The following is a 265,503-nucleotide window of genomic DNA, read 5'->3' on the forward strand; positions in this document are numbered from 1 at the left end:
GAATCGCCAAAGCATTGAGGGCTCTGGGGCTCATGTGGGTAAACAGGATTGGTATAGGTACAATGGGCTGGCATGGACATAATGGGCTGAAGGGCCTGTTTCTGTGCTGTATGATTCTCTGAATCTGTTTCAAAAAACAGATTTGTCAGACGTGATTTCCCTTTCATATATTCATGTTGACTCCGCCTAATCCTAATTATTTTCTAAGTATCCTGTTACCACTTCCTTAACATAGTAAACTCACGTTTATCCAGAATTTATGTGTATGGAATTCTCATGCAAGCGGCAAAAAATTCTAAGAAAGATCATAACAGGAAGAGTTAAGAATAGGTGTGAAAAAACTTTTTTTTAAGTTTAAGCATAAGGGCAGTTGCAGCTGTAGGTTCATTAACAACAACATCCTCTGAAGATTTAGCACTTCATGTGATGGTGTGTGCAGTCATTCGTTTGAATTATTTTTGCTGTATTTTACATTAATACTGGTTAGCCTCAAGTATAGAATTGCAATGTAAAAACATTGTTATTTAAAAGGACAAGGAGATGACATATAATTCTGCAATTTATTTAAAGGTTTATGTATAGCATATTTTGTGGAGACACAATAGACTGCAGATGCTGGAACCTGGAGCAAAAAACAAACTGCTGGAGGAATTCAGTGGGTTGAGCAGCATCTATGGGGGAAGAGGACAAGTTGATGTTTTGGGTGGAGACCCTGTATCAGAACCTTAGTTGCACAGTAATTTTTTTTTGGACATGCAACCGGCAACCCCCATTTCTCCATAGTTGTCGGATAGCTGAGAGTATACTGTAGATTCTCACTTTTTCCTGATGTCAGGTTAACTGATCTGCAGTTTCCTCTTTTCTCTCTCCTTTCTTAAATAGTGGGGTTACATTTGTTATCTTCCAATCTGTTGGACACATTCTGGAATGTTTGGAATTTTAGAATATGTTTCCATAGCTTACTATCTCCAGAGCTACCTTTTTCAAAATGTTACAATGTTGGACATCAGGTCCAGGGGATTTATTACCTTTCAGTCCCATTATTTTCTCCAATACTATATTTTTTATTAATGCTAATTCATTGCTTATGCCACTACTTTGAGTAAAAGCAATGGTATTATTGCCTGCATCTTGTCCAATATTTATCTTTTAGTCAACATCCCTTAAAACAACTACCCGACCCTTGTCCCATTGGTTTGTCTTGACACCATGTCACTCTCTATCTCCTTCCTGTACTCTGACTCATCATTATTTGAGATATGGCCTAATATAGTGGTATCACTAGCAAACTTGTTGACTGAGTTGGAGCAGAGTCCGGTCATGCAAGTCATGAGTGTATAGGAAGTAGAGTAGAGGGCTGAGGATGCAGTCTTGTGGGGCACCAGTGTTGAGAATAATCATGCTGGAGGTATTGCTGCCTATCCTCACTGATTGCAGTCTGTTGGTCAGAAAGTCAAGGATCCAGTTGGGTTTGGGATGTTTTGGCAGGTCTGGGAAAGAGCGTAAAACAAGTTAGTTTTCAGTAGGAGGAGAGGTGGGGAGGGATGGGTAGAACAATGAGAGTAGCTCTAAAAGGGTGAATCCTAATGGGGGCAGATACCAGCACGTTATGCTTCTTTGTCTGTGTAATGTGTTGTTAAATGACAAGTACATCCCAATAAGCTAGATTTTATATATATATATATATATATATATATATATATATATATATATATATATATAAATAAGATTGAGTCCGCATGATGACAGGCAGAAATGGCCAGTTCTGATGCAGACAGAAGAAAGTGGGCTACCTAAAGTTGGAGAATGCAATATTAAATCCAGAAAGTTGCAACATACCCACATAGAAGGTGAGGTGTTGTTCCACAAGCTTGCATTGAGCCTCATTATAATAGTGCAGGAGGCCACAGACAGAAAGTTCAGAGTGGGATTGGAATGGTCGGTTGGTAAGTACAGACTTTCTTTCCTTCAATTGATAGTCGAGTTTTTGATGCTCTACAACATTTATTCTCTATCAATTAGTTCACAACTATCCGAACAAGAAATGTGAGAATCAGAATCAGGTTGATTATCATTGGACTTATATGACGTGAAATTTGTTGTTTTGTGGGATAAAAGTTACTATAAGTTACAAATAACTAAATAGTGCAAAAAAAGGAATAACGATGTAATGTTCATGGGTTCATAGACCGTTCAGAAATCTGATGGCGGAGGGAAGAAGTTGTTCCTATATGGTTGAGTGTGGGTCTTCAGGTTCCTGTACCTCCTCCCTGATGGTGATAATGAGAAGTGAGCATGTTCCAGATGGTGAGGGTCTTTAGTGATGAATGCTGCCTTCCTTCATGTTCTTGATGGTGGGGAGGGTTGTGCCCGTGATGGAGCTGGCTGAGTCTGCAACCTCTTGCAATCCTGCGCATTGGAGCCTCCGTACCAGGCAGTGATGCAACCAGTCAGAATGCTCTCCACCGTACATCTATAGAAATTTGCAAGAGTCTTTGGTGACATAACAAATCTCCTCAAACTCCTAACGAAGTAGAGCCGCTGGTGTGCTTTCTTTGTGATTTCACCAGTGTGTTGAGCCCAGGATAGGTCCTCTGAGATGTTGACGTCCAGGAATTTGAAGCTGCTCACCCTTTCCACTGCTGACCCCTCAGTGAGGACTGGTGTGTGTTCTCCCGACTTCCCCTTCCTGGAGTCCATAATCAGTTCTTTGGTCTTGCTGATGTTGAGTGCAAGGTCGTTGTTGCAACACCACTCAACCAGCTGAAATATCTCACTCTTGTACACCTCCTTGTTGCCATCTGAGATTCTGCCAACAACAGTGGTGTCATCAGCGAATTTAAAGATAGCATTTGAGCTGTGCTTAGCCACACAGTCATGAGTGTAGAGAGAGTAGGGCAGTGGGCTGAGCATGCATCCTTGAGGTGTTGCCTGTGTTGACTGTCAGCGAGGAGGAAATGTTTTACTGATCTGCACTGACTGTGGTTTCCTGATAAGGAAGTCGAGGATCCAGTTGCAGAGGGAGGTACAGAGGCCCAGGTTTTGAAGCTTGATGATTAGTACTGAGGGGATGATGGCATTGAACGCTGAGCTATATTCGATAAACAGCAGCCTGACGTACGTTTTTGCTGTTGTCTAGGTGCTCCAAAGCCGAATGGAGAGCCAGTGAGACTGTGTCCGCTGTAGACCTGTTGTGGTAGTAGGCAAATTGTAGCAGGTGCAGGTCTTTGCTCAGGCAGGAGTTAATTTGGTCCATGACCAACCTCCCAAAGCATTTCATCACAGTCGACGTGAGTGCTACCGGGTAATAGTCGTTGAGGCAACTCACCCTGCTGTTTCTGGGCACTGGTATGATTTGAAGCAGGTGGAAACCTCAGACCACAGCAGGTGATCTTGAACACTCCAGCCAGTTGGTTGTCACAGGTTTTCAGTACCTGGCCAGGTATACCATCGGGACCTGACGCCTTGCGAGGGTTCATCCTCTTGAAGCATGTTCTGATGTCAGCCTTTGAGACAGAAATCACAGGGTCGTCGGATGCTGTGGGGATTCACACAGGTGTAGTGTTATTCTCCCTTTCAAAGCATGCACAAAAGGTGTTGACCTTACCATCACTGCTATTTATGCTGTTAGGTTTCACCTTGTAGGAAGTAATGGCAGGCAAACCCTGCCACAGCTGTCCACTTGTATCTCTAACTTCACACGGAATTGCCCTTTCACTGTCACGATGGTTGTACCTGGACTTCTTGTAGGATTCTGGATCGCCAGTCTTGAACTCCACAGACCTAGCCCTCAGCAGACTGCGAACCTCTTGGTTCATCCAGGGGTTCTGGTTTGGGAAGACTTGGTATGTTCTCAAAGGCACACACTCATCCATGCACATTTTGATGAAGTCAGTGACGGCCGAGGCATACTCATTCAGAATCGAAGATGAATCCCTGAATATGGTCCAGTCCACCAATTTCAAATTAGTCCTGTAAACGCTCTTCTGCTTCCCTTGACCATACCTTCACGGGCCTCACCACTGGTGCTGTGGCCCTCAGTCTCTGTCTATATGCCGGGAGCGGAAGTACAGCCAGGTGATCGGACTTGCCAAAGTGTGGGTGTGGGATGGCACAGTAAGTGTTCTTGACGGTGGTGTAACAGTGATTGTGTATCTTGGCTCCTCTGGTTCTACAGGTGACATGTTGGTGGTAGTTAGAGACTTCTTCAAGCTGGCCTGGCCGAAGTCCCCCGCGATGATCGGGAAGTCATCAGGGTGTGCTGTCTCGTGACCGTCGATCACTGTGCTCAGCTCCTCCAGAGCCAGCTTGATGTTTGCCAGAAAGCTCGACAATGAACAACTTTAGACAAAAACGCTTGCATTAGGCGACGTAAAAGTAGGTGATAGAATGATCAGTGAGCACATATTACAATCGTTCGGGAGTTTGTTCACGGATCTGCTCTTAAAGGTCCTAAAGCCAGTCCAGGATTGTGACTATTTCTCTATTGGCCAGGCATAGCCCACAATCAGTTCTTCTTGACCACATGGAACAAGTTACAAAGTGAAGCTGTCAGTTCCCACAACCCAGATTAGACCCATGCAGATGGTTGGTACTGTCTATGAATGGCAGCAGGAAAGTTGGGCAGCTGTGCTAGATTAAAGGTATTTAATTCCAAAGATGTACATTGTTACACAGGCAATTGATTAAAGGGTTTTGCTAACCTTTCTGATTTCTATTTCTGGCCATCTGTAATTGGTTTATCAAGGTAACACAGTTAAAAGCTTTGCTTATTTGCCATGCTTTTTACACCTTTTGTTGTCTTTGTTTTATCAGCTTTGATTAGATTAGCTATCATCACTGGTATTCTTTGAACACTTAGCTTTGCTAATTCTTCATTTCAAATCATCCTTAATTCTACGGAGTCCTGTGTTGATCCAAATTTTGTACAACCCTTCTTCTTTGTTTAATTTCAGTCAGTAGAATGAGTCATTTTGGAACTGCAGTGTATTTATACATTTTAAAGGTCTTGTGTTTTATCATGGCATTTTCACAAGAGGTCAGTGCTAATAGGACCAACCACTTGCCTCACAGACTTTTAAACAACAGAATTCATCTGAAGTCCAAGGAAAAGCATTTCATCTTTCTATTAGGCACTTTACTGTCTCGTCATTGATTTTCAACATCTACAGGGTTGAAACCACTGCTTTCGTTATCCCTCAGGCAGTAGGAGCTGGTGATGGAGGCCACCCAACCGGGGCCACTGGAAGGGGAGGAGTTGTGCACTGGTGATTCCCACCACCCCACCCCCCCACTCCCCAGCCATCAGTATAGATGGAGCAGAGTGGTCCATTCAGCTGGGATCCTTGCCTTCTTCCACATCCCAGAGCCATGAGAGCTTTCTTTTTGACAGTACACAGTATTTCTCCCCTTCTGCTATACTCATTCACACTCTTTAGCCAGATGAAGGGTCTCGACTCGAAACGTCGACTGTCCGTTTCCCTCCACAGATGCTGCCTGACCCGCTGAGTTCCTCCAACTTCTTGTTTGTTGCACATCTCTTTAGCACCCATCTTTGTTTTCTGTATCTGACCCATAAGCACCCCAGGACCATCATCAGTTCTGTAATTTAAGATAAGGTAAAATAAGATAAGATTTCGACATCGAAACACAGTGAAATGCATCTTTTGCGTAGAGTGTTCTGGGGGCAGCTCGCAAGTGTCGCCTTACTTCTGGCGCCAACATAGCATGCCCACAACTTCCTAACCCTTACGTCTTTGGAATGTGGGAGGAAACTGGAGCACCCGGGGGAAACCCACGCAGACACGGGGAGAAGGTACAAACTCCTTACAGACAGCGGCCGGAATTGAACCCGGGTCACTGGCACTGTAATAGTGTTACGCTAACCACTATAGGCCTCCACGTGATCCCTGCCCTCTCTTCCCGGCTCCATATTTGCTTAAAAAGTCTTACCACTCAAACTATTTCCAGTTCTGATGACACGTCATGGAGCTGAATCATTAACTCTGTTCCAATGAAGGGTTTATGGCTTGAAACATTAACTCTATTTCTTTCTCCACAGATGCTCCCTGATCTACTGAGTGAGTCCAGCATTTTCTGTTTTTATTTCAGATTATCAGCATCTGCAGCTTCTTTGGGTTTGATTAACTCTGTTCTTCTCTCCACAGACACTGCCAGACCTGCTGAGGATTACCAGCATTTTCCATTTTTATTCCAATTGTTTCTCAGAGTATTTTCAATCTGAAATGATGATAATTAAACCGCTCCAGTTTATGAAGGTCTTTATGCGTCTTATTCAGTAAAGATTTACTCCAACCTAAATGCCATTCTGGCTAATTTTAAATCCAAAAAAAAATCTCTGAAGCTGAATGCGTCTGTGGGATTTCAATGTACAAACTCAGGCAATTAAAAAAAAATGCTTTCCAGTTGCAATTCCAATATATTACTGACTCTTTACTCCACAAAAAGCTCTACATTCCACACTGACTTTCTAAATGACCTTTGCCGCCTCTGCTTAATACAGATTAAACATTTTTGTGGTGAGGTCTCTAAAAACTTTAATATTTTTGAGAGGTAAACGTGATGATGGCTTGGTATTCATAGACATCACATTAAAAACTCTAATATATTACTGAAAAACAGGCAATCGTCAGATTATGGCAGAATAGTAAGGGATGTTATTAGGTGATCTTTACATCTGTGTTGACTAACTGGCCAACTATTGGAATTACAATATCCAGATTAATTTACTGTCAATGGTAAATTACTTATTTTATTGCACTAAACTGGACTCAAAGTTGAGGGATGGGATTCAGTAAGCAATGAGGATGTCTTTGCTATTTGCATATAGTTGTGAATTGGTCATGGAAGGGGCAGGTCACCGGGAGTCAACCCCAGCTCAATGGCACCTCACGGTCTGAGCAGGAATATCTCCTCCTTATTTACAAGTCATGGCTCCATGTCTCATGAAACCTTTGGGAGGAAAAGAACATGGTACAAGTTTGGGAGCCGCCAAGTTCATGTCAATGATAGTCCAAGTTTCCAGATCTTTTCTTGTGATCTGTATCATTTGTCACTTGTCAATATATGCAGATGATCTAGGTTTCACCTCCCTATTAAATCCAGAATGAAACCAGACCACAGCATTTGTAGACAAGACAGAGCCACTGCCCAAATGCAATTGTGTGCAAAGGAGCTGGACTGAGACACACAACACACGACAGAGTTAGTGGAACAGGAGCAATGGAAATCCAGTTGCTAAAATTGAATAATGCATATTGCCAACAAGCAAGTATTTTTAATCAGTAATAGGGAGCTGCCAGAAAGCTTAGAGTGGAGTGGTAGGTCTTCTATTTCCTGAAATGAGCTGCACCCGGCAGTTCCAGCAACATGCCTCCCCAGTCTATGAAATTGTATGTGACACAACTATTTATCCACACTCACAAGCCAAAAATAATAAACCTTAGCTAATGAAAGGGAGGAAATTGACTTGAAACCACGGTTTCTCTCTCTCTCTCTCTCTCTCTCTCTCTCTCTCTCAATGTTTGTTCCTAGTCTGTCGACTATTTCCAGCAACTTTTTTTAAGATAGGATTTATTTATTAGTCACATGTACATCAAAATACACAGTGAAATGCGTCAGTAATTTGAGATTTATCTCTAAACAACAGAAGTGTTTGTCCACCCCGCAACCATCCATCCAGCACACTCATTCAATCTGGAAGTTGTGCTTGCAAATCTTGCTCAGAGGCCTGGGCGGGATTTAGAATGGCTGAGTACCAACAGAGTGCTGTACTGTCAGAAGTGAGCTGAACGTTGAAAACAAGCCCTATTCAAGTAAACCCTAAAAATTTCACCAAAGAGGAGGGATGGTACCTGACACTCAGTGAGGAGCACCTCCTCCTCATTTACCAGTTTTGGCTCCGAGCTTTTTGAAAACCTAGGGAGGAAAGGGATAGGGAACAAGTCTGGGAATCACCAAGTGCATATCCCAAAGCTGCATGTCAATGAGAGAGAAATTTCCAGAACCTCTTTGTGATCTGGAGCATTTGTTATGTGACAATATAATGGTCTAGGCATTATCTCCCTGTTAAATCCAACTAAAATTAGCAAAACAAAACTTACAAACAAAACAGAATCTCCCCAAATGTCATTGTGTGCAGGATAGTTTAGAGTTCAATGCAATATTTGTTAGTCAGACTCAACACAAATGTTAACTGCTAAAGGTAAACCCATAACTGTTGTGAACAAGAGTATGTGCAATAGGAAAAGTGTTTGGGTGGATGGATAGTGAATTCAGGGTGGACTATACTGCTCCCATTAGGTATGGAACTCAAATCAGTGATTCCAACATAAAAACAGAATATGCTGGAAGTACTCAACAGATCCAGACACAAATGTTGAGAGAGAAACGAAGATCTCCAATCAATGCCCTTTCTTCGGATATAGGAAGTGTAAGGGAGAAAGCAAGTCTGCTTACAGTCGCAGAGAAGGTGGAAGGATGAAGAAAACAAAAGGAACATTTGTGATAGGTGGAGACCAAGAGCGACTTGATGACGCAGCTAGTGCTGGCACTGGCTGAGGGAGGGTGGCGAAGGCTGGTTAATCTGTCTGAGGCAGTGTAAATAGATGGAAATAAATGAAAACACACGGGAGGAAAATAAAACAATGCTGGAACAGTGAGATGCAGGACATAGCTGTTGGAGATCTGAAATAAAAAGGAATGCTGAAGGTTCACCAGGATCTGTGAGGAGAGAAAATCTGAGTTAATGTTACAGTCAATGATGACTTCACATCAGAACGGTCCATGGACATAAAAAAACAGATGCAGATGCTGGAAATCTAAAATAAAAACAGAATTGCTGAAAATGCAAGTTAGGCCATATTTGTGCGAAGAGTAATGTTTCAGGTTGAAGATCCTTTGTCAGAACTGGGAAGGAGTCAAAAGAAATTGGTTAAGCTGCTGGGAGAGTGGGGGTGGGTGGGGTGGGGGGATGTCTCTGATAGGGTAAAACTGGGGTGATCATGAGAATAAGATGTAAGCAAAGTTATCTGGTCAATGAGTGAATGGGAGCAGTTAGAGAGTGAGAACGTCGACAAAAGAACATAGGAGTTGTGAAATGCAGAGTAGGAGGATGTGCCCGGCAGGTCAGGCTGGACATGTTCTCCCCTTCTTCTGCCCTGTTGTGATGAAAGGGCATGTACCAAGCACTGTAACAAGGCTGCATGGAAGATGAGGTCTGGTCCCTTGAGCTTGAGTTGGGCTTCATTGGAGCAGTGTAAAAGGCTTACTCCTGCTCCTATTTTCTTATGTGAGTTCCAGGCAGCTCCTTACTACTGAAGTTGAAAATAAATTGTTTCTTGGCAACATGGGTTTGTATTTCCACAACCTGCTGTTGTGCTCTCCTTTGCAGCACTTGTTTGTACACTGTATAAATTTACTAATAAGTCATATGTGTTTACTTCACTCAGATGCTCAGATGCATTAGGCATTAACTAATCACACAAAATAAAAATAATACTTGCTGTACCATGCATAATCTGTGAAATCTTACAGCAGGATATATGTTATTTGAATAGTGATTAATTAAGTAGAGATGTTGGGGGTCAGACTGTGACTTAGTAAAGTTGGCAATGCGGCTCCTGACCTCTTACTGCTTACATTTAGTGGTGGGTTCACAGTCGCTGTGTCAGATTGCATACTGAAATAAAAGCCTGTTGCTTTCTCATTGATCTTTTGATGGCTTTGCCAAGCTTATACTGCTGGTGGTTCAGCTTTCTCAATGAGTCCCTCTCTCTGACTGAGGTAAATTTCCGCTGAGCATTTTGAAATAGCAACCTAAATATCTGTCCAGATGACGGGTCTTGACCCAAAATGTTGACTGTCCATTTCCCTCCACGGGTGCTGCCTGACCTGCTGAGCTCCTCCAGCTTTTTGTGTGTTGCTCCAGATTCCAGCCTCTGCAGTCTCTTGTGTCTCCACCTTAATATCTGCTACTGCTCAACTACTGACCTCTCCTTTAGCCTGCCTTCCCAGTCCACTCCCGACAACTCTTCCTTCATACGGATGCAATTGTCTTTTTAAGTTGAGGACTTTCTCTTTGGATTGAGCTGTTCACTCTCAAACTATATCTGGAATCCTACTGTGTTGTGATTCCTACATCCTGAGAGGATTCTTCACTACAAGATCTCTTATTAATTCTACCTCATTACACATACCCAAATCTAAAAGAGCCTGTTCTCATAAACTTCTCAGAAAACACAGCCTGGTTACAGAGTGGAGGAAGCAGACACTATAGCAACTTCTTCCAATAAAAACAGAATAGTTTAGTCAGAGAAATTGCAACACGTAACCTACAGACGGAAAATTGGCTTTTATTCCTTTTGATGCCCTGGGATAAAATGTTTCAGTTATCTGGAGAGACTGGGTTTATTTTCCTTCTGGTGGAGAAGGCTGAGGGGGGAAACTTGATAGAGGTATATAAAATTATGAGGGGCATAGATAGGGTAGATGGGAAGAAACTTCTCCCCTTAGTGTCTAAAACCAGAAGGCAGTGGTTTAAGGATCTTAGAGAGGACCTGAGGAAGAAGTTTTTCACCCAGAGGATGGTTCTCACAAAGGCAGAGATTCTCACAACATTTAAGTATCTAGACAGTCACTTGAATTACCAAGGCATAGAAGGCCAAGAACCAAAAATTGGATTAATATAGATGGGTACTTAATGTTTGGCATGGATATGGTGGACGTGGTCTGGCTGTATGATTTATGACCCTGACTTGAGTATTTAGTGTTTAGAGCTAATGTTTATTCAATTCTTTGCAAAAAAAAAAGCTTTGAAATTGTCCATAAAGATCTTCAAAACAGCTGGTGAAAATCAGTTCAGAAATTTTCACTGGTTCTCTTTCCACAGATACTGCCTGGCCTGCTGAGTGTTTCCTGTATTTTCTAATTTTATTTGAAATAGGTAAGGGTGGTTTACCTGAAGAAACTTGTGCTGAGACAGAATTTGTGCTACATGGGACCAGACTCATGGGATGTGTACAGTCTTCAATGGGACCCGACTCTGGGGATCTGTATAGTTGGTGAGTTTGACATCAGTGGTAGGTAAGTTACTGGAGGGGATTCTGAGGGATTGGATCTATCAGCATATGGACAAGCGAGGTCTAATTCGGGATAGTCAGCACAGCTTTGTGCATAGGAAATTGTGTCTGACAAATCTCTTAGAGTTTTTTGAAGAGATAACCAATATGTATGGCAGTAGATGTTGTCTATACAGACTTTAGCAAGCCCTTTGACAAGCTCCCACATGGCAGGCTAGTCTGGAAGGTTAGATTGCATGGGATCCAGGGAGAGATAGCTAATTGGATTTGCAATTGCAATGGTAGGCAGCAGAGGGTGATGGTCGAAGGTTGTTTCTCAGACTGGAGGCCCGTGACTAGTGGGGTGCCACAGGGTTTGGTGCTGGGACACTTGTTTGTTATTTATATAACTGATTTGGATGTCAATGTACAAGGCATGGTTGGTAAGTTTGCAGATGATAGTAAAATAGTTGGTGTTGTAGACAGTGTAGAAGGTTATGAAAAATTACAGGGGGATACAGCTAGGTAAGTAAGCCAAGGAATGGCAACTGGCTTTCAGTTCAGATAAGTGCGAAGTATTAAATTATGGGATGTCAAACCAGGGTATGACTTATACAGTGAATGGTCAGGCCCCAGGGAGAATTGTGGAACAGATGGACCCAGGAGTACAGGTACATAGATCACTGAAAGCAAAATCACAGGTAGACAGGTTGGTGAAGAAGGTGTTTGGCACTTTGGCCTTCATCAGTCAGGGCACTGAGTATATGAGTTGGGACGTTATGTCACAGTTGTACAACACGTTGGTGAGACTGGAGTTGGAGTATTGTGTACAGTTTTGTTCACCCTGTTATAGGAAAGACATCATTAAACTGGAGAGGGTGCAGAGAAAATATACGAGGATGCTGCCAGGACTTGAGGGCCAGAGTTACAGGGAGAGTTTGGGCAGGCTAGGACTTTATTCCCTGGACTTTATTCACCACCTTATGGTGTGGGGTATGGATAGGGTGAATACACATGTTTTTTTTCTCAGGAAAGGAGAACTAAAAATGAGAGGGCATAGGTTTAAGGCGAGAGGTGAAAGATTTAAAGAGGACCTGAGGGGCAACTTCTTCTTATGGTATGTATTTGGAATGAGCTGCCAGAGGAAGTGGTTGAGGCAGGTACAGTAACAATATTCAAAAGACATTTGGACAGGTACATGGATAGGAAGGGTTCAGAGGGATGTGTGCCAAATGCAGGAAAATGGGACCAGCTTGGTGGGTGCCAAGCTAGACCCATTTTCCTGCATTTGGCACACATCCCTCTGAATGGGTGCATGGATGTGTTGGGCTGTTTCTATGCTGTTTTACTCTATAACTGTGACTTTGTGATTCTATGATCTGCACAGTGTCCAATGGGACCAGGTCCGCAGGATCTGTACAGCCCCAATGGGGGCATGGAGAGGGGTGGATGGGAAGGGATGAGCAGACCACGGAGAGAGTGGTCCCTGCAGAAAGGGGGTCGGGGGGGAAGAGGGGAAGATGTGCAGAGAGGGTGCAGAGGAGATTTACCAGGATGCTGCCTGGATTGGAGACCATGTCCAGTGAGGTAGGGCTTTTCCCTTTGGAGAGAAGGAGGATGAGAGGTGACTTGATAGAGGTGTACAAGATGATAAGAGGCATAGATCGAGTGGACAGTCAGAGACTTTTTCCCAGGGCGAAAATGGCTAACACGAGGGGGCATAATTTTAAGGTGATTGGAGGAAGATATAAGGAGGATGTCAGGGGTAAGTTCTTTACACACAGAGTGGTGGGTGCATGGAATGCACTGCTGGCAGAGGTTATGGGGGGCAGATACTTTAGGGACATTTAAGATACTCTTAGATAGCCACATGAATGATAGAAAAATAAAGCTACAGTATGTGGGAGGGAAGGGTTAGATAGATCTTAGAGCAGGATAAAATGTCGGCATAACATTGTGGGCCGAAGGGCCTGTACTGTGCTGTAATGTTCTATGTTCTATATATGGCTAGTGGTGGGATCCTGTTGGAGCTGACGGGAGCGGTGAAGGATGATACGTTGGACGTGGAGGCTAGTGGGGTGAAGGATGAGGACCAGGGGAAATCTATCTATGTTCTGCCTGGGGAGGGGGAGGGGGGGGTGAGAGCAGAGTAGTGGGAATTGGAGGAAATGCCCCTATCCCCACCACTTCTCTCTCCATGTCTTCCAGGATCACATCCCTTTCCCACCTACCCCTTTTCCAAACCCCAGGCCCTTTCCCCTGCAACTGTAGGAGGTGCAACACTTATCCCTTCACCTCCTCCCTCACCACCAGCCTGGGACCTCGAGAGCCCTTCCAGGTGAGGCAGAGATTCACGTCACCTCCTCCAGCCTTGCCTACTGGATTCGGTGCTCACGATGTGACCTCCTCTACATCAGCGGGACCGAGCGTAGTCTTGGGGACCGTTTTGCAGAACACCTGCGCTCTGTCCATCTTGAGCTTCTGGTGTCTGGGTCAATAAAAAAAGTGACCTTTCCACTTCAGAAGTTGAAATGAAAAGAGGGTCACTTCAACTCCCCTCCCCATTCCCACACCGACCTGTCTGTCCTCAGCCTTCTCCACTGCCACAGTGAGGCCAATTGCAAACCAGAAGAACAACACCTCATATTCAGCTTGAGCAGCCTATGGCCCAATGGTATGAACGCTGAATTTTCCAATTTCAGGTAACCTACTTCCCTCTGTATTCCTTTCCCACTCTCACCAATCCACCTGAGTTCTCTCAGTTTGTTCACCTTTTTCGTTGACTCATCACCCCCCAACCCCCATCACCCTATCTCCTGAGCTTTCTCCTCCTTGGTTCACCTTTCCTATCGTTTCTCACCCCCCAACCCCCACCCTGCACTCCCCTGCTTCTATCTGCCCATCATCCCTCCCTTATCTGTTTCCACCAATCACCTACCAGCCTCTGACTCCACCCTCCCCCTCACCCACCTGACTCCATCTGCCCATCGTCCACCAGAGCCCCCCCCCCCCCTTCCCGATCTGGTTCAACCTATCACTCACCAGCCTCTGGTCTCGTCCCTCCCTCTCACCTCTTTCTACTGCCTGTCTCTCCTCTACACTCTCAGTCCTGATGCAGGGTCTTGATCCAAACCTACGACCATCCCTTTGCCTCCCCAGATGTTCTTCCACTAGTCTGTTTTGTTGTTCCAGTGTGAGAAGATCCTGGCTGGATGGCTACAGTTGCCTCCTCCATGTAGAAAAAGCAAGAAAGCTGCATCAGGAACGCATTAATTAATAGGCCCTTTAAGCAGCAGTTTGTACCATCTACAGGATGCACTGCAACTCACCAAGACTCCTTGGACAACTCCATCCAAACCCACCAACTCTACCAGCTAGAAGGATAAGGACAGCAAAAGCACGGGGGACATCTCCACCTGGAAGTTGCCCTCCAAGCCACACACCATCCCGACTTGGAAATATATCGCTGTTCCTTCATTGTCACTGCTCAAAATCTACAAACAGTTCTCCCTGACCGCATTGTGGGCATACCCACACTCAAGGACTGCAGTGGCTCAGGAAGGCAGCTCACCGCCACCTTAGCGTGGGCAATTTGAGTTGGGCGATTAAATGCTGGCTCAGCCTGCGAACGCCACATCCCTTGATGAATAAAAAAGGGGATAAGTAAGCATCATCTGGCTGATTACTGGTGCACCACGTTGTTGCTGGCCATTGTTGTGTGGTGGAGGCTGCTTGGGTTGCTTTGAGGACCAGGACCTTGCAGGCTCATCTCTCTACCAGGGAGTCCCCCTGTATCCTGTGCGCTCACTGTCTGCCCCTCTCGCCAGTGCTCAGAGATGAGGCTACGGATTCCAAGTGCACGCGTCCTCTAGATCGTCCTCCTCACCCTGTTACTCCAGCTGCCATTCAGGCTCTGCCCCTTGGCCCTCAGGGCTCCAGGGCTCCTTGCTGCTCTTCTTGTTGCTGCATTCTAGTGACAAGACTGCGTAGCCTGCAGCGCACCAGGTCCAAGTCTCTGTCCCCGGTTGTCTGGGCCCCTGACACCCCTGCCCCCCCCCCCCCCCCCCCCACACTGATGCAGGCAGCAGAATCTCACTTTGGGAAGACCCATAGCATCCCTCCACTATGATCCTGGTACTGATGCAGCTCCTGTTGTACCGAAGCTCATCTGCCCGGTTGGAGAGCACCCTGTGTGAGCAGCCACAGAAGGAGAAGGTGGCCTGACATTCTGCGGAGTGCTGACGACCTTCTGGTGATGCACCAACACCTGCACGTTGAGGGAGTGGAAACCTTTCCCGTCGATGGAAGGTTCTGGGTAATGAATGGGACCCCTTTAATTGCACTCGTGGGAACCCAGAAATACTGACAAACCCCTGCAGCAATGCCAACTGTTCCTCACTGAAATCAGAGCAGAAGAAATAGGTGGAAGGGCATGTGGTGATGAGGATGTTGTGACCCTGCTGTGGGATATAGATAGTTGAATGATTGGGTGACGACTTGTCAACTGGAATTCAATGTGGGGAAGTGTGAGGTCATGCACTTCGGTAGGAAGAATTGAAAGGTGGATTATTACTTCAATGGAAAGAGACTACAAATGAGGGACCTCAGTGTTCTGGTATATGAATCTGAAAAGGTTAGCTGGCAGGTGCAGCATGTAGTTAAGAGGGAAAATGGGATATGGGGAACTGGCACAGAGCTGAAGCCAGTGTGGTGGACCAGCCCACAGTGGGGCAGGCTTGAGGGGCAGAGTGGCCTCCTCACTCCTACTATTTTCTTGTGTTCTTCTGAAATCTCTTCAGCAGCCTAGAGCTTGTCTGGCCTCTCTGTCCCCGAGGTGGGTAGCATATTGGGAGACACAGAATGGATTTAGTGCAGTGGCTTGGAAGCTTCCAAATGGTGAGCAGGTTGAGACTCAATGTGACCTTCACAGAAGGAGCATGGTAGTGTGGCCGGAGATCCTCCCACAGCCTTCCATGTAACACAGGGACGACAGCCATGGAAATCTTGTGCCTGTGAATATGGCATTTCTCGGAAAGTGTCAGGAGGGATCTGGTGCCTCTCTGGATGGTGTGAGAGTGGCCTCTTTGAAGATGATGCTTTTTTCCCACTGAATGGCCGGCCATGGCTCCAACTGTGCCTACAGTACTGGAGTACTGCCAGCAGTGTCACCACTGAGGCAACCATTGAGAATCAGGGCAGCTCTGGGACACCTGTAATGAGTCCTGAAGCTTTGCAGTCAAATCTCCTGGGCCACATTGTGGTTCAAAATTAGCAAGAGTAGCAAAATATCTATGCAGAGACTGAACCATGAAGGTGATAGGCTGCAGCTTGGAGCTCCAGTTTATGTTGGTAAGGAAGGAACTGGGAGTTACATAGAACGTAGAACAGTATAATACAGGAGCAGGCCCTTCGGCCCACAATGTCTGTGCCGAACACAATGCTGAATTAAAATAAATCTCTTCTGCCTGTACATGATCCATATCCCTCCATTCCCTGCATATTCATGTGTCTAACAGCCTCTGAAATGCCTGTATTGTATCTGCTGCCACCACCCCTGGCAGCCCCTTCCGGGCACCCACAACTCTGTGTAAAAAGACATGTCCTGCACATCTCCTTTAAAATTTTCCCCTCTCACTTTAAATGCATGTCCTCTAGTATTTGACATTTCTAACCTGGGAAAAAGATTCTGACTGCCTACCTGATCTATGCCTCTCATAATTCTATAAACTTCTATTAGGTCTCCCCTCAGCCTCCGACACTCCAGAGAAAACAACTCAAGTTTGTCCAACCTCTCCTTGTAGCTCATACCCTCTACTCCAGGCAGCATCCTGGTAAACCTCTTCTGCATCCTTTCCAAAGCCTTCCTGTAATGGGACGACCAGAACTGCACACAAGAGTTGTGTGAGGTGAAGTCCTCAGGTGTATGCATAATGCCAGATAAACGTCAGGTGCACTAACATCAATAACACGGGGAAGTGCCCTGTCCGATTCTATGATTTCAGTTGGAAGGGGTTGCAAGTGAAAACTAAATGCAAAGTAAAACTCCTCTGGGTTTTATTGAATAGAAAGTAGGGACTAATCAATTCAATTTCTGGGCTGATGTGTATAAAATCAATCCCAATCACTTTCACTCTCGACAGAACCTGGGGATAGGGGATGGCTCCATCCCAGTATTTACAAGAGTGTGGTGTTATGAGAAAGGTTCTTTTGGTATCTTAAAGATAAAGGTATCCGGACACACAGTCTTTGTACTTTAAAAGGAGGATTTTATTCACAAAGACCGACGTGGGAACAGAATGTGAAGGAACAAATGCACCCTTGCACACTCGCACTCGGGTGATTACGAAATGTGGGGGGAGTCGCAGCAGGGGTGAAGTGCACACACACACGCACGCACGCACGCACACACACACACACCCCGAACTAGTACAAACGATCAGAGAACGAACAAATACGTTGTCTGGACCCCCTGAATCTGGACAAACAACGGCTCTACGCTACTGGGAATCTACTCAGGATGCTCCTAGACCCCTGTGGAAGTGCACCCTCTCACCTGTGGTCTCGACCCCGGCAGCAATCGGAAAAGAGCAAGAGAGCCCATGTGTACCATCTTTTATAGGGCTGTAGCTGGGTGGAGCCTGCTCAGGTGAAACAAGCCAACGATTCAGGGTCAAGAACAGAGGTGGGTTACGAGCCGATCCTCAGGTGTGCTCTTGAATGGGTGGGGTGGAGCCGGACCCTTGATTGACAGCGGTGCAGCTTCCGACCCGATAGGCAATGTTATCATCCGACCATGGGGGTCAGTCATGTTGTCACTGTCATCTGACCCCTGGCCTTTCATACTACATGTGGTCACTCAACCTGTTTGACAAGGAAACAACCCCAATCATCTCTGCTGTAGTGTCCTCAGAATAAATTTATTAGGAACACCTTAAAGCAGATTTTTCATGTGCAAATGAATCATCTTTTTATTTCCACCTTTCTTTCCTTTTATTTCAGCCCATTGGGATTTGCTTCTCTTTTTGGTCAAATTTATACAAATGTGGCCCCTGGTTGGATCCGTGCCCACCAACAAGTGCATTTCAGGAACACACGTCAGGGATTCTTGTCCATGCATTGTTGTGGAAGAATAAAATAGCCTTCTTTGACTATGCTGGGTCTGATGGGATTCTTGACATTGTATAAGAGAACTGGGCCTACAGTCAGCAGTCCTGCAAGAACTGCTGAAACTAGACCCTTCGTATAAACAAGATGTGAATCCTACCTCGGATGTGCTGAGATGAGGAACTGGCCGGACCTTATCTTTTGTAACACCTTGACTAAGTATGTTACAATTGTAACTAAAACAGTCACAGGATAAGCTGTCATCTCAAAGTATAAAATAAGCTTGTAACCAGCTGTAAGTTAGAGTCTGGCTGATGGTGCAGATCGCTGCCCACTCTCCATGGTATCATGCATAAATAAAGCCTTGGAACGAGACTCAGAGTTATCATCTTTATTATAGATTAAATAGAATTTCTGCAACAATTGTAAAAGGAAACACTGGGAAATGAAGAAAAGTCATTTTATATGAAAAGATGTGTTTAGTTCCCTAAATATATTGCTTTTATATTAAATTCTAATTCCCTGAATTATAGAAATTATACATAACCACACAGGCATGATTGTGTCATCGTTCCAATTTCCTACCAATTTCACTCATTGATCTGTGTGGAAACCTACTTATTTCTTTTTTTAAGTGTTTTCAAAACAAAATGAATCCAAGAGCAGGGCAAAAAATGAGCAAAGGTGTTCATGTGCACTGAAACAGGCACAGAGGGTTTCAAACGTGATAATCATCTGTAATGTAATTTGGCGTCAAATTGAAGTTGCATGTGGATGTGATCTCTGCCTTCAGGTTACACCAGAAACACTTTGTTTATACGATGGGTCATGAGATGAAAGACAGAAGAAAAATACATGCACCTTCTCCCAACCTAAGCCCAGGGACAACCAGTGCTGATACACCTGTTTGCATATCTTTTAATGTTCTTTCTTGGGCGTCATTTATTACCCATCCTTAATTGGCTCCTGAGGTGAGTGGGTTGTTAAATTATTTAGGAAGTCAACTACATTGGTGGTTCCATGGTCACATTTAGCTCAGGCCAGGTAAGGGTGGCAGATTTCCTTCCCTTAGTGAGTGCACTGGAGAAGGTGCAGAGGGGATTCACTCAGACGTGGCTTGGGATGGAGAGCTCCAGTTATAAGGAGGGATTAGATGAGCTGGGTTTGTTTTCCTTGGAGTGGAGAAGGATGAGGGGAGAACATGGTGGAGGCATACAAATTATAAGGGGCATTGATAGGGCGGATAGTAGGAAAAGTTACACCATAGTTGAGGTATCTAAAGTTGCACGGAGGGTAGGAGAGGGGTGGATACTACAAAGGGAATATCTCTCATAGGGCAAGGCTTGGGTTGGCACGGGGATAAGCTGTAAATGAGGTTGTCTGACGAATTAATGGGAATGGTTAGGGAAAGACATCGTGATCCTCTGTTTATTGAAGCTATGAAATGGGGAGTTAGAGAGTGAGAACACATTCAAAAGAATATAAAAGTTGTGAAATGCAGGGCTGTGGAGCAGACCCAGCAGGTCAGGCTGTGTTAATGGAGAAACACTGAGGCAACTTGTCCAGTTCTGATGCAGCCTCTGACATTCCTTTGCCTCTGTTCTCATTCTCTAACTGCCCTCATTTCATGCCTTAATGAATGCAGGACCATGTTCTCTCTCCTTAACTGTTCCCACTAACCCAGCAACCAGATAACCTTATTTACACCTATCCCCATGGCAACCCTGGACTCATCCTATCAGAGATATTTCCTTGTTCTCTACTCTCCTGGCAACATAATACTGACTTGTTTTCTCTCTTTCTGGTTCTGACAAGAGGTCTTTGACCTGAATTATTAACTATGTTTCTCTTGCCTGACCTGCTGAGTGTTCCCAGCATTTTCTGTTTTTATTTCAGGTTTCCAGCATTTACAGTTTTTTTTTGATTTTCAAATATCAAATTTTAATAAGTTGAAGAACACAGGAAGTGTAGGGGTTAAATGCAAAACCACATAAAAATACTGATGAGTAAAATCAAAGAAAATCCCAAGATGTTTCATAATTATGTAAAGAGCAAGAATATAACTAAGGAAAGAGTAGGACCTATTAGGGACCAAAAAGGCAACCCATGTGGAGACAAGGATGTGGGTGTGGTTATACCTTCCCAGCGTCTTTACGAAAGAGTAGATGTTGCTGATGTTGTAGCTAAGGTGGATATGTGCGCAATGTTGGATGGATCAAAATAGTACAAGAGGAAGTATTAAAGGGTTTAGTGTTATCCTCAGGTGGTGCTGGAAATATTCCAGTCCGTTAACAGAAGTCGAGGGAAGAAATGGAAGCGGCTCAGAGCATAATATTTCAGATCATTTCTGGCCATCAGGTTGGTGGGAGAGGATTGCTAATATTGTACTGTAGTTCAATAACAGAGGGACTAGCTCAGATAAGAACTGCAATGCATTTTGTAGATGGCACGCATGACAGTGGTGAGTGGAGTCAATAAATGTTTAGTGTGGTGGATGCGCGGTCAATCAAGCAGAATTGGAGTACAACTTCAGGAGACCTTGTTCCTATGCTTGTCTGGGGATACTGTCGGTGGTCTGTCATGGGTTAGAGCAGAACAGCAGGAGTTAAAAGGTGTGGCATTTAAGAAAAAGTTAGGTAAACACACAAGGGGGAAAAAGCAGAGAACCTCATAGTGGTATGAAAAACGTTGAGAGGGGGTATGTGTGGAGAACAAATACTGGCACGGACCAAAAGCAAAACACCACAGATGTCAGAAATCTGAAATAAAAAAAGTGAAAATGCTGGGAATACTCAACAGGTTGGATGGCATCTCTGGTGTTCTAAGGAAAGGTCTCTGATCTGAAATACTATATACACAAATGTTATATATGCAAAACTGGACCGGATTATTAGGAGGGAGCAGGATGCAAAGAGGCTTCAAAGGATAAAGACAAGTTAATTGAGTGGGAGAGAACATGGCTGATGGAATTCTTGTGGAGTCATCCACTTTGCTGCACAAAACTAAATATTTTTTAAATGGTGAGAGACTGGGAAGTGTTGATGTTCAAAGGGACCCAGGTCTCCTTGTACACAAGTTACTAAAGGCCAACATGCAGGTCAAGCAAGCAATTAGGAAATAGTATGTTGGTCTCTGTTATGAGAGGATTTGAGTACAGATATCTTACTGCAATTGTATAGCACCTTAGTGAGACTACATTATTGTGCATGTTCTGATCTCCTTACAAAGAAAGAATATACAGGCAATCCCCGGGTTATGTACGGGTTCTTTTCCTGAGAACTATCTGTTAGCTAATTTCTCTGTACAGCAACATCTGGGTTTATAGCTTCCCATATCGTATTGCTCTACATACACTTGGGGGATTATACATTTCATTGAATAATCACCGTAACTCCACCCATATTTAAACTAATGAAATATATACTGTATCCAGTCATTAATACCATGAAACTAGCTTGAAAAATGTTTTAAAAATGTATGGGAGAACTTCCTTATATCTGTATTTCTGTAAGTCCGGCCATTTGTAACTGGGGAGCCCCTGTACTTGGCACACAGAGAGTGCCAAAGGGTGGCAGGATGGTGCAGCCAGTAGTTACGCTGCCTCACAACTCCAATCGTCTGAATTCCACCATGATCTCTGGTGTTGACCCCCAGTATGAAGTTTGCACATTATTCCTGTGCCCGTGCAGATTTCCTTCAGGTGCCCCAGTTTCTTCCCACATCTCAAAGATGTCCTGGTTGGTAGATTAATTGGCCCATGGTGTGTGTGGGTGTCAGAAGATTCAGGGTGGCATTGATGGGCATGAGACAGAATAGATTACCAGGAAACAAGGGGGGAATGGGATTGTTATGAGAGCTGACCTAGACTTGATGGACTGAATGGCCTCCTTTTCTATCCTAAGAGAATAGGAAATCCACTCGACTAGTTCCAGGGATGGTGGATTTGCCATATGAGGAGAAATTAGGTGGATTAAAAAATGAAGATTAGAAGATTCTCTGGGTTTTAGAGGAATGAGAAGAGATCTCATTGAAACAGAAATTCTTACAGGACTCAACAGAGTGGTTGCAGGAAGGATATTTCCTACACTGAGGAGTCTAGACTCAGGTGTCACACTCTTAGAATAAGGGCTAGCCCATTTGGGACAGATTAGGAGAATTCTCCAGTCAGAGGGCAGCGACTCTTTGGAATTCTCTACCCTGGAGGTATGGAGCCTCAGTCACTGAGTTCATTCAAAACAGAGCAACACACAAATCGCTGGAGGAACTCAGTGGGTCAGGCAGCATTTGTGGAGGGAAATGGTCGACATTTCGGGTCAAGATCCTTCATCTAGACTGAAGGCTCTTGTGTGTCCTCATTCAAACAGAGTTCAGTAAATTTCTGGATATTAAGGTAATTTAAGAATAGTGCAGGAAAATGACATGGAGGTAAAAGATCAGCCATGATCTTGATGAATGGTGTATCAGGCTTCAAGGGACAAATGATCTATTCTTGCTTCTGTTTCTGATGTTCCTTCTGTTCCTGAAGAAACTCAGGTTATTAGTGCCATCCCAGATGCTCCTCTGTAGGAGTGTCATAGAGTCATACAGTACAGAAACAGGCCCTTTGGCCCATCACCTCTATGCTGACCATTTTACCAATCTACACTGATCCCATTTGCCCACATTAGCATTGTATCCTTCTATGTCTGTCTAAATGCCTCTCAAGCATGGAAATTGTATCTGATTTCACCACCTCCTCTGGCAGCGCATTCTAGATATCAACCACAGTGTAAACTTACTCCTCAGGTCCCCTTTAAAACTTCTATCTCTCACTTTAATCCTTTTACCTCTGGTTTTTGATACCCCTAGCTTGGGTAAAAGATTTTGACCATCTACCCTATATGCCTCTCATAATCTTACATACTTCCATCAGGTCACCCCTCAGCCTCCTTTGCTCCAGGGAAAACAAGCCCAGCCAGTCTGGTATCGAGCATGGGGAATAACGTGGTCTCCCATATGGAGCTGTCTGAAGGTAATTAGAGTCTTGGCACTTGGGATACTTATCCAGCCAGTGGATTTGGTGGAGACCGTAGGAGGGGTTGCTCCAGCACTTTGAGGTGCCTTTTGTAGTTAGTCCCTGTCTCTGAACTGTACAGGAAGGTAGGGATCATTACTGCCTGATAGACTATGAGCTTTGTGACAGGTTTGAGACAATGATCTTCAAGAACTTCCTCAAATGGACAAAGGCTCTGCTGGTGCACTGCAGGCAGTAGTGAATTTCATCAACAATATCTGTCTTCACGGAGAGGGGCACTCCAGGATCCTTTTGTAGACTTTTACTGTTGGAGGACAGTGTTGTACAAGAGGGGCAGGTTGATAGGGGCCTATGTTTATACAGTTAGTCTAAAGTCCATTCTCTCATACACTTCAACAAATGTGTCAATGGCTTTGAGAGTGACCTCCAACTATTTGCATATGCATCATCATCTCTATTTTATGTCTGCAACAGGGTGCCATGTGAGCAGTGATTCTAACTATTGGGTCCACCACACAGCTGATGCCAGTACAGACAAGGGTCAAGCAAGGCTGTGTCCTTTCCTCACTGCAATGTGTAGCTCATCTGCAACTAGCTTCCTACTGGAGCTAATCTACAGGATGAATGGGAAATTGTTCAGCTCTCCAGAACCAGGGTCACCCCAGCTTCAATTGTTGAATACAGTATGCAGACATTATTTGCCTATTGGAAGAGATGACCAGGTTATGTCAACATAGTATTCACTGAACAGAAGTAGATTGTTTAGTGCACATGATTTAAACACAACTCCCATCTTCTTTTAACTCACCTTCATAACTCAGAAATAGATGCTGGGATGGCTTCAGTTGGTGCTGGAGATTGATAGCTTGATGATTGCTGGTGGGGAACATACAAACACTGGCATTGAAAGGATGGAGTGCGGGAGGCTCATACAGGACACATGCTATTGGTCTTGAGAATAGTTTCATTCCAATGCAAAGTAATTTGGTAACATTGCAGATCTGGCGTAGAGGCTGATGGGGGCAATGTTGGCATAGAGGGTTAACAGATGTGATGTAACCACTTCTAATTGTCAAATGACAGCACAGGATATGAGATTTCTGGTTTAAAAGATTGGGGAGATGGTGGGAAAGGGCAATCCCAGCTCACTTTTACCAGAACATCCACCAATGACACAAGACACCCATATTCCCCCTGTCCACATAGAATGAAACAATTCAAAGTGCTTAGTTTTAACAATGACTCCAGAGAGCACATTGACAGAACCTACAAAGCAGGAAAACGTGCTGAGGTGCTTCACTGAGGCTATGTAGGCACCAGTGAGCCAAAGGTATAAAAGGGATTACTAATAGATTAGTGAGAGGTGGACTTTAGGAGAGGGAGGTGAAGAGGTTTTGTTTGGTATTCCTGAAGGAGGACAATGGGTGGCACCCAGTAACATACCACGCTGACGATTTGCCGCCACTGCTTCATTCAATGAGAGCCTCCAGGTGAATAGCTCCCATTATCTAAAAGGTACATGAGGCACAGACCAGGGCAATGTGCAGCGCTTGAATGATAACTGCAAGCATGGGTACAATTCCGGATAGTCACAAGAGTTGTAGAGTACAGAAACTGGCCCTTCGGCCTACCATATCCATGCCGGCACTTTTGCCCAACTACATTGTCCTAATACAGGCAAATGGGAGTAATGAAGTCCGCGGCCAACGTGTGTAATTCCGAACAGAGATTGCAGGCAACTTGTTGTGCCTGAACGATGACTGCGGCAGGTGTATGGTCTTTTGAATGGAGGCTGGAGCCACTGTGCATAGGTTTGAAAGAGCACAGCTAACAGGCGGAATTGAAAAAGAGATTGCAGTCGATCTGAACAATGACTGCAGCCGATATGCAGAGCTTCCAGTGGAGATAGCAGGCAGCATGTGGTGTTGTGAATGGAGACCACATGCACCATTCTAAATAATGAATAGAGCCATCAGTGCCAGAATACTGACTGGAGAAAACATTTCTGAATAGTGAGTGCAGGCGACTATTCTGAAAAATTATTGCAGTCACTGTCCTATATTTATTATTACAGCTGTTTCGCAACTGCACTTCACACCCTCACCCCAAATAATTGTACACCAGTTGTACGTGTAATTCACACAACAAAACGATAGCACTGCTTTTCAACTGCACTCAGTTAAAAAGATCCCATCATCATACATTAGGGATGTCACTGTATAAAGCACATTAACTTCGGCTGCAAACCAAGGCCTTGTACTTTTTATTGAACTGTTCACGTCTTGTTTTCAACACAGGATGAACGATTCCAGAGGTGGGCTGACCCGGGTAAGATCTTTATTACATGGGTTTGAAAATGACAAGAATTGGATTAGGAAAATTGAATAGCTATGTAAAATGTCAACCGGTGCAGTAACTGTAAAATGCTTACTTTAATGGCAGCTGAAACATTAGATTTGTTGTGAGTATCGGAAGGGAGAAAAAAAATATTAATACAGAGGCATCATCTGGTTAAAATGTACAAATACCAAGAATCCAATGTTTAGACCACATGGCCAATTCAAGGAATGTAGTAACATCCAAAAACACATTACTACTTTTGTGCATCTGCTATCAAAGTTATTGAGTGCATAGTAATTTTCTTAAAATAATCCTTTAGGATGTCATTTGCTGCACAGGAAGCAATCAGGAAATGCAATTGATTACTGCACATTACATGTATAAAGGCATAAAAAAATCAGCAAGACGTTAGACGTACAAGGACATTCTGGAACGGCTGAGAACTCTGTCATTTCATCCTTTAAAGCACAGGTGACCATATTCTCATTTTACTAGCGCTAGTGGAGGTCCTTTGTGTTTCCTCGGGGAAAGGATTAGACTCCCGCACTCCTGGACGTCCAGCACTACAGTGAATTGTCAAGTGTAGCAAAGCACTGCTCTCACTGGGTGCCATCTGTATGGCGGATCTCCAACCCCTGCCAGTCCTCAAGTGCTGAGCCACACATCCCCAGTGATGCTGGGAATACCATAACCTGGTGGGCTTGTCCCATGCAACATTTTGCCACGTGGACTGTGGTCTGATTTATGTTTCCCTAGAAAGTTGGCCCATTACTATTATCGGAGGGGTGTGGGGAGGGAGGGCACGTGAAAGGTACGGAAAGCTTCTTGAAATAAACTTGCTCAGGTGGCAAGATATTATATCACTGGTTTTAAAAAGGAAATCCTCAAGTGGGAATTAAAACAAATCAGCACATCAGCGAAAAGGGGAAGTAGGCAGAAACAAAAAGGCAATTGTTTTTGGCATCATTCAATGCTCCCCAAGTGGCTCATCAACATGGCAGTACGCTAATGCCGAGGGTCGCAGGGTCATGGGTGGTGAGGGAGAGCAAACACGAGTCTCAGTTTCATTACTTTGCTAGATTCTCAGCTGCAAACGGCTTCTCTTCTCCGCCGAGCTGCCGTCACATTTGAAGGTTTATGCAAGGACTCCTCAGGAAGGTAACGGTGGTGGTGGTCCTGCTGCCGATGCTCGCTCAATGCCACCAGCTCCTACAGGCAGGCAGAGGCTGCAATTCGCCCCTCGAGAGGTTTATTAACGTGGAAGAGTTCAGCTGAACCAACAGGCAGGCAGGAGGGGAGGGAAGACAATATCTGAGCGATAAGTAGCATTTTAGAGATGGTATTCCATCATTTTTAACAATGACTATCATACAATACTAACATTCGGACATATTCAAAAAATAGCCTCGATAGTCTCAAGGTGCCCATTTTGAAAAGGCCGGGGAGTTAGGACTTGACATTAGAAGATACCAGTTTCTGGAGAATGGCAGCCAAGACTGGGAACCATTCAACTGCTCAATGTCTAATGGCAAGGGAAAATAGCGAGGAACACCCAACAAGCTGGTCACAGGTTGTCTCCTGGCTGGTACTGAGGCTCAGTTGCAGTGAAGTAGTCCTCCAGGAAGGCCTGTAGATACTCAAAGGTGGGCCTCTCCTCTGGCTCTTTCTTCCAACACTGTATCATGAGCTCATGAAGGGAGCTGGGGCAATCCTGCGGAGATGCCATTCTGTATCCACGCTCCACCTGCTCCAACACCTCACGGTTATTCATACCTGATGCGGGACAGAAGTGTCGGTCAAAACAAATATCAAATAAGTGGGAAGTATGGAATGAGGTCAAATATAATAAGGCAATGATTTCCTCGATCTGGAAACTGGTAAATGTAGCACCAAAACTGACAGCAGAAATTGAACATCATTACTAATAGTTCTGATCCACTGGTTTTTGCCGCATTTGAATCCATATCCTACAGCTGAAAAGTCATTTTATAACCCACATTATCACCTGTACCAATAGCAGTTTCAGATCTGCACAAATCAATTAATTAAATTCCTGTTTTTTTGTTGCATCTGGTAAGATGGCAGTGTCAAAAAGCAGCCTGGCACCTTTAATTAAAAAAGTGTAAGAATTTTTGAATTAACATTCATATCCTAAGTCTCCCTCAAGAACTGGAAATAGCTGCTTCGTGGCTACTCACATGTATTGGGACTGATTTTTGGAAACTTACATTGAAAAGTAATGGGCTAAGTTAAACTATATGACCATCAATAAGTGGAACTTCTAATCCTTTTAAAGAATGGATTGCTTTTTGAAATAAGCTGGATTCATATTTCTTTTGTTATTGTTTCAAGGAAAAGTATGCTTCATTTGACTGTAAAATGGGCTCTTTTTTTCTTAAGTTGCTACTGGGGTTGAGTGAGGTAGTGTTGAGAGATGAACATCTTCCAGTAGACGACTCACTCTCCGTGGTTCTTACCAGGGTACGGTACTCTCCCCTTTGTCACCAGCTCCGTCAGTAGAATGCCAAAGGACCAGACGTCAGACTTGATGGTGAACCTGCCATACAAAGCAGCTTCTGGCGCAGTCCATTTGATGGGAAACTTTGCACCTGAGTGAGGAAATGAGACTCTCTTTAATTCTCTTATAAAAAATAAACAACCTTTTCACGATAAACGATTTCACAGGGTATAGTTGCTGCCTCTTTGGTGGTCATTCTCTTTTATCCCCCCTTCCATTGCACAGTAGATACAAAAGCTTGAGGACACGTACCGCCAAGCTCAAGGACGGCTTCTATCCCACTGTTATAAGGCTCTTGAATGGACCTCTTGTATGATAAAGATGAACTCTTGACCTCACAATGTACCTTGTTGTGGCCCTTGTACCTTATTGTCTACCTGCACTGCACTTTCTCTGTAGCTGTAACACTACATCCTGCATTGTTTTTGCTCTTCCCTTTATACTACCTCAATGTACTTATGTATGGAATGATCTGTCTGGATGGCACGCATACAAAGCTTTTTCATTGTATCCTGGTACATGTGACGAAACAAACCAATGTTGCAGGAAGTACAGCTGAGAAGGAGTCTAAGTTGCCTGTGTCCCCACAACTGGTCACTGGGATCAACAGGTGAGAGCACAGACTGCAACTCCTCTTCCTGGAGGCAGATACATTAGGGACATTTAAGAGACTCTTAGATGGCCACATGAATGATAGAAAAATGGAGGGCTATGTGGGAGGGAAGGGTTAGATAGATTTTAGAGCAGGATAAAATGTCGGCATAACATCGTGGGCCGAAGGGTCTGTACTGTGCTGTAATTTTCTATGTTCTCCAACCCTGTCCTACACTCAGCACGACTAACACCCTGTGATGAAGCCACAATTCAAAGCACCCAGAGCACCCTACCCTCTGTGCCGGAGTGTGAATGACCCCATGGTGCCACTGTAGAGAAAGACAGATCTCCCATAACTTTTCATCGCTAAAACAGATCATCTGCTCACAGTGTTACCATGCCATTTTTAGGAACTTGCTGAGGATAAATTGTTTAGCATGTTTCCTACATCTGGCTCAATCCATCAAGCCTCTTATCTCACTCACTCATTCATTCTATGGATATGCCATCACACTCATCCACAGCTACTAACCACCTACCCTTTATGTTGAATGGCATCAATATCAGAGTCTCCCACCCTGAGTAACCTGGGTGGGTATGGGGACAGGGAGGGTCACCAATGTCCAGAATTTGATCTGTACTTAAATACTTCCTCTAGGAGGGTAGGTCAGAGACCGTGACAAGTGACCCACCTCTGACACTCCAAACCTTCTCTACCATCTACAAGGTACAAGTGAGGAATTGAAGGAATATTCTCCACTGGTCTGGATGAGTGCAGTTCTAACAACTCGAGAATCTCAATGCCATCTAGGACAAGGCAATCCACTAGATTGGCATCTTATCCATTACCCTCAGCATTCGTCCCTTTCAACAACGTTGCACAATTGCTGCAGTGTGCACCATCTCCAACGTGCAGTGCAGTAAACTCACCCAGAGCACCTCCCAAACCTGCAAATTCTACCAAGGATCACAAAAGCAGCAGGAGCCCGAGAATGCCACCACCTGTAACCTCCCCTCCACTTGGTGCACCATCCTGACTTGGAAATACGTTGTCATTCGTTCTTGTAGCTGGGTCTAAATCCTGGAACTCCCTCCCCAATAGCACTGTGCAGTCCCTCTGGTGAAGGTACTTCCAATGGTTCAAGGTGGCTCACCACCACCTTCTCGAGGACAATTAGGGATGGGCAATAAATGCTGGCCTTGTCAGTGGCATCCAGGTCTCCAAAAGCTCAACAGATGAAAAGCGTGGGCCTCATTTATATGGCACCAGCCATCTGCTTGCCTTGGCTGCCAACAGGTGAAGCGAGACCATCTGTTGGCACTTGATGTAAAGGCTGAAGACCAGAAGGGGAATGAGGTGAATCTAGGGCAGCGAATGCTCACACTTGCTGAGTGGGGCTGCTGGAGCTAACATTTCAGGTGAACAACCTGACCAAAGTTCATCAACCTATGTAGGGTTTCGACCCGAAACGTTGACAATTCCTCTCCCCCCACAAACAGATGCTGCTCGACCTGCAGAGTTCCTCCAGCACATCGTGCGTTGCGCTGCTTCACTCTCTCTCTGCATCCTGCCGACTCTTGTGTATTTCCCGCAGTTGCTTTCAGATTTCCTACATCCACAGTGCTTTAACAATCTAATGCTGTTAACTTTTCATCCAAGTTTAAACTTACAACTAATCGCATTAATTTAGATCTCATACACTGACAGCACCAATAACTTTACAACCGGCAATAATTAATGCTGACAAATTGAGAGAGAACTGAGTTGCTATATGCAGTTATATACTTGTTGACTGATGTATCCACTAATTTTCAACATGTGCAATTAACTATGATTCCAGCACTAATAAAAAGTAGTTAGTTCGTCATTTTGCTGCCTGATAATGGCATGAGAAGGTTACATTTATTCTTCATTTGAAAAATTTGATGGTGATTTGGTAATGCAAGTGCCCCTCTGTACAGAACTAGTGATCGAGAGAATGTTTGGCCCGTCAAATTTAGGCATCATTAACAGCTCAGCATAAAAGTACAGCAAACTTCAGATGGACTCCTGATCAGGATTAAGGCTTGATTAAGGTCGCGGATTCATCCGGTCCTGTTGAATATCCTTGCAAGGGCAGCCCATGGTCATTTGCACAAGGAATATCGTTTATATTTTGTTCTTTCCTCCAAGAACCAAAATTGCTAAACATTGTGGGGGGGCGAATGTTTTATAAAAAAAGTTGACAAAAGCTTCAAATAAAAAACAAAACTTTGCATTTATAGAATATTTTGCAAGTCTCATGTCTCATCAGCATGTTGCAGAGTGCTTTACCGCCAATGGAGTAATTTTGAAATGTAATCTTTATTGTAATATAGGAAATCTGGCAGCCAGTCTTCACATAGAAAATATCCATAAACAGTAATGTGAAAACAATCTGTCTTAGTGAAAATGGTTAATGTATAACTATTCCCAGGACACCAAGGAGAGCTCCCTTGCTCTTCTTTAAGATAATGCTAAGGAACCATCAAGTTCAACTGAGAGTGTTGTCTGGACCTCTGTTTAATGCCTCATCTGAAAGATATTGCAGCATGTCCTCACCACTCTTATGGAAATCTAAACTTCACTCTGGAACTTCCTATCTGTTCACACTAGGAGACTAGCTTCACCAGGAGGACTGCAGTGGTTCAAGGAGGTCGCTGTTTAACCGTCAGTTACAATGTGAGCAGCAGTCTCATCTGCTATTCAAGCTTAATGTATCTGTTGAATCTCCCAGAGCAGAAGAGGGGCATTGTTCATTTGTCACATTTGGTCTTGCTCAGCAATTCCCTGCGCTCAGCCAAAGATGATTTATTTTGTATTTTCCAATTACATTGGCCAAAACCATGATTCAATGAAAAAACCCATAAAACTGAGGAACTAAATGCTGTGTAAGTAATTAAATACATGGTAAGGCACTCACACTTTAATCCATTAACAATGTTTAATTCCCCAATAATTCCTCAAGTACTTAATTCAATGTTATGTCCAGGGTTTTATCCTCAGATCAATATTTCTTTGGCTGATATTAATCCAAAATCAACTCACCCAAACTGCAAATGCAATAGTAGATTGAATTTGGTCCTGATTCACCCATATAATCTTGTTATTTGAGCTTTATTCATGTTTCTGTTTCCTTTTCACTGACTTAATACTATACTGCAAATTCTAGGCACCTAACTAGTTTCACTTTTTTACAGAAGATTGGTGAAGTGATCCCTGCTCAATACCACTAAACACACTAAATATCTTCAGTGCACTCTGTCTCCAAAATTCATTCCACTGGCTTCAGTGCAATGGGCATTTTGGTGTCACAAATTTAATCTGGGAGGCAGAGTGTAGGCAAGAGGCAGAGTCTGAGGGTGGGGAATGGGATTAATGTGAATGGGTGCTTGATGATCAGTATGAAGTTGGTGAGTTGAGGATCCCGTTTCTACCTTGGAGGATCCCGTTTCTACCTTGGATGATCCAATGATTCTAATGTGCGATGATAATATTAAATCCCAGGTTTAGCACTACTCACCTACCCCTATTCTGCACTAGGAGATTGAATAGATTCATTAAGCTCCAACAGCGGATGGGAATGTGCTCATTTTTTTAAAATGAAGAGAGACAGCATGGCTTTGTTAAAGAGAAAAGTCTGACTGAAGTTTTCAAAGAGGTAACAAAATGATTAGATGAGGGCAGCGCAGTTGATGTAGTCTACATGTACTTCAGTAAGGCGTCCGACAAGGTCCCATATGGGAAACCCATCCAAAAGATTAGAAACCACTATAAGTTGGCAAACTGGATCCAAAATTGGCTACATAATAGGAGGGCGATGGCAGAGGACTGTTTTTAAGACCAGCGGCGTACCACAGTGATTATTGGTGCTGGGACTCTCATTGTTATACACATTAACAATTTGGATGCAAATGTAGGAAGTATGATTGGTGAATAATATTAATTGGGATCACCTTTACCTGAAAGGCATAGACAAGGTGGAACTTTTAACGTGCATCTGGGAGAGCTTTAAGCCAGCATGTAGATTGTCCTACTGAAGAAGGAGCAGCACCGATCCTAATCTTTGGGAACGTAGCTGGACAAGTGATGGGAGTGTCCGTGGGAGAACATTTTGGAGATAATGATCATAACTCTAAATGTTATGATTATTATGGAGAAGACCAAAGAATTTAAGGTCCTGACTTGAGACGAGGCTGATTTCAACATAAAATAAGACCTGGCAGAAGTGGATTTGGAGCAGCTCCTCGCAAGGTCAGTCTACAGATGACCGGTGGGTGTCATTCAAAAATGACACAGCAAAAGTTTAGGGCCAACATACAGCTGAAAGGTGGACAAGTCTAAGGAACCCTGGACGTCAAGGGACACAGAGTTGGGTAAAGAAAAAAAGGTTGTAGCAGTATTAGAGAAATGAAAACAGTGGAGACCCTAGAAGAGTATATAAAGTGTCGGGGGGGGGGGTACTTAAAAAAGGTAACTTGGAGGGCAAAGAGGTGGCACAAATAGCACTGGTAGGCAAGATAAAGGAACATTGCAAGGAATTTTATAAATATATTAACGGGCGAGAGGGTAACCAGGGAAAGTGTAATGAGCAAAGTGCAATCTGTGTGCGGAGCCAGAAGACACAAGTGAGGTCTTAAATGAGTACTTCTCATCTGTATTCACTATGGAGAAGGACAGTGTCATTGAGGAATTCAGGGAGGGGGTGGTGGAATTCTAGAACGTGGTTACAGGGAGAACGTGCAAACTCCACAGAGACTGCAGCTGAGGTCCAGGTTGAACCGGGCTCCCTGGAGCTGTGAGGTAGCAGCACCAAGTGCTGAACCATCATGTCAGCCACTCAGTTGTAGAAAAAGTATTGCTTTAAGTTTGTAGTCATAAATGTGCTGTGAAGAATGTTTTTCCCAATATAAAGAAATCTTATGCACAAACTTCCCACCTTGACGAGCTGTGTACTCATTATCCTCAATCAACCTCGCTAATCCAAAATCAGCAATCTTGCACACTAGATTGTCTCCGACCAGAATGTTGGCTGATCGCAGGTCCCTGTGGATGTAGTTCATCCTCTCGATGTAGGCCATGCCAGCGGCAACCTGTTCCACATCAAAAACAGAAGTGAATTTAATTACATTGTGGAAAAAAGCCAAATAAAAAACAAACCTGCTCTAGAGCTCTATTTGCTCCTCACCTGTGCTGCCATGTCCACAAGGTTGGGCAACTTTAAAACTCTTCCTTCCCCATCTTTTAGGAAATCTAACAGGCTTCCTGAAATGAGGAAGAAAGTGAAGGCTTTCAGTTGGTCTTTTCTCTTTGCAAGTTAATTACATTATTTCACAGATATTTTTACATACAACTCCTGAAACAAGTAAGGTTTTATATTTTTACTATCAATGCATTCCTAGCGGTACAATTTAAAGAAAAAAAATCATATCTTTATCAGTCACATGCACATTGAAACACACAGTGAAATGCATCATTTGTGTAGAGTGTTCTGGGGGCAGCCCGCAAGTGTCGCCACGCTTCTGGCGCCAACATAGCATGCCCACAACTTCCTAACCCGTACGCCTTCGGAATGTGGGAGGAAACCGGAGCACCCGGAGGAAACCCATGTAGACACAGGGAGAACATACAAACTCCTTACAGACAGCGGCTGGAATTGAACCCGGATCGCTGGCACTGTAATAGCGTTACACTAACCACTACACTACCGTGCCTGCCTCACATGGGCTATCCTTTAATATACTGTGTGCAAAGGTGCTGGTATTACACAGTAATCTCCTCCAAAGATGCTTTATGTTGTGTCCTACGGTACATATTCATGGCCCTTGGAATATGTTAGTTGGCAACAGAGCAGTGTTGAGTCATATAGAAGCTTTAGTTAGTAACATAGAATTAGTTTGGATTGAATTCATGAATAACAGGATATAGATAGAGTGAATGATTGGGTTTAAACCTAGCAAATAGAACTTAATGTGGGGAAGTGCGAGGTCATGCACTTTGGTAAGAGGAATCAATAAGTGAATTATTATCTAAATGAAGAGACTGTAAATGAGAGGGATCTCGGGGTTCTGGTGCACAAATCATAAAAAAAGTTAATGAGCAGGTCCAGCAAGCAGTTAGGGCAGCAAACGGCACTTTGACCTTTATTGTGAAGGGGTTGGAGATCAGGAATAGGAAGGTTTTGTTACAGTCACACAGTGCACCGGTGAGGCTACAGTCTTGGTCCCCTCCCTTAAAAACCGATAAAGGAGCATTGGAGCAGTCTAGAGGAGATTCGCCAGGCTGACTCCTGGGAATGAGAGGGTTGGACAGTGGTGTGGACAAGCCAGAGCCCACATAAGGGTGGAGACATTCCATCCATCAAAGCCACATTGACCCATTAAGAAACTTACTTGTATTATTTTAATACCAAAATTTCAATTTGGTGAGAGGCTAGACAGTTTGGTATTGGTTTATTACTGTCACTTGTACCGAGGTACAGTGAAAAGCTTGTCTTACAAACCAATTGTACAGATCATTTCATTACACAGTGCAGTTACACTGAGTCAGTACAGAGCGCATTGATGTAGTACAGGCAAAAACAATAACAGTACAGAGTAAAGTGTCACAGCTACAGAGAAAGTGCAGTGCAATAAGGTGCGAGGTCACAACAAGGCAGATGGTGAGGTCATAGTCCACCTCATTGTATAAGGAAACTGTTCAATAGTCTTATCACAGTGGGGTAGAAGCTGTCCTTAAGCCTGGTGGTACGTGTCTTCTACCCGATGGAAGAGGAGAGAAGACAGAATGTCCTGGGTGGGTGGGGTCTTTGATTATGCTGGCTGCTTCACCAAGACAGCGAGAGGTAAAGACAAGAGTCCAAGGAGGGGAGGCTGGTGTCCGTAATGTGCTGGGCTGTGTCCACAACTCTCTGCAGTTTCTTGTGGTCCTGGGCAGAGCAGTTGCCATACCAAGCTGTGATACGTCCAGATAGGATGCTTTCTATTGTGCATCTGTAAAAGTTGGTGAGAGTCAAAGGGGACAAACCAAATTTCTTTAGCCTCCTGAGGAAGTAGAGGCACTGGTGAGCTTTCTTGGCCACGGCTTCTACGTGATTTGACCAGGACAGGCTGTTGATGTTCACTCCCAGGAACTTGAAGCTCTCAATCCTCTCGACCTCAGCACCATTGATGTAGACAGGTGCATGTGCACCGCCCCCTTTCCTGAAGTCAATGACCAGCTCTTTGGTTTTGTTGACATTGAGGGAAAGGTTGTTGTTATGACACTCCTTCCTGTACTCTGACTCATCGCTGTTTGAGATACGGCCTACAACTGTGGTATCATCTGCAAACTTGTAGATGGAGTTAGATGTAGACGGAGATATAGATGGCTCTGTATTCCTTGAAGTTTAGAAGAATAAGGGGTGACCTTATTCAAGTATGTAAGATCCTAAGGGGCTTGACTGGTTAGCTGTTTCACGAGTGGGAAAATCACGAACAGGGGGACATAGCTGCAAAATAAGGGGGCAGTCGTTTCGAACCAAGGTGCGTGGGAACTTCTTCTCTCAGAGGGTAGAGAATCTCTGGAATTCTCGGTCCTTGTGAGTGGTGGAGAACAGATCATCAGATACATTTCAAGTGACAATGGATAAATATTTGAAAGATTGAGCAATTGAGGGTTATGGGGAACTGGCGCAGAAGAGGAGTTGAGGACAGCATAGATCAGCCATGATCATATTGAATGGTGGGGCAGGCTTGAGGGGCCGAGTGGCCGACAACTCCTCCCTTTTAATTTTTGTTGTGTCATGCTGGAAGTTCAGCAGACTCCAGTAGGATCCCAGGCCCAGTTCACCCAATCAATGGTCTTATGGAGCAGCTGATGCTCGTTGCAGTATGATCCCAGGGAACAACTGGAGACTTCTGAGCTATCCAGCTGTTGGGGATGAACTGCTGAAAAACACGATGATGCTGGAGGAACTCAGCAGGCCAGGTAGCATCCGGTCAACGTTTCAGGTCAGGACCCTTCTTCAGGACTGAGGAAGGTTCCTGACCCAAAACGTTGACCGCCTGCTTTTCTCCATGGATGCTGCCTGCTGTGTTCCTCCAGCATCATCGTTTTGTTGATCTAGATTCCAGCATCTGCAGTCCTTTGTTTCTCGGGGATGAACTGTTAATCAGTCACGTCACGTAACTTCCATAATGAAGTCCCGAGTCAGTGCCTGTGCAATATGAACAATGTTAATAATTCCTAATATATCTGAAACATTGACACCCTGTGAAATTAACAGTGAGATTAGAATCCTGGAACTCATACAGAGACCAAACAATGGACTAAAATCCAGTTACCGAATTCAAGTTTTGGTATTCAGAAAACACAAGTGAATTTCTTAATGGGTCAATGTGGCTTTGTGGAAGGAATGTCTCCAACATTACGTGGGCTCTGGTTGGTTTATGTCACTGCTCTGCTAACAATGAAGGAAGGACTGTTGTAGTTTCTAGCACCCCTTGGTTCAAGAAAACACGTACCAATAAAGACACGTTTTTCTTACTGTGGGATTGTTATTGCCTTGAATTCCATGATTTTTTTTAAACATACAGTTGCATGTGTGTTTGAAGAGCTTAGGCTCATGTTGAATAATGGACTACATAGTTCAGGAAAGCAAACCAACATTACACTAATGGGCCAACTAGTGATGGACAACCAACAGCAACTTGGACAGTGTCACCCATCTCTTGAGAATGAATAAATAGTTCATGTAATCAACTGGGATGGAAGACACAGGCAGCCTCAAGGTAGGAAATTCTATGATTGATCACAAATTGTATAAAATAATTGCTGATTATCAAATTAATGTTTTATAAATTGGGAGTAAATTATCTGGATCTAAGTAGGTTAGGCAGAATGTTTTGGCAAACAGTACAGGTTGATTTCAGTGTGTTTGTGGTTAGTGCCAGTGTCTGTGCGGTTTTGGCCACAGCCTGCTTATACTTCTGAGAGACACCAGACATGCAGATGCTGAAATCTGGAGCACCAAACAATCTGCTGGAGGAACTCAGCGGAGTGAGCAGCATGTGTGGGGGCAGGAACTGTCAATGTTTCGGGTCCTGATGCAGGGTTTCGAACTGAAAAGTCAACAGTTCCTTTCCTCTCACAGATGCTGCTCGACCCGCTGAGTTCCTCCAGCAGATTGTTTGTTGCTGCTTATACCTCTAGCTGCATTCCCAGGACCTTTGCTTGTGCTGGGGTTCAGTAGATGGGTTGCAGAGACAGAAAGCTCCTCTCCCCTGCACAGTTAACCGCTGTGTTGAGGCAGGTGATGCTGGAAGGGCCAGCGAAGCTCAGATTCACTCACAGCCAATCTTGACAGAAGGGGAGTGGTGAGGAAACCACTGGGAGAGTTATAAAGCAAAGGCAGATCAAACACTCTCTGGATGGCAGACAAATGGAAAAATCTATTGAGTGCTGGTAATTTAGCAAACTCTGACAGTGCTTTTATTTGCTCATGTAGAATGGGAGGATTTTTTGGTCCTTATTTATGGAACCAAACAACCACAATTACTCCTTACATCACTGTGATGAGCTATATAAAGTATTACTCATGCACACTTTGCACAAGGTCAGTTGCTTTCTGTCTGTTTTATATATAGGTAATGAGCAATGGAGAGGGTACTGCACGAAGGCCCTTCTTATCTGCTGCAGACTTAATGACTTTTCCTTTCCGCTGCAGTCTCAGCAATCTGCTGACTCCACCGCACTGTACTTGCATTTTCCTTTGTCAGGAGGGTGGGGAGGAATATTGTTCCACTCCCTCACGTAACCGGCTTTTCCACCTTCCTTCACTGTAAGGAGATAACTTACTCCCTCTAGTGTACGCCCAGTAATTGGTTCTGTTCAATGGTGTGGCAGGGTAGTGCTGCTGCCTCACAGCTCCAGTGACTAGGGTTTGATCCTGACCTCTGCTGCTGCTTGTGTGGAGTTTACATGTTCTACCTGTGACCACGTGGGCTCCCACCCACCCCCCCAAAACACCCCCTGCTCCGGTTTCCTCCCTCATCCCAAAGACGTGCAGGTTGGTAGGTTAATTGCCCCTCATGTAGGCGAGTGGCAGGAGAGTTGGGCACAAGAGAGAGTGGGTTACAGGGAATTAAGTGGGGGAAATGGGATTGCTCCAAGAGCCAGCCATAGACAGTGTGGTAAATGGCCTCCTCCTATATCACAAGAAAATGTGAAATAATATAAAGAAGAGAAGGAATAACAATGGGGAGTAGGCTGGGTAAATTTGGATCAAGGGGCACCGGGCACAACTATAAGTGAACAATGAGAAGCCTTTAAGGTGGAGATGTTTCATCTGCAATCTAGGTTTACTCCTACGTGGGCAAATAGAGCCAGAGCTCTGTGTTTGACGTAGATAGAGTGTAAAATACAGCAGCAAAAAAGGGTGTGAGACAGATGCCCGGGTGATAACACAGGGGAGAACTGGCTGATTGCAGAAAGCCCAGAGAGGGGGTTAAAAAAAGGAAACGAGAGGCAAAGAGAGAGCACGAGGAAAGAATGGCAGCAAAGGTGAATCTGGAAATCCAGAGCGGCAGAACTCGTAGAGTTTCTACCTCACAGCTCACAGGCAGAGTAGGTGGGAGTCTTAACTGTTCCCATGGGTGGGGTGGTCAAGGATGAGGGGAGATAGAATGAAGGCGAAGGCAAAAAGAACCAAAAGTGACCTGAGGAAAGAGTTTATCTGCAGCTAGTCATCAGGGTGAGGAATGCACTGCTGGGGGCAGTGGTGGATACAGATTCAGTTGTAGCATTGAGGGGAGGAGCAGGACTGGCTGGATTATTCTTACACTGAGCCAGTACGGAGATGACAGGTCAAATGGCCTCCCTCCTCATTGTAACCATTCACTGATATGACTCCAGGAGCCAACTCCCACCATTCAATCAGATCGTGGCTGGTCTGATCTTGTCCTCAGCTTCACTTCCTTCATAACCCTTGGCTCCCTCATAGACCAGAAGTCTATCTTAGCCTGAAAAATATTCAATGACTCCACCTGCTCTGCTCTCTGGAGCAGGAAGTTCCAGGATTTAGCTCCAGCGATGATGTACGACCAGTGATACATTTCTAGATCAGGGTGACGTGTCACTTGCAGGGAAACCTGCAGGCGCTGGTGTACCAGCTGCCCTTCTTCTTGGTGGTAGAAGTGCTGCTGGAGCAGCCTGGGCAAGTAACTGCACTTCATTTTGTAGATGGTACACTCTGCTGCCACTGTGCCCTGACGGGAGAGGGGGATGAACATTTAGGACAGTGGACGGGCTACCAATCTGTCTGTTGGGTCCCAGATGATGCCATCCTTCTTAAGAGTTGTTGCTCTTTCAGAAGGATGATGTGGAGGGTGTTCCTGACTTGTGCTTTGCAGATGGAGGAAAGGCTCTGGACTATCAGGAGTGAAGAGGGCAGAGGAGGAGCTGATAAAAGTATGCAATACTATGAGGGACATAGATAGGAAGTAAAGTTTCCACATAGAAGAGGCGTCTAAAACTAAAGGGCATAGGTTTAGGGTAAGGGGCAGGTGGTTTAGAGAGGATCTGGAAGAAGAATTTTTTTTTCAACCAAAGGGTGGTTGAAATCTGGAATGCACTGCTCAATTGGGTGGTAGAGGCAGAGAGTCTCGTGTTATTTAAGAAGTATCTAGATGAGCACTTGAATTGTCAGGGCAGAGTAGGCAATGGACCAAGTGCTGGTAAATGGGATAACTATAGATGGGTGCTTGATGTGGGCTGAAGGGCCTGTTTCGGAGCTTGGATGACTCTCTGAGATGAGTCACTTGCTGCAGGGTACCCAGTCTCTGACCTGCTCTTGTAGCCAAGGTACTTATGTGGCCGAAGACACGAGAGGCTGCAGATGCTGGAATCTGGAGCAAAAACCAAACTGCTGGAAGAACTCAGCTGGTCGAGCAGCATCTGCAGGGGGAAATGGACAGTTGATGTTTTGGGCCGAGACCCTTCATCTGGACTGAAGGGAGGCAGCCAGTATAACAAGGTGGGGGGAAGGGGTGGAGCAAGAGCTGGCAGGTGATAGGTGGATCCAGGTGAGGAGGGGTGATAGGTGAATGGAGGAGGGAAGAGTAGAAATAGAGACAGAGGCTGGGAGGTGGTACGTGGAGGCAACAAAGGGCTGCCGATGATGGAATCTGATAGGAGAGGAAGGTGGAGCAAGGTACCAAATAACGGAGGTGGGGAGGGCAGATGGGAACATTAGAAGGAAGGGGAACCAGTGATGGGCAGACAGAGTGGGTGGAGGAGGGGAAAGAAACGAGTGATGGGGGCTGGGGATGTTGGGTGGGTTTAGAAGGAACTGGGTAGATCAGGTGGAGAGAGAAAAGGGATGGGACGCGGGGTTATGTGGCTGGTCCAGTTGAATTAAAGGTCAATGGTGACCGTGAAAGGAAAAGCCAGAGGGACCTCGTGCAGAAACACAGAAAGCCCAACAGCGAAAGAAAAAGAATTGCAGGATTCCATTTCACCAATCATCAAAGGCAAGCAAAACTAATCGTTGAGCAGCTTGATTTGACAGCTTTCCAAGATTTGCCACTGACCTGATAAAATTGCTTATGGCAGCATTGTGTCTGATATCCACCTTAAGTGCTTAAGTAGAGCCATTTGAAACTGGTGAAATGGATTATTTAATGTGCAGGGAAGCTCTGTGCTATTTGCTTATAGCTGTTTGGTTTAACCCTTGGGAAGTATTTCTTCACAATGTGTTCCGGCTTTCCAGCCATGTGCTTTTCCTTTCATCTTGCACAGGAATGAGGGAGTGGGCAATGATCCATGGCCCTACCTTATCTTCTGAAGCCACCGAGTGGCCTCTTGTTAGATTCAGAAAATTTTTTGTAGTGATGCTCCGGCGATGGGGTACATTTTCTGCCCATTATGTGGTGGGAAGGCACAGAGATTTGGTTCCTATTTGGTTCTACAACTTTTAACAATAACCCAATTTTGTGTGAATGACACGATTCACTCAGCACATCCTCATACAACTGATTGTATTAACTCAATCTGAGGCATTGGATTAAATTGGTAAATTCGCTAATTATTGTCACATGTACTGAGATACAGTGAAGAAATTTGCTTTGTATGCCATTCATCTAGATTTTTGAGAGACAGAATATTTCTTTGCTCCACTATGGATAGCGATTCTACTGATGGCCATAGAAAAGATCACAGAGAACTCAAACAAACTCCAAGTACTCAAACTCCTTTTCCCTGTTGTAAGGGTATCAAAAACAAGAGGGCTTAAGTTTAAGGTGAGAGGTAGGAATTTTAAAAGGGATCTGTGGGGCAGGTTTTGTTTTGCACAGAGAGTGTTTGATATCTGCAAGGAGGTGGTGGTGGAATCAGATACAATTACTATATTTAAAAGGCATTTAGACTGACATTTAAATAGGCAAGGCATAGAAGGATATGGTCCTGATGCGGGCAAATTGGATTAGTGTAGCTGGGCAAAAAGGTCAGCATGGACATGGTGGGCCGAAGGGCCCATTTCTATGCTGTACATCTACGTAAAGACTCCATGTGCCTAGAATAAAGAGCAGGGAGCCAATCTGTCCCGCCCAAAGGCTCAATCATATACTCTACACCCCAAGTTTTGTTCATCTAGTAAAAGAACATACAACTTCCTTTTATTAATTTATTCATCGATGGGGTGTGGTTGTCACTGGCAATAATGGTATTCATTGTCCATCTCTAATTGGCCTTTGCCAGCTGTCAAACCTTTTGAAGGCTTTTGAGTGTCGGATGTTCGGAAACATTTAAAATGACTCAAAGACAATTACAAGGCACATAATTAAAGCATTTCTGAAATGTTTAAAAAAGAAACTAAAATTCTTAAAATATTTTAGACCAACAATTAAAAACAGTTAAATAACTCCTGCAAAGAAAATGAAATACTTTGTCTCTCATAGCTGTTCATAGAATCATAGAACAGCACAGCACAATGCAGGCCCTTCGGCCCACAATGTTGTGCCGACCTTTAAACCTCGCCTAAAACTATCTAACCTCTACCTCTTCCATATCCCTCTATTTTAAGTTGCCCCATATGCTTATTTAGCAATCTCTTGAATTTGACCAACGTACCTGCTTCCACCACCACCCTATTCAAATGATTGGGTTAGCTTTCCCTGTACATGACCTAACTTGAGGCTGGTTCAGTGGACAGATTCCCCAGAAGTGCAGGAAAATTGGGTTAAAAAGCCTGCCTAAATCAGATGCATAATACCAACCAACCCGCAAACGCCTTTGAAATACATCGCCCTTTGTTAATGCGCGTTGCAATTTTTCAAGTCATTTTTATAAAAAGCACATTTAATTTGCTTTGCTTGGGAGGTGCCTCATACTAGAACAATGATCTGCCCTGTTGAGTAGCATTGCTCCTCATCTACAGAATGATATACAGTTCCATTCCAATAAACACAGCTCACTTCCTTCAAGGAGATGAGCAACCAGTACACCACCCAATTGGACTGTGAAATATTTGTGCTAAGATATCCTTTCTCAGTATTTTGCGCAAATTCAAAATGAATGTGTGTTATTGCAGGACCATTTGTGCCAGTTAATGTGTATCGCATACTTTGAAAACTTATCAAATTACTTCAGCACATTTTTGTTTACAATCTGGCCTTGCTGCAAAGCACAGGCGGCTCTCGCTGGGAGTGTCAGATGTCAGATATGGACGTCCAGGTAATTCCTTGATTTATAAAATTCACTGTAATACCATTTACTCTTTAGGTATGTATCTTCAACTTACAAAGCTGTTTTCCGTTACAACGAATAGCTATCCACTCTCTGCCCATAGGAATACACTGCAGCCAGAATACTTAGAGTGCATTTCACCCAGCCTTTTCGATTTACAAAATTTCATTTAAGGCATTTTTGTAAATCAAAGAATGGCTGTAATTTGTTACACAGTAATGCTGCTGGAAGTCTGGAAGGAATTTGAGATCCTACAAACCAATGATATTTGGAGAGACTGCAGGGAACAGGTGTGGGAAACGATTGGACTCTCCACCACCTCTCTCCACTCAAGGAATGCACCACAGATTACAGCAATAAACACTATTTCATAACAGCGTTACTGCTCCCATCTAATTTATTGTATCAGCCATTTCAAAATGCAAGCAATGAATTCAACACATCAGTTCTATGGTCATATCTTTGCTATAAGTTTGGATTGCAAGTATACAAAACACAAGCTTCAAGTCTCAAAGTCTACATCCTCGACCATTGTTTACAATTAAATAGATGTATCCAGGATGTAAAAGTGTATAAACTCAATGGGGAACCTATCCTGGAAGAATACAGGAAGCAGGAGAACTCATGAAGAATAGAAATAAAATGACTGGTTAAATATATTATGGCAACATTACCTTTGCTCATGTATTCAGTGACAATGTAGATGGGCTCCTCAGAGACGACGGCATAAAGCTGAACTAACTTATCGTGCCGTAATTTCTTCATGATCTGAGCTTCCTCAAGGAATGACTCGGGAGACATGGTCCCTGGTTTCAGTGTCTTCACTGCAACTTTTGTGGTTCCGTTCCATGTACCTTTTCCAAACCACACACAAGAGAAGCATTCACTTACAGAAAGTTAAAATAATTCGTAATAAAAATGGAACTGATGAATTTACAATGGTCTTTTTTAATGGTTAGCTTTAAGATCAGGATGGGAGAGGAATAACCACTTATTCTGCATGCACGTGGGATTTTTAAAGGGTATTTCAGCCATACTTTACACACACTAACTAATAGCAATGTACATGCATCACCTGAGTCAGATGTACAGCCACTTGGGTTAATTATCCATTTTAGTTTTGGGGATGAAGCCAAAAATGGTTTGTCATTAAGCCAATGTTACATGCTATTAAAGCACCGTATGTGGAACCGATCACATGAAACAACCTTAATGACGTCAGTCCATTGGCGAGCCTCTCCGAAAACGGTGGCTTCAGCGTGAGAGTCCAACTGGGCTTCAAAGCACTTCAGCTGAGGTGCAGAGTTTAGAGTCTGTTTTACATCGAGTGAGGGGGAGAGTGAAGTGTTAACCTACCACGTACAGAAGCAAAACTGCTGAAGTTTGAAACAATTGAGTTGGATCTCGGAGGCTGCGGATGGTCAGGGATGTTGTATGGTTCGCCATCAAACTAAAGCGGGTGTGTACCTGTATCAGAGGCAGGGTTGGGGGTGGGGGGGCGGGGGGAGGTGGTGGGAACAGAACCAGCCACTGAGCACAGTCTGCAAATCCCACCACCAGTCTGGTGACTGTCACAGGGAACCTGATCTCGTGTGCATTGTTACCAGGTCAAAGGAACAGGAGGAGGCCATTCAGCCCCTCTGTTCTATTCTGCCATTTCACGCAAGCCAATCTGCATCTCATCTCCCTTGGTAGTTGTGTCACATCTAGCAACATTCATTAATCCCAGTCGTGAACTTTTCATTCTACAGCTCTTTGAGGGAGGCTGTTCCTGTTATCACCTTTAATAGCCTAGCTCTGTTTATGCTTCCTTGCTCCAGACTCCCACTAAAGGGCAGCTACTTGTGGGTGGGTTAGGTTGAAATGGAAGAGTGTTCCTAATAACCACTGCTCTCTGACATATGCTGTACGGTGTGTTCCACATTAAAGATCAATTAAGTAATAAAATGCTGCAGACAACTTGCTACCCGAGACCGACCAGGACCCTGGGCATCCCTTGCTTAAGAGGGCCACTCTTCGTGCTCGAATGAACCTTTACAAAGATCTGAAGATTACAGGAGAAAGCTTCTTGTCCACCTTACCATACCACACGTCGGCGAAACATCCCTGACCAAGCTTTTTCTCCAAGTTTAGGGACTCGCGTAAAATTTCCCAAGAGTCTTTGGCTAATCCAACAGTTTGCGGAGTTGAGTTAGTGCAAACAGTTGTTAAGTTATAGCACAGGCCGTCAGCTGACTCTGAGGAGAATAGATGCAAGGGAAGAGGTTTTAAAATCCAATGAAGCTCATGCATTCAGGAGGATGGAAGCTGAAGTGGTCGAGTGAAGCTCAAGGGAAATTAAAGGTCGCAGGATTTCCCAAGGCACTGTCTTACTGCCTTATTTTTTTCAAGGAAGTGACCAATCAAACCTTTTCTCTGCCATAGAGCCATTTTCAATGAGAATATTTCTCTTGGAAGCGGCAGAATTGGTAGCAATAGCACCCATGGGACCATCATGATTCTGTGCAGATTCTTTATCCGCACAGCTGACTGTGCGCACTTGGATTGACTTCACTGACCCCGTTCTGCCTTCCATCGCTCCTTGTGTTCAGCGTCTCCCCTGTCCCCACCCCAGGTATCTGGGGACAGGTACAGACTCGTTCCAGTTTCATACCCATCCAGACTTCCCCAAATTGCCCATTTCCAAGCCTCTTGATGAGCTGCAGAGATTCCCGGGAGATTTCCCACACGTCTTTGGTTTTCACAGATAGGTCAGCAAGCCTCGGCATGCCCTTATGGCAAGGAACGACCAAGCGACAACAGAGACCAGCGGCGCGCTCTGCAGGGGGTGAGGATAGGGTGCGGGAAGGGTGGGGCGGGGGGGGGGGGGGGGGGGAAGGATTGGGGCAGAGTCATTGGTACAACAAAAAAATGCACACAGCCACAGGTGAGAGACGAGAGAGAGAGACGAGAGAGAGAGAGACGAGAGAGAGAGAGACGAGAGAGAGAGAGACGAGAGAGAGAGAGACGAGAGAGAGAGAGACGAGAGAGAGAGAGACGAGAGAGAGAGAGACGAGAGAGAGAGAGACGAGAGAGAGAGAGACGAGAGAGAGAGAGACGAGAGAGAGAGAGACGAGAGAGAGAGAGACGAGAGAGAGAGACGAGAGAGAGAGACGAGAGAGAGAGACGAGAGAGAGAGACGAGAGAGAGAGACGAGAGAGAGAGAGAGAGAGAGAGACGAGAGAGAGAGAGAGAGAGAGAGAGAGGGGGGGAGAGAGAGAAGCAAATAAATTGTCCAGGCTCTGTGACATCAGCAAGAGCAAAATGCATCGAGATAGATCACCTGTCACACTGTTTATATGGTTAATTAGTAGGTCAGTGGGGTTTGATTCACAAAGGCTAACTGGCTATTTAATGAACAAAAATTATTTGCTGGCTGGTGAGCCATATAAAAAAAGCAAATCTGATGTGTCCTGAATATATTTAACTGAACAGCAACTCTTTGGGAGCCTGCATTAGACCAGGGTAACAGGCACTCTCCCAGGAGCTATGTAGGCCATCTGGTAACCAATTAGAATTTTAAATGTGTTAGGCCATAGAGTACACACAAGACCTGCAGCTGTCAATAGACCAGCTTATAGAGAAAAGGGGGAGGCATGTCACACATCTCCGAGGCCAGCAGGTTGTGGTTCCAAGACCCGCTCCAGAGACTAAGGCACAGAGCACCAGCTGACACTTCAGTGTGGTTCTTAGATGTACAGAGGGATCTTGGGGTCCAAGTCCATAGCTCCCTGAAGGTAGCTGCATAAGGTGGTGAAGAAGGCGCATGACATGCTTGTCTTTATTAGTGGAGGCATTGAGTTCAAGAATCAGCAAGTTATATTGTAGCTTTATAAAACTGGTTAGGCTGCATTTGGAGTATTGCATTCAATTCTGGTCACCCCATTACACGAAGGATGTGGAGGCTTTGGAGGGGGTGCAGAAGAGGTTTACCAGGATGCTGCCTGCATTAGAGGGCATGTGATACAAGGAGAAGTTGGACAAACCTGGGTTGTTTTCGCTGGAGTGGTGGAGGCTGGGGGGAGACCCAGTAGAAGTTTGTAAAGTTAAGAGAGGCATAGATAGGGTAGGTGTCTGGTACTTTTTCCCCCCAGGGTTGAAATGTCTGATACTGGAGAGCATACACTTAAGGCAAGAGGGGGTAAGTGCAAAGGAGATGTGTGGGGCAAGTTTTTTTTACACACAGAGTGGTGGGTGCCTGGGATGTGCTGCTAGGGATGGTAGTGGAGGCACATACGAGGTGTTTAAGAGGTTCTTTTAATAGGCACATGAATGTGCAGAGAATGGAAGGATATGGACCATGTGCAGGCAGAGGGATTAGGTGTCATTAGCTTAATTAGTTCAGCACAACATTGTGGGCTGAAGGGCCTGTCCCTGTGCTGTACTGTTCTATGTTCTATCTCCTGTGGTGAGAGAGGTGCAGTTCCCTAGGCCTGGTCTATTGTTTCCAATGGATGCAAAAGATTGCAGGGCACTAAATGAAAAACGAGCAGATGCTGTAAGTCCAAAATAACAACTGAAAATGCTGGAAATACTCAGCAGGTCAGGCAGCATGTGTGGCAAAAGAAGCAGAGTTAGTGTTTCAGGCCGAAGGGTCTTTGAAAGGTTAACTCTGCTCATCACTTGCAGACGCTGCCTGACCTGCTGAGTGTTTCCACATTTTCATGGCACCTCGTCAGGGACCATCGGGGGTCATTGGATCAGCATCCTGACCAATGTTTATCCCTCAGTTTGTATTGTATGATCTAGTCATTTTCACGTTGCTGCTTGTGGGATCTTGGCATGTACTCCCTGACTAGCTCATCACAAAACGGGCCAAAAAAAAATTGCTGTAAAATGCCATGGAAAAGTACAATATGAAGTCTTCCAAAATCTACCGACACTGAAACTATTTAAACAGCAAACATTTAGTCTTTTCCTACAAATGAAAAAGCAGCTCTGGAAAAGGTGCTCCATGGCTAATCTTACATTTTCCCATAAAATGTGCAACTTCTTTTTCTGAATTGCACCATTAATCAAGAAAAAAAAAGTAGCTTGTGTGATTTATCACAATGCCACCCTTATTCCCCCCACACATCTATTCCATGTACTTCCTTGCCAAATGGAAGGCATTTGCAACAACACAATCAAAATGAGCAGCACTACAGCAGGTGTAAACAGATCAATACACATTGAACTGAGAGTAACAAGATCACATTTGGAATGCCAGCCTTACAGTAATATTATGTAATTGATATACAGCACAGCTTAAATAAAAACATCAACAGTACTGAACATTGTTATTTTTCTATGGACTGAGACTGGATTCCCAGTGCTGAGGGTGGTGGTTTGGATTCCAGAGTGCAAACCATTTAAACTGTCCACTTGGCCCCATGGATGGAGCAGGGAAGAGGGATGGATGGCTCATTCCAGGGCTGAGATACAAACGGGGGTGGGAGGTCTAGGGGAGCAGCCTACTGCTCACAGGTACAGGTCTCCTGTTGGGGATCGGTGGAGGTGCATCGAGTAAGGGGCAAAAGCTAATTGAGCAGAACATCAAAAAAAACTCATTTTAATTAATAGAGTGATTTTGTTATTTCATTCACTCATTTAAAGTGTGCATCATTGGCAAGGCTTACATTTATTGCTCATGAATTGAGTGGCTTGCTGGGCCATTTTGGAAGGTTGTTACGATTAGCCACAATGGTGGGTTGAATCCCATATAGGACAAGTGGGCAAGGATGCCATGTCTGAAGGACATTTATAAACCAGATGGGATTATGTGGCATGCTGTAATTTCAATGCTGTAGCTTCTGATTCCAGACTTATTTAATAGCTCATTTTGAGTTCCCCAGCTGCCCTTGGTGGGATTTGAACTTTGTCTCTGGGGCTATCAACCACTAGTCTGGCAACGTTGCACTAGCTTAGCCGTCTGTAATGGGGTGTGGCATGCCAGAACTTCTAGCAGGGAAGGGTATAAAAAAATCAAAATGTTCTACTGAAGGTGCTGGAGTTTGCCTCCAGGGGTGCCCATGAAAGCTTCATCCTAGGGACTCCTCTTGCTGTTTGAATCTAGTTCATGAGAGGGTTAAGAGCCAAAGCCTGATACAGGCTTCATTCAGAGCTCTCTCCAGAACAGTACTGTAGGAGAAACTCCATCAGGTGGACGGATGAGGTCTGAACCACGTGCTCAGGCAACTGAGGCCATCCTTATCAGCAACACGCACATCCAAGAACTAATTTATGAAAGGAACATCCAGCAAGCCCTCCCATAGGAGTCCTTGGACAGCAGCAAGGAGTGGGAAGCCAAGTTAACTACCTCAGTACAGGAGTTGGAGCAACAGGTTACAACTGTACAAGACACTGGTAAGACCACATTTGGAAAACTGCGTATAGTTCTGGTCGCCATGCCAAAGGAAGGATGTCATTAAACTGGAAAGGGTACAAAAAAGATGCACAATGATGTTACTGGGACTGGAGGGTTTGAGTTATAAGGAGAGGATGAATATGCTAGGGTTTTATCCCCCTGGAGCATAGAAGGCTGAAAGGTGATCTTATAGAGGTTTATAAAATCACAAGGGGCATAGATTTGAATAGCCACAGTCTTTTCCCCAGGGTAGGGAAGTCCGAAACTAGAGGGGATGGGTTTAAAGTGAGAGGATAAAGATTTAAAAGGGACCTGAGGGGCAATTGTTTCACATAGACGGTGATACATATATGGAATGAGCTGCCAGAGGAAGTGGGAAAGAATTAAAATTAGGTTTATTATCACTGACTTATATGATGTGAAATATCTTGTTTTGCAGTAGCAGTACAGTGCAAAGACATTAAAATACTTTAAATTACAAAAATAAATAAATAGTGTGAGAAAAAAAGGAATAACGAAGTAGTGTTCCGTGAAATATCTTGCTTTGCAGTAGCAGTACAGTGCAAAGACATTAAAGTTACTTTAAATTACAAAAATAAATAAATAGTGCGGAAAAAAAAGGAATAACGAGGTAGTGTTCATGGGTTCATGGACAGTTCAGAAATCTGATAGCAGAGGGGAAGAAGCTGTTCCTAAATCATTGAGTGTGGTCTTCAGGCTCCTGTACCTCCTCCCCGATGGTAGTAACGAGAAGAGGCGGGTAAAATTATGACATTTAAAACATTTGGACAGGTACATGGATTGGAAAGGTTTAGAGGGATATGGGCCAAATGCAAGCAAATGGGACTAGCTCAGTTAGGCAACTTGGCTGGCATGGACCAGTTGGGCTGAAGGGCCTGTTTTCTGTAGTGTATAGCAAAATGACTATGACTTCCTTCCAGATCCTTCCCCCCCCCCCCCCCCCCAAATGGAATGCTCAGCCAGATACACTTAATGGTGAAGGAACTGGGGCTGTGGGCAACCACAAGGATCTTGGGAGGCCAGCAGTTGAGCTGTTGTGATCGCCCTGGGTGATTGGTGCAGAATGAAGGTCCTGGACTGGGCAGTTTGATCCAATGTTCACTAGTCTCCCTGTCACAGATCAACAGGTGATAGGTCATGTCACCGTTCAAACATTAAAAGGTTGAGGGATTGCAATTACAACAGTAACAGTAAAAGCAAAGTACCACACGTACCTGAAACCTGAAATAAAAAGTGAAAATGCTGGACATACTCAGGTCATTTGAAAGGCCATGGGCTCAGAACCTTAACTCCAATTCTCACCCTCAGCAACCTGACCTGCAAAGTATTTCCAGCATTTTCTGGTTTTATTGCTGGGATCGACAAGGATGACAGAGTAACATAAAACACAGAAATGAGCCGTTCAGCACACTTAAACAGACCATTACTTGATTCTGTGTTCAGTACTGCAAAACAAGAACCCACTTTGTGGCGTACTCACACCCCTGCACTGAATACTTACCCAACAGTACAAATATTAATTACATTATACTTTCCTTGTGTAAGTTTTAAATATAAATTAAAGTAACAGAGACGATGATATAATTTAGCCAACCTTTATATTTCAGAAAGGTCTTACATTTCTAAAGGATGTAGTATCCTCTTTTCTTTAACGTTTTAGCCACAAAAGCATGCAAGAAAACTTGGTTATATATTTAATGGTCACAATTAAAACACTCAAATTACTGCTTACCTGCGTAATGTTGAACCAGCTGTTGCAGTGTTTCAAACTGTGCCCGGGTCGTTATATAATACCCACCACTGTCCAGTTTGCGAATCTTATAGTGTTTAACATGGTCTCCTTTTGTATCATCCCAGTCACGTATTGACAAAGAATAGGCACCTGCATGTATCAAATAAAGTGGCACCAAGATATAGCTCAGTGGTACGCACGGATATACTCTTGTGTCTTTTAAAATCACGTCAAGCCACACACAAGAGCTGCGTCACCTAAAATGACCTGGCAATTTACCAAGTCAGAATATTAGCTTCGCTCAACCTTCCTCCTCTTGGATGTGAGAAAAGTTAATGAGGCTAATGTGACAACAACAGCAGCTTCCTTTCCTATACAGTATAAACCATTAACATGACATGATGTCTGAAGAAACATTACAGACGGGTTATCATCTGACACCGAGCCATGCAAGGAGATATCCAATAGCTTGATCAAAGAGGTAGGTTTTACAGAACTTTGTAAAGGAAAATGCGCAGGGAGAAGGGCAGAGAACAGATAAAACTACAAAGCACATAAAATGCTGGAGGAACCCAGGAGGTCAGGCAGCATCTATGGAGGGAAATAAACAGTTGACGTTTCGGGTCGAGACCAAGACTGGAAGAGGGCAGAAGCCAGAAGTCCCTCTCTGATACTTCGCCCTCCGCCTTTGCTCCAGATTCCAGCATCTGCAGAATCTCTTGTGTCTCCAGATAAAACTGCAGACGCTGGAATCTGGAGCAAACGCAGAAATACAGGATAAACTCAGCCAGTCAATAGCAACTGTAGAAAGGTGCCTGGTTTCTTTTTCCCAAGATGCCTCTTGACCAGCTGCGTTCTTCCAGCATTTCAGAAAGGTAGAGAGGTTTAAGGAAAGGAATTCCTTTAATCTCTCTACCCTTAGCAGCTGAAGGTAAAGCCAGAGATGGGGCAGTGATTAATGAGGCCAGAATTGAAACACAAATATCTGGGTGCCGGAGGAGGGTGTGTGAGCCACGGAGGTTCTGAAAATAAGTTACCACTGGCACTGTGGTTAGAGCTCTGGCCTTACAGTTCCAGAGACATGGGTTCAATCCTGATCTCTGATGTTGTCTGCGTGGAGTTTGCCTCTTCTCCCTGTGTCCGTGTAGGTTTCCTCTCACATCCCAAAGATGTGCCAGTAGGTTAGTTGGCCACTGTAAGTTGCCCCCAGTGTTAGGTGGGTGGCAAAAGGATCAAGGTGGAGGTGATGGGCATGTCAGGGAGAATGGGTTACAGGGAAATAATAATGGAATTCGTTTGGGAGATGGCATAGACACAATGGGCTGAATGGCTTTCCATTCACAAGCAAAATACGAAACATGAAAATTTTCTGTCATTAATAGCTAATAACCAACATGACATTATTCATAGTCACTTGTAGGCACTTGGACACACGATCCAAGACTCCCACTATGATGGAAAACCATAAAATGACCAAGTTTATTAATAAGTAACTTTTGTGCAGTTATTTTTCTGTTCAACAGCATTGCGATCCTCTCAAACTTACTGGAGGTCCAAATAATAACTGTAGGGCCAAAACAAAATCCTAAAATGATGTTAAGAATGCTAGTGTCATGACTTTAAACAAATAAGAATCTAAGAGATAGGAACAGGAGTAGGGCATTTGGCCCTTCAAGCCTGCTTTGCTATCCAATAAGATCAAACCTGATCTTGTGCCTCGACCACCTTTCTATCTGATCCGCAAACCCTGATCACCTTACTCCGACTAAACCAATAATCTCAGCTTTGAATGTACTCGTCAACATAGTGGATTTCTCTCCGAGGTTCCAAAGACCCTCAGCCTAAAGAAACTTGTGCTCATTTCTGTTCTAGATGACTGAGACCTTATCCCGAGACTATGCCCCTAGTTTTAGACTCCCCCGTCTGTGGAAACAGCCTCTCAGCCTCTGCCTGGTCAAAATAATGGGTCATCTATTTAAGAAAGAGACAAGGTCTCAGAGGGTTAGGAGTCTTTGGAACTCTCTTCCTCAAAGAAAGTGAATCAACGTCTTTGCACATGTCTAATGCAGAGGTAGATAGATATTTGATAAGCAAGGAGGTGAAAGGTTACTTGGATTAGAATTCAAACCAGCCAAGGTCTTATTAAACAGCTCAGTGGGCTGAACTGACTTCTAATCGTACTCCTCATTTGTACATAAGTGTGTTGGTATCCCACACAGCATCTTTTGAGACTTTATCCTGTGAGTGTTTGGGAAAGAGGTGAATGAGTTTTGAGAAGATGAACAGAGCCATGTACTGACTGCGAAATCTGTGTGGAATTTTACTTAGTTAAATTGTATTCAGTTTACAACATTTAGTACTTGGGAGATTTCTTAATGCTACACATTAGCACTCCAGCAAGAATTTGGTCAGGAGCTAGAATCCTGGTTCATGTGTCTTGAAATCCAAGGCAGAAGTGCTGCTTGGAGTAAAGCAATTAGCAGGGTGTAGGGCGCAGTGGAAGAGGGGAGCCAGGGGCGGTGCCAAGTCCTTACCTTTGGTGGTTTCACTTTCACGAATGAGGAAGGTTCCTCTCGGGTTGCAGACAGACAGAAGTTGCCTCTCAGCCTCTTTGCGGCCAAGTTTGCCAAAGTACCACCTGTTGACAGAGGGAATTTCATTACAAGAAGTGGGAAAGACCGTGTATGATTCAATACCCCTCTCAGGAACTCTGAGGGGCAATCCCAGCCTCCTCACATCACAAATCACTTTCCAATATTGGACTGCAGGAGCTTTTGACCTTTCCTTTAAATCCCAGTGCCTGCTTTAGTGCTGCCTGAAGTCCCACACCACCAGGTTCAGGAACAGCTACTTTCCTACAACCATCAGGTTCTTGAACTGACCTGCACAACCCTAATCCTACCTCAGCAACAGAACACTACTGACGACCTCTTTGCACTATCATGGACTTGTTTCTGATTGTGTCTTTGTTTTGCACTTGCAGTCTTTTTTTCACTGTATGGTATAACTTTATGTATAATTTATGTCTAATTTATATTAAGACCATAGGACAATAAGATACAGGAGCACAATTAGGCCATTCGGCCCATCAAGTCTGCTCTGCTATTCAATCATGGCTGATTTGTTTTTTCAACCCCATTCTCCTGCCTTCTCCCTGTAACCCTTAACCCCCATACCAATCAAGAACCTATTAATCTCTGCCTTAAATACACCCAATGACTTGGCCTCCACAGCCTTCTGTGGCAACGAATACTACAGATTTGCCACCCCCGGCTGAAGAAATTTCTCCTCACCTCAGTTCTAATGGGACGTCCTTTTAGTCTGAGGCTGTGCCCTCTAGTCCCAGACTCTCCCACTACTGGAAACATCCTCTCCATGTCCAGTCTATCCAGGCCTTTCAATATCTGGTAGGTTTCAATGAGATCCCCCCTCATCCTTCTGAACTCCAGCGAGTACAGGCCCAGAGACATTAAACACTTCCCACACAATAAGCCTTTCATTCCTGGGATCCTTCTTGTGAACATCCTCTGGACCCTCTCCAGGGCCAGCACATCCTTCCTCAGAAATGGGGCCCAAAATTGCTCACTTGCCATTCAGCCCTTCCAACCTGTTCTTCCATTCATCAAGACACAGCTAATGGTCCATCTCACACTACTCCCATCTCTAATCCATCAGGAATCTAACAAATGAACTCAACAGCCCCTCTTGGGTAGACAATTCATGGGATGTGGGTGTCACTGGCAAATGCCCGCTCCTAATGGCCCTAGAGAAGATGGTGATGAGCCGCTGCGGTCTTTCTGCTGAAGGTCCAGCAGGTTTCCAGAACTAGGACCCAGTGATGGTGAATGTTTAGCCTACGTTCACCTCAGTACAAACTCCACCACCTGCAGATGGGATCCATAGACTTCCATGCGTGACTTCAAAATACTGTACTACACAGAGCACATATTACTGAGCTGGTACTCCGGAGGCTGAAATGATGACCCAGAGACATGCATCTCACCAAGGAAGAATAGCTGGAGAATCCAATTCAGTTAACTAAGTTAATCTGGAATGAAAAGCTGGTATCAGTGATGAGGACCAGGCTGATGCAAAACCCATTACTACAACATAATGGTGCAGCAGGAGAGCTGTACAATTGTGCTCCAGCGATCCAGGTTCAAGCCTGACCTCCGATGTTGTCTGTGCGGTGTTCCCACATTCTCCATGACCATGTAGGCTTCCCCTGGGTTCTCGGGTTTCCCCCCTTATCACAAAGACATGTGGGTTGGTAGGTTAATTGGCTGGTGTAAATTACCCCGAGTGTGGAGGTGGGTGATAGGAGAATAGGGGGCAGTTAATGACAGGTATGAGAGAAATAAGTGAGGGAATGGGATTGATGAGACCTGGCATAGACTTGATGGGCTGAATAGCCTCCTTCTGTGTCATGAGGAACCGTTGAGGTTCACAGATGTCCTTTCGGGAAGGATCCCCAGCTCCCTCACTCGGTTTGATTTGTACACGATGCCAGGTTCACAGTGCCTGGTTGCCTTCTAAGTGGCCTCTGAAAGGGCCCATAGTAAGCCTCTGGAATACAGGGCAGCTCGTGGTGACAGCAAACGCAGACCTGGTCAGCACAGGCCACATCTCATGACTGAATTGAAAATCAAAACGACTTTAAGGAGGTGCTTAAAAAAGAGCAGTAACCTGACACTGAAGAGGTGAAGGTGACTCCTTCTCCAGAGACTCGCTGAAAAGATGTCAATGGTCACCGTTTCTCAGTGGCGGGTTGAAGCCTCCGGTTGAAGGATGGAAATTATTTCTGGGTTAGCTCTTGTCTCTAGCATTCCCTTTAGCCACCCCACAGAAAGGAAGAAGCTTTCTGCCTGAAAACACGCACCACCAGACTCAAGATCAGCTTCTATCCCGCTGTTATAAGACTCTTGAAGGGACCTCTTGTACGTTAAAGGTGAATTCTTGACCTCACAATTTACCTCATTATGGCCTTGCACCTTATTGTCTGCCTGCACTGCACTGCACTTTCTCTGTAACTGTAACACTTATTCTGCATTCTGTTATTGCTTTTCCCTTGTACTACCTTAATATATTTATGTTTTGAAATGATCTGTATGGATGGCATGCAAAACTAAGTTTTTCACTGTATCTCAGCAGATGTGACAATAATAAACCAATTAAATTCAAGAACCCAGAAGTGGCTGCATCATGAGTTTCTAGGCTGAGTCCTGGGCTTCCCAGGAAGGTGAGAGAGCAAACCTTTTGAAAAGGCACAAATGCTATATGGGTGAGCCTTGTTGCAGCGCTATGACTGTTCACTGCCTGACCAATGGCATCAACCTCTCCTCTTTATCCATCCAGCCACACCCATGTACAGAAGGGCTCAGCAACTTCCATTCTGTCCAGCTCATCAAAGCCACTTTCATCCAAAGAAAACTCTCTGCCTGTGCAGGAGCCTTAACCCCCGTCTGTACCCCTGGCCAAGTGCATACTTTTGCTCATGGAATGTGTAAATCCAATAGCTTGTCCTGGTCCAACCACGTAGACGCCACTGCCAAGAAAATGCACCAGCACCTCTATTTCCTCAGGAGGTTAAGGAAATTCGGCATGTTCCTGTTGACATCGATTTATCGTTTATCGATGCACCATAGAAAGCATCTTATCCAGATGCATCACGGCTTGGTACGACAACTGCTCTGCCCGAGATCACAAGAAACTGCAGAGCATTGTGGACACAGCTCAGCACATTACGGAAACCAGCCTCCCCTCCACAGACTCTGTCTACACTTCTGACTGCCTCTGTAAAGCAGCCAGCATAATCAAAGACCCCTCCCACCCCAGACATTCTCTCTTCTTCCCCCTCCCATCGGGCAGAAGATACAAAAGTCTGAAAGCATGTACCACCAGGCTCAAGGACAGTTTCTATCCCACTGTTACAAAACTACTGAGTGGTCCCCTAGGACGATAAGATGGACTCTTGACCTCACAATCTACCTCATTATGGCCTTGCACCCTTGTACGATAAGATGGACTCTTGACCTCACAATCATTATGGCCTTGTACCACCTTGTCTGTCCGCACTACACTTTCTCTGCAACAGTAAATCTATATTCTGCATCGTTATTGCTTTTCCCTTCTACAACCTCCATGTACTGATGTGTTGAAATGATCTGTCTGGATGGCTTGCAAAACAAAGTTTTTCCACTGTATCTCAGTACATGTAATAATAATAAACCAATTACCAAATCCTGAAGCTGCTCTCTGTAATTCCCTTTCTCCCACAGGCTGTGCTGTTTGCAGCCTCCTCCAGTCCAGGGAAATTACTTAAGGTGAACTTAGAATTTTTATAAATGAGTTTCACTGTGAAATGCCTTGAGAATATTTGTTGCATGTGGCATGAAAGCTGAGTACCTGATGATCTTTAAAGTCATATACAAATAATTTTACATTTATGGATTATAAATCCCACACAAAATATTTCAGAGTACGAGGAATTTTAAAACAATTCCTTTCATATTTTAAACAAAGTTATTTTTGATATTTCAGCTTATCTTAATTAAATGCAAGTTTCAATTATTGTTGCATTTTCTTTTCCTCCTTTATTACTATTGAGAATACATTAAAACAAGAGGCTGTTTGACCAGCTGGGGTATCAGGGATCTTGTTCAACTGATGCCCGAGAGAAGCTGACATCAGAAAAAAGGGGAAGCTGTTACCACAGAAATATTGCTAGGTCTTTGTGGGCAGCTTTCTCTGTGGTTACCTGCCAGTATTACTGCTTCGCCACTGACCCTAGATTCTGGGCTACAAATGAAGGATTGAAGTAGTAAAAGCTGCAACATTTCTTTCCATTTTCTGGGTTCCAGCACGGAAGGGATCAGTGCACAAGTCCATGTAGCCATTGGGGTAGCAGGAGGCACCATGGCAGAGTGGACGTGCCAACCCTTACAGAAATCCAGGAGATCTGTGCAGGCTGGAACTATGCTGTGCCCATCCATTCTCAGACACACTGCAATACTTGGCCCCAGCCCCAAGGGTCAGCCTACCCTACCCCTGACACCAAAAGTCAAGAGAGACACCCTATCTTAGCTGTGAGCCCAAGACCTTGCCGTTATGAAGACGCAAGAAACTGCAGATGCTAGAATCTGAAGCAACAAACAATCTGCTGGAGGAACTCAGCTGGTTGATGTTTTGGGTTGAAACCCTATATCAGGACTCAATGGTGCAGGGTTTCGACCTGAAACGTCCACAATTCCTTTCCTCCCACAGATGCTGCTCGACCCGCTGAGTTCCTCCAGCAGATGGTTTGTTGCACCTTGCCATTAATGGTGGACTCTTAAAACAATGAATATATGGCTATTTATTTTTACTTGGTTGTGCAAAATCTGGCTGTATTACATAAATAATTTATTTTGTTTGCATAATGCACTGATGATTCAAAGTTTCTTTTGATTAAAATGAATCATCCAGTAAGCAAAGAAAAACAAGAAAGTAGCAATACAAAGTCATAAGAAACTGAATTATCCTAAAACCAAATTAAGCCATTGTGAATTAAGAAGGCCAGTGCAAGTATTGCAGAGTTATTGTATAAAAGACTGGAGAGAGCGACGGAGCAATGCTGTGGGATGAACAATCTGCCCACAAGATGGCTCTATGTACCAAAAGGGATTCATTAGACTGAGAAACACTGATGTATTTTAATAAACTGCGAGCCCTGAATGTGTGTATTTTTGGATGGATGTTGTGCTGCTCATAAGGCTGTGAGTCATACACAAAAGCATCGGGGAGAGTGAGACTTGGAATGCAGAGGAACAGTTTCTGGCCAATTGTGCAACTTCAGTTTACGGTCCTAAGAGAAGTAACCTGGGTACCAAGAAACACACACACACACACAGCCCAGGAAATGGTCACAATTCAGTAACATGGGTGGACCTCGTGTGGTCAGCCTCGGTGGGAGATAGACAATTGCAAACTGGGGTAAAGTGTGTGTGGGGGGTGGGGTTCAGGAGAAATTCTATAATTGTCCGTAAGTCGGAAAGTACACAACAATCACTTGATATGGTAACTGTACCTCCACAGTATTGTAATGAATGGCATCAAAAGTACATGAGACTGATCAAAAAAAAAGAACAATTACTGAAAGTGCAGAGAGAGCAGAAACTAGTTCTGCCGTACGTAGGAATGAACACATGTACATACGTTGGACTTGTGAATTGAATAATATGATGGGAGGTCACTCTTACGTAGAGGTCAGGCGTTTGTAACAGGGCCGTTTGCAGCCTATACATGTCTGGTGACCAGCCTGCTCCAGAGTGAACCTGCCCATTTTCTGTTCTACAGAAATCTATTCCCAGGTGCCGAAGTGGAAAACTCCTCAGTCACAAACTGACGGCAATAAATTAGGCTGCACCTGAAAGGCAAAACTTTTGTTGTTTCTCAGTGTTTGAACCATCCTTCACCTCCATACCTAACATGGCATTACATGGGAGATACAGCACAGAAACTGGCCATTTGGCTCAACCGGGTACACTTGTGTCCACATGATCCTTGCCTTCTCAGCAAGGCCCTGGTACAGCAGCATCAAGTCACAGCAGGCCTTCTTCAGTCAGGGTGTTAAGTATAGTAGTTGGGATGTTACGCTGCAGTTGTACAAGATGTTGGTGAGGCTGCATTTGGAATATCGTGTTCAGTTTTGATCACCCTGCTGTAGGAAAGATGCCATTGAGCTGGAAAGAGTGCAGAGGAGATTTACGGGGATGTTGCCGGGACTTGAGGTACTGAGTTATGGAGAGAGTTATGGAGAGACTTGAGGGACTGAGTTATGGAGTTATATGAGCAGGTTGGGACTTTTTTCATTGGAGAGAAGGGGAAATGAGAGGTGATCTTATAGAGGTGTATAAAATTATGAGGGGCATGGATAGGGTGAATGTGCACAGTCTGTTTCCCAGGGTTGGGGAATCAAGAACCAGAGGGTGTAGGTTTAAGGTGAGAGGGGAGAGATTTACAACGAACCTGAGGGGCAACTTTTTCCACCCAGAGAGTGGTATGTGGAATGAGCTGCCAGAGGAAGTGGCTGAGGCAGGTACATTAACAACGTTTAAAAAGGTACTTGGACAGGTACAAGGATGGGAAAGGTTTAGAGAGATATGGACGAAATGCGAGCAAATGGGACTTAGATGGGAATCTTGGTCGGGATGGACCAAGTTGGGCCAAAGGGCCTGTTTCCATGCTGTATGACTCTAAGTGTGTCATGCATGGGCCAGAATTAATAGAGGCTCATTCACAATTTAGGAGGACAGCCACTCAGCTCAACAAGAGAGGATAGCAAGAGGTTCCCTGAGGTTTGAGACTATAAGCCACAGAGCTGAATGAAACTTGTGCGTGGAATGCCATGACCCTTTGGAACAAGGCACGGATTGGCTGCACTCCTGGATGCTTTTGGCGGGTCAGCTCCCACTGCATGTAACCAAAAGGATTTACTGGAAAAGGAGGTTAATTTTGCAATGAATTAGGTTCCAACAATAATGATACAGCAATTTGAAATGAATTAGTCCATTTACTATATACTTCTTATCCTTATTTGACAACGGATGCTTTGCACAAGGTGAGTGGAGGTGGCAGAATAAAGGAATTGCTTTATAAAAGCGAGCCACATTCAGAAATGTTTTTGTAAATCTCAGCACATCTGGTGCCAAAACACTCATTCTCATCTTGGTCACCTTGAGGCGGGACTGTTCTAATCTTGCCCAGGCCTGGCTTGCCTCCCATCATTCACCTGAGGCAGGTCGACTCAGCCAGAATGCTGCTGCCAGGCTCCCATAATAAATTAATACCAACTGGAACCTAGCCAAGAGTCAACTTGATCCCTGTCAGCAAGTCCCAGTAAACTTCTTGGGGAACACCACTGACCACAAACTCAACTGGAGCAGACACATAAAACTGTGACTGTAAGTGCAAGGCAAAGTCTGGGGGTTCTGCAGAACCTGTCTCCTTTCCTAGCAGCCCACTATATATAATGCACGAGTCAGGAGCACGACTGAATACCCTGCATTTGCTTGGATTAATGCAGTTGCCACAATGCTAAAGAAGTTTGACACCACCCAGGACAAAGCAGCCCTATTTGTTGGCTCCCCATTCTCTGCCTAAGACATTCATTCTCTCCACTACCAGTGCTCAGAGGGTATGGTGTGTACCATCTACGAAATGCACTACAGTTACTTGCCCAGGCTATTCTGATGGCTAAACCCACTACCGCCACCAATAAGAAAAATAAACGCAGCTGGTGTATGGGAACACCAAAGTCTACACATTCCCCTCTGTGTCACGCAGCATCCTGACGTGGAAATACATCTCTGGTCATTCACTGTCATTGGGTCTGAATCAGAGAACTCCCTCCTACACAGCAGAGTGGAGTCACCTTAACCGGAAGGACAGCAGCGGTTCAAGGAGGAGGTTCAGCACACCTTCCCAAGGGCAACTAGGGCTGGGCAAGTAAATGCTGGCTTGTCTGTGGCACCCAGAAGACACAAAATGAATAGGAAAACGAAAGCCTCAGATAGGACCAATTTTACATGGATAGGATGGGTTTACAAGGATATGGGCCAAATGGGACTAGCTTGGTGGGCACCATGGACGAGTTGGGCCGAAGGGCCTGTTTCCATTCTGTATTACTCTGTGACTTCTACCAAAGCTTGTACGATATTCTCTCTGCAGTTTCTGGACTAAATTCCACAACAGGAGGCTTGCCTGAAGGTGGTGTCAACAAGTTGGAGACACACTATCACTTGAACTCATGGTCAGAGTGCAGAGAGCTCTTACCTTTGCCATGCGACCTTTGAGCCCTTTCTGATGTGGCTGGACCAGATGCTCTTGAGGCTAAGGAGGCTTGTGTTAATACAAATGCCTCCATGACAGAGTGGCACATCTGAAGCTTGGAGCTGAATGTTAAGTGTTCAACTGCAAACATGACTGAGAGCTGTCGTTTCTGAAGAACGGGGAACCTGGAGAGGGCCTTTTTAAGTCAGAACCAGTTGCTTTGTAGTTTCCACCCCAAGCCATGGTCCATTAGGACAGATAAGTGACCAGACAGTTACACATGATAGAGCAGCAAAGGTCCCTATATCCATCTCTGGCATGCCTCAAGAATGCAGCATCAATCATCAAGGATCCCCATCATCTCGCTGCTACTGCCAGGCAGGAGGTACAGAAGCCTGAAGTTCCACATACTAGGTTCAGGAACAGCTACCTTCTTGCAACCATCAGGTTCTTGAAACAACCTGCACAACCCTAACCCTACCTCAGCAATGGAACGCTACGGACCACTTCTTGCACTACCATGGACTTGTCACTGATTGTGTTTTTTTTAAATTAATGTCTTGTTTTGCACAGTCCTTTGTTAAGTTTATGTATAATTTATGTACAACTTATGTTCTGGGTCTATGATGCTCGGTTATAGATGCTGCCTGACCTGCTGAGTTCCTCCAGTATATTGTGTGTTGCCCCAGAATCCAGCATCTGCAGTCTCTTGTGTCTCCTTATGTTCTGGGTGTTGTTGTCTGAATCTACATGCCTGTGATGCTGCTGCAAGCAAGTTTTTCATTGTACCTGTACCTCACCGCACTCGCACACATGACAATAAACACGACTTGACTGGATGACGTTGGTAATTCACCTGCTAACTGGAGTTTCTGGGGAGGGGGCAGATTCAGTTTACGGGAGTGGGACTACGGCTTCAGTCCACAAGAGGAGAACCCCAGAAGATCCTGATCAGGCAACAATCAGACCCAGATACACAGTTTCCAATGAATCTCCTCCAAATCCCTGCTTTTGGAACACACTGCCAACTATTCTGATTGACAGCATCGACACTTAGTAACTGCGTAACAAACATCTCCAAAAATAAACATCTCCAGCCTGTTTTTCAGTTGTCTTCTTCTTGCTATCAGTCAATAATAGCTAAATTTGCCTTTCATAGATTATTTAATGCTATCCAGGGAGAAAGTCTAGCAACTGAAGACCGAGGCTAATGTATTTAAACATCTGTTGGAGATACCTGACAGGTGACAAAGAATTTTAGCAATTCTTTCACAAATGTGAAAACGCCACCACATGAATAGTATCATCTTCCCGGCCCCAGCACCCCTGGGGCTGGCTGAGATATTCTGCTCTCACGGGACAATAGTAAGCTTTGCTTTCATCATTTACAAAAGCCAGTGTTAGGCAACAGAAGGCAGGCAGGAAATGGATGAGGGAGCCCCTGCATTCTACTCTGTCTATCAAGTGTCACTGCACAATCGTTTGTCTGTCTTAATGGACCAAGGTTTGGGCTAAAAACTACTAAGTGTCCCTGCTGTACACACCACTATTTTTTTTAAAACGATGAATCCCTGGATTTTTAAACAGTGAAATTATTTTTCTTTCCTTCACACTGCCCAGCAATGACCAGGTCACCCTCGTATGTAACTGAATATCAGCCCTGGGAGGGTCACTCCTAGTCGCTGGAAGTCACTGAATAGCACCAATGCCGAGGCCAACACTGTCCTTGCTGCTTACCCAATAAGAACAATAGACACAAAATAGACTGGGGGGTTTAATCAAAGCTCATCCTGGCTCTTAACAGAGTAGTTCCAGGCATTAGGGAACTGTGACCAGATATAATGACGTTCATAAACAAACTGCTGGAGGAACTCAATGGGTTAGGCAGCATCTGTAGAGGAAATGGACAGTCGACGTTTCTGGTTGGACCCTTCATCTGGACTGATAGATGGAGAGGCGGTATCCAGTATAAAGAGGCGAGAGGAAGGGATGGGGCAAGAGCTAGCAAGCATTAGGTGGATCCAGGTGGGGAGGGGTAACTGGCAAATGGAGGAGGGAAGAGTGGAAATCGAGACAGAGGGTGGGAGGTGCTAGGTGAAGGCAACAAAGGGACACAGATGACCTTTTCACATCTAGGACTGGAGGATTTAAGTTACGAGGAGAGACTGGATAGTTTGGAACTGTTTTCCTTGGAGCAAAGGAGGCTGAGGGTTGACTTTCTAGAGTTTTATAAAATCATGAGGGACATGGATAAGGTGGATGGTCATAGTCTTTTTGCCAGGCTCAGGGAGTCTAAAGGTGGAAGGTGAGAGGGAAAAATTTAAAGGGGACCCGAGAGGCAAGTAATTCACATAGAAGGTGGTGGGTATGTGGAACGAGTTGCCAGAGGAAGTGGCTGAGGCAGGTACATTTACAACATTTAAGAGACATTTGGACAGGTTCATGGATAGGAAAGATTTAAAAGGCATATGGGCCAAATGCAGGCGAACGGTACTAACCCTGGAAGGCACCTTGGTCAGCATGGACGAGTTGGGCTGAAGGGCCTATTTCCATGCTGTATGATTCTATGGTTTTAGTGGTAAAGACCAATGATGTAAAATGACACTATACTACTAGATAACGATAAAAAAATTAATTTATTATTTATTTCTGTTTGTTTGTGACACGTGGGAGTGGGGGGCAAGGACAGCATCTGTTATCCATCTATAATGGCTCCTGAACCAGAGTGTCCTGTTAGGCCATTTCAGAGCGCAATGAAGAGTCAACCAGAGTTCATGTACACCAGACAGGGCAAAGGCAGCAGATCTCTGGATGAGTACAGCTTCAAATGCACTCAAGCAGCTAGGTATCACCCAGGACACAGCAGCCCACTTGATTGGGACCCCACCCCCATCCACCACCAACTCACAGTGACTGCAGCGTGGACCTTCAGCACAATACAATGCAGTTACTCACTCAGGTTACACCGACAGCAGCTCTCAGACCTGGGGCTTCCACCACTGAGGAGGACAAGGGCAACAGGCACCTGGGAACACTACCATCTGAAGGTTCCCTTCCAAGTCACACACCACCCTGACTTGGAAACTGAGCACCATTCCCTTCATTGTCAGTGGATCCAAACCCTGGAACCCCCTACACTGCAGCACTGTGCAACAGAAGGACTACACTGTCCGTCACCACCGTCCTTGAAGGCAATTAGAGATGGGCCATAAGTATTGGACTGGCAGCAATGTCCACACCCAGTAGATGAATAAAATTAGCTTTCCTGAAGGGCATTTTCTAATTTGTACTTTATATATCTAATATACAAATGTTTTATCATGAATATATATATGTATTTATATACAATATATATATATATGTAAAATGCAGAGTAACCCAAACACTTCAAGCTCAGTCAGTGCAGTAAATTCAGTGAGCTGCTTGTGTAAAGAAGGGGTTATTTTAAGCAGCTTTCCTTTTCCATAAGTTCTAGCAGAGATGCTCCTTAAAATGATCCTTTGGCAACTCACTGCTCTTTCTATTTGACGTGCCTGACGTTTAGATGAGAACTCTGCTTCAAGGCTGAAAAACTGAATTTTCTTTAGAAGTTTTGGATCTTACTCCCAGCCAAAATACTGAACAGGCTTCTGCCTGTCCAGATATTGCCATTACTTCTAATTAACTAATGACTGGGTGGGTGGGGGGGGGGGGGGGGGGGGGGGGAGGAGAGCTGGGAGAGTAGAGGTTTTTATTTAAGGTATTTTTATTTAATACCTTGAGGACTCTTCCATTATAGAGCACAATGTTATAGATATCACAGATCAGAGTTTCAGGCAAGGATAATAATACTCCTGTTGTACGGCAACTGCTCTACTCAGGACCGCAAGAAACTGCAGAGAGTTGTGGACACAGCCCAGCGCATCACGGACACCAGCCTCCCCTCCTTGGACTCTGTATTTACCTCTCGTTGTCTTGGTGAAGCCGCCAGCATAATCAAAGACCCCACCCACCCAGGACATTCTCTCTTCTCTCCTCTTCAATCAGGTAGAAGATACAGGAGCCTGAGGGCACGTACCACCAGACTTAAGGACAGCTTCTACCCCACTGTGATAAGACTATTGAATGGTTCCCTTATACAATGAGATGGACTATGACTTCACGATCTACCTTGTTGTGTCCTTGCATCTTATTGCACTGCACCTTCTCTGTAGCTGTGACACTTTACTCTGTACTGTTATTGTTTTTACCTGTACTACAGCAATGCACTCTGTACTAACTCAATGTAACTGCACTGTGTAATGAATTGACCTATAGGATCGGTATGCAAGACAAGTTTTTCACTGTACCTTGGTACAAGTGACAATAATAAACCAATACCAATACCTTATAACAAACCTGCGTCCACTAAAATGAGTTAGATCTGCTTTAAGATAAGGGGCAGAATGTGGGCATCTGGCAGATCTTTGGCTGCCAACTTAACCTCAGCACCCAAAACAAAGCTTCCCTCTTGGTTAGGACTCCACCATGACCATTCACTCTCTGGATCACCAGTGCATAGTGACTGCAGCTTGCTAAGGCTTCATCAGGAGCATTTCCCAAACTCACAACTTTTACCTCTTCCCAGGACACAGACAGCGGGTGCACGGGAATACTTCCACCTCAGGATCTCCCTCTGAACTACACATCATTCTGACTTGGAAATATGTTGCTCATCTTTCATCATCACTGGGTTTAAATCCTGAAACTCCCTGCCCAACCTCACTGAGGGAGTACCACCATCAGATGGACAGCAGCATCTAAAGGTAGTGCCTCACCACCACCTTCTCAAGGGAAAATCAGGCATAGGCGATAAATGCTGGTCTTTATTAATGGTATGCCCACACAATGCCTACATCCCACAGAAGAATAAACAAATTAGCTGCAAGCACTTAACCCCTTCCATACAAATCATTCCCGGCAAATACTCCTAGGAAGGGCTAACAAAAATACAAGCCTTTTTCGATGAAAATAAAGTTACAATTAAAACTCTGGTGGGGACTTGTATAAACTAACATTTTGCCTTCTGTAATGACAGCTCAGCTCCATCAGCATCGGGGCTGCACGTTTCCTCACACTTTGCCACCTAACCACCAACCACTCCAGCTTGCCTTGCTCAACTCGAACAAGAAACCTTATGATTTTAGATTAAATGCTCTCAAAGTTTTTTCCTCCCCGGCGGCCACTGGGTAAGTGTGGAGACTAACCTACCATTCTCAGACAACTCTGGCAGGTCAGTGACCGTGAGAGTAACACTTACTCCTCTGCCTGGATGGAGTCGACTGGAGCCACGTAATTACTGGGAATGTATCCTGTGCCTCCCGTCTGCAAGGACCTGGCTTCCCACCAGTCTCCCTCTCTGTAAAAGAGAGAAACAACATTAACAAAGGAACAGAGCAGAAATGCAGGTGACAGGAAGAATTCAATATGCGATTATTAACTGATAGCTGATAATGCTGCTGATGAACTGATATGCAAATAAGAAATTTGATCTGACATGCAACACCACAGCTGTTCAACAGTGAGTGCAGCAAACCTCATGTTCCCCTGTCTGTACCTTGATGGCATCTTTATTGTCACAGACTTGCTGCCCAGCTTTAATTATGGCCACACTTTCCCTGAGTACTGGCCAGGAACTGGGAATGTACACAGCTGGATATTACACCAGGGGAAACAAAATGGGCAAAGGAAAGAAGGCGGCATCCATCACTTAGGACCCTCACCAGCCGGGACATGCCCTCTTCATATTACTACCATCAGGAGCCTGAAGACCCACACTCAACATTTCAGGAACAGCTTCTTCCCCTCCACCATCAGATTTCTGAATGGTCCATGAACACTACCCTGTTATTCCTTTTTTTTTGCACTATTAATATACTTTTGTAATTTATAGTAATTTTATGTCTTTGCACTGTACTGCTGCTGCAAAACAACAACTTTCACACCATATAAATCAGTGATAATAAACCTGATTCTGCTTGTCTACGTCCTTCTTAAATGTTGCAAGACTGCTTCCCTTCACCACCCACTTGAGCAGTGTATTCCAGACTCCAACCACTCAGTAGGTGAAAAGATTCTTCCTCAGATCTCCTCTAAACTTCTTACCCTAAACTTGTGCCCTCTAGACACCTAATGGATTCCCCATCTCTCCTATCTCTGCCTCTCGCCTGGTGACCTGCCCTTTTGACATGTAGATTCCAAGAACGGGTCGTGGTAAGGCACCTTAAGCCCTAGGAAACAAAGGAACCGTGGGAGCACAGAATCAAATATTGATGCTGCCTGCTCCTGCAAACTATCTCAGGCACAGCCGATGACTGCACAGAAGTACAATCTTGGAAATCTGAAACAAAAACAGAAAGTGCTGGAAACACTCTGCAGGTCAGGCAGCACCCATGGAAAGAGAAACAGAGGAAACATTTCAGGTTAATCTTTCTGATTTTAGGCAATTAACTTACTTTATTGGGGTCAGAGAATGGCAACCACGTTGGTTTTCTAAGACAAGGAGTATGGATAAATCTGACTGGACTTTAGCCTTTGGGCTTCATTACTTTTAACGATGGTGTGGACAGAACCCCATTGACTTCTGCTTTTCCAGCTGTGTTTGCTGATCTTGCTGGCACCATCGATAGGGATTTGACAGCCTCGCCCAGGATCCTCATTTAGCCCACAGGACGCTGGCGCTTCAACTGTGTCTAAGGCCACTCTATGTTCTGATGTCTCTTCTTCCAACCTTTCCCGTTTCCCAACCACCTGTCTTTACTCCTCTGCAACCTGCTCCCTGTCTCTCAACAGTGCGGACAGCCTCTCCAAACCCCTACCCAGCCACCCACTACCGTACATTCTGAGTGCGCCCAACTGTCTCCATCTCCCCTCTCAAGTTGATTCAAGCACCCTACTCCCTTCCCACCAACCAGAGTGTTTCAGACTTAGAAATGCCTGGAGGTTTCAGTAAAGGTCATTAAGTTTTTTACTAACCTATAATGGTGCAGGAGGCAATCGTTCAGCCCATTGGGTCCATACTACTTCCTATTAGACCCATTCCACCTCCCAATCCCCTGGTAGCCCTGCAACTTAATCTCTCTCACAAGCCCATCAACTCCCCTTTGGTTCTTTTTGCCAATTTAAACTACCAATCTGCACGTCACTGGCAAGGGGGGAGAAACTGGAGCACCCGGAGGAAACTCAGGTGATCACAGGGAGAACATGCAAACTCCATACAGATGGCACTGAAGATCAGGATTGAACCCCCACGGCTGGGGCTGTGAGGCAGGAGTCCTGACTGTTACTCCCCAATGGCACTCCAGTAGTGATCTATTGGGTCTGCACTGAACTGTGGACTAAGATATGTAGCCCAGTCCCAGTGATTCCCAAAGCAGAGGTTGATCTTCAGTCAGGGGAGAACGCGCTGATGCTGACACAGTAAACAGGGAGAAAAGATCAGCAGAGTGTTGCTGAACAAAAAGGTGGGGGGTGAAAGGAAGAGTTTGGGGGGGGGGGGAGGGAGATCCAATTGACTAGCAATTTGTGGCTAATGAGTGACCCATATCATTCATTTAAACCATCCTACATTGCAGAGAAACCTTTCCTATTTTCACTTCTTTATTTACAAATTTCTGAGAATTGGAAATGTCTTCCAAATGCAATATTTGAGCTGGCTCTTGCACCAAATGTTCAACAGATTTCACAAATCTTCAAAACCTTTCATGGCCAAAAGCAAAGGAAGTCAGCTGGTTTTGCTCAGGGTGCCTAGGCAACGTGAACATGCATCTGGTGTTTGAGAGATAAGCAGAAACAAGAGGGACAGTGTCCAACTCTAGCTACGAGCTCCCTCAACCCTGCCAAGTAATCCTGGCTGGTATGTGCCACAAGGGACAGACCACATAAACCCAGAGTTTGAGCTGGTCCCAGGAAAGGCCCCCGTCGAGGGGTGTGAATGGGTGACCATGCATCAACAGTACAGATCACTTAACCTAAAGCCCAGTGCAATAGTATCGATGAGGAGAGCTTATTCAGAAACATGACGCCACCGTAGATCTTAGAAAGATGCCCCATTCCCCTCAGTTTTAGCATAAAAAGCTCTGTTTACAGTATTGCTCTGGGTAACCATGTAAACCCCTGCTTCATCCAGGGTCACCTGCAAGGAGGTCAGCCAAGGAGGCACAACCTGCAATGTACAGTGGGGACTTCCTGCACTGGTAGAGAGCTGACACCATCGAGCTTGTCATTTAGCCTGAACTGCCAATTCTTCCATCGTCAGAGCCAGACACCATCCAACTGGTTTTATAAACAGCCTCATTTCTCGCTGTTCTTGAACTGATATTGGCATGGCTGTAGGAAATGGCCAACAACCAACAGCACCAGCTCGTCTTTAATCTCCACATGGACAATTATCTGAATCCAAAATCCCATCCTTCTGTTTCCCTTTCCTTCAACCATCTACCCATCTGTAAACATTAACGCAATTTCTGTCGTAATCACAAAACTTTGCCATGGACTCACAACTCTGTTGAGTAAATCTTCTTCCCCCTGCTCTCTGCCCTCAACTTTTAGCATGAAATTGTACATTTAATCCTCCTTGCTTGGGAGTTTACAGTCACCAAGAACAACCCGTTTCTGCTGTAAATGCAGTTGCTGGGGGAACTCAGCAGGTCAGGCAGCAAGTCCAGATGAAGGGTCTCTACCCAAAATGGCGACTGCCCACTTCCCTCCACAGATGCTGCCTGACCCCGCTGAGCTCCTCCAGCAGCTCACTTCTTGCTCCAGATTCCAGCATCTACAGTCTTATTTGCCTCTGTTTTGGCTCTCTTTCTCCCATTGCTTTACAGCTCCGTCTGCCGTTAGCTGTTGCGTTATGAGTCTTTTTCAGAAGGCGGTGGGATCATGTCTCACTGCTCAGACAGAAGTACTGCAGGACAGCATGCCAGTTAAGGACTGAGGGAATCACCAATACAATCTTTTGGCTTGAGACTTGATGGCACTATTTTGAAGAGGTAAACTCAGCGATACAGCCAATTCTGAGTGAAGATGCAAGAGCCCTCAAATGCTCGAACCTGGAGGAACTCAACCGATCACACGGCATCTGTGTGGGGGGGAGAATGGACGGATGACATTTCAGGTTGAGACCCTTCATCCGGAATGAAAGAGTAGAGGAGAGATAGCCAGTATGAAGAGGTGGGGGGGGGGGGGGTGGTGTGGTGGATCAAAGGCTGGCAAGCAATAGGTGGATCCAGGTGAGGACGGGTGATTGACAGATGGAGGAGGGGAGACTGGAAATGGCGACACAGGCTGGGTGATGGGGGGAAATGGCAATGGCTTGGACAATTTGGACCTACTGTTAATAGATAATGGAATGAAGGGAATTCCATTCACATATCACCTTTCACATCCTTGTCAATAGGAGGCAACAAAGGGCTGCAGGTGATGGAATCTGATAGGAGAGGAAGATGGAGCATGGAAATTCCGAGTGATGATGATTGATCGTGCAATCAAACTGGGATCTTGCTGTGCAGCAATTGGTTGTTGTTGTGCCTCCAACATTACAACAGAGACTTAACACTTCAAGAGGTGATTCATTGACTGCAAACTGCTTTGACAAGGATGTAACCCTCTGGCAGCCCATTCCAGGCACCTACCACACTGTGTGTAAAAAAAAAACTTGCCTCGAACATCTTCCTTCAACTTTCCCCTTTTCACCTTAAATGCATGTCCTTTAGTACTTGACATTTCGACCCTGGGGAAAAGATTCTGACTGTCTACCCTATCTATGAGTCTCATTAAGTACTATCAGGTCTCCCCTCAGCCTCTGACACTCCAGAGGATACAACCTAAGTTTGTCCAACCACTCCTTATAGCTCACACCATCTAATCCATGCAGCCTCCTGGTAAGTCCTCTTCTGCACCCTTTCCAAAGCCTCCACATCCTTCCAGTAATGGGGCGACCAGAATTGTATCCCAAGTGCGGCCTGACCAAAGTTTATCTAATCATAGGAAATACATTCCATTATCATTGCAACATCTGCAATGAGATCACTGCTGATCTTTTACCTCAGTGCCATTTTCCTGCACTTACTCCATATCCCTTAATTCCCTCGGTATCCAAACATCCATCCATCTCTGCAGGAGACTCAGCAGTTTATTTCCCCTATTGGGAATGTTACTGCCCAAAAATATATTGCTACATGTTGGGAGAAGGAACAAGAACCATCAGACCAGGGATAAGTGAGCAAGTGCAGATATCAGGTTTCCATGATATAGTACATTGTGGAATATCGAACACAAATGCTGAGAAATAATTTGGAAAATGCTGGAAATTCTCAGTGGGTCAGGCAGTGTCTGTGGAGAGAGTAACAGAGTTAATGTTTCGGTGTCTATGACCCTTTGTCCGTTCCAATTCTGTGCATAAAATCATCCTGTTGTGTAGCAGTGCTCACCAGCCTGACTGCCAGGTACCTCCTGGCCAGCTCGCTACAAGCATTGTCACCACGTCCATATTTTTATAAACATGTTGATGTTTTGTGTGGAGCCCAGCATTAACTGGGATGGGATTTAGAACTTCCTTGTGCTGTTTCAATAAGGGAAAGAGCCAGGATGTATATAGGACGGCTCAGCTTAGTCCACAGACCCTACTGTTTTGACGCAGGTCTGCATCTTGGAGAACTGGTGAAGGTTCAAGAATCTTTTCAGCTGTTGAGATGGATTTCAATAGAATTACACAAACTACAGCAAGGAAACCAACATTCTGCATATAATGGATCATTGGCGCTTATACTCCATGAGGTTCCCCCGCTCTAATTACCTCCTAGTCCAACCATTCTCCTTCCCTCCCCACTCTGCACCCCTCTACCTCTCACGTGTAGGTCAAGCCTCTCCATGGCACATCTGTGGTTGCACATTCCACATTTAAATTCCTTCCTTCTACGAGTCAGACTGCACGGCCGTTACCATGGTGACAGGGGACAAAGATTCCTTTCAATATTTTATTTTAAAATATGATAGGATCATGAATATAGACTAACCAATGGGGATCCTGGCTTCCTCACAAAGGAGAAATGGTGTCAACTACAATGGCTGATGTTCGCAGTGAACCATTTAGATTGCCCATCAGTGATGTGAAGGAAGTCACACTTTCAAAGGCTTGAGCTGTAGTTTCTGTGCTATTAGCTTGTGACTCCCTCACCCTCCTCTCTCTACTCACCCTCCCCTCATCTTCCCCTCCCTCCACCAAGCTTCCCTTCCCTCCCCTGCCACACTCTCCTTCCCTCCTCCCCTTCTCTCAGTCCTTTCCCTCCCCCCATCTCCTTTTCTCTCAATACTTACGTGTTGTTAAGTATCTGAAACTTCTCCCCTTTGTGAAAGCTGAGGTCATCATCTGTCCTGGCATCGTAGTCATACAGGGCCACAAACAGTGTTACCCCTACTGTAGGCAGAGAGCAGAAAAGCATTCGTCAGCACTGCGTCCAACTCATACATTAGGACTCCGAGGAACAGAAATTCATCCTCTGAAACACGTGCTAGATAGTGGGGTCTGCACAGTGAGCCCTGCCTACAAGACTTAGTCTGGGTCAATGGAGAAGAATTTTAGAGGATCATGATGCATACTTGCTGCTCTTTTGCCCCATTGAGAACACATTTCTACTCCGATATCCATGATAACAGTCTCTCAACTATATTTTAACTATAATGATCAAAGGGCATTCACAGCTGACATCCCCTATCAGTGGTCTTCCACAACCTTTCCCCCCCCACTCAGGCACCCCCGCTGATCATTTTAGCAGCTCGAGTTGGGAGTTTCTCACACATGTTGCAGCATGCTGTACAACTCCATATCAGTGTGAATTCACATTCAACAGCTGCCCAGGGTTCCAAAAGAACCTCAGGATATTTTGGAACTTCAGTTTTGAAGCACATGCCCCAATTCTCCTGACATTAAAAGGCAAGTTGGCCATGGCTGGTGGGGTGGGGGGGGGGGGTGGGGGGGAGCGGAGAGAGGTTGGGGGTGGTTTTGCATGTGCAAAGCTCTCTCATTACTGAGCCCAACATGAGACACAGGCATCAGGGTAACATAGTCTCCTGGTTGTCAACTGCTCTACACACCAGCCCAGGCCATTCACTTCCAGATGTCTGAACTCAGCAGAAGGTTCTGCTAACATCCTTTCCGATCCCTTGATGTAAATATGTAGGTTAAAGATATATTTAAATTTGTTAGTGACACAAATAACAGCTATACTATGTAATATTGTAGATCAAACCCAACCCTTGCCCTTAAATGCATTAAAACATTGAGGCATGTCACTGTGGCTTCTGCATGGTCGAGTTATGATTATTGTTGACTCATTTGCAGGATGTAGGCTCTACTAGCAAGATTGTCACTTGTTGTCCATTACTAATGGGCCTCAAAAAAGACCCACCTTTCTAAATTGCTACAGTTTGTGGGGAAATTATCCTTGAATTGCGTGTGGGACTTGCTGGGCCACTTCAGCCTGAAGTTACAAATCACCTATGTTGCTGTGTTCCTGGGGTCACTTACAAAGCTATGTGGGCAAGGACAGCAGACTCACTTCCCCAAAAGGCATCAGGGCTTAATTTTATCTTTAAACAGTAGCTCAGTACTTTATATTACCATTGCTGAGACTGGCTTTTTTATTCCAGGATTTATTTAATTATCCAAATTTAAGTTCCACAGCTCGTGGTGAGATTTAAACTTGTACGTTTGGATCATTAGTCCAGTCACGACTTGCACAGAGCAAGCCATTGGCTGCAGAGCAAAGCAAGTCCCTCTCTGGTGAACATCTCTGCATGCAAGCCTGGTTCTGGTGAAGGACATGTTCAGTACAAGTGTTTGGGATTAAACCACGGCATCAGCTTTAAGGCAGAAACAAAAAATGTCAGAAGAGAGAACAGCTAGTGTTTTTCCTACCGGTCAGTGATCCTCCACCCCGGGTCCGCAGCGTCCCTGTGTGGGAGGAGGTATGAACGCCTCCAAAGACAGTCAACGTTTGTCCGCTTGTCCCGTGGAAACTGTTGTAATTCGGAATCCCCGTCACGCTGAAGTTGGGATAATGTTGAGGGGAAGGGTCAGGCCCATACCGATAGCCTGAGTTCTGGGGGATGGAACCAGCCCTCTCATCCACTGCTGCTTTAGTCGTTTCTTTGTCCTTGCATTGCACACAGCCCATTATCTAAACACCTGGAAAAGAGCCCAAAGACAAGTCTCAGTACACAACAGTGTGCATGCAAATTGATAACTACTAGTAGAGCATACTGTCATTTACACATTACTGCAACTACAGCAGGAATATCTGGAGAGCATCTGTGCACACCTGGAACTTGGCTTCAGGACACAGCTGGAAGATCACTTCATTTCCACACCAGTTCTATTGCATTATTAGTGGGGCTAATGCTTTGCTGCTTTCTGCATCATTGTTCCTTGCATCAGTACCCAGTCATGTATATGGGCCAAAAAAATAGGTACTGGATATCATCCTTCCTGCAGGCCATTAATGAACCAGATGGGCTTTTACAATAATTCAGCAGTTTCACTATCACCAGCACTAATACCACTTTTTTTTTCACATTGATGCAATCATGTAGAAGGCACACCAACGGCTCTACTTCGTTAGGAGTTTGAAGAGATTCGGTATGTTACTGAAGACTCTTACAAATGTCTATAGATGTATAGTGGAGAGCATTCTGACTGGTTGCATCACCACCTGGAATGGAGGCTCCAATGTACAGGATTGCAAGAGGCTGCAGAGGGTTGTAGACTCAGCCAGCTCCATCATGGGCACAACCCTCCCTGCCATCGAGGACATCTTCAAGAGGTGGTGCCTCAAGAAGGCGGCATCCATCACTAAGGACCCTCACCATCTGGGACATACCCTCTTCTCATTATTACCGTCAGGGAGGAGGTACAGGAGCCTGAAGACCCACACTCAACGATTCAGAAACAGCTCCTTCCCCACCACCATCAGAATTCTGGATGGTCCATGAATACTGTCTCATTATTCCTTTATTTGCACTATTTATTTACTTTTTGTAATTTATACCAATCTTATATCTTTGAACTGTACTGCTGCCGAAAAACAACAAACTTCATGACATACAAGTCAGTGATAATAAATCTGATTCTGATATTTTATTAACTGAACTTACTTTCACATCCCTACATCATAGTTCAGGCCTCTGGATAATTAGACGAATAACGTAGACTGGTGTAGTAAATATATGCGCTGAGAGATTCCAGATGCAGCTCAGAGATTAATCAATAGTTTATGGAGACTGGATCGTGGTTCACAATCAAAAGGTCACAAGACTGATGTTATGATACTTCCAGTCACTTGAACTGTCGATTGGAATCCTGCCACCATTCGAAGCCCAATGAAATCGCATATAGTTCCCACCCGAAGGGAAGAAGTGAATATTCAACACCTTCTATGCACCTGGCTTGCATTCACTCTTTCCCAGCTCATCCCAAGAGATCCTGAGCCCAAGGGATGCTGTTTGCGACAGTTCTCTTAGCACGATGCAACCAATTCCAACTTTTTTTATACACAAGTGTGCTATTATCTGACAAGCTGAATTATTTCTTTAATTTAACAAATATGAACATGAAATTGAAGGTGCAATTCTATATTATTTTACACCAAGCCACATTGGAAACCAAAGCATTGATCAGCAAAGGGTAAAGGAATGACAGCGGAGTCTGAAAAATAACATCTGAAAAAACAGCACTCTGATATACCTCTTTCAGGCCCCCCCTCAGACTCCTCTGCTCCAAGGAAAACAAATCCAGTCTATCCTCATAACTGAACTGTTTCATCCTAACCAATATCCTTGTGAATCTCCTCTGCACCCTCTCCAGTGCATTCATGTCCTTCCTACAGTGTGGCAACCAGAACTGCACACAGTACCATGACCTTCCTGCTTTTAGATTGGTAAATTGGTTTGTTGTTGTCACATGTACTGTGGTACAGTGAAAAACTTTGTTTTGCATGCTATTCTATATAGATCAATTCATTACAACAGCGCATTGAGGTAGTACAAGGGAAAATGATAACAGAATACAGAGTGTTACAGTTACAGAAAAAGTGCAGTGCAGGCAGACAATAGGTGCAAGGCCGTAATGAGGTAGACTGTGAGGTCGAGTGTCCATTTTACCGTACTAGGGAACCATTCAATAGTCTTATAACAGTGGGATAGAAGCTGCCCTTGAGCCTGGTGGTATGCGCTTTCAGACTTTTGTATCTTCTGCCTGATGGGAGGGGGGAGAAGAGGGAATGTCTGGGGTGGGTGGGGTCTTTGATTATGCTGGCTGCTTTACTGAGGTGGTGAGAAGTGTCGACAGAGTCCATGGAGGGGAGGCTGGTTTCCATAATGTGCTGATGCGGATAGACACATTTGATGTGTCTATGCCTCAGATGAAGGCAAGTATCCCATATGACTTCTTCACCACCTTATCCACCTGTGTCACCACCTTTAGGGACCTGTGGACTTGTAAACCAAGGTCTTTCTGTTCCTCAATACTTTGAAGGACCCTACCATTCACAGCATATGCCTTACTCTTATTAGGCCTCCCAGTTATTGGAATTAAATTCCATCTGCCTTTGCTCCATGAAACTTAGCAGCTGATCAATATCATCCTGCAACCTAAGACTATCCTCTTCAACATCAACACCACCAGCTTTAGTGGACGTTGACCCTCATTCTTAAAACACACAAATTCACGATCAGAGCTCCCTTGATCTTTCATTGGCTAACTTCAGGAACTGGGTCATTGCAATACTGAATGGCAATTAGCAGCTCAGGCAGGGGAACATATAGTAAAAGGCAGAATATAGAGTTGAGTGGGGGAAACAGAGGGTCTTTGCAGTACACGTCCACATATCTTTATAGACAGCAGGTCAAGTAGATAAGGCACTCGGGATGCTTCCCTTTATTAGGCAAGGCATACAACACAAGAGCAGGGAGGTTATGCTGGAACTGTGTAAAATACTTGTTAGCCACTACGTGTGTACTGGGAACAGTTCTACCCACATTACAGGAGAGACATGATTACACTGGAGATGGGGCTGAGGGGATTTACAGGGGTGTTGCCAGGACTGGAAAATTTTAGCTACAAAGATAGACTGGGGTTGTTTTCTTTGGAACAGGGCAACTGAGGGAAGACTTAATTGAGATGTGTAAAATTATGAAGGGTCTAGATAAATAGGAAGGACCTATTCCCCGAGCAGAGAAGTCAAATATGAGGGGGCAGAGATGTGAAGTGATTGGTGAATGGCAGAAGGGAGGTGAAATAATTCTTCATCCAGAAGTGGTAGGGTCTGGAACTCACTGTCTGAAAGGGCAATAGAGGCAGAAACCTTCACCACATTTACAAAGTACCTAAATGTGAACATGAAGGTCACGGACCAGTGCTACAAGGCAGGATTAGGCTAGGTAACTCCACTTTGACCAATACAGATACAATGGGCCAAATTGTCTCTTTCTATCATCAATTTTCTACGATGCTGTACTCAAAGGTAACCTACAGAGCAGTTAGTTGGAATGTAACACACACACACTGTGACCTATACTCTAGACCATAATTGGACTGTAATGTAGACTTTCCAATGAACTTTATCCCCCCAGTAAAGCAGTCTTCGGTACAGGAGCTTGCACCAAGTTCTTGTCATCCAGCATCTTACTTCTTTTAAGACGGTGAGTCATTTTCTTTAAAGTGAGAAAATTAATCATCAGCCTCTTATTTCATTTGTTAGAGCTGAAACTCATTAGGAAATGGCAGAATCCGATAGTCAGAGAGTTAAATCACCATGTGTAGATTGTATTAGAGGGTGCAAAACAATTTCGCTCGGCACATTAAAGAACTCTTTATTGTCTTAGTGCCATTCTAATGCTTGGCCATTTATCACATACAAAAATAAAACCCGATGTTATTCTACATAATTATCAAATACTATTCCACCTCTACAGGAATGCACTGAAGCAATACAGGATTGGCAATCCTCTGGCTCAAACTAATCTCCATTTATCCCTGCCCTGAATATGTGGAGGATCTCCAGAAACAGCAGGGTGAACAATGCTGCAATCAGAATGAACAAGGCTGCATTATTGAACAGCTTCTTCATTGCAGCAAGAAAATTCGAGGAACCATGGCCATTAGAAGCCACAGCATTACCTCAGCAGTTCCGAGACTCTTTGTTACTGGGGACCAGAAAAAGCACTGCTATAAGGCGCTGGCAGACTGTACTAACATACTCCATCAGCCACAAATCAGTCAATGCCCTTGAGATAGACAGAGACAGAGAAGGAGAATTGGCTCACATACAGTGCTGTTTCCTGGTTTTAGAAGTAAAGCTTAATCTGCCATTGCCTGCACTATACCCGACAGAGGGAAAAAAACAGATTTTTTTTCAGCTTCCCTTGATAGCACTGGGTATTTTTGGCTCAAGGTATAAAGGTATTCTTTTACTGTTCTGAACGAGGCCCCCAGAGCTCATGCTGTTATGGTGCTTTTTGTTTTGAAGTAAAACCTGCATACATTCACTCACACATTTTAAATGCAGATCTGTAGGTTGAAACAATTCCTTAGTTTCTCTCCAATAACTCATTCTGAGGCTGAATTTAAAAAAAAGGATCCGGAGAGTTAATTCTGCTTGTAGGAGCAAACTAAATGCCTCCTTCAGAAAGCTGGCTCCAATTCCTTCAATGCTTCCATTAGCAACCATGGTTTCCCCTGCAGGAGAAAAGTTTTGTTACTGAGTCCCCTGCTGACAGTTTCCTGTTGAGTGACCACTTCATTTGGCTTCCATACAGTTACACAGAACTGCACAACACTGGAGCAGGCCCTTCGGCCCACCATAATCTGTGCTGGCCATGATGCCAATTTAACCAAATCTCATCTCTATCTCTCTATTCGCTGCCTGTTCACAGTCCAAAGGCCTTTTAAATGTTGTTATTGTATCTGCTTCCACCACCAGTCCTGGCAATGCATTCCAGGCACCTACCACTCCCTGCATAAAAACTTGCCCCTCACAACTCCTTTGAACTTTCCCCCTCTCACCTTAAAGCTATGCTGTCTAGTATTCAACATTTCCACCCTGGGAAAAAGACTATCTACGCCTCTCATAATTTTATCATCTTCTATCAGGTCTCCCTTCAGCCTCTGACACCAGAGAAATCAATCCAACCTTTCTTTATAGCTAATACACTCCAATCCAGGAGACATCCTGGTGAACCCCATCTGCACACTCTCCCAAAGCGTCCACATCCTTCCTCTCGTAATGGTGACCAGAACTGCACACAATACTCCAAATGCAACCTAACCAGAGTTTTATGCAGCTGCAACATGACTTGCCAACTTTTATACTCAGTGCCCTGACTGATGAAGGCAAGTATGCCGTGTTCCTTCTTTATCACCCTATCCACTTGTGTTACCGCTTTCAGGGAGCTATGGGCTTGCAACCCAAGATCCCTCTGTACATCAGTGCTGTTTAGGGTCCTGTCATTTACTGTATACTTTCCTCTTACATTCAACCTCCCAAAGCACAATACCTCACCCTTGTCCAGATTAAACTCCATTTGCCACTTCTCCACCCATACTGATCGATACCTTGCTGTATTCTTTGACAACTTCTTCACTATCCAAATCTCCACCAATTTTTGTGTCATCTGCAAACTTACTAATCAGCCCACCTACATTTTTTGTCCAAATCATCTATTTATATCACAAACAACAGAGGTCAGAGCACTGATCCCTGCGGAACACCTCTGGTCACAGACCTTCAGTCAGAATAACACCCCTCCACCACTACCCTCTGTCTTCTATGGCCAAGCTAATTTTGAATCCAATCTACCCAGTCACCTTGGATCTCATGTGCCTTAATCTTCTGGATCAGCCTAGCATGAGGGACCTTGTTGAATACTTAACTAAAGTCTATGCATACAACATCCACTGCCCTACCCTAATCAATCATCATCTCATCTCCTCAAAAAAAAAACTCAATCAAGCTCGTAAGAAATGATTCCCCATCACAAACCATGCTGACATGCACATTTTTCCCTCCCTCTCATTTGGAGCTTGCCATCAGATCCCTGCAACTCATGTAACATGCAACACATTTTGGTGGGTTAACAAAATGTCCGTTCTGCTCCCTAAGGAGTTAACACGGAAACTCAACAGGACCCACACTGAAATCAAAAGTAGGTCTGGTGATCAACTCACCTCCTGACACCCCAAGGCCTTTCCACCATCTACGAAGCATTAGTCAGGACTGTGATAGAATACTCTCCACTTGCCTGGATGAGTGTTGCGCCAACGATTTTCAAGAAACTCAGCGCTAGCCAAGACAAAGGAGCCTGTTTGAATGGTAAATCATCCATCACCATTCATTCCCTCCACCATTGGCACTCAATAGCTGCAGTGTATAGCGTCTACAAAACGCACTTGAGTTCCTTGGCCAGGACACTCCAACAGCATTTCCAAACACACAGCCCTATCACTGAGGACATAGAAACCAGGTATATTGCAAGACCACTACTTGGAGGTTCCTCTCCTAGACCCGTACCATTCTGACTTGGAAATATATCATTGTTGCTAGGTCTAAGTCTGGGAATCCCTCTCTAACAGTACTGTGGGAGTACCTTCACCAAATATTGCCCTTGTCAGTGATGTTCAGGTCCTGAAAATGGATAAAAAAAAAACCAAAAGTACCCTTTTACCAATAAACATATCAGTTTCTTGGGAAAGGATCACAATTTATTTCACAAAAATGCAGGCAAATTGGACTTGGTCAGGAGGGCACCTTGGTCGGCATGGATGAGTTGGGCCAAAGAGCCTGTTGCACAACTCTATGACTCTAGAAGTGTCAAAGTGTAATTTTTGCACTTACTTGGGCTACTGACTTCTCTGCAGTTTGGTTAGCCCAGTTTGAACATGCCAGTCAACTTTTGTAGCTTCTGATCTGACCTAAGCTCAATTCCATTTGTAAACAGAAATGTGAATTCCATGGAAAGTTTACAGCAAATTTGCCGGACATGTTATCCAAGTTTGGTCCAGAGCTGACAACAGGATTGGGAGAAGCTCAGGGCATTACTTTTGGCTGGAGGGTGTTATGCTGGTAAATTGGTCAGCGACAACTGTCAGTGACTCAGATAAATGCCATTAAAAAGGTTAAATTTGCAGAGGCAGCGGGAAAGAACTGGAAAGTGGGACTAAATGAACATTTATTTCGGACCACTAGCCCAGGCACAATGGGCTGAATGGCCCTTTCTGCATTGTATAACCGATTCAGCCAAAGCAACCCAGTGGGATTCATTCATACTACTGCAAGTGGTACAGAAACTGGGCCCATGTTTAAAGACTTTCAGACGATAATCCGAATCTGCCCACCATATGGTGCTCTCTTTGTAAATCTTCAATGACAAGATGCTAAAGTCCCTCTGCCAGCTACATTTCTCAACGCAAAACCAGAGCCTGTGATCTGCAACAGTGTGGCAAAATGAAAGAATAATGAGTCAGAAATGTTTCAGCTCTAAATGCGCCAAAATAATTCTCAACCTCTAGTTATCGGAAATGTTTTGTATGGAGGTTAAATGTGTACTACTTTACCGTGCCTGAAAATGCTGTTTCTTTCCATATTGTGTAAGCAATAACCTCACATTCAATAAGAACAAGCAAAGGTTAGAAAACACAGTTTAAATGGGATCTGTTGAGATACAAATTTATTAAATTGTGTTTGTGAGCTCAGAAAAATAAAATTAAACTGAAGAGTAGGATCAGAAGGTACAGCAGGTGCTAAAAAACAGAACCTATAGTCATTTGTACTTTACACCTCATTACAATGTTCTGAATGCCAAAATGCCTCACACTTATCTTAAAAGGCTTGTCATAGTTGAGTGGGCAGATATAACAAGATTAATGACCAGTTGATGAGTTTTTGGCAGGAATGCTTCATGCATGAATGTTTGGTCAGATCATCAGAAACTCCTGATGCCACATTGTATTCCAAAACCTTCACCACCTCCCAAACCACCAGAACAATTGGATTAAACCAAAGAGGAAAAACATGGGAACTTCCCCAACCATCCGCCCCGTCCCACAACGCTTGCCAGGATGAATGACAACAGGCTTTTAATATTTCACTCAAGTCTTTGAAAACAAATGATAGCAAGTCATGAGGCATAATAATATTCTACAAACATCTTATGGTGCTTACAGGGAGGATATTGCTCCCGGGCAGAGGAATCTAAGACCAGAATAAGGGATAGGCTATTTAGGACTAAGATTTACAGAAGTGTCTTCACACGGAGGGTGGTGAATCTTTGGAATTCTTTACCCTAGAGAACTGTGGAGACTCATTGTGTTCATTCAGAATTGAGATCAATAGACTTCTGGAGATTGGAGAAAACAAAGGTCATGGGATTGTGCAGGAAAATGGTGCCGAGGTAGAAGATCGGCCTTGATGAATGCTAGAGCAGGTGTGAAAGGCTGACTGGCCTACTCCTGCTCCTAGTTCATGTCTTATGTACTTTAAGCCATGGGATGAGGGAAAATGCATCTAATGTTACCACCAGCAGGGCAACTGGACCCCGCCTTCAGTCAATCTGCTGGAGGAACTCAGCATGTCAAGCGGTATCTGTGGGAGGAAAGGAATTGTTGACGTTTCTGGTCGAAAAGTCGACAATTCCTTCCCTTCCCACAAATGCTGCTTGACCTGCTGAGTTCCTCCAGCATTTTGCGTGTTGCTCCAGATTCCTGCATCTGCAGTCTCTTGTGTCTCCAATGAAAGTGGGATCCCTGGCTGTAACTGACTCAGAGGCAATGACAACTGTAGCATCAACCTGGTATCAGATACCCAAATTACCTCACATTAAGGCAGGTTATTCTGCAACAATGCACAACAAAAATCACCAGTGAGTGAGCATTTAATGGCTCGTTTATTTGAGTTTTTATATTACTCTTGACAGCTGTTCTCTTTGTGCATTAATTGTATCCTCTTCTCTTACACAACCACCAAATCCTCCCTACCGTCCTCCTCCTCCTCATTCCATCTCCCCCCTCAACACAACCGCGATAGAACACACAGAACAGGAATAGGCCTTTCAGCTCAGGATGTTGTACCAGACTAATTAAACATCTAACTAAACTAATCCCTTCTGCCTACACAACATCCATATCCCTCCATTCTCTGCATATTCGTGTGCCTATCTAAGAGCCTCTTAATTGCCTGTTGTATTTGCCTCCACTACCACCCCTGGCAGTGCTTTCCAGGCACCCACCACTCTCCCTGTAAAAAAAACTTGCCCTGCATATCTCCTTTGAACATACCCCCTCTCACCTTAAATGTATGCCCTCTAGTATTAGACATTTCAGCCCTGGGAGAAAGATACCGACTGTCTATCTGTGCCTCCATAACCTTATAAACTTCTATCAGGTCTCCCCTCAGCATCTGCCGCTCCAGAGAATATGCAGGAGGACCTCACAACAACAGCCAGCCTCTCTCCCTCCACTTGCAGGACAATGTCGGATGATCCAAAGTATAGAGGACAGGGGGGTGATGGGTGGGGGCAGGGTGTGGTGCAGTAGTTGGCACTGCTGCCAGACCATGACAAAAGGATCAAGGGGGACTTGGTCAGCATATGAGAGAAAGCTACAGGGAAATAGAGACGGGAAATGGGGTTGTTCTGTTTGTAACTGGTCTGGATTCAAGGAGCTGAATGGCCTCCTCCTGCATTGTATTAAGAAAGATAGACCGAAGTAGTAACTACCTCAGATTCCCACCCTCACTCCGGCAGATCTGAAAGGGGCTGGCACCTCTAATAGTTGAGTGAACTGAATTCAGAATTGTTGGATTGGGGGGCATTATAGATTGGAATCCAGTCAGATGAAGCGAACAGTAGCTGGGCATTGATGACCAAAACTGGGAGGGAGATTCAAACACCAAGAGGAATGTACAACAAAAAAAAGCAGGTAACAGCAAGAGAGAGAGATGATAGAATAAAGGGAGACGGGCAGACAAGTGGGCAATGTTATTTAATAGGGTGAGGATAGTGTGCCATTGAAATGTTTCCATTTCAAAGAGCTGAGTTTAGGATCTTACAGAACTAAGATTTTGAACACTGCAGACAAACAGAACCTTAATGTGTCTCACATTTCACTGCACTGGGGAGAAATTACTATCGGCTGAGAGATGATTGATGCGTGTGGGAGCGGAACAAAAGGGAAGAGTGAGGGAGAGGAGTGAGCGCATGGGGTGAGCGAGGAAAAGCAAAAGGAGAGAGGAAACCAAAAGGTTTTAGGGCTGACCTTGCAGATTCTAAAGACCATTGTACTCTTGGCTGCCAAAATAAAAGGAATGCAGAACAAGGAAAAGGAATAGGAGAGGATAACAAGAAAATATATAAAAGGAAGCAAAAATAAAGGTAGATGCTGATTATAATCAATTAGTGGATTGCAAGCTCAAAGAACAATGTATTACTAAGCTTCCTTCATGATGAATGTGAGCTCCAGACTAGACCGTCTACATTTGGTTATCAAGTTCCTCTGCAGCTGATAAAACTACTCAAAAGTACCTATAATTGTTCATTAACAAGATGATAACCAAATCACAAGGGCGTTTATTGAAGAGGACATTCGGCATTTCGTACAAGATTCTCCGAAGGAACACTTGGGTGGGTGGAAAGTGATGTTATTTTCTATGCATCCTGTCAATGGTGCTAACTGTTTGAATAATGATTTTAATAAGGGGAGAGCGCACATTTTTTTTTGTGTAAAGTTTTTTTTTAAACTGGAATCTATGCTTAACACCTGTGAGGGCTCACAATCTACTGTGGAAGTGCAAAAATATTTCAAAGAGAAATAAAGCGAGGCTGAGATTTTCGGTTATAGAACTTTGAGCTACATGCTTCTCTGCAGTCTGATGGAACAGCCAGTAAAACACAGCCACATAGACACAGGGCAATCTCTGTTCCCACCCACACTCTGGGCAGAGAAGTGCACTCCAGAAATAGTAGTTGAAGCTGGGCGTACAGCCTCTCGAGCCGAATAGAACCTTTTATTTTTAAGGGAGAGAGTGGAAAAAGTTGGAGGGAAGGAGATGGGGATCTCCCAGGTTGCTTGTTGCTACATTTGTTAGCCACTATAACCCCTGATAGTTGCTAATGATCAAAAAAAATTCCCAGCAACCATTGCAGTAGTGGGAAACTGGCTCTCAACCTGAGATTCCTCTATTCCTCCAGTCTGCTAGTTCGACTGATTTCAGCTCAGAAATATACCCAACGTTGGAGCATCCACAGTCTACTGGGAACAGAATTCCAAAGAATTAACAACCTCCTAATCGTTGTTGGACATGGGTATCCCCTCACCCGCTTAGCGCAAGACACACTAGTCTGAGAAAACAGCCCCTCCACAGAAATTCTTGCAGGACTGGACTGACTAGATGCAGGGAAGATGTTTCCCCTGGCTGAGGACTCTAGGACCAAGGAGCACAGTTTCAGATTAGGGTTAGGCCAGTTTGGACTGAGACAAGGAGAAATTGCTTCACCCGGAGGCAGGTGAACCCGTGAAGGCCCCTTCACTGAAGCGCTGTGGACTCTCAGTCATCTTCATTCAGAACACAGATCAATAGCCCTCTGGACATTCAGGGACCACCTCTTTGCACTACTTGTCTTTGATTGTGTCTTTGTACTTTTTGCACTAAGGTCTTGCTTTTGCACCAGTCTTTTCTCCCTCGCTGTATGGTATAATTTTATGTATAAGTTATACTCTGTGTGTTTTCTTAACCTACATGCCTTGATACTGCTGCAAGGAAGTTTTTCATTGTACCCATACCTCATGGTACTTGTGCACATGACAATAAACTTGACTTGACCTGATAGTGTTGTAAAGGATCAGTCGTGATCCAGATGAATGGCAGAACAAGTATGAGGGGCTGAATGGCCTACTCCTGCCCCTATTTTTTATGTTTGTATGTTCTTAACCTAAGGCAGCTGAGTAGGAACACGTCAGTCTGGGATTCTGTTTGCAATTGGTATGTGGGAAACCAGCAAAATATAGCAGGCTGAGCCGGGATAGAGTTACTCCTGGGTCTCATTGTACTCACAATGACAATGGCCACCAATAACAGGCATCTAGATTCACATGCAAAGTGTTTGTGAGACAGCGCACGGCAGCCAGAGAGTGCAACACTGGCTACTGATCCAACCTTTAATAAAGGGAATGAGAAGAGTGTGGACCGAGAGGATGTGACATGAATGGGGCAAAGCTGTGACCACTGCGTTCATCACCTCTTCTTCCCCTAACCAGTCCCAGCAGCAGCGGCGGCAAACTCTGGCAAGCATCTCTCGGATGAAAGCACAGCAATAGCTCATAACTGTTGGAACAAGCCTCTCCATCAGCACAGAATAAATAGAGGCTTGAGGAAAAGCACTCAGGAGAGTACTTTAATTTAAAGTGTTACCGTAGAGATTCAGTGTAGATCAAATGGTTACAACAAAGCATGTAGTGCTCTCGGCCATCTCTTTGTATGCCGAGAAATGCTGGGAGATTCTACTCACAGACTGCTGATTGCAATCAGAAAGATTAAAAAGATAATTATTTCAGTGTGCTGCAAATGGTGAATATTTCCAGTTTTGCTGCAAATTATGCACTCCATTTACTGAGGACTGCCCTCCTTTCCTTCCAATTATAACCCGTCAGAGGAGAATTGAGTCATTTTGCACAAATCTCAAGAGATGATGAGGGTGGGAATAAACCAATGCATCAGACAACTGCTGTATTGATACACACACACACACACACACACACACACACACACACACACACACACGCAAAGTAACATGCATCTGAATGTTACAGATTTCCCATTCCTCAACTCGGATGGAAAGTAAACACTGGCCTTGTCAACAATGCCTTCATGCCTTGATTGAATAATTTTACAAAATATCACAGACACAGGTGATTAGAAAAATTAAAGATTAGCACCACAAGCGCTTGTTTTGCTGGTGCTCATTTAATGGGGGACTCCACCTTCTCTTATTCATCAGAGAATGGAGGGGTGGCTTAATGCACAATTTCTGAGTATATTTTTTCAGGGGGGTTGTGGTGGCAGTTGCTGAGTGTGGGTGGTGTGTGCACACAGAGGCAGACAGAAGATCCTGGGCCAAAGGGCTCAAGTGCACTGCAGAAGCAAACAGAGATCCAGTTCCCGTTCAATCAGGAGCAAACTCTTGCCTGCTCCCTCTCCAGAGATCAGGCTCCCGGCACCATCATCACGTGACGCACATTGAGGGGCTGGGTCCTGTGTGGCTGCCTCTCAAACACTCGATGGGTGTATTGTTCATAGAGTGGCATTCGTGCTTTGTAAAAGAGATTGTATGGGTTTGAAGACACAACGAATGTAAGACATGTACTGATTGTAGCATATTTCCTGTCAAAATTTTTACAAATAAAGTTTATTTCTGAAATTAAAAAAATAATCATGTGACACAATTCCCTCAGCGTACACCTGAAGTTCCAACCCTAAAATACATGCCCAGTACTCACTCCTGCTGCATCACACGGCCTCATTTCTGTAAACAAAAGAGTGCAGGCCACAAGTTTGGAGAATGCCTGGTGCCTCAAGAAATAACTGTCAGGTAGGTACCAGTACCGATCCTGGGCATTACTATTCCAGCGAGAATGCATGGGCATAGACACACACAAAGTTTTTTTCTTCCTACTATCTATCACTTTGTAAACAAACTCTGCAGCCAATCTGTGTGCAGAGTAAGATCTCTCCAAACAATGCAATAAATAATCAGGATTTTTATATGCAATGATGCTGCCTGTTGGATAAGTATTGGCCAGAATTTCCTTGCTCTTTTTCAATTATGTCCACCTTAAGATATAAACAGGGCCCTGAATTTAATGTCTCACTCCAACAAAGGCACTTCTAAAGGTGCAGTGCTCTCTCGGTACTGCACTGGAGGGTCAAGCTGGATTCTATCCTTGGGCTCCTGGAGTGGGGTTTGAACCTGTGACCTCCTGACATCGAGGTAAGACAATGCCACGATGGAGCGGTGGTTGGCTGATTAGGGATTTTTTTAAAATTTCTTCTTTTTTAAGAACATTTTAATATTTATTTTCAATTTATGTACAGCTTGGCTTTAAATTCCTGATGGGTTGAATACCACATGAACCCTCTGTCCAATTGCATTTGCAGGCAAGCTACTGGTGAACTTAACAGGGACCAGTGGAATGTAGAGAGAATCAAATGGATTAGGGTGGGATTAGTGTACAAATTGGGGCTTGATGGTCAGTGAGGTCTTGATGGGCTGAAGGGCCTGTTTCTGTGCTGTCTCTCTCTAGGACCCTATGACCATGCCACTGTTAACATGAGTGCAAGTCACTTTAGCCACAATTTTGTTTTATTTGGTTCACCACTAGAGGTGACAGTGCTGATCACTGCTTTATAAATATAGGCACTTCTCTCGCCCAGGTAAAATTCTGTTGGCTGAAGGTCTAACTGATATCTTATAGGATTACAGGACCAATCAGGTCGCTCCAGTCAACCTATCGGGACTGAGTACAGCTCGGTGAAGGGGCTGACGACTGAGAACAGGTCACTCCTGGTCTGTGTGGCTCAGTCTCTGACTGGGTCAATCTGTTAGACCACGAGGTAGGGGAGTCATCGCCTGCTCAGAATAAAACCTGGCATATGATCTTTAGTGCTCCTTACAATTCCCACAAGCACCTCACCTTTGACACACTCAGTAAAGTAAACGAATGTGTCCCCAAGTCAGGTTTTCCATCAACTGTGTTAACCTATTAAATTATTAATAAAACTGTCAGCACAAAACATGGTGAGAATACATCACCAAAATTGCAACTGAAAATGTGAATAATGGCGAAATAAATTCCCACGGAGCATTCCAGATGAAAATTCCCATTAAACCTGCAAACTCTCAGAAGTGCAAGGACTGAACAATGCCCCCATGACTGTTCCCATGACAACATCAGACTGCAACTTTAATGGTTTAAGTGCACACCATTTGACAGGAGTGAACATCCCATAGTCAAACAGCAATGTCTCTTTAATTATTAGTGAAATACTGACTTCCTCCAAGCAAACTTCCTTGGACAACTGACCTCTATTGTTACTCAGCGACAATCCCATCACTAACTTAAATCATCATCACTTTGCTTTGAGTGCCTTAGCTTGGGAACTATCCCTTGGTGCTTCTCAGGAGCTTTACCTCGGTGAAAGAGGCAGGCTTCAAGGGGTTCCTTGAGGGAGCGAAGACAGGTAGAGAGGCGGAATGAATTTGCTTGCTTGCGGCTTTGGCAGGTGAAGATGCAGCTGTCAGTGTGGGAGTGATTAGATTCCAGGGTGTGTAGGTGCCCAGATATCAGAGGGTTATGGGGCTGGAGAAGATTGAAGCAATAGGGAGGGCTGAGATCATGGAGAAGCAGGAAGAAAAAAGGAAGAGAAATTTAAAACTGAGACCCAGAGCTGGTCAGTAAATCTAGGGGTCGAATGGGGTTTGGTGCAAGTCAGAACACAAACACACCATGCACACTTTACAGGTGGAAGCAACCTGACGAGATTGGGCATCAGTATCACTGCTCCAAACTTTCTCACCTCTTTCCGTCCAGACCTTTCGGGAAAGCAACAGTGTATAACAACTGACCTTGTTTCTATGTAGCAATAAAAAAAACTCCGTTGGATGTGGGAATGCTTGCAAAGATAACAGTCCGGGGGAATTCACTTTTAAAGCTTTCACCACCTGTTGATACCATCAGGGCCTATTGCCAGATCTGGACTGGATTGAGGGTAGAGCAGGGGAAGACACAGGAGACCACAGAGTCCTGACGCTGATCTACAAAACAAAAATCAGGTTCGGAATGGGCATTGTGACACCAAAATCAATTTTCCCACACAATTTGCCCATTACTACTCTCAGAAATGGGAAGATGCACTGTTAATTTTTATTTACAATCCACACTAAGGTCCACAGAGATCATAACTAATGGTTTCAATAGGCAACCAAGATAAATTATTTCAGCTGCTTGACCTGCTGAGTACCTCCAGTATTTTGCTTTTTTTTTTGCTCCAGATTTCCAGATCTCATGTGTCTCTAGATTATTTCATTCACAGATCACAAAATGATTACAACAGAGAAGGCCATTCAGTCTGTTAAGTCTGTGCCAACTCTACACAAGAACAATCTCATGTCCCACTTCTCCACCCTGGCTCCTGACACCCTGCTAATGGGAACGGGTTCTCTATCTACTCTGTTTGATCTTAAATACCTCTATCAGGTCCCCTTGCAACCTCCTCTGCTCCAAGGAGAATACCCCCAGCTTCTCCACATAGCTCAAATCCCTCAGCCCTGAAATCATTTTGGTGCACCTCTTTGGCACTCTTCCCAAAGCCTTTCCATCGTTCCTAAAGTGTAGCATCCAAGTACTCCAGCTGTGGCCAAATGAAAGTTTTTATAAAGGTTCACCATGGATTTCTTAATCTATAGAGCACTGGCCCAAAATGCATTTTAACCACTTCCTCATCCTGCCATTCCACTTTCAATGAACTATGCACATTTACCCTTAGAGCCCTGTCCCTGCACCCTTCTAGAATTGTGTCCTGTAGTTTATACTGCCTCTTCTCATTCCTCCCACCAAAATGTAACACTTCACATTTCTGTAATTTTTCAATTTTTCACATTTAAATGACTTTTGGTATTTGGTTTACATCTCTTATGGTTTCCAACAAATAAAAATATTAGAACAGAATTCCTTCTGATCTCATGCAATGTTTCTCATGCAATCCTCAGGAGGAAGATTCATGGTGAAGCCTCTACTGTTCCGTACACCCCCCTTGGCTCCCCAACAGACCACCACAAAACTCTGCTTTAAAGCCACAAGTGAAGCCAGAGCAACTGACATGTTATTGTGGCTTTCTCACTGGCCATCAGTGCTGCACATCTCTTCGAACTGCGGGCCACGGAGCTCAGCGCTTAACATGCTCATGGTTTCTGTCCATAGTGTGGTCTGTGCACCAACAGCAGCCCTGCTCCAATTGTTAATCCTACATGATGTCGTTTCACCTGCTTGGCCCTAGCACAACTTTTTCACTAATGGTACTGCTCTTCTCTCCACTGGGTGAGATGGCTTCCAGTGGTTACAAGCCCTGGTCCCATTAATTGTTGGAGGGGTGCTCCTCTTCCAACACCCAGCCCAACTTTCCAGATGAATGAGTGCTACAGAGGTCTGGCGCGGAAGAGGAGATGAGGCCTGGGGCTGATCAGCCATGATCATATTGAATGGTAGGGCAGGCTTGAGAGGCATGTAGACTGCTCCTGCTCCCATTTCCTTGTGTTCTCCTTCACTGGAAGTTTTTGCAATTGCCTGTTGTTTACTGCCTAATCTTTGGAGTGAATTGGACTTGGTGAATGTCAACACACTTTGAAATAAATTTTGGGACATTGTGAGGCCACCGTTTATTGCTCATCCTCAATCGCCCTCGAGAAGGTGATGGCCAAGCTTCTTCATAAACCACTGCAGTCTGCTGGTGAATGTGCTTCCACAGTGTGGTTGGGTAGGGAGTCCCAGGCTTTAGACCCAGCTTTAAAGAGGGACCACTGATTCATTTTCCAAAGCAGGACAGTGTTAGACTAGAAGGGGAACTGCATGGGGTGGTGTTCCCATGCACCCACTGACCTTGTCCTCCTTGGTGCCAGAGCCGGCATGTTTCAGAGGTGCACTCAGATAAGCCTGGGTGACTGCAATGCATTTTGGAGATGTCACACCCTGCAGTTACTGCGCACCTGTGTTTAAGGTGGTGGATGGGGTGCCTTATCAAGCAGGCTGCTTTGTCCTGAATGGTTTAGAGCCTCAAGAATTACTGGAGCTGCACTCATCCAGTTCCTGACTTGCACCTTGTAGATGGTGGGAAGACTTTGGGGTGTCAGGAGACAAGTCACTTGCTGTAGTATCTCTGCTCTTATAGACATAGTATCCAGTTGAACTACAGTCTATACAGAGCCCCACAATATTGGTGGGGGATTTGCAAATGACAATGCCATTGAATGCCAAAAGTAGGTGGTTCAGCTCTCTTTTTTGGGGATAATCACTGCCTGGCATTTTTTGCAAGATCTGGACAACGTTCAGGCACGGCCTAATTAGTGGCAAACAATGTTTGTGCTGGAAAGGTGTCAGGCAGTGATCATCTACAACAAAACAAGAGTCTAACCACCTACTTTTGACATTACAAGTGGAATTGAACTTGTAATTATCAATTTTTTTAATTGTAATTGTCAATCAATCACTAACAATTACAATTGTCAGTGAACACGCACAGTTCTGAAGACACTAGGTACATTGTCCACTTACACACTGCCATTTAGCAATACTTTACTGAAAGTGTTGCCAGAAGATTACACGACATCTGTAATGGTGTCAAATTCAAAATGGGGAGCCTGAAGAGTTAGTAATATCTACTGAAATTGAATTCTACCTGAAGTGCAATTGGATGAACAAAGAGGCACATAAATACCTCAGACATGATACAGAGACTAGGAGCAGAATTAGGCCACTTGGCTCCTTGAGTCTTTAAACAAGATCATGATGTGATAGTAACCCTAACTTTGCATTCCAACGTACCATTCACACCCACTGTCTCCACTCACCATGAATCTATCACCCGCTGCTTTAAAAACATTCAAACACTCTGCTTCCATTGCCCTTTGAGGAAGAGAGTTACAAAAACAACAACCCCCAGAAGAAAAGATTAGCCTCATCTTGTTCATTATTTTAAAATGGTGACCCCCTAATTTTAGATAGTCCCACAAAAAGAAACATCGTTTCCACATCCACCCAGCAAGGCCCCTTAAATGTTTGAGTCGAGTCTCCTCTCATGCTTCTGAACTCCAGTGGATACAAGCTTGGACTGTCCAACTTACCCGCACAAAATAATCCACCCATTTCAGCCACTAGTCTACTAAATCTTTGCCGAAATGCTTCCAACACATTAAGATCCTTCCTTAAATATGGAGACCCATACTTGACACAGTAATCCAGATGTGGTCTCACTAAGACTCTGTATAACCGAAGCATAACCTCCATCCTTTTGTATTCAATTCCACTAGCAATAATCATTTACATTTGGTTAGCTTTTCAATTTACTTGCGGGACCTGTACACTAGTCTTGAGTGAATCATGGACCAGGACACTCAGATCCTTCTGTGTTAATGGCAAAATGGGGAAGTTACAAAAAAACCCAGCAGATTAGTGTAAACATACACTTGATGATTGGCATTGACTTGGTGTCCATCTGACTCTAATGGTTAGATGGGGCAACAGTGTGCAAGGGCAAGAGGACCAACTGATGGCTTTAAGGTGATGATGATGTGTTGTGAAAGGGAGGGGGCAGGATGATGGAACCAAAAACAGCAGTTAACTTAAAAAGACCAGAGAGCTGGGTAAGTCAGCAGCTTAGCAGGTCAAGGAGGAGGATCTCACGGGCAAGTCTGGCTCCGAGAGGCCAAGGGGAGATGGAAAAGAAAGTAAAGACCGAGTTCACTCTCCGTCTACAACCTACCTTCCCAAGTAACAGCGTGCATTTAGGCTGAGAAATCACTGTATTACAAAGATCCAACTATTAGCAAAAAGATTCCCTCCACTGCAGGGCCCAACACTGACTCCATCTCTCAGTGCCAACAGAAGGCTGGCACACAGCTAAGCCTAGCATCGTTGCTTTCTGAATATCATTTCCACGCCTTTCCACCCACCCCTCACCCCACCACTCCAGCTCGACCCAGCACATAAAGAGGAAAGAAAAATGGAGAGGGAAAGAAAAGAGAAACCAGTTCACAGGAACAGGAAAGTTGCTGTTGAACCCAGGCTGCATTTAAAATTGACTGCACTTATCTGAGGAACAGTTGTTGTGGTGCACCTGGCTTAAAACCAAGGGGTTAAAGGTCAGCTGGCAAGGAAATGCAATAGCACAAAGCCTGGTTGGGGCCAATGCAATCAAAAGCTTCTTTTCTTCGGTAAATGAAAGGGTGGCTAGCCCACCCTCCGAGCCTTGGCTGAGGACCATATTCCAGGAGCTGTGTGGGAGGTTGCTGTCGCAGTCCTCACTACCCACTGCAAAATGGGTCAGACTGGGAGAGTCCAGCCCCTGCACAAGTTTTCAGAGCACAAGAGCGTAGACCACAAGGCCACTTGAGCCTTCTCTGCTGTTCAGCAAGATCATGGCCTCAGAACCTACCTCCTCCTCCACAGTCCAAAAAGCCTGTCCTGAATGCTTGGAAGTTCACTTCCACAAATTACCGTGTCCGAACATCACACCCACCTCTTCACAGTGGCAAGCCAAACACATCACAAAAACCCACAGGAACGCATCACATCAAGTGTTAGTTGGGAATCTCTGCAGGACCGCTGCAGCATATAAAGCAGCTGTACCGTTAGTGGAGACACACAAGAGGCTGCGGATGCTGGAAATCTGGAACAACACACAAAATGCTGGAGGAACTCAGCAGGTCGGGCAGCATCTATGGAGGGAAGTGGACAGTTGGCGTTTCGAGCCAAGACCCTTCATTAAGGCTGCTCTACTGTTAGTGGCCAGTGTTCTCCAACCTCTTACCTTAAAACTTCTCGGGTTAGCAGCCCCTGGAGTGAATACCTTTACTACAATGTGACTTTGTTATTTCCGATCACTATCGATGCAATGCCCACCACTCCCTAACCTCACCCCCAAATATAATCCCCACCAATATTGGCTGAAGTCAAACACAAGGTTCACTGACAACAAGCTATCACTGCACCACCAGCCAGGCATCAGACACAGTTAAATGGTTATCAGGCACATCCAGAAGGGTTGGAGGATGGAGTAGGCCATCCACCTGCCCTTCCAGTTACACCTGTACCTATGAGAGAGGCCATTCAGCCCACTCTGCTCCAGCCTCATGTGACCATTTGTTATTGTACAAGATCACTTCTCATGTTACAGGTGAATTCTACTTCGCTAGGCAGTGAAGGGACTGCAAAACTAAAACACAAGTAAGACACTTCTCAATAAACAGGAAAACCCACTATGACCCTCACCCTTAAATTCTTCCAAACTAAGCATGGGAAATCCCTCATGAGGATCTCCCAAGGTGCCAGGTTTCCTGTTTCCATCTGTTCAGCTTGTGATTTGCAACAGCCAAGGAATAATACTGGCTGGACTTCTCTTCCAAGAACCAGTAGTGACTCAATAGCTCGAATAGCCTCCTGCACTACAATGATTCTATGATCCCTCTGAGCTGGGCTCCCCAGCAGCAAGGAATGCTTTGCAATGCTGTCAAATGGACCCACTACTCTTAACTCCGGAAATACTTTTTGGAAACAATTATTGTATTGTCCATGAGAGTATCGAGATTTAAAGTGTTTCCCTGCCAAGTACTTAGATCTTTCTCCACGCATTTCTCCATTTCATTCCAGTACTTCTGTCATGAACATGTTTAATCAGCTTTTCCTGCCACACGCAAAATTTAGTTAATTATTTAATTCCTACAAATCAGTTAGGCTGACATGGTATCTCCTCTAACCCAATATAAAGCAATCAGCTAAGATATCTTTATTAGTCACATGTACATTGAAATACAGTGAAATGCATCTTTTGCATAGAGTGTTCTGGGGACAGCCTGCAAGTGTCGCCATGCTTCCAGCGCCAACATAGCATGCCCACAACTTCCTAACCAGTATGTCTTTGGAATGTGGGAGGAAACCAGAGCACCTGGAGGAAACCCACACAGACATGGGGAGAACATACAAACTCCTTACAGACAGCGGCCAGAATTGAACCCGGGTCGTTGGCGCTGTAATAGTGTTCTGCTAACTGGTATTCTACTAAAGGTGCTGCATTATTCAAAATCCATTTCCGACAAATAAAATATTAAACAAATGTACTGCCTACTCCCTCCTGGGTTGATGTGAAAGACCCCATTACATTGTGGGGTGGGTAGCTAAATTTTTTTTAACTGTACTGACCAATCTCATTTCTCGTCATGTCTATGGCGTCTATGAGAGTCTATGGAGTTCAGATGAAGGGTTTTGACCCGAAACGTCAACTGTCCATTTCCCTCCATAAATGCTGCCTGACCCGCTGAGTTCCTCCAGCATCTTGTGTGTTGCTCCAGATTCGGGCATCTGCAGTCTCTTGTGTCTCTGCAGTTTTATTTGTTTGAGGCAGTGGATTTGGATGCATAACATTGACGGTAACAGAGGAAAACAGCAGCCCATTTGCACACAGCAAGGTCCAACCAGCTATGGACAAGATGACGACTAATATTAGTTGACCAATGCAGGGCACAAAGCTCCATGCTTTTACACATCCCATTACAAGGATCAATTATCAACCATAACTTTTATCAATACATTGAAATCCCTAACACCAGTGATTCTCTGGCATTGATTCCTTACCTCCCTTGGGGCTTTGGCTTCAGCATCATAATTAGGAGAGCAATTTCCTCAACAGCAGAGAGATTTCCACAGTCTCATCCTGTATTTTGGATCACAGCCCATTGCTCACAGGACCCCACTATCTCTGCGTCTATAGTGGAGTGGGGTATCAACTGTCACTCATCCTACCACGTCTGAAAGCTCTTAACAAAGGAAAGGTCTCGCTAACCCGTGGTGTTCCCATCAAGCACAGTTTTTATCTGCCATGCATTTTCAAGGAGGCACAAGACCCAGCATAGCTCTGTTGTCTCTTTGAAACAGAAGTACAATTAGCTCTCTCCCCTGTTCTCTAATAATAACCCTGAAAACTTTTTCTTTTCAAGCAGATATCCAAGCTACCTTTCAATCTGGCCAAGGACCTGTTTAAACCATGCATTCCAGATTAAAGTCGCTGGTTAAACAATTCTTTCCTTGTCTCCTCTGGTGCTTTTGCTAATCATCTTAAATCTCTGCTCTCAGCTTACTGACCCTCCTGAAGTGGTTTCACCTCATTTACCTCTTTGAAACCTTTTATGAACTTCTTTGTTAAATCTCTGTTCTAAGCAGTACTCCAGTCTCTTCTAATCCTTGGCAACATTCCAATAACATCGTGCAAACACCTGAGTGTAAAGTTGCACTTCCGCTTATATTGCACATGAACGAGTTAAAATTCAAAGCCCAACCAAGCAGCAATAGTTGACTAATCGATTACTTGCCAATAAGTCATGTGACAGCAAGGAGGACAGCTTCTGAAAGACCAGTTCAAAGGCTGATGTGAAAAGCATGGAGATGCAAGGCAGACAGAAAGCCTGGGCTGGAAGGGAACACCACGGGCTAGTCAGAGCTATTTTTAATGAAAAGAGTTTTCAGGCGCGCTTGGATCCCAGTGACAGTTTATACCACGCTATAATATGCCACAGATACAGAGATAGCAGGACCTAAGAGCGACGGGCTGGGATCCAGAAGGCAAATTGCGGCTGTGGAAATCTCTCTCCTGATGATGCCAACGCAGGGCGAGGAGTCAAGGCTAGTGAATCCCTCGACGCACTGAAATCCTTGTGGTTGACAATCAGTCCTTCCAAGATTCTAGAAGCTATTGATAGACTTTAAAGAACAATCTAACTGCAGGAAAAATAAATCTTTTAAGAAAGCTCAACCATTATTTTATTCTCTTATATCCTGCAGGTTAGTAAAAGCAATTGGAACACTTTCATTCTTCTGGTCTTTGGTAAGATATTGGACATTGCACAAGATCCAACAGCACTCTAGTCTAACAGCCTGAGGTCTTAATTACAAAAACAATGTACTGCAGGACAAATAATCTGTGAAAGAAATTAAAAACCCCTTAATATGCAAGTCATTTAAAATTCCTGACTATTAAATCAATCCTTCTCTGATCATGTTAAACATTTACCCGCTGGTTACTCTTCCTCATCTGCATTGGGCAGGGAGGAAAACCATTGGGGTTATTTAAAAAAATATTAGAATGCGGAGAAGGGGCTGAAATGATAGATTAGGTGCATTAAGATACAAACCTCACATTTAGTTTGTGCGATTTTACAGCAACGACTTACTAAAATGGGTGCTTGTGGCCTAAATACTGGAATTTATTATGCAATTAAAATTCTGTTGAATATGCCTCGCAGAACAATCTCTACCATTCGAAATTTCAGTAGTGCTTTCACATACCTTACAGAATGCCCTAATGTGCTTCAGAGCCCATCAAGTGTTTTTGAGATATAGCCATTGTTATAATGTAGGCAATGGAGCGGAGCACATTCCCACAGCGAGCTCCCACAAACAATGTGAGAATGGAATATTGACCGAGAGATAAATACTGGGTAGCAAAGTCCTTTTCCAGTGGATTGGTCATGGGCATAGTGGTGTTATGGCAATCAATCTGTATATGGTAGAACAGAAGTCTTCAACTGCAGGGGATCTGGATGTAGGGGACTTGGAAGTAGTAGCAGACACCTCTTTGGCAGGCCCTGTTTGACCTACCCCTTGCCTATCCCACTACCTCAACAGTCCATGCTAGTAAGGTGTGGGATGGGAGAGAGAATAATCCATGATGCAACCTGCACACCATTGCAGTCAATGGCTTCAATCCTGCACCATTTAATCTACTGGGCAGCAGGAGCAGCAGTGGATGAGGGAGGGCAGGTGGTTGAGAGAGGCAAAGAGTCTTGGAAGGTGTGGAAGGGAGGGAATGGAGTTAGAGTGAGAGGGGGTGTGAAATGAAGAAAGAGAGGGAGAAGGCGCAAAGGCAGGGGAAGATGGAAAGAACAACCCAGCCATCAGACCTAATGCAAATCTCTCTCTTGCGCTCTCTGCCTTTCCTTCACAAACAAGACCGACCTAGTCCCAAAGGCTCCTCACTCCTCTTGCCTTGTAATATTTCACTCAAAATAAAATGATTAGCATGAGTGCAAAGATAATAAGTCGTAACTGTGGCCAATCTAGATAACTGGATCTCTGGAAAGGAAGACTGAGACTGTTTCAGTTTTCCCATCTGCTCTTTTTTTGACTTGCACCATCGTACAGACAGAATTAGAACTATTGAACATTGTGGAACCAATCATAATTCACTTTAAATCTCTCAGAGCCGGTTTGGAGAAATACCTTCCCAAAGGAAATGGAGTCTAGAGATTGGATTATCCAGCCTTTTGTGGCTTAGGCAGTAACCCTGTCCCATTTATCAAATGGCCTTCAGGAAGAAATGGGAAACAAGAGTTAAATGTTTCAGCTTGAAAACCCTCTATTTCTCTCTCCACTGAAGCTGCCTGACCTGCTGAGAGTTTCTAGCATTTCTACTTTTGTTTCATACTTCCAGTTCTTTTGATTCTCAGGAAGAGATGATTGAGTTTCAGACCAATGGGACACTGGAGATTCAATTTAAGAAACACTCCTTGGCCACAGTTATGACTTATTATCAGATAAAGAGTCTTGACCCGAAACACTGACTGTCCATTTCCCTCCACAGATGCTGCCTGACCTGCCAAGTTTCTCCATCAGTTTCTTATTTGTTCCAGATTCCAGCATCTGTAGCCTCTTGGGCCTCCTTGGAAGGGTTCTGGATTAAAGTCGGCACAAAATACATCAGTCAGCCCTTTTGCCACTTGGTCCATCTTATTTGGGTGCAGTTGGATTCTCTGTACTGGCTGTGTTAAAGGTCGGCCGCTGGAGAAAGGAAGTGGGAGGGCAACCTCAGGACACTGGTTTCAAAATCCTCCCCTCAAATATTCAGACTGCCCACAGAAAAACAGAGCCAGGTTTCACATTAACACAGGACTTCCAACTATGGGTGAGAGGTTGCCTTCTTGATACTTGCAGGTGTAGGTAATATAATATTGTGGAACTGTTGAAGCCTTAGTTATGTGTACACACAGGCTGTCAAGCAATAGCTTTGCATATATCATTGTTATTCCAGGCCGGTAGAGTTGGAGAGCAAGCAAAAGTTTGCAGAGAGGGGAACTCTGCTCAAAAGGTTTGAAAGCCACTGCATTAAGGGATGATAGGTTGTCGCAGGTATTGGATTACCAACATCTACCCTAGCCATTTATCATCACTATTTTGTGGGAGAGTTAACAGCATCTCCTCGATAGATTCCAGTGGGGGGTGATCGTGGAGTTCCCTTTCCCACAAGGATCGTGTCTATATCAAACACAGAAAGAACAGCAACAGCAAAGGCTGGTCTACCAGAGTAATCATAGTGTCTCCACTAATTGTTGCCTTTTATACAGAAGCAATGAACCGGAGTCACCCATTTTAAACAGCTTCTGCCTGAAAGTGGCTACATTGATCAGGTTCCAGGCTGTGCCTCTGAAATTAACTGCTATGATAGTGGGGATTAGTTAGCTTGTGTCTACTGCAGCTGTAAAATATGGGGAATATACTGGGCTGGAATGGCCTGTAGCATTTTGTTTTTCCTGCATACATCTGGACTGCTTCTTGCACATCTCAGTTCCTTCAAAATGACTCCTACATTAGCACAAGTAAATGCCTTTTTTTTAAAACACTTTAATTTTAAAAATTAATTTAGTTCTCAGGTCCCGGTTAGCGTTTATCACTCATCCCCAATTGTCCCCAAGAAGGTTGTGGTGAGCTGCCCTCTTGAATTGCTGCAGCCCCTTCTGATCAACATACTCCTAGAGTGCCATTAAGTGGGATGGGGGTTTCCAGGATTTTGATCCAGTGATGAAGGAGGAAAAGTGATAAACTACAGCGATTATACCACATCCAAATTCAGCGCTGAGGTTGCTTGTGGCCTGTCAGGCTTCATTCTGCTTTATGTAACCGTTGTCGTAACACAACGTAACATCTGAGAGGCTTGCTGGAGTGTAGTTATAGTCAAGCACATTGCTGGAGATCTCGAGTCACATTTGGGTAAAAGTGGCAAATTTCCTGCCCTAACAAAAATTGATGACAGGTGGGATTACTCAATAATCTCTGAGTTTTGGTCCATCATTTAATGAATAGTTTTCTTTAAAAATGGATTAAATTCCACTGTGGGACTTGAACTCGGATCTCTGAGTTATTAGTTCAGTAACTTAACTGCTGCACCACAACCATACCTTCCCTATGGATTACTAAACTTGGACTGTTTTCTCTAGAGCGTCGGAGGCAGAGGGGAGACCTGATGAAAGTTAATAAAATTATGAGAGGCAAAGATAAGGTAGAAAGTCAGAGTCTTTTTCCCAGGGTAGAAGTGTCGAATACTAGAGGGCATGCATTTAAGATGAGAGGGGGAAAGTTTAAAGGGGATGTGTAGGGCAATTTTAAATAGACAGGTGCCTGGAATGGGCTGCCGGGGTAGAGGTGGAAGCAGATACAATAGTGGCATTCAAGAGGCTTTTAGATAGACACCTGAATATGCAGGGAATGGAGGGATGTGGATCATGTACAAGCAGAAGGGATTAGTTTAATTTGGCATCACGCTCGGCACAGATATCTTGGGCTGAAGGGCCCATTTCTGTGATGTACTGTTCTATGTTCCACACCATGTCTTTCCCACAGAGCACAAATGGACAAACAAAGCTTGTCTGTGCTAGAGGTGGGCTGATGGAAGAAAGTGAACCAGGAGAGGCTCGTGCTTATTCCATTTGATTTATAAATAGACAGATCGTTGGTACAACTCAATTCTCTAGCAATGCACCGTACCCTCTGAACTGCATAGAGTTTGCCTCCAGCGGTACCTGGTTCAGTCAAGCTGGAAGCCAGAGATTTCTGAATCAGGACTCGTGATGTTAAAAGTGTTGCTTGGTTGGCAGCTGGGATACTGAAAGAGACCAAGCACAGTTGAGTGGTTTGCTTGCAGGAAGTGACCTCTTTATTCTTGCTACCGAAGTGAGGCACCTCTCAATTATCTGTGTTAAACATTTAACAGCGTTTAACTAATAAATAAAAGTGCTCAAGAAAGTAATAAAGCATAATACTGTTGTAACACGCACACAATTTCTCTGCAGATTATCTCCAATTCCAGAAGTCTCCAGGGACAATCCTGGAGGTTTAAGCTCAGTCTTCTCTCCCACTCCCTCTTTCCTCTCCTGCTCAAGGGAAACATTAAAAGGCGGAGATGATGTTATTGGTCTCAAGCACCATGATTTACGGTTCAAGGATTTCTTTCTCCTGCACTGCAGCTAATTGATTTGATAGTAGAGGCACAAGAAATGGTCCCTTGCCTCGCACAGTAATTGTTGAGTTATTGAATCTGAGGACAGTGGGCACAGAAACCCAAACAATCAGGCAGGCAGCAACAATTATTGTCAATTCTCAGTGAAAATGAGACACAACAGGCACCAAACTCCCTGGGGCTGGGATCTGCACAAGAGAAAGGCACTGAGCATGCTCAATCCGGCCTCAATCATCGGTCCACCTCATCCTACCCCGAAGCACATCTACAATCTTCCCCCAGCCGCTCCTACCCGTCACCCCACCGCAATCACCAGTCTACCCCTCACCCCTCCCCACCCTCTCACCCCACTCCGACCCCAATCTCCAGTCTACCCCTCACCCCTCCCCACCCTCTCACCCCACACCGACCCCAATCTCCAGTCTACCCCTCACCCCACTCCGACCCCAATCTCCAGTCTACCCCTCACCCCTCCCCACCCTCTCACCCCACACCAACCCCAATCACCAGTCTACCCCTCACCCCACCCTGACCCCAATCTCCAGTCTACCCCTCACCCCACTCCGACCCCAATCTCCAGTCTACCCCTCACCCCACCCCACCCTCTCACCCCACACTGACCCCAATCTCCAGTCTACCCCTCACCCCTCCCCACCCTCTCACCCCACACTGACCCCAATCTCCAGTCTACCCCTCACCCCACCCCATCCTCTCACCCCACACTGACCCCAATCTCCAATCTACCCCCTCAACCCACACCATTAACGCCAACCTCAAGCTTCACCCCTCCATGTGCCATCTGCTTCATGGGCAGAGCCATCCATTCCCACCGCCGTCCCTCACAACACCACCAACCCATTCATTCACACCCGCAGTCCATTCACACCATCACCCCTCTGGACATCACCAGTTCATTCACACCAACTTCTCTCCAGGAAGATAATCTTGGAAGTACAGTAATGTAATCTTTACCACTACCAGTCACTGTGAGGACAGTAAAACTTGAAATGCTCCCCTTTCTTTTACCCCACCATACTGTCCACAACACAGGCAGTTAAGAATAGAGAAATAATAATCCGCAGTACCTTTGGAATTGGGTCTTTCATACTTTTCCAAGTACTGCGTGGAGTAGGCTAGAATCCAGAGCAATTTACTATGGTTTAGATGAACTCTGATGTCAAATGTATCAACGCAACAGGAATGAAAGCAGACACCAGATATATGGAGTTCTTGCTCTGTGGCACATAATAGGTGCATCACTTAATAAACTTGAAGATGTTATCATATCACTGCTGCACAATCTCAAAAATTACGGGAGAATTAAAACCCAAATTTCATTTTGCAGGCTGCATGATGTATGAGTTAATTGAGATCTCTTATGATACTTTTCGGTTTATGGAGCTCTTGGATTTCTCTCTGAATTATGATCGGTTCTCGACAATTCACATTAGCAAATTATAAATTAATTTGACAGGCAATCTTGTTTTGAGGTGGCAAAGTGCGATTTTGTTTGGACCTAATGATATCCAGGTAATGCATGGCATAAGTACGTCATGGTTAATTGGACTGTGATAAATTGCCAGTACAACCATCATCAATGGTACTTAAACAGAGCAACTGAAAGGTCTTCAGTTCACAACACTGAGCAGCATTTTCATGCAAAACACTTGCTCCAAAGAAACACTGCAGCTACTGGAAACAGTGAGTAATCCCAGCTCGTTGAACTGGGTGATGGGATTCCTCACAACTTCCATTTTCTAACAAGATGTTTGCATCACTTCAGTCCCAAACTAAATTCCTTTGCAGCAAATGATAATTTTTTTTTATATTTTACACTATTCTTTGCAACTGAATTCAAATGCCTGCAAGTGTGAGGGTGGTATTTGAATGATTCTCTGGATTATTAGATTATTAGTTAAACCCCCTCACTGAGTCATCTACTGTCACTTGGGAAACAATTGTTGGGTATGTGCTTCATAGCACAGCTTTGCCTGCTACTGACCACATCACTCCGATATCAGAAATGTCAAATACCAGAGAACATGCTTATAAGGTTGGGGGGGGGGGGGGTGTTGGGGGGGAATTTAAAGGTGATGTGAGGAGCAAGTTTCTTCTCCCGCAGAGAGCAGTAGGTGCCTGGAATGGAAGCAGGCAGCTTGACAGTTTAAGAGGCTTTTAGTTAGACACATGAATGGAGGGAATGGAGGGATGTGGATGATACACAGGAAGAGGACATTTAGTATAAATTGGCACAACATTGTGGGCCGAATGGCCTGTCCAGTGCTGTACTGTTCGATGTTCTATGTTAAATGCTATGATTGGGAAGAAAACCTTGTACTAGTGTTGCACTAAAGCCCTTGGGTCAGGCAGAGTACTTGACTCTGGCGAGGAGCACTCGACTCTGGCATGGGTAACGGATGGGGAAACAAGAGACCATTCATCACTCACCTCAACGAGCACTGAGCTGGAAAGTCTGATGCTTTTCAACCCCAACAACGGAACATCTTACACTTGTGGCAAAATACCCTTTTTTCTATTGCTAATGTGAATCCATTAAACAATTTCAGTGATGCAGAGAGAAATCTGAACAGTTGTCGGAAGTAAATCACCCCACACCAACCTGTGCATGGGGCAGCAGAAGGGTTGAGTGCACCCAGGACTAAAAACGACCAAAGGGGGAGACCAGGGACAGATCACTACATGCACATGTCAGTCAGTCCAGTAAAATCCAAAGCAAACGGAAGACCATCAGAAGGAGACCCCCCTCTCTCACACCTCCCCCAAACATTGTTATATGATTCAAGTGCTGTATGCAAATGCACGGGGTTACGATCCAGTCACCCAAATTCCGAAGAGGTTAAATGCCAAGTTGTGTGCAATTCATCGAGCAACTTCACAATGTGCCTTTGAGAGTCATGCTTAACATAATGCAGCTAAGGCACAAAGCCAAACATCAGAGTGCTTTTGCAAACAAGTGGGAAGTTTAGTATTTGGCGCTAGTGGGAAGGAGGTGCAGGGGGGAAGGAAGCAATTAATCAGTTTAAAATAATCCAAGTGAATTAATTACATAAAACTTCAGTTATGTAAACAGAAGTGCAATAGAGGAACACAGTACAGGAGGTACATTATACTTGCACTGCGGGGGAGATGGCGGAGAGCAGTGCGATCCCAGGCACTCATATCTGTATTAAGTGCTGTCGACAGAGGGTTCAGCTCGGCGTCGTTAAGCTGGTTTCAGAGCTGCTGTAGTGTGAAGCCTTGGAAGGGGGTGGGAGAGAGTCACCTCGTTGTTTTGACCCAGATGCCAATCACACCCGAGGTAAGGGCAATGGTTTGATTTGCTTAGTGGCCAGCGAGAGCAGCTCAGGCAGGTGATGGAGCAGTGGCGAAGGAACCTCAACATTGTTCGAGAGTCACGAGGCACTTACATAAGCAAAGTGGCCAATACACCATGGAGCAGGAGGGACAATGCAACAAGGGTCGGCTGTTGTCAGGGGAGGAGATGCTGCTGTCTACAGCTGCAGTTGCAAGTACCAAAGGATGCGATGCCTGAAGGATATCATACCACCAGGGTTGGACAACAAGTTGGAGTGAGGGGAGGTGGGGGCAAGATTCACAGCTGTAGTCCATGTAGGACGTAACAGGAGTAGAGTTATGATGGGTCAGCTCGCCAAAATGTACCCATCTTAAAGTTGTTCTCATGTCCATTTACTTCTTCCGACCCTTCTGGCTCGACTTGAAGTAACATTCCAGGGAAATCTTCCCCGGTTCTTCCCCTCAGCTTGTCCCCAATACACGAATGGATATTCTTGTCCCCTGTACTTTGTATTCTCACTCATGCACAAATGACTCCATTGCAACATGCAGACATCCGAGGGAGCTAGCCTGAATCCGTGGAGACATGAGAGACTGCAGGTGCTGGAATCTGGTGGCATGAACCCATGGATGCCATTTCATTGTTGTGGAACAGTGCAGACATCAGGAAACAAGGCCAAGTCAACAGTAAAGCGTGGATAGAAGTGGATCAGAACAGTCTCAATGGAGCACGAGCAAGACACCAATGTCAGATATGAACACTTGCTATAAAGTTGCAGCCAGACTGAAATGGCTGGTGCCAAGCAGACAGGAGAGAGTCTGCAGCATTTTCAGAATGTCAGGCCTGGAGTGGAGGTCCACGGCCAGAGGTAAGTGGGAAACCAGAGGTTTCTTGTAACCTAAAGTAAATCAGGATGGCTGTGAAACATGAAGCCTATTGGAGTCCTTCTTGGCAGTTTCACTTAAAGTAGCTCTGGAGACATGCATTCAAGAGACGGCTAATGCTGGGAACATAATCCATGCACTGAGGGACCAGGCACCAGGCTGGAAATGACATCAGGTGACAAAACAACACGAATTCCAAAGCTCGACTTCTATTCATTTTTCAGAATCAAGATGTCGCACCAAAACTTATTGCCCATTGCAAATTACCTCTGAACTGACAGGCGAACTAGGCCAGAGTCAAACCCACTGGAGGGTGTGGAGTCACATAGGTCAGCCAAGGATGGCAGATTTCCTTCTCTTAGAGGACCGAGCAGGTTTTTACAACAATCCATCACTAATGAAGTTCTTTTAAATAACTGAGTTTAACTTGCACAGATGCCATGGTGTGATTTCAACTATGGTCTCCGATAGTTAGTCTGGGCCTCAGGGTTACTACTCTGGTTGTTTGAGTGTGACATCACCACCATACCTGTACTTTGCCAAAACATTCTCAGAAAGTTTGAAGGCTTGGATGCAAGCAGATAATCGGGTGTCCTGTCACCATTGGCTGATCTCATCTCAACACCTCCCATCCCTGCCTTACAACTGGGAAACCCTCCAACAATCACTTTATTTTGTTATGTTCTGTGGTAATTTGTTCTAAATGCAAATACCCAATTTGCAACTAATTTCTCAATTACAACCCTTGGTCAACAAAAACAATCTGGCTGATCTGCATCGGGGAGGGATGGAAGGGTTGGAGGAGGGAGAACGACAGACCAGCAGTTGGTTCGTCCATAACTGCAGTTTTTAAAACCTCTGATGCCATTACTTCACTATCAGTTCTTCTGCCTGTAGAGAAAAACTTGTGACATTTCCAGATATTGTCTTTCACCATCTGTGGAAAGTAGAGTTGGCAGGCAGACAGCAAAGCTGGATCAACACCCACAATGTTGGAAGTCCTTGAGCTGCCTACAATATTCCAAAGAATGCACAAGGATTCCTCATTGTTTCAGATAAATATTTTTATTCATCTCCTTATAACAAGTTTTGTTTTGAAAAGCCCATTCTAACCTACTAGTCACCATACAAGTCTCCTAATCAGTTTTTAGGTTTCTGTTTTTAGAGGCCTAAAGCAATTCTTCCGAGGCACATTGAGCTTGCCAAATAGACTGAGGTGATTGCTACATCCATAAGGTTACCACACACACAGTGATAGGTCTTTAGAAATTTAAATCCACTAACTCTATGCCAGCATGGATACAGCTCCTCTTGTGGTGTTATAAATGTTGACAAACTTTGATACGAGTCCCATCCCATTTCCCTTCCACTCCTTCCGCCTTTTTGCATATATAGCCCTCCATGTCCCATAATGACCCACACTAAAGTCATTCTTCAGGTAACACAGCTTTGCATGAATTCTGGTTTGGATTTCTGAGTCACCACCTTCTATTTATTGACTAGTTTCACTCTCCCTCTGAAGTGGAAATGGTTTCCCACATCCCCATCTGAATGTACCACCAGTTACTACAGCAACTCTAATTTAAAGGCATAGAATTCCATCTTTCAGATTTGGAGCAAATGTACCTTTAGCCCCTCCCTTGATTTCAAGACACTGATCAGAAGCCACATAGTCACACAAAGCCACACAAAGTGGCCCAAAACCTAAAAACAGAAGGATTTTTATTGGTTCTATTAAAAAGCATGCTTTGTTTGATTGGTTGATGCAAAGTAAAATTAATGGGCTTGTTTAATTGCTTTTCTATTGTGAATAAGTGTGGGGTGCATCAGGAGTTAAAGGACTGGGGAAATGGAATCTAATGAGAGCAGAAACATTGGGCCATTTCCTTCCTGGGAGTCCCATTTCCCTATGAGTGTGTTCAATCCTCTTGCAATGCTTTGCAGTTCCCAGGAATTAAAAATTAATCCCCTGGACACTGCTATAAGCAACCAAGGAGAAAAATCAAAAACACTTTTTAAAAAAAATTAATTGGGTTCTTTGAAAGTTGCTGCTTAATGGTTATAAAAATATTGGATAAACACATTTGGAGGGAATTATCTATTTAATAAGTGTCTGCCTGCTTTCCAACTGGCAGATGAAGGCAACACACCATGAACTGGCATATTGAACAATAGTGGGAGAGTGAGGTTAGGGTGGTGAATGCAGGGGGACAGGTGGTGAAACTACGATTAGGATGTCCAGAGATGGCAAGCATATTCGCAACAGATATTCACCACTCAATAACAATTTGTAAAACATTAACAGAGAACTTCATAAGTAATCAGCCATTGATAAATTCACTTTGATCATAGTAAATTGATAAGAGCTCATGCTAACTACAAAGAACTACAGTGGCCAGTATCCATCATCACAGCAGTAGCCATGTAAACAAAAACACTGCGGAAGGTGAACTGCTTTTAAACTTGAGATTTACAGTATGAACAATTCCCTTTCATATGGTGCATTTAGCATGGGAAAACATTCCACGTTGCTGCACAAGAATTAGTTCAGAATAAAATGGAACTGAGGACTAGGATGAGGGAGACTAAGTCCCTTGGCTCTTTAGCCAAGCACTCAGAGATTTCACCAGCTTCTGATCTTGATGGTCCCAGGGTTTAACACAGAGGGAGGCCAGAGTCAGGGGAATGCAGGTGTCGTTGAGAAGAGTGGGGCTGGATTGAGAGAAGGTGGTGGGGAAGAAGAGGCCATGAAGGGATCTTAACACATCTGAGATTATTAAAGCCAGGACTTGGTGGGGCCAGACAGCAAGCCAGGAGTGACGGGAGAGAGAGACACACACACATGGTGTGGATCACTTCAATCACGAAACCCTCAAATGCTTTGCTGTTTCATTCTCACTGCACTTTGAATCTTGCAGCGATGGACATCATTTGGTTGTGGTAGTAGGAGGGAGTTTAAGGACTAGAATTCTGAAACGATAAACTGCAGGAAGAGAGCTGGTTGACAATGAGGAGGAATGGACTGGCCACACACCCCGAGCAGGAAGCCATGAGGGGCAGGCATGATAGTGTAGCGGTTAGCATAACGCTTTGCAGTGCCAGCGACCCGGGTTCAAATCTGGCTGCTGTCTGTAAGGAGTTTGTACGTTCTCCGTGTCTGTGTGGGTTTCCTCCGGGTGCTCCGGTTTACTCCCACATTCCAAAGGCATACAGGTTAGGAAGTTGTGGGCATGCTACATTGGCGCCGGAAGCGTGGCGACACTTGCGGGCTGCCCCCAGAACACTCTACGCAAAAAGATGTATTTCACTGTGTGTTTCGATGTACATGTGACTAATAAAGGTATCTTATCTTATGAGGGAAGAGAGTGGGGGCATAGAATTAGGTGCTATATGGTCCAATCCCACCGATCAGGAGCTGATGACTGGCACACAAAGTTCCTGCCTCACACACTCAGCCTCTATGTGACTGGTCTGTATGGACCTTTCCATTGTTGCAGGAAGCTGTCAGTTAGTCGTACAGTACAGAAACTGGCCCTTCAGCCCATCATATCCATTCTGACCTGTTTGCCTATCTGCCCCAATGCCATTTGCACGCACTGGGACTGTATTTTTCTAAGCCTTGCCTAATTAAGTGTCTGTCCAAATGCCTCTTAAACATAGTAATTGCATCCAATTCCACCACCTGCTCTGGCAATGTGTTTCAGATATCAACAATGCTCTTGCTGTGTAAAGAAAATCTAACCCTCAGATCCCATTTAAAACTCCTCTCTCTCTTTAAACCTATGCCCTCTTGTTCTTGATACCACCACCATGGGAAAAACATTCTACTTACCTTACTGTTGTCTCTCATAATTTTATATACTTCTATCAGTCGCTCCCTCAGCCTCTGATGCTCCAGAGAAAACAATCCAAGTGCGTCCTTATAGCTAGACTCAATGGGTTGAATAGCCTCCCATATCATAAGGAGATATGGAAATATTTGTTAGTGATATGGTCCCCTGTAGAGTTGTATAGCACAGAAACAGGCCCTTTGGCCTAACTGGTCCACGCTGACCAAGATTCCCATCTAAGCTAGTCCCATTTACCCACATTTGGCCCATATCCCTCTAAACCTTTCTTATCCATGTACCTGTCCAAGGACCTTTTAAATATGGTTAATATACCTGCTTCAACCAGTTCTTCTGGCAGCTGATTCCATATACTGACCACACTCTGAGTGAAATAGGAGTCCCTCGGGTTCCTATTAAATTTCTCCCCTCTCACCTTAAACCTATCCCCTCTAGTTCTTGATTTCCCAACCCCGGGAAAAAGACTGTGCGCATTCACTCTATCTATGCCCCTCATGATTTTATACACCTCTATAAGATCACCCTATAAGATATCCTAATCTCTATAAGATTCTCCTATGCTCCAATGAAAACAGTCTCAACCTCTCTCACTAACTCAGTCCCTCAAAGCCCTGTAGGCTCTACTAAAGTGCTGGTCCCCATAGGCAACGTGGGGTTAGGAAATCAACCCTACTGAGCTCATTGTCACGGCGCCAAACACCATCACTCAAAGCCAAAAACATCGCTGGCTGTCTGAATGCCTTCTGCAGTGCACAAACCACGTGGAGTGAACATCTGTCCCCAGCAGAATTAAACTGGTTGCACTTGGCATATTTCAAAAGACGAACTAAACAATGGAACCACGACAAATATTAGTCACCATCTTATCTGAAAGTCGATGGTTTCTTTCTGTCAACACCTAGACAGTGAAGGACCGGGACACCCTCGAGTTTCCCAGCTGCATCTTCCTTTAAAGCGAACAATCCTGGCCTGGCTGTTTACCTGTGAACAGCAACTGTTTCCTCTGCTGCCGCTGCCAGTGAACAAGTTGGCTTTGGCCCAGAGACGCAACAAAAGCGAGTCACTGAATTAAACTGAATACTGATGTGGCGCAAAGGGCCATAGAGAGGACAATGACAAAACACTAAAATTAACCCCATTGCTGATACCACTATCAACTGCTAGGAATCGGAATTACCAATGCAAATTAAAACTATGCAAATATCCCATCCAATTTATTACAATTACTTAATTTCATAACTACTGGATAATTTTTGGGGGGAAAATTGAGATTTTTGACATTTTTAACTCTTTCTATAACCTCATCTAATCCATGTGAATGGATAAGTCCTAGTGCTTTATTGCCATTCAGACTGTAACACAGTGAATGGATAAGTCTTAGTGCTTTACTGCCATTCAGACTGTAACACAATCAAAGAATTGCTGGCAACATCTCTCTGGATATTTGGTGCGACCAACTGCAAAGGATTTATCAGGAAGGGCTGCAGTTCATGCTTAAGCCATGCCCTCAAGTGCACAGAGGGATTTGGAATGCACATTAAAGAAAAACCTGGCACTGTTTAGTCACGGAAAAGATCTGCGCAATACATGAAAGAAAGATAGATATCATGCTGATACATTGTGAATCTTGTGATAAGGTAATGATTTGCCCTGGAAATGGTGATACAAATTGTGCCAGAGAGTAGAGGGCACCAGTTTAAGGTAAGGGGCAGGAGGTTCAGAGGGGATCTGAGGAAGAATATTTTCACCCAGGATGCAATTGGAATCTGGAACACACTGCCTGAGGCATTGGTGGATGCAGAGACTCTCACAACATTTAAGTATCTAGACGACCACTTAAATTGCCAAACTGAAGGCTATGGGCCAAGTGCTGGTTAATGGGATTAGCTTGATTGGTAATTGACAGTTGACATGAACATAGTGGGCCTAAGGGGTTGTTTTTGTGCTGTATGACTCTATAGCTCTAAGAATGCATCGCATTATGTAATTGCAAATTTAATAAGGAGATTTGGGGATTTAAAATATTCATAAGTATTAGATATTCAATGCTGGTATCCTTTTGCAGAGTGCTCCTTTCTGGTAATGGCCATGCTTGAGCAAGAACAGCCACATTAACGGATAGTGGTAGCCTAACGTGTGAGTGGGGTCCCCAGCAGATCCTGAACGGATGGAGACAAGGAACCCTCCACTGGCCAGTTTCACACGGGGCCGACATCAGATCGTTCCGGAGTGCAATCACTCCGCCACTGGTGGCCATACCCTCACCTGCCAAGACTCTGGAATTTCCTTCCTAAACTTCTCCACCTTGGTTTCTCCTCTAAGCAGCTCCTTCAATTTTGCCTCTGAATGAGCAGGAGGTAAGCTGTCCTGACATTTCCCTACATGGTTTGGTCAATTTTTTCCATGATATCTTTCCCGTGAAGCAATTTTACTGTGTTAATGTCATTGTCACAAAGCCTCATGTTAAAAGTGTGCCAGTGATCCTTCGGCTATTTCAGAAACTTGAAGATTTTCCAACAAACACCACCGATTGCCTGTTCTTACTTAACTGCCAGCTTGGAGTTTCAGTGTGTATTGACAACATATGTTAAGGAGTTGGAGACAGAAGGGTGCATGCCCACACCAAACACAGTCAACCAAACAGCAAACATTACCTCAGGAAATGTGAATGGATGCAAATGTATGTTCATCAGCAGACATCCCGTTTCTGATCTTAAGATGAATGCAAGGTCACTTCTGAAACACTTCTTAAAAAAGCTGGGCCTTGATTATTGCCCTGAGGAAATGTTGGAACAATGTCTAATTGGCTGTTGACAGTCACAACCATCCCTCATTGTACCGAGTGTGATCAGCCACTGGAGACCATCCCCTTTACCTCAGTATTTTCTGGGTTCATTGGTGATATATTTGTTGCAATGCTTATCCTGATTTCAAATGCCATCACCCTGACCATCTTGAAATGATGGTTGGGGTTCTGCCACAAATACTCAGGTTATTGGCAAATGCTGCTGGATAGCACTGTCCATAGTACCTTCCATCAGCTGGTGATTGAGAGTTGGCCTGGAATTGGCCAAATTTTGGGGACCAGGATATACCTGGGCAACTTTCCACACCTTTTGGATTAGAGGGTATTAGATACAAGAGGCTGAACAAATTTGGATCATTTTCTCTGGAGCGTCGAGAGGCTGAGGTGAGACGTAATTGAAGTTTATAAAAGGCAATAGACAGGGTAGACAGCCAGAATCTTTTTCCCAGGGGTGGAAATGTTGAATACGAGAGGGCATAGCTTTAAGGTGAGAGGGAGAAAAGTTTAAAGGGGGTGTGCGGGGCAGGTTTTTTTCCCATCCTTACACAGAGAGTGGTAGGTGCCTGGAACTTGCTGCCGGGGTGGTAGTGGAAACTTATGGTAGTGGAATTCAAGGGGCTTTTAGATAGGCTCTTGAACATGCAGGGAATGGAGGCATATGGATCATATGCAGGCAGAAGGGATTGGTTTAATTTGGCATCATGCTCGGCACAGACATTGTGGGCCAAAGGGCCTGTTCCTGTACTGTATTGTTCTATGATTTAGATGCTTGTGTTGTACCAGAACAGCCAGGGGATTGGCTGATTCAAAATTAGTAAATTGATTTATCATTGTCAAATGTGTCGAGGTACAGTGAAAAACTTTGTTTTGCATGCCATCCATACAGATCATTTCATCACATCAGTACATGGAGGTAGTACAAGGGAAAAGCAATAACAGAATGCAGAATATAGTGTTACAGTTACAGAGAAAGTGCAGACAATAAGGTGCAAGGCCACAACGAGCTAGATTGCGAATTCAAGAGTCCATCTTATTGTACAAGAGGCCTACTCAATACTCTGATAACAGCGGGACAGAAGCTGTTCAGGAACACGCTGTCACTGGCATGTAGTTCGGACCTTTGCTGTGTCTAATTTATGCAAGTTTTTATTCGATGAACTTCAGGTAGAGCAGACCCAATTGTCCAATGACCATGAACTTGGAGACTACAGGAGGAATTAACCACAACAGTGGTGAGACACTTTCTTCAGCTATCTGAAAAAGGTTTAGATATTGAACTGGGTGTGTAATATACACAGTCTCTGCAACTAAAGTAAGGAATTTTTCTTCAAACTGTTGGTGACATCACAGTTAATCCTAGCACCAGCAGAAAATGACAACCACCTATGTTACTGTTGAGATAACTCTCAAAATACTCTGTCGCTACAGGAGCTAATTACAGCACAATGAACCACTCTAGTGTGGGTTCATCAACTGCTTCAAACCCAGAGACTGTGTCTGCGCTGCGAGACCCACATCTTGCTCTCCCCCTCAGTACTAATCAACAAGCTTCAAAACCTGGGACTCTGTACCTCCCTCTGTAACTGGATCCTCGACTTCCTTATTGGGAGACCACAGGCAGTGCAGATCGGTAGTAACATCTCCTCCTCACTGACCATCAACACAGGCGTACCTCAAGGATGCGTGCTTAGCCCAATGCTCTACTCTCTCTACTCTCATGACTGTGTGGCTAGGCACATCTCAATCGCCATCTATAAATTCACCGATGACACCACTGCTATTGGCAGAATCTCAGATGGCGACAAGGAGGCGTACAGGAGTGAGATAGATCAGCTGGTTGAGTGGTGTCACAACAACAACCTCATACTTGATGTCAGCAAGACCAAGGAATTGATTATGGACTTAAGGGGAAGTCAGGAGAACACACACCAGTCTTCATTGAGGGGTCAGCGGTGGAAAGGGTGAGCAGTTTCAAGTTCCTGGGTGTCAACATTTCAAAGGATCTATCCTGGGCCCAACACATTGAGGCAATCACAAAAAAGGCATGCCAGCGGCTCTACTTCATTGGGAATTTGAGGAGATTTGGTATGTCACCAAAGACTCTTGCAAATTTCTACAGATGTACGGTGGAGAGCATTCTGACTGGTTGCATCACAGCCTGGTACGGAGGTGCCAATGTGCAGGATCAAAAGAGTCTGCAGAGGGTTGTAGACTCTGCCAGCTCCATCACGGGCACAACCTTCCCCACCATCGAGGACATCTTCAAGAGGTGGTGCCTCAAGAAGACGGCATCCATCACTAAGGACCCTCACCACCTGGGACATGCCCTCTTCATGTTACAACCATCAGGGAGGAGGTAGAGGAGCCTGAAGACCCACACTCAGCACTTCAGGAACAGCTTCTTCCCCTCCACCATCAGGTTTCTGAACAGTCCACGAACCCCTGAACTACCTTGTTATTCCTTTTTTGCACTACTTATTTTTGTAACTTATAGTAATTTTTGTGTCATGTCTTGCACTGTACTGCTGCCGCAAAACAACAAATTTCACGACACACGTCAGTAATAATAAACCTGATTCTGGCTCATTGACTACCTGCAAACAGAAACAGCTACAGCACAACAAGCTGGGCTCCTGTCATATGTAGGTGAATATGACCTTACTCTCCTCTTAAGGTCATATTCACCTGTCCATTGGCTCCCAGAAGTGCTGCACTTGTGCTTTGGAATGCACGCTTGCATTTTCATGGTGATTGAGCACAAGGGTCACCAAGCTGCCTGGTAATAATGTTCCACCAGATGATTCTATACCATTGGAAATAGAGTTTCTTCACACAAACACCGTTCTCACCTGAGATGTTTAATAAGGAGCATGATCCAAACCTTGTCCGCCCCCAACACATTGTCTGCACTGTCTACAAATTTAAAGTCAAGGTCGAGTCTACTGTCATATGCACAAGTACATGTATGCACAGGTGTAATGAAAAACTTGCTTGCAGCAGCATCACAGACACATAGCATCGGATAAAAAGCATTCACAAGAAAACAAATTACACACCATTTTATTTTTACATGAAAGAACAATTATAACAAAAAAAAGTGCATGGTAGTGCAAAGTGATTGCAGTGTTGCTGTATTGAGGCAGTGATTAGGGTTGTGCAGGTTGGTTCAAGAACTGAATGGTTGAAGTGAAGTAGTTGTTCTTGAACCTGGTGGTGTGGGACTTCAGGCTTCTGTACCTCCTGCCTGATGGTAGCTGCAAGAAGAGGGCATGGCCTGGATGGCTTTCAAACAAAACTCATACCTGATACTGAAGTTCTGTGCTCTGCCAACACCTAATGATACACAACAACATAAATAAAGAACTTAATCACATCAGGTAGGACAACACCCAGAAGTATTTTTTGATCCCTGTTCTCACCATCATCTTCCCATGGAAGCACCTAGAGATTTCTTCAATGAGACTAGCGCCCTGTCCTCAAGCACGTGGCATCCAGTCGCTGACCACTCATCATCCCACCCCAACGCAGACATTGTGCACCCCCTCGCCCCCAGCACAACTGATCTCAGAGCATCTTATAACCACTACAGCAGAGTAAGAAGCACAGTGGTTAGGTTATTGGATGGGCAACCAAGAGTTCTGGATCACTGACCCAGAGACATGGGTTCAAACCTCACCATAGCATCCAGGGAATTTAAATACAAGTAATTATGTCTGGTATTGGGGGTGGGGGGGGGGGGGGGGGGGAGAGAGAAACACTGTCCACCTTTGGTAACAGTAACCATGAATCGCCACCACCCCCCCCCCCCCGAGTTGTTGTATAAACTCATTAAGTTCACTAATGGGAGGAAATCTACCACCTATACTGGGTCTGGCCAACACGTGACTCCAGACCCAACAATGTGACCTCCTCAGTTCAGAAATAATTAGAGATGGACAATAAATGCTGGCACACACCCCATGAACGGAGATATTTAAAGGAGGCTATTCAGCCCATTGAGCCTGTGCTAGCAGTCAGCAGTAATCCCGGCAATTCTATTTTCGCTCTTTCCTTGAAATTCTACAAAACGTTCTTCCGAAGAAATAGTTCACAGGCCCACAGTAATTGGAGGGGATAAAAAAGGCAGATTTGTACAAGCTGAAGTGACCAGGCTGGTACAAACAAGCCGCATCTCAGGCAGGGATACAACAATGATCTCCTGTTTCTGATGTCTTTGGGAGCAGCCTCGCTCCTGCTAATGAGCACTCTGATGATGCGGCACAGATGGGAAGCATGTTTGAACTGGAGAGGTCAGGCTCAGTGCACTTAGCCAGTAATGAGGAAATAGTGGAATGCGTGTTGAATCTATTGGAGCAATGTGATCGAAGATACGACATTCAGAAGCAGTTCATCAAACAGAGCTCACTGACTGCGGCTTAGTCACATGCTAGCATCACAACACAGGCCTTCAAGGCATACAACTTGTGTTAACACAGGCTTCCCTATTTCCATACAGAACAGCAAGTTCCATTCTGTACTACACTCCAATTAAGTACATCACACGCTGGGGCTGTCAGACCATTGTGCGCGCGTGACGGACAGTAGCAGCAGAAGCTGGTAAATCAACAATGAACAGAAGTGATTAAAACAACCGGACTGATGATTTACAGCAAGCAATATGTTAAGGTTGTATCTGCAGATGTTACTCTGGAACAATGCAGCTCCAGTCACAACTGGCTAAACCAAACCCTGCATTAAAGTGCTTCAGATCTGCCTCTCCCCCTGAAACTAGCAACAAGAAATAGAAAAAGCTGCTTGTTGCTTTATTGTATTTTACTACCCCTGTAACCCTGCCTGCACAAGGAGCCATTTGTCCATCGCTTCTCTCTCCATAGTTCCATCATGCCTCACAGATTTCTAGTCCTCGTATTCACGATCTGCCTGTGAGCAGCACCTGCTCTTCCAAAGTCTCTGTAGACCACTGTCTCTCACACTCTAGCCTTCTGTGCATCAGACTCTAATTCACAGGGTGGCAAGGGGCTGCAGAGGGTTATAGACTTAGCCAGCACCATCACGGGCACGACATTGAGGACATCTTCAAGAGGTGGCACCTCAAGAAGGTGGCATGCACCACTAAAGACTCTCCCCATCCAGGACATGCCCTCTTCTCATTACTACCATCAGGGAGGAGGTACAGGAGCCTGAAGACACACACTCAATGACTGAGAAACAGCTTCTTCACCTCCACCATCAGATTTATGAATGATCCAGGAACCCATGAACACTACCTCGTTATTCCTTTATCTTTGTAATTTATAGTAATTTTGTGTCTTTGCACTGTACTGCTGCTGCAAAACAACACATTTCACATCATACAAGGCAGTGATAATAAATCTGATTCCGATTCCACCACACCCTGGCTCCAGGCCAGCCCCTGGCCACACACTTCCCAGTGATCATCGGATATTGTGCTTTCAGCTGCCCATGTTCCAACTTCCCTTGCCAAGCAACCAGGATTCTTCATCTCCTTCACTCCCTCTAGTAAGGCTGGCCTGATGTGAGAACTCTATCCATGCAACACAAACTGGCCCCGACTGCAAATGCAGCTGCTGAATTATCGTGGGCTCCCTTTGACCAACCGACATCAACATCTTGTAGGTCCTCACTGGCACAGCCCCACCGGATGTCCAGAGAGCCATGGCCAGACTGGCAGAGAGGAGGAATGGCCAGACAGGTAAATGCCTGGACATGTGAACTAAGAGCAGGAGGAAGCCATTCAGCCCCTCAAGCGTGTTCCACCATTCAGTGATTTTCATGACTGATCTGATTGTAACTTCAACTCCACAGTCCCATCTACTTTGCCAACACTTCACCCCCTGCACTGTACAACTCTATAACAGTATGACTGTATGACACACAGCATGGTCCATCATGGACACAACCCTCCCCACCACTGACAGCATTGACAGGAGGCGCTATCTCAAGGAGGTGGCATCTGTCCTCAAGTATCCCCACCATCTGGGTCATGCCTTCTTCTCAATGCTACCATCACACAGGAGGTACAGAAGCCTGTAGTCCCAGACCACCAGATTCAGGAACAGCTACTTTCCCACAACCATCAGGTTCTTGAACCAGCCTGCACAACCCTAACCCTACCTCAGCACAGAACACTGTGGACCACCTCTTGCACTACCGTGGAATTGTCTTCAATTGTGCCTTTGTTTTCTTTTGCACTAAGGTCTTGCTTTTGTGGTGTCTTTTTTCCCCTCACTGAATGGTATAATTTCATATATAAATTTATGGATAACTTGTATTCTGTGTGTTGTCTGTACCTATGTGCCAGTGACGCCACTGCAAGTTTTTCATTGTACTCTGCCTCACTGTACTTGTGCATGTGTCAGTAAACTCAACTTGACTGAGAGATTAATTTAGCCAACTAAGTGCCTTTGAAATAGAAGGGTAACTTGTCTAATGGCGACCGTCAGATTCTCTAATGTCCTCCAGGAGTTGGGAATCTGCCCCTTTACCCAATTCACTCCAGACCAACACAAAGTAACAGTTACACACCATAACTCATTGACTCCTAACTGCCCTCTCAAGTGGCCATAAAGCTACAGAAGGGCAAAAAAAACAGCTGGAATAAAACAGAAAATATTGGAAATGCTCAGCAAGTCAGGCAGCATCTGTGGAAAGACAAACAGAACTAATGTTTCAAATCAAAGACCCTTCATCAGAAAGAATGTTTTGAGCATTTTCTGTTTCTATTTCAGAGTTCGAACACCAACAGTGTTAAAAAAAAGTTGGCTTTCCCTGTGACACCATGGCCTATGAATGGAGAAAAAAAATCTTACAGTCCTTTCACCTCTGTTACAGTCACAAGCCTTTAAGATCCAAATTGCTTCCAACTACCATCAAATCAATCATGTTTTAGTCACATTGGATTTCAATGATAGCACACTAGTTCCTTCTAGATGGACCAGGATTATGTTTCAGTTTAGACTCACAATGACAGAGATCTTCAGGTCCTCAAGGATATGAAGAACAGTCCTTCCGCGTGCATGAGGGATAAACTTGTGACCTACTTGTCTGAAACTTGAACAAATCACAAACACTGCTGTTATTGTTATTTAATTTGTGCATGATGCTGCAAGCCTCCCCAAAGACTCGAAGACATATGTAGCTTTTCATAGTTGCTAAGCAATAAAAATAAATTAAGGACAACATTAGTTCAGGATTCTTAATGAAATACAGCACAGAAAAAAAATCATACTCCCTTAGAACCAGAGAAAAGCTGACAGCAAGGCCAACTTAGGACAGACAACTGCAGTAAACCCCTTTTAGAGGGGTTTGGGTAGTAGAGGGAGGTCATTATTAATTACAAAAAGTGGATCACAACTGTATAAATCTAAAGGAGCCATTCTAATGACATTGGCTTTTTTCACACCAGTGAAAAAAGGCCATAGGTCAGGGGACAAAGAATAACAAGCAGGTATTCACACTGGCAGGATACCCTTGGCCTTCCAGCATTGTGCTGGGTAACACCAAGCCTTCAGCATTACCTCAGACAATACTCTTCCCTGTCACTGGGCAGAAAAGGCACCAAAGACTATAGGAAGAGTGCAGGAATATGGCATTGACAGAGGATGATCATACTGAATGACAGACCAGGCTCGATAGGCCAAATATGATATAGGTATAAGAGTAGAATTAGGCCAATTGGCCCATTGAGTTTGATCCACTATTCAATCATGGCTGATTTTTTTTTCAAATCCATTCTCCCTGTAATTCTTAATCCCCTTACTAATCAAGAACCTATCAATCTCTACTTTAATTACACCCAATGGCTTGGCCTCCACAGCCCTCTGAGGCAACAAATTCCACAGATTCACCACCTTCTGGTTGAAGAAATTCCTTCTCATCTCAGTTTTAAAGGGACCTCCTTTTACTCTGAGGCTGTGCCCTTGGATCCTAAACTCTCCTACTAATGGAAACATCCTCTCCATGTCCACTCTATCCAGGCCTTTCAGTATCTGATAGGTTTCAATGAGATCCCCCCCCCCCCCATCCTTCTGAATTCCACTACTCAATTTTGACTGTGTAGCGACTCACCGTCCAAGCAAGCGAACCGGCTCGGCGGTCAGGTCGCGCGTCGTTGAAGCGGCGAGGCCCAAGATGGCGGTGGGCCTTTGTCTTCCCCGAGCGACAGGGAGAACCCGCGTGCGGGAAAGGTTTGATGATGTGGCGTATACTTCATTGCCGTTTTGAGTGGGCGGGAACAGGCTCTCTTAAAAGGCCCGCGCAAGGCGGGAAAATAAACCAGCTCTGTTCTGAAATTCTACGACTAGTGTCTTGTGTTCATTCGCGGTAGCGACCGCTACAACTGATTGAAAAAATGGAAGAATCTCTGGCACGAAAATAAATACAATGGGAGAATTGGTTACCCTTTGAATCTGAGAGAGGAAGCCATGGCCGAGGTGTACTCAATGGAGTACAGACCCAGAGACATCAAACATTCCTCGTATGTTCTAACATATGGTCTACTCCTGTGATTTTAATACACCTTATATTTATAGATTCAAAGTACTCCTTGCTTCGGAGTGATTTTTTTCCCCCCAGTGCCTCCTAAATTAACGCCCATCTTTTTGTTCTTTTCCTGTGGACAGCCATGCTGAGTATAAAATCAGATACAATCGCTTACAGCAGCATGGGCACCAGGCTTGATTGACAGGCAAATCACCCAATTATTTCCATTGTAGTAGGCTATAGCATTGTCACTACAGGCAGCCAGAATAATTACTACTGTGAAGAATGAACAAGAGAAATAGAACAGGGGAAAGCATGCTCAGGGAAGAAAGTTGGTGGTGGTGATATAATGGCAGGAGCACTGGATACCTGCAGTAAAGCACATCAACTACATTGAGCAGTTTTTACTTGAACATCTTGTCCCCCAAGAGTTCCACTTGCGGAACAACCGTACACCTCGGCCATGGCTTTCTCTTCCAGATTCAAAGGGTAACCAATCCTCCTACTGTGTTTATTTTCATGCCAGAGGTTCTTCCATTTTATTTCTTAACACAAGATTTACACAGGCAACGGCCCCATGTCATGGCAGTTCGGGTAACGGGAATTCACCCTTACAGAATTCACAAATCACTATGCAAAAATACATTGAGGTAGTACACAAGGAAAAACAAAGAATGCAGAATATAGTGTTACAGTTACAGAGAAAGTGCAGTGCAGGCAGACAGACAAAGTGTAAGGGCCACAACAAGGTAGACTGAAAGATCAAGTGTTCATCTTTAGTGTTAGAGGTCCGTTCAAGAGTCATATAACAGTGGGGTAGATGCTGTCGTTAAACCCAGTGGTGCATGTTTTCAAGCTTTTGTATCTTCTGCCTGACAGGAGGGGAGAGAAGAGATAATGACAGGGCAGAAGGGACCCTTGATTCCGTTGGCTGCTTTCCTGAGGCAGCAAGAAGTGTAGACAGAGTCAATGGAGGGGAGGATGGATTACGTGATGGACTGGGCTGTGTTCACATCTGTCTGCAGTTTCTCGTGGATGGGATTGTTCTGAGAGCTGGCATAGACTTGATGGGTCAAATGGCCCACTGCAAGGAAATACAAGAAATAAAAAGACTCATTTATCCCTAGTCTTTGTTTCTGGTCTGACGACTAATTCTCAGTCCATGCCAATACATTATCCCCAGGGGGAAGGCCAGGGTCCTTCAACACCAATACTTCTGGTCCCATCACAAATTCTTCAAGGCAAGTTGCCAGTTCACCCAGATGTCGGGTGATTCCAGAATTGGTCAACACTGAAAGTCATCCCTTAAGCTCGTTAATTTTTCTTTTACAAGGGCTTTAAACAGCTCAGGGTGAGACATCTTTGTGTTGAAACATTAGGTGATAATTTCTATTGCTTCAGTTCCTTAGAAAATGCAGTTTAGGATCTTCTAACGTACACAAAGTGTCTACAGTAAAAGACGGACAAAGGCATACACCTCATCATCACCTGTACCGTGGGAGTTGTCTTTCCCTAACATCTGAGCATCAACAAGCCAAACTCTCCATCAGTGCCACACAGCAGATGACCACATGCTGTCAATCAATCAATCAATATCAGAGGCCCTCCCTGCTGAACTCAGTTGGGACTTGGCAGGCCAGTTGGTAAATTGTGAGAGAAATACATTGCGGCTCCAAATTAACCGGGAGTCAGGGTATATCCAGTGGGGGCCCCCGCATCAGTGTCCTACTCACCTCACTGCCCTGCAAACCACCAGGTGCCTTCCTGCCCATTTCTAGCTGCTTTCAACCAAAGTTCTTCAGACACTTACACTGGATGCTTACAGTCCAATACGAGAAGGTAGTTTATATAATGCTTATAAATATTTCCACTTCACTTTTTAAACCTCTTTCTAATGCAAATCTCTCTTTATCAGCAGCAGTTAAGGCTTTTCTCCTCAGTGCCCAATTTAAAAATAACAATGTGATGTGGATGGGAAAGAAATATTTTTCCTTTTTCAGTCCAGAACCATGAATAAAGCTCTGAAATCAGCAGCATTAATTATTAAGGTGCATGTGAAAGGTTTTATGTGCAAGCACTTACATTTCTATTTTAATTTCCCTGAAAATGTTAAGGGCATCAAAATGCTGGGACTTAATCAATGGTTTCCATATCCAGAATCCACCACCATGGTCAGAGAGCAGTATCTTTGTCTGCACACCACTTCTCAGCAAGGAAAAGTGAAGCCCGGTTAGCTCAGGTTATCTCTGACAGAATTCAGTCATTTTCTACTTCAACAAAACAGACTGGGTGGTTCACTGGTATTTTGGGAAGCATGAAGGAATCATCACTGTTGCTGAGTTGTTAATATTTGTTCATTACCAAAACATTGTTATCTTTTTTTGGCAGATATCCCACATTTGCATTGATTTTACATTCTGTCTGTGTAGAATAAAGAAACAATGGAGGCATGATTACACTACTGGAACTGTTTGATGGGCCACCAACTGGTGGGAAGGATATTGGGGAACAAATTGGCAGCGAATTGCAGAGAGATCCAAAAACCCCAGAATAATGATATTAGGGGACTTCAATGCTCCAAATGTAGACTGGGTTAGCAATAACGTCAAGGACAGAAGGGAGGTGGTGCTGGTGTTTAGGAAAACTCCCTGGATCAGTACATTTCTGGCTCAGTGAGGAAGGGGGCATTGCTGGACTTTTGGGAAATAAGTATCTATGAAATGGTGACCACAAGGTTGAGAATAATCCTGAAAAAGGACATAGGCCATTCCATGGTAAAAACAGTGAATTGGAGAAGGGCCAATTTCAATGAGATGAGAAGAGAGCTGACCTGAGTAAATGGGAATCGAATCTTGGCAGGCAAAACTGTAACTGAACAACGAGAGGTCATTAAGGTGGAGATGTTTCACGAACACTTTAGGTACAATTCCATAAGGGCACAGGATAGGGAAATTAAATCAAAAGCTTTGCGGGCCAATAAAAAGGAACAGTAAAATAGAACAGGAGAAAAAGAGAACATGATGGCGCCAGATTGTTAACACAAGTGAGAACAGGCTGATTGTAGAAAGTTCAAGAGGGAAAATGAGAAGGAAGTATAGGAATGTGAGAAAAGATGCACTGTATCCATGAAAAAGGAACTGGAAGACATTCTATAAACATGTGAATAGGAAAAGAGTTGCAAGAGGAGAGATGAGGATGACCAGAGACAATAAAGGAAATCTACTCCTGGTGGCATGACTAATGTCCAATGAGTGTGCGAGACATCGATAACCAAGGATGATGGTGCTGAGATTCTGGATGGGATACAAGTTGGTAAAGAGGAGCAACTCCAGTTAAAGTGGATAGACCACCAGGTCCAGATACGATGCATTCTTGGTAGCTAAGGGTAATAAGGGGGAGGAATTCACCTTAATCTTCCAAACATCCATAGGCTCACAGTGATGCCCGAGAACTGGAAAAATGCAAATGTTAAACTCTTGTACAAAAAAAAGGTTTAGGGATCAATCCCATAACTACAGACCAGCCAGTTTAATCTTCATAGCATGGAAAATTCCAGCAATGATAATCAGGGACAGAATTTGCACCCTATTGGACAAGCATGGATTGATTAGAGAAAACATGGCTTTGTTTTAGGCAAATTGTGATTAATAATAGTTTTTTTTTAATGAAGTAATGGAAAGGATCAATGAGGGAAATGTATATATGGGTTTCCAAACAGAATTTGATAGGGTGCCACATAATAGGCTTGCCCTGAAGACAAAGTTATTGAATAGAAGTATCCTTAGAAGCCTGGGTAGAAAATTTACTCAGTAACAGGAAACAGAGCAATGGTTTAATTATGTTTGGACTGAAGGGAAATGTACAATGGTGTTCCCCAGAGACAAATACCAGGACCTCTAGTCTTCCTAATGATTATTAATGATTTGGACATGGGTGTAAAGGCCACAATTTCCAAATGTATAGACGACACAAAGCGAACTGTGAGCAGGACAGTAATAAACCACAGAGAAAACAGACAGGTTGGTGGAATGGGCAGATAGGTGGCAGATAAAATGTAGTACTTAGAAACATGAAGTGTTACATTTTAGTAGGAAGAACGAAGAGTCAATGTAAACTAGAGATGGAAACAGAGAGGCCTGCATACTTGCTGAAAGCAGCAAGACAGGTTGAGAAAATAATTAACAAAAATGTATATGGACCCTGGACTTTAGAACTCAAGAACTAAAATACAACAACAAGGACATCGTGATGAACCTTTATAAAACTCTGGTTTGGTCTGGAGTATTGTCCTGGGTGCCGCACTTCAGGAAAGATGTGAAGGCTTTGGAGAGGATGCAGAACCCGTTTACCAGAGGCAAGGTACTTTAGCTGTGTGGATAGACTGCAGAAGCCAGGGCTGTCCTCCTTGGAACAGAGGAGGTTGTGATGGGAGCTGAGTAGTACCTAAAACCGTGAAGAGTTGTGGAGAGAAACTGCTCAAGAACCAGAAGGCATACAATGAAGGAGATTGCCCAAAAGATCCAAATGTGACACAAAGACAAGTGTTTTACACAGGGGGTAGTTATAGTCTGCAGTGCGTGCTGCAGTAATCATAGAAGTAGATTCTAAAGGGAGCTGGATACATATGAAAAAGGAGAGAAGTTGCAGGGCCAAGGGGAGAGAGTGAGGGAGTGGGACTGGCTAGATTGCTCTTCCCCAAAGCCAGTCAGGACTCAATAGGTTGAATGTCGTCCATCAACGCTGCAATCATTGTCTGAGGGAAGGAATTATTGACGTTGCCAAAGTCAGCATTTATTGCTGCTCACCAATTGGCTGAAGTGGTGCTGAGCCACCTTATTGAACTGTTGCAGCCCGTCCAGTAAAGGCATTCCCACAGTGCTGTTAGGGAGGGAGTTCCAGGATCTATTACCTGTGAAGAAGAGCTGGTGATGAACGATGTGCAACTTGGAGGGGAACCAGCAGGCTCCTGCTGCGCTTGTCCTTCTCGGTGGTAGAGATCATGGGTTTGGAAGAGTACAGGGCGGGCGAGTAACTGCAGTGCACTTTGTAGACCACAGACACTGTGTGCCAGTGATGGAGGGAAGGAATGTTTAGGGTGGTGGATGGTATAGCATTCAAGCACTGGAGGAAAGTGGGGTAGAAGTGGCGAAAAACCTTTAGGAGTATCAGGAGAGACATCCTCTGTAGAATAACCCACTTGCTTTTGAGCCATGGAATATTTGTAAAAATTCAGTGGTGACACCCAAGATATTGATTATAGAGGGTGGGGGATTGGTGATGGTGGTGTCATAGAAACTCAAGATTAGGTGGTACGACCCACCCTTGTGAGAGATGGCCGTTGCCTTGCCACTTGGGCAGTGAAAATGCTGCTTGCCACTTATAGGCCCATGCCCCACTGTTGTTCAGGCCTTGCTGCACATAGGCACGGACCGCTTCATTTACTCAGGAGTTGTGAATGGAATTTAATGCCGTTCAATCATCAGCAAACACCCTCACTTCTGACTTATGATGGGGTGAGTTCTTGACTGGCAGGAGGAAGCATTTTAAGACAGTGCATTTAAGGTAAAGAATAAACCAAAGTTGTAAACGTGCATCAGGTCAGCCAGTGTCTGTGGACTAACAATCACCGCAGGGTAAAAGATCCTTCCCTGACTGCCCCAGAGACATCATGCACTCAAATCTTGACACATCAAGTGAAGTTTCCTCCCAATATCTGCTCAGAATTCCAGCATCAGCATCTTTCACTTCTGATCACTGAAGGCAAAAGCTGTTCTTCCACTTTACAAAATACATTTTGTTGACTTTGCAATGTTTTTAATTGATTTCAGACTACAATAAAACTCTGATAATCCAGCACTTTCCGGGACTTTGGTGACGCTGGACTGGCAGATTTTCTGGGCTATTAAATGTTACTCCTTTTAACAGACCAACACACTTATAATTCACTTTATTAAATATTTTGTAATTTTTTTAAATTATAAAATATTATAACTGAGTTTAAAGAGAGCCTAGGAAACGGGAACCCCATAAATTTAAAGGGAGCCTGGGAAACAGGAACCCCGTGAGTTTAAAGGGAGCCTGGGAAACTGGTGAGTTAAAAAAAGTGCGTGGGAAACGGGGACCCGGTGAGTCAGACGCTAAACCATCAGGATTTCCAAACAGTCGGACAGCAGATTATTGGAATTTGACTGTATTACAGAGCTGCAAGTTAACATTTAAATGGTATGTCTGTTAGTAGCACTGCACATAATATCTTATTCATTTTGCTTTAAATGAGTTAAAATTCTGGAGCAAGATATAACACTAGTTAGAGCCCAGTCAAAGTATGGCACACTGTTGAGATCACCACACCACAGAAAGACGTAATGACAACAATCTCCTTTGCTCTGTCTGGTGCTGACGATGTTCAGGCCAAAGGACTGTAGTTACGAGGAAAAGATTGTTCTAAATAAAACTCCAATGGAGAGTGAGGGGAAATTTAATTGGATGCATTAAATTGAGAGCTTTAGACAGTGAATAGGAAGGACCTATTTTCCTTAGCAGAGAGGTCAATAGCTTGAGGCACAAGGTAATTAGAGGGAAGTTGAGGGAAACAAAACAAAAATCACCCAAAGGCTGGTGTGGGTCTGAAACTTGCAGCCTGAAATGTATGGTATAAATCTTCAACATATTTAAATATACACTCAGGCAGTGACAAGGTCACACACTGAGTGCTGGGATCAGGATAACTCTCTCTATCAGCTGGGTTGGATGAGATGGCCTCAATGGCCACACCCTGTACTATAAACCATCTATAATTCTATGATAATTACTGCAAATAAACAGCAGACAACACAGGTGATCATTAACACTGTCACATCCTCCAAAGTGCTCAAGATTAAACTTGCATGCATGCACCAGAGCATTGATACAAGATAAGGTAACTATCCAAGACTGTGGGCCATTATTGTTGCCAGTATGTGGTGGAGGCCCACCCTCTCTTTTCCTGTTGACCCAAAAAATAAAAACAAAAATATTTGTTAACATCTAGAGCAACATATCTGGGTTGCTGCAACATTTTAGTGCAACCTGAGTGCCAGCCCCTTACAAATCTGATGTTATTTCTTACTTGCAGGGAGTGCCTCTCCACAGAATGCGACTACTGCAAGTGAAGACCGAGTGATCAATGCAAGATCACTGGAGGAGTATGCTCATTACAGAGCAGGGTGAAGGGTAGTTTTATTACACGTCTATGTCAGGAGAAAGCATTTCAGAGTTCTGTAAATATGATAAAAAAATTAAGTGAATAAATCTCTTCCTTTTTTTAAGAAAAGCCTCAGCTCAATTGTTACAAGGTGAAAAGAACTACAGAAATTGAAAGAGAGTATTCTGCAGATGCCGGAAACTGAAAATACAAATAGCGCTGGAAATACTCAGCAGGTTAGGCAGCTTCTGAGGAGGAGGAGAATAGTGTTTCAGATCAGCAACCTTTCATCTGAACTTTGAAATGCTCAAAATGCAGGATTTAAGCAAGGATGAGGCAGGGGAAGGGGAAGGTATTGGTATTGGTTTATTATTGTCACTTGTACCGAGGTACAGTGAAAAGCTTGCCTTACAAACCAATTGTACAGGTCAATTCATTACACAGTGCAGTTACACTGAGTCAGTGCAGAGTGCATTGATGTAGTACAGGTAAAAACAATAACAGTAGAGTAAAGTGTCACAGCTACAGAGAAAGTGCAGTGCAATAAGGTGCAAGGTCACAACAAGGTGGATCGTGAGGTCATAGGCCATCTCATTGTAGAAGGGAACCGTTCAATAGTCTTATCACAGTGGGGTAGAAGCTGTCCTTAAGTCTGGTGGTACGTGGATGGAAGAGGGGAGAAGAGAGCATGTCCCGGGTGGGTGGGGTCTTTGATTAGGCTGGCTGCTTCACCAAGACAACAAGAGGTAAAGACAGGTGTCCATGATGCGCTGGGCTGCGTCCACAACTCTCTGCAGCTTCTTGTGGTCCTGGGCAGAGCAGTTGCCATACCAAGCCGTGATACATCCAGAAAGGATGCTTTCTATGGTGCATCGGTAAAAGTTGGTGAGAAAGTTGGCAGAAGAAAAGATTAAATGACAAGGGGGACAGGAATGGGCAGACAAGGAAATTACAGCTGGGTCTTAGAGGAGGTCGGAATGGCAACAGCAGAATCATTACCAGTATCTGCAATCTGCAGGGAAAGAAAATGGGTCAGTGGTTCTGATCCAAAATCATTGAACTCTTGTGTTCAGCCCAAGAAAGCAGTAATGTACCTAACCAAAGGGGGAGCTTCTGCCTTTCAAGCTGGCACTGAGCTTCGCTAATAGGTGCAAGAGCCCGAGGGTACAGGGCGCTGGGGGGGGGGGGGGGGGGGGGGTGGGAAACAGGACAGAATTAAAGCAATGCATGCCTGGAACTTGTGAACAAGGTGTTCTGCACAGCAGTCACTTAGTCTGCGTTTGTTTTCCCCCAGTGAAGAAGCGATCACGTCATGAAGGAATACCAATGAACTGCTGTTTCACCTGGGAGTGGGGTTTGGGCAGTGGGAAGGGAGGTGAGGAGGTGACGAGAAGGAAGGAGCAGCTGTCCCTACAATTGCATACAAGGCATTGAAGGAAAAAGGGGGTGGGGTGACTGGAGATGGAGAATGAGGTTGCAGGTGTTATGGGAGGGGCTCAGCTCTCTGGAGGAAAAGGAAGGAATGGCATGCTCCCATCGGCTGATATCCCACATGTGCATCTCCTTCACAGCTGGGCCCAGTTGGGAGACTGGCAATTAGAAGCCATGTAATTTTATAAAGTGAAGCATGGGTAGGTAGGGTAGTTCTGGGGCACTTATTCACACAGCCACCAGTCAACCCACTCAGTGCTACCCCAGACATAAATCATCAATTGAAATGATGCACGTTCAACCCCTGAGGCCGTATCAGTAAAAAAAAACTGCAGATACTGGAAATCTAAAGCAGAAATTATTGAAAATACTCAGTAGGTCAGGCTGCATCTGTGGGAAGAGACCGGAAATACTCAGCAAGTTCTGACGAGGGTCTTTGACGTGAAATGTTAACTGTTTCTCTTCCCACAGATGTGGCTCAACCTACAGAGTGTGTCCAGCATTTCCTGTTTTTATATCACAAGTGACAATCTTGCATACTTCTAAGCTTGAAACCCTGGTCGCTGAAATGGCTTCAACTGCACTGTTAGAGTGCTGGGTGTAGGACAGGAAATAGATATTGAAATTCGTCCCAAAGCTGGCATCTTTTGGCTTCCATTCTATTGGCTGGAGGTCATTATGCAGCCCAACATGGAAACATTCAGCACGGATTTGTTGGCAACACAAGCGAGTCCGTTTGACTGGAGAAAGAATCATACAACTGTGGCTAATGCAAATCTGTCGCAATAAGCCAGCAGAGACAAGCTCAGAAGGCTGTAACACTTGCAACACCATTGGCCACCTTCAGTCACCTCTCCTCTTGTAGTGTACAGTTTATTCCACTGAGCTTCCTGCTGGAGTGGAGCTAATCTAGAGGACTAATGGAAACCTATTCAACCCATGTTTAACCAACCTAGGAAGGTATAAAGGGGAATGTCAGGGGTAAGTTTTTTTTTCCCCCCCACACAGAGAGTGGTGGGTGCATGGAACGCACTGCCTGCAGAGGTTGTGGGGGCAGATACATTAGGGACATTTAAGAGACTCTTAGATAGACACATGAATGATAGAAAAATAGGGGGCTATGTGGGATGGAAGGGTTAGATAGATCTTAGAGCAGGATAAAATGTTGGCACAACATTGTGGGCCGAAAGGCCTGTACTGTGCTGTAGTGTTCTATGTATGTCACTCCACTCCAGAACCAAGCTCACCCCAACCTCATTGTGTTGCAGTAGGCAAACAGTGCTTGCATATACATGTATTCAGAGGCCAAGCTCCAAGTCATTTCCACTCATTCACTGAAGCAGACAAGAGGATGACTCTTGTACTCAAAGTCCACAAAACCTAGGTCATTCCCCACTCTGCCCCTCCTGCACCATACTGCCATCCCACAACAAAATTCTACCTCAAGATCCCTTCCCATGGAGCAACCTCTCCATGAAGGGATGCATCAATGACTGCCTCGAGTGCTTGAAGATAAAGACTTCAAACTTGGCATAAAACAAATGGTTGACTGGGCAGCAATGATCCCTATCCTCCTGCACACTTCTGAGGCTTAGACCACTTACAGCAGGCATCTCAAGGTACTGGAGAGATACCATGCAAGGCATCTCTGCAAAATTCTCCAAATAAGTGAACTAAAGTCAGTGACCTCCCCCAGACCAACATTCCCAGTACTGAAACCTTAATTATACTCAGTCAGCTCCATGTCATTTGTATACTTGATATGAAGATAGCAGCACAAGCAGATGAGTTGGTAAAGATAATGTACGGGATACTGGCCTTCACCGAGTGGGGCATAGAATTCAAGAGCAGAGAGGCTATGGTACGGCTTTATAAAACATTAGTTAGGCCACAGCTGGAGAACTGTGGGCAGCTCTGACTGCGTCTGTCTAAAAGATTGACGTGATTGCAGTGGGGAGGGTGCAGAGGAGATTCACTGGGATGTTGTTTCAGATGGAATGTTTCAGTTGTAAGGAGAGAGTGGGTAGGCTGGGTTTGTTTACTTGGAGCAGAGGAGGCTGAGGGTGGGGGAGTGTTCCTAACAGAGGTAAACAAAATCATGAAGGACATAAACAGAGTAGATTTTGAGAAACTTATCCCATTGCAGAGAAATCAATAACCAGAAAGCACAGGTTTTAGGTAAGGGGATACATGGAAGGATTTTTCCCTCCCACCCAAAGGATTGATGGGTTTTGGCTGTGAGAAGTTATGGCTGAGAGAGAGAGAGAAAGGCAAGAACAAGGCATGATGTTCTGTTTTAATTAAATGTAGTAATGCATTTAAAAGTTTTGTTTTCACCTGAGTATATATTTTTCTTTTAATAGCTTTTTGAAAGCTAACGAGAAAGGACTTTGGTAACTTTGAAAAACCTTCACAACTTCAGCAGAAGTTGGGGAAGGGGCTTTGCCATCTGTCAAAGGTTTTCTCAGCTGCTTCGTTGCCAGAGCTTGTTCTGGCCCACCAACATGACCCAATTATGTTCATCAAAGTCCCGGTGTTGTCTCGCCATTGGCTCCAAAAGGTTTTCACCTTGCAAATTATTCTTCAGGGAAAGGCACAAGTTTAATTTGTGAGGATTAACCATCTCAGTGGCAAAACCTGCCCAGTGAAATTGGGACCATTTTTAAACTACTCAGTATCCTTAATTAGGCTGCAGCAGGGAGCATTCTGCGCAGTAATGAGTGGCTATTGTATCCTAGGTATATATGGGATCAACTGGGAGGTACGGGGGATTCACTGCAACGTTATAAGGACAATGGGGCTACAGCAATCACATGAGATACAGGACTCACTTGCACCAGAGTCAAGGGAGTTAAAAAGACATTGGGAATCCTTTCTATCACTAGCCGTGGTACAGAATATGAGCAGGGAGGTTATGCTGGAACTGTATACAATACTTAGTAGGCTACAGCTTGGGTACTGCACAGAGTTCTGGTTACCACATTACAACACAAATGTCATTGCACTGGAGAAGTTTACAAAGACGTTGCCAGGACTGGAGCTGTGAGGAAAGCTGAAAAAGACTGGGCTTGTTATCTTTGGAACAGAGGGAAGACTTACCTCAGACAGCGGCCAGATTTGAACCCGGGTCGCTGGCGCTGTAATAGCATTACGCTAACCGCTACATACTTGACCTTCTAGATGGAAGAAATTGTGGGTTCAGAAGGTGGTGCTGATGAAACCTTGATCATTTGCTGCTCTGGTACATAATACAGCCATGCTGTGCTTGTGGTGTAATGGTGCATGAATGTAGTGGTAGTGTGGGTACATTAGCACGGTGGTTGAAGTTTTGGACTAGCAGTCAGGGTTCTGGACCATCGATCTTGAGACACGAGTTCCAATCCCAGCACAGCAGCTGGGGGATTTAAATTCCAGTAATTCAATAAAATTGGGAAATAAAAGCTAGGTTCAGTAACAGCATCCAAAGAACTGCTACATTCTTGTAAACTCTCATCTGGTTTACAGATATCCTTCAGGGTGGGAAATATTTTGTCTTTCCCCATTCTGGCTGTGCACCCACTGATGTGGTTGACTTAGTTTGGGGTCCACTGGGGACAGATAGTAAATATTGACCATGCTGGTGAAGGCCACATCAGAGGCCTGGATAAAAAAAAGATGCACATTGTCAGACTGGCTTCAGTTCTGCGAGAGTCAATAATGAGAGATTTCACATTTGCAATCACCAAAGGTTGAAACAGCAAATGGGAAAAATAAATCTCTTTTCACGGAAACTGTAAATGGAAAACTGCCAGTCAGAGAGATACACAGGCTTTTTGGCCCGCCAAATTCACACCAACCATCAAGCACCCACTTTTACTATTCAAAGCGCAGATATTAGAGGCCTTATCTAACAGTAGACTCGCATCAATAATTCAAAGGTTCAGAATCAAGGAAATTATATTCAGTATATTGTGGTTTTGTGGGGGGTGGGGGGGAGGAAGAGGATTGGTGGGAAATAAGAGTTCTATATTCGATTGACTTCGTGTTTAGAGGACAAACTGTGTGGGAGCAATAACATGCACATATACTGTAACAACATTTCACAGGTTCAACATACTTTTCAAAGTACTTCACAGACAATTACATGCATTTCAAATGTGAGTATTTATTTAAAGGTTTACCACTAGGTCATATATCCATCCAAGCAGTAAGATAGAACAGAAAAATAGGAACAGGATTAGACCACTCAGCCCTTCTAGCCCTGCTCCAACATTCAATGCTATCAAAGCTGATCATCTGTCTCAATACCATATTCCCTCCCACTGCTTAGAAGTCCATTGCCTTCTTAAATATATTCAGTGACTTGGCCTCCACTACCTTCTGTGGTAGAGAATTCCACAGTTTCACTACCTCTGAGTGAAGCAATCTCTTGTTATCCTAGTCCTAAAGGTCTTTCCCCACATCCCAACAATGATATCTGGTGCTGACTGCATCCCCCACTCCCCCCAGCCATGGGAAATGCCCTCCCTACATCCAGGCTGTCAAGCCCTGTCACAATTTTGCATTAAGGCACATCAATGCATACCAATATCCTATGTGCACTGCAGACAACACCAGTGTCAGTTCTTAAAAACGGATTTGAACTAACAACTATTTCTGGAACAAATCAAAAGCAATCAATGTTGTGGAATCAAACAAAGGGATGGTGTGTAGTCCATATTTTTCATTAAAGATTAAAGGTTGCCAAGTGTCATTTTATACATATTAGGAGCAGAGAGGGTAGCTAGGGAAAGTGTAGTTCCATTCAAGGAAAAGGAGGGATTTTGTGTGTGGTGTCAGAGGAACTGGGTGAAATCCTTAATGAGTACTTTGCACTGGTATTCTCAAAGGAGAAGGACATGGATGATGGTGAGATTAGGGAGGAGTACAATGATACAAAGGCACGTATTTTGTGTTGTCTACAAATTGGATCCAAAATTGGCTTGGTCAGAGAAGACAGAGGTTTGTGGTTGAGGGGCATTTTTTCTAACTGGAGGAACACTACTGATCACAGACCTCAAGGATCAGTGCTGGAACCTCTGTTGTTTGTAACGTAGGTGATATGACTAGCAAGTCTGTACCCAACACAAAGTTTGGTGGAGTTGTGGATACTGAGCAAGGTCATCAAAGGATACATCAGGATATAGATCAGTTGGAAATCTGGGCAGAGAAATAGCAGATGGAACTTAATCTGGACAAGTGTGAGGTGTTGCATTTTGAGAGGTGAAATGTAAGAGGAAACTATGCAGTAAATGGCAGGACCCTAAGCAGCACTGATGTCCAGTGGAATCTTGGGATGCAACTCTATAGCTCCCTGAAAGCAGCAACACAAGTGGATAGAGTGATAAAGGAGGTGGTGTATGGGATGCTTCCCTTCATCGGTCAGGGCACTGAGTACGAAAGTTGGCAAGTCATGTTGCAGCTGTATAAAACTTTGGCTAGCCACATATGGGTATTGTGTGCATTTCTGGTCACCACACTATAGGAAAGATGTGGAGGCTTTGAAGAGGGTGCAGAAGAGGTTCACCAGGATGATGTCTGGATTGGACTAAATTACCTACAAGGAAAAGTTGGACAAACTTGAGTTGTTTTCTCTGGAGTGTCAGAGGCAAAGGGGTGACCTATAGGAATATATAAAATTATGAAAGGCATAGATAGTGTAGATAGTTAAGAGTCTTATCACCACGGTGGAAATGTCGAATACTAGAGGGCACAGGTTTAAGGTGAGAGGGGGAAAGTTGAAAGGAGATTTGCGAGGCAAGTTTTTTTTAAAAACACAGAAAGTGGTAGGTGCCTGGAATATACCACCAGGTGAGGTGGTAGAAGCAGATATAACAGCAATGTTTAAGAGGCATTCAGACAAGACACAATGAACGGCAGGGATATGACAGATGGGAGTAGTTTAGATTGGCATCATGGTTGGCATAGATATGGTGGGCCAAAGGGCCTATTCCTGTGCTATACTGTTCTGTGTTCTATTTTCCAGGTGCCGATCAAGGGTTTTGAGTTTAGGAACAGCAGTGAATGGAACGCTACCTCTTACTGTGGTCTCTAAATAACCATTTATTAGATGTAAAGTTATACAGGTCTGGCTGCTTGTTGGCCTAATTCTTCATTACAGCTGAGGTCAAACATTTGCATTAGGCTGTTGCATGTGCCATTTCCCAGAAATCATACGACTCCCTCGGGTTCACTTAAACCTAAGTGGCTGTTGTGTAATTCAGTCGGACATGTGGATGATCTCACCTCTTCGCAGCACACACAATGGACAATCCAATGCCGTTGGCAAACGCATGGAAAACAGCTGGATAACTTACTGGCCCAGCTGAAAATATCAACTTCAGTTCAAGCAGGCATTGATGCCAGAGTGTAAAATCACCCAGGGCACTTAACTGTGTACACAGTCAAAGCTGCAGCAAGTTCTCCTCATTGCTATTAAGCAAAGTTTGGAAGCTGAATAAACTACTGAATTGTTCCAGCACAGAGACCAACATTCGGCCCATCGAGTCTCTGCCAGTTTCTTGCACAGCAATGCAATCAGTCCATTCCTCTTGGCCCTGCAAATTATTCCCTCTCAAATGCCTTTCCAATTGTGTTTTGATGCTCCTTACTGACTCCTTTCTACAAACTCTAAAGGAAATTTCAGATCATCATTGCCTTGCATCTTCCTTACATCCCCCTAGAAATCTTTTCAATCATGTGTCCCTGGTTACAGAGCCACCTGTCAATGGGAACAGCTTCCCCCCACCTGAACCAGACATGACCTGGTAAACTGGCATCACACCTCCTCTCAACCTTCTTTGATCCAAGGAGAAGAACCCCAGACAGTGAGCAACTGGTTTTCTCTCATTCCTAATTATGAAGAAGGGCCTTCAATCTGAAATAGTTTCCCTTTCCATAGATGCTGCCTGACCTGTTAAGATTTTCCAGCACTCTGCAGGCAGATAGGATTGCTTTAGATTGGCATCATGGTCGGTGCAGGCATGATGGACTTAAGGGCCCGTTCCTGTACTGTTCTATGCTCATTCTCTGTTTTATATCAAAGAAAATTCAGAAAGGGCATGAATGATGGTCAATGTTGGCAATTGAATAAATAATTTGGGGGAAAAATACAAAATATACTTGGAGTACACTCTTGACTTCAAAAACTGGATCTTCTCAGAAAACCCACTATATCCCCATGTCTAATTGCCTTTCAGTGCAAGGGGGAAGTGAATGGGGTCCTGCTTCTGGGCAAATTAATGGCCTCTTGAAAATGGAGGCTTCTGGGAAGTTACTGCGTTATCCTCAGGCAGAGGAAGGAGTTTCTGCAGAGTTTTCCTGAATTCCTACAAGGTTTCTCCACCTCTCCAAGAGAATACGAGTGAGGGCAGGTTGGAGTGCGTAGGCATCAGACAGAAGTGGGTAACTGTGGAAGCCACAGTGACTGTATAAAACAGGGAGAGCAGACACAAGAAACTGCAGAGAGTTGTGGACACAGCCCAGCACATCATGGAAATCAGCCTCCCCTCCATGGACTCTGTCTATACCTCTCACTGCCTTGGTGAAGCAGCCAGCATAATCAAAGACCCCACCCACCCAGGTCATTCTCTCTTCTCCCCTCTCCCATCAGGCAGAAGATACAGGAGCCCGAGGGCACACACCACCAGGCTCAAGGACAGCTTCTATCCCACTGTGATAAGACTATTGAACAGTTTCCTTATACGATGAGATGAACTCTTGACCTCACAATCTACCTCCTTATGACCTTGCACCTTATTGTCTGCCTGCAATGCACTTCCCTGTAGCTATGATGCTTTACTCTGTATTGTTATTGTTTTTACCCTGTACTACCTCAATGCACTGTGTAATGAATTGATCTGTACAAACTGTATGCAAGACAAGTTTTTCACTGTACCTCAGTACAAGTGACAATAATAAAACCAATACAAGAAACAGGAGCAGGAGTAGGCCATTTAGCTACATCTGCCTACTCTGCCACATAATAAAATTGAGGTTGATCTTTTACCTCAGCAGCACTACACTGCACTAACCCCGTAATTCCGCAATTGCTTTAACATCATAAAGTCCATCACCTCCATCTTGATTAGGCGCAATGAGCAAGGATCTACAGCTCCCCGGATAGAGAATTCCAAAGATCAACCACCCTCTCTGGTTGAAAACAGTTCCTCCCCCAGTCCTGAAAGGATGATTAATTTTTTTTTTGAGATGATGACCCCAGTTCTAGACACGCCATTCAAGGGAATCATCCCTGTACCTCGCTTGTCAAGCCTCACAAGAATTTTGTACCCTTCATTCAGATCACCTCTCATTCTCTTAAACTCTAAGGAATAAAGGCCTCCTTTAGACATTTTGCGAGCTTGGGTGTTCTAAACAGAAACAAGTCACCACGGATAGAAGAACCTCTTCCAGAACCCTACCAGTACAGAGAGCACAGTACTGCATGATCATCTGCATACACTTGCAACCTTTCACCCAGTGACTGAACAGACACATCCAGAACACATAGAACATAGAACAGTATAGCACAGAACGGGCCCTTCGGCCCACAATGTTGTGCCGACATAGCTAATCCCTCCTACCTACAGGATGCCCATAACCCTCCATTTTCCCCCATTCATGTGGTCATCCAAGCCCCTCTTAAAATCCCCCAATGAATTTGCCTCCACCACCCTCACCAGGCCAAATTGCTTGTCAGGCAACACATACACTTCTGTTTCAGAAACTAATTCTCCAATCCCTTAAAGCTGGCTGATTTCAACTCCACTGAAGTAACCATAATAGAATTGGTCCCTGATCATATCTTTCTGCATCTTTACCAATGCACCATAGAAAGCATCCTATCCAGATTTATCATGGCTTGGTATGGCAACTGTTCTGCCTGAGACCTCAAGAAACTGCAGGGAGTTGGGGACACAGCTCAGCACATCTTGAAAACCAGCCTCCCCTCCATGGGCTCTGTCTACACCTTTCACTGCCGCCGTAGAGCATCCAGCATAATCAATGAACCCTTGCACTTCTGACATTCTCTCTTCTCCCTCTCCCATCAGGTAGAAGACAAAAAAGCTGAGAACACGTACCACCAGGTTCAAGGACAGCTTCTATCCCGCTGTTATAAGACTATTGAACGGACCTCTTCTATGATAAGATGGACTCTTGACTTCACAATCTACCTCATTATGGCCTTGCACCTTATTGTCTGCCTGCACTGCACTTTTTCTGTAGCTGTAAAACTTTATTCTGCATTGCCATTGCTTTTCCTTTGTACTACCTCAATGCACTGATGTAATGAAATGATCTGTATGGATGGCATGCAAAACAAAGTTTTTCACTGTACCTCCGTACATGTGACAATAAAATACCAACATAAAGACTAGCATTTCCACAGAATTAAAACAGAATATACTGGAAATACTCAGCAAGTCAGGTAGCATCTGTGAAGAGAGAAACACAGTTAAATGTTTCTCAGGTTCAGATCGTGTTTGACTTGCTGAGTACATCCAGCATTTTATTTTAATTTAGAATTTCCAATGTGTACAATCATTTGGTTTCTGATTGCACTGGCTACATCACCCCAGAGTGCTATACAACCAATGAAATACATGCGATTTGTAGTCACAATTGTCACATATGAAATATGGTAGAAAAGTGGCCTGCGACCAGATCACACAAATGCCAAAATGATGAAACCAGATAACCAGCTTTAGCTATGTTGATTGAGACAGTTAAATGGGCTAATACACTGGGGAGAATTCTGCTCTTTTCAAGATGGTGCACAGGATCTTTAACATTGAGAGTAGGCAAACTTTAGAGAAGAGTGCACAAGCCCTCCCCAGATTATGGACATTATGAATACATAATGCCCGTTATGTGAATTGTGGCCGTAATCGTAATCTTATTTCAGTGGAGTTGAAATCAGCCAGCTTTAAAAGGATTGGAAGAATTAGTTTCTGAAACAGAAGGGTACATGTTCTGGATGTATCTGTTCAGTCAACAGGTGAACTATGGACAGCCTGTACATACAATCAAGTGCTTGTGAGACCAGCAGGATGAGTGGGGATGAACTAGAGGGCTGCTGGAAGCATCCTCATGCCGGGTGGGAATGGGGCATTTCCGTGCGCCTTATCACCTCGCCCCGAGAATCAGGGGCTGGGTGGAGCCGAGTAGAACGGGGAGCGCTCAGTGGACTGGCTCACTCTCAGCGAGGCCAGCTGGCGGCCGTTCTTCCCACACCTGCTCGCTCTCCCATCACAGCTGCTTCTGTTCATTTCCGACCTACGAATGTTGCGGGTTACAAACAGTTCTCAGGAATGGATCCCCGTTGTAACCCCATTAATCCGATTTGCCTCTACAGCAGGCACTTTAAACTATTTCAGATTATTCAGGTGGTCGTTTCGATAAGTGGCTTCCAACAGCTAAGCTTCAAATCCTCTCCCCATTGAGTTATGTAATACTTGCAATTTTGACAATGCTGAAAAACACACAACAGCAATGAGTGCACCAATTCATTTTACGAGCTCGCTAATCACCTCCATGCTAAAAGGCAGACAGACAAAGCAATAATAAAAACAATTTCCTACCATGAAGATATAATTCAATTCACAGCGCATTCCCAGTTCAATTCCCTGAGAGTTTATAATCGAGCAGAAGAGAATTGGGCTCCAGGGCAAATAACCTCACTACAGCAACAAAATGGAGCAAATTAAAAAACATCAGCTGGTATTAAGTTTTAAAATTTCCAAGCAGGAATTCCCACGTTGTTCTCTCAGGCAACTAGCAGTAATTACTAGTGCTTGTCCGGTTCACGTGACTGGTTTCTAGAGAGCCTTCGGCTCCACAGTTCATGCAGCAATAAGTGCAGGCCTGTCGCAGGAAGCGAGCTTCCTCTTTGGCATGAAGAATGATGGCAAGTCACGGTTTATTGGAACGAATTGGCCATGACACAGCCCAAAGAGATTGCGTGATACGACACTTGACCGAGTGCATCTGACCACACCGCAAACCTGTGATGCAGTGCCAAGCATTCATTGCCAAATTAGCCAGTTACACAAACAGAACCCCGTGATGTTTTATTTATGCAACGGCTGACTGGTCGAGGGCTTACGTCACCAACAAAGATATAAAAATATAATAGTTTCCTTTAGCCTTTGAGCCGATGGCACATTGGGGGCTGGCTTTCTTTTAAACTACTCTTTGAAGAGATGTGGATGCCACTGACAGTCATCATTTAACCCCAATTGTCCCAATGAAGAGTTAATTACATTGGAAGTTCTAGAATCACAGAGTCCTGTCCAGCCAAGGTTAGATCCTAAAATACAATAATGAACCTTGTGTCACAATCTAGGCATCATCGTGCTAACTTATTCATTTGATTTCTAGATTTAACTATGTGTTTATATTTCCCATCCGTTTAGGTGGAATTTAAACTTAAATCTCCAGGTCATTAACTGAAAAGCAGCAGTCTGCATATGCTGGACACTGGAAATAAAAACTGAAAGTGCGAGAAATACTCAGCAGGTTAGGCAGTACCTGTGGAGAGAGAAACAGAGTTGATGTTTCAAGAGAATGACTTTTCTTCCAAACGGGTCCTGCCAAACTGGAAAGGCTGGTTATCTGAAATAGTTGAATTCAGTGCCAAGACTCGAGAACTGGAAAACGAGGCATTATTCCTCAAAGCTTATTGTTGGGTTTCATTGAAACAGTGCAGGAGTCAAAAGACAGAGGTCAGAGTGGGAGTGAAATGCAGAATTCAAGTGATGGCTGCACTTTCATGGAATGAATGGAGACACTCTGCAAAGCAGTCACTCGAGTTCAAATGAGTCATTGCCTCCTACTTGCCAATTCTCCATCCCACTTCCACCCGTCTTTGATCTCCTACACTCTCTCAGTGAAGTCCAATGTAAACTTGAGGAGCAGCATCTCAACGCCCAGCCAGGCATGTTATACAGCTGTCATTAAATTCAATAATCAGATAACTTGTCTTTCCCGATGCATCAGGACTGACCAGTTCTGAAGAAACCTCGTCAACCTGAAACACCAACTCTGCTTCTCCCTCCACAGATGCTACCTGACCGGCATTGTCTGTTTTCTCCAAATTGGTAATCAAGGCTGCTGTGTACTTGCTCAGTCCCTCAACCACCCAGCCACCACAACTGAGTGTGTATACCAGAGGACCTGTAGCTGCTGGCAACCGAGGAACTTTTATACGAGGACAGTTAAAAGCATGTGCTGACTTCAATGTGCGTTACCAGGCAGAACAGCAGCAGGGCAAGTCTGCGAGCTGGCCAAGGAACAGTCGGATTTACTCAGCACCGACTTCCCTCACTCTGATCAGTGAGAATGGAAAAGAATTCTATTTTTCAGATGTTGAGATCTTTTGCAATCCCTCACCAGGTCAACTTACTCGTCTGGCAACATCAATCATGGACCAGAGTCATATTCTCTCCTCAGGCAACAACTGACCCCGTGGACACCAGGTACGATTGACCTGAACCCACTCTCAGTGCTGCTCGAAGGACAAGCAACATCCAGGTTTCAACCTGGCCCACTGACAGCCAAATATCTCACTCCGGCAGTGATTCAGGGTTAGGGGATTTGAAGTGTTCTTGTGTCAAGGTTGTATGCAGTTAAACTGCACACTGAACTACCACTGCACCGACTACATAGGGAAACAGGATTAAAATTACGAGGATTGAGATATCAGCGATAATTATGGATAAGTACTTCAAATATCCCTGCAAAGTGCGATGCCCCCAACGCAACAATGCCCATAATAGGATCAGACAAAGGAAGTGCTATCTCATGAGTATCTTGGGTCTGTACACTGACTGGTTTCTCAGCATAACCAACTAGTTTAACTATACCTGAGGCAACAGCAAAGAGTGCTAGGTTATTCAATGATGTACATTTTTGCAAGGGCAAAGAGATTTAGTCTATACCACTGTTTGCGTAATTGAAATGGCGAGAACTCTACTGTTAGAATGACGTGATGAATTCAAATGTGAGAGAATGTGTTCCAACCACAGGCAGGGCGCAATGAACACTTGCACCCGCTCTCGCCCCCTCTCCACGTACACATCACTGGCAGTCCAGCGCATTTTTTCCACTGAATCTTGCAGAATGCACAAATGAAACGCACCAAATCTGGGACTGGAAGTTGTGGGTGGGGAGAGGGAAGGGCTAGTAGCCATGGAACTGATCAGGGGCATGACTGGTGGTGGGGGTAGCCTGTGTGTGTGTGTGTGTGTGTGTGTGTGTGTGTGTGTGTGTGTGTGTGTGTGTGTGTGTGTGTGTGGCGACAGGGAGAGATGACAGGGCTTTTGAGAGTGAGTTACAAAAAATTGAAGGAAACCTTCTTGGCTCAGGTTCCCAGTGATGCAACAGCATTGCGGAAAGGCAGAGCTTCCCTGGACAACATAACCCAACTACCGTCAACACACCATTGACGACATTGTTGTGTATGCAACTGATGCAGACTCCTCAGCAGACACCCAGGGTGACTCACTAACATAAGTGTTCCGTTGAATCTCTGGAGTGGTGTGATTCAGCTCAAAACTTGTCACCATCATTCCCCATTCCAGAGAGAAGCAATATTTGAACACACATTCCTGAAAAGGGGTTAAATGTCTGAATTTCTCGACTAACATCTCGGACAAGGCAGTCCAGTACTACATAGGAATACTGGCCACAGTTTATATAAAAAAAACAATTGGCTGTGGTGAAAGGAACATTAATACCACCATATAAATATGTCTTTATTCAGTACTGCTGGAACTGAGACCTAATCCCTTGAATGTTTGAATTAAGAATAGGAGTGCTCTAACGTAAAGAATTTACATAGAGGTTGAGCAGAATGGAAATATGATGATAGATTCTGATAACGTTGGGCAGTCACATTACAGTTTCCTCTTGCAGCAACACTCTTGGTTCATCACTTTGTTTTGAAGTAACACCAAGCTGCAGGTACCACATAAAATTTATGTTTCATTTAAATCCCCGGTCAACTCAAATGATAGTAACACAAGGGCATCACATGAACTCTTCAGCAATGAGACACGCTACAGTCATTACACGAGGCTTAACAGATTTGTAGCTAGAAAATGGCATATTATCAGGTCAAGCACAACCTTAGTTACCCACATTAAAAAAACTGACACAAATACACAAACACACAGTCTAGATGCTTAGATTAAGCCCATGCAACAAAATACCAAGCAGACAATGTCTAATCCTGCACTCAGTTATGTTAAAAGATCGATATAATAGTTGCATTCTCTTGGGGTCATGGCTTCAAAGTCCATAGGTACAGTGTTGCTGGAAGTGCCCTCATTTGGAAGGAAAATGAAGTCAAGACATTACGTAACTGCTCCTAACAGGAGCTGTGTGCATGTCTGACACAGAAATGGTTTATGCAGGTTGGCGAATCTGGGATTAGAGAAAACACAGTGTAAAAGGTTTGAGTCATGTCTTTCAGAATCAAGTTTAGGAAACACTCCTACATGGAAGGGGTGGTAGAGATTTAGAATGCTCTTCCACCAATGACCTGGATTTACTGCTAGTGGCTGATGACTATATTATCCAGAAGTTATTTAGGGACTTGGAGGAACAGGTAGATCTGCTGAGTTAGGTCACAGATTAGCTGTGATCACATCAATGACAGAGGCTAATCAGCCTCCTGAAACCTTTGTTCTTATTTCAGCCAGACATTACATTTTCAGGCGGCTCTCGAGACAGATTGTGCAATACCTCTAGTTCCCACACTACTGTAGTGGGAGGTTCTAGTTATGTGACCATGCTTGCTGATGTTGCAAAGACTGGGCATTAGCAAGTTGCAAAGAGCACACAAATTCTGTCAAGGGGCAGGCAGGATACGAGTGGGCAAAAAGAGGGCAAATAAAGCATAATGAAGGGAACTGAGGGGTATTCACTTTGGTAAGAATAGAATAGTAAATTACAGTAAGTAATTAAAGCCATTGGAACTTTGGTCTTTATTGCAAGCAGGATGGGGTACAAGTGTTACAACCACACAGAGCTATGGTGAGGCCACATGTCGAGTATTACGCACTATTCTGCTGGCATTAAAAAACGTACGTACTTCAGAGGCATGAAAAGGCTCACAAGATTTAATTCCTAGGATGACAAAACAATTAAGTAGAATTCTCCGAAGTTCAGAAGAACGAGAAATAATACTTAAACATACAAAATGGTGAGTGGGTTTGACAGTGTAGTTGCTGCAAGGACGTTTCCCCTAGCAGACTAGACTGCTGCATGATCTCAGGATGAAGAATGAGCCACTTTTACTGAGATGAGGAGGCTCGTGTATCTTTGGAATTTTCTACCCAGAGAGCCGTGGAGGTCAAGTCAGTGCAAATTCAAACCCAAGTTTGATTTTTCGACTGCGGAGAAGCCGAGGTATATGGGAAACAGGCAGTAGAGCGAAGTAGAGGCCACCATCAGTTGAGCTGTGTTCTTATTGAATAACGGAATAAGCTGGGCAGGCCGAATGGCCTATCCCTGCTTGCATTTCTTATGGGATTGAGACCAAATGGGTAGACAATGGAAAAAAAGAGCAACTAGCAGGAAGGAGATTTCTTGCAGCTGGAAAGGAGCTGAGTAATTTATGTTCTGTGTGTTGTCCAAATTTACATGCCTGTGATGCTGCTGCAAGCAAGCTTTTCAGTGTATCTGTACCTCACCGTACTAGTGAATATGACAATAAACTCAACTTGACTTGGCTCACCAGCACTACCCTCTTTCTCTGGATATGCACCACAACATAAAACAAAACTGGGATAAATCATCAGTTTACAAATGCAGGAGCATCACATATTGGGGAAAAACGAGCAATAGATGAACAGGTTGCTACTTACCAAGGGCTCTCCAACATTCAGGATTTTACATTGCTTCACGTCCAAGTGTGATGGAAGACCTGTAAGGGAGAGAGAACAGACGGTAAAGGTCCCAAAGAAACATTATGCTGTGTGTTACATGTAGAAATCTATCTTTTTGAATTAAAGATTGATTGGAATAATTAATTCCAAATAAATGCAGTACAAGGAACCAGATTCACTGTTGCTGACGTCCTGCTGGGTCTTATTACATTCATAACCAGTGAGTGGTGTGGGGTAGGATGGGTGGGGAAATGGTTGGGGTAGCAACTGAGGCTTGGAGCTTTGACGAACTTTAATTACACGGCAAGCAGGCACTGCCAGGAGTGAACACAGATTCTGTTCTGAGAGTAATAGATCCTTCCCGAGGTCAATCCTGGTTGAGTTGGCCCCTCTCTGCCGGCCATTCAGGGAAACACTGCCTGCTCCAGTCTCTCCAATCATCCCTGCAAACAACCCACCAATAACAAAGGAGCTGCAGCCATCCTTGTCTCTAGTCAGTATTGCTTCCTTTTTTAATTCTACAGATGTACAGTGGAAAGCATTCTGACTGGTTGCATCACGGCCTGGTGTGGAAACTCCAATGCACAGGAATACAAGAGTTCCATCCCAGGTACAGCTCTCCACACCATCGAGGCCATCTGCAAGAGGCAATGTCTCAGGAAGGCAGCATCCATCGTCAGGGACCCCCACCATCCGGGCCATGCCCTCTTCTCGATGCTGCCGTCAGGCAGGAGGTACAGGAGCCTGAAGACCCACACCTCCGGGTTCAGCAACAGCTTTTCCCCCACTGCCATCAGGTTCTTAAACTCACCTGAAAATCCTTAACTCTACCTTGGACTGTATGATTTTCTCCCCACTCTCTCTCAACAACCACTAGTGTTATGTTGATCTTGCACGTGTGCAAGTTAGGTATAATTTATGTTAATTTAAGTTTATGGTAACTTATGTCTGACCTCATCTTGTACTGTGCCGCTGCTGCAAAAAGCTAATTTTCATGGCATTTATACCCTGTGTACCTATGCCAATGACAACAATAAACTTGAACACACCCGTTCAGTTCGCCCACCACTTGTCACTGGTGAGTTACCACTGGGATGAAGCACATGAGAGAGCATGCAGTAAGGGTACACTCAGAGCCAGCAAAGGGTACACTGGGTGATGTCAGTGCATTTTTGCTACTATCCCAGTTCTTAAGAATATAGGAACTAGGAGAATGAATAGGACATTCGGCCCCTTGAGCCCGCTCTGCCATTTTGATCGTGGTAGATTGAACTTGGACTCATTTCCACTTTCTTTCCCTGTCCCCTGTAATCTTTGCCCTTGGACATGCAATGATTCATCCTCGACAACTCTCTGAGATAGAGAATTCCAAAGATTTGTGGCCCTCCAAAGAAAGTTCTCCTCGTTTCCTACCTGGGCATTCCTCGTTTCTGAAATGACATCCTATCAGCAACAAAACCCTCTCAAATTCTTATAGTTCAAGAAGGTCACCTCTCAAGCTAACACAAGTAGAAGCTCACCTGCTCAGCTCCTCATAAGACAACCCCTTTTCCCCAGGAAGTAATCTTGTGAATCTTCCCAGACCTGCCTCCTGCGCAAGTATATACTGGCTTACACAGAAACAGAACGGTATATGGTTCTCCAGGTGTGGACTCTGTACAGTAGGAAAGCTTCCCTACTTTTATACTCTACCCCCACCCCCTTGCTGCAAAACAACAAATTTCACAACGCATGTCAGTGATAATAAACCTGATTCAGGTTCTAATGGCCATCATTTCATTTGCCTTCCAATTACTTGCAGCACCAGTTTGCTAACCTTCTGTTTCTAGTACAACATCTCAATCTGGATAATCTGGAGCCACTTTCCATTTGAACAATATTCTGCTTTCTTCTTTGTCAAACCAGATTGGATAACCTTACATTTCTCCACATTACACTCCATTTGCTTAATCTTAGCCCACTATTTACATCCCTCTGCCAATTCTCTGCACACTTGCTGCCTTCTCCAAAGTTTTATTAATGGAGGTTGTAAACAGTTGAGGTCCAGATCCAACCCTATAGTTATCCAAACCACTAGTCATCCTTAGCCAATATAAAAGTGACTCATTTATTCGTCTCATTTTCGGTTTAACCAATCGTCTAACCATACTAATTTTTTTTTAAACCCACAATGCTCTGAGCTTTTACTCTGTACTGTAACAGTAAACGTGGCCCTTATCAAATGCCTTTTGGAAAATCCAAATACATTTACTGCTTCCCTTTTATTCATCTTGTTTATTATATCCTCAAAAGAACTCTTAAAAGATCTGTCAAACACCATTTCCCTTTCATAAAATCACATTGGCTCTGCTCAATTGTATTACAATTTTCCAAGTGTCCTGCTATTATTTCCTCAATAGCCTTTTCCAGCATTTTCCCAGTACAGATGTTAAGCCAACCGGCCTACAGTTTCCTGCTTTCCATCACCCTCCTTTCTTGAGGGGTTGTATGTGTGGTTTTACAATGTGTAACTACCAAACACTTCAACAAACTTCCACAGATGTACTGTTGAATGTATCCTGACTGGTTGCATCCTGGTCTGGTACGGCAATTTGAATGCGCAGGAACGCAAGAATCTGCAGAGAGTATAGATTCAGTCCAATACAGCAAAGGCACATCCCACCCCGCCATCAGAAGTACTTGCAGGAGGCGCTGCCTCAAGAAGGCAACATCTATCAAAGACCCCCACCATCCAGGCTATGCCATCTTCTCGCAGCTACCATCAGGCAGGAGGTGCAGAAGCCTGAAGTCCCACACCACCAGGTTCAAGAACAGCTACTTCCCTTCAACCATTCGGCACAACCCTAATCACTACCTCAATATAGCAACACTAGGACTACTTTGCACTACAATGGACTTTGATTTTTTTTTGTTCTAATTGTTCTTTCTTGTATAATTTTTGTTAATTTAGGGATTTTTTTGTGAATGTTGTGCATTTGATACTCTGTGCCTGTGATGCTGCTGCAAGTTAAGTTTTACATTGCAACTGTGCATACATGTACTTGTGCATTTGACAATAAACTCGACTTTGACTTTGTTGGGACTTCTCCCGAATTTAAGGAACTTTGGATAATCACAACCAATTCATCCACCATCTCTGGTGCCATTCCTTTCAAGACCCAAAAATGCCAGCAATCAACTCCCAGAGTAGTCCCATTACTCCCCCTGTACATTCTCCCCAATGTTAGTGATAGTTTTAGGTTCCTCCCTCTCTTTTTTCCCTGGGTTTTCATCTTTTATTGGGATGCTTTTAATATCTTCTATCATGAAGACAAATACAAAATATATGTTCAAAGTCTCAGCCATTTCCCATCATTAATTCCCATCCTCATCTTCTCAAGTCACCAATTACTTGATCAACTTTCTTCCTTTTTATATACCTGTAGAAGCTCTTATTGCTTGTTATGTTTTTAAAAATTAGATAATCTTTTCCTGGTTCCTAAATTTTCCCCAAATCTGGCTTCATTTCACAGCATTAAATAGCTTTTATTCCCCCCAATCTGATACCATCCTCAACTTCTTCAGTCACAGATGGTTCCTGTCATCTTTATTTCTTAACGGAATGCAACTTTGAGAGTCATGAAATCCCAAAATGTCTGCCATTGCCTTTCTAGCATTTTTCCTTCAAATCTATTTTCCCAGTTCACTTTAGCCAATTCTGTCTTCCTAGCTATGCAACTGCCTTTAAGACACCAAATTCAGATCCAAGTTTCTCACTCACAAATAGCATTTGAATTCTGTTATGATCAATCTTCTTTGAAGGATCCTTTACAGCATGACCATTAATTAATTTTTGGGTCATTTAAACGTGCACTGACTCTATCATAATAAACCAAGAGGTGAACAGCAGTTTAATAGCCCAGCACAACCCTCAGCACACGGCAGTGACTAAAACCCTAGATTCTTTCTTTAAATAAAGAAATCTTTACAAAGCCATTCCCTCAAAATTCAAGCATTTCTGATTGCAAAGATGACAAGAGAAAACATGAAGGAGAACACCTCGCTCCAGCATCCTGTCCTGGTTCTGGGATTCATCTCCATCTCACCAGACAGCAGACTGAAACCCAGGAGACTGGCAAGGTGTGTGCCAAGGGGCCCCTTCTTTCACCATTGTGAATCCTTACGCTATTAAACAGCAGATTCTGCTTTCCTTGGTCACTGCTGGATTGGGTGTTTAACAGGGAGAAGGAGAGTTATGGGAGACAGCAGGGCTAAGGCGAAGGGTGGTTTTGCAATTGAAGCAGTGCCATATTAAAAGGCCACAAGTTAAGCAAAGGAAATAACAACGTAATGAAATGTTGCCTCAGTGGGTAAACACAAAGGCCAGATACACAATTGGAACTGCTCTAACTTGGGATGAACAATTTGGTTGAGATTGGTAGGGGAATACTGATAAAATGTGACACACTAGGTCAGCCACCAGGAGGAATGGATTTCCATCCACAGAGGGAGTGTAATCAACACTAACATTCAGTTTTGACCTCTAATGTGAGCAGTAGAATTCACATCTGCACTGTAATCATCACCAGACCTAAACGGACAGACTGCAGCTAAATGCCATCCCTGAACCTATTCAATCCCACAGCACTTCAGATTTCTATCTAATGAAAATACAGAATGTGAGTAACAGCACAGTCATAAAACAAACTGCATGCAAAAACAATTAGAAAACTGTCCTCATCTCATCTCCCCAATCAGCCATAAAGCTCTTGCAGCAAGTAAGATAACTCACCACAGGGGGCCTCCAATATGTTTTGTATCCAACTCTGAGACCTGCCTGGGAGAATGTGATGTAATGCTGCACTTTGGTACTGAAGACACAGAATCTAGCACTGTGCAATAAACGTATGATTGGCCACTATTTTCTGGTTTATACATTCTGGATAACTACAGGGAAAACACAGAAACAGAAGATCTTGGTACATTTCCATCAAGAACAGCACGGATCCCAATATAATAATTGAGAAGGAAGTGCGGCAGCAACCCCCACCCAGGACAGAAAAATGAGTTCAGATCCCATCTGAGAGACAGAACACAAAATTCTGGGCTGACTCAAGGACCCCTGCAGTGACAGAGGGGTCACCTTTTGTTAAGTGGGTTTATACCAAAGACCTATTTGTCCCGAGGTGGATGTAAAAGATCCCATAGCACTACAGAATAAAGAGCAATACTAATTCCTCTAACATATGAATAAGGAGTAGCCCCCTGCTGCCTACACCTTTCTATAAAGGTCATGGCTGATATGACTGTAAGCTCAAACCCAGGTTTCCATCTACTCTACAGTAACCTTTCGCCTCTTGCTTATCAAGAATTCTTCTACCTCTTTAAAAATATTCAAAGAATTTGGTACGACTACTCTTTGGGAAAAAGACAGTTCCAAGAACTTGCCACTTTCAGGAAAGGATTTTTTTTTGCTACATCTGTGTCTTCAATGTTTAAACCAGTATGGTTTGACCTCACTAAAACACTGTCAATGGTCATTGTCACATTGTTGATTGTGGGATCTTGTTGAGCTCAAGAGGGCTGCCACATTTCCTAAAGTACCACAGTGATTACACTTCTAAAGATATTTCACTGGCTATCAAGTGCTTTGCAACATGAGAACAGGTGTGGAAATGGATGTCTGCCTTTTGAAGTGAGATATAGCACTGGAGTTCAATAAAAGAAAGCGCAAATTTTGCCAAGAATTCCTTTTTTTAAAAAAAAGCAGCAACCATGATTTGAGAGTGAACAGTAGATAAATCTTTAACTTGCTTCCCATCAAACATTACACTTTGTGAATGGCTTTCCTTTTAAAAAAAAATTCTGCTTAACACAGAGGGCAAACTACTGAGCCTGCAGTGCCTGTCACTAGACTCCATCTACTTGATACATGAAAATGATCACATTGAAGATACTTACACTACACAACATTAAGAAATTATGGTGCTAAGATTTATTGCACGGCAGTCTCCTGGGTTTCTTTTCATGTGTAATGTATTTAGAAGACAGCAGCATAGCCTCAGGATTAAGGAAGTGGTTACAAGTCTCACTTTTCCAAACGTTTATTAGATTGCAACACTGTAATTCACCAGATGATGAAACAGCAATGCAGCAGAGAGGAGCACAGGATAAAAGGAGCTAGTACACAAAGAAAACCCCTAACTCCATCTAATTCACCTTCTACCAGCAGGATAGGCGTAAGGCATAGTTTATCCCAGTTGCAAGTTAGGGTAACACAACATTGAATATCCAGCTTTGCTCATAAACATGGAGTTGACTAACTGCAGTAATTAACCTCTCTAAGTTCATCTAACATAGACCCAGGGGCAAGGCAAGGCCAACCACAGAGCTTTGGGAGACATTGATGTAAAGTCTATTTCTTCACTCAGAGGGTAGTAAATCTTTACAAATCCTTACCTCAGAGGACTATGAATGCTCAGTGGTTGCTATACTCCAGGCCAAGATCAATAGACTTTTTTTTCCCAGATTCTGAAGGAAGCAGAGGTCATCAAACCTGGGCTGGCACATGAGGAGCAATTATGTCAACTAGGTGTGTATTCAAGAAAGGTTAGGAGAGGGGATCCAACTTGCAACATTCTGACAGGGCAAAACTCGATGCAGAGAAGACACCAGAGACTGCAGATGCTGGAATCTGGAGCAACAAACAATCTGCAGGAGGAACTCAGCGGGTTGAGTAGCATCCATGGGACGAAAGAAATTGTCGACATTTCAGGTCGAAACCCTGAATCAGGACTGCAGAGAGGCTGAGGGTCTAGAGCTTGGGGTCATGGTCTCAAGCTTCAGGGCAAGAGATTTAGGACCAAGAGAAGAATTTTTCTCCCCCTAGTCAGAAAGTAATGATTCTGTGGAATTCACTACCACAAAGGGTTGGAGGCTGCGTCACTGTACATACTTAAGGGGATAGACAAATTATAGATGCAAAAGGCATTGAAGGGTATGGAGATCGAGCGGGAATAGGGTTTAGAGATAGATAATCAGCCGTGATCCTGTGTTTGATAGCCGAGCAGGCTTGAGGGGCCGAATGGCCAACTGCTGTTCCTATTTACTGTTTCTTTGATGCAGGGACTGGACGGCAATGTTAAAGCACAGAGTCTGCCGTGATCTTATTGAATGATGGAACAGTCTAGGAGGGCCATGTGTCCCACTCCTACTTGTTACATTCCTAAATCATCTCTTCCTCCCAAGCATGCAACCCACAGCAAGCGTCAAGTCTCCAGTGACTCACCTATTGTACTCAAATATTTTCCGAGAAAAACTGGACAAACTGGCATAGCATTAGTGACTATTTGGAAGTATGGGGCTTGATTTATTATAGTTAGAGAGAGAGAAAGGGATGTTACAACATACACCCTCCTGTACTGCTCATGGGCTTCCATGGCCAGCTTTACTGGATGACACAATGAACAAGGAATGGTGATGGTAAAAACATGGGCAAACTAAGGAGGAATAAAAAGGGAAGAAAGTGAAAAGATGGAAACATGCTGGAAGACCATCAACATTTGTAAGAAGAAACATTCAATCAGGGTTCCACAAGCAAAAGGTTTTCACAGAAGTTGAATGATGTGCCATGCACTTTGTGTTTACAGTAGTATTGGGTACGAGGCTCAGATCTCTCAGGCCCTCAGGACATGTTGGGAAGCAATCTTTCTGTTCATTCTAGATAATGAGGGCCAGAGTACTCGGTACTAAATCGAGTCAAGAACAGTCTCCTGTTCCAGCTCAGTTTCCTGTGGTGCTCCATTCCCAAGTACGGCACACCATAATTCCAAATTGCAAGAGCTAATCTTAAAGAGTTTATAACAATATGAACGAGGATTATAAGAACACAAGAAATAGGAGCAGGAGTGGGCCATCTGGCCCGTCGAGCCTGCTCCGCCATTCAATAAGATCATGGCTGCTCTGGCCGTGGACTTAGCTCTACCTACGTCCCTTTTCCCCCCATAACCCTTAATTCCCCTACTATGCAAAAATCTACCAAACTGTGTCTTAAATATATTTATGACCTTGTAATGACTCCCCACTGGTCACCACATGTTACTTGGTATTACAGCAGGGACTCAGGTCGTTGGACCCTTCAGGTCTAAGTTTTGTGATATTTATGAGATGTGGGCACTGCAGGTGAAGCCAATATTTATTGCTCCTCTCTAGTTGCACTTGAGAAGATGGTGGCAAGTCTCCTTCTCGAACTACCAATCCTTCTGGCAAAGGTCCTTTCATGGGACTGCTGGATTGTGGATTGCCATTCGTTCAAGGTTAAATAGAGATGGACAAGAAGTACTGACAGCCAGTGAGGCTGGCAACCCATGGATGGACGAGTCTGGATTGTGACACAGCAATTTGAAATTTGACTGCATGTTATACATAAACATACACTAGAACACCTTTAATCCTGAGGGCTTGGGGAGGGCGAAGGGGGATAAACAGGGACAGTGCTTTTAGTTGCACGCCAATGAGAGAATGTGGAATTTACCCTGCCCCCCTCTATATGCCACATAGCTTGCAGCATTCACACCAACCCTGCTCCACTCTCCAACCCTGCTCCACTCTCCAACCCCATCACTCATCATAACACGGCTAACACAAGGGGACATAATTTTAAGGTGACTGGAGGAAGGTATAAGGGGGATGTCAGGGGTAAGTTTTTTTTTTACACAGAGAGAGTGGTGGGTGCATAGAACGCACTGCCTGCAGAGGTTGTGGGGGCAGATACATTAGGGACATTTAAGAGACTCGTAGATAGGCACATGAATGATAGAAAAATAGGGGGCGATGTGGGAGGGAAGGGTTAGATAGATCTTAGACCAGGATAAAATGTCGGCATAACATTGTGGGCCGAAGGGCCTGTACTATGTTCTATATCATTAAGTGAGTAGTTTCTACAGCAAGTGGAATTTTTTGATTTAGTAACATGGCTTTTGTTTCAGCAGAGGGTGTGGGCAAAAAGAGCTGACTGGTTTCTACCACACCCCAGCTGCACGAGAATACTTGCACTGAGGACTGAGCAGTGCAGCAGCGCTGCTGCAGCAGGAGAGGAAGCTTGCATCCTTGCAACCTGTGCGCTGTCATTCAGTGGTGTTGGCCTCAGACAATCACAGTGGTTACACGAAGGAAGCAGTTACCAGCACTACAACCTGCCTTGGGTGCCAAGGCCGGATGTGTTAGCCGAGAGGTACACAGGCTGCACACTGCACGTTTCCTTGCTTGGTGCTGGGATCGCCTACAGCCGTTCTTGTTGGGGGCTTAAAACGAGAGAGGGCTGGTCGAGGGTTTCCGCCCTTATGCCAAATTTAACCTTGTGTTTCAGAACCAACCTTGGTTCTGCAGTCACCACCAATTGTTGAAAGCAATCCTTTTATGACACACGCTTTATTGCGGTTGTTTGCTCCTTTAATTGCTTCAAAAGTAATTAATTACTTGCTGCGATTTCATCAAATTTGGATGCTCTCTATTGAATGCTTAGTCAACGTCCACGTGAAGAGACGTTCTTCTTTTGCCCTGTGCTGTTAAAGTTCAGTGACAGTACTGTACCAGTCTCTCGAGCACATATCAGTGACTGGACAGATTAGGTGCAGGAAGGATGCTCAGGAGGGGTGAGAAGTCCAGAACCAGGGGTCAAGGTCCAAGGAGAAAGGGTAAGGTGCACACAAGACTCAGACGAGGAGAAACTTCTTCCAGAGGTAGGCGAGCCAGTGTTATTCTCTTCTACAGTTAAACCCAAATCATTAAATATATTCAAAAAACAATGAGATATTTCTCTCATAGCTGGAGGGATAAGGGGAGAAAGCTGGAACTAGGTACAGAGTCTGGATGACTAGCCATGACCACATTGAATAGTGGAGCATGGTGAAAGGGCTACTCCTGCTCCCATGTTCCAGGTTTCCACCTGCTATCCTGGATGTTCAACTATCAATCACTAATCCTATGAATCCATGACTCATCCTACTCTTCGCAGCTTTGCTAAATGCGAGAAAGGCATCTAACCACTTCAATAGTTCAAGCTTGGTGCACACATCTTTGAGCTCTTTCCACATTTTCACACAAACACCCACTCCTGGTTCTCCTTGCTTTATTTAAGAAACAGATGCCTTAAACCCCCACAAATGTTTGTGGGAATGGCTGTTTACAAGCTGACATTATTTGCTTTCTGTGCTTTGAACAAGGTTTGCCTGCATAAGATGCCCTTGCTTGCATTCTTCTCTTCATCTCTGCAGTCACTAGTTTTCGCAAATGCTGCCAATTCCATGTCTAAATTTCGTGTCAAGCCCTCCTCCATCCCATCTGTCATTTTCTGACAAAACGCAGGACTGTTACAAAGATGGTGGTTAATTGCATACACCTCAAGCCCTCGAAAATGAATTGTTTGCGACCAACAACCCATGAGGGGTTTTCTTGTATGAATTCCTTAATCACAACACTGTAGGCCTTTCACCCATTGAGTTTCTTCTCATTATCAACAGGTAGGGAACATGTAGTTAAAGGAAGCGAGGTTCACTTGGACAATCCTCAACTTCACCTGCAGTTGCTTCTCCAAGCCCTGTATGCCAACACAAGCACGCAAGGTCTTACTGCCCAGCGAGGCAGTGGAAACAGAATCAGTATCATTCATGCTTTTCAGAAAGGAATGGGACATGCTGAAAATAGTTTAATGTGCTATGGGCAAAGAGGAGGGGAAGGAGACCAGATGAATTACTATGCATGGGTAGCCTGCATGGACCCATTGGGCTAAATAGCAGAAGTTGTTCCCATCTGTCAACATTTCAAGGTCCAGGATAAACTTTCAAAGCATTGGCCAAAGGATACAGAGAGATGCCAGGAGAAACTTTTCTTTATAAAAATATAGGGGGTGGTTATGGTCTGGAACTTGTCGCTTGTAAGAATGGAGGAAACCATCCATCAGGACTTTCCAAAAGGGAATTGGATAGGCACTTGGGGAAATAATTTGTAAAGGCATGGGGAACAAGACAGATTGAATTGCTATGTACAGAGGGGTGAAGGACTTGGACCAACTCTTTCACCCCCCACAGTTCCACAAACACAAGCTTAACTTTTAACTTGCAATTTAAACTTAACAACCGAATTGATTATCAAGAAAAAAAAGTGGTTGCAAAACGCTCATTCAAGCAACCGTGCCTCCTCCAGCCTCCCACATGATCAAAGCTGACAGAAATACTAAAATGACCTTCTCCTTGGGCCACCCTCGTGGGCCACCCTTGTGTTCCACACCGCTGATGGCCAAACCATCTGCACACTTAGTCTACCTTTGGGAATCAAACAAAATAGGATATATTTCACCTCCACAACATGAGCTGGGAAATAATTCACAACATATAATGCAGAGGTATTTTGTTACGAAGCAGCAAGTCTCTGAAATAATGGAAGCTGGGGCTAGTTGTGTGTTCACTTAAGTGTGCTAACTTCCATGCTTTCCAATACAGATCAATGGACAACTTTTTTCCCCTTACAGACACAATAGGACTTGCTCCCTAAGCATACTCAACTGTTCAATAAGATCATTGCTGATCACGTCTTGTCCACCTTGTTCCTCCCTGATCACCACATCATTGGATTCCCTTTGTGTCCAACGTCCCATCAATCTTAGCTTTGAGTAGAGTGTCTGAGCAACCAGAGCCTCTGAGCTGAAGCATTCTAAATGTTTAAATCTGTCTGAATAAACAAACTTGACCTCATTGCTAAATGTCTAACCCCTTATCCCGAGACTATGCTCTCCAGTTCTAGACTCACCATCCTGTGGAAATAACTTCTCAGCACCCACCCTGTCAATCTTTCACAGAATCTTGGAAGTCTCAATCACCATGACACTGTTGCTATTATTAATGGTGCACCTACAGGTCCTTTCACAGTAAAGCAAACATACCATGCACTCACATAGCTCCACTTTGGTCTCCTACCACAATGCAATGGGAAGCACAAAGAATACTACAGGATTAATTCCTAGTTCAAATCATCTAAGGTGCCCAGACAGACTCAAAGGGCAGGGTCTCTACACTTTTTGTAGAGTGTATCTACAAAATCTACAGATTTTGGGTTTATACAATGAAAGGGTAAGATCGACTATCTGGCCTGGACAGAAATGTAAAGGCATAGGAAGGATTTTAGCAAGCCAGAACTGGGTTAGATGCTAGGAATCACTTTTCTCCACAATATAGCAGACCTATGGAGCTGGCTGACATACAACAGGCTGGTTCACTAGTAGAGATTTGGTGTGGTCTAGAACTCTCAGCCTATAAATGGGCTGGAGAGAAAGTCAAAGGAAACTGGATAGGCACCCAGGAGAAAACAATTTGCAGTGCTACAGGAAAAGGAGCAGGGGAATGGGCCGGAATTGAAAGCTCTACCATAAGTTGCTATAAGCAATGGGCTCCTTCTGGCCACAACGGCTCACAGTTTCCAGGACTCAATTCCTTCAAGTAAGAATTGAACGTTTCTATTCGAGGACACAATCATTTGCACGAGTATACACTTTACTTTGGTAAATAAGATAAAGATATCTTTACTAGTCACATGTACATGGAAACACACAGTGAAATGCATCTTTTGCGTCAAGTGTTCTGGGGGCAGCCCACAAGTGTCGCCACACTTCTGGCACCAACATAGCATACCCACAACTTCCTAACCCATACGTCTTTAGAACGTGGGAGGAAACTGGAGCACCCAGAGGAAAACCACGCAGATGCGGAGAAACTTACAGACAGCAGCCGGAATTGAACCTGGGTCGCTGGTGCTGTAATAACATCACATTAACCGCTACACTACTATGCCTTGGGTTGGTTTGCCCAATGTCAAAGACATACAGCACAGAAACGGGCCCTGTGGCCCATTATATCCGTGCCCATCTACAGTAATCCCATTTGCCTGCGTCCTTATATGCCTTGTGGAGAGAAATTTTATAGGTCACAGAAACATACAAACTTTGGGCTAGGGTACTTATTTTGTCTTCACTTGGGGTTCATCAGGCAGTGGAAGTAGTAGGCTGTAAGGACTGGTGGACTTTCACTTGTCTTTTCTGGGGGGAATTTGTAGGGGTGTGAGGTGTTGGGTTTGTTGTGGGTCAAACTTGGTCTCCTCTTTTAACTTACTGAGCCATAACCCAGGCTCACAGATCTGCACACATGCTCCCAACCAGACCACGTACAACAAGCTGCAATAACAAACAACGTTTACGGGAGCAGATGACCATGAGACTAATGGCACATTGCCCAAACGTCTACATTTATCTTTAAATAGATGAAGTCAGTGGGAAGATCTTGGAAAATGTAATGTAGGAAGCCGGAACAATGGAATGTGTGGGAAAACAGATCACATTGGTTGAATTTATTTTCTGTCTCTCTGTCTGCCATGGAAAATGCACATGAAGTTCATCGAGTGTGCCTGCTAATTAACAGAGAGCTGTATTGTGCATATGGATGAGACACACAGAGTTAGGATTTTAAGTCAATGACCCTCTAATTCTGTCTCTCTCTCTCCACAAATGCTGCTTGACCCATTGAGCATTTCCAGTGTTTTCCGATTTCGGTCTGGACTTCCAGCACCTGCAGGATTTTATTTTGGGGAGTTAGCAGCTTGAAGGCAATTTATGTTTTTCAAAAATTGGAATTAAGTTTCTAGGCCCCCAGTAGGCAAGGATTCATTACCACACTTGACCCAGAAAAGAGCACCAGGCTTCATGAGGAAACTTCATGTCATACAAATGTCCGACAGCACGTACCACCAGGCTCAAGGACAGCTTCGCTCCCATTATGTCTATTGAACAGTCCCCTTGTACAACAGGATGGACTCTTGACCTCATTATCTACCTTGTTATGATCTTGCACCTTATTGTCTCCCTGCATTGCACTCTCTGTAACTGTAACACTATATTCTACATTCTGTTATTGTTTTCCCTTGTACTATCTCAATGCACTGATGTGATGAAAAGATCTGTATGGTTAGCATACAAAATAAAGTTTTTGCATTGTACCTTGGTACACATAACAATAAAAACCAACTTACCATTTATTTTCCAAACAGCTCAGGATGCCCATCAAACAAAGGTCAGCCACAGAGTGATATCAGAGCGTACTATCAAAAGCTTTGATCAACTCATAGGTTTTAAAGGGGAGTCTTACAGGAGCAAGGGCTACAGGAGGTTTCTGGATGTAATTCCAGAGATCGGCACTTTCGCAGCCGAGGTTGTGGACACTGATAGTTGAGTGATTAAATCTGAAAATGATCACGGAGACCAGAACTGGAGGAGCATTGCAATCACGTGGGTTGGAAACATAAACCCACGGCTGGCTGAAGCCAACCATATCGGTTCCCAAGCATCCTGCTACTTAGAGAGGGAAAAGCTCCGACTGAAAAGGGAGCCACGTTCCAGACCCAGTAGAAGGGCAGCTTCCGCTACGATATGTGGATGAGGAGGAACTCAAACAGGATCATGTTCCACAGGCTCAGGCTGTGCAGCTGCTGCAGGAGCACATCTCCAGGAGGATCCTCGATACAAGGTACCTCCACAGAGTTCAAAGGGGGAAAAGGCACCACCTGGGTCCAAACACACACCAGCAGCTGACCAATCTCACCAAGAGGGAGGCTTGGAACCACAGAGGAGACCCAATGTTGCCCATTGTCTCAGAGGGTGACAAGTTTCCTCTGCACAAACTTGGGGAAAAGATCAAAGTGGCCAACTGATCCTGTTGTAACACAGCCATCACTTGGTCTCTCTCTCACTTTCCCGCTCCCAAATGTGGGACCCACAGACACTTCCACAGATGGGCAATGGTGGTGTGAACGTGGGCACCAGGATGTGTGTTATTTTCAGTGTCCCTTCTGGAGGATGGCGATTTCTTTGACTTTTTAAAACACACCACAATAACAACAGTGCTCAGCAGGGCAGATGAGAGATGGTGTCCTGCATCTAAGGTTTAGGATGGGGAGCTCAGAAGCCCAATGACAGATTGCCCAATGAATGAAAGATTGTCAACATCATCCCCAAATGCTCCTTCTCCATTTTGGGATGTCAGAGATGAGGGAATCCCACAAGTCAACAGGGATGTTGCACTTACTCAGGGAAGCTTTGAAAACATCTATGAATTGTTTCCACCATCTGCATGATAATCTCTACTCAGAGCTCTGACATGGCAAGAACATCTAGTGTCAAGCATGCATGTGACATTGTGTGGCCACTGGTGTCAACCAAGTGTAATTAGGAGCTTAACTCTGGGGATGTTGGCCTGGAAGAGGATGCCAACACCGGAAGCATAAGCAAACCAATGGATTTGGGGGATTTTGCAGAGAGTGTTGGTTTCCTGCAAGTGCTTGCTGTTAGTAGTCAGAGAAGGGCAGGGGTTGAATCATAGTCATACAGTACAGAAACAGACCTTTTGGCCCATCAAGTTCATGCTAACCATCAAGCACCCACCTACACTAATCCCGTTTTTGTTCTCCACATATTCCCATCAACTCCCCCTAGATTTGACCACTCACCTACACACTAGGGGGAAATTACAGTGGCCATTTAACCTACCAGCCCACACGCCTTTGGGCTGTTGGAGGAAACCAGAGCACCCAGAGGAAACCCACACGGTCAGAGAGAGACAAACTCCAGAAGTTTACATCTATTGAGAAGTTATGCATCACAACTATTTCTCTAGTAGAGCCTAATAGATCCGTGTTAACACATGCATCATTTTTAATGACCTCCCTGCTCTAAAATGCGAAGATTGAAAGCACTAATGAAATGCCTTTGAGTATTGTGGTAACATCACTAGATGACAGTGACTCACCGTGTTCATTAAGCTAACCCCTAACATGGTTACACTCATCTCTTGCTCCAAGACTCTGGGGCCTCAGTCATTACATCCAAGCGGTTTGTCAATATTTAATTCTGCAATTTATCTTCTAATATATGGCTGGCTGATCTCAGCAGACACCATTGATTCGTTATCCAAAAACCCTAGGCAGGAGCTGGTTCACAGTGTAGATGCAAAGTCACAGGAATTCACTTAACACGTTTGTCATTTTCTATCCCTGATATTTCTACCTGAAGCTTCACTTAGCATCCTCTCCTTTACACAGGCTCCTTTTCCCTCAGCCGGGAGATGTCACAATCTGTTTCATTTTCAACTCTCATTCTCTGTGCCTTTCTGACTTCCTTCTCGAGATTCACAAGAATGATCCCAGGAATGAAAAGCTTAACATATGAGGAGCACCTCATGTCTGTGGACCTGTATTTGATGGAGTTCAGAAGGATAAAGGGAGGATCTCATTGAAATCTACCAGATACTGAAAAGCCTGGATAGAGTGGACGTGGAGAGGGTGCTTCCATTAGTGGGAGAGTCAAGGTTCAGAGGGCACAGCCTCAGAATAAAGGGACGTCCCTTTAGAACTGAGATGAGGAGGAATTTCTTTAGCCAGTGGGTGGTGAATCTGTGGAATGTTACCACAGAGGGCTGTGGAGGCCAAGTCATTGGGATTATTTAAGGCATAGAGTGATAGCTTCTTGATTGGTAAAAGGGTTAAGGGTTACAGGAGGAAGATGGGAAAATGGGGTTGAGAAAAGAAGAGAAAAGAAATAAAAAATCAGCCATGATTGAATGGTGGGGCAGACTGGATGGGCCAAATGACCTAATTCTGCTCCTGTATCTTATGGTCAGCTTAGCCACCACCTTCAACACCTCCTTCCAGCCCTGCTCAATGTTGGTGCCTTCAGCCAGTCTGACACTTCCATTGCCGTCACCCAATCAGTCCATTGCATCATCGTTTCTCACCACATCAAGCCCTTCATCTTTGACCAGGCCCTTCAGCTACTTGATTAACTCAAGTCCATCTCTGATCTGTGGCTCACTGGGCAGCTCACTGGGTGGACCACAATTACTCAGGAAACCAGCTCCAAGCAGTGGTATGGGGAGGAAGTCAGATCCGATCCAATCCAGACCCAGAAACGATGGCAGGTTTCCTTCTCTGGACAACACTGGTGAACCAGATGAGTTTTATGATAAGCTGACAGCTTCATGGTTGCAATTTGATTTCCATTTTTTCTAAAAGAAAAAAAAGACTTCAAATGCTCAACCACCCATGTAAGGTTTGCTCTAGGTTCTTGTTCTGAGCTGAAATGCCTCATTAAAATGGTGCAAAGTGCATTGTAGTTTAATGTCCCTCAAGTAACAAGTAAAAATTTTACTTCATTCTGTTTTGTCAATCCACCTCTCCTGCCAACTAATGCACAGCTCAATGAAATAATTCAGTGGTGTTACTCAGTCATCAACCGACAGTAGTTACCTTCATGAACCAGCTATCCAGTGGCCCAGACCAATTGTAGAATTAGAGTCATACAGCACTTCCACCCACCAAGTCCATGCCAACCATCAAGCAGCCATTTAAACATATCCTATACTAATAGTATTTTATTCCCCCCAGATTCCCATCAACTCCTCCTCCCCCCACCCCCAAAAGATTCCACCACTCACCTTATGGTGGTCAATTAACCTACCAACACGCACATCTTTTGGGATGTGGTAAGAAACCCACACAGTCACAGGGAGAACATGCAAACTCCACACTGTCAGCACCCAAGATCAGGATTGAACCCAGGTCTCTGGCGCTGAGAGGCTGTGGCCCTACCAGCTGCACCACCGTGCCAGCCAGTGCAAAGACATCCCACACTTTGATATAAATGAGTGACTTGCTAGACCATACAGAGGGCAGTTAAGAGTTAACCTCACTGCTATGGGGCTGGAATCCCATGTAGAGAAAGGATACACTACTTCCTCCACTGAAGGAAATCAGCCAACGCGCTAGGTTTTTACGACAATCTGGCAGGTTTGTGGTCACCATTAGAGACAAACTTCTTAAAAAAAAAGAAAAAGAATCCGAATTATTTAATCAACTGCATGGTGGGATTTGAACTTGCGCCTGGGTAGTTATTTCAGGCTCTGGATTATGAGCAATTTAGCCACAGCAGCACTGTTCCAGAGCTGATGCACGACTTCATTATTGTGGAGTGCTAAAAGGTCAAAGAAATCACAACCCTACAACGAAAATGAATACCGAGATCCTGGTGCCCACATCCACACACCACAGGGCGGCTTGTTTAATGGCACAGTTTAATGAGATGGTGATATTTCTGGTGAATGTATCAGAGACAGGTACATTAGCCCATTAGTATTAACTTCTATAAATTCATCATTCCAAAACATCCACCGTGGAGACTCACATTTATCGATGTAATTATTAATGGTGCACTGCTCCAGTGACAGCAGTTATTTTTGCACATCGATTCTCCAACCAGTGAGATTCCATTTATTATACAGTGGGATCCTTGCTGCAAATTAGGAAATTGCTGTCAGCTCCATCAACATAGCCTCTCTTGGTGCCAGAGCTGGCAAACTAAAATGGAAACATTCAAATGGCGGAAAACCAAAGGCAAAATTAGAATCTGACTCGCAGTAGCCCTGAAGGCAGGGCTTTGAGTTTATTTAAGCCGACTTATTTCACACACTGGGTAGGGCACTGGTTGTATTGCTGAAACTCCTGGGTTATCCAGGTACCAGTGCTGCTTCACACGGTAACAGACAGCACTGAAGAACTGAAGGGTGGATGAGGAAGCAAAAAAAACCTTGCAGAATACAACACAAAGTTCAGTCAATCTGCGTATTGTGGAGAGCTGCCCACTCAGTTACATTAATTTACTGCCTGCATCCAATTCTGAGATTGGAACATCCAGAATGGTGAAACCCAGTCACTTTTCAGGTAAACTGCTCCCCCTCTCTCTCCTGATCTACCCAGTTCCTCCAATGTTCACTCCAGCTCCTCCCCATCACCCTGTTTCTCTCCCCTCTTCTACCCACTCCATCTGCCCATCACACACACACTCCTCCCACTGATTCCCCTCCTCACCTCCCTCGATTCCAATACTCCCTTTTCTATCAGATTCCATCATCAGCAGCCCTTTGTTGCCTCCACCTATCACCTCCCAGCCTCTGTCACTATTCACACTCTCCCCTCCTCCATCTGCCTCTTCACCCCTCCTCACCTGGATCCACTTATCACTTGCCAGCTCTTGCTCCACCCCTTCCCTTCACCTCTTTACACTGTACGTTCCCCCCTCCATCTTTCAGTGCAGACGAAGGGTCTCGACCCAAAACGTCAGCTGTCCATTTCCCCTCCACAGATGCTGCCTGGCCCATTGAGTTCCTCCAGCATCTTGTTTGTTGCTCCAGATGCCAGCATTTGCAGCCTCTTGAGTCTCCAAACCCAGTCACTCTACACTGGCGTGGGGAGAGGCTTGCTTCTGACAGGAATTAGTTGTAGCTCTTTCCAACAGTTAAGCTTGGAGGAGCTCAGAAAATAGTTTTCTTTTATCACCACCTCTCCACCACCACCCCTCCCCCTCAGCTGGGAGGTGTTGAGAACCTGCTACCCAATGTCACTTGGTGAATGGTAACTGGTGTGTTTGAGAACATCTTATTACAGCAAGTCTGAAATCCAGGAGGAATACAGGGAGGTGTCCGTCTAGAAACATCAGAAACCACGTGTGCTATTACTTCTTATGCTGCCAAAGCATGCAAAAAGGCATTTTTATTAAAGCACATATACAAAGCTTTCCACTTTTAAGCTTCAAAGACTGGGATGGCAGAGTTGTCCATGCCACCCCAAGTTGTCTTGAGCCAAACTTACTTGAGCTAGAGGGTCAGGGTTGGTCATTCTACTGCTTCAGGCTGGTCCCCTATTCAATGAGTTAACAGGAGTGCCGTTATTGCAGCCACCCTCCCACTTTGAGCATTGAGTCAGATTGAACAAGGCACAGCCAGCATCGACTGCAGAGTTTGGCAGTGAAGACCATAAGCCAAGTCACAACACCCACAAGCTCAGCCTTCGAGTAATAACAGTTTCTCTTCCTTGGGGAAAAAAAAAATTAGTCGCAGAATTTATTACTCAACTGAACTGAAATTTCCCCTAAACCGAGGAGCCAGTACTTGCATAGAGGGCAGACCAGATGAAGACTGCAGATCATCTCCCCCAAGAGATGGGTTTTTCTTTCATATAGCCATCCAGTAGTGCCATAATTGCTGTGAACAATACTTTTGCTGTTCTGGATTTAGTTGGTGAATTATGTTCTCTGGTTGCCGTGCTGGGATTTGAACTTTAGTCTCTAGACTGAAAGCTAAAGGATGTGGATGCTCGCCCAACAACAGTCACTATGCTATCATGCCACTTATAATTATGTAGTGAGTGGTGACGATGTTGCTAGAAGGTTGGCACATTCTGATTCAGAAGCATCTTGCCAGTGGGAATGTAATAAATACAATAGTAAAGGAGGAGCTTGTAAAGCAATGTGGCGAAGGGGAAGGAAGCTGGACAAAATATCAGGGCTTTCCATGGAGCTAGCACAGGCACAATGGGTTGAATGGTCTCCTATATTACACAATTCCTTAAGGTCCAACAAAAACATTTCATTTCTCGCCTTTTTTTTCTTACAACACAAGGCTATTTGGCCCATCAAGTCTATGCCAGCTCTTAGAGCAGTCCCATTCCCCCACTTATTCCTCCATAACCTATTCTGTCTCACGTTCCCATCCACTCCTCCTGATTCATCCTTCCAGCCAGGAGGAATTTACAGCAGCCGATTAACCTACCAACCGGCACGTCTCTGGGATGTGGGAGGAAACGCGTGCGGTCACAGGGAGGTCAGGAGCGTCCTCGGGTGTATGGAATGTGTGGCAGCAGCACTAACTGCTGCACCGCACTGCCACCCAAATTATACACTGAGTTATGCACCACAGATAACAATCCCCACCCAACATATAATTACAAGCTATGTGGTCTGGACAACACTAGTCAAATTACATTAGTGCAGTGCACTGAAAGCAAGGACCAGTGTAAATAGTTCCATAAATCCAGCTTCAATGAAGACTCTGTAGGTAATGATTCCTCTCTTTCTCTGCTCTCAGATAGTTCCATAAATAGTTCCATAAATCCAGCTTCAATGAAGACTCTGTAGGTAATGATTCCTCTCTTTCTCTGCTCTCAGACCAATCTCGCACCCTTAATCACAACCAGTGAAACAAACAAATCTCCTCCCAAATTGTAGCATCCTTTTGGTCCAGCCCATCTGTTATGGGGGGAGGTGGATTACATACAGCGGCTTAGCTCCAAGCTTCATTCAGCACTCACAGAAAGCAGTGCACATCATCACGATGATAAATCAATCTGCACTCAATCCTGCAACGCATCTCCATCCACTGCTTTAGATTTGTTTTGGCAATCAACCCTTGCTCCAATTCTCAAGTTTTCCCATTGGTTGGTGCATTTTAAATTGCCAAAAATTCCTCAATTCCACTGCTCTACCTCCATAGAATTCCATTCCAAGCTGCCAAATAACATTAAGCATGGGAACATGGTAATCAAGGCCTGGACGAATGATCTGGAGACAAGAGTTCAAATCCCACCACGGTACCTGGGGAATTTTACTTTGGGGGGAAAAAAAAACATCAGTGACCAAGAAACTACCAGACTGTTGTAAAAACCCATCCGGTTTAGTGAGGAAATCGGCTGTTCTTATTCAATCTGCTGAGAATGACTCCATACAAACAGTAATGTGGTCACCTCTGACCCATCCTTCGAAGCGACGCAGCAAACCACTCCCTCCAAGGATAATTTCAGAGGATCCAGGGCATGCATCAAGAACAGGATGGAGTGTGTAACCAAGGTGAAGCAGAATCTAGGAATCTAGGGGTGATGCTCTGTCTTGACTGTGAGAAAAAACCTACTTATCAGGTACGAGATCATAGTGTTGCTGTACATGGCACAGACGTGCCCATGTCTTGCTCCTACACCACAGAGTCAAATGTGCAGTCTCCAATTACACCTAGCAATCTGAAATGTGTCTGCAGAAATATGATGTACATGCCTCCAGAGGAAGGGGAGATCAATGTATCCAACATGGCTCTTGAACTTATACCTTTATGTGTGTGGCTGCATAAAGCTGTGCACAGAACCTGGATACGCAAATACTAAGCATCACTATACACTGAAGTTCCATCAGTCCCCACTGTTGCAACAGAATGCTCCATACAACTGGATCATGCAAGTACTAGCCGTCCTTCATTGAAAAGTTTATGCAGGAGAACATCTTTGACCACAAGTCAATCAGGTATCAGTGTACAAGAAATGTCTTTGGTCCACTGTTTGGGGGGGGGGGAAGGAGGGGGAAGGAGGGGGGAAAAAAAAAAAAGAGGCTGGATCCTGTTGGATGGCTCCCTGAGCAGACTGTGGGCAACAGAGTGGTGCAGCTGATAAGAGCTGCCGTCTCACAGCTCCAGTGAGCCAGGTTCAATCCTTACCTACGGTGCCATCTGTGTGGAGTTTGAATGTTACACCCATGACAGTGTGGGTTTCCCCCAAATGCTCCAGTTTCCTCCAACATCCCAAAGATGTACAGGTAGATTAAATGGTGACTAAATTATCCCTTGAAGAAGATTAGTGGCAAAAAGAATCAAATTGGAGTTGATGGACAAGTGTGAAAATAAAATCAGATTACAAGGACGTCCCTTTAGAACAGAGATGAGAAGGAATTTCTTTAGCCAGAGGGTGGTGAACCTGTGAAATTCATTGCCACAGACGGCTGTGGAAGCCAAGCCATTGAATATATTTAAAGTGCAGGTTGTTAGATTCTTGATTAGCAAAGGTGTCAAAGACTATGGGGAGGGTAAGAGAATGGGGAGGGCATGATTGAATGGCAGAGCAGACTCAATGGGCCAAATGGCCTAATTCTGCTCCTTTGTCTTATGGTCTATGGATTAGTATACTTGACAGTCAGTACAGACTTAGTGAGCTAAAGGGGTCATTCTGCAACTCCACAACAGAATTTTCAAGCAAGCACTGGTTTTGGTATTAGTTTATTATTGTCACTTGTACCGAGGTACAGTGAAAAACTTGTCTTGCATACCTATCGTACAGGTCAATTCATTACACAGTGCAGTTACATTGAGTTAGTACAGAGTGCATTGATGTAGTACAGGTAAAAACAATAACAGTACAAAGTGCCACAGCTACAGAAAAAGTGCAGTAAGATGCAAGGTCACAACAAGGTAGATTGTGAGGTCAGAATCCATCTGATGAGGGAACTGTTCAATAGTCTGATCACAGTGGGATAGAAACGTTGCTTGGTTGGTACTGAGAAGAGCCTTTCCTGTTAGATCCTTAATACACAGCTGGAATCTCTGTACCACTGCATACTGGGCTCGAAGCGAGGATGAGACAGTTATCCACCTCCATCTAGAAAGTGCATTTACCAAGAAGGTCTGGAAAGGGATGCAATGGTCTTTGCTAAGGTGTGTAATGCAGGAGTCTGTGCTCCATAGACAGAGCAAGACAAACTGACTGCTGCTAAATCACCAACTTGGTGAAAAGTGTCCAGAATATGCTGGCACTCCAGTGCAAAGAGCTGTCCATGGAAAAATGATGACCATTGGTTAAATTCCAAGGGCTATGTGCTGGGGACACTCTGAAACTTTGTGCAGCTGTTGCAAAGGCTGTGTGTGGGAGGGCCACATTATAGGTCCCTCCTACCATTGCAGAGCAAGGTAGGAGGGGCCTATAATGTGTACAAGCCACTCCAACTCATTGCTCATGGAATACTTAAGGAGGGAAAGTTGATTCAATGTTGACATAAAGGAAATGTTATAAGCAAGTGTAATAATGTGTTAGCCAGAGAGAAGGCTGATAAATGACCAATATTGTAGACTTGTAAATTTTATGATTGAATTATATTTTTGCTTTTGAAAGAAAGGATGAACAATAAACACTGACCTTCCCACTGTCCTCTACATCCCATGAATGGATTAAACAAAATACAAACCATGAATGCAATCATCTGGAAAGAACCATTTCCTTTTCTCCCATTGCCAAACTATCCAGGTGATGTAAACTAAATGGGTGACAAACAGCTGAAGCAGGGGCAATTTTGCAGTGGGAACTGCAAGGTAGGCTTTCAAATCTTCTAATTATTTGTGAAGCACAAACTGCAGGATATTTGTGTGAATAAAATGGCAAGGTTGGCATCTACCACCCATCCCCAACTGCCCCCGAATTGTGGGAGTTAAGCACAATAGAGTCACATACATGGATCTCCTTATGCAAGGAAAGGGCTTTCCCTCAAAAGGTAGTTTGTGAACAGATGGGTTTTTAAAAACAAGTCAGTGGTTTATTTATTCAAGCATGTTCATGACACTGGTAACACCTAACTGTCCCTGGACTGAGACAGCTAAGAGTCAATCACATTGGTGCATCTGGAGTCCTGACAAGTGCAAGGGTGGCAGATTTTCCTTCACGGTAAGTCTTTACTGAACCAGATGAAGTTCTTCAATGATCAGTTGCTATTACTGAGTAACTCTTTCCAGTCTAAAAGTCTACATATAGGGTCTTTTAAGAGACTGTTGGATAGGTACATGGAGCTGAGAAAAATATAGAGGGCCATGGGTAAGCCTAGTAATTTCTAGGGTAGGGACATGTTTGGCACAGCTTTGTGGGCTGAAGGGCCTGAATTGTGCTGTAGTTTTTCTGTTTCTAATTACTTGAATTCATATTTCCCCAGCTGTGGTGATGGGATTTGAACACTTGTCTCTGGATCAATGGTCCAGACCTCTGACTGCTAACAGTACCTTAACCATTCAGCCACCACACCCTTGTGTGCAAAAAAAGTGAAATCAAGGCCCACCACCCTTGGAGTTGGGCACCTCTGCACAGTGCATTAAGCAAAAGGGACAATGTGACCCATGTTGGGGCTGGGGGGGGGGGGGGGTTCACCAGAACTGCAGAATGCATTAGCCCTACACCTGAAAGCAACACTGTCAAGTAGGTTAATATACAGTTCGCCACAATGAGAGGAAAGATTAGTTCCCTGGGCTGTGCTTGGTGGCCTTGACCAAGGAGGAGCAGAAGCCACAAGTAGTGACATTGAGACTGTATGACAGCAGATTAAAGCTGATCGCAGACACCAGGTGGACTAGGAGCCTAGTTCTGCTTGAAACATCCTCCTTGGAGATGATTTATTGTTTTGGCAAAGGAGCAGTCTCAGAAGCTGCAGGGACACTGAATTTGGGGGATGGAAGCAATCGCTAATGCCTGACAATTCTGCTTCTGGATTGGTGATTAAACACGCACACACACGTCACTACCCAGCACAGTGGGGACATCCTAGCTGCTTCTTTGTTGCCTTGCACATTACTGCAATTGCTCCAAGCTGCTGCCCATGCTCTCTGCTATTACACATTAGGGTTGCTGACAATTCCACAGTATAGGACTTCTCCATCTGAAAGCTGTCCAACCCATGTGACATTGATATAGGATGTCAACTTTGCTGCAAAGCCAATTGATGTTGTGAGGGTGGAGCTGGGGTTCCCCTTGGACAGCTACAACTTGTTAAAAGGGGCTACTGGTGACATGAAGATATCCTGGAGGAGCACCATGGAGACATGCAAGGGCTCAGGCCCCAGCTGATGATGGGATGGGTCTATGGACACTGTTGACACTCTCTAGCCCTTTGAAAGAGTTGTTACAGGGACAATGGGACACACGATTCTTCGAATTACCTGCCCTGCATACCTGCCAAACTGCCAGTTGCGAGATTCAAGTATGCGAGTGTGAACTTAAGGGCTGTCCAGATAACACTGGTGCTGCAAAGGACAAGGATGAAATGAGAGAGGGGAAAGGATTTAAAAAGGGACCCGAGGGGCAACTTTTTCCATGCAGTACATGGAGCAAGCTGCCAGAGGAAGTGGTTGAGGCAGGTAAAATAGTATCATTTGAGAAGCACTTGGGTAGGGGCAGGGCTTGGAGGGATATGGGCTGAATGCAGGAAATTGGGACTAGCTGGGTGGACACTATGGTCAGCATGGACTGGTTGGGCTGAAGGGCCTGTATCTGTGCTGTATTGCTCCACAACCATGAAACGTGTCCTGCTTCCAGATTTAGGAAATCGGGAAACATTTGCCCTTGGAGATTAAAACATGAACAGTCTGTTTTTCAGACAAAGCACATAACTTTAATGTACTTTTTTCTGAATGGTTTGGAGCACTGCCTTTAGATTTAATGCTTAAGATTTCAGGAATGGACAACTGCCAGGTCCTGTATTATAATCTTCCCATTTTACTTATTCAATACTATTTCACATAATGTCCTTGGTATAAGCAGCAGCTCAGTTCATTGTGCATCTACTGTTCTAGAGACCTTCTGAAGTGGGCCTGTTTCTGTCCCACCCACAAAAACCCAAGAGCACCTTGTAGGGCTTCATGCAAGAACCCCCATGGCATGCTGCCTCCAAGCACAGACTACACTTCCAACTTGTACAGTGTTCTTAACAGAGAAAAACCTGGGTGTTCTGAAAGGCAATTTAACAAAATACTACATTGGATGGGTGACAGTGTGCACAAGGCTGCAATAGAGAGGGGTGATGGAACAAGTGGTGCAGAAGATGCAATTGTCTAGTTAAGTGAAAGTTAGTAGTGAGGGGTATGAGCAATACAAATAGAAGTAGGAGTAGGCCATTCAGCCCCTTGAATCTCTCATTTTTCTACATTATATTCCATCTGTCACATCCTTGCCCATACACTCAACCTGTCAAAATCTCCCTGAAGCCTCTCTATCATCCCCACCGGCTATGCTGCCACCCAGCTTTGCATCATCAGCATCTTGGAAAACAATACACTTGATGCCCTCTTCCAAATCAATGATCTAGATAAACAGCAAAACCTGGGGTTACAAAAGCACAGCCCCTTGTAGGGACTGGGTAAAAACGTGATAAACAGCTAACACCACCAGGGACTCTCCAAAATCCAGGCAGAGTTTTCAGAAATGCAAAAGATAGTGATAAATCTATCCTGGCCAGGTCAGAGAGCTGTGTGCAACTGGGAGAGTGGCTACAGTGTGTACACCATCTACAAAAAGCACTGCAGTTACTCATACAATCTATTCCAACACCACCTCCCAAAACCCAAGACTATCACCAAGACAGACAATGGCAGCAGGATCACCACCACCTGCAGGATCCCCTCCAGGTTGCACACCATACTAGCTCTGAAATTCCTTCTTCGTTGCAGAGTCTAATTCCTGAAACTCCCTCCCCAACACTGACATGTGAGTATCTTCACCAAAAGGACTGCAGCATTTCAAAATGGAAGTTCACCACCACTTTCAAGGGAAATTAGGGATAGGTAATAAATGCTGACCTTGCCACAGTGGCCCAAATCCTCCCAAACAAAAAAGTTGATCATAGGATAACCATAAAAAGGAGAGTGCAGACCAGCTTGGTTGAGCCCATTCATGGGAAGCCAACAACTACAGCACCGTTTCTAGGGAGGCTGGAAAAAAAAATAAGGGAGGAGATCATGTCATCAGATTGCAGAGTCAGTGTTGAGGGTTTGTCAAGTTAAAGTCGTCAGGAAAGGGCAGAAGGAATTTCTCTCCAGTAGTGTGTAGGTGTGGCTTTTGCCACAGGGCACTAAAAGCAGAGCACTTTTTGTTTAAAAACAGAAAAATACACAAAGGAAAGTAATAAATAGAGTTCAAGGGGAAATTTAAAAAAGAACACAAAACACCATATTGGAAATCTTAAAGGAAAACAGAAAATGCTGGAAATACTCAGCAAGTCAGGCAGCATCCGTGGTACGAGAAACAGAGTTCAATGTTCCAGGTCAGAGACCACACATTAGAACTGGGCTAAGGGAGAGCTAGAGCAGAGGGTCTGCCTTCCAATCACTCAAGCAGAGTCAGCACACAGGGTGGGCAAGAGGTCTGATCCCATACCCTGCACACAGTTCTGAAGATGTTGGTGAAAACAGTGTGGTGAATCCCAAATCCAAAATCAAAAAATAGAAGGAACGCAATAGGAAGGAAGTGGGCTGATGGTTAGAAGACAATATTTCCCACCACGCTCAACTTTTTTTAAAAAAAAATACAGGATTCAATGCTAACTTCACAATTAAGACTATTGAACAGTCCCCTAGTACGATAAGATGGACTCTTGACCTCACGATCTACCTCGTTACGGCCTTGCACCTTACTGCCTGCACTGCATTTTCTCTGTAACTGACACTATTCTGCATTGTTATTGTTTTCCCTTGTACTACCTCAATGCATTGTTGTAATGAAATGATCTATGGATGACGTGCAAAACAAGTTTTCCACTGTACCTTGGTACATGTGACAATAATAAACCAATTCAATAATTGAAACTGAGAGGAAACCGAAACCAAAGCAGCAAGATGTTGGAGATACACTGACAGAATTGTGTTTGGTAAAATAGGATGGCGATAGTGAACAGAGGGGATGTGAGGGAAAAGCTCAGAGGCAGAGTCAAGTGCAAGAAAAGACCAAGAGTTGACAGAACTGAACCCAGGGGTAGGGGGTGGGCTGTGGAGAACAGGAAGCTTGAACCTTGGCTCAGCTTCGCAAATGTCAAGTTATGCCGATCAGAGCAATAATCAGTTACAGACACAGCCCGGAGCCTTTGTTTCCGAGTAGGCAAGCTGCTGACATCATCTCCAGGACTGCCGTGATACAATCTCTCCACCTCCCAACCCATCACAGAACTTCCCCCATTTGCTCCTCCCCTTACTACTTCTGAAACATCCCAAGTTTTTGACAGCCAGCTAAGCCAGTCTTATCCAGCTGTTGAAGTCGGTCAGGTGTTTTGAGAACTAGACATGTTCTGCCCTTGCCTGTGTTTATGTCACAGAGCAGGGCTGTGCTAATAGGTGTTGGTTCCACATTTGGCAGCATGGGGCACAAAGGCCCCAACATGAACCTCTCTCATGGGTCAGCACTACACAGTGGCACATAGTTGCAGGAAGTTCAGGCGCATTAGCCCATGAGATGAGCAGAGGGAGACACGATTTTTCCATCACGCTGCCACCACTGAGGTGAGCCAGTATCTTTAAAGAAAGTGTGGAACAGGAGAACTAAAACTGGTTGTTTACAAGAGGAACTACCTAAAAATAAAATGTTTACAAAAAGGAAAGATGGGAGGAAATGCAAACCCAAATGCAAACTTGACTCGAAGCTGTGGAAATAACCAAACCTATGTTGGAGAAAATGGCTTGCCCAAGCTGGTGACTTCTGTTATTAATGATGAATATGTACCCATGCACCCAATAGGTAGAGCAGTCAGGCTCCAGGGTTACAGAACTTTCTAAAGGTTTAGCTTCATGCTGCTTTGGTAATCAGAGCTCAGCAGAAGAAACTGTTCACACCCTACAGTGAGGAAGGACTCCAGGCAGTAGATGGACTTCAGCAAGATGGGGTGGGAAAGAAGGGTTGGAATTTTCACACTGCTGCTGCCTCAGTGCCTCTACTCATCCTCACCCCATCTCTAAAACCAATACTATTGGGAACAATGAAACCTCAAACAAACCCTTGGCATTAGGATTAAAATCAAGTTGCACTTTTCTACAGCACTACAATACCCCACTTAAACCGTCAAAAGGAGTAGCTTTAAAGTTTGAGGTTTCCATAGATTTTTTTTCCTTCCTGAGAATGGGCAGAGTACCAACTATGATATCTGCTGTGTGTGTGTGCGTGGAGTCTGCAAGTTCTCCCTGTGACTGTGTGGTTTTTCCCCCTGGGTGCTCCGGTTTCCACCCACATCCCAAAAGGTGTGCTGGTTGGTTGATTGGCCATTGTGCATTGTCTCAGAATCAAGGAGCAGGACAGCACAAGTCCACCACTGCAGCAGAGAGGCCAGCGACGACAAGTTAACGTGCACAAAGCGAAGGGGGACTTTGCAACTTGTTTGGTTTTAAGTGTGATTTTTTACAATCGTGCCTTCACACGATAAATTCACAGGCCCCTGCAGCAGTTGAGCAAAGGGCTGTAAGACTTGACAGATTGCTCCCCCGCAGAGAAGCAGAACTCTTTTGCATGGGCCACAAATACAAAGCTTTCAACCATCTTTAGGTGTGAACTTGAACCTCAACTCCCAGCAATGGGAGTGTTTACATTCTCCCTGTGACTATGTGGGTTTCTTTTAAGTGTTCTGTTTTCCTCCCACATCTCAAAAGACATGTTGGTAGGTTAATTGGCCACTGCAAATTGTGGCTTGTGTAGACAGATGGCTGGAAGGGGTGGAGGGTAATTGATAGGCTCACAAGAGTGCATATTGCAGGAGGATAAGTTACAGAATCATATAGCACAGTAGGTCCTTTGGCTCACTATATCCGTGCGGACCACCAATATACGTCACTATACTAATCCCATTTACCAGCATTTGGTCCATAGCCTTCTTTGCCTTTGCAATTCAAGTGCTTGTCTAGAGTGGGAGAATGGGATCGATCATATTGCCTTAAGAGCTCGTATAGACTCAATATCCAAATGGCTTCCTCCTGTATTGTAATGAAATGTGAAAATGAAAGCGCAGTTTTGAAGTACTAACTTTCCATTAATTTTTTTCTATAGCCCATTCTCCGTTCTGACGCAAGGGACCGTTCACCATCCCGATAAACGTCTCCAACTCCCACACGTTGGAGGAATTGCAACCCCTCGTTTTACTTGTAACAGGACAAATTGCATCCATGGGTGGACGTTAACCACTGTCTATAAAAATAACAAATTTAACAGCTCCAACACTGATGGCCTTCTGAGGTCCAAAGCTCTAGAAACCCAGCCTAAACTCACCCCATGTCTTTACTCCTTTCAGACACACCTCAATTGTCCTAGTTTTTGGCAATCTTCCCTAATATCTCCCAACATGGCTTGGTGTCAATTCTTGTTCATTTAGCTCCAGTGAACACAATAGGAGCAGGAGTAGGCCACCTGGCCCTCATCTCTGCCCTGCTATTCAATATGATCACAGCTAAATTTCCCCCAGGCCTCAACTCCTGTGCCAGTTCCCCACAGCCCTCTATTCCGTGATCATTCAAAATTTACCTACACCATCCTCAAATATCCAATGATCCTGCCTCCACAACACTCCAGGGTAGAAGATTCAGAGATTTACCATCCTTGCCAAGAAATGAAGCACTGCAGGACATCTAAAATAGAGTCAGAGATATAAAGCATGGAAACAGGCCCTTCAGCCCAACTCGGACATGCCAGCCATGTTGTCTACTTCAGTTAGTCCCATTTCTTCACGTTTAGCTGATATCCCTCTAAACCTTTCCTATCCATGTACCTGCCTAAAATAGAGCAAATGGAAATAATCTAAATGGAGGTTGTCACTGCCTCCCCACTGTTCCAATCAACCAAGATAGGACTCCTTAAGCCTCCCTGCATCGCTATGGGAAACAGCAAAGTCATTACTTTGAGAGCAATTTACATTCAGATTTCCACTCAATTGCAATGAGACTGCAGCAGCGCCATGCTGGATTTTATCCAACTGTGTAGTGAAGAACAAAATCTTTATCCCATCCTCAGCCTGCTGCCGACTCACACCCCCTTCTCATCATCAGCGATGAAACAATTTTTCCTGCAGGACCCCACTTCCACAGGGGATTGCCACAGGAATACAGAGGCTGGCTAGAAGCACCTGGTGAGGCGGCTCCACTGGCTACTGATGCAGCAGCCAGGTATCGATGAGCACCCCCTCTAATTAATCAACTCAGGGGAAAGCTCAGTCTAATGAATGGTGGCCCTTCACGGGACCTGTAGGACAGAGAGAGACACACACACTGCAGGACTGTGGACATTAGAGCACAAGATTCTATTTGTTTCAACAGCTAAACTAAACATGTTGCAATGTTCCCCTCACTTTGTGCATGTTAATTTGTCATCACTGCACAGAATGCAGAGTCATTTTCCCAGGGTTGGGGAAAATAGAGAACTAGAAGGCAGAGGTTTAAAGGTGAAAGGAAAGGAGACAGAATTAATAAGAATCTGAGGGGCAACTTTTTCACCCAGAGGGTGGTCTGTATATGGAATGAGCTGCCAGAGGAAGTGGTTGAGGCAGGTGTATTAACATTTAAAAAGGCACTTGGACAAATACATGGGTAGGAAAGGTTCAGAGGGATGTGGGCCAAATGCAGACAAATGGGACTAGCTTAGATGGGAATCTTGGTCGGAATGGACCAGTTGGGCCAAAGGGCCCCGTTTCCATGTTGTACGACTCTATGACACCGATTACTCTCCTGCAGTGTGGACTTGTGCTGTCCTGCTCTTTGGTTCTGGGACAATGCACAATGGCCAATTAACCTACAAGCACATGTTTGGGGATGGGGGTGGGAGATGAGGCAGGAAGGAAGGAGACATTCCGAGCAGGGGTTGGGTGGAGAGCATGTGCGGGGGAGGTAGACAATGTATGCAAAAATCCAACTCATTACTAAACCCTATAGTCATTGTAGAAAGCATATAGCTTTAAATATGAATTCTGCAATCAAATGTTTTCCTTCACATGCTGTAACATTAGATTAGCAGTGAATTATTAAATATCTTTGTTAGTTCTGGATTGCTACCAGGAAGAGCTACTTATTCCTCAGTCTTGTCACAATGAAGTACAATGTAGAACCCAAGCTTCAGTTCAAGCTGCGGTGTTACACTGCAGTGGAATGAGTTGTGGTTAAACCCTTTCAAGTCAGCAGGTCTACAACTCGGCAATTCAAAAACAAAGTCTTTTTATTAAAAGAAATCTTTGCAGCGTTTTTCAGATGAAGGGAGAAGAATATTAATGTTATTCACTGATTTAAAAAAATTTAATTGAAGAAAGTTTGGAAATGCATTATCTCAAGATCTTTTTCTATGGGATTCAGAGTTTCCTGTTTACAGCATTGTATTTCTAATCAGGTGATTGATGTGTTGCTAAACACTTTGCTGCTAATTGAGCAAAGATCTTCAAGCTGGTGGTTATTCTCCAAATTTTAAAGAAACAATTAAGTCAATTTATGCAGTTTTCTGGGCAAGACTGAGCAATGAAGCAGAATGTAACTCTCACTACTGCTGAACTGTTCATAGTCCAGTGCAAGTCAGAAATGATTTCAGCCACCATCCACAATTAGCAACAATCACAATTTGTGCAATGCCGTGCAAACTGTGGATAGTGCACCTGCCTGGGAGTCAAAAGGTTGTAGGTTGAAGTCCCACTCTAGCGACTTGAGCACTAAGTTCCGGGCCGACTCTGGTATTGGTATATTATTGTCACTAGTACCACGGTACAGTGAAAAACTTGTCTTGCATACAAATCATACAGGTCAATTCATTACACAGTGCAGTTATATTGGGTTAGTATGGAGTGCATTGATGTAGTACAGGTAAAAACAATAACAGTACAGAGTAACCTGTCACAGCTACACAGACAGTGCAGTGCAATAAGGTGCAAGGGTGCAATGCTAAGAGAGTCAGAGGCTACCAATCTTCAGCTGGTACCTTAAAAAAAATCCAGTTTCCTCAGGGAAGGGGAAAATATACTATAGCACTGGTTTCAAAGAAGAGTACATGTCGACAGGTAGCTGATTGGTGGGAGTCATCTCCAGGTGCCTTGGCCAATATTTATCCCTCCAACCACTGACAAATTGCTTGTTCATTAACAAACTACTGCTTGCGGAAGTCTACTGTGCACTAATAGGTTGCTGCGAGTGACCACACTTACCAGGTATATAATATCACATCAGCTAATGATAAAAGATCTGTTTTACATTGTGGAAATGAAAATCAATGTTTCTGAAGTTTTCTGTATGCAACTTCCAAAAAGCCAGAGTACAAGTGTCCACTTGAATCAGTGGGTGGCACATTGACCTGGGAGTCAGAAGGTTGAAAGTTCACATCCCACTCCTGTGACTTGAGCTTAACGATGGCACAAGCAAACAGACCAACTTCTAATTAAACACTGCAAAATACTACTCAAGAAGACATGCCGACTCTGCTTGAGGGCAGAGATTTTCACACATACTTTATTTGGAAGGTTTACACTGCCAGGTATTTTTCGCAAGTGACTCCATGTGGACAAACCACTGAGTTATTGATGTGAAATTTGTGGTCCATCGACAACAGAAGTAGATCTAAGAGAGAACAATGGATTTTTAAAAAACTTCTTTCCCCCTCCTAAAAAGAAAAACTATGAGGAAATAAATGCTTTCATTACTGACAGGTCTAGGAGTGGCCATCTTCCTTCATTCTACTTTGCAGTGTTTCCTGAATGAGATCAAAGTGAATTTTGAAAGGAATTAAAACCTCAAGTAAACCCACGAACAGGGAGGTTAAATGTAACACATTGATAGGTCACCTTGATGGTCAGCCATGAACTTAATTCCAGAGCAGGTCCAGAGGGCTAAACAGCTTACACCTCACCGTTTCTTATAACACTCTGGCTTAAGATTTCCATATTCTATATTCTCATATGAAATAAGGGGAGGTTATTTGGCCCATCAAATCTATGCCAGCCCTTAAAGTAATCCCATCAGTACCATTCCCCGACATATCTCCCTGTAACCTAGTCACATTCTCCTCAACTCCACCCGGATCCTCCTAGCACCCATCCCTACTTGGGGCATTTTGCAGCAGTATGTGGGTGGAAACCAGAGCACCCAGGGGTGGGGGCAGGGAGCCCAGGCACACACAGGAGAATGGGCAAGCTCCACGCAGGCAACACCCATGGTCAGGATCAAGATCGGGTCACTGGAACTGTGCAGCTAATTCCTCACAAATCAGGGTTCGAATCCCGGAAACCTAGAGCAAGATACTGGTGATGCTGCAAGTCGGAAATAAAAGCAAAAATGCTGGATCTAATTTAAGCCCAACGAAGTGCAACACAAGTTTAGGGAACAGCACCTCATCTCCTGACTAGGCTCATTTACAGCCTTTCAGAGCCAACAATTTTAAGCAGCCAGTCCAGCCTTGTCTCCCAAACTTCCAGCAAACACACATTCATTTCTCCTGCCAATTTAAAATTTTATTTTTCTCCTTTCCACACTAGCCCTCAGATAGCCTAGTGGTGATGGAGCCTTTATTATCTACTTGCATCTAGCACTACTTGTCTACCCATTGTCTTCTGCTCTCCAACCCAATACAGACGCTCCCCACCTTAAAACTTGTGTTGGCTCTTCCAACTTTTCCCCAGTTCTGATCAAAGTTCCTTAATCTGTGAACTGTTTCTCTCCCCCACAGTGCTGCCCAACCTGCTCACCGTTTCCCAGTATTTTCTGTTTCTATTCCAGGAAACTTCTTGACCTGCGAGACTGGATAAATATGGGGAGGCAGCTTCTGGGAGGGTTTTGGGGTTTAGGGAGCACCAAAATGGAAAGCAATGGAGATCAAAGCAACAAGAATGTCCGCCAGGCTAAAGCATCACACCAGAGCAAGGCTAAAGGGGTCACGAGCATACCCCTTAAACTTCGCCTCCCTCTCCAATGCAAAGACTGGGCCTTCCAATGCAATGCAAGAGTTAAAAACAGAATACCTCTGGGGCATTATCTGAGGATGAGGATGTTATTCATTCAAATGTGAAGGAAGTACAGAAAATAGAGTAGTTCATCCCCATGGGGATGGGATGTTGGGAGAAGGAAGCAAATTGGTGGATTTACAAGTGGGTTTCTCCCCCCACCCCGCTCCATTCCACACCCCACTCCAACTCATGACTTTAAAGTGAATTCCCAAAGATGCAAGTGACACAGTAGGTAGTACCACTTCTGAATGCTCCAGTGACTCTGGTTCAAATCCTGACTTCAGATGCTGTGTGTGTGGGGAGTTTACATGTTCTCCGCGTGACTGCCTGGGCTTCCTCTGGGTGCTCTGGTTTCATCGAGTCACACAACACGGAAACAGATCATCTGGCACACCACAACTATCAACCACCCATTTACACTAATCCTACACTAGCCCCAATTTCATTCTCCCTCCTGTCACGAACCAGCAACAAAAGAAACACACTGTGTCATGATTCAGTGTTAAAAACTATTTTATTAATCACTACTTATGATAATAAGAAAAATAAAAGTAAAAATGTTAGTATGTTAGAAGTAAAAGTGTTAAACCTTGAACATTAACCCCAAAAACTAAACTCTTCGTGTGTGTGGGGCAAATTCCCAAACTCCAAGTCCAGGAATAGTTTTCAAAGTTCAGTTCAGCAAGCCGTAAGGTGAAACATGAGCAAAGGCTTCTTCAACAACCACTGTTGTCTGAAGATAAGACATAGATATATAGAACATAGAGAGAGTAATTACGAAATCCAAACGTTCCACGATGGAACCCAAACGACACCTCAGTGTTTACTTGGTAGTGACTTCCTCACCCCGAAAAGCATCCGAATCATGGCCGTCCACACAAATACCTGTTTCCCTCTACAGGTTAATGACAAAGTGAACTCCACTGGATTATTTCCAATTTCCATACGTGGATTGTAGTAACAGACCCAGTTATTGTTTCTCATCCATCGATAGAGAAACTAGCAGGCTGGTGTCTCTCTCTCTCCCCCCTCTGACTGACTTCTTCAACAACGTCATTACGTCCTTTATCTTTAGTTGATGTAAGCACGCCACACACACACACTACTAACTATCTTAAAGGGACATTCACCGAGTCCGTAATGCTACATTTCCTTCAACTCCCCCTAGATTCTACCACTCACCCACACAATGAGCAACTTACAGCGGCCAATTAACCTACCAATACACATCTTTAAAGTTGTGAGAGGAAAATGGTCACAGGGAGAACATGCAAACTCCATATGGCAAGCACTCAAGGTCTGGTTTCCTTCCACATCCCAAAGACATGTTGGTTGGGTGGTTAATTGGCCACTATATATTGCCCCTGGTGGAGGTGTTTGTCAGGAGAAATCAGGTGCAAGATGATGGGTATGCTACAGAGAGCAGGTTACAGGGAAAGGTTTGTGCATGGGACTGGGAACATGCTGTAGACTCAATGGGCCAAGTGACCTCCTACAACACCATAAAGAAAATAGAAAAATATGAATAATGTGCTTTGGTCAGATGCTACATTTGATGACTCTCCTATATGGAGAAGTTAATCAAAAAACTAATTCAGAAGTTAAAAGCTTAACCTGAAAAAAACATGAATAACACTTTAAAAAAAAGCCACAGCTATAGAACCATGTTCCAGATCCTAAACTTGACCTTGGTATACAAGGATGTGTGACAGAAATGCCCTTAACTTTTCAAAAAATAAACACACACATGCCGGAAATCTTAAATAAAAACAGGAAATGCTGGAACACTCAGCAGGTCAGGGAGCATACGACAGAGAAAAAGAATGGATGTTTCAGGTTAGTGATCCTTCATCAGGATTACTGCCCATTGCTGGGAGTAGATTTACGAGGTTGTTGCTGGGACTGGAAGGATGAGTTATGGAGAGAGGTTGAGCAGGTTTGGACTTTTGTCATTGGAACAAGGGAGAAGAGGGGTGATCTTATAGAGCTGTATAAAATGATGAGGGGTATAGATAGAGTGAATGCACAGTCTTTTTCCCCAGGTTGGGGAATCAAGAACTAGAGAACATAGGTTTAAGGTGAGAGGGGAGAGATTTAATAGAAACCTGAGGGACAACTTTTTCACCCAGAGGTCAGTATATGAAATGAGCTGCCAGAGGAAGTGGTTGAGGCAGGTACATTAACAATATTTAAAATACACTTGGACAGGTATGTAGAAAGGCTTAAAAGGGATATGGGCCAAACGTAGGCAAATGGGTCTAGCTTACTTGGAAATCTTGGACAGCATGGACCAGTTGGGCTGAAGGGCCCATTTCCATGCTCTATGACTCTTGGCTGTGTTGTCCTAAGAACCAGTAGCCAAAACAGGAGGGGGCAAAAAAGAGGTTTGCCAAATATTTCATGCCAAGCTCAGGGATCAGGAGCAGTGAGTGGCTGATTATTACTTGGCCTCCTTACTGCTCAGCAGGCTGGGTGAGTGGAAATGTGATTGAGTTTGCTGATGGAGTTACCTCATTAATAGAGCCACCGCTGATCGTGACAAGCCACAAACTTGCATCCTCCCTGTGCTCTGAGATGTGGTGGTGAGGCTCATATTTTAATTGGATGTTTGTGCGTCATTCTTGCAACGGCCTCCCTCCTATTCCTTCACAAATGCCAGCAGAGTTCAGACCCAAAGCCCAGCTGACATTTTACACAGAGCTCCCCCACCACCAATGCCCAACTACGCTGCAGGTGCCAGCTGTTCTGTAGGCTGAGGGGGTGGAAGACTGGCAGTGCAGGAGTGGGGAGGGTGGATATTATCCTACAGTCTGACCCCGGCCACAGACAGCTGTGTCTCTGCTCAGCAAGGACACTGGGTTCATGCTTCACAACAGGGGAGGAAAAAGGTTCAAATCTCCAGTAACAAAGAAATTCTCTTATGACAACATTCAAACACTGAAAATAATCAATCTCAATCCCTATTTTTATTTTGTAATTTATAGTAATTTTTATATGTCTTGCACTGTACTGCTGCCACAAAACAAAATTTCACGACATATGTCAGTGATAATAAACCTGATTTTAATTTTGGGCTGATGCCTGTTAGAGTTTGGAAGAATAACACAGACAATTCTGAGGGGGATTGGATTGCAAGAATCTCCCCCTTGTAGGGAGCATCATGAACTAAGAGCAATGTATCAATGTGGGTTGGGGGGGGGGGGGGTCCACATTTTAAGATGGAGGAAGAATTTCTTCTTGGGGGCTTATGACTCTCTGGAAATCTCCACCCCAAAGAGCTGTAAAGGCAGAATCATTGGACATTTTCTAGGCAAAGACAGGTTTTTTTGATCTACAGGAGAGTCAAGGATTCTGGGCAACAGACAGGAAAATAGAGCCAAAGGCACAGATCAGATCACTCAATCTTAACAGGCGGAGCAGACTGAAGGGTCACATGGCTGCCCGCTGCCCCTGTGTGTTCTTCCATTCCAGGAGTGGGTAGGAATAAGAATATTTTTGTTTTTAAAAATTCAATCTTATTTTACAATTCCTGCATGGTTCCACTCCACCTCTAATCTTGCCTAGCCCTACCAACCTTCTCCTCCAACCATCCTACATTCCAAATGGCCCCACTACTAGGACCACACTGTCACCTGTCAAAGACTCAAGCTTTGGAATTCCAGCTGGAATACTTCTCTTGCTTCCTTAGGAATCACCTCTTAGACCAAGCCTTTAGTCACATTCCCCAATATCTTCCTATGTGTCCAAATTTTGCCTGAGTGCAATGTTTAACACATTAATGATGCAGAGCTGAAAACAAGTTATTTTGTGCATCCCAGGGTAACAACTAAAAACACTGCCATGTTGGGAATGCCAGCCAGTACACAGACTTGCACCTAAACAGACACTAAATTCATTGAGTTTTCCCCCCAATGTGCCAAGTTGAGATGCGAAAGAGGAACAAAGATGGTGGGTGGGGGGTGGTGGGAGAGCAAGCAGGGAGAAACTGGAGCTCTTTAAAAATTGGAAAGGCTGACCTGCATTTACAGAACTTTGGAAACAGTAGTCCAAATCATGCATGCTCAATATCACAGATGGCCACTTTACATAAAAAAAATTATAGAGTGCATTGAAAACTTGTTCAGCTGGGTAACCTGTGAACAGGCAGCAGCAGATGAGCACTCAGAATGAGAAAACACCACTGTTTTGAAAGCTGGCAGATACCGCACACTTCACAATTAGGCATTCTTAAAACAAAAGGTACGAATTAAAAGGGATTAAAATGGTCTTGTCTGTGTCTATTTCTGTAGCACAGAAATTCCCTGAGATGCATGCAGGATTTAGTCACAGAAAATAACAAGGCTGTGTTGCATCTCAGGGTTCAGACAGCAGAATGTTTGTTCAGGTGCTCAGCATTAACCTCAAAACACATTGCAACCCATGTTCTTATGCAAATCTGCACCAAAACAGTCCACAGGCATGTTACAGAGCAAAGTACATGACAGCATGATTGAATAAAGGGATAAGAACTGATGTTTTGTCTTAATTTCACATTATGCAGAATAGACATTTACATCACATATTCATCCTGGGGCTTTGGACAGTGGAGATGAGGATCAGAGCACTTCCCAGTAAAGCTGAGGCAGCAATAATGCAGGGAGTAAAAGGGAGATGGTGTTGCGCTGACAAAACTCAATCCCCTTACTCAATCCCAATCTAGGAGTTTCTGAGACTTCCCAACCTGTATGTGAAATTCCCTGGTTTGTATCAGTGAGCTGATTCACCAATGGAAAAGTAAGTGCAGTCATAATTCACAGAATCAGAAAGTTATGGCACATGAGGGCATTCAACCCATGAAATCCACATCACCCATAAAAGGGCTCCTGATCTGTAGCTTTGTAAAGTCAGAGGCTGTGTTCAACTAGGTACCTTTCCAATGTGCTGACAGTTTCTGCCTCCACTAGCCTTTCAAACAATAAAATGCAAACTCACAATATGGCCTTTTATTACCCCCCAATGTTTCTATTCCTTCTGCCAATCTTAAATCTGTAATCTGTTACTGACCCCCTTAGTAAGGAAAATAGGGCTATCTTGTTCATCCCCACTACCCAATCCAGGTCTCTCATATAGTACTTCATTTTCCTGTTTTTATAAAAGGGAACAGTTCATTGGGGTGGACAAAAGGTATGATGTGATTTGACCAACTAAAACTTTGGGTAATAAGCCCTAATCTTAATATTAACCCAAGTATTGGTGTTAAACCAGGACAGGACAGTCACAGTAAATACTGAAGTCTGGAGAGCATTGTAAAACAGAGGGACTTGGGGGTAAAAGTATATAGTTCACTGAAAGTAGTGATACAGGTAGGCAGGGTTGTGAAGAAGGCATTTGGCCAAGTTGGTGCTTGGCACACCTGCCTTCATCAGTCAGGGCATTGAGTACAAGAGTTGGGACGTCGTGTTATGGCTGTACAAGACGTTGGCGAGACCTCAATTGGTGCATGTGTACAGTTCTGGTTGCCTAGCTATAAGGAGGATGTCATTAAGCTGGAAAGAGTACAGGAAAGATGCACAAGGATGCTACTGGGACAGGAGGTCTTGAGTTATGAAGGAGATACTGAATAGGCTGGGACTGTTTTCCATGGAGCAGAGGGAGGTTGAAGGGGGACCTGATAGGGATATACAAAATCATGAGGGGCTTAGATAAGGTGAATGGTCAGTCTTTTTTCCCCCCCCTCGGGTAGAGTCTAAAACAAGAGGGTGTAGGTTTAAGGCAAGAGGGGAAAGATTTAGAAGAGACCCTGAGGGGCAAGTTTTTCCCCCACGCAGACAGTGGTGGGCACATGGAACAAGCTGCCAGGGGAAGTGATAGAGGCAGATACAATTACAATGTGTAAAAGAAATTTAGTTAGGTACATGGATAGAAGAGGTTGAGAAGGATATGGGCAAATGGAACCAGCAGAGGTCAGCATAAACGAGCGAGGCCGAAGGGCCCATTTCCAGGCTGTATAACTATGAACCTAAAACAACAACAAAAAAAGTACTTTTTAAAAAGTCATTTGGGAATGCTACAAGATCTCCACACTTAAGTAACTGCATCCATATCATTCCCTTGGAGAAGATTCCAGTTTCAGCAAGGCAGGTTTGTTGTACTCCAGCAAAGTGCTGATGATTGGCCAGCAAGCCTAGAGGTGCAAAGTTCCACATCAGGCACAATAAGAGACGACACTTCCTCCCCATGCATTACAGGCAGACAATCCACTAACACCCATTTATTGCCCTCAAAGCTGATTTGCACAGCCAGACCAATACTTGGTTTTGGGTGACCTGCCAAGAGATGGTCTTGGCAATAAGGTGATCCTCGTTTGGAAAGCATACTCGCGACCTGCCTTTGTACCTCGAGTAGTTTTAGGCCACTGTACACAAGACACTGCCTGGGACCTGATGAGCATACTTGTGCTTGGTTTTGAGACAAGAGAATGCATTTCCATGCCTTCACATTTCCAGATGGAAACTTTAAAAAAAGTGCAAACTGATAACTGTGCTAAATTTGCACAACATTATGGAACCTTTCAAAATTATACAAGAGTGTGAGAACTGAGAACTGGATTATTTCAGGCTCCTGTGCATTTTCCCAACCTCGTTCCTTTGTTCCAACGTCAGCAGCACATCCTCAATCCAATTCATGCCAACTGGTCCACTCTACCTCGCAGGCTGCCCACACAATAGTCTCGATAGTCAAGGACAGCTTTGTTCAGCCACGTCACCAAACCTAGACAAGGGCATGGTTACTACCCATCACAATACTCTATCACATTTGCAAATTATCACTTCATCACAGCAACCGACAAGATTATTAGCAAGACTAGAAATAACAGAAGCAAAAAAAGAAAACGATGAAAAGAAAATCACTTGTACATCTGATGGTTGTGTGAAACATTACTTCGGAGACTTTCACTTGAACCTCAACTCAAGCAGAAAAAAAACGAAAGGTCTCAAGCAGGAGAGCAAGTCTCTCAGGGATGGGCATAGTTTAACAAAACCACCCAAACACATGGAGTAGTAGCGAGTGCTTGACGAGCAAGTTTTACTCCTGGGTCAGATCGAGGGCTCCTGCAACAGCCAAGTCCCAGTAACGCTCGTTGGCTCAGAAAGCCTCAGTCTATTAAGAGCAACAGAGTACTGCTCAAATTCAGTGATGTCAGCTGCCAGGGTCAGGCTTACCCATTTAAGTCAGCATTGAGACTACATGAACTCTGCTCCTATGCAGAGCACCCTGTTGGTATAGAAACTTATTTCAAGACCAGTGCTTCCATGTGCCCCACTACGTTATAATCAAAGACACAGAAGGGCATTGGACCCAAGGCAGTAATCCCATTATTTCCCTGGATCCCTGTTATTTATTCTCTTTCAGAGGTCTACCTGCACTGCACTTTACCACAATATACTTATGGATTGAGCTGTCTGGATGGTGTGCAAACAAAAGCTTTTCATTGCATCTTGGTACATTTGACAATAAACAAACTACCTCACTTTTGATTCTTTTTGCCATTTACCTCCACAAGGGAGAATTTACAGCAACCAAGTAACCTAGCAGTACACTTTTGGGATGTTGGGTGGGGTGGGGGGATGGACCAAAATTCGACAGCCAAGGGCACTTCTGTCTCCTACCCTCATATAGTCATGAAGAGAACATTAAAATACTGTACAGATAGCACCCAAAGTCAGGACCAAACCTGGGTCCTTGGAACCAAGGCAGCAGTACTAACTGCTGCACCACCATGCAACCCTGTTGCACAATACCTATATGGCACATTATGTGATATAATGCTATCAAAAATCTCACTGCATCTGCAAACTGTGCAGACCACAAGGTGACCAACCTGTGTACAAGTCTGTGTGGAGACAAGAGACAGCAGATGCTGGAATCTGGAGCAAAAAAACCCACAAACTTCTGAATGGCCTCAGCAGATCAAGTAGCATCTGAGGCAGCTGGGGGGGGGGGTTTGAAATTTTGGGTTCTGATGAAGCGTCTCGACCCAAAACGTCAACCATCCCTCTGCTTCCACAGATGCTGCCTGACCCACTGAGTTCCTCCAGCATGCTTTTGTTTTGCTCTGTACGGATGAGCTGCTAAGATGGATCCAGTGAACAGTGACATGCAGCTCTTTTACTGCCATAAACCTTTGCATCACTCCAGGGCTCCATTAGCCCCTCTCCACCATTTGAATCCAACTTTGTCACAACACCAACCTCCCAGTAAGGGAGGGAGAAACATGCACAAGTGAGATCTTCATAGCCCACGCAAGGCATACTTCAGTAAAACTGACAGTGACTAGAGGCTGATGCCTGGATTCATTGACAGAAAGGTCCCCTCTTCGCAATAACTCCAACTCTCGTCCACCGAGTCCATTAGCTCTTCATTGCTTGAACCTGACCCTATCAACAACACAACCTCCTAGCAACCAATTGTGACCTTGATAACCCCCAGCTTGTTGAGACCCCAATCCTTTCCCCCAGCTCCATCATGACCAAATGTCCCATACCCCCATGGGCCATAATCAGAACAGCACTCATCATCTTTCCTGGATCTTTTCCCCCTTGCACAACCCCTGCCTTATGAGCAAGTGGGAGAAGGACTATTGTGTGTACCAAGTTTGAGGTCTCCTGTCTAACAAGACATTGCAACACACACATTTGCTACCCACCTCCAATACAAACGTACCCTTCCCAGCAGAGGATTCAAAAGGCTTTCCTACCTTTTACACAAGAACACAACAAAAAGAGTAGCCCTTTCAGCCCATTCCATCATTTCATAAAGCCTCAGTGATCTTTTACCTCAGGGCCACTTTCCTGCATTAACCCCATAAATCTCAATATCTTTTGATCCTGGTCGTGAATGTGTGACCTGGTTTTGTGGACTATACCAAGTGCAATACAATCATGGGTCAAGCGTTCCCTAGCAAATGGAATTAATCAACTGAATATGGCATCACTCGGAAATCACTGAAACCAGTGCGATTGACAGTAGTCAGTGGAACACAATAGAGGCTTTAGGGCTCAAAACCAGAGGGCATAGGTTCGGGTAAGGCGATCCAAGGAGGAATTTCTCCCCCCCACCCCCCCCCACAGAGAGGGTGGTTGGTAACTGGAACACATTACTTCAGGGGATGGTGGAGGGCGAGACTCACAACACTTAAGTATCTAGACAAGCACTTGAATCACCAATGCATAGAAGGCTACAGACCTAGTGGTGGTAAATGGGATGAGTACGGTGGGCAAAAGGGAGAAGCTTGTTTACCCTTCTTCTGAAAAGCTGCTTCCTGGCCACAGCACCCAATTGGCATGCAGAGGACAACAGAGGGCATGGAATGTACAGGCTCTTGCCATGCCCACGACTTGCACCAGAGCAAGTACAAGACCAAGACCTGGCCTGTAGTCACTCAAGGGAAACGACTGGTGTTCTCATGGAGGTAAACTGGTTTCTATGAGGGGCTGGCATCCAAAAAGCCATGGATTTGGATATTTTGGAAGAGAAGATTTTACAAACTACATCATTGCAAAATTCTTTAATGAGCTAATGGGCTGAATATTGAGCAAGACTACAAGTAGTAAAAACAGAAAGTGCTGGAAAGACAATGAGTCAGGCAGCATCTCTGGAGAGAATACAGCTTTTAGGATATGGGAATCAGGAGGGAAGGTGGATAGGCCTCAGTGCAGCCATAACCTTACTGACTGGCCGGCCAGGCCAGGGGGTCACATATCCGGAGAATCATCCTACTCATTTCTAATGGGTTAAGCCCCTGGTGAGCTAGGGCCGTTGAACTTCTATCGTTCTTTATTCACACTTTCTAACCACCAATGACTCCACCCAGCATCGGCCTGATAAGGGCGTTCCACACGATACTTGCAGGCTCCACACTGAGCATTTTCTCCTCGGGTGGACGTACTTGGCTGGTGGATTGGGGCAGGCGGCGAGTTTTGTTTCGAGGCTCTAGCCGCACTAATGTTTGTAGCGGAAGTTCCATCGACTGCCCCAGCAGCTGTTCACCTCCTGACATGTGACAGGACACCAGCCAGGAAATGATTTGGGAAGAGAAGATTTTACAAACCACATCATTGCAAAATTCTTTAATGAGCTTATGGGCTGAATATTGAACTGGGAAAATGAGAAACACATTAAGTTTAGGTGGCAGAGGTAGTGTGGGATGGGTGCAACAAAGAGAATACAATGAGATTGCTTCATCTAAAATAGGAGTCAAGAGCCAGTTAAGATCAAGTTAAGCTTCTTTGTTTAATGTGTTTCCAATGACCAAAAGTAGGATTTATTTCAGTATTTTTCTCCATTCTACACTAAACTGCAAAGGCTCTTGTGTTTTCTGCAGCTAAGTAAGCTACTCAGATTTGTCTGGTTTCAATACTTTTAAGAATAAAAGGTTATTTTGGATGAGAAATGTTATCCTGCTGAAAGATGGATCAAACGGGACATTTTTCCATTTAATCAAACCCATGTTACTATGAACAGCAACCACTAGACAGTCCAAATACTACATTACATGTGTGTAGAGGTACCCAGCCCTCAGATTCAAAATTAGAACCAACGTTTTGAAATTAATGAAAGGGTTAGAAAAAAAATTGGAGAATAGGAAGAATCAAAAGGCTTTTCCCTCCAGACCAATAAGTCTCCTAGGGTGTAATCAGGTTATAATTATAATGAATTATATTGAAATTGCAAGAGAAGCAGGCTGACCAGCTAGCCGATCCACACTGGCATTTATCCTTGGAAAGGTTGGATGCCTCTGGGCCTGCACTGTTCCATGTCCCTTTGATCCCATCTCTGGTAGAAACATTACAGGTACAAAGCTGCACTGCCATCCCAAGTACAGAAATCCCATCCATGATATCTGACATGTTAGCATCCTCAAGGGGTAGAGTTTGGTGTGGATGTGAAGAATCAGTTTGAGGTCTTGTCTTAAAAGATGGCAGCCCCAGCAGCACAGTGTTCCCTCAGTGCCACATTGGAGTGTCACCTGGTAGTCAGTTTATTATTGCCACATGTACCAAGGTACAGTGAAAAACTTTGCTTTGCATGCCGTCCATACAGATCATTACATCACATCAGTGCATTGAGTTAGTACAGGGAAAGGCAATAATAGAATGCAGAATATAGTGTTACAGTTACAGAGAAAGTGCAGTGCAGGCAGACAATAAAAGGTGCAAGGGTTGTGACGAGGTAGATTGTGAGGTCAGAGTCCATCTTTATTATGCAAGAGGTCCATTCAGGAGTCTTATACTGTAACAGCGGGATACAAGCTGTCCTTGAGCACATAGCACCATTCCTCAAACATTTCATTGCAAAGTGCTTTGGCATATCCTTTATCGGATTGAAAGCTGCTTACTTATAATGGCACAGACTGTTGTCATTTGGCCCACTGGGTCCATGCTGGCCCCTAGAAAAGCAATTCCACCCGTCCCATTACTCCCCTCTACTTCCCTGCAATTCATTTCTCACTCAACTTGCTCATCAACTCTCCTTTGATTACTTGCTCCTTACCTATACCAAGGGTGACAATTTGCAATAGCCAATTAACCTAGCAGAATATTGTTGGGACAGAGGACACCGAAAGACCCCAGGAGGAACTCCACGCAGTCACAGGGCAACGTGCAAACTCCACACAGACAGCACCAGAAGTCAGGATTGAAGCCAGGTCCCTGGAGCTGAGCACCCACACCACCAATTACTGCACCACAATGCTGTGTGAATGAAAGTCATTTAAAATTTCGTGGACTTGCTGCCTCAATTTCACAAGTGCAAGTAAAGGAAGTTTCTCCTGCTCACTTTGACATCTTTAATATTTGAACATCTGGCACTAAATTCTTCAACCACTCGAAACGTTTTCCTGATCTACTCAATCCGATTCCATCATGGACTTTAAAGATCTCAATCAAATCAACCAATAATTTCTTCTGTTTTAATGAGACATTTCACCTTCCCCAGTCAGAAGATTGGACAATATAAACAGTAAAGAATGTCTAAAAGATTAATAAGGAAAAGAGAATAGGCACAGCTAGCTAGAAATATAAAAACAGTTTCTATAGAAAGTACAAAAAAAGTCAACAATGCAAGCATTGGCCCTATTAAAAAAAGGGACATCGAAAAATTGAACAGGTATTTTGAGGCAGTTTTCACTATGGAAGATACATGTAACATATCAGAAACTGCTGCAAGTTGGAAGGGAGGAAGGAACTCGAGAAAATTTACAATCACTAGTGAAGTGGTAGCAAGCAGGTTGTTGAAGCTGTGGGCTGATCAGTCTCTGGATCCTGATGGACTCCAGGTTTTTGAAAAAGGATGGCAAGATAGTTGATGCGCTGGGATCTTCAGAAAATTAAAACCAAGATTCAGGGAAGATTTTTATTGTATTTGCTATTTCCCAATCTAATTCCTTTATTCAAAAAGGGAGACAAAGCAGGAAATTAAGTAATTTAACATCTGTCACAGGAAAAACATTAGAAGCTATTATTAAAAGACAGTATAAGCAGGGCACTTCAAGTTCAAGGTTTTGTGAAAGGGAAATCACATCTGACCAATTCATTGGAGTGCTTTAAAGTAGTAACATGTGCCGTGGATAAAGGGGAGACGGTGGATGCATTGTACTTAGATTTCCAGAAGACATTTGAAAAGGTGCCACAAAGGTTATTGCATAAAATAGAAGTGTGGGGTGTAGGAGATAACATATTGGTGAAGGTAGAAGACTGGCTGACTAACAGGAAACAGTGGGCATATTCTGGTTGGCAAGATGTAATGTGTGTTATATGGATCAGTGCAGGAGCCTCAACTTTTTACAGTTAATGTCAATAACTTGGATGAAGACAAAGGTATGGTTGTTAAATTTGCTGATGACACAAAAACAGGTGGAAAAAAGTTATGAAGATGACGGGAGGAGACTACAGGGATACAGGTAGGTTACCCGAATGGAAAAAGATCTGGCAAATAGAGTAAAATGTGTAGGAAAATGGGGAATTGCCCATTTTGGCAGGAAGTGTGTTATCTAACTGATGAGAGATTGCAGAGCTCTGAGGAGCAGAGGGATCTGGGGGTCCAAGTGCATGATTTGCAAAAGGGTTATATGCAAGTAGTAAGGCCAGCAGGATATCATTTATTGGAGTCAATTACAGAAGTGGGGAGGTTATGCTTCAATAGTGCAGGGCATTGGTGGCATCATATCCAGAACACTGTTTCCTTCTTTAAGGATGCTAATGGGTCAGATGCAGTTCACAGATGGTCTACTGGATCAGTACCTGGAATGGGCAGGTTGTCTTATAGGAGGAAAGGTTAGACAGGTTACGCTCATATTTACTGCTGTTTATAAGAATGAGAGAGGGCTTGATTGAAATATACAAGATCCTGAGGGGACTCAATAGTGTGGCTATGAAGAGGATATTTCTTCTTGTAGGAGGATCTAGAACAAGCGACACACATTTAAGCAGAGGTGGCAACTTCTTTTCTCTCAGATGTTCCCAAGTCTTTGGACCATCTTCTTCAAAGGGCAGCAGAGGCAGAGTCATTGCAAGGCAGAGGCATATAGATAAGCAAGGTGGTTAAAGATTACCTGGGGGTAGACAGAAATGTAGAATTGAAGTTACAAGGAGATCAGCCAGAATGGTATTAAATGGAGTAGATGCGAAGGGACAAATACCAAATTGTTTGTCTATATTCATGCAAGTCTTTTCTCCTCCACCTTAACATCCTGGGGATCCTGTTGATCAGAAATTCAACTACAGCAGTAGCATAAATACCCTGGCTGCAAAACCAGACCTGAGGCTGAGTATCAACTCACCTCCTGCAACACCAGTCTTTCCACCATCTACAAAGCACAATACAAGGATGTGGGGGAAAACACACTAATTACCTGGACAAGTGCAACATAAGCTCAACAGCATCAAGAACAAAGTAGCCCACTAACCAGCCCAAGCATTCATTCGCTCCACCACCGACATGCAGTGGCTGCAGTGTGTACCATCTACAAAATGCTTCAGTTACACGCCTAGGCCACCAAATTTCTACCAGGGTAAAAAATGCCAGCATTCACATCCCAGGTAGCACCATAATGATCTTGTAATGTGCCCTTATTTTTGCTTCAATACCCTACAAACAGCTCAAAATTGCATGCCTTTATCAAAGAGTCTTAAATTTGACATTACATATCAGAATTCTATACCCCTTGAAATAAATCCCAACTTTTTTTTATTATTACCATTTACACTTTATGGCACTGGATTTTAAAACTTTTCAGATCTTTTCCTCAGTTAAAAAAATAAAGAATTCCATCTGCCTCGGATCATTTCACCATCCTATGAACATCACTAACTTCCATTAACTGGTTATACAATTATCTGTAAATTGAGATCTGCCTTTTGCTCATTATCCAGACTACTGATGTACACATCCACCTCCAGAACAAAACCTTTACCCCTTTCCTGGAACTTGAGAAATTGCCTTTAAATTCCTAGAAATACTTTGCAAAAAAAAACAAATTTGCTACTCCTCCCTATTTCCATATTCCATAAATCAACTGGAATAGTTCCCTGACTTGACAAACCATTCTTCTTGAGTTGACAGAGCATTCAAAATGTAGTTAGCCATGTCTCAGTCATTATCTTACTTACCTTAGAGATCAACAGGTCCCTGTTTTAAGTCCCACTACAGCAACACAAACACAGGGAGGTGCCTGTTTGGACTAGGCATTATACATGCAGACAGCACCTTGGTTTAAAGATCCCAAGGCACTATTTCAAAGCGGAGCAGGGAGCTAACTCCTGCGTCCGTGCCAATATTTATTCTTCACTCAATATTACTATAAATATATCAGTATTACATTGCTGTATGTGGGAGAAGTTAGCTGTTGGATTTCCTAAAACACTCAAGTACTGCACCTGATGCAAAACACATCAAATAGTGTTGAAATGCAAGTCTTTCAGATTTGATACCATGTTGCGAAGGGAAAATTGTTGGATAGAATAACGGAGGGAGCCCCACACATTGAGCAAAGTTTAGGATCTTAACACACAATTGAAGAGGCAACTGCCAGTCTCGATTTGATATTTTCCAAAGTCCCACTGGAGAAATGGTGCACGAGTGTAGCCCTTGGAGTGGGTCTCACACACATACCTTCCAGAATTGGACCGCAGCTGAGTAAACTTGGTGAGGAGATGCTTTTGTCTTCTATGACAAAGCTCCCATTGGTGCCAATGTTGGCATGACTGAGGCAATGTGGCCTTAGTTGATGATAACCAGCCAATTAAAAAGCAAAAGGAGCCGATGTTCCATCCCAGGGTTTTGAACAATCTCACCAGCTGCAACAAAATAAGAAACAACAACAGGCCAAATCAGCCTCTCGTGTCTGCTCCAATGTTTTTCTTTCACAGAAAATCTTTCACCTCAGCGCCACTTCCCAATTTTATCCCAACACCCTTTGATTCCCACAACATCCAGAAATCAACCCTGCCCTGAATATATTTGGTGAATGAGCCTTCATAAGCTCTCTTAGGCGATGAACTCCAATGGCTCACCACCCTTAGGGAGGAAAAAGTTCTTCTCACTTCTGAGATAGGGCGTGTTTGTGCTGTATAGCCCTTCGGCCCAACTTATCCATGCTGACCAAGTTACGTAGCTGAGCTAGTCCCATTTGCGTCATATCCCCCTAAACCTTTTCTATCTTGTACCTGCCCAAATGTCTTTTAAACCTTATAATTGTACCTGGATCCAGCATTTCATCTGGCAGTTTGTTCCACATACCCACCACCCTCTGGTGGGAAAGGGGACCTGAGGGGCAACTTTTAAGTCTTTCCCCTTTCAAATCTAATGTCCTCTAGTTTTAGACACCTCTTCCCTGGGGAAAAAAGTGACCATCCACCTTATCTTTGCCCCTCATGATTTTATAAACCTCTACAAGGTCACCCCTCAGTCACCTACACTTCAGAGAAAAAGCCCCAGCCTATCCAGTCTCTCCTTATAACTCCAGCTCTCCAGTCCCAGTAACATCCTTGTGAATCTTTTCTGCACTTTTCCAGCTTAAAGAAATCCTGCCTATAGCCAGGTGACCAGAATGGGACAGAATACTCCAAGTGTGGTCTCACCAACTGGTACAGTCGTAAAGAACGTCCCAGCTCTTGTACTCAATGTCCTCTATGACTGACCCCTTACTTCGAGGCAGTGACCCCTGATGCAATTGGCCTTGATCATTTAGATAAATAAGGCTGCAAAACTCCTCTGCTGTAATTCTTTAAGAACCACAGCTAAGTCATCAAGTCAAATGTAAATGATGCTGGGGCAGACCGTGAAGTGGACAACCCCATAACCTGTAGCAGGAATTTCCTCCTGTTCATCTGCAGAGTCAGCATTGATTATCTTGCATTATCTCCAGTTCTCTCAAGTACCACAGAGTGAGGTATGATTTCTGTTGTAGTGTTCGGATCTGAGCCAGGGGTAAATGAATCACTTGTCAGCTAGTCAAATTCCAGAGAGATTTAATTCTCAATCTTATTTACTGTTGGCTGCCCTGGCAGAGTCCCCAGAGCGATCCCATATATTATTTTGCTCTTCCGAATGAGACGGGTTTTTCCAAATTCAGCAAATCAATGTTCCCCCCCCCCCCCCAAAGTTTGGATTTGCTAAGATTCCACTTTTTATCCTCAAATGAGCTTTGACATTTCTAGTGCTAAAACTTCATGATATGCAAATTGGATTGTAGAATATTTGTACAGAAATACCTCCTTTAGTACTGGAGCTGAAAATGTTCTTTAAAAAAGTTTGTAACGCAATGCTTCTGTCAGACTTGAAAAATTGTCACTAGGCCAGATTCCTGTCCAAAACCAAGCTTTCCCTTACCCGGTTACAATTTCCTCTCCACTCCAAACACACAATAAGTTTGAAGGCCAGATATATGATCTATCCAGCAGGAAAGGGCAGGTCCACAACAGTTCAGTTTCTGACAACAAGCATTCTTCTGACAAGATGTAGCAAACCGAATATTCGAGATTCTCCTTATCCAATATTACTTTGTCCAGGACCAACTGCTTACACGTTATGGAATTTCACCTCAATAAAAGTGTTTAACCAAATCACTTGAGCTGGTTTTAAAACAAACCTTAGGTGTTCTTTCAAAACAAAAAAGCACCGCAAAGACAAGGGAACACATCAACACTTCTCAATTTATAGACTACCCCTGGAGATAAAACGCAAAGCACTTTATACAAGTGGAATGAAAACAGACTGAGCCAGAGATCAGAAGAGGCAATGAAAACCTGAGGCCGCTATGGGGGTTGCTCACTAGGCCAGCATTTATTGCTCTTCCCTAACTACCCTCAAGATGGGACCAAACTTCTGGTGGAGGGGCTCTCAAAGTCCTGTCCCAGGACTTAGACCCAGCGACAATGAAAGAACAGTAATGTTTTTCCCAACATACACACCCCCACCCCCCCCTCCCCACCCCGTCTAGGTGAGACAGAATTCACCGCCAGAGTAGCCTGGGAGAGTAACTGCAGTACACTTTGTAGATGGTACTCACTGCAGCCACTGTATGCTGGAGGAAGGGACTATCTAGGGTGGTGGATGGGATTTAAAATCAAGCTGGGCTGCTTTGTCCTGGATGGTTCCAAGCTTCGAGAGGTAGGGTTTCACATCCAGGGAAGTGTTCTGTCATACTCCCAACTTACAGAAATGTGCCTTACAGATGGCAGAAACTTTTATTGCTGCCCAAACCCACATAGCTTCCTAACACACCTCAGAAGGAAAGACATTATCCAGTCTGCTCTGTATGTGGTGTGACTTCACACCCTAAACAATGTTGTTGACTCTCAACTTTCTTTTGATGTTGTTACCAAGCCACTCAGTTCAAGGGACACTTGGGGATGGGCAGCAAATCCTGGTCATACCTGGTGATAGTTATGTAGCATGGAAATTGGTCCTTCAGCCCAACTAGTCCATGCCGACCAAGATTCCCAACTAAGCTAGTCCCATTTGTCTGTGTTTGGCCCATGTCCCTCTAAACCTTTCCTATCCATATTCCTGTTCAAGTACCGTTTAAAAATGTTGTTATTGTTCCTCTTCCTCTGGCAACTCATTCCATATATTGGCCACCCCCGGGTGAAAAAGATGCCCCTCAGGTTCCTATTAAATTTCTCCCCTTAAACTTATGCCCTCTAGTTTTAATTCCCCAACACTGGGATAATGACTATGTACATTCATACTATCCATGCCCCTTATGACTTTATACACTTCTCTAAGATCACCTCTCATTCTCCTACTCTCCAATGAAAAATGTCCCAACCTGCTCAACCTCTCTCCATAACTCAGTCCCTCGAGTCACAGCAACATCCCCGTAAATCTCCTCTGCATTCTTTACAGCTTAATGGCATTTTTCCTATAGCAGGGCAACCAAAACTGAACACAATATTCCAACTGCAGCCTCACTATCGCCTCATACAACTGATGTGCACACCTGTGGGACAAATAAAGGAGAACTGCAATAATCCATTATCCAGCTATTTGGAAATCCTGATGCATCTGGTTCACTAGATGATACTTGCCACACTCCCTTTCCTCTCTAAGACCATGGTTCCTACTGTCCTTTTAAACCGCTAGCTCACTGGAAAACTTATTTCAAGACATTACACAATAATCCAATGCACTTTTAATTCACCTCAGGTTCAACATCCAATAGTCCAGAAAATCAGTCAGTCCGGCACTGAAGTCCCAAGCATAGATTGGAGTTTAACTGTACATCTAAACAAAAATTAACAGTTAAAGTAGTTACTCAATTTGCAAGAGCTCAGCAGACAAAAGGTTCACTAGTGCTACAACAGCCAAGTAATAAACAAGTAACCCAGAGTGTCAGATTAATGGCCCAGAGACACTAGTTAAAATCTCAGCAGTACAGCTGTAGAATTTTAATTCATTTGATAGACTGATATTTGTAACAGTACAAAATGATCTGACTGTCCACCTGGTTCACCAACGTTCTTTGGAGGAATTCCACCATCTGAGTGCAACTCTGCATCCATTATTGTGGTTGAATGTCAGCTGCCTGCTGAAATGACCCAGCCACTTGTTTCATGGGGTGGACAGCAAATGCCAGTCCTGACACTAACCTCAACATCCTGAGAAGAAATAAAAGGAGTTTGCCCAAAAAGGCATAGTGAGGGGATATCCCCTGCCCATTTCCAGTCCAAGTAGAGGGCAAATGTCACTGAGCATTTAAAACAAGAATCACTTCTCACCAAAAGCAGTGACACCCTTCATGAAGCAGTACCCATCTGGTAGATTTTCAACTCTATAGATAAAAATCAGTCAACTCTAACTTTAACACTGAAATGAGTGGAGGAAACAAAGTTATTGATGAACTTATACTGTGGAAACCCATTTCATCATTTTTCTAAAGCATGAGCAATGGTGGCTTTTCCAAACTCTTCCAAAGCTGGTCCAGCAGTGCAGAGAGTGGGAATAGCCTCCACGAGTGCTCGGTTGCCCATTTCCTCCCTGGAGTCAACCTTTTCCAAGCTTTGTGTGTCATGGTTTCTTTGGGCATTCTCCCCACTACTCTCTCCCCCATCCTTCAGGATTCAACAAGAATAGCACTATACATAAAAAAAAACTTTAGTTAGGCTGCACTCAGTATTGTGTGCAATTCTGGCCTTGCCATTACGGGAAGGATGTAGAGGCTTTGGAAAGGGCGCAGAAGAGATTCACCAGGATGCTGCCTAGATTAGAGGGTATGAGCTATAAGGAGAGGTTGGACAAACTTGGGTTGTTTCCTCTGGAGTGTCAGAGGCTGAGGGGAGACCTAATAGAACATTATGAGAGGCACAGAACCTTTTTCCCAGGGTAGAAATGTCAAGTATTAGAGGACACGCCTTTAAGGTAAGAGGGGGAAGTTTGAAAGGAGATGTGTAGGGCAAGTTTTTTTTTCCAAAAACAAAAAATGGTAGGTGCCTGGAATAGGCTTCTGGGGGAAGGCTTCTAGCCAGTCTCACATGAACAGGCCTGTGTACGACCAGAGAACTATCATTGACTAATAACTTCTGCTGAGATAATACAACAGCATGTCAGTCAAGTGCATTTAAAATAAACATCTACCGAGGATCTAATGAAAGTGGCTTCAAATTTGGGTCCACACCTTTCTGACAACCAATATCTTAACTCCACAGAAGAAATTTCTGCTTTGAAAAATTAGAAATTGTTTCTCAGAATGTCCAGGTGATCCTTAACCTTTTTTTTGGTATTCACAACAGAAGGTTTCAGGTGGCAAATGCCACAGAAACTCCCAACTATAACCTTCTTGCGGCACTTGGCCACCTATACACATAAAATGGACATCAGTGGTACTCACTGGAGAAGAACGAGTTGTACACGTGCAATTTTAAATAGTTACCAAGTTAATAAAACCCAGTAAGGACTGGTTCAAATGTACCCCAAGTGGGGTGACTGACATTAACCATCAAGGCGACGATGGCGGTTTCTCACAAGAAAATAAAAGATGGAAGTAGCACAACCATAGACAGATGCAAAACTGCCTCAGGTTTCAGTGAATACGAGTGCCTCTTAGTTACCAGAATATGGGTGCTACAGGTAAGTGACTTATAGACAGGAAGCTGGGGCCAGCTTCAAAAGACGCGAGAACATTTTTGCAGGCTGCACCATACACCCTTGTGGCAGACTCCGACGGAAAGAGTGGTGGGGGCAGGGGAAAACACCTCAACATCGTTCGATTGTCGCAATCCACCAACCGCCCACAGTCAGAGTAAAACGCAGTGCCGTAATGCAGCACAGGTTTCATCCATTCAGCAAGAGTTAGTTACATGGTATGGTGGTGAGGTTACCTGACCGGTAATCCAAAGGCCTTACCTTTTGACCAACTCCCTCCACGGCTGCTGGGAGATTTAGCTCCCCAAACTGAATAAAAAGCTACCATCAGTAATGGGGACTAAATCTAATGAACCTTCAGAAAAACCTTCATGGTTTACTGCCATGGAAAGAAATCTGCCTTTCTCATGTGAACAGGCTCGTGAGTGACCACAGGAATATCACTGACTAATAACTTCTGCTGAAGTGACACAGCAAGTCAGTCAGCTCAGGGTCAGTTAGGGATGGGTGATGTCAACATTACCAGTGATGCTCACATCTGTGAATGAATACAAAATAGTACAAGGTTTGGGGCCAATCTCAGTCAGTAGTGACTGCACCCACTGCAATTCCTTCACACACACACACCTCCCCCCCCACCCCCATATTCATGTCAGAGCCTCTGAGTTTCCTTGTTCAAAATAGTATTTTGGTGGACAGGGGATGTTCTGGCCCTATTGCATAACAGGACTTGGAACCCAGACTGTTTAGAGCATTGGGAAGACTGCTGCAAGACTGTGGCCAGCAGACTGTGCAGGTGTGGATTGTCACATACCCCAGGAACTTTTCGGTCATGATAACACGAAAAGAGGCAAGACAGCCCCCCCAAATCCAGTTAAAGATGGAACTATCTCAATGATCTATCCAATATTATTTGATCTACTCAAGTCTCCTGTGGAACGCAGTGTCTTGTGGCTGTAAAATTAATTGAAATGAGGCTCACAGTGGAGTATGGTCAACAACATCGACCTGATGGACTTAAGTTCAAGATCCTCAAACTGTGCTCCCTATCACTACCTCATTTGTCTGTGAATGTAGCAAATGTGAGATCACCAATATGACTTCCATTAATCCTGATCCCATAACAAAGTGAAGTTTGAGGCACAGAAGACTGCAGATGATGGAATCTGGAGCAACAGACCACCTGCTGTAGGAACTCAGCAGGTCGAGCAGTATCTGTGGGAGGAAGGTAATCGTCAACGTTCTGGGTTGAAATCCTGCTTCAAAGTGAAGGTGATTGACTACATAACTGATTTCATTTTGGTCAAGGAAATCTGCATGAACAATAGACAAGCGATGGCCCTTAGGCGCTACAGGGACTTCTCTTTGACACTCGTTAACCTCTGCTCCGAGGCCACATTCAACTGAATGCAATTCAAACGCACTCCTAGCATGCCCATTCAGTCCAACATACCACCAGTCGTTTTACTCCACAGTTTACCCCTCTGTGGCTCGTTGCGGGAGCCTTCAGCAAATCAAGTAAGCCGCGTCCAGAAGCAATAGTCTATAGATAACTGGATTCGGCTGCCTTTTCTCTTCACATATACTCAAGGCAAAAAGCCTCCTGGCAATAGATTTCTATGCTGGAAAATCCCACATTCTAACCAGCCTCTGGTTATGATATTTTTCTGACCTACCCTTAAGGTTGTAGTCTGTGACTCAACAAAAATGATACACTAGTATTGATGACTTTGCCCTTCCAAACCAAGCCCTCTGGCTCAGCTGTGAGCCACCTCTAGGCTTTGGTGAGGAGCATTATCATCTTTGTACATCAGGGGGCTGAGCCCCTCCAAATCTCAGAACTCCCCCAGCCAAGCAATTTCCCACGATCTGTATGCTCACCACTGCTCAGATCCTTCTCCTACAGCAGGATGCTCAACGTATGCAATCCCCACTGCAAGTCTAACTTCATATCAGTCTTGTTATAATGTGCCGTACTTGGGCTGCCTCCACAGTCGAGCTCACTCGCATCGCGCTTGCGGGCTGCGTTCAGAGATGTGCCCCTTTTGCGAATGATCTGGGAACCTGCACCCCAAGACCTCATGCATTTTGCCCACATTTAAACCTTTGAAGGGAACTGCATCCGAGAGCACACAGTCACGTTGGCAGGTCTTGTGAAGTGCTGGGAAGGGGCCATTCCCCCCCATGTGTGGTCAGGAAGTAGTTGGGTTGGGAGCCAAGTCCACTGGTGCCCAGAGAAACAGAACTCTGCAGCCAAAATCAGCCCCTGCTTAGGTCTGCAATAGAGCCCAGGGAAACGCTTAAACCTCTGCTTAACTCCTGCTTATCTCCCTCCAGAGGCTGTCTCCAACCTCCATGCTCCCCTCCTCCCACCTGCCTCTCAATATTTTTTCTTCTCTCTCTTTGTCCGTCTCCATCTATCATCCACCTGCCACCGTCTCCCAACTCCCACCCCTGCTCCCCTCCCCTACCTGGCACAGCCTGCCTGTCATCTTACACCCCTCCTCAGTCCGCCAATCACCTCAGACTCTTGTCTCACCATTTCCCCTCTTTATACTGGCCATCTCCCCTCAATCCTGATGAAGGGTTTCGACCCAAAACTTTGGCAATTCCTCCCCCATAGATGCTGCTCGACCCACTGAGTTCCTTCAGCAAGAGAGAGACAAGGGACTGCAGATGCCGAAATCTGGAGCAACAATCAAAATGCTGGAGGAATTCAGCGGGTCAGGCAGCATCTACGGAGGGAAATGGACAGTCAACGTTTCGGGTCGAGACCCCTCACCTGGACTGGGTTCATCTGAACAAAGACATCAACATCCATTTCTCTCCGTAGCTCCTGCCTAACCCACTGAGTTTTGTTTGTTGCTCCAGATTCCAGCATCTGCAGTCTTCTGCGTCTCACTTACAAACCTCAACCGGTGCGGAGACCAACGCAAGGCTCTCTGGGGACAGGCTGGCTGTTCCGTGACGTCTCTCCCCGACAGACTGCCCTCCCTGGTCGTGGGCAGCAGCAGACAGCCCAAGAATGGCCAGAAATGGCCTCCCTTCCTGCAGCCGCACCAACTACCCCTGCTGCTCCCGCCATGACCCCTCCCCAGCCCCAGCTGCATGCCTGACCTTCAGCCTCCGAAAGCGCAGCTGCCACGTGTCCACTGCTGACACTCTGCTCTCCCTCACAGCCGGCCCTCTGAACCACCAGGCCATTTGTCCCCACTTCTGCTGCCTGGTGAGTGGAAACTTTCCCCAAATAAACATGGGGGAGACCAAGGAAGATGTGGCCATCTCACTGTGGGAGAAAAATACCCTGCCCCAAACCTGAGACACCCAAGCAGACCCAGGGGCTGTTGCACAGAAGTGTGTCAGTCACCACAATGGGAAACATGCCAGTCAGTGTATCACATATATATGGAGTGAGAGAGGTTGCAGCCTCCATTTGAGTATCTGAAGGGGCTGCTCCTCAGGTTTTGGCTGCACTTCAGCCCCACGCTCCTAATCGGTCATTCAGTCTGGACGAGTGGGTTGGTTAGGGAATCTCCTGGTCGGTTTGCTCCCAGACCTGGTCATCACAGGTGGCGGGCAGTCAAGGATTCTACTTGAGCTGATTGCCTGCCTCTCCTGCAGAGTTACATCTGTGCCCGTGCATCCCTCGAGAAGGAGCATGCAGTATCCACGGGTACACTGGGGGGGGGGCTTCCCAGGACCAGTGGGCACCACAGAGGCTCGAGTGTGTTCTGGATAGAGGTAACTGTTGTCATTTTAAACTATTGACTGAATAGTACAGTAGTGTTGGGGCAGGCACAGTAGTGTAGCAGTTAGCATAACGTTATTACAGCACCAGCGAACCGGGTTCAATTCCGGCCACTGTCTGTAAGGAGTTTGTATGTCCTCCCCATGACTGCGTGGGTTTCTTCTGGGTGCTCCGGTTTCCTCCCACATTCCAAAGACGTACAGGTTAGGAAGTTGTGGGCATGCTATGTTGGCACCGGGAGTGTGGCGACACTTGCAGGCTGCCCCCAGAACACTCTACACAAAAGATGCACTTCACTGTGTGTTTTGATGTACATGTGACTAATAAAGAAATCTTATCTTAGTGGAATATTGTAATAATGTGATGCTGTAATCACTGAATAAACTCCCTTTGAAAATAAAAAAAAAAGGGGCAGAAAAAGAAAACCAAAACAGGAAACATGCTACACAACCAAGGCCAGATCCTGGGATTCAGGTAGGAGGGGACGGAGTGAAGGCAGACTAGGGAACAAGCCAGTGTGCACAGCAACTGTGGGATGTAGCTTCTGATTGATTGATCACAGGTGGCATCAGGCAAGTAACCAGACATTAGGGTCGAACTCAGGAACATGATCAGTGTTGGGGTGGGGGTGGAGATGGACGACAAAAAGCGACTTGACTCACAGGCACCCCAATCAAGTGCTGTGTTAGTGAAACGTGGTTGACCTTGGAATGGTCAATGATGGTCACTCCAGGGACAACTTAGCCCAAATACCCTCACAGTGAGCAAAAACAAAAGTGACGAGCAAGGAATGATGTCATCCTACGAGTGCATTCTTGAGGCACCGCCTCTTGAAGATGTCCTCAATAGTGCAGAGGGTTGTGCTGTGAAGAAGCTGGCTGAGTCTACAAACCTCTGCAGCCTCTTTTGATCCTGCACATTGGCACCTCCATACCAGGCTGTGATGCAACCAGTCAGAATGCTCTCCACTGTACATCTGTAGAAATTTGCAAGAGTCTTTGGTGACATACCAAATCTCCTCAAACTTCTAATGAAGTAGAGCTGCTGGTGTGCCTTCTTCATGATTGCATCAATGTGTTGGGCCCAGGATAGATCCTCTGATATGTTGATGCCCAGAAACTTGAAGCTGCTCACCCTTTCCACTGCTGACCCCTCAATTCTTAAATATGATTGTATCCAACTCCACATCCCTGTTAGCGAGTTCCAGATATCAACAACTGTGAAAAGCTTTCTTTCAGATCCCCTTTAAAACTCCTTCCTCTCACCTTAAACCTATGCCCTCTTGTTTCTACCATGGGGAAAAAAAAATAGACTCTCCATGGCTGTTATAATTTTATGCATGCCTATCGGGTCAGCCCTCAGACTCCTTCGCTCAAACGCAGTCAGTTGCAAAGGCAATCCACTCCGGGATGTGCCATTTCCAGAACATGAAATGGTCCAGAAGCAGTGGTCACTGCATCTCTCTGCAGATAAAGTAAACTTCTAATCACATAACACAGGAGAGCACAAAACATATGGTTTCTACACCAAGGGAGTCTTAGTTACTCGATACAGGAATATGCTCCAGAATGGACAATGGATTTAGAGAGAGAAGGAACAAGTGCAGGAAGAGGACAAGAAACAGGCAAGAGGCTATTTTGTAAATAGTGAAATCAAGTCTCTAGAGCAAGTGGCTGGGAAATGTGTGATTAGACTTGCAAATTTCTCAGCTAATCATTCATCAAAGGCAGAGCCTTCACTACTGGGGCCTTTTGCATTTCTCACCATTGCAGCAGATGGTGATTTTGCAACTTCAGCACTCTGAGATTTCTATAGACTGTAAATCACACACAGCAACAAAAGCCAGCCTGGCAACCGGGCCAGCATTTATCTTCCCTCGCAAGCTGCAGCACAAATCCCATGGGCTAGGCCTGTTTCAGTCTCTTATCTAACGTTGACAGATTTCTGCTTCAGTCACTGCTGCAGGCCACTGACCAGCCTGTGCTAAAGCATTTCAGATGCTCTCCTACACAGATTGCTTGAATTTAACTAATCGCCGAGTATACTTCATCTTGCATCCCCAAACTAATTGTTCTGGCCATCATAACCACTCCAAACACTCAGGCTTTGAAATTTTAAGCACAGAATTAAAATTTCCCCTGCGAGGGAGGGTCTGCATCTGGCTCGTGCAGGGTCTTTAGAATCAGGGACACATCGCTCCTCGCTGCATCATGCACTCAAAGCTGCCTCCTCTGTAACCTCTTGCCATCGGAATGGAGGTACCCCAGATCTGTCTAAATACAATCCAATTAAGGGAATCAATAGATGTGGGATTGGTGCAGGGAAGTGGATCTGAAGTAAAAAAATCAGCCACGATCTTACTGAATGGAAAACGAGCATGGGGGTTGAATGGTCTTCTCCTAGCTTTTATACTTACTAGGATAGATAAAAGTGCTGCATGGTTGCTGTGCTCCATGAGTTTAAGATTGGTGGAGGACACTCCAAAGTACCGTCATATGAATGGAGATGGTGTTGACTGGGGCTACATTAACTTTCGCAGGACTATGTAATCTTCTCTCATCCTTCTGGAGAGAAGATTGCATAACCCTGCGAGGGTCATATGGATTTCCAAGACTAAATGTAGGGAGGCCGTTTCAGATGGCTGGAAGGTCCAGAAACAGGGGCCACAGCCTCACAATAGAGGGTGTGTCATTTAGAACGGAATCAGGAGAAATTTCTTCGCTCAGAATTTGAACAGGTGGAATTCTCTACCATAGAAGGTGGTTGAGGCCAAGTCATTAAACATATTTAAGGAGGCAGATATACTTATTGATGGTAAAAGATTTGATGAATATGGAGAGAAGGTGGGAAGATCATGATCGTGTTAAGTAGTGGAACAGGCCTGAAGGGCCCACTCCTCTTCCTATTTTTCATGTTTTTACTTCCCAGTGAACTAACCACTTCTGAAGCGCAGCCAGTGTTCTTACATAGAGAAGCATGGTAGCCAAACATCTTACAATTAATGGAGATGCAGATGCTGGAATCTGGAGCCACGAACTGCTGGAGGAACTCAGTGGGTCAAGCAGATCCAGTGCAGATGAAGGGCCTCAACCTGAAATGTTGTCTGTTCATTTCCCTCCATAGATGCTGCCTGACCCACTGAGTATTGTACAACTGGTTATCCAGTGAGGGAACTCTCCTGCTCTTTATAAAGCTGGAGCCTCAGTCCAGCCTCACCTGAAAAGGTGTGGCCTCAGCTCCCAGACCACAGCCTCAGCCTAGATCGAGAACACCTGGAGCCAGAGGAATGGACTGCTCAGCACCCCCACACCATTCAATCTCATGAACGCTTCCACACCTCAAATTCACTTTCACATTACATTGTATCGTAAACTAGGGTTATTTTCTTTAGAATATGGGAAGACCGAATCAAGGTGTATGAAATTAGGAGGGGCCTAGATAAAGTAACTCAGCAGTTCATCAACATTTTGTGATCATTTATTGTAGCCCTCGCAGGAAATTTGTAAATGCAAGAACAAATATCGCACAACTCAGTAATGCATTTGAATTGAAACCACTGTTCAGAGGTCCATACAAGTGCAGCATTCAGAGTTGTAAAGCATCCTTGCTCATCCTCAGAATATTTTCCAATTCCCAAGATTAAAATCTTCTTTCATCTGATTAAAAACACTGCACAAAACCCAGACTTAAATTTGAAGCAAATGTTGTTTTGCGAAGCTGATCAAGGTCTCCGCTGTCACACAATGGTGGTCACAGTTCCTCCGCATTTTACGATATGACTCAAGGCCATGCATTGTTTTGCAAAAGGTATATATACTTATTGGCAAATACCATAACTGGAAGCAAAGGGAGGTTGAAGAGTCAGAGCCTGCTTTCTGTGGAGAGGGCTGACAGAGGGAGAGGGCTGTTCAACTCTCAGCAATTCTTAAGGGAATAGACAGATCAAGAGATCCAGTCACATGGATAATTAAAAGCAGACCCAAAACTGACCTGAAGACCAATCTGAATGCTACTTGAGCCAGAAGAATTAACGTTTTTTTGACATCTGACCATTGGACCAGGATTCTGGCCTTCAGCACGGCAAGGCAAGGCACTGACCAACATGTATAAATAAATGCAGCTATTCGTTCTAAAATAGAACACTGTTACATTTCCAAGCATTTGCTCATGCATTTATAAAGAGCCTAATTCAACCCAAGCCCAAGATGATAATTCTTTTCAAGCAACCAACTAAACATAGTTGGGTGCCATCAGGCAGCAGATGATTGAACAACATGCTGTGTTTCACATTGCCACACAGTCTAAGACTAAAGGGATACACATTGAGGTACGATGAGGGCAGGCACACGAATAGTTTCCATTCAGCAGTTTTATGCACTGAGTGATGCATGTGACAAAACGAAAGGGAAGGAAAACTCGCATTTAAGTAGAGCAGTGCAAGCCTCTTTCAGTGTTGCAAAGCACGTTACAACCAATGAGCCCTTTCAACATGTAGTCACTGATGCCTAGGGAGTCAGTGGAGGCAAAACCACCAGAGGAAAAAAAAGTCAGACAAGAGGTTGGGTGTCATCTTCTGAGATCCACCCTAAATGGAATGAAGAGTCTTTGCTGGATGTAGACTTTGAACTAATGCTTCATAATCCAAAGATTTCATATTTTCACATTTTAATTTTTCCTTGCAACACAAAGGAGGCCTTTCAGCCCATCTAGTCTATACTGGCTCTCAGAGCAACCTCAATGACATTCCCCCATTTATTTTCCTTGAGACCTGCGCACTCATGATTTAAAGTACATCTTAAATCCCACCTCTTTTACCAAGATTTTGTCCCAACTGGGTTTAAATGTTTTTTTGATGATGTTCCAGTCAAAAAAAATCCAAACCAAGCAAAAATCAGAACTCAACCCAGACAGATTAACCTTTTCTGAGCTTGAGTTAACGAGTTTATGTGGAAAGACTTTAGGAGATCCCCAAAATTTCCACAATAATTCCTTCCACAAGAGATAAATCTACCCTTCTTGTGCCTTGCAGTCTTGAAGGCAGTTGTTTTGCATAATTATCCAGAAAAAAAAAACCGAGGAACAAAACTGCTCATAAATCTCATAAATAAAACATTTGACATTTCTTTTTAAAACAATACTGGGGGGGGGGGGGGAGGAAAAATGAACCAAGCTTGTATCACAATTTAAATGCTTTGAACTAACAGCTTTTGACATTTGATTCTGCTCTTCTCTATGGGCTCAGGAGAACTAAGAGTTGGGAACTCAAAAGTTCTACTGGTTGAGATACAAAGGCAACCAGAGAGGAAAAAAAGTGCCTAGCCTTGCACCAGTAGAAAGCAAGAAACAAAAGTCACCCAGAAAGCACTGGGCTGGTACCATCTGCAGGCAGGACACATCCCTGTACACTCACCCCACAGTGAGCATCAGAAGCGTGCATTCCCCAAATGGGCTGAGGTCTGTACAAAAAGGTGGGGGGGGGAAGAAATTTCTACCCACAATACTGCAGGTCAAAATGAGCCTTTTATTACACTGAATCCTGCATCTTGGAAACTGTTACGCCTAATTTAAACCCACATCCTGTACCAGTAATCTTACTTCAGCAACAAGTTATATTTTCAAAGACCACATTTCTGTGATAAGCATCCGGGTTGTAGTTCTACAAGTTAGAGGAGTTTCAACTGAAATGTGTGCGGGGGCACTTCTGGTGCAAACGTCACCTAGATGGAAAGGGTTTGGATGGGCATCGTGCAAAGTTGGTCAGAATTGACGTTAAAATTTAAAGCAACTGTTTGAAAGGACCAGTACAAATTAAAGATACTACAATAACTCAAGGGAAAGCTGAGATTTAACACACAGAAAACATTCCAAGGTGCTTCACAAAAGTGCCATCAAAAAAAAATCTGACACTGCCACACAAGGACAGAGGTGTAAAAAGGCCAGTCAGAGGTGGGCTTTCGGAAGGACAGGGAGCTGGTCAGTTTGGAAGGTAATTTCAAAGATTAAGGCACGACTGTATCGAAAGGATGCTGCGGTTAAAGGGCTACAGCTCGAGGAGGTGACCGAGTCAAGGAGGGCCAAGGCCAGGGAAGGAGTTGCTAAGAAAAGGGGTGAGAATTTTGCAGTGGAGGTGCTGATTAACTGGGAGCCAAAGGTCAGCAAGCCGGAGGGGGGGAGGAGAGAAGTGAGTGAATGAGTGCCTTAATCTGGGTGATTGAGCTGGAGGAGGGGGAAAAGAGTGTGGGGGAATGACCAGCAGAGGTTTGGAACAGACACGTCTGAAGGTAATGTATGGAAGCAGCTGAGGTACAACATCATGGATGTGGAAACAGATGGCATAGTAATGACATCGTGCAGCCTGAGACTTCTTGTGGTGTTAAGTATGACAAGGTCGCAGGGAGTCTGGTTTAGTTTCACAGGCAGATCATACAGACCGATTATCGGTTGGCGGGGGGGGGGGGGGGGGATGTGGGGGAAGTGCATGACAGTCTCAGTTCAGCCCTGCGCAACCTTTCTGCGTCACCTTTCCCTCACCACCATTTTAAAAACAGGCTGGCATTCAAACTGAAGCTCTGGCGAGCAAAACCCATGCAGAGTCTGAACAACCCGCAGCATCTGGCCAGGAGCAGGGACCCATTGCTTGCTGCTCTCTGTCGGACTGTGGCATTTTGTGCCCAACCGAACCCTGTAGGAGGGAGCAGTCGGTGTGCGCTGGATAACCAGGCGGACACCCTCCTGCTCAGGGAGAGGGCAGAGGCACCAAAAAGCATCCAAGCGATGAACACTAACACATTGGCATCTGAGGCTGGGGCATGTGGGAAAGATTGAAGTTTTTGCCTCAGTCTGCAGATGTCACGTTAACCTGGTGCATTGAACTGACTGCCCTGATTTTGAACAGGATTCCAGACGAGATGAGGATGACTCACATTGATACAGCCCAAACCTGACTGCAGCTTCCTGGCAGAAGACACAGGCAGTGGTTTAAATTGTCCCCACTGATGGGCTGGGGAAGAGGACATGAATTAAGGGGACATGGCTAAGGAGCTACCTCCAATCAAGTAGTAAACACAGCGATCCAGTCTCTCCTTCAGAGTCATACACCATGGAAACAGGCCCTTTGACTCAACAAGTCAACAACAATCATTTGCACTAATCCTAGGCTAATCCCATTTGAGTTCTACCCACCCACCATCCCCAATATCCCACTACCCATCTACATTAGGAATAATTTACAGTGACTGATTAATTTGTCAATCCATGTACTTGGGATGTGGCTGGAGGCTGAAACCCCTGGAAGCAAGCCATACAGTCACACAGACAGCATCGGATATCAGAATCGAACCCAGGCTGTTGGAGCCATGAGGCAGCAGCTTGTCACACAGCCACCATCTCCCTCCACACCAAGCATCCCCATCGCCACAAACAATTCTCGTTCGACCAGAAAGCAGAATCACAAAACTGCACAGAGAGAGTTCACGAGGTTGCAAAAACCACATTACACTTCCAGATAACATTTTACAAAATTCCACATCACCACACGACTCAAGCCAGTCCTCCAGTTCCCAGACTACAGTAGACAGCTAACCCATGATCTGTTCAAACCAAAAACCTCTGTTTATTTAGATTAAAAAACTTCAGCTGATCAGATCCAAAACCCATTCTCGATGAACAACGTAATGGGAAAGGACCAATGGGCATTTGAGCAGCAGATTTCATTCAGCAAAACATCCCCAGGTCCTTGTCCCACAGGAACATTCTCAAACAAAATTTAAAATTCAGCATCATGGTCAGCACAGACAGCACGGGCTAAAGGGCCTGTTCCTGTGCTGTTCCAAGTTGCCCCTCAGGTCCCCTTTAAGTCTTTCCCCTCTCACCTTAAACCTATGCTCCTAAGTTCGTGGTTCCCTTTCCCTGTGAAAGAGACTGTGTGCATTCACCCTATCTACGCCTCTCATGATCTGCAAAGTTTGTACGTTCTCCCCATGACTGCGTGGGTTTCCTCTACGTGCTCGTTTCCTCCCGGCTTCCAAAGACGAACGGGTTAGGAAGTTGTGGGCGTGTTATGTTGGCGCCAGAAGCGTGGCGACACTTGCGGGCTGCTCCCAGAACACTTGACACAAAAGATGTATTTCATTGTGTTTCGATGTACATGTGACGAATAAAGATATCTTATTTAATACACCTCTAAGATCACCCCTCAGTCTCCAAGGAATAGAGTCCTAGCCTCCAGTGGAGTGATTAAACTCAGGGCTGTGCAGGAGATTACAATGAGACTTTTATATACGTATATAGGCTAGAGCAGGTTTCAGAGAAGGCGGGAGGATGGATGGTTGGAAAACGAAGAGTGCTTTAAAATTCAAGTCGTTGCTTAACCCAGAGCACATGTCAGGGCTCTGGCTGATAGTAACCAGGGACCAGTTGGGGCATAAAGCTCAGAATAACCTCAGGTTTTCAACCATTATTACAGAAGGTGCTCGATGCCCCAGCATATCATCCCCATTGTCTACAAGTTTAAAAGGCAGTTTAATTTGACAGTATAAACACATAGCAAAATAACCCTGATAACTGAGTAAGTCTTTCACAATGCAAGACTACAGGAGGCAGCAGGTGGGGCCCGTATATTCATGCAGCGTTTACAACCACCCACGACATTCTGATTGCATTTTTCCAAGTCCTGCAGCTTCAAGTGGTCCCAGCAGCTTACGAATCATTTGGGCAGGTTTCTGACATTGAAAACACTGAATAATTTATTCCAGGTCCATAAAAGGATAGAAGTTACATTCCTGGCCTCTCGTAACCAAGGCAGAGTGACTCCCAAATGGATGAAATGCATTTTCATCATCCTTCATTTTGAGATAAAATTTAAAAGTAATATGATGAGGCGTGCCCCTGTATAAAATTAAATGAGTCCTGATGCAGGGTCTCGACCAGAAACGTCGACAATTCCCTGCACCCCCCCCCCCCCCCCAAAACAGACGAGGCTCAACCCGCTGAGTTCCTCCAGCAGTTTGGTTTTTTTGCCACAAAATCAAAAGTTGAACTAAACCCAGCATTTAATTGCACATCCTGACTTGCCCTTGAGGTGGTGACGAGCTGCTTTCTTGAACTGCTGCAGTCACTGAGGGGCAAGTACACCCACGATGCTGTCAGGAGGGAGTTCCGCGATTTTGACTTACTGATGAGGGAACAGCTAATTATTCCCAGGTCAGGATGGCATGTGGCTTGGAGAGCAACTTACAGTGTACCCACACTTTTGCTGCCCTTGTGGGAAAATCTTTCCAGAGTCCGAGCATGGAAACTGGCCCTTCAGCCCTGCAAATTTATTCTGACCATCAGGTATCCATTTGCACTGATCTCATTCTATTCTCTCCACATTCCCACAACTCCCTCACCACCCCCCTCCCCCACCACAAGATTCAACCATTCCAACCCTACACACCAGGGGCAACTCAGTGGCTAATGAACCTAGCAACCTGCACATCTCTGAGATGTGGGAGGTAGACAGGAACGTGCAACTGGGTTTATCCAAGTGGCCAATCTGACTGGAGGGTGGAGCTTGCTTGAGGGGCTGAGAGCCCTACTCCTGCTGTTAATTTGCATCTTTACAACTTCCTGCTCCCACCCACAACACCGACCAACAAGAGGGTGCATGGGGCTTTCCAGGGTGTGGAATGACTAAACCGCTGGCAGTCATCGTTAGAGCCCCTGCAGGAAGATTGGAGCCAGGGAGGAAGCATTGGGAGACCATCTACAGCTGAACAAGCATGTCCACTGGCACTGTAAGGAGATGAGGGATGCAGTAGGCACCTTCCCTAATTACTCAAAAGCCTAAAAAAAGAATTGAATGTTTGATGTGGTATCTTAATTGCTGACAAAAACCCTTCGTTGACCATAATATTTACACGGCGAAGGCCAAAAGATAGGTTTCATCACCCGTGTCAGGAATATCCATGGAAGACAACTGTTGTGATTGGACTGGGAGAGAGGACGCAGGAGGTTCACCAGGATTGGAAAATCGTGGTGATGGGGAAAAGATTGGACAGGCTAGGGTTGTTCTCTTTGGAGAAAGAGGTAGCTGGGAGGGAGTGCGAGGAAGGTAGGGAGACAGCAGTGTATACAAAATGAGTGCATAAGATTATGGGAGGCTCGAGCAAATAGGAAGGGCCAGGCTTCCTTTGGAGGTGAGGGGTTAAAACCCAAGGGGCATAGACTTAAAGATAACTGGCTCGATTAGTGGGAAAGTGAGGAAAAAAATCTTTTCACCCAGATGGGGTGGGAGTCTGAAACTAACTGCCCAAAAAGGGTGGTAAAGGCAGACACCCTCATCACATTTATAATATACTTGGCTCTTCATGTGCACATTCTCAACCTGCAGGGCTATGAAAAGTTGGATTAAGTTTTTTTTTATAGCACAGACAAGATGGGCCAGATGGCCTCCTCGTGTAGTTACGGTTCTATCATTCCTTTTAAAAATGTCTCTGCTGAGACGAATGATAAGCCTCACTGCATGCCATCAGGGGGTAGTGGTGGCACAGCCAGTAGGGCTGCTGTCTCACAGCACTAGAGACCCGGGTTCAATCCTGACCCCAGGTGCTACCTGTGTGGAGTTTGCACCTTCTCCCTGTGACTGCAGGAATTTCCTCTGGACACTCCGGTTTCCTCCCACACCCCAAAGACTTGTGGGTTGGTATATTGAATGGCTACTGTAAATTTCCCCTAGGGTACAGGTGAGAGGTGGAAACTGAGGAGAATAAAAATGGGATTAATAAAGGATTGATGCAAATGGGTGGCTGCTGGTCAGCATGCACTTGGTGGGCCAAAGGGCCTGTTTCCGTGCTGTCTCTCTCCATGACTCCAAATGGCCAGTGCCCAGAATGGCCATTTCCATACTGTAAATACCTGGAGCTCCAAACTTAATACTGCAACTGTCAATCACTCGTAGCAATAAGTGGACCTTCTTACAAGGATTTAAACAACTGTAGGCAACCACATTCTGTACAATTTTCATATTTATCTGCTGCAATAAAAAAAACAGAAACAGGAGGAGTGGGCCATTTGGCTCTTCAAACCTGATCAAGTTGTTGCTATACTCCCAGTGTAATGGGAGAGTCTCCCCACCGTCAGCAGATTACTGAGGATTCAGAATGGGGACGATGAGAAAATTAGAAATCAGTGTCATATTCCACAATACTCCAAAGGCGGCAGCCAAGGGAACACATTATAACTGACAACAAATAAGCCAACTTTTGTTGCGGTGTGAGTTTCCACAAACTGGCTGCTCTGATTCCTACAATGTAATGCAGACTACACTTCAGAACTGTTTTGAGAATGGCTTGAGCTTGTGGAAAATGTTGCACAAATGCAAAACTTCCACATTTAAAAAAACTGATTCCTGTCCAAACAAGGAAGCCCTCAAAGCAAGTACACTTCCTTCCAAATTCATCCTTTTTTTAAAAATTCCACATCATCTGTTTTATTTTTGGGCTATTTAACTTTTATATCAGAAGAGGATGTCAGGGATTGGATTCTCCTTGTATTCAGTATTATCACAACTCTTTCATTAGGCAGAAGCATGGCAAAGTTCCTTGTACTCTGCTGTAATACTGAACATAAGAACACGTATTGGAGCAGGAGGCAATCACCTGCCCCACCATTCAGTATGTTCACGGTTGGTCTGCCCCAGGGCTCAACTCCTCCTCTACGTCTGTTCCAAATGGCCCACACTTCAATCTTTCAAAAATTTATCTCCCTCCTCTTTAAATGCCTTCAGTGATCCAGCATCCAGAACCCCTCTGGGATAGAGAATTTCAGAGAATCAACCACCTCCGCAAGAAGAGAATCCTGTGCAGCTCAGTTTTAAATGTCTGGCAGCTACCTTTCTCATTGGAGACTCTCCCACTAGTGGTAGCAACTCAACATCCACCCCGTTCTGCTCCCTTAGGATCTTATATTTTTCCAATAAGATCATCCCTCATTCTTCTAAGCACCAAATAATACAGATCCATGGCTCAAGGCCAGTTTAAAGGATCCCCAGCAAAGTACCAACGAGAGAGCTTCTTAAGCACCAAACACATCTGCTGTGGACTCAGCACTACAGGTCTATAACCAGTGGGAATGTGCTGCAAGCAGTCCCTGCCCAGCTCCTTCAGGACCACTGCAACAACGAGAGCCAAGACCTTCATACCAATAATTTGGATCTGACACAACACTGCCTCCAGGGCTGAAGAGGTCCAACAAGTGAGCAATCCAATAAAAACAGCTGATATAAAGGCAGGTCACAAATGCACATGTACACAAATTTAAACCTCGTTTTCAAATTCAGCTTTGACTTGCTGAGCTCTGAACTGGCAAGTGACAATTTTACTTCAGTGAACAATGAATTCAAATTAACTCCAGTACCTCATTTATAAACCAAGACTGCCAAGACAAATCTCGAAAATCAAAATAACTGCAAATGCTGGGAAATCTGAAATAAAGACAGAAAATGCCAGAAACACTCAGCTGGGCAGGCAGCATCTGCAGAGAGGGAGAAACAGAGTTAATAAGCTTCAACCTGAAACATTAAGGTAAATCTTGGGTTTGTGCTGGTGTCAAAATTTACACATTTAAAATGTTCAATTCACAGAGCCAGAGTTAGACAGAACGGAAACAAGCCCTTCCACCCAACATGTCCATGCCGACCGAGATGTCTATCCGAGCTAGTCCCATTAGCCTGTGTTTGGCCCACATCTCTCTATAGAGGGATAGACTGAAGGTTAGCGGAACCAGTGCTCATCTCATTGAATCAAGAGGAGACACAGGATCAAGGGAAGGAAATGGTTATGGTTTTATATCACTTCTCCACATAGGAGGAAATCCAGTGGCTTTCTTCTGTGCAATAAACTTCCACAGTTTTGTAAATGAAAGTGATGGACTTTTGAGATGCTTCTTTACTGCACAACACCAAAGTTCTTCAATTTCATGCCCCACATTATTAAATGGCAAATCTGTGCAAACACCATGGATGCAGTACTCTGTGGAAGTATTCTAGTTTTCTATCCTATAGAGTCTTCAGTACGCTTTGGCATAGATTGTAGGAAACCTTTCCCCAAAACAGATGTTCCTAAAACTTGAAGTCATGGATATAGGATGAGAGGCAAGAGGTCTAGATGGGATCCGAGGAAGGATTTTTTCACCCAGGTAGTCAGAACCTGGCATGTACTTCCCAAGGGTGGGGTGCAGGCAGGCAGGTATTCTCGTAGCATTTACTGAGCACTTGAATCAATGCATAGAAGTCAACAGACCAAGAGCTGGCAAATGGTATGAGCATAGGTAGGTACCAGATGGTTGGCATGGATTGATTGGCTAAGGAGCTGTATGACTCTAAACATAGGAACCACACTGCAGCAGGCGTTAGAGGCTACAATACAGGTTTAACAAGATATTATTTGGAATGAGAAGATACAAGTGCATCGAAAGACTTGAAAAATTAGAGCTGTTTTGTGGGAGGCATTGGCATAAAGGAGGAAAGGAGAAGGTGGAAGTGAGTCCATAACTTAATGCGATTAAACAAGAGATTTCAGGAAAAGAGCAGGAGAAAGTTTCAGCAGGATTATAAATGTGGAATCCATTACAGGTGTGGGAGACAGCCCACATTTAAGGATATTGGAGAGGTGGATGGAGAGAGGAAGGAGAGGTACATGGATCAGAGCAACCACAGGGGATCACAGCTGCTCACTGTATGGAAGATAAACACAATACAAACGTGTGGGAAGGAATGCCCCTCATGTATTACAGGCACCGTAGAGCTTAGTCGTTTCTAAATACGTTTCCCCCAATTTATTTGTTTGAGACAAATGACTGAGAGGCCAAGTGCGCAAGGGCCCGTCCACTCTCTGATGAACAGAAAAGATGGCATTATTTTGCAATTATCCCTAGTGCTCCAGCCAATGTTTATACCTCAACCAACATGACTAAAAGATTACCTCATCATAATTGTTGCAATATTGCTGTTGGTTATCAAGTTTTGTGCAATTTGGCAGACTACATTTCAAGAGAGGTGTCTCATCTGCAGTGAAACATTCTTAAATGGATACAATTAATGCTAAATAAACACATTGTCCATTAATATTAAATGTAGGCATTGTGATACAATACATAAACAAGTCTTTGTTACGTATGATGGTCGTTTCTCTAAACATAGATAATCACTACCAAGTAGATGCCAACATCTTTAATAAACCAACATCCAACCTAAATTGGTTTTATTCTGACTTAGCACCAAGTGTTTTTCATCCAATGTTAGTGAAATATATAACCAGCATAGGTAGATTCACTGTCATATTACAGATAAAAGATCAAATGCTCAGCAGCTAAATTATAAAAAACATTTTAATACATGCATTTCAAGTTCTCTGTGGAAATGTATAACGATCTCATGGCAAATGATATTGCACCGAGGATAATTTGTATGTATAAAGGTAGAGTCCTATCAGTTTCTCTTTAGCTGCACCTTACACAGAAATTCTTCAGTAGAGATACTAATTTAAACTATTAGCTTATACACAATTCACATCTTCACCCACGTAATTGCACAATGTAGGAATCCAATAGGTGACCTATCACACATTGGGGAGGGGCTATGCATAGAGGATTCAAGAGGAATTTAAGTGGGAACAAACAAGGAAATAGTGTTGGGAGTCTGCAATTCTCAGCCTGAAGGTGTGGGAAAACAAACAAACAAAAAAATTCCCGGACTAACATTTGGAGAGCCACAACCTGCAGATCCATGGACCAAGAGCTGAAAGGCGATACAGACCTGAACGTTTTGGCTCGTTGGCTAGCATGGTTCCTCGGCCTTTGTGTCCATTTCCAGTGCCTTAATTTTCATACAGTCAAACAGCACAGAAACAGGCCACCACATCCATACCAACCATCAAGTACCCTACTATACCATTCCCATTTACCAGCACTTGGCCCACAGCCGGATGCACCTTGGTGATTCAAATGCTCCTCCAGATGTTTCTCAAATGTTGTGCCAGTACCTGGCTACACCATCTTCTCAGGAAGTGCTTTCCAGATTCCAAACAACTTTTGGGTGAATTTTTATTCCTTGGATCCCCTCCAACCCTTTTACTTATCCAATAAGTGACCTATCACACATTGAGGAGGAGGTACACAGAGGATTCAAGAGGAATTTAAGAGGGAACAAACAAGGAAATAATCTATGCCCTCTGGTTTCAGACATCTGCGTGATAAAAGAAAATTTAATACTACCCATTCTATCTATGCCCCTCATGATTTTGAGCACTCTCTCTTCTCCCCTCTCCCATCAGGCAGAAGATACAAGAGCCTGAAAGCACTTACCACCAGGCTCAAGGACAGCTGCTATCCCGTTGTGTTAAAACTACTGAACGGACCCCTAATAAGATAAAATGAACTCTTGACTTCACAATCTATCTTATTATGGCCTTGCACCTTATTGTCTGCCTGCGCTGCACTTTCTCTGTGACTGTTACACTCTAATCTGCATTCTGTTATTGTTTTCCCTTGTACTACCTCGATGTACTGATGTGATGAATGGATGGCATGCAAAACAAAGTTTTTCACCGTACCTTGGTACATGCCACAATAATAAACCAATTCACACCCCAATCTCCCCCTCAACCTCCTCCGCTCCAAGAAAAAAACCCAGATTATGCAATCTCTCTTTGAGATCATGGAAAATTAGGGTTTTAAAGATTATAATAAAAACAAGTGGAACTTGTTACAGAAAGGGTCCCAGTAAACGCGATGTGACCCAGGCTCGATGACTGCTCCCTCTCTGTAGGGTGACAGCGCTAAACGCGCCTCATTACCGGACAGGGGCCGGGTCATTCCCTCTGGAGAGAGGGAGAGAACTGAATGTACAGGGGCGGGAGAGGACCTTTAAAGTGGGGTTCAGAAGAGAAGATACTGTGAATCAGTTATTTTTAAGATCGCACTGGACCCACATCAAACAGACAGATCACCGTTCACAACAAAAGCCCACATTCAACGCCGGGATTAGAACTGAATCAAAACTAGTTGGGAGGGGAGAGGACGAAGCCAGAGAAACAATAGCTCAAAAGAAAAACAAAATGTTTCAATTGAGAGGTACGGGAACGCAATTCAAAAACTAAACAAAATGTCAAACTGGGAGTAGCTGGGAACAGCACAAACCCTTTTTGAAATATAAAAAAGTAACATAAAAGGGGCTTCTGCCGGACTGATATCAACCGAAGCAAAAATTCGTACAAGCTTTCGCGAGTGGGTTGCGAAACAATGTGGCAATTCGCCGTTCTGAAAAATAAATCTGCACACTGATGATCTGTAAAGTTTGGAGACTTCACGCTACCGCTGGAGCTTGCTGGCGGCTCCCAGTCAGGGCTCTCAGCAGCGAAGGCACCCCAGACAAATAACGGAGTGCTCGGCAGAACGAGGGGAGACAAAATAAACAGGCACAAGCACCAAACATAACTTGATGCACGGTGCCACCCTTCCATCAGTCGGGGAGGGAGAGAGTGGGTGGGTGTTATTTATTTATTTATAACGGTACCTAAAACCTTTTTAGGATAACACGGCACAGCAACAACAAAAAAAAATCCTCTTTTGTTCAAAAAACATTCATGAGATACGTGGAGGTTACGATAAATCAATGCGTAACATGGGGGGGTGGGGGAAGATTATATATAAAAAAACAACGAGAATTCTAATTTTAAACGACTCACACAGTAAAATCCGCTAGGTGTGATGCCAAATGCATGTAGAGTGTGGGCTGCCTGGTGTGAGCAATCTGCTGCAGCTTGTGTGTGTGTCTCCCTCTCTCTCACACACACACACACACACACGTTTCGAACCTCTGCCCATCTCACCAACAATTCCCCTGCCCAAAACATTCAACGCCAAACTTCGAATAAAACAGCAAACTCGTTGATTTTTAAGAAAAAATGCAACTGGAGGGGGGGAGGGAAAAGCCCATTTGCGCTTACCTGAAGAGCCGCCGGGCTTGCATTCACATCTCCGTCTGCCAGTGCCCTCCCTTGCCTCAGTCACACGCCCGCCCTCCGCTCCCTTTATGTTGAACCTCCAGCTTCTCCCGGACTCACTCTTTGTGCTGGGGGCGAGAGCCTCTTACGTCATCAGGCTCACCCTCTCACACGAACTCCGCCGCTCGGCGTGCAACCTAATCTGATGAGAGTCCGGAAGTGTCGTCACTGCGGAAAGAAACAAATGGGTGACGTCATAATGGAAGAAGAGTGGGGCTGGGTCCTAGTCCAGCCCCGTGGCGGGAGATTGTGCCTCCAGTAATCCCTCCACGGGGATGTTGCTGGGGCTTTGGAAAAGTCATTTACCAACCTAAAACAGTGTGTTATGTGTTAGATTGCCTTCTTCACATTGCTTGGCCGTTGCAATTAATGATGTATCATGCTTATTGAGATGCATTTGTGATTGTTTGACTTTTATAGGCTTTTTGATAAAGTAGAAATTCACAAAATAATCTCAGATGAGCGAAAAGGCGTTTTAGTTCATCCTAGTTTCCTAAGTGAGCCTATGGTTTTGACTCCTTGACACTACTTGGAGTTTTATTCTATACGTTGGTTATGTTTCCATTGCAGGACAATTTACTAAAATTATCTTTCGCGTGAAACTGCATAATTTTGCTCAATAATTCCAGAGGGTTGAAATATGTCACAAAATATGAAAAGAGATTAACAAAACAGCTGATGGGCAAATGCAGCACAGGTGGAGCGGAGATGGAACCTTGTTCGGGAGGGTTTAAACTAGTGAGGTGGTGGATGGGGTGGGAGGGGGGTTGGACCCAGAATGATAGTGCAGCAGGTGAGGAAACTGACTCATATGTAGACAACAGGACAGGCAAGTCAGTGAAAAGGGCAGACTGTCAACGGGGGAAGCATGAGAGGGCCATCAGACGTAACTGCATCTACTTGAATGCAAGGAGTCTCACAGGAAAGACAGATGAGCTGAGAGTGTGGATCATGATATTGTTGCAATCAGGGAAACATGGTTGAGGGAAGGGCAGGACTGGCAGCTCAACATTCTGGGATATAGATGTTTCTGACATTACAAAGAAGGATTCAGAAGAGGAGGGGCTGTAACACTGTTGATCAGAGAAAGCGTTACAACAGTTGTCAGGGAGGATATCCTGCAGCCTTGGGGAATGTGGATGGGCAAGTGATTGAAGTGTCCATGAAGGAACCCTTTGGGAACAGTGACCATAGTTTGGTAAGCTTCAAGGTAGTCATAGATAAAGATACAGTTGGTTCTTAAGACAGGGCCCTAAACTGGGGAAAGCAGTATAAGACAGGACCTGGTGGAAGTAGATTGAGAGCAACTGCTGGAGGGGAAAATAACACCTGATAAGTTGGAGATGTTTAAAAGCAAGATGGTAAGAGTTCAGAGTCAGCATGTCCCTGGTAAGGGTAAGAAACAACGATGGTAAGATTAGGGAAACCTGGTTAACAGAATATTGAGGGTTTGATCAGGGAAAAGAAGGAAGTGTATGTTAGGCATAGGAAAGTGGTAGTGAATGAGTCCTTTGAGATTTATAGGGCATATAAAGTTCAAGTTTATTGTCATAGGCGTGCATCCACAGGGTATAAATGCCATGAAAGATAGCTTTTTGCAGCAGCAGCGCAGTACATTCCGACCATAAGTTCAGCACGTCACCAAAGACTCTAATAAATTTCTACAGATGTACTGTTGAAAGTATCCTGACTGGCTGCAGCATGGTCTGGTTCGGCAGTTCAAATGCACAGGAACATAAGATGCTGCAGAGAGCAGTGGACTCAGCTCAATACATCACAGACACATCCCTCCCCACCATTGGTAGTATCTACATGAGGTGCTGCCTCAAGAAGGCAACATCTATCACCAAAGATCCCCACCATCCAGGCCATGCCATCTTCTCGCAGCTACCATCAGGCAGGGGGTACAGAAGCCTGAAGTCCCACACCACCAGGTTCAAGAACAATGACTTCACTTCAACCATTCAGTTCTTGAACCAACCGGCACAACCCTGATCACCATCTCAGTACAGCAAAACTTTGACCACTTTGCACTACACTTTTGCTTTTTTCTAATTGTTTTCTTTCTTGTATAATTTTGTATAATTTATGTTTAATTTATATTTTTCTTGTGAATGTTGTGTCTCAGATGCTATGTGCCTGTGATGCTGCTGCAAGTAAGTTATTGCACCTGTGCACACGTGTACTTGTGATCTGACAGTAAAATCGACTTTGACTTTTGACTTTAACACAAACAAATTAACATAAATTATACAAAATTTACATGACAAAATAAACATAACGACACTAGTGCAAGTTGAGAGAGAGAAAAAGAAATATCGTGAGGTAGTGTCACGGTTTTTCAGGTCAGTTCAGAGGAGGCTGAAGGGTAATGTAGAGATTTGTATAATCATGAGGGGGATAGGTAGAATAAATAGTCATTTTCCCAGGGCAAGGGAGTTTAGAACAGGAGGGCACAGTTTTATGGTGTTAGAGGAGAAATTTACAGATATCTGAGGGATAAGAGGGTGATATTTATCTGGAATGAGCTGCTAGAAGAGGTGGTTGAGGTGGACACAATTACAATGTTTAGAAGGCATTTGGACAGGTATTTGGATAGGAAAGGCGTAGAGGGATACGGGCCTAATGCAGGCAAATGGGTTAGCATAGATGGGCATCACGATCGACATGGACAAGATGAGCCGAAAGGGCCCATTTCTGTGCTGTACAATTCTTTGATTCTATGCTTACTGTAATAATGAATAGTGATCTATTTCATTATAGGCCCAGGTATCCTATTGTACAGCACAGAAATGGGCCCCTTTGGCTCATCTTGTCCATGTCGACCGTGATGCCCATCTATGCTAACCCATTTGCCTGCATTAGGCCCATATCCCTCTACACCTTTCCTATCCAAGTACCTGTCCAAATGCCTTCTAAACATTGTAATTGTATCTGCCTCGACCATCTCCTCTAGCAGCTCGTTCCAGATAAATATCACCCTCTTATCCCTCAGATGTCTGTAAGTTGTACTTATTGCAATGCATCACTCTCCGTTTCACTCTAATCAATGTTTAAAGCACACACTGCACCTTTCAGTGGCACAAAGTAAACACAGTGCAAAGCCAATTTGAGTCTTACAGTGAAATTAAGAAAGGAAGCTCTTGGAAGAACAGACATAATGTGGTGGCAGCCTAGAATCTGATATCACAAGAACAATGTGGATGCTGAATTAGACTGTAATAAACAATCAACTCTGTGGTAGTTTGGTGCACCAAGTGTGTAAAAGGTGGCACCAATGACTCCACGGAGCTGGGAGCAAAACAACGTTGTGGAGATGTTGACAAAATGTAAGCAGAAGTGTAAACTGACACTCAACAGTTTTCTGAAAGATACAACTGATGAAGGAAGAGTCAGCGACATTCTTTTGTGAATGGGAGAGAAAGGATGGGATTTTTTTTTATATCAACTGGGTCAGAGAGTAAAAGTATGAACGAGATCTTTGAAAAATTCACCACACCTCAAACCAAAATCAAATCACCAGATCCACTGATAAGAGATCCGAAACCTAGGGCAGGAACCAGTTAGGTCTGTTGATGAATTTCCATTCAAGGTTGAGACATGCTGCCACTAAATGCTTAGTCATGGAGATGAAAGAAAGGGTGGTGGACCAACTCATTGGGGGCTCGTGTTCACAGATGTGCAGAAAACTTCGCTTGGGAAGGAGGAGCTCAATGTAGCGCAGGCTGTAGATGCAGCCAGGACGCAATGGACAGAAGAAGATGCGACCACTCAGACAGCTGTTCTCTCCGTTGGTCCCGGGAGAGAAGCAGGGCCGATGCCATTAGGTAACAGATAAAAGAGTGAAGACCAGATTGAACAAAGGCTGTGGAGGATCTGTGGAGGTCTTCAAGGGGAAAAAAGGAATGTCCTGCATACTGATCAAACTGTAGATTATGTGGTAGGTCAACATTCAGGGGAATAATTGAAAGTGAAAAAGTGTAGAGAAAGAATAAACAAAACTAATGGGGAAAAAAGTGAAACAAGAGAACTCAAGGAAGGTGACAATTTGAGGACATACTCGATGGAGTAACTTTTTTTTACACTAAGGTCTTGTTTTTGCACAGTTTTTTTTCTCTCCCTCTTCACTGTCTTGTATAATTTATGTATAACTTATATTCCATGTGTTGTCTGTACCTATGTGCCTGTGATGCTGCTGCAAGCAAGTTTTTCATTGTCCCTGTACCTCACTGTACTTGTGCACATGACAATAAACATGACTTGACTTGATATCTGCGTAGATGTTACTGTTCCTAGGGAAATGAAATCCATACTGCCATCCAGGTCAGAAAAAGGACGAGGAGCAAATCCACAAGCCTTAAGCCGAAGCTGGATACAGGCCCACAAAGTGACTTCAAAGCACTATGGCTACAGCAGAAGATCTCCCCGCAAAACCTGAGGAAGAGGGTGTTTGAAGGGAAGTATCACGACACAAAGCTGGTGGCATGCAGCACATCTTCTCCTTTATGACTTGGAACAACCCAAATGAGAGAGGACATAAGAAAAGGGGAAGGATAATTGCACTTTCTTTATCACAGAAATGAAAGCAACTGCCATCCTGGGTCTGACAAGGAACCATGGTTGATCTCAGTAGACCATGAGGTGGGAGAAGCAACACTGAGGATTGATGGCAAGATGCCAGCTGAGAAACTCCCTCCAATAAGAAGGACAGCAGATCAAATCCAAATGTACCATGAATGCTTTGATGAAGTAGTTGAATGCTTTGAGGGTTGTGAATATCACACCAGTGTTGACCCCCAAGTAAAACCAGTGACACACTGATGTTCTGACAAGGGCCCTTGACTCAAAACATTGCCTCTTGTTTCCCTTTCCGCAGATGCTGCCTGACCTGCCACGTGTTTTCTGATTTTATTTCAGATTTTCATCGTCTGCAGTTTGTTGAAATTCATTTCAAGTTGTGGAGGAAACTTGTAAAGGAGTTGCCGAAGATGGAGCAAAATAACAAAAATCACTGAAGCTGCTGACTGGCTAAAGTCCATTTCGGTGAGAGGGAAGCCTATTGGACGACTACATTTAGGGCCAGACACAGATTTGAATCAGGCAATCAAGAGAGACCATGACCCAACTCTTCAACTCTGGGACAAAACACACCAGCACTGGCAGAGGCCAACGCTTTTGGCAAACCCGATGCCAGGAATGTGTACTGGAATGTGAAGCTTGACAGCATATAACCCACCATTTGTTTGACGCAAGATCCAACATCTACCTATTGGCCTTAGGGTAAACAAGGATGCGTTTCGGCAGAGAGTGGAAGAGATGTACAGAGGATGCGAAGGAGCATAGAGACAGCAGGTCTTTAGAAAGGATGACAAACTCATGACTGTCATTGATGAAGGCAATGGAAGGAGTCTGAAGGATTGGGCTCAAGCGAAATCATGACAAGTGCATCATAAAGGAGGAAGAACATCAGCCTTTTGAATGGTGAGCACACTGGATGGAGTTACACCAAGTTCAGATGAAGTCACAGCCACCGCTGAGATGGACTGGAAAGAACTACACAGTTTTCTTGGGTAAATTCAGTCCAGGAGTTTTCACTCCTTGCATGTCAGACCATAGGGCAAACCTCATCGTAGAAGATGTCAAAATCCCACGGAAGAAGTTTAAACAAATTTAAGGAGCAGGTGTGTATCGAGATGAACCTGTGATGCTACCACAGTAAACAAACTTTGAATGGAACTCCAAGAGATAGGACAGAAAGGGATAATAATGAAAATCACGAAACCTACCGACTGTCTGAATCCATTGTGGTGAGAAGGAAGCCAAGAATATGACCCGACCTAAAGGTTGAATCAGACGGTCGAGAGGGACCAGTAGAAAACTTCTTAACTTTGGAAGAGACTACCTCCAGCAGGCACCACAAAGCAATGGAGAGGAACCTCCAATGCTGTCTCTTCAAACTTCCTCAGAATTCACCAGCAGCATAAGCGAATGAATGTGAGTACCCTCTCCCAGATCAACATCACCAGCATCCAGATCCTAATTACACTCAGCTAGCTCCAGGGGGCAGGCCACATTGTTTACATGCCTGACACCTGACTCTTGAAACAGACACAATCTGACACAGCTCAGTATCGCAAGTTATTATCAGGTGGACACAGAAAGCATGTTAAGGATGTTCTCACACTCTTGAAAATAGTGTAACATCTTCATCAGTCTTTGAAATGGTGGACACACTGGATGGAGTTACACCAAGTTAAGATAAAGTCATAGCAACCACTGAGATGGACAGGGATGAACTGTGCAGTTTTCTTGAGTAAATTCAGTCCAAAAATGTTCACTCCTTGTATGTCAGACCATAGGACGAAGCTGAGAGAACTCATCATAGAAGATGTCAAATCCCTGCGTCAAAAGCCTACAAAAGAAGTTTCAACAAATTTAAGGAGCTGACATTTATCAAGATGAACCCGTGATACTACCACGGCAAATAAACTTTGAAAGGCACTCCAAAAGAGAGAACAGAAAGGGAAATCATGAAGATCACAAAACCTGGGAAACAGGCCAGGAAACCACAGGTTTTCCTCAGCCCATGTTAACTATCGACTTACACCAATCCTACACTAATCCCATTTTGTTCTCCCCACATTCCCAACAAGCCCTCTTCAACTTCTGACCACTCAAATCAGAAATGGTCATCTAGGAAGGCATTGGAGTTATGAAAGGGAAATAATCAATTACAGTTTTTGAGATTATTACTAGAAAAAAAGATGAGGGCTAACCACTTGACATGTATTTTGACTCAGAAGGCTTTTGATTAGGTGCCACAGGGAGATTATTAAAGAAAATATGAGTACAAGGTATTGGCGTTAACATACTAGTATGGACTGAGGATTCGTTAACTGCCAGAAAAGATAGAGTAGGAATAAATGACCCATTTAGTTGGGAAGCTGTAACTAGAGGGGTGTCACAGGGATCAATGCCAGGGACCTTGCTGTTCACATCAGTGATCTGGGTGAGTGGATCATGTAATATCGTTTATTGACGGGCAGAGGGAATGCAATGTGAAGAATAGGTCATCAACTTTGGTAGAAAAAAACAAATTTTTTTAAAACGGTGAGACATTTTATGGTGTTGGTGTTCAGAGAGACCTTGCATGCAGGTGCAGTGAGCAGTTCAGAAGGCAAATGGTATGTTGGCCTTTGTTGCAAGTGGATTTGATCATAAGGTTGGAAACATCTTGTTCCAATTATATAGGGACTGGGTGAGACTGCATCTGGAATATTGCTACAGGCCTGGTTTCCCTATCAAAGGAAGAATATTCTTGCAACAGAGGGAGTGCAGGAAAAGTTCACCAGATTGATTTCTGGACTGGCTGGTTTATTATACGAGGAGAGATTAACCAGGCTCAGGGCGTATACTGTGGAGTCTTAGAAGAACGAGAGATGATCTCATCGGAAGTATAAGACGTTTATTGAGGTTGATGGGGTAGGTGCAGGGTTGGGGTTTCGCCTGGCTGGGCATGTATAGAACCAGGGGTGGACTATGTTCAAGGCAGAAACCAATAGTTTGTAGATATTAAGGGGTCAAAGGATATGGGGTTAAGTGGAGGAAATGGCACTGAGGTGAAAGATCAGCCATGATCTTATTGAATAGTGGATTTGACATAAAGGGCTAAATAATGTACACTTACTTCCATTTCTCAGCCAATTGACGCTGGAGGAACTCAGCGGATCAGGAGGGAAATGGACCATCAACGTTTTGGGTTGAGTCCCTTCATCTGGACTGAAAGATAGAGAGGATATAGCCGGTATAAAAAGTTGAAGGGAAGGGGTGGGGCAAGAGCTGGTAGGTGATAGGTGGATCTGCTTTTCTCAAGATAAAAGCTTGTCTTGGCCTACGTATACCTTCATATTTCTGATAACTTTCCTGTAAACCTCTGCACATTCTCCAGTGTTTCCATGTCCTGTTTATAACATGGTCACTAAAGCTGTATGCAGAACTCTAAGAAGGTTCAATACAGGTTTGGCGTAATTTCCTTTCTTTTCAATTCTCTCCCTGTAGAAATAAATCCCAGTAGCTTGGTCTGTTTGTTTTTAATTTTGACCTTGCTATCCAGTGGCATAGCCTTTGTAGTTGGTATACACCAAGGTGGCACTGGAGTGTGGTGAGTCTTTGCAAGCTGCTCTTGGCCGATGTATTCATTACATTTATTATTACCGCTCTACTCTTTTAAACCTCAATTCTATGACCTTAAAATACGTACAACCCAGCTCAAGGACAGTTTCTATCCCACTGTTATAAAACTCTTGAATGGACCTCTTGTACAATAAAGTTGTACTCTTCATCTCTCAATCTACCTTGCCATGGACTTTGTACCTTATTTATCTACCTGCACTGCACTTTCGCTGTAACTGTAACACTATATTCTGCATTCTGTTGTTGCTTCTCTTTTTGCACTACCTCAATATACCTTTTGGAATTTTTTTGGAATGATCTGTTGGATGGCATGCAAAACAAATCTCTTCACTCTATCTCAGTAAATGTTGACAATAATAAACCTATTACCAATTACCAATATTTGTACTCTGAGATCCCCTGTTCATCTACACTACCTAGATTTGCACATTCCAAGTGATGAGCAACCTCCTGTTCTTGCTATGAAAAGGTATTACCTTGCATTTATCCGCATTGACCTGCGTTGTTGTCCATTCAGCAGGTTTATTAATGTCCTCCTGCAATTTGTTGCAGTCCTCCTCAGTCTTGACTGTCTCCTCAACCCCGCTGCAGAATTTGGGATCCTCCACAAACCCAGGAAGAATGTCTTCAATTCAATAGTCTAAATTATTAATGTACATTATGGATGATGTGAAATTCAATCCTGCGTTTTTATTTCCTTTGTCTTGGATTAAGTTTTATTACATATCCCTCATTATTATGTCCAGAATTTGACTGCACAATTCTTCACGCACTTCCTTCCAATGCAGTATACCGAACTTAGTGGCCACAATATGGTTTTCAGTACACTGGGGATACTTAACCTGCTAACTTCTTTGCTGAACACCTCCATTCAGATGACAAGGCTGATGCAGAGTCAGTGAGATCAACCATTAAATTCTTTAATGGGGACTATTTGCAAGAGGCTGAATGGTCTACATCTGCCTCTATTTCTCATGTTCTCATGTCCTTCCAATTGTCTGATAACAATTCTCCATGCCCCTTTGTCCTCTTACTGTTCCAATGAAATGTCAGCTTGAGGAACAGCACCCCACCTTCTGACCTTGGGAACCAACGTTGAATTCAACAATTTCAGATAACCCGCCGCTCTGGCCCTGCATCTCACGTTCAGCTTTCGTTTTCCTCTCCCCTTTTATGGTGCTTCAGGTTTCATTCACCTCCTTGCATTTAGTCTCCCCCTGGTCCACCGTTCATAGTCACCAGCTTTGCCCACCCCCTTCCAGCCGTAACCAGCAGCCCTTCTGTCATTCACTCTCCACCCCATCATAGGCCTTCTCTTTTGTCCATTCCAACCCTCCCCCTTTTTCATTCAACTTACAACTTGTTTTATTTTTAAGTTTTCTCACTTCTGGCAGCAGGTATCCATTCTGAATCATTAGCCCTGTTTCTCTCTGCACAGATGCTGCCAGATCTGCTGAGTATTTCCAGACTTTTACCAGATTTCCAGCATGTGTAGTTTTCCTGTGTTAGGCTTGAGTTTATTATGCCGGGAAGTTTCTGGGAATACCTCGGAGCCCACATGGACTTGTGGGAAATTGTGAGAAATCTGGTTTGCTAGTAGTGGTAGAGTGAGGGATATGTGAGGGATATGTGAAGCATGTGAGGGCTATAAGAAGGATATGTCGGGGATATATGAGGGGTATGTGAGGGATATGTGAGGGATATGTGAGGGATACGTGAGGGATATTTGAGGGATACGTGAGGGATACGTGAGGGATACGTGAGGGATATTTGAGGGATACGTGAGGGATACGTGAGGGATACGTGAGGGATATTTGAGGGATATGTGAGGGATATGTGAGGGATATGTGAGGGATACATGAGGGATATGTGAGGGATACATGAGGGATATCTGAGGGATATGTGAGGGATATGTGAGGGATATTTGAAGGATATGTGAGGGATGAGGTTACAAGTTGTGCTGGTGAACATTTCTATGCTTGTGGTCATCCTCAGCACCTCATGGATATCCAGTTTCGAGCTGCCAGATCTGTTCTATCCAATTACCTTGACCTTAATTCCATGCAACATGATGGAAAGTGTCCTTGGTGTGATGATGGGACTTTCTCTTCTCAGTGACTGTGTGGTAGTTACTTCTACCATTGCTATGGAGACACAAGACTGCAGATGCTGGAATCTGGAGCAAATAACAAACTGCTGGAGGAACTGAGCGGGTCAGGCAGCACCTGCAGAGGGCAATGGACAGTCAATGGTTCAGGTCAACCTGAAACATTGCCTATCCATTTCCCTCCACAGATGCTGCCTGACCCGCTGAATTCCCCCAGCAGTTTGTTTTTATTTTCTACCAACGCTATCATGGATTGATGCATCTGTCACAGGTAGATTGGTGAAGATGAGGTCAAGTACGTTTATCCCATATGTTGGTCACTCACCACCTGCCGCAGACCCAGTCAGGGAGCCCTGTTCTTCAGGACTTGGACAGCTCAGTCAGTAGTGGTGCTACCAAGCCACTTCCTCCTGATGGACTTTGAAGTCACCTCCCAGAGTATGTTCTGTGCCCATGACACTTTGAGGTTTAATTTAAGAAAAGCTTTATTTACGTCATTTTCAAATTGAAACATTACCATTCTTGTCTAAGATGTTCTCTGGCCCCTGTGGCACCTACTAGTCCTAGAAGGGCTTCAACAAGCCAGCAGGCACCATGTGTTCCTGCTCCAGGGACACTCAAGCATGGACGTATCCTCAGAAGAGGACAGGCAGTTGGCTCAAATGGGCCCCTCAATGGCCTGCTGTGAATGGCCACCTTGGCCAGGCCCAGGAGCAGACCCCTATCTACTCCCCCCCACCGCTCCTTCTGAGTGTTGTTCAATGTGGAGAAGCACTGATTCCTCTGCTGGGGGAGGACAGTAGGTGGTAACCCAGGAGGAGGTTTCCTGGCCCATGTTTCACATGATGCCATGAGACTTCACAAGGTCTGCCAGCTGTATACCACTGTGTTACCATCTTGGGTGGGTCTCTCCTACTGGTGGGGCAGGACGTACCAAGGGATGGTGATGGAGGAGTAGGGCACATTGTCTATAGGTTATGATTCTGTGTGTGTAGCCGGGTCAGGCTGTTGTTTGACCAGTCTGTGGGACAGCTCTCCCAACTTAGACACCAATCCCCACGTGTTTGCAAGGAGGACTTTGCAAGATAGCCTGGGCCAGGAGTGACTTTACCATGTCCAATGGGTGTTCTGTCAGGTTTTAGTGCTTCTCTGTTTGAACATGGCTGTAAAGGTACAACTGAGTGACCTACCAGACCAACCACACAAGGTGTGTCTGGATTAACATACAGGCCAGACCTGGTAAGCATGAAAGATTTCCTTCCCTGAAGAACATTGGACTTTTACAACAGTCCATTAGTTTTCTTGGTCATTGTAATTAAGACTGCTTGATTGGCATGGTAGCATAGCAGTTAGCATAATGCTATTACAGCACCAGCGACCTGGGTTCAATTCCCGCTGCTGCCTGTAAGGAGTTTGTACGTTTCCCCCGTGTCTGTGTGGGTTTCCTCCGGGTGTTCCGGTTTCCTCCCACATTTCAAAGATGTACAGATTAGGAGCAGTGAGCATGCTATGTTGGTGCCGGAAAAGTGGCGACACTTGTGGGCTGCCCCCAGCACATTCTTAGCAATGCAAAAAGACGTATTTCACTGTGTGTTTCAATGTACATGTGACTAATAAATAAATATCTATCTTATCTTATTTTCTATATTAAACATATTTATCATTTTAATCCACTGTTTGCAATATATCTGAGATGTTATCTGGTTTAATGGCGTTAGTATTTGGTTCTCTCCTACATTTGGATGAACACCATGCTTGATGGAGTTTTGTTTTACATTGTACGATCCTTTCCCATTTATTTTGTGGATGGTCTTACCGTGTTGACTCAATGTGGGTGGATCCTGATAAAATCCAGTATGCGGCATCCATCACTAACCACCTGGGACATGCCCTCTTCTCATTACTACCATCGGGGAGGAGGTACAGGAGCCTGAAGACACACACTCAGCGTTTCAGGAACAGCTTCTTCCCCTCTGCCATCAGCTTGCCGAACGGTCCACGAACCCATGAACTCTACCTCATTAATCTTTTTTTGCACTATTTATTTATTTTGTAATTTACAGTAATTTTGTCTTTGCACTGTACTGCTGTAGCAAAAAACAAATTTCACGTCAGTTAAGACAGTGATAATAAACCTTACTCTGATTCTGAGTCATTACTAAGCCTTCAGTTTTTGCTGGAGCTGCTCTTTTTACTGGGGACGTGAAGTTCGAGACACTAAGTTCCCTCTCGTGTGAGCTGTGCTGCACAGCTTCTAGAGCCGCCTGACAAGCTGGGTGGAGTATCCATCCCGACCTTCTCTTGAGGTCCCTGTAAACACGGGGTCAGTTCAGTGCAGACCATGTGATGCTGACAAGCGGATTGCCGTAACCGATATGCCAAAGGATGAGTCCCACACATTCCCGGCCAGCTCCAAACCAGCTGCTCCAGTGCAATTGGGACGTCATGTTACGGCTGTACAAGTTGGTGAGACCACACTTGGAGTATCGTGTGCAGTTCTGGTCGGCAAGTTATAGTAAGGATGTCATTAAGCTGGAAAGGGTGCAGAGAAGATTCACGAGGATGTTATCGGGGCTGGAGTTATAAGGAGAGACTGGATATGGTGGGGCTTTATTCCCTGGAGCCAAGCAGGCCGAGGGGGACCTTATAGAGGTATAGAAAACCATGAGGAGCGTAGATAAGGCGGATGGTCACAGTCCATTTCGCAGGGTAGGGGAGTCTAAAGCTAGAGGGCATAGGTTTAAAGTGAGAGGGGAATGATTTAAAAGGGATCTAATGAGCAACATTTTCATACAGAGGATGGTGGGTATATGGAACAAACTGCCAGAGGAAGTGGTAGAGGTAGGTACAACTACAATGTTTAAAAGACATTTAGACAGGTACATAGATTGGAAAGGTTTAGAGGGATATAGACCAAACACAGGGAAATGGGACTAGCTCAGATAGGTGCCTTGGTCAGTATGTAGAGTTGGCCTGAAGGGCCTGTCTTCATGTTGTATAATTCTATGATTAGGACTCTAATTCTTGCACCTATCCAACAAGGTAGAACATTGACAGAGGTTGAGCACAGTGGAGTGGCAGCAAACACGAAGAAAACCACGTGAAGAAGTTCCTACTGGAATGACAACAGCTGCCGTGGACACCTCTTCCCTTAGCTTATGAATGGATGAGTTGCCTTTAATTAAAGGCAAAGGAAGCCTTAGCACTCCCCATTAAGGCCTCCTCAGTACAGGTACCCTGCGGTGACCACGTGTCTCATTTGCGTGCAGGATAGCTTTGTAATGTGCGGTGCACATTGATCAGCGTCACCGTCCCCATTCAAACAGCCTTAGTGTACCGGCAGTCCATGGGTTACATAAGGGTTCTGTTCCTGAGAACTGACCCTCAGTCAGAAATAGAAACATAGAAAACCTACAGCACAATTCAGGCCCTTCGACTGCCTAAGCTGTGCCGAACATGTCCCTACCTTAGAGACCCATGGCCCTCTATTTTTCTCAGCTCCATGTAAATGTTCATTTTCTATCGCTACCCATATTGTATCGCTCTACAGACACTTGCTATAATTTTTTTCATTTCAATGAATATTCACTCTAACATTGCCCATAATTAAACTAATGGAATATAGTTGTTAATGAATACCATAAAACATTTTATTATTATTATTACCTTGAAAAATGCTTTAAAAATGCATGAGAGAATTTGCGTTAGTCGGGTCATCTGCAGCCCGAGGATCTCCTGTGTATGCTGTTCTACACATATATTTTCACAACAAACACTCTGCTGGAAGAACTCAGCGGGTCAAACAGCTTCTGTGGGAGGAAAAGAATTGTCAGCGTTTCAGATCAAAACCCTGCTCGTTGACCACATCCTTACCAAGACTCACTATTGCAGCCACTTTTCCTTTCTCTTCGATCACATATATTTTCACATCTGGCCCATCAAGTCAATGCCAGCTCTTAGATCGCCCTCATCAATCCATTCCTCCCCCCACCACCCAACCTCTAACCTATTCTCTCTCATGTTCATCAGCCCACCCACTCACCTGCACAAAGGGCAACGCACAGCAGGCATTCCACCTACCAACCAGCATAACTTTGAGGTGTGGGAGGAAACCAGAGCACCCAGGGAAGCCCATGCAGACTCAGGGAGAACTTGTTGACGTCAATCAATGGACGATCCACCTCAAATTTTGAGTTTCTGCTGGAGAATTGGGAAGGGAGTGGGTCCAAAGGCAGGCAAGGGTGAAGACCAAAGGAGAGGCTTGGCCAGGAATATTTAAGGTTGCGTTGCAGGGCGTGAAAACCTTGGGCAGATTTAACCTGACAAGTGGAAATGATGAGGTCATGTTTCAACCAGCACACTTCCGTTACCCCACTTCAAATCCGAGAATGTTCCAGAGCTACAACTCAAAGGATGCCCTGTTCTTTCAGAAGACAGAACCACAATATTAGCACTTAGTTTCTGAGCCAGAGCATTTTGGCATTAGTCAGGATGGTTGGATGGATTTCCCCAAAACTATTGCTGGCCAGCTTCTGACTGAGTCTCTCTGGGAGAAAGCACAATGTCATGCCATGTTGTAATAGCCATGAAAATTCCTTGCTTGCTCCACACCCAAATTACTTCAGTCCAGTGTAGATTGAACTAATTTCAGGAGAGAAGTAATTACGCAGCAAATCCCAAGTTTACAAGAAGAGATTCTGTTATATGAGTTGCTGCAAAGAGAATAAGTGAGCCCAGCAGAATTAATATGAACCATTTTTTTTACTGTGCATCTTGTTTTAATTAGTACTCCAGACAGCTGGAAGTGTCAACTGCAGTACAAACCAACTGTGTTACAAATCTTCTGCACTACAAACCAACAGCAGTACAGTTCAACAGGGTTACAAATCTGTAGTACACACCAACTGCAGTACACACCAACTGCAGTACACACCAACTGCAATACACATCAACTGTAGTAAACACCAACTGCAGTATATACCTACTGCAGTACACACCTACTGCAGCACACACCTACTGTGGTACACACCAACTGCAGGACACACCTACTGCAGCACACACCAACTGTGGTACACACCAACTGCAGGACACACCTACTGCAGCACACACCAACTGTAGTACACACCAACTACAGTACACACCAACTGCAATACATACCAACTGTAGTACACACCAACTGCAGTACACACCAACTGCAGTACACACCCTGTAGTACACACTAACTGCAGTACACACCAACTGCAGTACACACCCTGTAGTACACACCAACTGTAGTACACACCAAATGCAATATATGCCAACTATAGTACACACCTACTGCAGTACACACCAACTGTAGTACACACCAACTGCAGTACAACCAACTGCAGTACATACCAACTGCAGTACAGACCAACTGCAGTACACACCAACTGCAGTATACACCAACTGTAGTACACACCAATTGTAGTAAACACCAACTGCAGTACACACCAACTGCAGTACACACCTACTGCAGTACACACCTACTGCAGTACACACAACTGCAGTACACACAAACTGTAGTACACACCAACTGCAGTACACACCTACTGTAGCACACACCAACTGCAGTACACACCTACTGCAGTACACACAAAATATAGTACACACCAACGACAGTACACACCAACTGCAATACATACCAACTGTAGCACACACCAACTGTAGTACACACCAACTGCAGTACACACCAACTGCAGTACACACCAACTGTAGTACACACCCTGTAGTACACACCAACTGTAGTACACACCAAATGCAATACATGCCAACTATAGTACACACCTACTGCAGTACACACCAACTGTAGCACACACCTACTGCAGCACAAATCAATTGTTACAAATCTGCAGTACACATCAACTGCAGTACAAACCAAATGTGGTACAAACCAACTGCAGTATACAGCAGCTGCAGTACAAACCTTCCGTGGTAAAGTCTGCTGCAGTACAAGCCTTCTGCAGTATAAACCTTCTGCAGTACAAACCAAGTGCAGTACAAATGCTTCTGCCACCCAGCAGTGAGAGGGCACTCCAATGGAAGTCTTGCTACACAGAGGTCCTTCCCCTTTATATTGGGGAGCTGGTGTGAAGAATGTTGCTCAGAACAGTGCTGTGCAACTGGTTTTATAACTAGGTTTATGTCTCCCAGGCCACCCGTCATTTCTGTGGCCTGATGTAGTCCACGTACCATGTATATGTGAAGTGTGAGGGGTTGCAGTGTGTGAAGGGACTGCTTCTCAAGTTCTGGTTGCACTTCAGCCCCACTCTCCTGATCTTTGGGTCTCGGTGTGGTAGGATGCAAACCATCAGGGGATCTGCTGATCTGTCTGCTCCTGGGCACGTACAAGATTGCCATTCATGGGTGCAGGCAGTGGGCCGTCAAGGGTTCTGCCTGAGCTGACTGCCTGCCCGTCTTCTGAGGATACGTCCATGCCTAGGTGTCCATGGCGAGAGAGTGTGTGATGTCCACTGGTTATCTGGAGGCCTTCCTGGACTGCTGGGTGCCGCAGGGACTGGAGTGCATCCTGGACAAGGATGTTTTAAATTGGGAACCATGTAAATATTCTGATGAAATTCATGTAAATGTACAAATAAATCTATTCTTAAGACAGTACAAACCAACTGCAATACACTTCAAATGGAATACACACCAGATGCAGCACAAACATTCTGTAGTACTCACCAAGAGCAGTACAAATGATCTGCATTGGAAAAAAAACTGCTGTACAAATCAACTGTCATACAAACCAATTACTGTACAAACTGAACACAGTACAAACCAACCACAGTGGAAACTTTTTGCAGTATAAGCCCTCTGTTATACTCACACACTGCAGTACTCATCAACTGCAGTACAAACCTTCTGCAGTACACAACTGCACACAAACCTTCTGCAGTACACAACTGCAGTACAAACCTTCTGCAGTACTCACCGACTGCAGTAAAAACCTTCTGCAGTACACAACTGCACACAAACCTGCAGTACGCATCTGCCGTACAAACCTTCTGCAGTACACAACTGCAGTACAAACCTTCTGCAGCACACAACTGTACACAAACCTGCAGTACGCAACTGCAGTACACAACTGCACACAAACCTGCAGTACGCAACTGCAGTACAAACCTCTGCAGTACACAACTGCACACAAACCTTCTGCAGTACTCACCGACTGCAGTACAAGCCGACTGCAGTACAAACTAAATGCATTATAAACCCTCTGCGGTATACAACTGCAATACAAACCTTCCACAGCATGAACCATGGGAGCTGGGATATTTAAAGCCAGTGCATTAAAATTTCAGTACATTAACAAAATAACTGGAGGGAAATGCTGGTATCGTTAATAGCATCACATCAATGTGACTGTCAGAAAATGTCCTCTGCCTCAGCAGCATCCCCTGGGGAAGGGAAGGAGACTTGCTGTGTTCATCTGCTCTAACCTGCAGGTGAGTCCTGACCACAGCTTAACCCCTTTTTGAAATCACCCTATGAGACACTGGGGTCAAGGGGTCAAGGAGCCAAGGAGCAATTAGGGATGGGTAAGAAATGCTGACTGTGCCAGTGACAATGAATAATAAAAAAGATTAATCAATCATTCTTATCAATGAGTGCAATACTGATGTTCATTAGTGGTAAAACATTGGAGACATTTATGGTATGGATAGTATTATATTTTGCTACACACTGTACGAGGTATCACTGATTCCCTGATTCACTGATCACTGATACCACTGTACGAGGTATCACTGTACGAGGTATCACTGATTCCCTGATTCACTGATCACTGATACCACTGTACGAGGTATCACTGTACGAGGTATCACTGATTCCCTGATTCACTGATCACTGATACCACTGTACGAGGTATCACTGTACGAGGTATCACTGATTCCCTGATTCACTGATCACTGATACCACTGTACGAGGTATCACTGTACGAGGTATCACTGATTCCCTGATTCACTGATCACTGATACCACTGTACGAGGTATCACTGTACGAGGTATCACTGATTCCCTGATTCACTGATCACTGATACCACTGTACGAGGTATCACTGTACGAGGTATCACTGATTCCCTGATTCACTGATCACTGATACCACTGTACGAGGTATCACTGTACGAGGTATCACTGATTCCCTGATTCACTGATCACTGATACCACTGTACGAGGTATCACTGTACGAGGTATCACTGTACGAGGTATCACTGTACGAGGTATCACTGATTCCTGTTGGGCACTGTGAACATAAGTACACAAGAAAAGAGGAGCAGGAGTAACAAACAATCTGCTGCAGGAACACGGTGGGTCGAGCAGCATTTGTAGAGGAGAAAGGAATTGTTGACGTTTCGGGTTGAAACCCTGCTTTAGGAGCGGTAGGTAGGCCACTCGGCTCTACAAGTCTGTCCTGCCATTCAATATGACCATGGCTGACCTGCTCCAGGACTCACCTCTTCTTCTGTGCCAGTTCCCCATAACCCTCAATTCCCTAATAGAACATAGAACGTACAGCACAGGAACAGGCCCTTTGGCCCACAATGTCTGTACCGATAATGATGTCAAATTAAGCTAGTCCCATCTGCCTGCATGAGATCCATCTCACTCCATTCCCTGTCTGTCCAAAGGCCTCTTAAACACCTCCGTCGTATCTGCTTCCACCACCACCCCTGGTAGCCTGTTTTAGGCATCTAACACTCTCTGTGTAAAAAAACAAGGCCTGCACATCTCCTTTAAACTTTCCCCCTCTCACCTTAAAGCTATGCACTCTAGATTTTGGCATTTCTACCCTGGGGAAAAAAAACTCTAACTATTCTTTCTGATCTTCCAAAAATCTATCCACTTCCTCTTTAAATACCCCCAATGATCTAGCTTCTACCTGAGTGAAGACACAGAGTGTCCCTCCCCACCCTCTCACCACACCAGTAAAATATTTCTTAACTAACCCCACTCGTACTCTTGTCACTACAATATCCTGGGTGTGCCCGTGACATCGTGTGAACGGATGACAAAAAAAATCAGTCTTTACTGTCCTTATCTATGGTTGGTGGTAATAACACTCATAAGTTGTAAAGCACTGTAGACAGTTACAGTGTGGACATAATCATTTTCACAAGAACACAAGAAAATAGGAGCAAGGGTAGGCCACTCGGCCCCTCAAACCTACCCTGCTGTTCGATATCCCCATGGCTGATCTATTACTGTCCTCAACTCCTCTTCTGTGCCAGTTCCCCATAACCCTCGACTCTTCCATCTTTCAAATATTTATCTATCTCCACCTTAAATATAATCTACTGATCTGGCCTCCACCACCCTCGGGGGCAGAGCGTTCCAGGGATTCACTCCCCTCTGAGAGAAGAAGTTTCTACCCACCTCAGTTTTAAATGACCAGCCCCCTATTTTGTAGCTAGGTCCCCTTGTGCATGACTCCCACTAGTGAAAACATCTCAACATCTACCCTGCCAACTCCCCTTAGAACCTTGTATATTTGAATAAGGTCACCCTTCATTCCTTTAAAGTTCAAGGAATACTTGGAGTTTAGTATTCCAAGTATACCTGGAATACTAAACTCCCGACCTAAACTGTCCAGCCTCTCGTGATGGGACAACCCTCTCATCCCGGGAATTAGCTTGGGAGCGAATCTCCTTTGAACTGCTTCCAAAGCTACTCTATCTTTTTTAAGGTAAGGGGACGAAAACTGCAAGTGTGGTCTCACCAACACCCTGTACAACTGTAACACAACCAGCATTCAGCACTTGGTCCCTAACGATCCAAGGAATAACAGACCATCACCAATGCTGTGACATTAGTCAATAGCTGTCAGCATCAGGAGGAACCTTATACAGACAACCTTCCTCCCAGCATCGCTACCAGTGACAGACCTGGACCCTAACAACACAGCAGAAAAGGGAACTAGATACACAGTGGCCGAGGAGTGATAATCACATCCGACAAGCAGTAGGATGCAGCCTACATTACATTGGAAGACACCAAATTAAGGGATTTGGCACCTGTAAGGATGTCCTCCCACAGAGCCCCAGCACACAGGCAGAGCCTGAAGAGCAGAATGCAGCTCACACAAGAGACAGTGTGACACCGCTGGGAGTATAATAGAGCAAAAGGTTCCACTCTGCAACAAGCAAGTGAAATGCCCATGGAAAGAAATTTATATCAGTCCCAGAAATGGGAAGGTGGATGAGGACAGGGTAAGAGGCAGCGAATATGGTGGACTTAAAGATGTGGCTTTAACTCCTGAACCATGCACTGGCTGTAATCACGTTGGTGTTTTTACAGCCTTATGCAGTGGCATACTAGAACTGGTTGTAATGAATAAAATGTTCCCAAAAGCTAAGATAAGATAAGATATCTTTATTAATCACATGTACATCGAAACACACAGTGAGATGCATCTTTTTGCGTCGTGTTCTGGGGGCAGCCCACAAGTGTTGCCATGCATCCAGCGCCAACATAGCACGCCCACAACTTCCTAACCCATAGGTCTTTGGAATGTGGGAGGAAACCGGAGCACCCAGAGGAAACCCATGCGGACATGGGGAGAACGTACAAACTCCTTACAGACAGCAGCCGGAATTGAACCTGGGTCGCTGGCGCTGTTGCTGTGTTTCAACACATTATATGAGCAAAGGGCCCCTCAGCATGTTCTAAGGGATAATATCCTTAGAGGAGGCAAGAGGATGTCACTGGGCAATGAAATGCAATGCTCCATGTTAACACACAGACCCCTGCCGATAGTCTCAATTTCACTTCAGAAACCTTGTGATTTGGGTAGGAACTGGCCACTTGGTAAAGTTTCCCACTTACTGACAGCATGCAGCATATCAATGCAACAGCAACAGCCAACCATCTACTGTCATTTATTTAGTGGATGGAGGTCACCAATCACTCACTTAAATAAACAGGAAGCAGGAAAGATTGTTTTAAGATGTTGTTTTGTTTATTAGAAAATCAAATGACAAAACGTCTGGTCTTGGTAACAGTAACCATGAAACTGCCGGACTGCTGTAAAAACCCACCTGGTTTACTAATATCTTTAAGGGGCATCAATCTGCATCCTTTTGTTGTGACTCCAGACCCAACAATGTGGTTGGCACTTAAGCATCTCCTCAGTTCAAGGACAACCAGGGATGTACAATAAATGCTGTCATTGCCAGGAATGTTCCCGTGCTCTGAATGGATGACTAGAAAAATATATGGATGGATTTCCACACTTCTTCAAAGTGAGGCAAAGGGCAGAGATGTTCATCAACTGTGGGGCTGGAGACTTGCAGCAGATCCACTAACCAATGGGGGACACAAGGGTGCAGATGTTGGACTCAGGAGCAACAAAGGATCTACTGGAGGAACTCAGGGGGTTGAGCAGCATCTATGGGAGGAAAGGAACTGTCGACGTTTCAGGTGGAAACCCTGCAACAGGACTCATCTGAGCAACTGCTTGTTGCTCCTCTCACCAATTGCACCGTGTGAATGGATTCAAGCTACAATGGTTTAAACTCTGTTTGCGGCTGGGTGTCGATGATCCCAGGATTGACAAGGCCACTTTATTTACCATTCCCATTGTCGAATAGGCAGTGATGACAGGCTTCTCCTTGATCAGCTCAGGTCCTTGTGGTACAGGTGTTCCCACAATGGCATTGGCTAAAATTTCCAGGATTCTGTTCCAATGACATGGGATACATAAAATTGGTTAGTGAGCTGGAGAGGAACCCTAGGATGATGATGTCCCCACTGCAATGCTGCTCTTGTCCTCGATGATGCTGATTGGAGAGATCCAGCTATCAAAGTCCCCGATGGTTTCTTCAGGTTGTCACACCACAGCCACCATGCATGGCAATGTCCCTGCCACTGAGCCCAATGGCAAGGGCACCCATCACCCAGATTGTGGAAGCACCCACTCTGCAGAATGGTGAGCATCTTATTGGAGTCCTGTCTTGGGCATGATGCACGTATATAAGGAGGTAAGAGACTGAATAGGCTGCCTTTGTTTTCCTTGGAGCAGAGGAGAATAAAGGATCCACAAAATTATGAAAGGCGTAGATAGGGTAGATAGTAAGAAACTTTTCCCCACGACAGAGTCTAATAGAGAGTTCTACAGCATGGAAATAGGCCCTTTGACCCAACTTGTCCCTGCCGATCAAGATACCTAGTTGTCTGAGACCAGAGGGCATAGGGTTAATGTGAGGAATAAGAGGTTTAGAGGGGATCTGAGGAAGATTTTTCTCACCCAGAATGTGGAACCACACACCTGAGGACGTGTGGAGGCAGGTACTCCCTCAGCATTTAAGAAGCATCTGGATTAGCACTTGAATGGCCAAGGCATAGTAGGCTGCAGACCAAGTGCTGTTAAGTGGGATTCATATGGATGGACACTTGATGATCAGCATTGACTCAAGTGGGCTGAAGGGCCTTTTTCTGACCTGTGTGGCCAGTTGTATATGGTCCAGGCCCTGCTGGCTCATTGCCGTGGTATTGCAAAGCTTTCAGACAATGGAGATGCTGAGATGTTGGTGACTCAGTGATGGGGAAATGCAACTTGTAACACTGAACCGTTTTTAGTCTTGTTTGTGCTGGAAGGCTCATGAGTTTGACATGGAGTCAGAATGCAGTCCAGGGCACTGAAGCTGTGTCCCCGAACTAACCCAATTAGCAACTATGGCTTCTTGTAACTAGCAGAGATTCCTCATCTAATCTAGTGATGTGTGAACAATGTCAATGAATTCAGTCAGTTTCCACGAAAAACATTGCACAACGTATTTTAAGAGGCAGGGTTTAATGATAGTGATGTCCACAGAATAACATAGCCAGGGAGGTCTACCAAACTTTCCTATCCAACCTGGAGAAAAGCCATCTGTTTACTTTACACTATTGATCATGTTGTAAACTAATTACTCAAATAACCAATACAGTGCTAAGGATAATATGGGATGAAGAACAGAACTGAAATTACCATCTATTACCTTTGTTCCTCTGACAGGCCATAACAAAGGTGATAGTATTGAAAAAGCTCGCAATCTGTTTGATATCAAATCTTATTAGCCTACTATAGAAAGATAATTGAATTTTATAAGCTTTTGCTAACACTTAAAATGAGAAGTATTTCCAAACTTGGTATAACCAGTATCCCAACTACTTAACACTTGTAGAAGGTATTAGATTGTGTGTGTGTGTGTGTGTGTGTGTGTGTGTGCGTGTGCACGTGTGTGTGTGCATGCGTATGTGTGCGGTGAGTGCGTGTGTGCATGTGTGTTTGTGTGCACGTGTGTGTACACATGTGCGTGGGCATGTGTGTGTATGCATGTGCATGTGTGCATGCATGTGTGTGTGCATGTGCGTGCGTGTGCATGCGCACGTGAGCGTGCGTGTGTGTGCATGTGTGTGTGTGTGTGTGTGTGTGTGTGTACATGTGCGTGTGTGTGTGTACTCCCTGGTTTTTATGCTTCGTATAATGCGTAATGGAAGGGTAGCACATAGAGTGTTAAGTCATACAGCACAGAAACAGGCCCTTTGGCCCAAATGGTCCATGTTGACCAAGATGCCCATCTAAGCTGGTTCCACTTGCCTGTGTTTGGCCCATGTCCCTCTCAAGCTTTCCTATTTTAAATGTTGTTATTTTACCTGTCTCAACCACTTTTATCACATAATAAATGTTGATGTCCCAATAAGAACTTTATCTCACATTAACATCAGACATGTGTAGCACCTCTTTCCAAAAAGAGATGGTAGGGTTTGTAGGAAAACAGCTCTGTAAATGGCCTGAACAGATGGGATATTATTGTGCTACAACTTATCCAACCCTGGTTATAATGCATTTGAAGGAAGATTGAAAAGCAAAGTCAATAAAAAATGGTACTTGATGTTCCTGAGTGCTCTGCTTCATTAACTTTGACACCTGATGATGGCTGATGATAATGTTAGATATGACCGACACCCAAAGAGGTGGACGCCTTGGCAACATGGGTCAATGGTTCATCGATTGTATCAGGCGGGGTTTTCTTTGCCTTTAAGAGTAGAGTCTGTTCATTCTCATTAGGTGCAATTCCTCCTTGTTCGTTAGAAGATCCCCTTGATCTTCTTTTATATTAAAGCAGCACAGTCATGCAGCTATTTAAGTTGCTGCCTCACAATTCCAGCTATCCGGGTTCAGTCCTGACGTTCAGTGCTGCCTGTGTGGAGTTTGCATGTTCTCCCTGCGATAGTGTAGGTGCTCCAGTTTTCACCTACATCCAAATGACACATGGGTTAATTGCCCACTGTAAATTGCCGCTAGAGTGTGGGTAAAGCGGTGGTATCTGTGGGGAATGTGGGGAGAGCAAAATACGGTTAATGTAGGATTAATGTAAATGTGTTCTTGATGGTTGCTGTGGACTCAGTGGCCGAAGGGCCTGTTTCTGTGCTGTATGACTCTTTGACTCTATAACCTCTATCTGCCACATGTGGGAATACTTCTATCGGTTTAAAATATGTTCCCAAAAAACCCAAAGGTTATAAAGGTCAGGTTACACACCATACCCATCAGTTACAGGAGGAGATAAATGTGAAAAAAATAAGCAGTTCAATACAACATAAACAGATATCTTAGACCCGACGCAGATTGGGTGACCACTTCGTCAAGCACTTTCGCTCCGTCAACCTCAACAGCCAGGACCTCCCCGTGGCCACCCACTTCAATTCCGCATCCCATTCCCATACTGACAAGTCCATCCACGACCTCCTCTACTGCCACGTTGAGGCCAGTTGCAGGCTGGAGGAACAACACCTCGTATTCCGCCTTGGTAGTCTCCAACCTGACGGCCTCAACATCGATTTCTCTAACTTCCGGTGACCCCTCCCCTCTTTTTCCACACCACCCCCCTTGTCTTCCCTCATTTCTGTGGCCCCCTCACACCTTCTCTTTCCCCTTCCCCATGCCCTCATGACCTGTCCATCTATTCCCCACCTCCTTCCCTTTTTTCCATGGTCTACTGCTCTCTCCTACTGGATTCCTTCTTCTTCAGCCCTTTGCCTCTTCTACCTACCACCTCTCAAGCTCCTTTGACTCTATAACCTTCATCTGCTGCATGTGGGAATACTTCTATCAGTGTAAAATACGTTCCAGAATTTTACATTTTCCCTTTCATCCCTTTCATCCTACCTTCCCCCCTCACCTGGACTCACCCGTCCCCTGCCAGCCTGTGCTCCTCCCCCTCCCCTGACCTTCTTATTCTGGCTTCTGCCCTCTTTCTTTCCAGTCCTGATGAAGGGTCTCGACCCGAAACGTCGACTGTTCATTTCCTTCCGTGGATGCTGCCTGACCTGCTGAGTCGCTCCAGCATTTTCTGTGTTGCTCCAGATATCTTGGAGCTTGCTGTGCACAAATTGGCCTTTGCTCTTCTCACATTGCAGCAGAAACCACACTTGCAAAGTAATGCATTGGCTGTATATCACTTTGGAATGTGTTGCGGTCAGAACAGGTCCCATATAATTGTGTCTTATATTAAATACTGCAATCACTAGAGACCAAAAATAAGAAAAATTCAGCAGGTTGGGCAGCAATTGAATATCTCAACCATTTTCTGTGAATTTTATTTCTTCTTTTATAGTATAATGGCTTTCAACAACACATTTCTGTAACACTCTTAACATACAAAATATTCTAAGGTGTTTACAGTGAGTGTAATCAGCAAAATGTGACTCTGAGCTACCTACGGAGATATTACGGTAGCTGACCTGAAGCACTCAGATGCTCAGCACTGAGCTACCTATGGAGATATTACGGTAGCTGACCCGAAGCACTCAAACGTTTGGCACATCCCAAAGTACTTTACTGCTAATTAAGTATTTTAAAATGTAGTCAGTGTTGTAATGTGGAAAACACTGCATGTGATTTAGATGCAGCATATTCCTACCAATGACACTGAAGTATCCATAAGATAATCTGTTCACTGTATGAGTGGTCTGAGATAAAGGAAGATGGGGACTGGGTCAGCACCTCCCAGACTTGGCACCTCCACCAGCAAGAAGGACAAGGGCAGCAAGCGCATGGGAACGTCACCAACCTAGAGGTTCCCTTCCAAGTTCACGCGCCATCCCGACTTGGAAACATATCACTGTTCCTTCAATGTCACTGAGTCTAAATCCTGGGAGTCCCTCTCAAAGAGCAGCTTGTGAGCACCTTCACTGGGGCTTCTCTGTATTCGGATTGGTGGTGGCTCAAGGATACGGCTCAGGGAGCAACTTGGGGTGGGCGATGAGTGCTGAGCTTGCCAATGACCCCAGAAGCCCAGTAAATGAATTGAAAAGAGTCACATGCATAGAGGGAATTCAGCTGCAAGAGGTTCGTTAGCTCAAGGAGCTTTTGGGACTTTCCCAGAGCAACAGAAAGATCGAGGTTGATATAGGGACAGGATCATATAAGCCCAGTCATACTGATAACAATCAGCTAAAGACTCTAATTTATTCAGTAAACTGGCTACTTAATCCAATCCTGGTCTGGTCGCACTAATTTGTAGCAGTCTCAGACACCAATGTCAATCACATGTTTGTCAAACCTGTCACTACTACATTCCAGCAATGTACTGAGATGATCTTATAAACTCTGTTAATCAGTCTGTGGAGTAACCCTATTAATTAACATTTCAGATCACATGGTAACCCTTACCTAACTACTTATGCTCAATGGTTACTTTTAAGTGATGATAATTGTAATGTTGTGGCAGATGAAGTCACTGGTGCAGGATCTTTAGTCTGGTTTGTCATTAGTGATGAGGCAAAGTTCACCGAGCCACTGGTGGACATCTGAGCCAATTGTCAGTAAGTGAATTCACATTCAATCCAAATGCAGAGATCCAAGTTTGTTGAGCCAGTACAACCCAGTCCCAATCCTGGGGCCAACACTGATGGAAGCTTTGTGAGGAGGGGAGGGAAGTGAGGAAAGGGCTCTCCAGGTTGCCAGCAAGAACTAAACGACCAACAGGTGCATTTCTATGGAACTTTTTAGTTCCCCTTCAGCATCCCCAAAATACTTCTGAAGTGTAGCCAGTGTTGTAATGTTGGAAATATAGCAGCCAGTTTGTGCCCTGCAAGATCCTACAAATAGCAATGTGATAGTGACCAGATAATAGAGTTCTGGAGCTGTTCCGCACAGAAACAGGCCCTTCATTCATGCCAACCATGATGCCTTTCTACACTAATCCCATTTGTCTGTATGAGGCCCATATCCCTTCCTATCCAAGGACCTGTCCAAAAGCCTTTTAATTGTAAATGTACCCACCTCTACTACTTCCTCAGGCAGCTCATTCCATATACCCATTACCCTCTGTGTGAAAAACCTGCCCCCTCAGATCCCCTCTAAACTTCTCCCTTTACCTCTTAAACCTATTCCCTCTAGTTTTAGAATCTCCTACCCCAGGAAAAAACACTCTGAGTACCTACCTTGTCTATTCCCCTCATAATTTTATAAACCACTGTAAGGTCACTTCTCAGCCTCTTGTGTTCCAGTGAGAATAAACCCAGCCTGTCCAATCCCTCCTTATAACGACAGCTCTCCATTCCAGGCAACATCCTAGTGAATCTCTTCTACACTCTTTCTAATGCTGCCACATCCTTCCAGTGTGGCGACCAGAACTGCACACAATACTCCAGGTCTGGCATGACCAATGTTTTGTACTGCTGCAAGGTGATGTCCCAACTCCTATACTCAATGTCTCAACATATAAAGGCAAGCATTCCGAAAGCCTTCTTCACCTGTGCCACCATTTTCAGGGAGCAATGAACCTGCACCTGAAGATCTCTCTCTACATCATCACTCCTGATGACCCTGCCATTTATTGCATGTGTCCCGTTAGTGTTTGACATCCCAAAATTGGAACTGGAATTGGTTTATTAATGTCACTTGTACCGAGGTACAGTGAAAAACTTGTCTTGCATACTGATCGTACAGATCAATTCATTACGCAGTGCATTGAGGTAATACAGTGTCACAGCTACAGAGAAAGTGCGTTGCAGTTAGACTATAAGGTGCCAGGTCATAACAAGGTAGATTGTGAGGTCAAGAGTCCATCTTATCATACTAGGGAACCATTCAATAGTCTTGTAGCAGTGGATGTATTACCTCACACTTGTCTGGATTAAGTTTCATCTGCCATGGGTCCACCCAACTTCCCAGCTGATCTATGTCTCTCTGTATCCGTGGACAACCTTCTTCACTATGTACTACTCCACCAATCTTTGTGTCATCAGTAAATGTACCAATCTGTCTCATCCAAGTCACTTATATATATGACAAACAACAATGGTCCCAGCACCAATCCCTGGGGTACTCCACTTGTTACAGACTTCCAGTCAGAGATAAAATCGACCAGTACCCTCTGCCTCCTCTCACCAATCTGATTTAGTGATGTTGATTGAGGATTATATATTGGCTAGGATATTGGGAAGCTCTCTGCTCTTCTTCTAAATATTGCCATGGGATCTTTAACATCTACCTTACCTGAAAGGCAGCACCTCTGGCAATGCAATGCACTATCAGACATATAAGTCTCAGCCTAGGCTTTTGTGCCCAGATCTCTATCCCTTGTCCTGTATCCACAACCTTCGGACTTTGGAGGATAAGGAAATGCTAACCGAGCCACAGTTGACACTGAATCCATGTGCCCAATCATGGGAAGCTGAGGATACTTTCAAGCAGAATGAAAGGAGATTTTATCTCAACACATGTTCTTTGAGCATTCTTCTTATTACCCATTTACATTTGGTTCTTTAACACAGATAGCCCATTCAGGCAAATCTAAAATTTCAAATATTTAATATTGCAACTATTTACAAATATGTAACTTGGCAAGATCAGTTAAGCGTTGATAATTGATTTTAGATTAGATTAATGTAGGTTGAAATTCAGTACACATTAACTATTGCCTTACAACTATCAGAAGTCACAGTGTGACAGTGGTGCCGTGGGTAGTGCTGCTGCCTCACAGCGCCAGAGGCCTGGGTTCAATCCTGACCTGTGTGGAGTTTGCAAATGCACACATATGCAAGTGTCGTCTGTGCACGGCAGCTTGATGACCGTGGTTGGAGGGACAATGATTCTGGACTGGAGATGATGTAGGTTGGGTTAGCGTTAAGGTCCTGTCTATTAGTTTGTGGGCAGTGAGGTGGAACACAGTGGCAAGGAAACACACTGAAGGACTCACATTCCTAAGGCTGCTCTATTCTGGTGAATGTCCATATTCAGATAAAATGGATGAAAAGGACAAGTCCGGTAGCCTTGTCAAGTCTGTCCCTATGAATTTTTTCTTAGAGAGTGTGCCATGGCCTCTAATAATTCCACCTGCACTGCAGGAGGTAAAAAGTCCTCCACCTATTTGGACTCAGCTTCCAAGATGCAGAAAGTAATCAAGGGAGCCAGACCTGGGAGTTGGCTGCCTGGCAGTTACAGCAGTCAGAGCACTAAGGGAAGCTGCTGAATATGAGGGTCATTGCTGAATGAAATCAGAAAGAAAAATTCTTAAAATATTTTGCAGAACAGACATTATCTGCAAAGGGAGAAACAAAGTTAACTTTCTCCAACTCTATATGCCTCTTGCTCTTTTCCTGCAAGTGTGTACATGCGTGTGATTGTGCATGCACATAGCTTCGTGTGTGTTTTTGCATGTTTGTGTGTATATTTCTGTGTGAGATTGTGTGTGCATGCATGTTTGTATGTTCACACATGCATTTTTGTGTAAGTTGTGTATGTTTGTGTGTGTGTGTTGTGTATATTTCTGTGTGTAATTCTGTGTATATGCATGTTTGTGTGAGCACACATGCACATGTGAGTGTATTTGTGTATATGTGTGTGTGTGTCTGTATTTCTGTGTGTGTGTGTGTGTGTGTGTGTGGGTGTGTTTGCACACCCACACACATGTAGACCTCTATATCTCTCTCCCTAATGCCTCTTCTTTATATACCTCTCTGTGTGGGGCGATATCTTTCCCTGTATCTCTGTATCTCTCACCCTTTATCAGTACAGCTGCCTTTCTCTCTGCTTCTTTCTGTGTTGTTCCCTGTTTGCCTCTGTCATTTGACACCTCTCTCTCTCCCTTCCTGAGTGAAAAGGGCTGACAGAAGGAGAAAGTGAAACTGTCCCAGGCAGGGATCCCAGGTGGGGGACGTACTTTACCCTGCCCCTTTCTTCCCCCAGGTCCCTGAACACAACATGAAACACAGACGACCCTGCCCTGACCCACAGAGGTTCAAGCAGCAGTGAAGACTCTTGCCATTTTAAGCTGGCAGAGTGGGACGTGTTCTCTGTGATTTTCTACATCTACCGCCCTCCATCTGCAGACTGTGCAGGCAAATCAAAATGAGGCACAAGGAGCTGAACAGAGTGTAGCTTTTTGACTCATTGCTACTCACAGACAGCCCCCTGCCAAGGAGTAGCTAGTCACTCACACAAAGAAACAGGAGCCTTAAAGCAACAATTCTAATGGGTGGCAGTGCCTCACAGCGCCAGGGACCCGGGTTCAATCCTGACATTGGGTCCTCTCTGTGACCACCTGGGTTTCCTCCGGTGCTTCAGCTTCCTCTCATATCCCAAAGGTGTGCGGGTTGGTGGGTTAATTTTCCACTGTAATTTGCCTCCGGTGGGTACTGAGTGGTAGAATCTGGGGGTAGTTAGACTCATAAGAGTCACAGAGTAATACAGCACGGGAACAGGCCCTTCGGCCCAACTCGCCTGTACCGACCATGGTGCCCACCAAGATAGTCCCATTTGCCCGTTTATGGTTGATGGGAATGTGGGGAGAATGATTAGTGCAGGGTTAATGTAAACGAGTGTTTGATGGTCTGTGAGGAGTCAGTGGGTTGAAGGCCTGTATCCATGCTATGACCTCTACAACTACAGCAAACATTCGGCATATTACATGAGCCACTCCTCTGCTTTGCTAACCAGCCTTAAAGCTGCAGCAGAGTGGCGCAGTGGGTGGTGCTCTGCTTCACAGCCTCAGTGACCCGGGTTCAATCCTGACCTCTGGACTTGTCTGTGTGGAGCTTGCATCTTCCTCCAGTGTGCTCCCACATCCCAAAGTGGGTCGGTAGGTTAATTAACCACTGAGAATTCCCCACTGATGTGTAGGTGACTGGTGGAATCTGATGGGAAAGCGGGAGAGATAAAGATGGGTCAGCATGGACTCAGTGGGCCAAAGGGTCTGTTTCCGTGTTGTATCAGTCCCAGGTGATATTTTCGGATGAGAACTCGCCATGAAAATAGGATGTCCTGTATTAAAGCTAAACATGCAAAATCATAGAACATAGAACAGTACAGCACAGGAACAGGCCCTTCGGCCCACGATGTTGTGCTGAACTAATTAAGCTAATGACACCTAATCCCTTCTGCCTGCACATGGTCCATATCCCTCCATTATCTGCACAGTCATGTCCCTATCTAAGAGCCTTTTAAATGCCTCTCTCGTATCTGTCTCCACCACCACCCCTGGCAGCGCATTCCAGGCACCCACCATTCTGTGTGTAAAAAAAAACTTGCCCCGCACATCTCCTTTGAACTTTCCCCCCTCACCTTAAATGCACGCCTGCTTGGGTATTATCAAATCGTTGATTACTAGGAGGAAAGTCTAAGATGAAAGAGCTGGGAGCTCCCAGGAAGTTACCGGGACTCGAAGGATTTTTCAAGAGCTCCAGTCCCCGCGGTCTTGAGTCTTTCAGGCGACGGGCTGCTGGGTTCACCTGGTGCACCTGCACGTGATGTCGGGGGTTGTTCATGTGCCAGCTGGAACCTCTGACCTGTGACCCGCGAGGGCTCAGGAGGCAGATCCCAGGAAGTCAGAATCAGATTTATTATCATTGACTTATATGTTGTGAAATTTGTTGTTTTGCAGCAGCAGTACAGTGCAAAGATATAAAATTACCACAAGTTACACAAATAAATAAATAGTGCAAAAAAATGGAATAACGAGGTATTTCATGGGTTCAGAAATCTGATGGCAGAGGGGAAGAAGCTGTTCTTGAGTCGTTGAGTGTGGGTTTTCAGGCTCCTGTACCTCCTCCCCGATGGTAGTAACATGAAGAGGGCATGTCACGGGTGGTGAGGGTCCTTAATGATAGAAACCGCCTTCTTGAGTCCTCAGTGATGCCAATACAAAGCAAACTTTTCCTGAGAACTTGGTGCAGTTTAACAAATCACCTGGGTTTGTGGGAAAACTGGGATCTGAATCATCGGATTTTAAGTCACAGGACTTCAAGACCTGAAGTACTTTGGTCTCTAAAAGCAGAAGATTTGCATTTAGATCTATAATTTAACAGGATAATTTTACCCTTCCACTTTTAGCTCCTCAGTAAGATATATCCTTTGATGATCCACTTTTAGCAACACAGAATGGTGCAGAAAAAGAAAGGCATTTAGGATTTAATCCAACAGGCCAATAGTGATTAATGATGTGCTGCAGTAATTAAAGGGACAATTTTAACCCTCACCACGCCAAAGACTCTCAGAATCATCATTTCTGTGAATTTTTACACCACAAGATCCTTTCAGTGTGCAGAGACAGAGGAGTGTACAGGAATTCAAATGGAAGGGTACGCATGTGTATCTTTAATACTATGGGGCAGTTGTGTGTGCCGCCATCTGTAACTTCACGTTTTGTGCAGTTCTTCAGGTGATTATTGATGGGGGCTGGAGGCTGTGTCCCACTTGCTTTTGCTTCCGAACAGGGGATGGTATCAGCAATTGCCCCATTTGCAGTTCACAGCTCCACCAAAGCTGAGTATCTTATCTATTAGTGACTCAGAAGGAGGTCATTCAGCCTAGCAGGTCTGTGCCAGCCCCACTAGTCCCAATCCCCCTCTCCTTATTTCCCTGTATCCACTCTCACACCTGCCCGTCCACTCCCCTTTGGTTGTCTCTGCCATTAACCTACACCAGGAGGAGTTAATAGTGGTACCTTTTTGGGACGTGGGAGGAAACACACACGGCCATAGAAAGAATGTGCAAACTCCACACAGGCAGCCCCTGAGGCGAGGAATGAACCTGGGTCCTTGGGGCTGTGAGGCAGGAGCATTACTGCTGCGCCAACGCGTCACATGTTATATTAACTTCCCATAGAGTCACAGAGTCATACAGCTCAGAAACAAACCCTTCGGACCAACTCATCTGTCTACCTGAGCTAGTCCCATTTGCCTGTATTTGGCCTGTATCCCTCTAAACCTCTCCTATTCATGTACCTGTCTAAATGTCTTAAATGTTGTAATCATACCTGCACCTATCACTTCCTTTGGCAGCTCGTTCCACATACCTACCACCCTCTGTGTGAAAAAGTTGCCCCTCAGGTCTCTTTTAAATCTTTCCCCTCTCATCTTAAGTCTGCACAGTCTAGTTTTAGACTCCCCTTACCTGGAAAAACAGACTGTGACTACTTCATGATTTTATATACCTCTTTAAAGTCACCCATCGGCCTCCTTTGCTCCAGGGGAAAAAAAACCCAGCCTATCCAGTTTGTAAGTGACAGGAATCAATAACCTGTGGACAGAATGGAGGGTGAAAATCAAAACAACTGCAGATGCTGGAAACCTGAAATAAAAACAGAAAATGCTGGAAATACTCAGCGGGTCAGGCTGCATCTCTGGGGAGAGAAACAGAGTCAATGTTTCAGATCAGAGAGCCTTCATCAGAACGTCCTCGATAAGGGTCTTCGACCTGGAACATTAACTGTTTCTCTTCCCACAGATGCATCCTGACCTGCTGAGTGTTCTCAGCGGTTTCTGTTTCTGTGATGGGACAGAGGTGTTCTGCAAGTACTTGTGCTACTCACGGCCCCCATCCTCCATAATGCTCCTGTATTGACCACAACTCCCTGTTGGTTGACCCTGAGAGGACATTGGGACTTTTAAGAGACTCTCAGGTAGCCACATGAATGATAGCGAAATGGAGGGCTATGTGGGAGGGAAGGGCTAGATAGATCTTAGAGCAGGATAAGATGTCGGCACAATATTGTGGGCCAAAGGGCCTGTCTTCTGCTGTAATGTTCCATGTTCTATGACACTGGGTGTTTGGCTCTCACTGCTGCACCTCTGGAGTGTGGTGCCCCTGCAGTTCACATTCACTTGGATTCTGCTCACACGTCTGTGCGCTGGGACTTGAACCCGCAGCCGTAGACACTGAGGTGAAGGTACAGCCCACCAGGATGTGGCTGACCTCACGTTTACAAACCCGCCGATGAGTTTAGAGGCAGTTTTGCAATGCAGAGGCAGCTAATTGCTGTGCAGGAAATGATCCACCTCCTTCTGCACTATCAACCCAACGTGAAATCCCCATCGGCTTGGTGTGGCAACTGCTCTGCCCGGGACCACAAGAAACTGCAGAGTGTTATGGATGCAGCTCAGAGCATCATGGAAACCAGCCTCCCCTCCATGGACTCTGTCTACACGTCTCACGGCCCCAGTAAAGCAGCCAGCATGATCAAAGACCCCTCCCAAGCCGGACATTCTCTCTTCTCCCTCCTGCTTTTGAGAAGAAGATGCAAAGCACATACGACCAGGCTCAAGGACAGCTTCTATCCCGCTGTTATAAGATTATTGTATGGACCTCTTGTATGATGAGACAGACTCTTGACCTCACAATCTACCTTGTTATGGCCTTGCACCTTATTGTCTGCCTGCACTGCACTTTCTCTGTAGCTGTAACAATTTATTCTGCATTCTGTTATTGCTTTTCTCTTGTATGACCTCAATGTAGCGAGTGATGTGATGAAGTGATTTATATGGATGACATGCAAAACCAAGTTTTTCACTGTATCTCGGTACATGTGACAATAATAAACCAATTACCAACGTTTTCACTGATCGTGGAGTCGTAAAGCTTGGAAACAGGATATTTAGCCAACCATTAAACACCAGCATATTAATCTCATTTTATATCAACTACCCCCCCCCCCCGACTCCACCACTCACCTGCACACGAGGGGCAACTTACAGTGGTCAAATAACCTACCAACCTGCATGTCTTTGGAATGTGGGAGGTAACTGGAGAACCCAGAGGAAACCCATGCAGTCACAGGGAGAACATGCAAACTCCATGCAGACTGCACCAGGAATCAGGACTGAACCCAGGTCGCGGGAGCTGTGAGGCAGAAGCTCTACTAGCTGAGCCACTGTACAATCCTTATTGCTAACATCAAGTTCAAGTTCGCTTTTTGCAGCAGCAGCACAGTACATGACAAACATGACAAACAGAAGTTAACGTAAACTTAAATTAAAATAAATTATACACAATTTACACGACAGAATAAACAAAAATAAACATAACATTAATGTAAATTGAGGGAAATATAATCTGAGGTGGAATTAGGATTTTTCATGTGGGTTCAAGAACCTGACGGCAGTGGGGGAGAAGCTGTTGTTGAACCTGGAGGTGTGGGTCTTCAGGCTCCTGTAGCTCCCTGCCTGATGGCAGCATCGAGAAGAAGGCAAGGCCCGGATGGTGGGGGTCCCTGATGACGGATGTCACCTTCCTAAGACATCACCTCTTGTAGATGTCCTCGATGGTGGGGAGAGCTGTACCCGTGATGGAACTGGCTGAGTCCACCACTCTCTGTGGCCTCTTGTGTTCCTGTGCATTGCAGTTCCCATTCCAGGCCGTGATGTAACCAGTCAGAATGCTTTCCACCGTACATCTGCAGATGTTTGTCAGGGTCTTCGAAGACATGCTGAACCTTCTTAAACTTCTAAGAAAGTAGAGATGCTGACACACCTTCTTCATTGTTGCATCTCTGTACTAGGCCCAGGATGGAACATGCTTATGCTAGCAAGTTTTAGATTGTTATATTTGCAGTAATGGGCATTTCGGGTATGGAAAACAATTATAAGCCTTTACACTCAGGATGAGCTTTGATTGGCCATAGTCAGGTGAGAGTTTAACTTACAGCTGAGCAGACCTCCAAATCAGACGGGTTTATTCACCTGGAGTCAGAACACTTCTGATTATTGGCTCTAGGTGGCAGTATAAGTCACCAATGCTGCACACAACCTGCCTGTAGAGAAAGGCTTCTACTTGCTCACTGTGTTTCACTCGAACATCTCGGTAGTCGGGCTGGACAGATCACCGTGCTCCCCCACTAAAGTCAGCGTCTGGGCAATGAGAACTGGAGTACTGCAACCAGCTCATCGGTTGCTTACAAGCTTTTACTCAGCGTCAGCTCTTCTTGCCATGAGATCATATCTCTCTTCCTGATACGCCCCCAGATAGTCAGCACATGGATATAATTAAATACAAGAACGTTGAGGCAGGAGTAGGCCATTCAGCTCCTTGTGTCTGCTCAGCGCTTTAGTAAGAAAATGGATGATTTTCCACCTCAGTGCCATTTTCTTTTGTTAACCATTTATGCTTCAATTCTCTTAATATCTAACAACCTGGTGATCTTGTGTCATAAATAGACTCAGTGACTGAGTTTCCACGTCCCTCAGGCAAAGATTCACCACTCTCAGGGTGAAGAAATTTGTTCTCGCTTCTGTCCTGAATAACCAACCCCTTACCCCGAGACTGTGACCCCTGGTTCTGGACGTTTAATGTAACACTTTAAGAGTTTCCTTTTCCTTGTCCTTCCCTGACACTGACGGATAAACTGCACCTCCTCTCTTCACTGCCTTATGCAGTACGATCTGCCCTTTTTTCTCACTTGGCAGTGGGCGAGGTCTGTCATTGCAAAGAGGACATTGCGTTGAATCAGGCCACTTGGCCCATTTGCTTCATTCCAATGCCTCTGACCCAGCTGAGCCTCCTCCCACCTTGCTCTCATCAGCATAACCTCCCACCTCTTTGTCCTTCATGTATTTTTCCAGCTGCTCCATGACATGCCCATGTGGCAGTGTTCCACATGCAGGAGGTACAGAAGCCCGAAGTCCCACACCGCTAGGTTCGAGAACAGCTACTTTCCTTCAACCATTCAGTTCTTGGACCAACCGGCACAACACTAATCACTACAGTTTAGCAACGCTTTGATCATTTTGCACTAAAATGTACTTTTTTTAATAATTGTGTTCTTTCTTGTAAAAATGATGTATAATTTATGTTTAATTTATGTTTCTTGTGAATGTTGCTTATCTGATGCCATGTGCCTGTGATGCTGCTGCAAGTAAGTTTTTCATTGCACCTGTGCACACGTGTACTTTGTGCAGATGACAATAAGCTCGACTTTGACTTTTGACATTCTCACTGTTCTCTTGGTAAAGGCAGTCTTGGTCATTCAGCGAGGCTGCAGGAAGAAATCTGGGTCCAAGTCTGTGGGGAGGTTTGGAGACACAAGAGGCTGCAGATGCTGGAACCTGGAGCAAAAACCAAACCGCTGGAGGAACTCAGTGGGTCAGGCAGCGTCTGTGGAGGCAGAGGGACGGTCGATGTTTCGGGTCGAGGCCCTGCATCAGAACCCGTGTGCGCTCTTTGAGTAGCTCTCCCTTCTTTCGTCTCATTCACAAGATGTCTGAGGAACCTCATTGCCAATAAAGAACGCCGCGGGATTGTTGGAAGTTGGAACGGTGGGGAGACTGCACTGCTAGCAGCAGTTATTAACGAGAGGAGACTGGTGGCGACCCCAGTGCACACTTGGAAACGTGCAAAGCTCAGTCCTGGTTAAATGAAACGTGTTTGTACAGGGTGTCAGTATGTACGGGGTATCAGGTTAACACTTCCCTCATCTGTGGGGATCACTTACTGGTTTGATTCGGAGAATCTAAAGAATGCACGTTAGATTTTTGTTATTTGAGCAATGAAAATTGCCTCCTGCAGAGGGGAATGAAACCGACAGTTATCCCCCTGACAAGGAGTCTCAGACCCGAAGCGTTAACTCTGTTCTTCTCTCCACGGAGGCTGCCTGACCTGTTGAGTGCTTCCAGGGTTTGTTGCCCACTGACCTTTCTTTCTGATCTTGTCCATCTCCTCGCCTGAAGTGGGATCCCCTCATAACACGGCCACACTTGTTCTTCATCCTTGAGCCCAATGGGGAATGGTGAAGACCCATCAACCGTGGGCAACGTCTCAACCGATTGCAATCCTATCCTTACCTGAACTCCCTGTCCACTCTGAAAGGGCTTCCAGGAAGAGAAGAAGAGTAGGAACCGTGGGTGACTTTCTCCAACTCTGCAGGCACGCCGAGGTCTGATGTGCCAACTCCATGGCTGAGTTAAAAAACAAACTGCTGGGGGAACTCAGCGGGTCAGGCAGCACCTGTGGAGGGAAATGGACGGTCGACGTTTCGGGTCGAGACCCTTCACCTGGACACATTTCCGAGTGTGCACTGGGGCACCACTAGTCTTCTTTAATTAATAACTGCTACGACCAATACAGGCTCCCCACTGTTCATTTAGTCCATATTGAAGGGTCTTGACCCGAAACATCGACTGTCCATTTCCCTCCACAGATGCTGCCTGACCCACTGAGTTCCTCCAGCAGTTTGTTCTTTTGCACCAGATCCCTGCATCTGCGTCTCTCGTGTCTCCATGTCCGATTTAGTTGCGATTAGCTCAATCTGTGAGAAGTCAGCTGTACACCTAAGGATCTCTGACAACTTTATTTCAACAAGACCAATTCTGCTAATGAGCATTCCTACAGGCCAGTAAACGAAAATCAAAAAGGTGCTAGAAATCTGAAATAAACGTTCTCCTCCCAGCTCTGTTGAAGGGGCTTCAACTTGAGTCATTAATTCTGTTTTTCTCTCCACAGATGCTGCCTGACTTATTGAGTATTTCCATCATTTTCGGTTTTTATTTCAGGTTTCCGGCATCTGTAGTTTTTTCTATTTTCCTTCAATGCCTTCTCATGCCTAATCTGACAGGTGAATGTGTTCTCTCAATGTGATTAGAGTCACAGAGAGATACAACAGGGAAACAGGCCCTTCGGCCCACTGAATCCCTGCCAACCATCAACCACCCATTTACACCAATCTTGCATTAATCCCATCTTTATTTTCCTCACATTCTCATCAGCTCTCCCTTGATTCTACCACTCACCCACATGCTAGGGGCAATTTACAGTGACCAATTAACCCATCAACCCTCACGTTTTTGGGATGTGCGAGGAAACCGGAGCATCTGAAGGAAGCCCACCTAGTTAAAAGGAGAACATGTAAACTCCACACGGACAGGACCGGAGGTCAGGATCGAACCCGGGTTCTCCGGCGCAGTGAGGCGGCGGCTCTACCAGTTGCTCCACATTGCTGTCCAAGCGTGGCTTGAAAGCATGTCCAGTGCCTCTGTCCTTCGCTGCTCTTTCCTCCGTATAGACTCCGCTTGAGGAACAGGTGCTTGGCCTTCACAGCCCTCTTCGCCTTCCTTTCTTGCACATTGATAGCTCCCGGAGGCAGCTTTAAAAACAGGATGAAAATGAATCCCAGACATGTCACTGATCTTTTTGTGAATGAACTGCAGATGAACTGCAGATGCGTTTCCAGAGAGGCAGCTCCAGAAAACAGAGAAACAACAATTAATTTATTCACATTTACCAAATGCTATCGGTAAGCAATATGTTCTCCATGGCTTTTTGCTTGTTACATTTAGAGATAAATTATAAATTGCTGACACATTTTCTGCAGCCCTTTGGACCAGCTTGGAAACCAATAATTTCAGTATATAGTAGCAGGGCAAGCCTTTGTCTATGGTTTATTGGGAAGTGCTTGTATGGTTGTGCATAGACTCCCCTTGGCAAAGATCTGATGCCCTCCCATGACTCATTGTGGCTGGCGCTATCTGGAGTGCCTATAGTTTCAGGGAAAAATGGAGCACGGAAGGTGAACCTGACAACAACAACTTGCACTTATACGGTGCCTCCGATGTCTGCTTTAGAGGAGCGTTATTTTAACCTGAGCCAGGAGGAGTTATTAGGCCTGGTGACCAAAGGCTCGTTCAGAGAGGTAAGTCTTAAAGGAAAAAAAGAGAGGAAGAGAAATTTCGGGAGGGCTTTGATAGCGAGAATATTTTGGGAAGTTCAGGAGGAAAGGGGTTGTGTGAAAGGAACGGATCATCCTTCTTAGTACCATGGCCACATTATAACTTCAGTACTATCAGAGTAGAATTTCGGAAATGTCAAGGAGATTTTAAAAAATGATGCCGTCCAGCACACTCACAAATAAGTTACAGATATAAAGTTAATATAAAACTGCTGGACTGTACCAGCACCAACAACTTGCACTTACATTGAGATTTTAAGGTTGTAACCACTTGAGTTGTGCTACTGGAGTGGAGGGGCTTCACCTCCCTCAGAAAGCAGCTCCAGACCCCTCTAACAAGTGATGCAAAACTAATCAGAAGTTGCTGATGTCACTTACATTACATGCGGACTTTGCATATGGGAGGTTGCATTTGACTGAAAGAAATGGATCTCATTTAGACATTGGCAGAGAACCGAAAATGGGGGAAATATCGATGCCTATCATGTTAATTCTGCCTCTTTCTCTACAGATGCTGCCTAACTTGATAAGTGTTTGCAACATTTTCCATTTTGTTGATCTTTTTTTGGAGGGGGGGGGATCTGGACATCGCTGGCAAGGCTACTTGCCCTTGAGAGGGTGGTGGTGAGCCGCCTTCTTGAACTGCTGCAGCCCGTCTGGTGAAGGTGCTCCCACAGTGCTGTTGCGTGTGGAGTTCAAGGATGTAGAACCTGAGACAATGAAGGACTGGAGGTATATTTCCAAGTCAGGATGGTGCACGACCTGGAGGGGAACCTGCAGGTGTATCTGCTTGGTGGGTTTGTAGCTGATTTTGGAATAGCCTGGGTGAGTAATTGTAGACGGTCCACACCACAGACATTGTGTACTGGTGGTGAGGGAGGTGAATGTTTAGGGTGGGTGATTGGCTGCTTGCTTGAATGGGGTTACAGCCCTTGAGCGAGGTTTAGAAATGATCCCATCTGATGAAAGCAGCTGGCAGCATTGCTCAGCATTGAGTGACTGTGAAAATAAGTGCTAATTCCTTCTTGTTTACACTTGAGTCATAATGAACACAATTTATTACCCTGGTAGGTATCATTATCTTGTCTGAACCAATAAGACAGAACGAAAAAGGAAATTCTATTC

At 44.5% G+C, this 265,503-nt stretch overlaps 1 protein-coding gene across 8 annotated transcripts; it reads right to left on the bottom strand.

Annotated features, from left to right (window-relative positions):
• Positions 1 to 25,511: 25,511 nt before the first annotated feature.
• On the bottom strand, positions 25,512 to 224,282 carry LOC127574818 (tyrosine-protein kinase Fyn). Of its 8 annotated transcripts, none has more exons than XM_052024209.1 (14): positions 224,078 to 224,280; positions 147,301 to 147,359; positions 75,270 to 75,539; positions 73,670 to 73,769; positions 67,614 to 67,712; positions 54,061 to 54,164; positions 51,527 to 51,676; positions 46,042 to 46,206; positions 45,470 to 45,625; positions 44,063 to 44,242; positions 33,856 to 33,932; positions 33,607 to 33,760; positions 28,014 to 28,145; positions 25,512 to 27,309 (listed from the first exon to the last, which is right to left on the bottom strand). In XM_052024209.1, the coding sequence occupies exons 3-14, from the start codon at positions 75,526 to 75,528 to the stop codon at positions 27,101 to 27,103; spliced, it is 1,785 nt and encodes a 594-aa protein (XP_051880169.1). In that variant the 5' UTR covers positions 75,529 to 75,539; positions 147,301 to 147,359; positions 224,078 to 224,280; the 3' UTR covers positions 25,512 to 27,100. The 8 variants fall into 8 exon arrangements, with proteins under 8 accessions (XP_051880169.1, XP_051880162.1, XP_051880168.1 ...); XM_052024202.1 differs by lacking the exon at positions 45,470 to 45,625 and adding an exon at positions 91,019 to 91,207 and having other exon boundaries at positions 224,078 to 224,272; XM_052024208.1 differs by lacking the exon at positions 46,042 to 46,206 and having other exon boundaries at positions 224,078 to 224,282.
• Between the last annotated feature and the right edge of the window lie 41,221 nt (positions 224,283 to 265,503).

Source organism: Pristis pectinata, chromosome 10, assembly GCF_009764475.1.
Source record: "Pristis pectinata isolate sPriPec2 chromosome 10, sPriPec2.1.pri, whole genome shotgun sequence".
In the NCBI taxonomy this organism is placed as follows: Eukaryota; Metazoa; Chordata; class Chondrichthyes; order Rhinopristiformes; family Pristidae; genus Pristis; species Pristis pectinata.

What these genes read in the sequence shown, in the direction of transcription:
- LOC127574818 (XM_052024209.1), bottom strand. Translation starts at nt 75,528, where the DNA reads ATGGGCTGTGTGCAATGCAAGGACAAAGAAACGACTAAAGCAGCAGTG. An exon ending in TTTCAGATACTTAACAACAC is followed by an intron (nt 67,713 to 73,669) that starts GTAAGTATTGAG and finishes TCTCTTTTACAG; the next exon opens with AGAGGGAGACTGGTGGGAAG. An exon ending in TTTCGCCGACGTGTGGTATG is followed by an intron (nt 44,243 to 45,469) that starts GTAAGGTGGACA and finishes GGTTTGGAAAAG; the next exon opens with GTACATGGAACGGAACCACA.